Source organism: Hypanus sabinus, unplaced genomic scaffold, assembly GCF_030144855.1.
Source record: "Hypanus sabinus isolate sHypSab1 unplaced genomic scaffold, sHypSab1.hap1 scaffold_164, whole genome shotgun sequence".
Classification (NCBI taxonomy): Eukaryota; Metazoa; Chordata; class Chondrichthyes; order Myliobatiformes; family Dasyatidae; genus Hypanus; species Hypanus sabinus.
The window spans coordinates 205,014-493,371 of NW_026779721.1; the positions used below are offsets into that span (position 1 = coordinate 205,014).

A 288,358-nucleotide genomic window follows, 5' to 3' on the forward strand; every position below is an offset into this window, starting at 1 on the left:
CGGGAGTCTGAAAGGGAAAGGGAATCAGGAAGGGGCTCAGGACAGAGTTTTAACAGAAGAACATGTTCAGGGGTAAAGGGGTACAGGAGCTGTCTAATAGATCCTTTTATTTATTTATTTTTTGTTTGTGTGAACTCACAGAAGGTGACTGAGGAAGAAACTTGTTGACGGAGGATACCCAGAGGCGAGCAGGTCAGGCACAGAATCAGGAATTGAATTGAATTTATTTCATTCATTCATGAGGAGTATGTCTCCATCTAAATGTGCAAAGTGCAATCATAGTAATTTATAAGAGTTTATAATAATTAAAACAGACAATGTAATATAGAGTACATTCAAGTCAGCGTCAGTTCATCAGTCTGATGGCCTGGTGAAAGAAGCTGTCCCAGAGCCTGTTGGTCCTGGCTTTTATGCTGTTATGGTGGTAGCAGCTGGAATAGAGTGACAGAGATGTTATTTCCTTTGTCACGGGTACAGACAGTCGTCTCAAGTGAGGAGTTTGTGTGGAGATGCAGCTCCCCTGGAGATGGAGGAAAGAGGACACACCAACAGGTGGAACCAGCTGCGGGAAGACATGATTTTTCAGGTCTGACGATGAGCTGAATGTACCATAACCTTCAGACTGAATCAGAAAACCATTCTGAGGGTATTTGAAACGTCAGAAGCAGGGGAGATGTGATCACATGTGCAGAGGGCAGGGTTTGTGTCTACAGAACCTCAGTGAGATGGTTCAAGTGCAGGGTTGAAAGCACAGTGTTTGGTGCGGGATTTAATCACTGATTGTGACACTGTGAGAGGGTTAGTTTTGCTGTAAGGCAGCAACATTAATGGAAGACACAGGAACTTCATCAATTGCCAGTTATTTAGCAGAAGTGACCAATCCCAATGCTACCTTGACAGAAACAGATACTTCCAATGGTGACAAAGGGGTTCAGTCTGGATTATTTTAGGTTGGAGAGGGGTGTGGAGTTTTGAAATCAATGCCTTGCGGTGCCACCATCGTTAATTTAGCATGTCCGGAGTGGTGGATCACACAGCACGGAAACAGGCCTTTGGCCGGCCATACCTGTTCTGACCATCCACTCACTGTCTACACGGGTCCCATTTATCAGCACTTGGTTCACAGCCGACTGTATCTCGGCAGTTTCAATGCTCATCCTCTTCGTAAATGTTGTGAAGGGACCTGCCTCCACCACCACCTCGGGCAGTGAGTTCCAGATTTCAGCTACCCTCTGAGTGAGAAATCTCCTCCTCAGATCCCTCTGAACCACTTCATCCTCTGCTTAAATCCATGCCCTCTGATCGGTGGCATCTCTGTCCCAGGATCGTGGCCGATATGGGCATCAGTGAGTTCTTTCATACGGTTCAGCATGGTAAGTTGCTGTCGAAAGTTAGATCACACGGGGTCCAGGGAGAGCTGGTTAACTGGATGCACAGTTGTCTTGATGGTAGGAAGCAGAGAGTGATGGTGGGAGGCTGTTTATTGGACTCGAGGCCCGAGCCCAGTGAGGTTCCCCAGGGTTACACCCCATTGCTCTCATTATTCATTGATATTTAATTATATTTGGATTTGCATAGTTGGTTGAATTCTGTGCTCTACTTGATCTTTCATCGATCATGTTACTATTCTAAAGATTTGCTAAGTATTCTTGTAGGAAAAGATATCTCAGGGTTTTATGTGGTATCTGACTATATAAAAGTTATGTACTCTGATAATAAAATTTACTTTGAACATCAACCATTGCTACTTGTCATCTGGATCAGTAATCTGGTTAAGAATATACAGGCTATGGAGAGTAGGTTTGCAGCAAGTTAAAACAATTAATTTTTCTCAAAAAATATTAAGTATAAACACTCCGCTCTGTTTCCCTCTCCGCACTCAACCACCCCTCCCTTTACTGTCTTCCCTCTCTGCCCCGTCCACCCTCTCATCCTGACATTTCACATAAGTTCCGTGTGAAAGTGAATTATTTTCAGGGAATCTGAAGGGGAATTCTTCACTTTGGTGAAGAGGTTGATGAGAGTGTGGAATGAGCTGCCAGTGGAAGTGGAGGATGTGGGTTTGATTTAGACACTAAAGAGGGATTTGGGTGAGGACGTGGGTGGGAGGTGTATGGAGGCTCTGATGCAGGTAGCTGGAAATGGGCAGTAACAACAAAAACAGGTCAGCATTGACTAGAAGGGCTGATAGGCCTGTTTCATTGCTGCTTGGCTCTGTGATTCTAATAATATTGTGGTTTGTAATTTCCACAGTTAGTACATTGCTACTAATGTCTGAACCCAGAAATTTGCCCAAACAAGAATTGAAAGACTCTTGGCTGGCTAAAAAACGTGTCTGCAAGCTGTGATACTTGTCAAAGGGGGTGCTACTGAAAATGTAGGGCGCCCAAACATTTGCTTCTGGCCCTTTTCCTTTTTTTGTTATTTTGAAACTGTAATAGACTGAAATAAAAATGTAATCTTGCTTAAATATTAAAGAAATGTGTCATCTCTAACTTTATGCCTTTTGGAAATCAGGTTGTCTTTTACTCGCTGATCTATTCACATGAGCAGAACTTTTGACAGGGGGTCAAAAGCAAGGAAAATCATTGGGAAAATCAGATCGCTACTGGAAGAGTGGATTGGGAAAATCAGTTCTGCACTGGATCTCAAGAGAGAGAATTTCTAGAATGTCTACGAGATGGCTTTTTAGAACAGCTTGTTGTTGAGCCCACTAGGGGATCGGCTGTACTGGATTGGGTATTGTGTGATGAAACAGAGGTAATTAGAGAGATGGAAGTGAAGGAACCCTTAGTGATGACAACATGATTGAGTACACTGTGAAATTTGAGAAAGAGAAGCCAAAATCAGATGTGTCAGTATTTCAGCGGAGTAAAGGAAATTACAGTAGCATGAGAGATGAACTGGCCAAGGTTGACTGGAAAGGGACACTAGCAGGGAGGACGGCAGAGCAGCAGTGGCTGGAGTTTATGCGAGAAGTGAGGAAAGTGCAAGACAGATATATTCCAAAGTAAACTAAGTTTTCGAATGGATAAAGTATGTAACCGTGGCTGACAAGAGAAGTCAAAGCCAAAGTAAAAGCAAAGCAGAGGGCATACAAGGAAGCAAAACTTAGTGTGAAGACAGAGGATTGGGAAGTTTTTTTAAAAACTTACGAAAGAAAAGTATGGTCATTAATAGAGAAAAGAAGAACTATGAAAGAAAGATAGCAAATAATATCAAAAAGGATACTAAAATCTTTTTCAAGTATATAAGGAGTAAAAAAACAGGTGAGGTAGATACATGACCGAAAGAAAATGATGTTGGAGAAATTGTAAATGGAGATAAGGATATGGCGGAGGAACTGAACTGACTCCATGTGTGTATATGCAATTATGATAAGAAATACAGACCATAAAACTTAAATGACAAGCTGGCTCAGAAAAATAAATCATCACTCTGGATGAAAACATTAACCAGTGAAATGTGTATGTCCCTCCATGGGAGACATCCCAATGATCTGAGCAGACGAGATGGTGACAAGGAAGCATCGAGCACCTGACTGAGAGTTGGAGACTTCTTCCCAGAAACAGAGGAGTTCCTTGCGGAAATACAGGACGAGGTGGGTAACAAAAGTAAAACAAATCGAAACTTCATGAAATACAAACAAACAAAGCAGTAAGTGCAGAAAAGTCCAAGAGAAACCAGACACAGTCCAACACATTCTAGGATCCTGCAGCAGTTTAACTCAATCTGATTACTTACGCAGGTACAATCAAGTGGCAAATATCTTTCACCAAAATCTTGCTTTAAAATACAAACTCATGAATGCCCTCCATCACCTCATGAAAACACCATAAATTCAAGCCTGATCCAGTTTTAGAGCCAAAATCTTGCAAATTATATGATCATCAATACATTATTTCAGATAGGTCAATCCATCTGGTTATAATATTACAGGATAAACAAGCAGGAACAACTCCCCCAATAGATAAAACCATTCCTAACACACATGTTCCTCAACCAGTGGAACACCTCACAACAGGTAGTGTTTGTGTCGTCAGTCAGATAACCTAATTACTTTCTCTGTCAATCTGCTTCCAAATGTCATTCGTTGACATGCCCTGTTGCTGAATCCCCTCTCCTCATCATACGTTCTTACCCCGAACATCGTCCAGGGCCCCAAACTCTTCTCTGTGCAGACCTGCCTCTGGTTTCTGACCCAGCTTCATTGAAAATCCAATTGATGACTTCCCACTCTGCTTTCAGTCTTTAGAGGACAGTGGTGTTCGCTAACAACATTTTAGAAGTGGGGAAAGTGACCCATAATGTGGACATGAGTCGTGATTAAGGAGGTTAACTCCCAATGTCCTTCTTCCTCAGCCCAGAGATTAGAGGGGCAAAGAACATCTCAGACAGATGCGCAGTCAGCTCGACTTCTTCAGTCTGCAAGAAATTCAAGGGAAACATATTCACCCACAGAGTGATGACTATTTGGACCTCATCCCAGGGAGAGTGAGAGGTGAACAACAGGGGAGGATTTGAAAGATCTGTTGTGGAACAGAATCACTGGCAGGGTTCAGCCGGCCTGAGTTGACTCTCTACTGTACACTAGGTGTGTTATAAATTCACTAAGTAACAGAGACAGTGCTTAAGATAGAACTGATTCATTTGTCACAGATCTAGTCCCATTAAAAGTGAATATGCAGCAGAAGAAACTCCTCCCATGCCCAGTGACCAGGGTGCAGAACTGGGTGTGGTGAGCAGCAGCAATAATTGCAGAGTTCAACACTTACAATCACTCTCAAAATAGCATTCAGCAATGGTGATGGACAAATATCCTGCATGAAGCTTATTGAAACTTTCTCCCCTGTGTGAATCCGGTAGTGTGTTGTAAGTGTAACACACTGTAAGGTTTCACTGCTAATGTAATGACCTCTCTGTAATGTTTCACTGCTGAGGTAGTGGTTTCTCTGCAGCAGCAATGTTTAGGATACAACTAGAGATAACAGGGTTTTGGAGTGCTGGGCTATCCAATGACAGAAATGTTCTTTCTTGTGCGTCTGGATGAGAGAATTTCATGTGTTTTTGCTGTGGAGAGATGAGAAGCTACAAATGGGGAGAGTGGGCCCTTTTTTTTTACTTTACTAACCCTTTAGTCAAAGTAAGAATTATGAATCACATCTTGCGTACTGTTTGTTATTTTGGGGTATTGATTTGTAACAGGGGATGCGGCGCAGCATCCACACACATTTGGCTGAGCTAGGGGGCTATCACCCCCTATATTAAGCTGCTAGCCGGAGTGAGAGTTACATAAGGTTAGATGACTGAGTGAATACATTCCCACATTAACAGGAGGTTAACGGTCTCTCTCCAGTGTGAACTGACTGGTGTGTCAGTAGGCGAGATGACCGAGTGAATCCCTTCCCACAGTCTGAGCAGGTGAATGGCCTCTCACCTGTGTGAATTCACTCATGTACCTTCAATTGAGATGATTGAGTGAATCCCTTCCCACAGAATATGCAGGTGAACGGCCTCTCCCCAGTGTGAACTGACTGGTGTGCTTGTAGGCCAGCTAACTGTGTGAATCCCTTCCCACAGTCTGAGCAGGTGAATGGCCTCTCCCCAGTGTGTACTCGCTGATGTACCTTCAATTGAGATGACCGAGTGAATCCCTTCCCACAGTCTGAGCAGTTGAATGGCCTCTCCCCAGTGTGAACTAAATGGTGTGCTTGTAGAGTAGCTAACTGAGTGAATCCCTTCCCACAGTCTGAGCAAGTGAACGGCCTCTCCCCAGTGTGAACTCGCTGATGGACTTTCAGTTGAGATGACGAAGTGAATCCCTTCCCACAGTCCAAGCAGGTGAATGGCCTCTCCCCAGTGTGAACTCGCTGATGTACCTTCAGTTGAGATGACCGAGTGAATCCCTTCCCACAGTCTGAGCAGGTGAATGGCCACTCTCCAGTGTGAACTGACTGGTGTGTCAGTAGGCAAGATGATAGAGTGAATCCCTTCCCACAGACTGAGCAGGTGAATGGCCTCTCGCCAGTGTGAACTGAATGGTGTGCTTGCAGGCTAGATAACTGTGTGAATCCCTTACCACAGTCTGAGCAGTTGAACGGCCTCTCGCCAGTGTGAACTGACTGGTGTGCTTGCAGGCCAGATAACTGTGTGAATCCCTTCCCACAGTCTGAGCAGGTGAACGGCCTCTCCCCAGTGTGAACTCGCTGATGTACCTTCAGTTGTGATGACAAAGTGAATCCCTTCCCACAGTTTGAGCAGGTGAATGGCCTCTCTCCAGAGTGAACTGACTGATGTACCTTCAGTTGAGATGACCGAATGAACCCCTTCCCACATTCTAAGCAGTTGAACGGCCACTCTCCAGTGTGAACTGACTGGTGTGCTTGTAGGTTAGCTAACTGTGTGAATCCCTTCCCACAGTCTGAGCAGGTGAATGGCCTCTCCCCAGTGTGAACTCGCTGATGTACTTTCAGTTTCGATGATGAATTGAATCCCTTCCCACAGTCTAAGCAAGAGAACGGCCTCTCCCCAGTGTGAACTGACTGGTGTGCTTGTAGGTTAGCTAACTGTGTGAATCCCTTTCCACAGTCTGAGCAGTTGAACGGCCTCTCCCCAGTGTGAACTCGCTGATGTACCTTCAGTTGAGATGACGAAGTGAATCCCTTCCCACAGTCTGAGCAGGTGAACGGCTTCTCCCCAGTGTGAACAGACTGGTGTGCTTGTAGGCCAGCTAATTGTGTGAATCCCTTCCCACAGTCTGAGCAGGTGAATGGCCTCTCTCCAGTGTGAATTCGCTGATGTATCTTCAGTTGGGATGAGTAGGTGAATCCCTTCCCACATTCCGAGCAGGTGAACGGCCTCTCCTCAGTGTGAACTCGCTGGTGATCCATGAAGTCAGATGACCGAGTGAATCCTTCCCCACAAATTCAGCAGATGACCAGCCTCTGCCCAATGTGAACTGACTGGTGTGTCCACAGGTGGGAAGACGACTGAATCCCTTCTCACTCACAGAACAGGTGAATGGCCTTGTCCAGTGTGAACTTGCTGATGTACATTCAGTTGAGAAGACCCACTGAATCCATTCTCACAGTCTGAGCAAATGAACGGCCTCTCCCCGTGTAAAATTTCTGCTTTGCCAGTCAGTCAGATGACCAAGTGAATCCCTCCCCACAGCCTGAGCAGGAAGGATGATCGAGTGAATCCCTTGCTCCACTTCTTAAATATCTGGACAGAGACAGCAAAATTGGCATGTTGTGTTCGAAATTCCCGTAGATAAATTCCTTGCTTTTAGCCTGTAAAAAGATTTACAAAATCCATCAATGTGTGTGGGGCAACTTTTCATATGAGATCACTTGAGTTGTCACGGTGTGATCTGGCAACACACTCTTACAGTGAAGTTCAACCCAAGTTGGAGAGAGAAATCATCTTCTAACTGGGCACAGTGCTGGTATCTGGAATGACCATCAATTCCCTGATGCTCTTTCTGTCTCTATCAGAATGGGGCATTTCTGCCATCTCCAATCTTTGACCTGGCTCAGTTTGACTCTCGCCATTGGTATTGCTCCCTCTTCCCACTGAGCAGCACGGGCTCCTGGCCCCACAGTAACTGAAATACTCTCACACATTCCATGCACCCACCACTCTCTGGGTAAAAATCTTACCCCTGACATCCTCTTGGTATCTATTTCTAAGCACCATAAAACTATGCCCCTTCGTGTTAGCCATTTCAGCCCTGGGAATAAACCTCTGCCTATCCACATGATCAATGTCCCTCATCATCCTATACACGTAAAAATGGCTCTAAACATAAACAAGGAAATTACACATAGCTTTGGGAAATTGTCAGAAGTATACAAGATTATGAGGTTATAGGGTAAATGCAAGCAGCTTTTTCCACTGAGGTTGGGTGGGATGGCAACCAGAGGTCATGGGTAAGTGGGGAAGGTGAAAATTTAATGGGAACATATGGAAAAGCTCTTTACTGAAATGGTCGTGAGAGTGTGCAATGACATGTCAGCACGTGGTGAATACGAGCTCGGTTTCACCATTTCAAAGAGGTTTTGATGGAAGCCTGGATGGTAGGTGTATGGAGGGCGATGGTCTCGGTGCAGTTAGTTGCAATAGACAGCTTAAATGTTTTTTTGGCATTGACTAGATGGGCCAAATGGCCTGTTTCCATTTTGAATGTCTCCATTATTCTATGACAGAGAAGCTGGACAAACTTGTTTGGAAGGGAAAAGGTTGGAGTGACAACGGAGCAGCAATGGCTGGAATTTCTGGGAGCAATTCAGGAGCTGAGTGATCGACATATCCCAAGGAAGTGAAAGCATTGGAAACCAGGGGGACATAACCATAGTTGAATTGAGAAGCTAAAGCCAACATAAAAGCCAAAGAGAGGGCAAACAAAAGAGCAAAATCTATTGGGAAGCTAGAAACCAACAGAAGACAATGAAAATGTTCAGATGAGCTCAGGGCATGGATGATGATAAATGAGTCTTGGTAGCACCCAAAAGTCTGAGGCATTTAAAGGAACGAAATATCCGGGGCTTCAATATAGCCAGAAAGCCAAGATTCCCTGCACCAGTTACGTTTCAACTGTTACATTGTTAGGCACATAAAGTCTCTACACCCTCAAAATTTCACTTCTGAAGGCCTCCCACTTACAAAGTACTCCTTTGTCAGAAAACAGCATGTCCCAATCCACACTTGTCAGATCCTTTCTGATACCATCAAAATTGACCTCTCTCCAATTTAGAATATCAACCCATGGTCCAGACCTCTCTTTTTTCATCTTTATTTTGAATTTCATGGCATTATGAACACTAATTTCTGTCACCAGCCCTGGTCATTGCCTAACAGCTTATTGCACACTTCTACATCGGGAATTTTACGTACCAATTAAGGGCACAGTTGACAAACTTTACCCCATCTAGTCCTTTTACAGTATGGGAGTCCCAGTCAATATATGGAAAGTTAAAATCGCTTACAATCTCAACCTTTGTTTCTTGGCATGGTCTGTGACCGCTCTGCAAATTTGTTCCTCTAAATCCCTCAGACTGTTGGGTGCAACCAAGCCCCTATAATGGCCACAATATCATAATTCCCTGTCCTGAGCTCATCTGGCTTTCCTACAATGCTTCTTGCATTGTGATATACACAGCTCAGCACATTCATCGCACCATGCTCAACCATTTGATTGCTGACTCTGTCTGAGGTCTGAACAATATCTGACTTGTATCAAGAAAACCAACTCTCCCTCATTATCACAAAAACAATGGAGCTGATTGTGGAGGACAGGAGGAGTGGAGACACAGATAAGGGCATCACCCTGGGACTAGTGAACAACCGACAGCTTCTCCAGTTTCTGAATCCCCAGTAGTGGGCACTTAATCTGGACTCCACCGCGTTTGAACCCCTTCCGTCAGCGGCAGACCCTCATGTGATTCTGTGCTATGACACTAGGGGGTGCTCATTGAGGAAAGCCAATATTATGCACCCCTCGAGCGAGGGAAGTTCCCAGTCATGGTGATTGGACAGGATTAAGGAAAAGAGGGCAGCACATTACTGGCCGAAGTTCCGGATTTCCTTTGGTGGCAGACAGGACTGGTGGCTCCCCATACCATAGTTAGGGTTTGCCCTGGGTTCAAGTCAAAGAGCCCAGAGTTCCTTGCCTTCACCCTGAGGAAACAAGCCTCCAGCAGCGAGGGAGACTGGCAAGACTTGGCCGTGGGCCAACTCCGATACTGGAAGGACTCTGAGGTGAAGACAGGACATCTGGTAAGACTTTCTTTTAATATTGACTGAACCCAAGACATTGCACACAATCTCTGCTCAATTTCAGTCAAAATGGTTGACTGCACCAACTGCCCCCCATCCAGATCTCCATGAAAGGAGGACAGACTCTCCCATCCATTCCACAATACCCCCTCTAGCCCGAGGTAACTTTTCTTGAGGATGGAAGCTCTTTTGTGGATCCAGCAGGGAAACGATGCGATAGTGATGGACAATGAAGTAACTGAACAGGCCTCTTTTGAAGCAGCTGTCTCCGCCCAGAAGGCTGAGCTGTTTGCTCTGACTCGTGCCTGTATCCCAGCAACAGACTAAAGTGGGAACGTTCACACAGACTGCCGTTATGCATTTGGGATTGTACATGACTACGGGGCTCTCTAGGAACATGGGGATTCCTGACTTCCTCTGGCCACCCCATTAGTAATGCCACCTTTGTAAACAACTTACACACTGCTCTACAGCCACCTCGAGCTTTGGCTGTTATTAAATGAGCGGCCCACACCTGCATGTCTGACTGGGTCACTAAGTGCAATGCTTTAGCGGAAAAGACAGCGAAAAGTGCGGCACAATCCTAGTAGTTGTAGTCTCCTCGGGTTCCCATCAGGCAACCCTCTGTGACTTAAGCAGAACACGTTTGCCAGACATGCGGGAGGTACATACTTTTCATGGGGACATCTCTGAGCAGCAGCGCAAATTGTGGTCCCAGATGGGGTGCCAGAAAGAACCAAACTAGCTTTTTGGATTACTCCAAAGGGACAGGTTTGTGTTCCTATACAGTTTTTACCAATATTGGTCGATCATATACATGATTTGACACACCTGGGAAAGGAGGAAATGGTTGGAAACCTGTACCCTGCACACCGGGTATGACACCCTTGCCAGGTGGATCTTTTTCATGTCTACAAGTGGATTTTATTGAATTGCCTAGAGTACATTGCTATAGATACTGCTTAGTTATTATAGATGTGTTTAGTAGATGCATTGAAGCTATTCCAATTACCAATAATACTGCTATGTCTGTTGTGAAGATATTATTATGGGAAATAATTCCCAAGTAAGGCCCGCCAGAGATGCTGAGCTCTCACAATGGCCCACACTTTGTGGTGAAAGTAAACAAAGGGGTACCAAACGAACTAGCTATCAAGCAACAATTCCACTGTGTACACCACCCACAGGCCGCTGGCATAGTGGAAAGAGCCAATAGCACTCTGAAGAGTAAAGTGGCCAGACTAACAGTGGAGACTGGACTCACTTGTTTGAAGGTACGACCAATAGCCTGATTCCACATGAGGGTTACCTCACAGGGGAAAACAGGGTTGTCACCAGCTGAAATCATTCATGGACGGCCCATGAAGACACCCTGGGGACTAAGACCCTGTGTACCATTGTTCCCAGAAGTCTACCAGCAAAATTGGATATGCATACCCGAAGGGAAGAGATTGGGAAATATGTATGCCTACTAACCAAACTTTTCCAAGAATTACATTCACAGGTACAACAGGCTTACAAGGAAGAGAACTACCTCACAGAGAGAATGACTATCCCACCACAAAACATGGGAATTTTGTCCTAATCAAGAACTGGGATTGAGGAAAACTCTGACCTCAGTGGAGAGGACCATATCAGGTGTTACTGACCACTCCCACGGCTGTGAAACCGAAGGGGCTATCTCGATGGACACATTGAACGGACTGAAAATGTGTTACAGAAGGAACTGAGTAGAAGGGCTCTCTCGGACTGAAGGAAAATGTATTCATTGATAGTGGTCTTTGTGTTTTCCCTTATTGCTCAAACAATATCCGTGGCCCCATGTCAACACCTTTCTGTCTCTCTGTCACACCTCTGCCAAACAGGTAGAACTAGGGGCCTGCTGGGTTTGTGCTGCAATTCCACAGCATGGTAAAACTATGGTTCCAATGTCAGTAATCCTGCTCAATCAGAGTGAGGAACTCTAAGCCTGGGATTTCTCAAATAACACCCGGGGAAGTGAGGTGAGGAAATGCGGTCCAGTCAGAGATGACAGTGGCTGTCAGTGTTTTGAGGGATGGTATCTCAAGTTCCCATCAAATGGAACTTCCTACACTGGGAAACATGAATCCTGGTCTTAGTTGCAGCTGCCCAGCAGCAGAGAGAAATAACAGATTGAATGCTTTTGGATGATCGCTTTTCTCGCCTATGGAGTAGCCAGGAATTCACGAGAGACAATCAATTTACCTACAGCACTTGAGGAGCTGGCCACAACACTGCAGGGGCCCTGACAGAAACACAGTCCCAAGTAACAGAAATATCTACTGAAATGATTGCAATCTGGCAAACAGTCCTACAAAATTGTAAGGCTTTAGACTTTATCCCAGCTGAGAAAGGGGGCACCTGTGCTATTATTGACACAGAATGCTGCACCTATATCCCTGATGAATCTACTAACATTACATCCCTCTCCAAGCACACTGCCAAGGTGATTGATAGCATCTAGATAGAAAGCAGGACATGGTTCACTGAAGGGTCGAAATGGTGGTCTTTGAAGGTCTGTTCATTAATACATGGAGCAGGATATTGCATTATGACCTAATAGTTGTCCATATCATTGTTATAAATACTGTTGTACACTGTTTTTTCCCACTGATAAGTCAATGTTGTACTCATTTGCTTTCGCTGCAAAAAAATCACTGCTTTGTTGATCATGTAATGATCAAAAGGAGGGAATGATAAAATGTGTAAAAGGGTTAACACTTTGTTAAAAAAATAGCAACCTGTTTTTCTGAAAGAAACTGCTGATAATCAACAGATGTGCTAAGCCATGCTGAGCCATATTTCTTCTTGAGGGTAGCTAGCTAGGGTTTCAGGATGCTTATCTCCTTGTGCACTCATGTGTAGAGATAGGACAGCTTCAGTCTGTTCTGTGTGTGTAAGCCATTATGACTGTTTTGTACTCTGTCTTTAGGGGCTCCAGCTTCTCATGTAGTAAATAACTTTGGCTCCAACATGTCTTGTGTGGGGGGTAGCTGGACGGATATATCTGTGGTGTAAGGGGTATTGTTAGTCAGTTAGTGGATTGGGCGGGAACAGTCATCGACTGTGCCTGTTTGAGCGACTAACTGAGTAAGCCCGATGCTTCAAATAAAGAGTTTGTACTTAAACAGTCTCTCAGTGACTTGATCCAGATTCGACTTCCACAGAATGGGAGTGGTTTCAAAGGGCTGGGCTGCTGCTGGAAGCACATCACCAGACCTGGAGTGATTGCAAACGGGTCTGACAGAGGCATAACTGGTACTTCTGGGCATGTTCAGTCTCACTCCCAACTATTTCCAACCTTCCACTGTACAGGTATGTAATGTCTAAAGAACAATGTTTCAGTAAATGAGACTCACCAAACTTTCTCCTGACTGAATCACTGTCCCACACACGCCACAAAACGATATGGGATAAGAAGGAGCCATCATTCAATCATGGTAAAACATAAGACACAGGAACAGAATTAGATGATTCGATCCATCTGGTCTGCCCACCATTCAACCATGGCTGATTTTTATTCCAACACCATATTCTTGCCTTCCTCCTGTAACCCTGTAGCTACTTAACAATCTTTAGTGTATTAATCTCCCTCATAAATATACCCGAACGGCAGCCTCAACCAAACTGTGCGGCAACAGATTCCACACTTTAGACACCTTTTGGCCAAAAGATTTTTCTCAGCTGAATTTTTACAGGAGGCATCTTTATTCTGAGACGGTGCTGTCAGATTACAGACTCTCCGTCTAATGGAAAGATCCTCTCCATGTACACTGTACCCAGGCTTTTTAGCATTCGGAATGTTTACTTAATCATACTTCGCCCTCACAACATCCCACCGTCCATCTGAACTCCATCGAGCACAGGTCCGGAGACGTCAAATGCGCCTCATACATGAAGCCGATCGTTCCTGATATTATTCATGTCAACCATGTTATCAACACACCACTTGATCCTCCGTCACAAAGCGGAGGGCGGGGCGGATCTGCGGCACACAGCCTCACGTGACCTGTCGGCGGGACTTCCATTTCAACTCTGCGGAAATAGACAGCCTGGGCTCCTGGTTTGGATCGTTCAATGCAGATTAAAAGAAGTCGACACATTTTTGCCGAGCCCACATAACTGGAAAATAAATGAGTATCTGGCCCTCAGTTCGGGGCTCACGGCCAACATCGGATCGGGATCAGTCTCAATACTCACCAATAGGAAAGTGATATCTTCAGCCCGGAGACAGTAATCCAGATCCCCGGCTCCCGGATATACGAGACGAGAAGCCTTTCTCGATCCCGCAGACTTCAGCACCGAGCGTTAAGGAATACACCGCACACCCGGAGACAGTGAGCATGCGCGAAGTGTGGTACGTCATCAGGAGGGCGGGGCCACAGAAACAGCAGCGCGATGTTGCCCTCCTACGGTTGAATTGGGGGGGGGGGGGTAAACTGCATCACGTGACCGGTTTTGGTCTCCCACCCCAGAGAGATCCTGTTACCCGCTACTCTGTGGAAAGAAGCAAACTTGCCGCTCACATCTACTCTCACCTTAAATGTGTTAGACATTTCAACCCCCAGGAAAAATATATCGTCTGTCCACTCTGTCTATTCCTCTCGTAATCTTATAAACGTCCATCCAGTCTCACCCCAGCCTGCGCCGCTCCGGAGAAAACAACACAAGTTTGTCCAACCAGGTCGGGCTGTATCCGTCGAAACGAGCCGTCAACGTTTCGGGCCGGGACCCTTCGTCAGTCCTGAGTTCCTCCAGCGTGTGTGTACGTGTTGATTTGACCACAGCATCAGCAGTGTACTTTGTGTTCGTCCAATCTCTCGTTACAGCTCATGCCTTCTAATCCAGGCAGTGTCCTGGTAAAACTCTTCCCCGCCCTCTCCAAAGCCCCGACATCCTTCCGAGAATGGGGGCGACCAGAACTATATGAAACACTCCAGATGTGGTCTAACTAGTTTTATAAAACTGTGTTACGAACTGTGACGTTTTAGAACCGAACCAGCAGCAATAGAGTTCACACTGGAGTCTGGTTTTGATGGTTAATACACTGTTTATTAGTATTTACTTAAACATAGTAACTTAACGAAAGTTAACAGTGTTAAGTGGATATATGTGTAAATATAATTCCCCAGACTATCGAGCCTGAGGAAACAAAGCTTAGAGTCTTGAGATGGTAAAGTAGGAAAGTTCAGAAATCCACGGAATAAATGATGGGAGAGATTTGTAATCCAGGGTGAAACGTAGAGAAAAGGCCGTTACTTCAAAATAACCGTCGACGAAGTTCTTATCCGTTGAATCCGTCCACAGACGAGTTATCAGCGGAAGTGACCTCTCACAGGAATACCGTCTTCCAGGGGTTACCAGACAAAATACCCAAGCAAGGATTAACACAAGATATTCCAAAACCCACTCCTATGGATTATACGAAGTGACAGCCGCACACATTCGTTGTGGTTCCGTGTACAGATGATCAACCCACTCTTGTGGGCATAGGAGAGTTCCAATCCTCAGCTGCGACTAACTGAAGCGATCAGCTTTTCCAGTCTCTCTCTCTCTCTCTCTCTTTAGACTGGCCGACTGCCTGTCTGCAGATCTCTCTCTCTCTCTCTCTCTCTTATGGTTCAGTCTACAGTCAGCGCTGTCAGCCTGTGTCTGACGTCATAGTCCCGCCTCCTCACGCCGGCGCTCTGAAAGAAACAGTCACAGTACGACCGCAGGCTCGTAACAGCCTCAACACAACTTCCCGACTTTTGAACTCAGTGCTTCAACTAATAAAGACAACCGAGTCATTTGTCTTCTTAAACACCCGATCAATCTGTGCAGTCTCTTTCAGGGAGCAATGAACTTGGAGTCCAAGATCCCTCTGATCATCAACACTGTACAGGGTTTTGCATTTAACAGTGTACTGTCTCATACATTCGACCTACCGAGCTGCCAAGATGATCATCACTAATCAAATCTCACTGAGATTTCTCAGGTCCTGTTGAATTCATTGCCAAGTGCACAAGTACGGGAAGGTACAGGTACAGAGAAACACTGACTTGTGGCAGCATCACAGGCAAGTACTTTCAGATAAGACACGGAACATAAATTATACGATTCTCTGTCAGTAACAATCTATAAATATGTTTTATGTCATCAACAATATATAAAATACATTGCGTCATGATCACTATTAAAATGTGCATTTTGTGTCAATAACAGACTTGGAAATGTTGAATTTGGTCCCTGTCTCCATTCCTCCTGTAATCCACAACCAGCTCCATTGTTTTTGTCACAATGAGGGAGAGGTTGTTTCCTTGACACCACTGTGTCGGGGTGATGACTTCTTCTCTGTACGCTGCCTCGTTATTAATTGGTATTCGGCCGATCAATGTAGTGTGGTCAGCAAATCTAATTAGCATATTGGAACCCGCCACTGCAGCCCCACAGTGCACTATGTACTGATTGCAAAGCTACGAAATTGCATGTGAATAGCCTCCCCTCCCTCAACTCCACTCTTTCAGCGTCAGCAGCAGACTGGGACATCTCTCATCTCGCTGCCTCCGCCAGGACATTAAACTGTGAACAACTGTGGTCAGGGACTGATCTCTGGGGTACTCCAAACGCTACCCCCTTCCAGTCTGAAAGCGACCCACTCATCCAGCCACACACTACCGGCAGTTTATCGACCTCCAACGAAAAAGACTAATCACCTACTCCTGAGGGTCACTACCATTGCTAACTCTGAGTTTACCACCGTCAAATGCCGGGAGGGACATAATAATCAGAAAGTCTCTAGTCACAGCCGTGTAAATAAAATGTGATCCCAGTAGGTGTGTGGCGCATGCTCAGAATGCGAAGGAGACGGACAAACTGAGCCAAGTCACAGACTGATGAAGGGGAGGAATGATCCATTTTGATACAAAGAGGGAGGCAGAGAGTTTGATATTGTTCCTGATGCCGGAACTGTGGCCAGTTAGAAGATGAAGTCTTGTCCCCCCAAGTTGTTTTGAGTTGTGACAGTGTTTTTCTCAGAAGGCACCATGGAAACTAAATAATCTGAGTGGAAATATTGTCCTTCACCTACCGACGTGCTTTGTAAGCTTTTAACAGTGTAGAAAAGACAAAGGATTTGTGTATGGAAATCACAAATGCAACAGCTCGTCAGTTCTGCTCTATCTGTCAGTTCATCAGCGCTTGAATGCCGCCGGTTCTTGAATGTGGAGGCGGAGATGCTGGAGAAGACAGCGCCCCATTCGCTACAAGGAGAGCCCGAACATGTGTCCATGCCCGTGATCTGATTGGATACATCGCCATGACGTTTATAGCAGTGTGACGTCATTCATTGGCTCTTATTTTGGAAAGGATTCCGTCGGCCATCGCAGATACACCAACAGCTTCGCTCTGGGAAGCAGACGTTCACCTGCTCCGTGTGTGTGAAGAGATTCATTCAGTTAACCCACCTTGTGATGCTCCGGTGAGTTCACAATAAATAGAGGCCACATTTCTGTCCGGAGTGAGCAAAGAGTTTTACTCAATCATCCCAGCTGCTGCAACACCAGCAACTTCACATCAGGGAGGAAGTTCAAATCAGCTCCGTGTTAAATGTTTAACCATCACGGTGACTGAAGGCTGCTGCAGGATCATGAGGGACGGTTACTGACAGATTCTGCAGTTCTTGCGGCTGCTCATCGCACCCAGGACTGAACCCTGGTCACTGAGCATTGGAGGAGTCCGTTCTGCTGATGGTAGCCTTAAACTAGACTGGTGTTTAATATTGTGGATCTGTGAAAGATAAATCCCGTGAAAGATAAATCCTGTATCAAATCCCGTGTCTCGCTTGAGAGGCCACTCAGCCCAGCTGGTCCCTGCCCATATTTCTGTTCCATATCAGTTTATGAAAATCTACCCCCGCCGTTTCCCTCTCACTCTCCCTGAGATGACAGGTTGCATCTAGTCACCACTCCGTGGGATAGGAGATTTCTCTTGAATGTCATAGAATCACAGAATTCTACAACATATTATCGATACTTTGTCCCACAATGTTGTACCGACCATGTAACTTACTCTAGAAATTGCTTAGAATTACCCTACCGCATAGCCATCTATTTTCCTAAGCTCCATGTACCTATCTTAACAGACCTTTTTGTATCCGCCTCTACTACCGTCGCTGGCGGTGCATTCCACACACACGCCACTCTTTGTTTAAAAAACTTAGCTCTGACATGTCCTCTATACCTACTTCCAAGCAGCTTAAACCTATTCACCCTCGTGTTAGCCGTTTCTGCCCTGGGAAAAAGCCTCTGACTATCCACACGACCAATGCCTCTCATCATCTTATACACCTGCATGAATTTCCTGCATGATTGTCTCCGGGCTGAACAAGACGATGAGCTCACTGTGGTTGTGACGTTGTTCAGGGCTCCGGACGAAGTTGGTTAAACTCCATCTTACCCGCTCTTTTCAACGTTTTGGGTCATTTTCACCAATTTTAAAGGATTGTGCCTCAGACAGCTGGGTTGTTGCAATTGTTACGTGCCAGCAGCAATAGATCACTAACGGAGTCTGGTTTCGATGTTAAAACCACTCTCTTCATTATTATAGTGACGGGGTCCTGAATTACCCTTATGAACTGTATTTTTGAAAAGAGAGAGGGAGATGTTCAACACCGGACACAGAGAGAGGGAGGGAGGGAAGGTGGACAGAGAGTGAGAGAGAGAGAGAGAGAGAGAGAGAGAGAGAGTTAGAGAGGAAGACTGCTCGGAGACGATGTTATGGTTTCTCTGCAAGCTTGTTGACACTTTTACAAGGACACTGTCAGCTTCTGTGTTCTTACAGAGAGAGAAGGGAGGAACTGTTTGATGGACAGCTGGGGCTCAGCACGATGAGATAAGTAGGAGGTCCGCTGATAGACCTCCAGACACATGGTTTTGGACACTGAATGAGCTTTGTTGTGTCCACAGAAAAAGTTGGGCTTTGGAAGATCGATCCGGAGCATCGATCAGTGGCTCTCGCAGTGTGAAAAGGCTGTGACCGGTGGGGAGTTATTCGTGTGTCCATCCCTCGCCTGGGTTAATAACTCCACCACTGAAGAACGGTCCCATTTATAGTGGTCACAGTCGGTGACTTCCAAAGGATTTCGGAGGACGAAGGGACTATCGACGGCGTCAGCTTACCTGAAGACTCAAAACTCTCCCTCTCTCTCTCTCCATCACTCCCCGACTCAATCCCACGAACTGAACCGAACTTCACTCATCACCGGAAGACGGTATCCATTCACCCCGAGGCGTGAAGAAGCTTGGCTTTCCTATTTACACACACACACACACACACACACACACACACACACACACACACACACACACACAATCATTGCTAACCTGTTTGATATATCTGCATTTATATTGTTGTATAGCGTAGTTACTAATAAAGGGAATGTAGAGAGAAGGCAATTACGAAGAATTCCACACACATTCCACGCTGGGTAAACGAAATAACAGTCGCCGAAGATCTTATCCGTCGATTAGCTCCGAAATCCACTTAGAAATATCACCAGGTGACAGTCACAGGAATATCGTCTTCAAGTGATTACCACAGAACACCCCGATTCCAGGTAAGGGCCATCAAAAGTGATACCACAGGATACTCCAGCAAATCCACACATATGGATGATATGAAGTGACAGTCACACATCCGTTCTGCACTGCGTGTCGATGATCAGATCAACACAACCTTTTGGGCATGGAAGAGTTGCAGCCTATAGCAGTCACACGCTGAAGTTCCAACAGCTTGTCTCCCTCTCCCTCTCCCTCTCCCGCTCCCTCAGGCTGCCGCAGCCTGTGTCTGACGTCACAGCCCCGACTCACTCAGCCACTTAAAGCGACACTCACAGTAAACGAACCTGCGGTCTCGTAACACAATGCACCTCTAAAGTCTGACAGCAGACTAACGAGTGAATCTCCGATGGTGCAGAGTCAGAAACCGAAGATTTGCCAGCCTGAGTCAGGGGCTCCAGAGAGAGATGGTGTCCAGAGGAGGAGGACGAATAAGACCAGCACGATGTGGTTAAAAGTGAAAGATTAGAAGCATTTGGAAACTGGTTGATCGAAAAAAAAAGGTGGTTAATTTCTGCAAAACACAGGTGGAAATCAACAGATAAGGCAGAAATTTTGGAGAGGAATACTTAGAAAATGTTTTCTCAGTATTTCCAGCAACTGCAGAATCTCCTATGTTTTATATCTGCATTTTACTTTGGCATTAGATACACGTTGATATTGAGTATATTGCTTATGGGAGCCGCTTTCTGCATTAAAAGAGCTGCAGATTTTTTCTATACCCAAGATAAAAAAAATGAGGTATGGACATTGAACCGGTGGTTGCAGAAATGTTTAATGGCACCGTGATTACCCATAGGGCAATTCGTTAAGAATTTCGCCGGCGCTGAAGCGCCGATGAAATGCGCAGGCGTCAGGCTGAGGACGTCCCTGAGTTTCACGCATGCGCGCAGTGCACAGAAGGCTTTGAAAATGTCGGTTGCAGGTAAGAGCGATTAATTGTGTTTTTATCTTAAATACCGACTTCAGGATAATTCCTCTGAATTTCGGACACCGTGGGCAGCAATCCCGGGACAGTCCTGCCCTCTTCCCTCTCTCTCAGCTCCACGATCCGTACACGGGCCCCGGGGAGCTTCCGGCTGATGAGGGAATGGGAACCGATGGATCTCTCAGACAGAGCTGAGCTCCAGCTATCTAAATCCAAGGATTAGGAACTCGGAGAAAGGGAACAAAATCTTTTACATCAGCAGTTGAGAAAATCACCTTTGTTCTCCCTCCAACACAAACAAGAGAAAATCTGCAGATGCTGGAATTCCAAGCAACACACACAAAATGCCGGAGGAACTCAGCATTAGTACTCTTTTCCGTAGATGCTGCCTGGCCTGCTGAGTTCCTCCAGTATTTTGTGTGTGTTGCTTCCTCTACCTCCTCTAGTTCTGCACTTTTCTACCGGTGAGAACATGTTTTGTCCCATTCTCTCTGGGTACATTATGATATCAAACACCTTTGCCCTGGACAACAAGTAGCTTTCACTTCACAAATGTGCCAGACTCCAGTGAGACAGACTACTGCCCATCCCTTCATATTCATTGGGATTTCATTCACTGAGTTCACCACCGTCAGTCATTGGGGACGGGTTCAGGGGGAATATTTATGTAGAACACAGAAACTAGTGATGCCTGTTTGCATTTTGGTGATGCAAAAGTTGCTGGAGAATTTGCAAGTGGGAAGAAGTGGAGTGATATTTGGAAATCTGACTTCTTAAAGTGTAATTTAGCAAGCAAACCACATATGGACAATGTGTAAAAGCTTTGGTGAGAAACTCCTGCATTTCCTGTTACAGGCCTGCTACATAGGTTGTGTGAGAGTGCAGATGAACTCGATCAAACCCAGAGGAGATCAAAGTTCCTATTGACAGTGATTTGCTAGCCGTGAAAATGAATACCTCTCTATATAAAATTCACTGTGCACATCTTGTCACTGGGTAAAAAATACACAGTACAAGATTTATCTGCACACTGGTTATTACAAAGTAGAGGGGTATTCGAGGGAAGGAGGGGAGACCTGCAGTGTCCCTGATGCCCTCCCCTACAAGATGTGCATCCAGCTGCAACTTGTAACCCTGCACTTCAATGAGCTGCTTGAAATGGGTGAATTCCATATCATCCAGCAGTTGGAGGGGGTGATAGATATGACATGAAGGGAGGTGAGCTACTCCCAAGGTGCAGGACACAGGAAACTGGGTGAGAGTCAGGAAGGGGAATGAGGTTAAATAGGCATCGCAGAGTACTCTTGTGGCCATTTCACACAACAACAGGTGGACCACTTCAGAAGCTGTGAGGGGAATTACCTGGCAGAGGAAAGTCAAAAGACTGATAGGGGATTCGTTAGTTAGAGGAACAGAACAAGAGGGGACGAATATCCTAGTGGTAAGACTTGCTAGTGGTAGTGAGCAGGGGAGGGGGTGATGTGGTTAAAATAAGTTGTAGGGGGAATGGGAGCCAGAATGACAGAACAGATAGTGGAGAGGGTGAATTGAATTGACTTTATTAGATACATATTTCATAAACATGAGGAGTAGAAATATTTACCTTACATCATCTAAATGTGCAATGTGTAATTTATAGTAATTTATAATAGATAGTTTGTACATAGGACAGTCAATATAACATCGAAATGCAATTGTATCAGCATGAATTAATCAGTCTGATGGCCTGGTAGAAGATGATGTCCCGAAGCCTGTTGGCCCTTTTGCTGTGGTACCGTGTCCTGGATGATAGCAGCAGGAACAGTTTGTGGTTCTGGTGAATTGGGCCTTTTTGTTGCTGATATTCGTTGGGCCCTTTTTACACACCTGTCTGTGTAAATGTACTGAATCGTGGAAAGTAGATTGTGCAATGTATAATTTCCTTGTTTATATTTAGAGACATTTTTTGGTGTATAAAATGATGAGGGGTATTGAGCATGTGAGTGGCCAGAGGAGTGTTTTTTCCCCCAGGGTTGAAATGGTTAATGCCGAGTTTCCACACTCCCAAAGACCCTTTGTCCATCTCCTGAGTTAAGAGAGATGGAAAAATATTTAAGATCTCCCCCATCTGCTTTGGTTCCACACGTGGATTGCCATTCCGGTCTTCCAGAGGACCAACTTTGTGCCTTGCAATCCTTTTGCTCTTAATCTATCACTAGAATCCCTGAGGATTATTCTTCACCTTTTCTGTGTCAGCAACCTCATGCCATCTTTTAGCCATCCTGATTGATTTCTTATGTGTTCTCTTGCATTTCTTATACTCCATAAGAAACTGACTGCCTATCCCTGTTATGCAATTCCATTTTGTGCTTTACCAGGGTCTCAATATCTCGTGCAATCCAAGTTTCCCTACAGTTTCTATCTTTACCTTTTATTCTGACATACCCGCTTACTACTTTCAAAATTTTGCTTTGAAGCCTCCCATTTACCAAGCACACCTTTGCCATAAAGCAGCCTGTCCCAATCCACAGTTGCCAGGTCCTAGTGTTGATTCTAGGTGTTGATCCATGCACTGAACTCATCCACCTTTCCTGCACTGCTCCCTGTATTGAAATATACAGGGCTCAGCATATTCACTGCACCATGCTCAACTTTTTCATTCCTGAAATTTGTCTGAGGCCTGAACAACATCTTTCTCCACAACCCCACCACCATCTGTTCTGTTATTCAGGCTCCCATTCCCCCTGCAACTTTAGTTTAACACTCCTTACCCCCACCTCCCTCCATGCAGATCTATCACCTCTTTGGCTTTCCTCTCCCAGATCAATAAAAAGGAGGTGCATACCAGGTACAGGCAGATAGGAGCAAATGGGGTACTTATGAAATACAGGAAATTCAAGTGAACACTTATGAAAGAAATAAAAGAAGGCATGAGGTTGCCCCAGCAGACAAGGTGAAGGAGAATCCTCAGGGATTCTGCAGATATGTTAAGAGCAAAAAAGATTGCAAGGGAAAAAAAATTAATCCTCTGGAAGATCAAAATGGTAATCCACATGAAGGATAGCCTAGACTTGGGGAGATTTTTTTTGCATCCGTATTTACTCAAGAGATGAACACAGAGTCTATAGAAGTGAGGCAAAGCCGCATTAACTTCATGGACCCTGTACAGATTACAGAGGTGGAGGGGTTTGCTGTCTTGAGGCAAATTAGTGTGGATCAATCCCCAGGGCCTGACAAGTTGTTCACTTGGACCCTGCGGAAGACAAGTGCAGAAATTATTGGGGTCCAAGCACAGATATTTAAATCATCCTTAGTGACAGGTGAGGTACTGGAGGATTGGAGGACAGACAATGTTGTTCTGCTGTTCAAGAAAGGCTGTAAAATAAACTAGGAAGTTATCCATTGGTGAGCTTGACATCAGAACTGGGAAAGTTATTGGAATGTGGGTGCAGGAACCAAGTATATACTGTAAGTATTTGGATAGATGTGGACTGATAAAGGATAGACAGTATGGCTCTAGCCAATCTTTCAGAGTCTCTCGAGGAAGTTATCAGGGAAGTGGATGAAGGCAAGGCAGTAGATGTTGTCTACATGGACTTTAGCAAGGCACTTGATAAAGTCTCATATGGGAGGTTGGTCAAGAAGGTTCAGTCACTCAGCATTCTAGATGAGACAGTAGATTGGATGAGACACTGTCTTTGGGAGAAGCCACAGTGTAGTAGCAGATGGTTGCCTCTATAACTGTAATCCTGTGATTAGTTGTGTGCCAAAGGGATCAGTGCTGGATCTGTTGTTGTTTGTCATCTATATCTGTAATCTGGATGATAGTGTGGTTAACTGGATCAGAAAATTTGTGGATGACAACAAGACTGGGGGTTTAGCAGCTGCAAGAAGACTTTCATGGCTTGCAGTGTGATCTGGGCCAGGTGGGAAAATGGTTTGAGAAATGGAAAATGGAATTTAATGCAGACCAGTGTGAGTCGTGGCACTTTGGTCTGACCTACCAAGGGAGGTCTTTCACAGTGACTGATCGGGCACGGAGGAGTGTTGTAGAAGAAAGGGACCTGGGAATACAAGTCCTTAATTCACTGAAAGTGGTATCACAGTTAGATAGGGATGGAAGGAAATATTTTAGCCCATTGCCCTTCATGAACCACAGTAGTGACAACAATAGATGGATGTTATGTTGACTTGTAGAAGACATTGGTGAGGCCTTATTTGGAGTATTATGTGCAGTTTTGGTCACCTACCTACAGGAAAGATGTAAAAGAAGTTCAGAGATTTCAGAGAAAATACACAAGGATGTTGCCATGTCTGGAGGACTTGGATTATAAGGAAAGATTGAACAAATCAGGGCATTATTCTTGGGAATGTAGAAGATTGAGGGGAGATTTGATTGTGATAGAGAGGCACACATAGTGTTAATGCAAGCTGGCTTTCTCCACTGAGATTGGGTGGGACTACAACCAGAGGCCATGGGTTATGGGTGAAAGGTGAAATGTTAAGGGGAGCATGAGAGGAACTTCTTCACATAGAGGGTCATCCGGCTGTGGAATGAGCAGCCAGCACAAGTGGTGCATGCGAGCTCGATTTTAACGTTTAAGAGGTTTGTGTAGATACCTGGATGGTAGGGGTGTGGGAGTGGGCTGTTTAAATAGTTCAGCACAAACTAGATGGCCCAAAGGGCCTGTTTCTGTGTTGAAATTTTCTATGATTGCGACAAGAACCTGAAATAATACAAAAATTCACTCTAAGTCCTTTTAACAGATGTGCGGCCAACCAGTCATTTCAGCAGGAATTTTTTAAATGGCGTTAGAATTGTGGCATTTTGTTAATAATACACAAGAGAAGATCCCAGCTGCATGTCAAGAAAGACAATTTGCATGAGAGTGTTTCAGTCACTGTGGGACAAGGAACACGTGCCGCTCAGCAGGAGCCAGGAATAATACCAATGGAGGGAGTCAAAATGAGCCAGGTCACAGATTGGAGACGACAGAAATGCTCCATTGTTATTGAGACAGGAAGAGTATCAGGGAATTGATGGTCATTCCAGGTTCCAGCACTCTACCCAGTCAGGAGATGATTTCTCTGTCCAACTTAGGGTGAACCTCACTGTAACCGTGTGATACCAGATCAAACCTTGGCAACTCAAGTAATCTCATCTGAAATGTTGTCCTAAACCCATTGATGGATTTTGTAAATTTTTTTACAGGTTAAAAATGAGAAGGAATTCATCTCCAGGAAGCTCAAAAACGACACGCCAGTTTTGTTGTCTCTGCCTAGATACTTAAGAAGTGGAGCAAGGGATCCAATTGTCCACCCTTCCTGCTCAGACTGTGGGGAGGAATTCACTCGGTGATTTTGACCAACTGGCACGCCCATCATTTTACACAGGAAAAAGGACATTCACCTGCCCAGACAGTGGGAATGGATTCACTCGGTCATCTCAACTAAAGGTACATCAGCAAGTTCACACTGGACAAGGCCATTTACCTGTTCTGTGTGTGAGAAGGGGTTCAGTCGGTCTTCCCACCTGTGGACACACCAATCAGTTCACACCGGGCAGAGGCTGGTCTTCTGCTGAACTTCTGGGTAAGGATTCACTCTGTCATCTGAACTAATGGCTCACCAGCGAGTTCACACTGGGGAGCGGCCGTTCACCTGCTCAGTCTGTGAGAAAGGATTCACTCTGTCATCTACCCTACTGGTACATCAGCGAATTCACACTGGGGAGAAGCTGTTCACCTGCTCAGACTGTGGAAAGGGATTCACACTGTCATCCCGCCTACTGGTACATCAGCAAATTCACACTGAGGAGAAGCCGTTCACCTGCTCAGTCTGTGAGAAGAGATTTACTCAGTTATCCAACCTACAGAGTCACCAGCGAGTTCACACTGGGGAGAAGCCATTCACCTGCTCAGTCTGTGGGAAAGGATTCACTGACTCTTCCACCCTGCAGAGACACCAGCGACTTCACACTGGGGAGAAGCCGTTCACCTGCTTATTCTGTCGGAAGAGATTCACTCAGTCATCCACCCTACAGAGTCATCAGCGAGTTCACACTAGAGAGAGGCTCAGAATATGGGAAAGGATTCACTCAGTCATCCCACCTCTTGGCACACCAGTCAGTTCACAGTAAGGAGAGGCCATTGTTATGAATCCTTTGGTTTTGTTTGCTGTAGACTGTCATTTTAAGAGAGAGAGAGAGAGAAATTAAGAAAGTGAATCAGTCTGACTTGCAGCTTGTTTACATCGCTCGCAGCTTGTTTAGTTTTAACTGAGGACACAGACACTCAGAGTCAGACGGAGACAAAGGAGGAAAAATGGAAGGATCAAAACCAGGGAACTAGTAGCCAAGGATCACTGTTTGGAACTTTCCTTCGCTCACAAGGGTGGGCTAATTATCGATTCACCGTACATCGAATGTGTGGTTGTCACCTCATTTGATCCACAGGAGTGGATCTGATTTGGGATATCCTGTGGAGACGACTTATGTGTTAAGCCTTGCCTGGCTGTGGCGTGGTCATTCATTTGATGATACCACTTATGACAATTCACTTTAGGTGATAATTCGTATGTACATTTGTAAAGATGATGGATAAAATCTAGAGCGACTGTTCTCTCTTTTTACCACCATGGAACCTGTGGAATACAACATAATTGCCTTCTCTCAACATTTACCCTGGATTACAAAAATATCTCTCTCACATCACCTATTCTGTGAATTAATTGAACTTTAATACTTTAACATCTCCACACTCCAAGCCTTGTTTCCCCTGAGCTCAGAAGTTTGGGAGTTATATTTACACACATACATACACATAACACTCATGAGGAAATCTGCAGATGCTGGAAATACAAACACAAAAAAAATGCTGATAGAACACAGCAGGCCAGGCAACATCTATAGGGAGAAGCACTGTCGACGTTGTGGGCCGAGACCCTTCGACAGTACTAACTGAAATATAGTAAGAGATTTGAAAGTAATGAGGGGAGGGTGAAATGCAAATGATAGGAGAAGACCTGAGGGGGTGGGGGTGAAGCTGAGAGCTGGAAAGGTGATTGGCGAAAGTGATACAGAGCTGGTGAAGGGAAAGGATCATGGGAAGGGAGGCCTTGGGAGAAAGAAAAGGGTGGGGGTGTAAGTACCAGAGTGAGGGGGAGAACAGGTAAACAACTAAATATGTCAGGGATGGGGTAAGAAGGGGAGGACGGGCATTAACAGAAGTTAGAGAAGTCAGTGTTCATGCCATCATGTTGGAGGCTACTCGGCCGGTATATAAGGTGTTGTTCCTCCAACCTGAGTTTGGATTCATTTTGACAATAGAGGAGGCCATGGATAGACATATCAGCATGGGAATGGGATGTGGAATTACAATGTGTGGCCACTGGGAGTAGTCTTTTGCTGTTGGTTCATTTCTAAAGCATTATGGTTTGTAACAAAATGGGGCTGTGTCTGGGATATGACAAATTTAAGGATTGATTAATTATCAATTTCATTGGGGAAATCCCTTTTGATTTACTTGTGTGTGGAAAACCAGCAGCAATGGATGTTGATAGATATCTGGAAGTGTGAACCTCTCAGGCATTAGAGGACACCAGAAGGATTGAGTTGTTGAGTATTGCTAGAACGTTAATACTTGCTAAGGTGAAATTGACAATGAGGAGGGCACAGATGCAGAAGATAATAGCTGAGCATTATGTATCTGAGGATGTGTTTAAAGTGAAGGAGTTGGAGGTGTTTCCTGAATGTAAACCTCGTGAGCTTGAGCTCCAATAGAAGTTAGAAATATTAAAGATGGAGGCTCCGGAAAGGCAGATGCAGTTTCAGGCTAAAGAGGCAGAAAAGCAGACAGAAAATTCTCTTACAAAGTGTACTTAAGGGGAAGGCTTAGCAACCCTATTCTGCTTTGACAGTTGCTGAAGCAGGTTATTATTTACTTATTTATGCTGCCCCAATCATCGCCACTGGGCTATAAATGTGCAGGAGCTGTGTGTGGTTCAGTGTTTTGCTCAAGGACACACAAGCTGCCTCGGCTGAGGCTCGAACTCATGACCTTCAGATCGCTAGTTCAACACCTTAACCACATGGCCACGCATTATGACCACATATTATGACGTAGTGAAACAGGCTGTGCTCAAAGCTTACGAGTTGGTCCCAGAAGCAGACAGGCAAAAGTTTAGAAATTTGAAGAAATCTGTGAACCAGATATACGGAATTTGCTTATGAGAAATTTGTGTCTATTGACCACTGGTGCACATCTGAACATGTAAATGATGATTTTAACAGCTTGAGAGATTTGGTTTTAATTGAAGAATTCCAAAGGTGCGTCCCTGATGACATAAAGACGTATTTAGATGGAAATGATGCTGCCACTCCGCAGGAATCTGCTGGATTAGCAGATCAGTTTGCTTTAATTCATGAAGTTATGTTTACCCTGAATAAGAGTTTCCAAAAGGCACTTGTCAAGTTGTGGGTAAACCTAATGAGCTCACCCCAGTGGCCTGTACCTGCATTCGGAGAACCCTTTTCCAAAGTTATAGTGGATTGTGTTGGCCCATTGCCAAAGTCTAAAGCTGGCCATCAGTATCTGCTAACTATTATGTGTACTACATCCAGATTCCCAGAGGCAATGCCTCTCAGAAATATTAAAGCTAAAACTGTGGTGAAGGCTCTTACCAAGATTTTCACTTTATTCGATTTGTCTAAAGAAATACAGTCTGATCAAGGATGTATTTGTATATCTGCATTATTCAAGCAGGTAGTTTATGAATTGGGAGCAAAACAGATTGCATCATTTGCATACCATCCGGAACCAGAAGGGGCTTTAGAAAGATTTCATTCTACCCTCAAAACAATGATTAAGACATATTGTGTTGAAAATGGAAAAGACTGGGATGAAGGGATACTTTTGCTTTTGTCCAGATGAAGGAATACATTTGATTTTGTCCACAGAAAGAGAGTCAGTACAGGAATCACTGGGCTTTACTCCATTTGAACTTGTATTTGGTCGCAGAGTGACCTTTGACCTTGTTAAAAGGAACCGTGGATTGATGGGGATGTACATGTTAACTCGTTAGACTATGTTTTGAAGTTCAAAAATAAACTACACCAAGCCTGTAGTCTAGCGAGACAAAACTTAAAGATTTCTCAAAACAAAATGAAGTGTTGGTTTGATAACAGGGCTCGCGAAAGAAAATACCAGGTGGGAGATAAGGTGCTTGCCTTATGTTGACGAATCCACTTCAGGCGAAATTCAATAGACCGTATGAGATAGTCTCTCAAATTAATAATGTGAATTCTGTTATTAAAACACCCGACTGACGTAAACTAACACAGGTGGTGCACATAAATATGATAAAGCCTTTTTTGACAAGCAGGCACCATCTGTGAGTATTGTTGTCAAAACAAATGAATCTGGTAACCCTGAGAATGAAACAATTGACTCGTCTGAGACTTTTCACAAGCCAAACATGGTCCCAGTTAGGCTAATGAACTCGGTTGTTCTAGAAAACATTGATAACGAGTTGGCTCATCTGCAGCCAAAGCAACAACAACAGCTGAAGGAATTAATTCTGAAGTACAAAGATTTATTTCCCGATGTTCCCAAGCAAACCACGGTCGCAGTACATGATGTAGATGTTGGTCAAGCCAAACCGATTAAACAACACCCACTTCGCATGAACGTCGAAAAGTGTAAATTGGCTGACCAGGGAATTGAGTATATGCTGGAGAATGGTATTATTAGGCCTTCAAAATGAGATTGGAGTCACTCTGCATTATTGTGCCCAAACATGATGGTAGTGTTAGATTTTGCACTGATTGTAGAAAGGTAAATGCAGTAACAAAAACTGACGCCTATCCTATCCCTAGGGTGGATGATTGCATCGATAAGGTTGGAATAGCTAATATCTTACAAAGATTGATCTGTTGAAAGGGTATTGGTGTGTTCCATTGACGGACAGAGGTAGAGACATTTCTGTGTTTGTGACACCATCTGGGTTGTATGAATACAATGTTTTGCCTTTTGGAAGGAAAAATGCTCCAGGAGCATCCCAGAGAATGATTGATTTTGTAATTCGAGGGTGAGAACACACAGATACCTATATTGATGACTTAGTTACAGGGAGGGACACTTGGGAAGAGCATATCTCTGCAGTAGAAAAGCAGTTTGACAGGCTTTCCTAGGACAACCTTACAGTTAACTTGGCTAAGAGAGAATTTGGCCATGCCAGTGTGACCTGTCTTGGCTATGTTGTAGGTCAAAGCAAGTTGGCTCCTGTTCGGGCAAAAGTCCAGGCAATTTCTCATGTTCCTATTCTGACTGCTGAGAAGGCTCTTAGAAGGTTTCTGGGAATGGATGGATATTATCGTAAGAACTTTGCTGCTATCGCTCTTCCTCTGACCAATCTCCTGAAGAAGCGTGAAAAGTTTGTTTGGACCGACCCTTGTCAGAAGGCATTTGATTGATTGTTATCAGTATTTCAGATTAGGCCAATCAATGTAGTGCTGTCAGCAAATTTAAATAGCAGATTGGAGCTGTGGGTGGCAACACAAGTCATGGGTGCACAGAGAGTAAAGGAGAAGGCCAAAGAGACAACCCTGTGGCTTATGTGTGCTGAGGGTCAGAGAGACAGAGAAGATGGAGCCCACTTACCACCTGCCGGCGATCTGACAGGAAGTCCAGGATCCAGCTACACAAGGCAGGGTGAAGGCCGAGGTCTCTGAGCTCCTTGTCGATACTTCACTCCTTCGTCTGGCTACTGCTCTGCCCATGACTGCAAGGAACTGCAGAGAACATCAGAGAAACAAGCCTCCCCTCCATGGACTCTTCCTACACTTCCCCTGCCTCGGAAAAACAGGCCATGTACTCAAAGATCCTCACAACCACAGACATTCTTGCTGCAAACCTGCTCTCCCATTGGGAAGAGATACAAAAGCCTTAAAGTGCGTAACACCAGGCTGAAGGACGGCTTCCTGTCTGCAGTTATAAGCCAAATGAATGATAAAATGGACTCAACCTCACAATGTAACTGGACGTGACCCTGCACCATATGTCTATCTGCACCGCACTTTCTCTGCAGCCATAATGCTTTGTTACAGTGATTATTTTGATGTATATCAGCTCAATGTACTGTTGAAATGTATCCATCTGTCTGGATGGTACATCAGGCAAGATTTTCACTGTAGCTCAGTACATGATGATAATAAACAAATTTCCCATTTTAATTGTGTGGAAATATTAGACAGACTGAGCTTCTGCTCTGGAACCACAGAAGGAAACTGAACTGTTGTCATTTCTGTGGAAAGCAAATATATGGAAAATACTTCAATCTCACATTACGATCTGCGGTAACTGGGATCAGGTGACCGGTGGTTGGTCTCCCATATCAATATCAGAATCAGGTTTAATAGCACCGGCATGTGTCATGAAATTTGTTGTCCCTGCGGTAGCAGCAGAACCTAATTGATAACAATAGTTTTGAAAAATTGTGATTTAAAATAAGAATATACATATATATAGTACAAAAATAGAGAAAAAAGTAATAAGCTATTTTAATTGTGTGGAGCAATTTGACTGACTGGGTGTTGCTTTGGAAATTCTGAAGTGAAGCTGAACTAAACTTTACACATTTATCAGAAGCTCAGATAAATACAAATGGCTAAATTCTCACATAAACGGGTCAGACACCCAGAAACATCGGCAGCACTTCAGCACCTCAAAACAGTGAATGAAACATGCAGAAACTATTGCAGAGAAAAAAGACATTGTCCACCCACAACGAGAGGACGTGACAGATCCGGATCTCACTGCCTTGTCTGAACGGGGAAAGATGAAGCTACACGGACACATAGAACAGTGACCCGCAGATGCTGCAGATCTGCAGAAATATGTGAACAGGAACCGGGATCAGGTGACGGGTGGAGGGACTCCCTCCTGAACTGTTGACTCTGCTCCTCGCCCCTCACATGCTGCCCGACCCATCCACCGCATTCCCCACATTATTCCATATTTACCCCAGATACATGATTATTTTTCCACACCATATCTTCCCCGATCCTTTTCCCTCCACGTCCAGGTCACAGAGTCACCGGCTCAATTCCCATCCAGGTCCAAAACATAATTCAGACGCAAAAAGGAAATGTTCACGTTTCATTTAAATCAGTTTTGTGTTTCTAAACACTAATTTCTATTCACATTCCTCCAGAGCCTTGCTGGACAGGAACACTGAAACATCAAGTGAGAAACAGCAGGAGGCAATTCAGCCCCTCTAACCATCAGCAAGATGGCGGCTGCTCACCCATCTCAGCCATGTGTTTCTGCCCGATCCTCATTTCCTCGATCCCTTCGGTCTCCACACATCTGTTTTACGTGCGGACAATCACTGAGTCTTCACCGCACTCTGTGGTGGGGATTTATAAACATTCACCACCCTCGGAATGGAGACATTTCCCCTCATTTCAGTCCCGCACAGTCTATCCCTGTTTCAGAGACTGAGATCCCTGGTTCAACCGGTAATGATGTTGTGCATTTCAGTGTGTTCACCTCTCAGTCCTCGATTCTCTAAAAGAAAGGGTTATCACATTTGATCTTTCTCCATATGATGACCCCACCACCCCAGGGATCAGTCTGGTGTATCTTCATTGCACTCTCTCTAACAAATACTCTCTAACCTCTTTGTTAATCCTCTATAGAATTAATTACCATCTTCTGCAGCCCCGTGTTGCCCCGATCACTCACCTCCCACCCGTCACTATTTCCACCTTCCCACCTCCCCCCTCACCTGGATCCACCTCTCACTCCCCGGCTCTTGCCCCATCCCCACCCCTCACCTCCTTTCTCTGACTATTTCCCGTCCACTCTCAGTCCAGACGGAGGGTCTCGGCCCGAAATGTTGACGGTCCATTTCCCTCCACAGATGCTGCCCGACCCACTGAGTACCTCCAGCAGTTTGTTCTTTGGTCTGTTCAACCCGTGTTAGTATGGGGAGCAGGATTTTACATCATATTCCAGGTACAATCCCAACAAAGCACAGATAATTATCACTTTACCCGGACCATTGGCCCCGCTTGCAGGGCAACAGTCTGCCGGTGTTTGCCCCCAATGTGGTGAATCCCTCTGCTCGACACCACCGTGTGCTCAGACATTTCCACAGATGAGCCCCTCCTGTCCCCACCGGGACAAACATCCTGTCCGCCCCCTCTCTCAGCATCTTCATCCTTTCAATACAATCCCTCCCTCCCCGGGGAACCGGCATCAAACCGACGGGCCGAGCGGTCTCCTCCTACCTCTCAGCGATACATCAGACTCCGGCCGCGGGAGACGCTTCACAAACGCCCCAACTTCCCTCGGAGGGAAATGGAAATAAATCAGAAAGCGGACATTTACTTTGAGGTTTTCTCCGCTCTGAGGAGGCGGTCGGCGCTTGAGCGGGAGACGAACTCAGCGGGGTAACGCCCACTCGGCTTGTCCGCCTCCGTGACTGGTTGTAACCAGTGATTGACATCGCTTCGCACCATAACAGCGGTGGGGAAGGGGTGGTCACGTGATTATTAGCCCAGCCGTTCCACTTATAAAGCTCGAGCACAGCAGCGCGTGGGTGACGTAAGACAACGCGCACGTGAGGGCAGATCCCGGTGTCGGGAGCCCATGTGTGACGTCTGGCGAGTGGGGGGTGTCAGACGTCACCTGTGACGGAGCGCTCGTATTTAAAAGCACCTTAATGGACTTTTCAGTGGGACAACAACATTGTTGACGGGTTTCATCACTGAATCCAGGGTTGTGGGATGTAAAGTCCCCTGTTATGTGTCCGGCTGTGCCGTGTTGTTGGTGGAGTGGGCAGCGTGGTGTTTGTCTCGATTCGGGTCACAACACCAGAATTGCCAGCGGGGTCCACACGCAGTGTATTAGTCAACAGAAAACCTCTCGTCCCTGCAGTCTTTGTCTCCTGGTAAACTCAACACCCTGACAGTGTGGACCATAGATACCCCTTCCTCTCAGAGTCAGGGGATCATTCAGACAGCTGATCGGTGAGAGGAATTATATTTATTGGTCATTAAAGTTCACCCAGATTCGTTTGGACGGATTTGATGTGGAGTTCAGGGAGTCACAGTGAAAGGGCCGGACGGCTGAACTCTCTCCGTTGTCCAAACATCCTTCCAGGTGAGGCGACACTTCACCTGTGAATCTTCCGGGGTCGCCGGTTGTGCCCGCTGCTCCCGGTGCGGCCGCCTCTACACTGGTGACACCGGCTCCTCCGCAGTTGTGCGGGGTAGGGGTGTTTCTTTTCGGGGGCTCAATGTTTGTTCCCTTTTGTGCGCGGGGGGGGGGGTGTGGATTGATGATCGGTATGCCGTTCTTTTTTATGCTGGGGTTGGGGTGGAAGTTTGATTTTTCTCTCTGAACGAATTTCATGCTCTTTGTTTCTTGGCTCTCTGGAGAAGGGATAAAAACTCAATTTGAGTCGGGGTGATGACTTCTCTGTAGGCTGCCTCGTTATTATTTGGGATTCGGCCGATCAATGCAGTGTGGTCAGCAAATCTAATTAGCGGATTGGAACCTGCCACTGCAGCCCCACAGTGCACTATGTACTGATTGCAAAGCTACGAAATTGCATGTGAATAGCCTCCCCTCCCCCAACTCCACTCTTTCTCGGTCACCAGCAGACTGGGACATCTCAAATCTCGCTGCCTCCGCCGGGACATTAAACTGTGAACAACTGTGGTCAGGGACTGATCTCTGTGCTACTCCAAACACTACCTCCTTCCAGTCTGAAAACGACCCACTCATCCAGACACACACTACCGGCAGTTTATCGATCTCCAACGAAAAAGCCTAATCACCTACTCCTGATGTTCAATACCATTGCTGACTCTGAGATTACCACCGTCAAATGCCGGGAGGGACATAATAATCAGAAAGTCTCTAGTCACAGCCGTGTAAATAAAATGTGATCTCAGTGGGTGTGTGGCGCATGCTCAGAATGCGAAGGAGACGGACAAACTGAGCCAAGTCACAGACTGATGAAGGGGAGGAATGATCCATTTTGACACAGAGAGGGAAGCGGAGAGTTTTATATTGTGCCTGATACCGGAACTGTGGCCAGTTAAAAGATGAGTGCTGAATCCTATTTATTTTTGATGAAAATATATATTTAGGTTTTATCTGACTGTTGTATGATTTTTTTTTCATGTGTGTTATTCCTGATCCTCCTTCTGTCCAAGGTAGTCGTTAATCTAAGTGGGACTTAGTGTAAATAGACTTTTCTAAAGTTGTCTCTTCAGTTCTTATTTGTCTGTAAATTTTACTGATTGAAATGGGACCAAGATATTTTCATTAAAAAAGTCAATCTCGGAATTGATGCAAGTGTTTATTGCCTTTGTTGTATTTGTTACCTATTGAGCTCTGTTTGGCAGGTTTTTTTTGAAGCCATGAACTAAATTTTGTCAAAGGTTTTCTGGATTTTACACTACTTTCTATTGTCTTTGCTTGTTGATATTCCAGATACGTGGGTATCGAGTCATAAAGAAGAGTCTTGGCCAGGAATGTTGATTCCCATCCAGAGATGCTGCTTGACATGCTGAGCTCCTCCAGCACTTTATGTGTAGTTCTCTCCATTTCTAGCATCTGCAGGTCCTCTCGTTTCCCAGATAATTATATGTTTCTTGAAATAACGAGCCAGTAGTAGGGCTGTATGGCACTTTTGGTAAAATATTAAATAAACTCATTATAACGAGGTTGTATAGGGTTGGAAGATGTAGAATCTCTAGGTAGAATAATCGCCCCCTGTGGTGGGGATTTACAGACATTCACCACCCTCGGATTGGAAACATTTCCCCTCATCTCAGTCCCGGGTAGTCCACCCCTGTTTCAGAGACTGGGATCCCTGATTCAACCGGTCATGATGTTGTGCATTTCAATGTTCACCTCTCAGTCCTCGTTTTTCTAAATGAAAGGGTTATCACATTTAATCTTTCTTCATATGATGACCCCACCACTCCAGGGATCAGTCTGGTGAATCTTCATCACACTCTCTATGACAAATACTCTCTAACCTCTTTGTTCATCCTCGATGGAATTAATTTCCATCTTCTGCAGCCCCGTGTTGCCCCAACCAATCACCTCCCACCCCTGTCACTATTTCCACCTTCCCACCTCCCCCTCACCTGGATCCACCTCTCACTCCCCAGCTCTTGCCCCATCCCCACCCCTCACCTCTTTTCTCTGACTATTTCCCGTCTACTCTCAGTCCAGAGGGAGGATCTCGGCCCGAAATGTTGATGGTCCATTTCCCTCCACAGATGCTGCCCGACCCACTGAGTTCCTCCGGCAGTTTGTTCTTCGGTCTGTATAACCCGTATTAGTATGGGGAGCGGGATTTTACACCATATTCCATGTACAATCTCAACAAAGCACAAACAATTGTCACTTTGCCCGGACCACCGGCACCGCTTGCAGGGCAACAGTCTGCCGGTGTTTGCCCCCAATGTGCTGAATCCCTCTGCTCGACACCACCGTGGGCTCAGACATTTCCACAGATGAGCCCCTCCTGTCCCCACCGGGACAAACATCCTGTCCGCCCCCTCTCTCACCATCTTCATCCTGTCAATAAAATCCTCCCCCCGGGGAACCGGCATCAAACCGACTGGCCGAGCGGACTCCTCCTACCTCTCAGCGATACATCAGACTCCGGCCGCAGGAGACACTTCACAAACGCCCCAACTTCCCTCGGAGGGAAATGGAAATAAATCAGAAAGCGGACATTTACTTTGAGGTTTTCTCCGCTCTGAGGAGGCGTCGGCGCTTGAGCGGGAGACGAACTCGGCGGGGTAACGCCCACTCGGCTTGTCCGCCTCCGCCACTGGTTGTTACCTGTGATTGACATCGCTTCGCACCAATGAGAATAGCGCTGCTCCTGACTCCTCTGTTGACAGTGGTGGGGGAGGGGCTGGTCACGTGATTATTAGCCCAGCCTTTAAACCGATAAAGCTCGAGCACAGCAGCGCGTGGGTGACGTAAGACACCGCGCACGTGAGGGCAGATCCCGGTATGGGGAGTCCATGTGTGACGTCAGGCGAGTGGGGTTGTCTGACGTCACCGTATTTAAACGAATCAAAATGTGCGTTTCTTATTATTTCGGTGGGACAACAACATTAATCACGGGTTTCATCACTGAATCCAGTGTTGTGGGATGTAAAGTCCCCTGTTATGTGTCCGGCTGTGCCTTGTTGTTGGTGGAGTGGGCAGCGTGGTGTTTGTCTCGATTCGGGTCACAACACCAGATTTGCCAGCGGGATCCACATACAGTGTATTAGTCAACCGAAAACCCCCCGTCCCTGCAGTCTTTGTCTCCTGGTAAACTCAACACCCTGACAGTGTGGACCATAGATACCCCTTCATCTCAGAGTCAGGGGATCATTCATACAGCTGATCGCTGAGAAAAATTATATTTATTGGTCATTAAAGTTGGCCCAGATTCGTTTGGACGGATTTGATGTGGAGTTCGGGGTGTCACAGTGAAAGGGCCGGACGGCTGAACTCTCTCCGTTGTCCAAACATCCTTCCAGGTGAGGCGACACTTCACCTGTGAATCTTCCGGGGTCGTTCGTTGTGTCCGCTGCTCCCGGTGCGGCCGCCTCGACACTGGTGACACCGGCTCCTCCGCAGTTGTGCGGGGTAGGAGTGTTTTCTTTTTTATCGTGGGTCGATATTATTGTTCCCTTTTGTGCGGAGAGGTGGGTTTTGGGGTTTGATGATTGGGATCCCGTTCTTCTTGATCCGGGGGGGGGGGGGTGGGATGGAAGTTTGATTTTTCTCTGTGAACGACTTTCATGCTCTCTCTTTGTTTCGTGGTTCTGTGGAGAAACAAAGCTCAGCGTTATTCATGGATACCTGCTTTAATAATAAACTAACCTTTGAACTATCCACTCCAAGCGGGACTTCCCGGTGTCCAAACATTTTCAATGCGATTTCCATTCTCATTGCTACCCGGCCTGCTGCGTTCGGCCAGCATTTTGTTTGTATTGCTTTGGATTTCCAGAATCTGCAGACTTTGTCGTTTTTTTACCTCTCCGTTGTCCGTCCCGCCTCCGAACACTGGTGGCGCTGTAGGATCTCCAGCCACTGGTGGCGCTGTGCGGGTCTCCGGCTGTCGGCGACGATGTGCAGACCTCCGGCAGCCGGTGGCGCTGTGGAGGAACGCTGCTGAACGCATGCGCGGTGCCGAGTTCTGTTGTTGGCGGTTCTCCGATTCGAGCAGGGGTGAGTAGGGAATGATCCCGGTGTTGTGTAACTCGGGGGCCGGTTGCATTGGGAAAGGTCTGGGCCCGAGCTCTGCCGGACGGCTGGAGGGGGCGTGCAGTGCCAATTTTTTAGGTGCTGGAGCAGTACGGGGGGGGGGGGGGTTGGGGTTGGGGTTGGGGTGGGGGCGGTGATTGATAAGTTCGTGGCCTAAGTTAGAAGGCCTGAAGTTATACAGCGTTCGGTATCTGCACGTGTAGTTTAACTCTTTGAGTGATTATGCAGAAAGTTTGAAGTTAATAACTTTTGTGGTATTTCTGTTTGACATAATTGAATATTGCTAAGTTTTGTAAAATTGAATCTTTCCACCTTGGGCCACGAACTTATTAATCACCCTTAGTTTGTGACACCCAATTTGTGTACCTGCTCATTTCATGTACTGGGCAACTTCCTTGCCCCATTCGTGTAATGAGCAGGTACACAAATTGGGTGTGACATATATAGGGCTTCTTGTAACGTCAAGCAATAAACCAGATGAAAGGAATATATGAATTTCAGAGCTCCACAGAAATATAGTTATAGCTAAAACATTAACAAGATTTTAGCCTATCACTAGATTTCAGTGTATAACTGGTACAATTAAAAATAAAATTCTTAATTTAATAATATGACAAAGTATTACACGGTTGCACAACTGATTATCATAGAATATAATTATCAAGCAAGTAAAATAACTTTGTTTGCTTTGAAGACACAGGGTTTTAAGTGAGAAAAATGTACTTTAGGATTAGGGAGTAATCCACGGACCACCACAGATGTAGCCTTACTAATACGACTGAGTCAGAGCAGACGGCCGCAGCACTTAGCAGTGTTCCTCAGAGGTATAAAAATAACAAAATTAAAGCAATTCAGTTTTTATACTTTTAGCCCCTAAATTGGAACCAAGTAATCAAGTATGAAAAAAGAAACTCTGATGAACTATTGCTAAAGCCACGAATATTGCTGAATATTAGTCTCAAAAGCTGTAGGTTGTCAACTCTGCCTCGTACTGTTTGTCTCGCAGAAATGGTTGGACAGGAAGTGTACCTGTGAGTGTCGATACTCACAATATCCTCACATGACGGGTGTTACATGGTTAGACCGATACAGACACTGTTTAGTCTTTAAATATATAAAAAGTTAAACAAGCTTAAATCTTTATTATTATCACATCTATACGAATAGAAAAGATTGTATTTTGAAAGTCATAAATGTTAAGAGGGGAGGAGAGCAACCATTTGTGAGGTTTGGAAATATATTTTGTCTCATTCATTGCCTCACTAAATTATCCTTCTTCCTTTCAACACAAAGGGAAAAAGAGCCTCTTTCCAATCAGCTACAGTTGGTGGAGCGAGGCCAAGGGGTTGATCTGCTATTAATGATAATTGAAATGACGTAAAACTAGCTTAAATCCCAGAAATGTCTTGTTTTCCATTTGGCTTGGAAAATAAAACTAAATTTATCCAGGTTTCGAAGAGGATTTTGGATGATTAGCTTGTGTTTTTGATCAAAGTCAGACCGAAGATAAGTGAGCAGTGAATTTTTCTTTCATTGTTTTTAACTTTTAAACTTGGGTTTCCATGTTCATTCCTTGCTGAATATAGCTCCTTCATGGTATCCAATGGTACCCATTGGAAAGAGCGGAAGAATGCTCACATTTGTGTACAGGGATTTCCCAGCTTCCTAGGACAACGGGTCGAGCGAGGAGGAATTTCACAAATACCTAAATAAAAAGCAGTCACAGCTCCAGGATTTCACCAAAAACGATCAAATATCCTAATGTTATTAGTGGTATTTTTCCCCACCAGCCAACACTTTCCAACACCCGCTTCCGTAAAGTTCCCTCTATTTAATATCCGGGTTTGTTAAATTCAGTACTTGCTTATTTTGACTTTTTTCCAGAGGTGTCGGAGCGGCTCTCCGGTGAGCTCTGGTAGCACTGCACCCCTGAATGTATGAGACAGTACAGTGTTAAATGCAAAACCCTGAACAGTGTCGATGATCAGAGGGATCTTAGACTCCAAGTTCATCGCTCCCTGAAAGAGACTGCACAGATTGATCGGGTGGTTAAGAAGCAAATGCAATGGTTGTCTTTATTAGTTGAAGCACTGAGTTCAAAAATCATGAAGTTGTGCTGCAGCTTTGTAAAACTTGTTAGCCCACATCTGGAGTGTTTCATACAGTTCTGGTCACCCCCATTCTTGGAAGGATGTTGGGTCTTTGGAGAGGGCACAGAAGAGGTTTACCAGGACACTGCCTGGATTAGAGGGCATGAGCTATAACGAGAGGCTGGACAAACTTGTGTTGTTTTCTCCAGAGAGGGGCAGGCTGGGGTGAGACTGGATGGATGTTTATAATATTACAAGAGGAATAGGTAGAGTGGACAGAGGGTATGTTTTTCCTGAGGGTTGAAATGTCTGACACATTTAAGGTGAGAGGAGATGTGAGGGGCAAGTTTGTTTATTTCCACAGAATGCTGGGAAGCTGGAGTCTGTGCCTGGGATGTTAGACCCCACCGGTCACGTGATCCCATTTGCCCCTCCCATTTAACCACAGATGTAACGATCTCTTTGTGCATGTTCACAATCTCCAGATGGGCGGTCACTCGTCCTCCAACTTGCCCGAACTCGTCTCGCTTCCTGAGGCTCCTCACATTTGTCCTGGAGCTTTATGGCTGTTGTGTCTTCTCCCGGACTGGGGTGGGTGAGGAAGCAGAACGACCCAGGTTGTGGGGATCTTTGATTTCACTGCCTGCTTTACCGAGGGACTGGGAAGTTTTGGGGGGAGGATGGTTTCTGTGATGTGCTGCTCTGTATCCAAAGGTCTCTGCATTTCCTAGCAGTCACAGATGGAGCAGTTACCGTGCAAAGCTTGAAGAGTCTGGATGGGAAACTTTCTATGGTGTGTTGATAAAAATCTGGTGAGGGTCAAAGTATATCTGGCAAAGTTCTTGTTATTTTTGCTAATTCTGTCATTTTAGAATCTTTTGTACAATAGTATGTACTATTCATTCAGTACCTATGTGTTGCTGGAGGACCATCAGTGATCGTCCTTGATCCCTTCTCCCACCTGGTTCCATCTGTTCATCTTGTTCAACCTCTGTCCAGTCTCCTCACAACCCCAACCCCACTTCAGTGATATACATCAACCATCTGGGTCATCCTCAGTCCGCCTTGTATCCCACCTCCTCAATATTATATATCAACAAACTTTCTTCCAACCCTTATCTTCATTGTGAAGTGTTCTTTTGTCCCTTTGGCCTCGCTGATCATTTCCAGAATCAGTTATTGTTAGCTGGAATGCCGGAGGGTCATCAGGACCCATTTCTGTTGTGCATTGGTGTGGAGGTGCTAGTTTATGAACAGTGACGGGCTGACACACTGCAGCATTTTACTGGCAGCAAAGAGTACTGGGAGAGTTGGTGCTTGGGCTCTAATCCTGTGATTGGCATTCCAGGCAAATGGAACTGTTGTTGTGTTGGCTTGGACTTTGGTTAGTGCTTCTACAGATGGGGCTGGATGGATGTCCTTCTTCGAGCAGCTCGACATTGGTTGTGGGGAAATCCTGGATTGCACTACCCAGTGAGAGATGGGAGGACAATGTGTGAGACTCTCAGGGTCGGTGAGTGGCAGATTAAGCTGTGTGACTCTGTGAGGTTGGGTCCTGGGAGATCATAGTTTTTCATCCAGGTAAAATGGACCTGGGGATCGAGCTGCTTGGGCTTATGAGGTGTTGAGTGAGTATTTCTGGTCTTGGTTCAGATGTTTGTTTCTGGAGTTCCTTTGGAAGCAATGACTGCCAGTCTGAGGAGAGGATGATTCCCACTTCCATCCTCACAGGGAGAGGCTGTGAGTAAATGAGCTGTTCCGTGTTTACAACAGTAGAAATAGACCCTGAGTTTGGTGTTCAAACTGTGTTTGGAAATTTCTCTCCCCCCCCCCCCTCACTGTCACACAGTGGAAATCAGGCAGCTGTGCTGGAGATCTCCACTAAAAACTGAAAATATTTGAAGTCATTCTGATGAAATGTTATTAATTGAATTGTATTGTAAGCTATTCCTTACCTGCTGAGTGTTTCTGGTATTTATGTCAGAAATTAATATATTCATGATTGCTAAGTACCTTCAGGCTAACAGGAGGAAGACAGGAATATGGTGTTGGAATGAAAATCAGCCGTGGTTGAATGGTGGGCAGACCATATGGATCGAATCACCTAATTCTCTTCCTGTGTCTTATGTCTTACCATGACTGAATGACGGCTCCTTCTTATCCCATATCGTCTGTGTCATGTGAGGGACAATAAAAGCTTGTTCACTGAGATCATTATATTTACCTTCAATGTTTAAATTTCAGTGAGTTTTGTTCCTAGAAAAATTAAACAGAAATGTTTGGTCCTCCTTTTCATTGTTAACGTGCTTCATTATCTTACATGTTAAAGTTAGACCTGCAGTGAGAGATTTATTGGAAGAAAAACCACAACTGAAGACAAGGGAACAGCAACAAGTGAACCAGCCCGAGGACTGAGAGCACCGACTGGAGAGGACCCATCTGACTCGGAGATTCCAGTGATTCAGTCAGGAGAAAGTTTGGTGAGTCTCATTTACTCAAACACTGGTCCTTTAGACATTACATACCTGCACAAAGGAAGGTAGGAAATAGTTGGGAGTGAGACAGAATGTGCCCAGAAGAACCAGTTATGCCTCTGTCAGAACCAGTTGTGAAGAAGCCCCCCCCCCCAATATTCCCTTTAAACTTTTCGCCCTTCACCCTTAACCCATGTCTTCTGTTCTTTTTCTCCCCTAGCCTCAGTGGAAAAAGCCTGTTTGCTTTCACTCCATCTATACCCATCATAATTTTATATACCTCTATCAAGTCCCTGCTCATTCTTCTACTCTCCAAGGAATGAAGTCCAAAACTATTGATCCTTTCTCTGTAACTCAGTTCCTCAAGTCCCGGCAACATCCTTGTAAACCTTCTCTGCACTCTTTCAACCTTATTAATATCCTTCCTGTAATTAAGTGACTAAAACTGCACACAATACTCCAAATTCACCCTCACCAATGCCTTATACCGCCTTACCATAACATTCCAACTCGTATACTCAAAACTTTGATTTATGAAGGCCAATGTACCAAAAGCTTTCTTTACTACCCTATCTACCCGTGACGCCACTTTTAGTGAATTTTGTATCTGTATTCAAAGATCCATCTGTTCTACTGCACTCCTCAGTGCCCTGCCATTTACCTTGTATGTTCTACCTTAGTTTTTCCTTCCAAAGTGCAAGACCTCACACTTGCCTGTATTAACCTCCTTCTGCCATTTTTCAGCCCATTTTTCTAGCTGGTCCAGATCCCTCTGCAAGATTTGAAAACCTTCCTCACTGTCCACTACACCTCCAATTTTTGTATCATCAGCAAATTTGCTGATCCAATTTACCAAATTATTATCCAGATCATTGACAAATAACAATGGACCCAGCACTGATCCCTGTGGCACACCACTAGTCACAGGCCTCCACTCAGAGTAGCAATCCTCCACTACCACTCTCTGGCTTCTTCCATTGAGCCAATTTCTAATCCAGTTTACTACCTCTCCATGTATACCTAGCAACTGAATCTTCCTAACTAACCTCCCATGCAGGACCTTGTCAAAGGCCTTACTGAAGTCCATACAGACAACATCCACTGCCTTGCCTTCATCCATTTTCCTGTAACCTCCTTGAAACACTCTTGTTAATCATGCCCTACCATACGCAAAGCCATGTTGACTTACCCTAATAAGTCCCTGTCTATCTAAATACTTGTAGATCCTATCGCTTAGCACCCCTTCCAATAATTTACCCACGACCGACGTCAAAGTTACCCTATAATTTCCTGAATTACTTTTTGAGTCTTTTTTACCCAACAGAACAACATGAGCTATCCTTGAATTCTCTAGCACCTCACCCGCAGATAACAACATTTAAATATACCTGCCAGGGCCCCTGCAATTTCAACACTAGTCTCCTTCAAAGTCCGAGGGAATACCCTGTCAGGTCCAAGAGAGTTATCTACTCTGACTTGCCTCTAGATAGCAAGCACCTCCTCTTCTTCTTTCTGTATAGATTCCATGACCTTAATTCTTGTTTGCCTTACTTCCATTGACTTCATGCCAATTTCCTTAGTAAATACAGGAGCAAAAAAATACATTTAAGATCCCCCCAATTTCTTTTGGTTCCATTCATAGGTGACCACTCTGATCTTCAAGAGGACCAATTTTGCCAGTCTCCGTCAGTGCTGGAGGCCTGTTTCGTCAGGGTGTGGGCAAGGAGCCCTCGGCTCTTTGGCTTGAACCCAGGGCAAACCCTGAAGGTGGTATGGGGAACCACCGGTCCTGTCTGTCGCCAAAAGAAAGTTGGAACTTTGGCCAGAAATGCAATGCCGTCTCTTCCTTTATCCTCTCCAATCACCATGACTGGGAATTTCTGTCCCTTGAGGGGTGCAAAATATTAGTTTTCCTCAGTTGAGCACCACGTAGGGTTATAACACAGAGTCACATGAGAGCTGGCCCCTGGCAGAAGGGGTTCAAATGAGGTGGAGTCCAGATAAAGTGCCCACCACTGGGTGGTCAGAGGAAGCTATCAGTTGTTCGCAGTAACAGCATGATATCCTTGTCCGTGCATAGAATCTCGACATCCAACAGACAGAGCAAGTCTCTCCCTACAAGATTACACCCCCGTCTGGTGGTGACAGTAAATGAAACCTCACACTGCTTCCCCTGGAATTCCACCTGCTGTGGCTGGGTATGTGAATACGTACGTTCCGTGCCTTAGCTGGAATCCCTTTTCTGATACTATTTCCTGATCGAGACTGGTTGTGGTTGCCCCATATCAATCATAAACGGAATTGAAATTCCAGCACCTGTCAATATTACACTGGGCTCTTCCTGAGGGATGATACTCAGAGTAGGAGGCATCCTTGCTTGTCCATTTCTAAACGGGTTGTTGTCCCCATCTGTCCCTTGGTAGGTTTATGATCCCATTTCTGATCCCATTTCTGATCCCCAGATGTAGCCCGCTCGCATCCTTCCTGCTGAACATGTTCATTTTAAATATTAGTTCCCTTCGGGGTTGATCGGGATTCAAAAGCCGGGTCCCAATAATATGTCAAAGCTCGTCGCATTCTCTTTCAGTCATTGTCAGGCCAGTCCATATTATTTGTTTTAATCATGTTGGCTAACTTAGTTGGTAAGCATTGGAGCAGTAGGGCATTGAACAGGGGGGACAGATTCCCATCATTAAATGTTTGGTCTCCTGTGAAAGTGCCATAGCAGGCCACAAATCACTCCCAATAGTCTGGTCCTGATTTCCCCAGGGTTATGTTTGCATCCAGGTACTTTAGTGATGCTACAGGTTGCTGGACAGCCCTTTCCAATGCTTGAATGATCTGGTCTGTCTGTTCATTCTCATTATGGTTTTCCGCCTGTAACTCCTGATAGGTTTGGTATCTCAATTCTGCCTTCCATTTCCGCCCCTCATCAGCTGTCAGAATCATGCAGCAGAGACCGAATAAATCTTACAGAGTCGCATTAAACATTTGTCTAGTACTCTGGACACACTGAGCAAACTGTGCTGGATTTTCTTTTCTATCTGGGGCCTGATTCATGATCATTATCGTTTCTTGAGGCTTCCAGGGTGCATACACAGGAATCACCATAAGACAAAGGAGCAGCAGTCGACCATTCAGCCCATCGAGTCTGCTCCTCCATTTCAACATGAGCTGATCCAATCTCCCCTTGAGTCCCATTCCCCCGCCTTCTCAGCATAAGCTTTGATGCCCTGACTACTCAGATACCTATCAATCTCTGCCTTAAATACACCCAATGACTTGGCCTGCACTGCCGCTGGTGGCAACAAATTCCACAGATTCACCACCCTCTGGCTGAAAAAATGTTTTCGCATCTCCATTCTGAATGGGCGCCCTGCAATCCTCAAGTCATGTCCTCTCGTACTGGACTCCCCCACCATGGGAAACAACTTTGCCACATCCACTCTGTCCATGTCTTTCAACATTCAAAATATTTCTGTGATGTCCCCCCGCATTCTTCTAAACACCAATGAGTACAGTCCAAGAGTGGTCAAACGTCCCTCATATGTTAACCCTCTCATTCCTGGAATCATTCCAGTGGATCTTCTCTGAACCCTCTCCAATGTCAGCACATCCTTTCTTAAATAAGGAGCCCAAAACTGCACACAAGTGATGTCTTACCAGTGCCTTATAGAGCCTCAACATCACATCCCTGCTCCTATACTCTATGTTCCTCTAGAAATGAATGCCAACATTGCATTCGCCATTTTCACCACCAACTCAGTCTGGAGGTTAACCTTAAGGGTATCCTTCACAAGGACTCCCAAGTGCCGTTGCATCTCAGAACTCTGAATTTTCTCCCCATTTAAATAATAGTCTGCCCGTTTATTTCTTCTACCAAAGTGCATGACCATACACTTTCAGACAATGTAATTCAATTGCCACTTCTTTGCCCATTCCCCCAATCTATCCAAGGCTCTCTGCAGATTCTCTGTTTCCTCAGTACTACGAGCCCCTCCACCTATCTTAGTATCATCAACAAACTTAGCCACAAAGCCATCTATTCCATAATCCAAATCGTTGATACACAACGTAAAAAGAAACAGCCCCAACACGGACCCCTGTGGAACACCACTGGTAACCGGCAGCCAACCAGCATGGGATGCCTTTATAAAACAACACACACAAAATGCTGGTGGAACACAGCAGGCCAAGCAGCATCTATAAGGAGAAGCACTGTCCACGTTTTGGGCCGTGACCCTTCGTCAGGACTCAATGGGAATGCCTTTATTCCCACATTCTGTTTCCCGCCAATCAACCAACGCTCTATCCACGTATGTAATTTTCCCGTAATTCCATGGACTCTTATCTTGTTTAGCAGCCTCGTGTGGCACCTTGTCAAAGGCCTTCTGAAAATCCAAATACACAACATCCACTGCGTCTCCCTTGTCTAGCCTACTTGTGATTCCCTCAAAAAATTACACTAGGTTTGTCAGGCAGGATTTTCCTTTAAGGAAACCATGCTGAGTTCAGCCTATCTTGTCATATGCCTCCAGGTACTCCGTAACCTCATCCTTGACAATCGACTCCAACAACTTCCGAACCACCGCTGTCAAGATAACAGGTCTATAATTTCCTTTTTCTCCCTTGCCCCTTTCTTAAGTAGCAGTGTGACATTTGCAGTCTTCCAGTCCTCCGGAACCATGCCACAGTCTATTGACTTTTGAAAGATCATTGCTAATGCCTCCGCAATCTCCACTGCTACCTCCTACAAAACACGAGGGTGCATTCCATCTGGTCCAGGAGATCTATCTACCCTTAGACTATTCAGCTTTCTGAGTACTTCCTCTGTCGTAATTGTGACTGTGCACATTTCTCTTCCCTGACACCCTTGAATGTCCGGTATATTTCTGATGTCTTCCTCAGTGAAGACTGATGCATAATACTCGTTCAGTTCCTCCGCCATCTCCTTATCTCCCATTACAATTTGCCAGCATCATTTTTTATCAGTCCTATATCTATTCACAAAGCCTTTTACTCTTTATATACTTGAGAAAGCTTTTAGTATCATCTTTGATATTATTTGCTCGCTTCCTTTCATAGTTCATCTTTTCCCTCTAAATGACCTTCTTAGTTTCCTTCTGTAAGCTTTTAAAAACTTCCCAATCCCCTGTCTTCCCACTAATTTTTGCTTCCTTCTATGCCCTCTGCTTTACTTTAACTTTGGCTTTGACTTCTCTTGTCAGCCACGGTTTCTTTGGAATATATCTGTCCTGCACCTTCCTCACTTCTCACATGAACTCCAGCCATTGCTGCTCTGCCGTCCTCCCTGCTAGTGTCCCTTTCCAGTCAACCTTGGCCAGTTCCTCTCTCATGCCACTGTAATTTCCTTTACTCCACTGAAATACCGACACATCGGATTTCAGCTTCTCTTTCGCAAATTTCACAGGAACTCAGTCATGTTGTGATCACTGCCTCCTAAGGGTTCCTTCACTTCCATCTCTCTAATTACCTCTGTTTCATCACACAATACCCAATCCAGTACAGCTGATCCCCTAGTGGGCTCAACAACAAGCTGTTCTAAAAAGCCATCTCATAGACGTTCTACAAATTCTCTCTCTTGAGATCCAGTGCTGACCTGACTTTCCCAATCCACTCGCAAGTTAATATCCCAAAAAATTGGAATTCCTTGGAATGTAGAAGATTGAGGGGAGATTTGACGGAGGCATACCAAAATCATGAGGGTTATAGATGGGGAAAATGCAAGCTGGCTTTTTCCACTGAGATTGGGTGGGACTACAACCAGAGGCCATGGGTTTAGGGTGAAAGGTGAAATGTTAAGGGGAACATGAGGGGAAACTTCTTCCACTGACGGTCATCCGGGTGTGGAATGAGCAGAAATCCCAGCTGGTCCATGCGAGGTCAGTTTCAACTTCTAAGAAGGTTGTATAGGCACCTGGAGGGCAGGGGTACAGGAGCAGACAGTTTAAGTAATTCAACACAAACTAGATGGGCCAAAGGGCCTGATTCTGTGTTGTGCTTTTCTATGATTGTGACAAGAACCTGAAATAATATGATTATTCATTTAATTCCTTTGAACAGCTGTGCGGACCAACCATTCATCTGGGCAGGAAACGTTTACATGGCTTCAAAACTGTGGCACTTCACATTGACAATAGATAAAAGAAAATCCCAGCTGCACATCAACAAAGGGTATTTGTGTGAGAGTGTTCAGTTACTTTGCGGACAGGCACTCTTGCAGCTCAGTGGAAACAGAGAATAATACCAATGGAGAGAGTCAAACTGAGCCAGGTCACAGATTGGTGACGGCAGAAATGCCCGATTCTTATAGACACAGGAAGATCATCAGAGAGTTTGATGGTCATTCCAGATACCTGCACTGTGCCCAGCTGGAAGATGACTTCTCTCTCCAACTTGGGTTGAACCTCACTGTAAGAGTGTGATGCCAGATCACACCTTGACACCTCAAGTAATCTCGTCTGACATATTGTCCTTCACCCATTGATGTACTATAAATCTTTTTCAGGTTAAAAACAACAAGGAAATTATCTACGGGGAGGTCAAACACAACACGCTGTTTTGTTGTCTATGTCCAGATATTTAAGAAGTGGAACAAGGGATTTACTCGATCATCATTCCTACTCAGGCTGTGGGGAGTGATTCACTCGATCATTATTCCTATTCAGACTGTGGGAGAGATTCATCGATCATCTGACCGACTGACATGCTGTCAATTTACACGGGGGGAATCCATTTATCTGCTCAGTCATCCACTCTAATGGCTCACCAGCGAGTTCACACCGGGGTGTGGCCATTCACCTGCTCAGACTGTGGGAAGGGATTCACGTTGTCAGCTCACCTACTGAGTCATCAGTCAGTTCACACGGGTGAGAGGCCATTCACCTGCTCTGACTGTGGGAAAGGATTCACTTTGTCATCTAATCTTAAGCTACATCAGCGAGTTCACTCTGGGGAGAGGCCGTTCACCTGCTCAGACTGTGGGAAGGGATTGGCGTTGTCTTCCCACCTACTGAGACATCAGTTAGTACACACTGGTGAGAGGCCGTTCACCTGCTCAGAATGTGGGAAAAGATTCACTTCGTCATCTCAACTTAAGGTACATCAGCGAGTTCACACTGGGGAGAGGCCATTCACCTGCTCAGACTGTGGAAAAGAATTTACTCAGTCATCCCACCTACAAGCACATCAGCGAGTTCACACTGGGGAGAGGTCGTTCACCTGCTCAGAGTGTGGGAAGGGATTCGCGTTGTCATCTCACCTACTGAGACATCAGTTAGTACACACTGGTGAGAGGCCGTTCACCTGCTCAGAATGTGGGAAAAGATTCACTTTGTCATCTCAACTTAAGGTACATCAGCGAGTTCACACTGGGGAGAGGCCGTTCACCTGCTCGGACTGTGGAAAAGGATTCACTCAGTCATCCCACCTAGAAGCACATCAGCGAGTTCACACTGGAGAGAGGCCATTCACCTGCTTAGACTGTGGGAAGGCATTCACACAGTTTGCTACCCTACAAGCACACTGGTCAGTTCACACTGGGGAGAGGCCGTTCACCTGCTCAGACTGTGGGAAAGGATTCACTTCGTCATATAAACTTAAGATACATCAGCGAGTTCACACTGGGGAGAAGCCATTCTCCTGCTTAGACTGTGGGAAGGGATTTGCGTTGTCATCTCACCTACTGAGACATCAGTCAGTTCACACTGGTGAGAGCCCGTTCACCTGCTCAGAATGTGGGAAAGGATTCACTTCATCATTTAAACTTAAGGTACATCAGCGAGTTCACATGGGGGAGAGGCCGTTCACCTGCTCGGACTGTGGGAAAAGATTCACTTCGTCATCTCAACTGGAGATTCATCAGCAAGTTCACACTGGGGAGAGGCCGTTCACCTGCTCAGACTGTGGGAAAGGATTCACTCAGTCATCCCACCTACAAGCACATCAGCGAGTTCACACTGGGGAGAGGCCATTCACCTGCTCAGACTGTGGGAAAGGATTTACTCAGTCATCCCACCTACAAGCACATCAGCGAGTTCACACTGGGGAGAGGCCATTCACCTGCTCAGACTGTGGGAAAGGATTCACTCAGTCATCCCACCTACAAGCACATCAGCGAGTTCACACTGGGGAGAGGCCATTCACCTGCTCAGACTGTGGGAAAGGATTTACTCAGTCATCCCACCTACAAGCACATCAGCGAGTTCACACTGGGGAGAGGCCATTCACCTGCTCAGACTGTGGGAAAGGATTTACTCAGTCATCCCACCTGCGAGCACATCAGCGAGTTCACACTGGTGAGAAGCCGTTCACCTGCTCATTGTGTGGGAAGGGATTCGCGTTGTCCTCTCACCTACTGAGACATCAGCGCGTTCACACTGGGGAGAGGCCATTCACCTGCTCAGACTATGGAAAAGGATTCACTCAGTCATCCCACTTGCGAGCACACTACTCAGTTCACACCGGGGAGACTCTGGACACCTGCTCGGACTTTGGGAAGAGATTCTCTCAGTCAAATCAACCAAATGTGCATCATTGAGTTCACACTGGAGAGACCATTCACTGGATGTGTGTCCATCACCGTTGCTGAATGCAATTTCGAGACTGACTGTCGGTGCTGAACTCTGCAATCATTGCTGCTGCTCACCACACCCAGTTCTGCACCCTGGTCAATGGGCATGGGAGGAGTTTCTTCTGCTGCACATTCACCTTTAATAGGACTGGAGTTTAATATTCTGCATCTGTGACAAATAAATCAGTTCTATTTTAAACTCTGTCTCTGGTACTTAGTGAAACTATAACACACGTAGTGCACAGTAGAGAGTCAACTCAGGCCGCCTGGACTTTGCTGAGATTCAATTCCACGACAGTCCTTTTAAATCATCCCCTGTTATTCACCTCTCACTCTCCCTGTGGTGATGGGTTCCAAATAGTCACCACTCTGTGGGTGAAGAGGTTTCCCTTGAATTCTCTGTGGACCGAAGAAGTTGAGCTGACTGCAGTTCTGTCCGAGATGTTCTTCGCCCCTCAAATCTCTGGATGAGGAAGAATGACATTGGTAGTTAACCTCAATAATCACGACTCATTTCCATTTTATGGGTCATTTTTCCTACTTACAAAGGGTTGTTGAAAACACCAGTGTCGTTTAAAGACTGGAATTAGAATCGGAAACCATCAGTTGGATGTTCAAAGAATCATGGTCAGAAGCCAGAGGCAGGTCTGCACAGGGTAGAGTTTGTGGCTCTGGAAGATGGTTGGGGTAAGAACGTATTATGAGAAGGGAATCAGCAGCAGGAAGTGGAAACAAATAACAAAATAGGAACATTTTGAAGCTGATTGACAGAAAATAATTGGGTTGTCTGACTGATGACAGAAACAATGCCTGTTGTGAGGTGCTCCATTGGTCGAGGGAGATGTGGGTGTTGGGAATGGTTATATCTATTGAGGGAGTTAGTCCTGCTTGTTCATCCTGCAATATAATTTCTGGATGGTTATTATATAACCATATAATAATTACAGCACGGAAACAGGCCATCTCAGCCCTTCTAGTCCGTGCTGAAAGCTTACTCTCACCTAATCCCACCGACCTGCACTCAGCCCATATACCTATCCATTTTTTAAAAAATATCGAACCTGCTTCTACCACTTCTACTGGTAGCTCCCCCACACAGCTACCACTCTCTGAGTAAAGAAGTTCCCACTTGTGTTACCTCTAAACTTTTGCCCCCTCTCAAATCATGTCCTCTTGTTTGAATCTCCCCGACTCTCAATGGAAAAAGTCTATCCGCATCAACTTCATCTATCTCCATCATATTTTTAAATACCTCTATCAAGTCCCCACTCAAACTTCTACGCTCCAAAGAATAAAGACCTAACTTGTTCAACTTTTCTCTGTAACTTAGGTGCTGCAACCCACGTAACATTCTGGTAAATTTTCTCTGTACTCTATTATATTGACACCTTTCCTATAATTCAGTGAACGGAACTGTACACAGTACTCTGAATTCGGCTTGAACAATGCCTTGTATATTTTTAACATTACATCCCAACTGCTATACTCAATGCTCTGATTTATAAAGGCCAGCATACCAAAATCTTTCTTCACAACCCTATCCACATGAGATTCCACCTTCAGGGGACTATTCACCATCATTCTATTATCTATGCCCCACAGATCACTCTGTTCTACTGCATTCTTCAATGTCTTACTGTTTACTATGTATGTCCTATTTTGATTAGACCTACCAAAATGTTGCACCTCACACATCAGCATTAACCTCCATCTGACATCTTTCTGTCCACTCTTCTAACTGGCTTAATTCTCTCTGCAAGCTTTAAAAACCTGCTTCATTATCCACAACGCCACCTATCTTAGTATCATCTGCATACTTTCTAATCCAATTTACCGCCCCATCATCCAGATCATTAATGTATATAACAAACAACATTAGACCCAGTACAGATCCCAGAGGCACACCACTAGTCACCGGCCTCTAACCGGACAAACAGTTATCCACCATTACTCTCCCATCTAGCCACTGATAAATCCATTTTACTACTTCAAAATTAATACCTAACGATTGAACCTTCCTAACTAACCTTCCATGTGGAATCATGTCAAAGGCCTTACTGAAGTCCATATAGACAACATCCACTGCTTTATCCTTGTCAACTTTCCTAGTAGCCACTTCAAAAAGTTCAATATGTTTTATCAAACATGACCTTCCACGCACAAATCCATGTTGACTGTTCCTAAACAGACCCTGTCTAATCAGATAATTATATATACCATATCTAAGAATATTTTCCATTAATTTACCCACCACTGATGTCAAACTTACAGGCCCATCATTGCTAGGTTTACTCTGAGATACCTTTTTAAACAATAGAACAACAATACGCCAATTCTCTGGCACCATCCCCCTTTCAAATGACATTAGGAATATTTTTGTCAGAGTCCCTGCTATTTCTACACTAACTTCCCTCAAGGTTCTAGGAAATATCCTATCAGGACCGGAGACTTGTCCACTTTTATATTCTTTAAAAGCTTTAGTACTTCCTCTTCGTTAATCATCTTAGTTTCCATAACTACCCTACTTGTTTCCCTTACCTTACACAATTCAATATAATTCTCCTAAGTGAATACTGATGAAAATAAAATTTTCAAAACCTCCCCCACTCCTTTTGGCTACACACATAGCTGTCCACTCTGATTCTGTAAGGGACCAATTTTATCCCTCATTATCCTTTTGCTATTAACTTAACTGTAGAAACCCTCTGGATTCATTTTCACCTTACTTGCCAAAGCAGCCTCATATCCTCTTTTAGCTTTTCTAATTTATTTTTACATTTTTACATTCTTTATATTAGATTCTTTTTACATTCTTTATATTCCCCGAGCACCACAATTGCTCCATGCTGCCTATATTTATTATAGATCTCTCTCATTTTCCAAACCAAGTTTCCAATATCCCTTGAAAACCATGGCCCTCTCGAACTTTCAACCTTTCCTTTCAATCTAATAGGAACATAAAGATTCTGTACCCTCAAAAATTCACCTTTAAATGACCTCCATTTCTCTATTATATCCTTCCCATTAACAAATTGTCCCAATCCACTCCTAAATCTTTTTGCATCTCCTGAAAGTTAGCCTTTCTCCAATCAAAAATCTCAACCCTGGTTTCAGTCCTATCCTTCTCCATAATTATTTTGGAACAAATGGTATTGTGATCACTGGACACTATGTGGTCCCCAACACATACCTCCGTCACCTGAGCTATCTCATTCCCAGCAGGAGATCCAACACTGCCACTTCTCTAGTTGGTATCTCTATGTATTGCTGCAAACAACTATCCTGCACACATTTTACAAACTCAAAACCATGCAGCCGTTTTACAGAATGGGCTTCCCAGTCTATGTGTGGAAAATTAAAATCTGCCACAATCACAACCTTGTGCTTACTACAAATAACTACTATCTCCTTACAAATTTGCTCATCCAATTCTCGCTCCCCATTAGGTGGTCTATAATACACCCCTTTAAGTGTTACTACACCTTTCCCATTCCTTAATTCCACCCAAATAGTCCCCCTGGACGAGCCCTCTAATCTATCCAGTGAAAACACCGCCCTGATATTTTCTTGGACAAGCAATGCAACGCCTTCCCCTCTTGCCCCTCCGATTCTATCACACCTGAAACAACGAAATCTAGGAATATTTAGTTGCCAATCACACCCCTTCTGCAAACATGTTTCACTAATAGCTACAACATCATATTTCCAGGTATCAATCCATGCTCTAACCTCATCCACCTTTCTTACAATGCTCCTAGCATTAAAATAAATGCATTTAAGAAACTCTCCACCTCTTCCTCTCTGCTTATCCCTAACGGTGCACACAACTTTATTATCTTTTTGTTTTCCTTCTCCCCTACATCTTCGGTATGAACCCTTCTACATCAGGGAGGAAGTTCAAATCATATCTGTGTTAAATGTTTAACCATCACAGTAACTGAAGGCAGCTGCAGGTTCACGAGGGATTGTTACTGTCAAATTCTGCAGTTTTTGCGGCTGCTCATCGCACCCAGGACTGAACCCTGGTCACTGAGCATTGGAGGAGTCTGTACTGCTGATGTTAGCCTTAAACTAGACTGGTGTTTAATATTGTGGATCTGTGAAAGATAAATCAGTTTTGTATCAAATCCCGTGTTTCAGGTACTTACTGTCTCCGCTGCACTCACTATGGACGCTACAAAGTCCAGTCGGCCCAGCTGGTTCCGGCCCATGTTTCTGTTCCAAATCCGGATATCAAAATCTACCCCTGCCGTTCCCCTCTCACACTCCCTGAGGTGTCAGGTTGCAACTAGTCACCACTCCGTGGAATAGGAGATTTCCGTTGAATTTCACAGAATCATAGAAATCTATTTTCCTAAGCTCCATGTACCTATCTCAGAGTCTCTTAAAAGACCCTATTGTATCCGCCTCTACCACCATTGCTGACAGTGCATTCCACACACACACACACCACTGTTTGCTTAAAAAAAAACCTTAGCTCTGATATCTCCTCTGTACCTACTTCCAAGCAGCTTAAACCTATTCCCCCTCGTGTTAGCCGTTTCAGCCTGGGAAAAAGCCTCTGGCTATCCACACGACCAATGCCTCTCATCATCTTATACACCCGCATGATTTTCTCCAGTCTGAATAAGACGATGAGCTCACTGTGGTTTTGACATTCCCTCCCCCCTTTCCTCCACATCTCTCCTCTCCCTCCCTCCCTCCCCCTATGTGTTTCACGTCACTGACCCGCCTCACTCAGGCACTCAACGTGACACTCACAGTAAACGAACCTGCGGTCTCGTAACACAATGCACCTCTAAAGTCTGACAGCAGACTCGCGAGTGAATCTTCGATGGTGCACAGTCAAAAACCAGAGAGTTGCCAGATTGAGTCAGGCTTTGGGGCTGCAAAGAGAGATGGGGTCCAGAGTTTACGAGGAGGAGGAATCAGACCAGCTGGATTTGGCTACAAAAGAAAGATTAGAAGCATTTGGAAACTGGTTGATCGAAAAAAAAGGTGGTTAATTTCTGCAAAACACAGGGGGAAATCAACAGACAGCAATTGTGAAGAGGAATAAAAAGACAACGTTTACACCGAGCCCTTTCAGCATGCCTAGCCTGTGTACTCCTCGACTTAGTTGCTGCTTGAACTGCAGAGTTCCTCCAGCATTTTGTGTGTGTGCGTCTCTGTATTCCAAGCAACTGCAGAATCTCCTGTGTTTTATAACTGCATTTTACTTTGGCATTAGATACGCGTTGATATTGAGTATATTGCTTATGGGAGCCGCTTTCTGCGTTAAAACAGCTGCAAATTTTTCGATACACTCGAAAAAAATAAGGTATAGACCTTGAACCGGTACCTGCACAAATCTTTAATGGCACCGTGATTACCCATAGGGCCATGAGTTAAAAATTTCGCCGTCGTTGAGGCACCGATGAAATGCGCAGGCGTCAGGCTGAGGACGTCCCCGAGTGTCACGCATGCGCATAGTACACTGAAGGCTTGAAAATGTCGGATGGAGGTAAGAGTGATTCTCCGTGTTTTTCTCTGAAACACCGACTTCAGAACGATTCCTGTGAAATCCGGACATCACAGTCCGCAATCCCGGGACAGTCCTGCCCTCTTTCCTCTCTCTCAGCCCCACGATCCGTGCACGGGCCCCGGGGAGCTCCCGGCTGATGAGGGAATGGGAACTGATGGATTCTCAGACAGAGCTGAGCTCCAGCTATCCAAATGCAAGGATTAGGAACTCGGAGAAAGGGAACAAAATCTTTTACATCAGCAGTTGAGAAATTCGCCTTTGTTCTACCTCCGATCACTGACAGGAGAAAATCTGCAGATGCTGGAAATCCAACCAACACACACAAAATGCCGGAGGAACTCAGCATTAGTACTCTTTTCCGTAGATGCTGCCCGGCCTGCTGAGTTCCTCCAGCATTTTGTGTGTGTTGCTTGTTCCACCTCCTCTTGTTCTGGACTTTTCTACCCGTGACGACATGTTTTGTACCATTCTCGCTGGAAGATAATGACATCAAAAACCTTTGCCCTGGGCAACAAGTAGCTTTCACTTCACAAATGTGCCAGACTCCAATGAGACAGACTACTGCCCATCCCTTCATATTCATTGGGATTTCATTCACTGAGTTCACCACCATCAGTCATTGGGGGAGACTTCAGGGGAAATATTTATGTACAATACAGAAACTGGTGATACCTGTGTGTATTGTGGTGATGCAAAAGTTGTTGGAGAGTTTACAAGAGGGAAGAATTGGAGTGCTATTTGGAAATCTGACTTTTTAAAGCATAATTTAGCAAGCAAACCACTTATGGACAAAGTGCAAAAGCACTGGAGAGAAAATCCTTCATTACCCTTTACAGGTTACATTAACCCTTTACCCGTTACATGGTGTGAGAGGGCAGATGAACTGAATCGAGCCCAGAGGAGATCACAGTTCTTACAGACAGTGATTTGCTGGCTGTTAAAATGAATACCTCTCTATATAAAATTCGCAGTGCACATGTCGTCACTGGGTAAAAGAATGCACAGTACAAGATTTCTGTGCACACTGGTGATTACAAATTAGAGGGGACATTGGTGGGGAGAACTCCAGTGTCCCTGACACCCTCACCTGCAAGATGTGCACCCAGCTGCACTTTGAGGAGTTGGAGCTGAAAACGGATGAATTGTGGATCATCCAGCAGTTGGAGGGGGTGATAGATATGACATGAAGAGAGGTGAGTTACACCTAAGGTGCAGGAGACAGGAAACTAGGTGAGAGACATGAAGGGGAATGAAGTTAAATAGCCATCGCAGAGTACTCTTGTTGCCATCCCACACAACAGCCAGGTGGGCCGCTTTAGAAACTGTTGGGGATGGAGGGATTACCTGGCAGAGGAAAGTCAAACAGGTGATAGGGGATTCGTTAGTTAGGGGAACAGAACAGAGGGGATAAAAGGTCAGTTTTGATGGTGTCAAAAGGACCTGACAAGTGTGGTTTGGGATAGGCCGTTTTCTGGCAAAGGAGTACTTGGTAAGCGGGAGGCCTTCAGAAGAGACATTTTTGGGAGTGTAGAGTTCGTATGCTGAAAGGTAACTGGTGCAGGGAGCCTTGGTTTTCAAGAGATATTGAGGCCCCCGATATTTTGTTCCTCTAAATGCCTCAGACTGTTGGGTGCTACCAAGACTCATTAATGACAACAGTATCATAATTCCACCCCCGAGCTCATCGGACTTATTTTTAGTCGTCTTCTGTTGGTTTCTAAAAGCTTCCAATAGTTTTTGCTCTTTTGTTTGCCCTCTCTTTGGCTTTTATGTTGGCTTTGGCTTCTCATTTCAGCCACGGTTGTGTCTTCCTGCCTTTACAAAGCTTCCACTTCTTTGGGATGTATCGATCACTCAGCTCCTGAATTGCTCCCAGAAACTCCAGCCATTGTTGCTCCGTTGTCACTCCTATCTTTCCCTTCCAAGCAAGTTTAGCCAGCTTCTCTGTCACAGAAACATGGAGAAGTTCAGTACGGAAACAGGCTATTTGCCCAATCCAGTCAATGCCAAACAAACATTTAAACTGTCTAATGCAACTAACTGCACCGGGACCATCGCCCACCATACCCCTACCATCCAGGCTCCCATCCAAACTTCTTTTAAATGGTGAAACTGAACTCATATTCACCACTTGTGCTGGCATCTCACTGCAAGCTCTCACGACCATTTCAGTAAAGAGCTTTTCCAAATGTTCCCATTAAATTTTCACTTCCCCACTTACCCATGACCTCTGGTTGTCATCGCACCCACCCTCAGTGGAAAAAGCTGCTTACCTGTACCCTATCTATACTGTCATAACGTTGTCTATTCCCAACAAATCCTCAAAGAAATGTATAATATCTTTGTTTATGTTTAGAGCCTTTTTCAGATGTATAGGATGATGAGGGACACTGATCGTGTGGATAGGCAGAGGCTTTTACCCCAGGGCTCAAATGGCTAGTGTGAGGGGGTATAGTTTTAAGGTGCTTGAAAGTTGATATGGAGGGGATGTCAGGGGTAAGTTTATTTACACAGAGAGTTGTGGGTGCATGGAATGGATTGCAGGCTACTTGTGTGAGATTGTTTCAGTTACTGTGGGGCCAGGAACCCATGCAGCTCAGTGGGAACACAGTATAATAACAAGGGAGAGAGTCAAACTGAGCCAGGTCACAGATTGGAGATGGCAGAAATGCCCCATTCTTATAGAGACAGGAAGAGCATCAGAGAGTTTGATGGTCTTCCAGATACCAGCACTGTGCCCAGTCAGGTGGTGATTTCTCTCTCCAACTTGGGTTAAAATTCACTGTAACAGTGTGATGCCAGCTCCCACCTTGACACTCAAGTAATCTCATCTGAAATGTTGTCCTATATCCACTGATGGATTTTGTAAATCTTTTTACAGGTTAAAAATTGCAAGGAATTTGAGTATGGGAATCTCAAACACAACTCAGCAGTTTTGCTGTCTCTGTCCAGATATTTAAGAAGTGGAGCTGGGGTTTCAGTCAATCATCCTTCCTGCTTAGACTGTCAGGAGGGATTCACTCGATCATCTGACCAACTGGCATGCCCGTTAGTTTACATGGAGGGGAGCCCATTCATCTTCTCAGACAGTGGGAATGGATTCACTCGGTCATCTCAACTGAAGGTACATCAGCAAGTTCACACTGGGCAAGGCCATTCACCTGTCCTGTGAGTGAGAAGGGATTCAGTTGGTCTTCCCACCTGTGGACACACCAGTCAGTTCACACTGGGCAGAGGCTGGTCATCTGAGGAATTTGTGGGGAAGGATTCACTCGGTCATCTGACCTAATGGCTCACCAGCGAGTTCACACTCGGAGCGGCCATTCACCTGCTCGGACTGTGGGAAACGATTCACTCTGTCATCTCAGTTACTGAGACACCAGTCAGTTCACACTGGGGACAGGCCATTCACCTGCTCAGACTGTGGGAAAGGATTCATTTCATCATATCAGTTACTGAGACACCAGTCAGTTCACACCGGAGTGTGGCTGTTCACCTGCTCAGACTGTGGGAAGCGATTCACTGAATTATCTCGACTGAAGATACATCAGCGAGTTCACTCCGGAGAGAGGCCATTCAACTGCTCAGACTGTGGGAAGGGATTCGCTCAGTCATCTCAACTGAAGGTACACCAAAGAATTCACACTGGGGAGAAGCTGTTCACCTGCTCAGACTGTGGCAAGGCATTCACTTCATCAGCTCACTTACTGAGACACCAGTCAGTTCACACTGGGGAGAGGCCATTCACCTGCTCAGACTGTGGGAAGGGATTCACTTCGTCATCCCATCTGAAGATACATCAGCAAGTTCACACTGGTGAGAGGTCGTTCACCTGCTCAGACTGTGGGAAAGGATTCACTCAGTCATCCATCCTAAAGGCACACCAGCGACTTCACACTGGGTAGAGACCGATCTGCTCAGACTTTGGGAAAAGATTCTCTCAGCCAAATCAACCAGTGTGCATCACTGAGTTCACACTGGGGAGAGGCCATTCACCGGCTGTGAATGTAGGGAGCGATTCACTCAGTCATCTAATCTTATGTAGCTCTCAGTTCTGCTGGCAGCTTAACAGAGGGGGTTATAGCCTGCCCACCCCAGTCTGGCCAAACTGAAGAATCTCGTTTGGGTGGATACTGAGTGATGTGTCCCCTTTCTGTGAACTGTCTCTTTAAAATGCAAAGAGAACCGAGACTGACTTTGGACACGCTGTTGGATTTCTGCAGAAGTGCTGGGTTGCTATGGTGACCAGCTAATGTTTATGTTCTGTGTGGTTAAGCAAGGTCAGAATGATCCTTTACCGACACAGAACAAGCGAGCGACTTCTTACAGAGAGAGCGGGCGGAGCTATGTGATGGACAGCTGGTGTTCAGCACAACAGTATTTAAACACACGTAACTGCTTTACTCGCAGGACACGCGGACGCACGAAGGCTAGTGGTGAAAGTTTCTGCTAGTTGGACTTTCTTGTACCCACAAGGGTGGGATTTGAGGATCGATAAAGAAGAATCGATCTGTGGCTGTTAGTACGTGTAAGAGCGACCCTGTGGGATCTACCGGTGAGTCTAACCCTTGCCTGGGTTGGTAGACTTTCTCTTGAAGAAGGTGCTCTTGAGTTGGTCACGTCTGGCTAACTTGGAAGATTTAATGGGCATTGGAAAAGGTCGACAACACCTGTTTACTTGGATTACATCTCCCTCACCCTCGCCCTCTCCTTCCCTCCCTCCCTCCCCCTCCAATCTTATGAACTAAATTGAATCTACCACATCATCGTAAGACTGGCGGTGCAGACTCGAGGGGCCGAATGGTCTACTTCTGCACCTATTTCCTATTGTCTATTGACTATATCGTTTACCACCTAGGTTTTGGATTTTATATACAGGTGGCTCCCGTTTTTCGGACGTTCGCTTTACAACAGCTCACTGTTATGAAAGACCTACGTTAGTACTTGTTTTTTCTAACCAAAGAGGATTTTCGCTTTTACGATAAAGATGATGCCTGCTTTATATGGGAGTTTACCCCGAGAAAGACTACCGTGACCGTGAAGCCTTGTGCGGCAGTTGAGTACGCATGCGTGCACGTGCCGATTTTTTTTCTCTCCAAATCAATTTCAGTTCACTATCTTCTGGATTTTCAGTGAAACTACACCGTACATACAATATTTCTACTTTATATAGTGTGTATGCTTATCATATCATTCCTACTTTTACTATAGGTTAGTGTTATTTTAGGTTTTATGTGCTATTTGGTATGATTTGGTGGGTTATTCTTTGGGCCTGGGAACATCCACAATCTTTTCCCATTTAAATTAATGGTGATTGCTTCTTCGCTTCATGACATTTCGGCTTACAAATGGTTTCATAGGAACGCTCTAGCTTTAGATACGGGGGAAACCTGTATTTACACCTATGTATGCATAACATTGCGAACCCTTGGATTATCTGGTTTAAGTTCACTATTATTAGTAGTTACTACTAAAATAGTGTTTGTTCACTGCAAAACCCTACTCCCAAGTGTGTTCAATTGTTGCTGGTAGTTTTATAGGTTTGTGCCTGTGTGACACCTGAAGTAACAAATTGTACATGATATGTGATTACACTATTAAGATTTATAATTCTTACTTTGAATAAAGGGTCAGTAAAGAAAACAAAAAAAAAATGAAAAAGGGCCCACTCTCTCCATTCACGTCTTCTCATCTCTCCCCAGCAAAAGACCATGAAAATCTCTCTTCCAGACTCACAAGAAAGAACATTTCTGTCATTGGATAGCTCTGCACTCCAACCCCTGTTATCTCCAGTCGTAACCTAAACATTGCTGCTGCAGAGAAACCATTACCTCAGCAGTGAAACATTACAGAGAGGCCATTACATCAGCAATGAATCCTTACAGTGTGTTACACTTGTGACACACTACCGGGTTCAAACTGGGGAGAAAGTTTCAATGAGCTGCATGCTGGATATTAGTCCATCACCGTTGCTGAATGCAATTTTGGGAGTGACTGTCGGTGCTGAACTCTGCAATTATTGCTGCTGCTCACCACACCCAGTTCTGCACGCTGGTCACTGGGCATGGGAGGAGTTTCTTCTGCTGCACATTCACCTTTAATGGAACTGCAGTTTAATATTCTGGATCTGAGACAAATAAACCAGTTCTATTTTAAACTCCGTCTTCCACCTACTAAATCTGCCTCAGCTATTCAATCGTTTCTCTCTAATTATGATATCTCTGATATATGGTGTTTCCTTCATCCTACTGAGAGAGATTATTCTTTTTTTTCACATGTTCACCATACCTTTACTAGAATTGACTACTTCTTACTCGACAATCAACTCATTCCATTTGTCTATTCTTGTGATTATCAGAGTATACTGATTTCTGACCATGCCCCAATTACTCTGTCCTTAAATTTTCCTGGCCTTCCTCAGAGGAATAAACACTGGCAGTTTGATTAGACTTTACTATCGGATGATGATTTTCTAAAATTTATCAGGGATCAGATAACCTTTTATTTTAACATCAATACATCACCTGAAGTGTCATCCCAGATTGTCTGGGATGCCATGAAAGCATATCTGAGGGGTCAAATAATCTCCTATACAGCAAATCTTAATAGAAAGTCCTGTGCAGATCGATTAGACCTCATTAATCAGATTAAAGAGTTGAATCAACTCTATGCGCAAACTAAGAATCTTGAACTATACAAGAAACGTGTAGAACTTCAAACTAAATTTAATCTTCTGTCCACTCAATCTGTCGAACGCCAACTTCTTGAAAGTAAGAGTCGTTTTTATATTCATGGTGACAAATCTGGTAAATTTCTAGCCAATCAGCTGAGGCAGTCCAAAGCCAAGCAACATATTACAAAGATCCGGAAGGAGAATGGAGACCTTACATCGGATCACTTAGAAATCAATGACGCATTTAAAAAATTCTATTCTCGACTTTATTCCTCTGAATCATTAAATGACAATATCTCTATCGATCATTTTTTAAATAATCTGAATATTCCTTCACTTCCATCTGATTTTAAAGCCAAACATAATGCACCTATATCATTAGAAGAAATATATTCTGCAATTTCTGCATTGTCCTCAGGGAAATCTCGTGGACCTGATGGGTTCCCTGTAGAATTTTATAAATCATTCTCTTCACTTCTCTCCCCTCAGTTACTTTCAGTATTATCTGACTCGTTTAACTACAGCAAATTGCCACCCTCTTTCAATGAGGCTTCTATTATTCTTTTATTTAAAAAGGGTAAAGACACAACAGAGTGTTCCTCGTATAGGCCGATTTCATTGCTTAATGTTGATGTTAAAATCTTGGCCAAAGTTTTGGCATAGATTAGAAACTGTTATTCCCTCTATTGTTTCTGATGATCAAACTGGTTTTATTAAAAACCATCTTCCTATTTTTTTAACATTCGGCGTTTATTTAACATTTTATATTCACCTCCAACTGGGGTTCCTGAATGTGTTATTTCCCTTGATGCGGAGAAAGCATTTGATCGTATAGAGTGGAACTACCTTTTTGCAGTTTTAGAAAAAATTTGACTTCGGTCAAAGTTTTATCTCTTGGATCAAATTGCTGTATTTGTGTCCGACTGCCTCTGTTTTAACTAATTCTCAGAAATCCCAGTTATTTAACCTCAAACGTGGCACCCGTCAGGGATGGATGCCCTTTAAGTCCCTTTCTCTTTGATTTGGCTATAGAACCTTTGGCGATAGCTTTTCGAAATTGTCTTGAACTGACCGGGATTTGGAGAGGGGGTGTTGAGCATAAAGTTTCTCTTTATGCTGATGACTTATTACTTTTTCTTTCAAATCCGTCTACATCCTTACCTCCAATGTTTTCACTTCTTGACTAGTTTAGCCAGTTCTCTGGATATAAACTTAATTTACATAAGAGCGAACTTTCCCCAATTAATAAAGAAGCACAAGAATGAACATTTCTCCCCTTTAAAGTAGTCCACAATCAATTTACTTATCTTGGGATTATATTCACAAGGAAGTTTAAAGATCTCTTTCGTGAAAATTTTGCCAATTTTTCATATACTATTAAACAGAGTCTGTTACATTGGTCACCTCTATCTATGTCTTTGGTAGGTCGCATTAATGTTGTTAAAATGTATCTTCTCCCTAAACTTTTATATTTATTTCAATCAATCCCAATTTTTATTCCTAAATCCTTATTTTATTCCTTAGACTCTGTTATTTTGTCATATCTGTGGAAGAATAAGCACTCTAGAATTAACAAAATTTATCTCCAAAATTCTAAAAAAGAAGGTGGCATGGCTTTACCTAACTTTCGTTTATATTATTGGGCAGCCAATATATGTTGTGCTACCTTTTGGTCTTTTTTCCATGGCCAACCCGAGTGCCCTAAATATGGAGTTGAGCTCCACTAAAGAATTATCTATCTCTGCACTTCTCGGCACCGTACTCCCTAGTAGTTTGTCCAGATTAATAGTTAATCCTCTTGTCAGACACACTTTGCGTATATGGGCTCAGTTTAGGAAATTTTATGGGTTCCATGGTATTTCCTTTTCTAGCCCTATCTTACATAATCACCTTTTTTTTACCCACTACATATGACTCAGCCTTCCATGATTGGTATAGGAAGGGCATTAGACATTTTGAAGATCTTTTTATTGATAATCGCTTTGCCTCTTTTCAACAGCTCTCTGCTAAGTTTAATCTGCCTAATGCTCATTTTTTTTAGATATCTCCAAATTAGACACTTTATTACTCCTTTAATCCCTAACTTCCCTGAAATGCCTGAGAAAAATGTTATGGACTTATTTCTTTCTATTAATCCACTAGGTAAAGTTTTAATATCATTTATTCGTGATAAATTAGCAGCCCTACGACGTGCCCCTGTGGATAAACTTAAAATGGCATGGGAGGATGATTTAAATACCTTTTTATCCGATGAGACTTGGGACTCGATTCTCAAATCGGTTAACTCAACCTCTCTGTGTGCTCGCCATTGCCTTTTATAGTTTAAGATTGTTCATGGAGCCCATATGTCCAAATCTAAATGATCTCGGTTTTACTCTAACATCAGTCCGCTTTGTGATAAATGCAAAAGGGGCGAGGCCTCTCTCATTCTTATGTACTGGTTTTGTCCTAGCTTAGAGAAATTTTGGAAAGATGTCTTCATAATGTTATCGTATATTCAGAATCACCACCTAGAACCTAACCCTTTAATTGTTTTGTTTGGTTTCTGGGGTGAGTTTGAGGTGATTTGGGGTGATTTACGTCTGAGTTTGACGAAGTGTCGAATATTATCCTTTGCCTCTCTCCTGGCTATGCGTTTAATCTTCCTTAGATGGAGAGATGTTGTCCCGCCCACACATGCTCAATGGCTTAACGATATTATGGCCTGCTTAGACCTTGAAAAAAATTCATTATTTAGTCCTTAATTCGGATTTGAAGTTCCATAAGGTCTGGGGACTTTTTATTGAGTACTTTCATAACCTTCCTCTTGACTAAGGTTTTTTTCTCAGTCCTTTGCTTTCAGCTCCTTTTTTTTTGGTAGTAGGCATTAATACCTTCTGTTGCTACGTGTATTCACAGTTTGGGGGTTTGATTGTCCTGATTTATATTCTCTATATTGTGTTGTGGTTGGTCTGGAGTTTTTTTTTTTGTTGCGGGGCTTGGGGAGGACACTAATTTTACAAGTCTTCAATTTGGCTGCTTTCTCAATTATCTTCCTTCGTATCATATTATTATTGTATGTTTATTTTTGCACTGTATCAATGTTCTTCAAAAAACTAATAAAAAAAAAACTCCGTGTTGGTACATAGTGAATTTATAACACAACTGGTGTACTCAGGCCTGCTGAACCCGGCCAGTGAATCTGTTCCACACCAGTCCATCTAAATCCCCCCCCCCCCCGTGTTGTTTCCCTTGAATTCTCTGCAGACTGAGGAAGTCGAGATGGCTGCAGTTCTAATCTCTGGGCGGATGAAGAATGACATTGTTCGTTAACCTCCTTAATCACAACTCATTTCCACATTATGCCTCATTTTCCCTGCTTCTAAAGGGTTGTTGGAAACACCACTGTCCTCTAAAGACTTAAATTGGAATGGGAACCCATAAGTTGGATGTTCAAAGGAGCAGGGTCAGAAACCAGAGGCGGGTCTGCACAGGGCAGAGTTTGGGACTCTGGGCGATGGATGGGCTAAGAACGTATGATAAGGAAAAAGGACTCAACAGTAGGACGTGGCAATGGATGACAGAGTAGCAACATGTGGACGCTAATTGGCAGACGAAATAACTTGGTTATTTGACTGACAAACAATGCCTGTGGTGAGGGGCCCCATTGATCGAGGCACATGTGTGTGTTGAGAATGGTTATACCTACTGCTTGTTTATCCTGTAATATTATATCTGAATGGTTATTTGAGATGATCCTATCTGAACCAATGTATTGATTATCATATAATTTGTGAGATTATGTCCTTATCTGAATCAGGCTTGAAGTCATGGTGCCTTAATGAAGTTACGGTGGTCATTCATCAGTTTGTGTTTTAAAGCAAGATTTTGGTGAATGATTTTTGCCACTTGATTTTACCTGCATAAGTAATCAGATTGAGTTCAACTGCTGCAGGATCCTGGAATGTGTTGGGTTGTGTCTGGTTTCTCTTGGCATTTTCTGCATTTAGTGTCTTGTTTGCTTGTATTGCCTGTATTTCAGATTTTTTTTCTTTTTCTTAAACACCTTGTCCTGTATTTCCGCAAGGAACTCCTCTGTTTCTGGGAAGAGCTCTCCAACTCTCAGTCAGGTGCTCGGTGCTTCCTTGTCACCATCGAGTCTTCTCAGATCGTTGGGATGTCTCCCATGGAGGGTCATACTCATTCCACTGGTTCATGTTTTCTTCCAGAGTGATGATTCAATTTTCTGAGTTGGCCTCTCATTTAAGTTTTCTGCTCTGTATTTCTTATCACGATTGCATATACACACATGGAGTGCTGAATCCAGTTCATTTTTGATGAAAATACATATAACTAGAAGTTTAATCTGACTGTTGTGTGATTTCGTTTTATTTCATGTGTGTTATTTCTCTTCCTCCTCCTGTCCAAGGCAGTGTTAATCTAAGTGGGTTTGAGTGTAAATGGTCTTTTCTAAAGCTTTCTTAAGTTCTTGTTTATCATTCTAAATTTTACTGATTGAAATGGGACCAAGATATTTTTATTTAAAAAAAATTCAATGTCGGTATTGATGAAAATGTTTATTGCCTGTGTTATATTTGTTAATTATTGAGCTCTATTTGGTAGTTTTTTTAAAGCCTTGGACTAAATTTTGTCAAAGGTTTTCCCTATTCCGCACTACTTTCTATTTTCTTTGCTTGTTGATATTCCAGATACGAGGGTATCAAGAGTCCCGGTGAAGGGTCTTGGCCTGAAATGTTGATTCCCATCCATAGATGCTGCCTGACATGCTGAGCTCCTCCAGCACTTTGTGTGTAGTTCTCTAGATTTCTAGCATCTGCAGGCCCTCTTGTTTCCCAGATACTTATGTTTCTTGAAAGAACAAGCCAAGAACAAGCTAGTAGTGGGGTTGTGTGGCTCTGTTGGTGAAATATTAAATAAAATCATTAGCAAGAGGTAGTAAAGGGTTGGAAGGTGTAGAATCTGTAGGTAGCATTAAGGAACAGCAAATGTTAAGAAAAACCCTGATGGGAATTGTGCAGAGACTTCCAAACAATAGTAAGAATGAGGTCCCCAAATTACAATGGGAAATAGAAAATGTGTGCCATCCGGGCGATGTTACCAGAGTCATGGGGGATTGTCATTCAGGTGATTAGCAAAAATTAGGATGGTATTGGTCTCAAGAGGAGGAATTCCTGGAATGCCTACGAGATGGTTTTTTAGAGCAGCTCGTGGTTGAGCCCGCTTGGGGATCAGATATACTGGATTATTGTAATGAACTGGAATTAGTTAGGTCATTTAAGTCCAAAGAACCCTTAGGGGTAAGTGCTCTTAATATGATCAAATTCACCCCGACATTAGAGAAGGAGAAGCTAAAGTCAGATATGGAATAAAGAGTATTAGAGAGGCATGAGATTAAAAATTGGTCAAAATTGATTTTAAAAGAACATGGGCAGGGACGAAAACAGAACAGCAATGGCTGGAATTTCTGAAAGCAATTTGGAAGGCACAGGATATATACAGGGGCATACAAAAGTTTGGGCACCTCGGTCAAAATTTCTATTCCTGTGAATAGCTAAGCGAGTAAAAGATGACCTGATTACAAAAGGCATAAAGTTAAAGATGACACATTTCTTTAATATTTTAAGAAAGATTACATTTTTAGTTCCATCTTTTACAATCTCAAAATAATAAACAAGAAAAAAGGCCAGAAGCAAAAGTTTGTGTGCCCTGCATTGTCAGTACTGAGTAACACCCCCTTTGGCAAGTATCACAGCTTGTAAACACTTTCTGTAGCCAGCCAAGAGTCTTTCGGTTCTTGTTTGGGTAAATGTCTGGGTTCAGTCATAAGTAGCAAAGTACTGACTATGGAAATTACAAATCAGAATATTATTAGAGTCACAGAGAGCAGCAGCTCAGAAACAGGCCGCTTGGCCCTTCTAGTCCATGCCGACCTGTTTTTGTTGTTGCTGCCCAGTTCCAGCTACCTGCAGCAGAGCCTCCATACACCTCCCATCCACGTCCTCACACAAATTCCTTTTTAGTGTCTAAATCAAACCCACATCCTCCACTTCCACTGGCAGCTCATTCCACACTCTCACCAACCTCTAAGTGAAGAATTCCCCTTCAGATTCCCCAAAAATAATTCACTTTCACCCTGAACATATGTCCAGTGTCAGGGTGAGAGGGAGGACGGGGCAGAGAGGGAAGACGGTAAGGTGAGTGTGTGGTCAAATGCAGAGAAGAAAACAGAGCAGAGAGTTTATACTGAATATCTTTCAGAAAAAGTAATTGAACTTGCTGCAAACCTACTCTCCATATCCTGTACATTCTTAACCAAATTATTGATCTAGATGACAATAATGGTTGATGTTCAAAGTAAATGTTTTTATCAGAGTACATATATGTCACCACGTACAACCCTGAGATTGTTTTTCCTACTGGAATGCTTAGCAAATCTATAGAATAGTAACAGGATCAATGAAAGATCAAGTGGAGCATAGAATTCAACAAACTGCAAATGCAAATATAATTAAATATGAATGAATAATGAGAGCAATGTGGTGTAACCCTGGGGCGCCTCACTAGGCCCGGGCCTCAAGTCCAATAAACAGCCTCCCACCATCACTCTCTGCTTCCTACCATCAAGACAACTGTGCATCCAATTATCCAGCTTCCCTGGATCCCATGTGATCTGACTTTCCACAGGAACTTACCATGCTGAACCGTATGAAAGGCCTCACTGATGCCCATATCAGCCACGATCCTGGGACAGAGATGTCACCGATCAGAGGGCAAGGATTTAAGCAGAGGATGTAGAGGTTTAGAGGGATCTGAGGGGGAGATTTCTCACTCAGAGGGTAGCTGAAATCAGGAACTCACTGCCCGAGGTGGTGGTGGAGGCAGGTCCCTTCACAACATTTACGAAGTGGATGAGCATTGAAACTGCCGAGATACAGTCGGCTGTGAACCAAGTGCTGATAAATGGGACCAGTGTAGACAGTGAGTGGATGGTCAGAACAGGTATGGCCGGCCAAAGGCCTGTTTCCGTGCTGTGTGATCCACCGCTCCGGACATGGTAAATTAACGATGGTGGCACCGCAAGGCATTGATTTCAAAACTCCACACCCCTCTCCAACCTGAAATAAACCAGACTGCACCCCTTTGTCACCACTGGGAGTATCTTTTTCTGTCAAGGTAACATCGAGATTGATCACTTCTGCTAAACAACTGGCAATTGATGAAGTTCCTGTGTCTTCTTCCATTAATGTTGCAGCCTTACAGCAAAACTAACCCTCTCACTGTGTCAGAATCAGTGATTAAATCCGGCCCCAAACACTGTGATTTCACCCCTGCACATTGTACCTTGAACCATCTCACTGTGGGTCTGATGGAGACACAACCGCTGTGATCACATCTCCCCTGCTTCTGGCAATTCAAATACCCTCAGAATGGTTTTCTGATTCAGTCTGAAGGTTATGGTACATTCAGCTCGTCGTCAGACCTGACAAACCATGTCTTCCCACAGCTGGTTCCACCTGTTTGTGTGTCCTCTTTCCTCCACCTCCAGGGAAGCTGCATCTCCACACAAACTCCTCACTTGAGACGACTGTCTGTACCCGTGACACAGGAAATCACATCTCCGTCACTCTCCTGATACCGTGTCTGACCTGCTCACCTCCGGGTCTCCTCCCTCAACAAGCTCCTTCCTCAGTCACTATCTGTGAGATTATATAAAAACACAATTACTGTAAAACGATCTATCACACAGCTCCTGTATCCCTCCACCGCGGACGACGGTTTGCTGATTAAAACTCTCTCTCCTCAGCCCCTTCGCTATTCCCTTTCCCTTTAGAAAACTCCAGATATGCCAGCTGATCCGAATCCACTGTGAGGACATTTATATCTCACAGGAGGATGTAGAAACCCGTGTTGTTCTCTGATACAGAGGTCACTGACACCCCACCACCATCCCAGTCTGCACCAACAGCCCCCAGCGACAGCTCTTCCAGACACTGGGGCTTTGTAACAAACACAATGTTAACAGCAAGATTAAACAGCGATTCGTTTGAAGAGAGAATTGCTGCTTCCTGAAAGGACACGCGAGCGTCCGATACAACGGAGCAGATCCTCCCCTGTTTACAACTTTATTTGATCCGGGTCACGGAACGTTCGATCATCCCACTTTCTCACAACAGCAACCCCACCCACCCCCGTCCCCGACTATGGTCCCACACCTTCCATGCACTCACCCCACGGCCAAGTACACACACAACCTCTACCCACGCACACACAGACAGATCCCCTTCACCCCAATCCCCCTCCAAGCCCGGGAACCACAACTAACTGATCCCACAGCCCGGACTCGGGTGCAAAGCTAAAACCGGGGCTGCGGGATCGGGGGAGCCCGGAGCCTCCAGCCGTCCGGCAGAGCTCGTTCCCGACACTTTTCATAGAAACATGGAAAACCGACAGCACAATACAGGCCCTTCGGCCTACCAAGTTGAAATTCCACGCCAACCGGCCCCGATTTCCACAAACCCAAAATCAGACACTTCTTCAGCACCAGCCGTGGCCGGAGGCGGGAGGGACAACGGAGAGTTAAATCACAAACACGACAAAGTCGTGATGCTGGAAATTCAGAGCAACACAAACAAAATGCTGGCGGAACTCAGCAGGCCGGGCAGCATCTATCAGAGAGAAAAATCACACTCCCACCCCACCCCCCGCATAAAAAAACGGCATTGCGATCATCAACCCCCAGACCCACCCCTCCTGCACAAAAGGGAATATTATCATCGATCACCCGCCCCCATAAAAAAACCCTACCCCGCACAACTGCGGAGGATGCGGTGTCACCAGTGTGGGGGCGGCCGCATCGGGAGCAGCGGACACAACAGGCGACCCCGGAAGATTCACAGGTGAAGTGTCGCCTCACCTGGAAGGATGTTTGGACAACGGAGAGAGTTTGACCGTCCGGGCCTGTCACTGTGACACCCCGAACTCCACATCAAATCCGTCCAAACGAATCTGGGCGAACTTTAATGACCAATAAATATAATTCCTCTCAGCGATCAGCTGTCTGAGTGATTCCCTGACTCTGAGAGGAAGGGGTATCTATGGTCCACACTGTCAGGGTGTTGAGTTTACCAGGAGACAAAGACTGCAGGGACGAGAGGTTTTCTGTTGACTAATACACTCTGTGTAGACCCCGCTGGCAATTCTGGTGTTGTGACCCGAATCGAGACAAACACCACGCTGCCCACTCCACCAACAACACGGCACCGCCGGACACATAACAGGGGACTTTACATCCCACAACCCTGGATTCAGTGATGAAACCCGTGATTAATGTTGTCCCACCGAAATCATAAGAAACGTCCATTAATGTGCTTTAAATACGAGCGCTCTTCCGCAGGTGACGTCGGACACACCCCACACGCGTCTGACGTCACACACGGGCTCCCCACAGCGGGATCTGCCCTCAGGTGCGCGGCGTTTTACGTCATCCCGCGGAGGGAGGGAGGGGGGGGGGATTTTATTGAAAAGGTGAAGATGGTGTGAGAGGGGGCGGACAGGATGTTTGTCCCGGTGCGGACGGGGAGGGCTCATCTGTTGAAATGTCTGAGCCCAAGGGATTCACCACCTTGGGGGCAAACACCAGCCGACTGTTGCCCTGCAAGCGGGGCTGATGGTCAGGACAAAGTGACAATTATTTGTGCTTTGTTGAGATTGTACCTGGAATATGGTGTAAAATCCCGCTCCCCATACTAACACGGGTTATACAGACCAAAGAACAAACTGCCGGAGGAACTCAGCGGGTCGGACAGCAACTGTGGAGGGAAATGGACCGTCAACATTTCGGGCCGAGATCCTCCCTCTGAAGTGAGAGTGGACGGGAAATAGTCAGAGAAAAGTGGTGAGGGGTGGGGATGGGGCAAGAGCTGGGGAGTGAGGGGGGATCCAGGTGAGGGGGGTGGTGGGAAGGTGGAAATAGTGACAGGGGTGGGAGGTGAGGGGTTGGGGCAACACGGGACTGCAGCGGATGGAAATTAATTCCATAGAGGATTAACAAAGAGGTTAGAGAGTATTTGTTATAGAGAGGGCAATGAAGATTCACCAGACTGATCCCTGCAGTGGTGGGGTCATCATACGAAGAAAGATCAAATGTGATAACCCTTTCATTTAGAGAATCGAGGTCTGAGAGGAGAACACATTGAAATGCACAACATCATTACTGGTTGAACCAGGGATCCCAGTCTCTGAAACAGGAATGGACTGTCCGGGACTGAGATGAGGGGAAATGTCTCCACTCCGAGGGTGGTGAATGTCTGTAAATCCTATTGAGAAATATACCTGACATAATCACAATATATACCTGAAATATAATCACTATGTAGTAGCTATTTACTATACAATGTAATCACTCTTGTGTACCGAATATTACTATGTATTATTTTACTAGACACATTTTGCTATGTATTTTTTACTAGATACCTTGTATTCTCTTAGCTACATACTGTGGCAGTTAAAGAACACCTGTTTCGCATTAGCAACACTAATGAGCAGAAATGTACATATATACAACAGCATGGCTTCTGAAGAGATAACAGGGAGGATGGTATGAGCAGGAAATGTGAGGGAGGTTAAGGGAGGCTGACTGAGAAACAACCGTGGCCAGGAATGAGGCACAAGATGTGAACTGGAAAGAAATACTGGTGGCGCACCGAGAGCTGGGCAAGAGCGTTTGATTAGTTCATGTATAGATGATATGCAACTAAAAATTGATTGGGTATGGTGATGAAACCGAAATGTAACTGAGATAAGAAATTACTATAAAGAATGTTGTACACCGGAGCTCGGCGGGCTTTCGGTGACAAGATCATTGATTGCCTCAGCCTTTGTTTTCAAATAAAGGTTTAAACATCTCGAAGAACTGTCTGCGTCTCCTGTTCATATCATGTAACCACAACAATCCCCACCACAGAGAGCGGTGGAGACTCAGTGATCGTCCTCACGTACAAAAGAGGTCAGCAGATGTGTGGAGACCGAAGGGATCGAGGAAATGACGATCGGGCAGAAACATGTGGCTGAGATGGGTGAGCAGCCGCCATCTTGCTGACGGTTAGAGGGGCTGAATGGCCACATCCTGCTGTTTCTCACTTGATGTTTCAGTGTTCCTGTTGAATGAAGCCAGAGGAATGTAAATAGAAATAAGTGTTTATGAACATAGACTGATTTAAATGAAACCCGCACATTTCCGGGGTGGTTCTGAATTGTGTGTCGGGACGGGATGGGAATCGAAATTATAACTCTGAGAACTCTATGACCTGGGGGTGGCTGAAAAGGGATCGGGGAAGATATGGAGGGAAAAACTAAATACTTGTCTAATGGAAATAATATAGGGAAATAATGAAATATTTTGGGAAATGCGGCGGTGGGTAGGGCAATATGTGAAGGGGGAAGAAACAGTCACCGAGTCACGTGATCATGTTTCACCGCAGATCGGTAGCATCTGCGGGTTTGATTCCGATGCTCCGCCCAACGCCCGTGACGCAATGAGCACAATGCGCATGCTCACAGTCCCGGGAAAGGCAGTGTTGATTTTTCGTTCTTTGTGAAAGTTGGTTGGCGGTGTGTTCGGGATTGGGAGGGGGTTCTCGCCCCTTTGGACGGGGAGCCGGAGGCGGATTATTCTCTGTGGGGCAACACCAACAATTTTCCTTCGGTGAGTATTGAAGCCGGTTCCGAGCGGGGAGGTCTGACGGTGGGTAGTGAGTTAACTTTCCAGAACTCAAGCAAGATAAAGCCTGCAGATGTTGGGAATGGGAGCAAAGCGCACAAAATGCTGGAGGAACTCAGCAGGCCGGGCAGCATCTAGGGGAAGAATACAGTCGGCATTAGCAGCCGAAACCCTTCGGCTGGACTGGAGAATAAAAGGTGGGGGTGGGGAGGGAGAGAGAAACACAAGGTGATCGGTGCAACCTGATGGGGGAGGGGATGAACTTTCCCGAACTGGCGGCCTCGCCTCGCTTCCTTCACAGAATCTGCCGGGGTCGGTCCGGGTTGTGAGACCTTCTCACCGAACCGTTTGAGATGAGCCGCCGCTCAGCCCCTGTTCTGGTCCTATTAGCAGGATGAAGTAAAACATGCTTCCATATTGTTACTGACAGAGAATTGTACAATTTACGTTCCGTGTGTTTTCTGAATGTACTTGCCTGTGATGCTGCCACAAGTCAGTGTTTCTTTGTACCTGTACCTTCCCGTACTTGTGCACTTGGCAATAGATTCAACAGGACCTGAGAAATCTCAGTGAGATTTGATTCGTGATGATCATCTTGGCAGCTCGGTAGGTTAAATGTATGACAGTACACTGTAAAATGCAAAACCCTGAACAGTGTCGATGATCAGAGGGATCTTAGACTCCAAGTTCATCGCTCCCTGAAAGAGACTGCACAGATTGATCGGGTGGTTAAGAGGGCAAATGGCATGGTTGTCTTTATTAGTTGAAGCACTGAGTTCAAAAGTCGGGAAGTTGTGTTGCAGCTTTATAAAACTAGTTAGAGCACATCTGGAGTGTTTCATACAGTTCTGGTCGCCCCCATTCACGGAAGGATGTCGGGGCATTGGAGAGAGCGCAGAAGAGGTATACCAGGATAGTGTCCGGATTAGAGGGCATGAGCTTGTAACGGGAGTTTGGACTATCTCATGTTGTTTTCTCTGGATAGATGTTTATATGATTACCAGAGGATTAGAAGCAGTGTCTCAGAAGGCAGCGTCCATTGTTAAGGAACTCCAGCACCCAGGGCTGCCCTTTTCTCAATTTTACCATCAGGTAGCGAGGTACAGAAGCCTGAAGGCACACACTCAGTGATTCAGAAACAGTTTCTTCCCCTCTGCCATCTGATTGCCAAATGGACATTGAACCCTTGAACACGACCTATGCCTCTCATAATCTTATACATCTCTATCAGGTCACCTCTTATCCTCCATCACTCCAAGAAGAAATGGCCGAGTTCACTCCACCTATTCTCATAAGGCATGCTCCCCAATCCAGGCAACATCCTTGTAAACCTCCTCTGCACTCTTTCGAAGGTTTCCACATTCTTCCTGTAGTAAGGTGACCAGAATTGAGCACAGTGGTGTGTGACCAGGGTCCTGTATGGCTGCAACATTACCTCTCGCTTCTAAACGCATTCCCACGATTAATAAAGGTCAATGCAATATACATAGTCTTAAACAGAGAGTCAACCTGCGTCGCAGCTTTGAGTGTCCTATGGACTCGGACCCCAAGATCCCACGGATCCTCCACACTGCCATGAGCCTTACCATTAATGCTATATTCTGCTATCACATTTGACCAAACAAAATGAACAACTTCAAACTTATCGGGGTTGAACTCCAATTGCGACCCCTCAGCCTGGTTTTGCATGCTTTCGGTGCCCGCTGTAAGTGCTAACACTTTCCACACTATCCACTATCCACTATCCACAACACCCCCAAGCTTTGTGCCATCAGCAAATTTACTAACATATCCCTTCACTTCCTCATCCAGGTCATTTTATAAAAATCACAATGAGCAATGTTCCCAGATATATGGATACTGTAATTGATTTAGTTATTTATTTTTAGGATTATTTTTCTTCTATATTGCGTATTGCATTGAACTGCTGCTGCAAAGTTAACAAATTTCATGATGCACGCCAGTGATAATAAAACTGAATCTGAGTGGACAGATGATATATTTTTCCTGGGGGTTGAAATGTCTAATACACTTAAGGTGAGAGGAGATGTAAGTGGCAAGTTTGGCTCTTTTCACAGAAGTGGTTGGCAGCTGGACTCTCTGCCTGGGGTAGGAGATCCCACCAGCCACATGATCCCGTTTGCCCCCCCATTTAACCACAGATGTAACAATCCCTTCGCTCATGCTCACAGACTCCGGGTGGGCGGTGTTTTCCTTTCTGCTCCGTACTGAAGAGGAATGTCTGTGGGATCGGGGAAGGTGTCCTCGCCTCCTGGGTCGGGGAGCCAGAGGTCATATCACAGTCTGTGGGCCAAAGATATTGCTGTCCCATCAGTGAGTACTGCGACCGATCCCGAGTGGGGAGATCCAATGTGGGCCGTGAGCCTCGAACTGAGAGCCAATTACTCATTTATTTTCCGATTATCTGGGCTGGTCAAAAATGTGTCCCCTTCACTTAATCTGCATTGAACGATCCAAACCAGGAGCACAGGCTGTCTATTTCTGCAGAGTTGAAATGGGTGACCCACAGACAGGTCACATACGGCTTTTTCTTGCAGAACTCTCCCGCCCTCCAGTTTGTGATGCAAGATCACATGTTGTGTTGGGGAAATCTGATGTTGGCCACTGAGTCCCGTTAACTTTCCCCAAGTCGCCAAGCTTGCTGAGGCTCCTCACATTTGTCCGTGAGCTTTGTGGCTATTGTCTTCTCCCGGACTGGGGTGGGTGAGAAAGGAGAATGTCCCAGGTTGTGTGGATCTTTGATTTCACTGCCTGCTTTACCGAGGGACTGGGAAGTCTAGGGGAAGAGTGGTTTCTGTGATGTGCTGATCTGGATCCAAAAGTCTCTGCAGATCCTCACAGTCAGAGGCAGAGTAGTTACCATAAAAAGCATGAAGTGTCCGGATGGAAAGCTTGTTGATAAAACTACGGTGAGGATCAAAGTATATCTGGCAATGTTTTTACTGCTTGTTCTAACTTTGTCATTTTGGAATCCTTTATACAGTAGTATGTACCATTAATTCAGTATCTGCATATTGCTGGAGAACCATCAGTGATTGTCCTTGATCTCTTCTCCCATCTGGTTACATCTGCTCATTCCTTGCCCATCTTGTTCAACCTCTGTCCAGTCTCTCTGACCCCAGCTTCAGTGATATGCATCAACTATCTGGGTCAGCCTTGGTCCGCCCTGTATCACACCTTTTCAGTGATATATATCAGCAATCCTTCTAACCATAGTCTTCATTGTGAACTATTCTTTTACACCTTTGACCTCACTGAGTTATTTCCAAAATCACTTTTTGTTAGCTGGAATGCCAGAGGGTCATCAGGTCCCATTTCTGTTGTGCATTGGTGTGGAGGGTCTAGTTTTTGAACTGTGACTGGCTGACACATTTCATTGTATTACAGTCAGCAAAGAGTACTGGGAGAGTTGGTGCTTGGACCCTAGTCCTGTGATGGCTTTGACTTCAGTTAGTGCTTCTACAGAAGGGGCTGGATGGTCCTCCTTCTGCAATGAAGCAGAAATTTTGAGCAGCTGCACATTGGTTGTGGGGAAATCCCGGACTGCACTACCCAGTGTGAGATCTATGAGGTTGGGTCCTGGGATATTACAGTTTTCGATCCAGGTAAAATGGTCCCAGGAATCGAGCTGCTTGGGCTTATGGGGTGTTGAGCAAGTACTTCTGTTGTAGGATCAGATGTTAGTTTCTGGAGTTCCTTTGGAAGCATTGACTGCTAATCTGAGGAGTGGCTATGAGTAAATGGGCTGTTCTGTGTTTACAACAGGAAAAATAGACCTGCGAGTTTGGTGTTCAAACTGTGTTTAGAAATCCCCCCCACTCACTGTCATCTGTTGGCCACTCGGTGAAAGTCAAGCAGAATCTCAAGTTGCTGGAGATCTGCACTAAAAACTGAAAACGTTTGAAGTCATTCTGATGAAACGTTATTAACCTGAATTGTAGAGTTTGTTCCTCTCCCCACAGCTGTTCCTTACCTGCTGAGCGTTTCTGGTAAATCCAGCTTCTTTATATTACATTCATCCTGGACTGGTTTATATTTCCTGAAATTGACCTGATTTAACCTGGGAATGGAAATGGCTCTTTCTGTGCTGGTACAACAGTGAAGAAAGCACAACTTTCCCTATCAATTAACCTGGTACCAATTTGTCTATTTTTCCTGGAAATGTGTTCAGTGCAGTTGTTGCCAACAAGGTTCACATGAATAATCTCAGGAATGATCGGCTTTATGTATGAGGAGCATTTGATGGTTCTGGACCTGTGCTCAATGGAGTTCAGAAAGACAGTGGGAGTGGTGGGGGATGTATGGTTAAGTAAAACTACAGAATGCTGAAAAGCCTGGATACAGTGGACATGCAGAGGATGTTTCCATTAGACAGAGAGTCTGTGATCTCACAGCATCGTCTCAGAATAAAGATGTTTCCCTTTAAAACTGAGAAAAACGTATTGTCCAAAAGATGTCTGATCTGTGGAATTTGTTGCAGCAGAGGTTGGTTGAGGTATATTGATGACAGAGATTAATGTATTCCAGATTGCTAAGTAGCTGCAGGGTTACAGGAGGAAGACAGGAATATGTTGTTGGAATAAAAATCAACCATGGTTGAATGGTGGGCAGACCAGATGGATTGAATCATCTACTTCTGTTCCTGACTGAATGATTGCTCCTTATCCCATATCATTTTGTGACGTGTGAGGGACAATAAAAGATTGTTTACTGAGATCATTATATCTGCATTCAACTTCTAACTTTCAGTGAGTTTTGTTCTTAGTAACATTAAGCAGAAATGTTTGCTTCTCCGTTTTATTGTTAATGTGCTTTATTTTCTCTCTGGTTAAAGTTCAACCTGCGGTGAAAGGTCTATTGGAAGAAATACCCCAACTGGAAGCAAACCACAGCTGAAGACGGGAACAGCAACAAGTGAACCAGCCCGAGGACTGAGAGCATCAACTAGAGAGAACGCTCCTGACTCAGAGTTTCCATTGATTCAGTCAGGAGAAAGTTTGGTGAGTCTCATTTAGTCAAACATTGAGGTCATGGTTGAGCATGGTACGATGAATGTGCTGAGCTGTGTATATCACAATGCAAGGAGCATCGTAGGAAAGCCCAATGAGCTCAGGAAAGGGAATTATGATATTGTAGACATTATTGGAACTTGTTTACACCCAATAGTCTTAGGGATTTAGAGGAACAAATTTGTAGACAGATTGGAGACCATGCCAAGAAACAAAAGTTGATTCAATAAGCGATTTTGACTTTCCATATACAGGCAGTCCCCAGGTTACACATGAGTTCCGTTCCTGAGTCCGTCTTTAAGGCAGATTTGTACGTATGTTGGAACAAGTACATCCGGTATTATTTAGTGTCAGTTAGTCAAACGTTTGTCTTAGTATATAGTATATATTTTACTTTTCTATGTATATAAAACACTTATAAGTATGTATTCCAATAATTAAACTATTGTGTTGCTTAGTAATAATTGTAGCTTTCATCAGGGCAGGGACTTTCACATCCTCCATTATTCTCACTTTATCCATTATCATTTAAAATTGTTACAATAGTTGACCGACTGCAGCCTAATGCTTTTCCAGTGACGGATGGCATTTCACCTCTTTCCAAATGCTTTCTTATTCACACTTTATTTTCAAGTGCGATTGCTTCCTGTCAGTGGAACAGAAACACTGCAGGCGGTGGGTGCCGACCTCTGCCAGCTCCAAAGCTCCACTGGGTCCAAAGAACTGCAACACTAAATTCCCCAGGTCCTAAACTGTACACTGAGACAGGTTAAATGGGACAAGTGGGGGCTGTGCTCGGTTTGGGTATTTGATCCTCCACAATATTCTGTGTGGGAATTTAAACTGGAGGTGGCGGTGTTTTATTTACTAGGTCGAGTTGCGAGCTTGACATCAACCCTGCATGGAGGGTACGGGAGTCACTGGATCGACATCAACCTGGCACGGGAGCAGTCTGTCACAAAAACAAACTCGAGAACCTCCGTTCTCTAGCCCAGTGCTGAGCTGACTGCGCCACCAGCTGACAGGAATGGTGGGAGGGGTTTGTGGTGTCAGGGTAAATCTTACTAAGAAAAATTTAAGCCCAATACAAAGTTAAACACTCAACACAGTAGAGGCAATGACTTAAAGTGGTGGACTGCGTTCTCCTTCCTCGGTTCGTAAGAACAAGTTGCTCGTAAGTCGGACATTTGTAACTCAGGGACTACCTGTATTGATTGGGACTCGAATAGTGTAAAAGGGGTAGATGGGGTAGAGTTTCTCAAATGTGCCCTTAATCAGTATGTAAAATTCCTGACGTAGAAGTGTGCAATAAGCTGTTAGGAAATGATCAGGGCTTGTGACAGAAATTAGTGATCATAATGCCATGAAATTCAAAATAAAGATAGAGAAAGAGAGGTCTGGACCACGGGTTGATATTCTAAATTGGAGAAAAGTCAATTTTGATGGTAACAGGAAGGATCTGACAAGTGTGGCTTGGGACAGTCTGTTTCCTGGCAAAGGAGTACTTGGTAAGTGGGAGGCATTGAGAAGTGAAATTTTGAGAGTGTAGAGTTTGTATGTGCCTAAAAACATAAAAGTTGAAACGTCACCAGTGCAGGGAACCTTGATTTTCAGGAAATATTGAGGCCCCGGATATTTTGTTCCTCTAAATGCCTCAGACTGTTGGGTGCTGCCAAGACTCATTAATGACTACAATATCATAATTCCACTTCCTGCGCTCATCTGACTTTTTTTTAGTTGTCTTCTGTTAGGTTCTAAAAGCTTCCAAATAATGTTTGCTCTTTTGTTTTCCCCTCTCTTTGGCTTTTATGTTGTCTTTGGCTTCTCATTTCAGCCACGGTTGTGTCCTCCTGCCTTTCCAATGCTTCCACTTCTTTGGGATGCATCGATGACTCAGCTTCCAAAATGCTCCCAGAAACTCCAGCCATTGCTGCTCCGTTGTCACTCCTACCTTTTCCCTTCCAAACAAGTTTGGCCAGCTTCTCTGACATAGAAACATGGAGAAGTTCAGTACAGAAATAGGCTATTTGGCCCATCTAGTCAATGCTGAAAAAAACATTTAAGCTGTGCAACTACCTGCACCAGGACCATCGCCCTCCATACCCCTACCATCCACACTCCCATCCAAACTTCTTTTAAATGGTGAAACCGAGCTCATATTTACACTTGTGCTGACATCTCATTCCACCCTCTCACAACCATTTCAGTAAAGAGCTTTTCCAAATGTTCCCATTAAATTTTCACCTTCTCCACTTACCTATGACTTCTGGTTATCATTGTACCCAACCTCAGTGGAAAATCCTCCTTCCATTTACCCTATCTTTACCCTCATAATGTTGTATACTTCTGACAAATAAAGCAATGTATAATTTAATTGTTTATGTTTAGAGCATTTTTAGGTGTATAAGCTGATGAGGGGTATTGATCATGTGGATATCCACAGGTTTATTCCCAGGGCTGAAATCACTAACACGAGGGGACATAGTTTTAAGGTGCTTGGAAATATATACCGAGGGGATGTCAGGGGTAAGTTTTTTTACACAGAGAGTGGTGGGTGCGTGGAATGCACTGCCGGCTATTTGTGTGAGAGTGTTTCAGTTACTGTGGGGGAGGAACCCATGCAGCTCAGTGGGAACAGGGAATAATACCAATCGAGAGAGTCAAACTGAGCCAGGTCACAGATTGGAGATGGCAGAGATGACCCATTCTTATAGAGACAGGAAGAGCGTCAGAGAGTTTAATGGTCATTCCAGATACCAGCACTGTGCCCAGTTAGAAGGTGATTTCTCTCTCCAAATTGGGTTAAACTTCACTGTAACAGTGTGATGTCAGAACACACCTTGACAACTCAAGTGATCTCAGCTGAAATGTTGTTCTGCACCAATTGATGGATTTTGTAAATCTTTTCACAGGTTAAAAATGACAAGGAATTTGTCTATGGGAATGTCTAACACAACACACATGTTTTGCTGTCTCTTTTGATATTTAAGAAGTGGAGCAAGGGATTCACTCGATTATCCTTCCTGCTCAGACTGTGGCGAGGGATTTACTCGGTCATTTCAATTGAAGGTACATCAGCAAGTTCACACCGGGACAAGGCCATTCACCTGTTCTGTTTGTGAGAAAGGATTCAGTCGTCTTCCCACCTGTGGACACACTAGTCAGATCACACTGGGCAGAAGCTCTTCATCTGCTGAATTTGTGGGGAAAGATTCATTTTGTCATCTAACCTAATGGCTCACCAGCGAGTTCACACCAGAGAGCGGCCATTCACCTGCTCAGACTGTGGGAAGAGATTCACTCAGTCATCCCAACTGAAGGCACATCAGAGAGTTCACACTGGAGAGAGACCATTCACTTGCTCAGAATGTGGGAAGGGATTCACTCAGTCATCCGACCTACTCACACACCAGTCAGTTCACACTGGCGAAAGGCCATTCACCTGCTCAGACTGTGGGAAGGGATTCACTCAGTCGTCCGCCCTAATGGCACACCATCGAGTTCACACTGGGGAGCGGCCGTTCACCTGCTCGAACTGTGGGAAGAGATTCACTCGGTCATCCCAACTGAAGGTACATCAGCGAATTCACACCGGGGAGAGGCCGTTCATCTGCTCGGACTGTGGGAAGGGATTCATTTGCTCATCCCAGCTGAAGGTACACCAGTCAGTTCACACTGGGGAGAGGCTGTACACTTGCTCAGTCTGTGGGAAGGGATTCACCCGGTCATCTCAGTTACTGAGACACCAGTCAGTTCACACTGGTGAGTGGCTGTTCACCTGCTCAGACTGTGGGAAGGGATTCACTGAATCATCTCAACTGAAGGTACATCAGAGAGTTCACACTGTAGAGAGGCCATTCACCTGCTCAGACTGTGGGAAGGGATTCACTCGGTCATCCGACCTACTGGCACACCAACGAGTCCACACCGGGGAGCGGCCATTCACCTGCTCAGACTGTGGGAAGGGATTCACTCGGTCATCCGACCTACTGGCACACCAGCGAATTCACACCGGGGAGCGGCCATTCACCTGCTCAGACTGTGGGAAGGGATTCACTCGGTCATCTAAGCTGAAGGTACATCAGCGAATTCACACTGGGTAGAGGCTGATCACCTGCTCAGACTTCGGGAAAAGATTTTCTCAGCCAAATCAACCAAGTAGGCATCATTGAGTTCTTACCGGGGAGTGTCCGTTCACCTGCTGTGAATGTGGTAAGCAATTAACTCAGTAATCAGACACAGACATACTTTATTATTCCTGAGGGAAATTGGGTTTCGTGACAGTCGCACCAACCAAGAACAGGAAATATAGCAATATGAAACCATAAATAATTAAATAATACTAAGTCAAGTATGCTGTTACGTACCCAGTAACTGGGTTAACAGACCAGCAGAAATGGAAGGATATGTTGGTGTCTGGTGGTTCTTTAACTAAAGGTGTTTATTCGTAAAATAAACCAAAGAGTATCAATAATGCAAATATACATATAAAACAGGTTAGCAATAATAAACAAGCTCTATCAATATCTAGGGGTATATGAATAGTCATAAGAGAATATAAAGTTCAGTTCAGTTCGTCCATGCTGAGGTAGCTGTTGCTGTGCTGCAATTGGAGAGAGAGAGAGGGGGGCAGAAAGCGACCAAGAGATTGGGCAGCTGCAGCAAGCAAACCTTCTGTTGTCTTCTTATTCCGTTGTACCATTGTGGTCATTCGGTTATGACCCCTCCGTTCTCAGCTAGACTGTTCTTCAGTGGTGGACTCATCACCCTGGCATGACTGGACACACACACAAGTCCCCACCAGCCCTGCCGTCACACTGTGAGCCTTTGTGACCGATCTTCTGATTCGGTCCTCTAAGCCCCCACCTTCCTGTGGGTGCACAACACTCGGTCAGTGTCCACTGGTGTGTTTGAAGAGTGTCTCCCCAGACCCGTCTTTTATCCCCACTGACGGGGTATCAGCCATCCATCAACTCAATATGTCTATGTCCATCAAGCTAGGCCACTCCTGCTGTCTCTTCAGGAATGTTAACGAGCAAAGAAGTGTCCCGGCAGCAAAAGGTTTCGTTTACCTGTCCATCAGTGAAGCAGCCATAATACCTAAATCAGTCGTCTCTCTCTTATCTGTAGCAGATATCTCTACCTCTGTTCTTCATCTCTCTCTCACTCTCATTAGCTGCATAGTCCTCAAAGGGGGGGGGGGGAAGGGTCAGCTCTGGACCCCATTTCCATCAGGTCTGTTCAGCACACATAACACCCCCACCCTTCAAAGAATCTTCACCGGGTTGAAAATTCACTAGTAAAGCACATTACAGAGTCTAATCTAATACAGAAGTGGTCTTTAACTACAAGGATAACACAGGTATACTTTCAAATTAACACCTGGATAAACAATCAGCAATTACATTGTCATTTCCCTTTACATTTTGTATTTTAATATCAAATTCTTGTAACAACAGACTCCAACTAAATAACCATGTATTTTTATTCTTCATGTTTGTCAAAAATACCAAGGGGTTGTGATCAGTATAGACTATCACTGGTTTCTACGCTGGACAAATGTCGACCTCAAATTGCTGTAATGCCAGGGTAAGTGACAGTAATTCTTTTTCTACAGTGGAGTTAATTCTTAGCTTAGGTGTATATCATAAAGAGTGAACCAATACATGTGTGATTATAATGTAGTACATTACAGAAGTTTGTGCAAATAGTAATCTCTGGTTTACTGCTAAACCTCACTTTCAGTCAACCTGCTATGATATCATCTTTAACTTTCACAAGCTTCGTCCAGAAAAACAAAGCTGATCACCAAATAAACTAAGCCCATTTTCTGAACTTCCACACCCACTCATTAATTTTAAGCAGGTCATTAATTTTATCTTCAGGATATTTAATTTGATTAGTTTCCTTGATGACACTAGCAGATGGTCTCTCTGGGCCAAAACAACACTTTAAGTTCTGCCTCTCCAAATCACATACTTGAGCAACATCACCAAGTTGTTTATCCTTAAATTTCAAAACAAACATCTTGTTAACAAACCATTGTTTAGTTAACGGTCTCTTCCCTTTGCACAACAGTCCTGGAACCAAACCCGAATTTACATTTACTTTATTCAAAAGTCGAGTAACACTTTTTCCCTCAGTATCTTCAATAACATCCATCTCACCAGCTTTTATCTCATCACTGACTTTTAATACACGTGACTGAGAATCCTCACTCTCTACTGGTGCCAAGGTTAACCCTTTCTTCATGGAACCAAGTCCATTTGACCCAAAAGGATTGCATTCCTTTTTAACCAAATCAGACATTTCAGACCTTTCCTGAGTCTCCACACAAGGTTCAGTAACCTGAACACAGGCCAATGGGACAACTGCCTCTTCTAGGCTTTCAATACCAGTCCCAGTTTCAAATTCCAAGTTCCCCTTATCCTCCCAGTTACTCTCTGGGCAACACCCATCTGGAGTAAACTCAACCTTGCAGGTTAAAACAACCTCGTCTGCTAACCCAGCGGACTCCCTCAAGGTAGCGGCATCCTTTTCATCTCGGAAAGCCTTTGCATTATTGAGAACACACTTAAATTCTTCAACTACAACCAGCTCTGTCAATCCAGAAACATCATCCGTGTCCAACCCTGGACCTTCTAACTGCCACATCTGTTCCTCATCTTGGCTCTGTGCCTCCATAAATTCCTTGCTCACTCCAAAATGTCCACCCAGGGGTATCTTATGGGCCAATTTCAAGATTCTGTTCCTTGACAACACTGACTCTGCTTTGTCTCCCTTACTTTCTTTAGCCCCACTATTCTCCGTTTTACCATCCTCCAACCTCTCCTGGTACGGGGCTGGTAAAAACGTCTCAGCTAAATCAAGGTTGGACTCGGCTAAATCAGGGGTTGTCTTAACAGCTTTCCTCGACATTCTTCTGGTGACTGCACCTGCGGGATTAAATTCAGGAACTATGGGCGGGGGCTCAGTCCTGGCAGGCTTACTCGTGAGCTGAACTGCAGAGGAGACATCCCCCCCGGCCAGGTCATTCCCGAGTAAGACATCTACATGGGGTATCGGGAGTGCAGCCCGTACCCCTGTCATGACTGGTCCAGATACCAGGTCACTCTTCAGAAATACTTTATGTAACGGTATGGCCTCAGTTCCTTTTCCAACCCCTTCTATCACGTTCACGTCACCAGTATCTGCCTCACTATTGAATTCCAATGCTCTGCTTAGGATTAAGGACTAAAAAGCCCCAGTGTCTCTCTAGATTCTTACTGGCACTGGGGGTGACCCCTCCCTCACAGGTACCAACCCGGTTGAAAGGGATTTCTCACATCCCTCCTGAACTCGGTTTAGCTCCTCTTTTAACGGCATTTCAACCGGCTTAACACAGCCCGTCGGCGCGGTCGCCTTTCCTTTCCCCGTCTCCTTCTTTGGAGCAAAGCACTTAGATGCTATGTGGCCAGATTTCCCACTGTTATAACACACACCGCTAGGAGACCTGCCAGACGGCTTTTCCTCCTTGTCTTTTCCGGTAGACCCCGGCTTAGTCTCAGACTTAGCCGTTAGGCTTTCTCTACCACCCCTACTACTCCTGTGGTAGCACTTATTTGGGGAAAATTTCATTTGATGGGTTAAGGCGTATTCATCTGCTAGCTTGGCAGATTCTGATATGGACTTATTCTTCTTCTCATTCAGGTATCTCCGGACATTATCCGGAACACAATCTTTTAATTCTTCAATCAGGATCATCTTTCGTAGGCAGTAGAAATCCTCCTCAACCCCTTCTGCAGCGCACCAACGGTCAAAGTACACACACTTGTCGTATGTAACCTCTGTGAACATCTGATTCCACTGCTTCCTTAAGTCCCTGAACTCTTGTCTATAGGCTTCAGGTACCAGCTCATAGGCCTGAAGGATAGCCAGTTTTGCTTCCTCATAATCCTCTGCAGCCTCCATAGACAACACTGCATATGCACGTTGAGCCTTCCTTTTAAGTACACTTTGTAACAACACCACCCACTTATCTCTAGGCCACTTCTGGTTCACGGCCACTTTTTCCCTACAGGAAAGTGTTCTAACAACTCTGCCTTGAATATCTGCATCGTGACATAATGTTCAGCTATCTTACGTTGCATCTCTGCCATCATCATCCCTTTCTTAACCTCCTTGAATTCGAAGGACTCCACCATTTCCCAAAACTCAGACTTTTTAGCCTTCTTTAATGCCACAAAGTCTGGACTTAACAGAAACTCGTCAACATCCATTTCTGCTGCCTGTCTTTCTGGTTTCTCACACAACCAGATCAGATAAGGGAAATCTATCATTTTAGCTAAAGGCGTTTATTAGTAAAATAAGCAAAACAGTATCAATAATACAAATACACATATAAAGCAGGTTAACAAAAATAAACATAGAAGTGTAGGAATAATAATCAATAATAAGAAACAAGCTCAATCAATGTCTAGGGGTAAGTGGAAACCAGCGCAGGACCAGCCTATTGGCTCAGGATGTCTGAAACTCTGAGGGAGGAGTTGAAAAGTTTGATGGCCACAGGCAGGAATGACTTCCTATGACGCTCAGGTTTACATCTCAGTGGAATGAGTCTCTGGCTGAGTGTACTCCTATGCCTAACCAGTACTTTATGGAGTGGATGGGAGACATTGTCCAAGATGGCATGCAACTTGGACAACATCCTCTTTTCAGACACCACCGTCAGAGAGTCCAGTTCCACCTCCACAACATCACTGGCCTTACGAATGAGTTTGTTGTTTCAGTTGGTGTCTGCTACCCTCAGCCTGCTGCCCCAGCACACAACAGCAAACATGATAGCACTGGCCACCACATCATCAGCCTCGTCCGGCAGATGTTAAAGGACCTCAGTCTCCTCAGGAAATAGAGACGGCTCTGACCCGTCTTGTAGACAGCCCCAGTGTTCTTTAATCTAACCACATGTAACTCTCGCTTTGGCCCTCAGCTTAATATGGGGGGTGATAGACCCGCAGCCTGGCCAAACTTAAGAAATCTCCTTTTGGTGGATGCTGTGTGTTGTGTCCCCTGTAGTAAATCAGTACCCTGAAATACAAAACAGTACACAATATGTGATTAAATGATTGAGCTTTATAATTCTTACTTTGACTATAGGGTTAGTAAAGAAAACAAAAAAAAAGAAAAAGGGCCCAGTCTCTCCATTCACGTCTTCTCATCTCTCCCCAGCAAAAGAGCACAAAATCTCTCTTCCAAACTCACAAGAAAGAACATTTCTCTCATTGGATAGCCTCGCACTCCAAAACCCTGTCATCTCTGGTCATAACCTAAACATTGTTACACTTTTGACACACTACCGGTTTCACACTGGGGAGGAAGTTTCAATAAACTGCAGGCTGGATATTTGTCTATCACCGTTGCTGAATGCAATTTTGAGAGTGACTGTCGGTGCTGAACTCTGCAATTATTGCTGCTGCTCACCACACCCAGTTCTGCACCCAGGTCACTGGGCATGGGAGGAGTTTCTTCTGCTGCACATTCACCTTTAATGGGACTGGAGTTTAATATTCTGGACCTGAGACAAATAAATCAGTTCTATTTTAAACTCTGTCTTGGTGAATTTACAACACACCTGGTGTACAGTAGAGTCAACTCAGGCCAGCTGTACCCAGTGATTCTGTTCCACAACAGTCCTTTTAAATCCTCCCGTTTTCACCCTCTCACCCTCCCTGTGGTGATGGGTTCCGAACAGTCACCACTCTGTGGGTGAAGAGGTTTCCCTTGAATTTTCTACTGACTGAAGAAGTCGAGCTGACTGCAGTTCTGTCTGAGATGTTCTTCACCCCTCTAATCTCTGGATGAGGAAGAATGACATTGCGAGTTGAACTCCTAATCACGACTCATTTCCACATTATGGGTCACTTTCCCTGCTTCTAAAGTGTTGTTAGAGAACACCACTGTTCTCTAAAAACTGAAAGCAGAATGGGAAACGATTAGTTGAATGCTCAATGAAGCAGGGTCAGAAACCAGAGGCGAGTCTGCACAGGGCAGAGTTTGGGGGTCTGGATAATATTTGAGGTAAGAACATATGATGAGAAGGGGATCAGCAGCAGAATGAGGCAATGAATGACAGAGTAGCAACATTTGGAAGCTGATTGACAGAGAAAATAATTTGGTTGTCTGATGACACAAACAATACCTGGGGTGCGGTGCTCCACTGGTTGAGGAACACGTGTGTGTTGGGAATGGTTTTATCTGTTGGGGGAGTTGTTCCTGTTTGTTTATCCTGTAATATTATATCTGGATGGTTCTTATGGATTGTCCTATCTGAAATAATGTATTGATTATCATCTAATTTGCAAGATTTTGACACTAAAACTGTATTGGGCTTGAATTTATTGTACCTTTATGAAGTGATGGAGGGCATTCATGAGTTTGTATTTTAAAGCAAGATTTTAGTGAATGATATTTGCCATTTCTTTGTAACTTTGTAAGTAATCAGATTGAGTAAATCTGCTGCAGGATCCTGGAATGTGTTGGATTGTGTCTGATTTCTCTGGCATTTTCTGCACTAACTTCCTCATTTGTTAATATTTCATGTATTTTTGATGTTTCCCCCCTTTTGTCAAACAACTTGTCCTGTATTTCTGCAAGGAACTCCTTTGTTTTTTTAGGGGGAGTTCTTGAACTCTCAGTCAGGTGCTCAAGGCTTCCTTGTCACCATCTAGTCTACTCAGATTGTTGGGATGTCTCGCATGGAGGGTCATACTCATTTCACTGGTTAAAGTTTTCTTCCGGAGTGATGATTGATTGTTCTGAGTTGGCCTATCATTTAGGTTTTCTGGTCTGTATTTCTTATCACGATTGCAAATACACACATGGAGTGCTGAATCCTGTTCATTTTTGATGAAAATATATACTTAAAAGTTTTATCTGACTGTTTTTTCTTGTTTTTTTTTATTGAAGTTCATCATAAAACAAACATTTCCAGAAGATGTATTTCAGACATTGTAAACATATATATAATCATATATGCCACAAATCCCCACATAGAATTTATCTGAGGTATACACTTCTATAAGTGTGAAAGAAAAAACAAGCAAAAGGAAAAAAAAAACTATGTACAAGTAGGGAGTGATCTTTTTTTTACAACATATTCATTGATTTGTGAGAATAAAAGCAGGCCTAGAGGGATTATGTAGTTAAACCATTTTTCCCAGTATGAATCAATTTGTTCCAGATTATGATTATCTTCTCCATCTTGTCCATTGTAATTTCCATCCATGCATTTAAAGTTGGGCTCTCCTGTGATAACCATTTCCTAGTAACAGTCTTTTTACCAGCTGCCAACAATATATTCATTAAATATTTATCTTTTTTCAACCATTCTTGAGGTATACATCCAAAATATATGGTCTTACTCCCCAAGGGTATTTCACATCTAACGATGCCATGTAGGGCATTGTGTATCCCCCTCCAATTGCCTTTGATAACAGGGCAGTCACAAAAAATATAATAATGATTTGCATTTCAATTTCCACAGTTTCTCCAGCAAACAGCGAGGTTACTATCATAATGGGATTTCTGGGAGGGTGTAATGAAATATCTTATCAAGTTTTTCCATCCGAACTCCCTCCATTTCTGAGAACTGGTACACTTCCATTGATACCTCCATATTATTGTCCATTCTTCCTCAGATATAATTATCCCTCCTTCCTTCTCCCATTTTGTTTTAATGTTTGAAGTCAAATATGTTTTAAGATTTGACAAACTCTTATGCATGCTTGTAATAATTCTACTACCATTATCTGAATTATATGCTTTTCTAAATAGCTCTATCATGCATGTGCTTGCCTTGGATACAATTTTAAGCATCCTATTGACATACTGTCGCATCTATAAATACTGATAAAAATCTTGTTTTTCTAAATGTTTCTCTTTCAGCATTTCAAAGCTGAACAGTATTCCTTCTTTCATTATGTTGCAAAGAACTGTTATTCCTTTAGCTGTCCAGTCCTTAAATCTAGCATCCAATTTATTTGGTGTAAAATCTGAGTTATATGCACACCATTGAAGAATTGCAGTATCTCCCTCGAGATTATATTCTTTTATAATAGTTTTCCATATTAAGAGTCAATTTCACCCATGGATTATCAATAGTATTTATGTACCTTTGCAAGTTATTATCAGCCAAAACTGCTTGTATGGGGATGGGAAGTACCCGCTCCTCAATGTTTTTCCTTTGTGTGTCATACGATGGGTTGCTCCAGCATATCACAGCTCTCAACTGTGCTGCAAAATAATAACCTCGAAGAGAAGTTAAGCCGCATTCACCCTTTTCCTTTGCTAATTGCAAAGTTTTGAGATGAACTCTAGGCCTTTTACCTTGCCAAATATACCTTGATAACATCTTGTTCCTTTCATTGAATTGATTTTGATTAATCTCTATTGGTAGGGGCTGAAAGAGCTATAACAGTCTGGGCAGTGTATTCATTATAATAGACTCACTCCTTGAACTGAAACTAAAAGAAAGGAATCAGGTTCCATCTTGCTATATATTCCTTAATGTTCTTTTTATATAAAGGCTGATAATTACATTCTGATAATGTTGCCTAATCTTTTAGCATAATGATGCCCAAATATTTGAAAGACTCTGTTTGCCATGCCCGGGGTTATCTACTTTCAATTTCTCTTGCTGGGCTGTAGTAATATGAAAGTAATTGGGTTTTATCTATGTTGATAATGTATCCTGATAATTGACCATATTGTTCAAAGGATTGCAACAATCAGGTAAAGAGTATGTTGGTTGCCCTAGATAGATCAAAATGTCATCCACGTAACAAGTCAATTTATGCTCTGCCCCTTTACTAGTAATTCCCCACTTTGTCTCATGTATTGAGCTAATGGTTCCAGATATAATGCGAAGAGTAGTGCTGACCATTCACAACCCTGTCTTGTGCCCCTTTCTAGGGTAAGACTATTTGATTAAATATCCATTGATTTTAATCCAGCGGTAGGGTTGTCATATAGTGCCTGTATAGTTTTAATAATTGTTATGGAAACCAAATCTATGTAAAACTCTGTAAAGAAAATTATAATTAACCGAATCAAATGCCTTTTCAGCGTCCACGCTTATCACTATTGCTTTGATTTTATTTTTTTGTATATATGATCCATAATGTGAAGTATCCTTCGTATATTGTGCAAACACGAGGAAATCTGCAGATGCTGGAAATTCAAACACACACACAATGCTGGTGGAACACAGCAGGCCAGGCAGCATCTTTTGGGAGGAGCACTGTCAACGTCTCTGGCCGAGACCATTCGTCAGAACTAACAGAAAGGAAAGATACTAAGAGATTTGAAAGTAGGTGGGGGAGGGGGAAATGCGAAATGATAGGAGAGGACCAGAGCGGGTGGAGTGAAGCTGAAAGCTGGAAAGGTGATTGGCAAAAGTGATACAGAGCTGGAGAAGGGAAAGGATCATGGGACAGGAGGCCTAGGGAGAAAGAAAGGTGGAGGGGAGCACCAGAGGGAGATGGAGAACAAGTGGAGTGATGGGCAACTAAGCATGTCAGGGATGGGGTAAGAAGGGGAGGAGGGGCATTAACGGAAGTTAGAGAAGTCAATATTCATGCCTTTCTTTCTCCCTTATCACTATTGCTTTGATTTTTTTTGTATATGAATTTGTATACAAGTTCCCTCTCTTCAGCAAGAGTCATTCCTTTGCCGCCCTGCTGGCAGTTTCCGCAGCCACAACCCCCGCATTTTGGCTCGCATGCTGCGCCAATACTATCCCACTTCCTATTTCCACACTCCATTTCCATAGCGGTTTTCTAGAACACAGAAGATGACATCTGCAGTTTTATAAGTTTTGAGGCGAAGGTCTCTTCTGACTTTGTCGTCAAGACTGTCCAGCAGTTGAACCTTTTTCACCTCTCTTGAACCGGTTGGCTCTCGCTGCCTCTGGAGTGCTTCCCAGTCCTTTCTCCACCTGTGAAAATCACGTCTGCTGCCAGTAAACTTGGGAAGGGCCGTCGGTTTCAGTCTGATGGCTGGCGTGGGAAAATTGGAGGAAAAGCCCAATGCCGTCAGTGTTAGTCTTTCAGCATCCTCCTTTCTCCTTGCCTGTATGAAGTGGGCCTTCTTGGAAACCTGCTTGGGGATTTGGAGTTCGAGCCCCTTTAGGCGACTCTGAAGGTGCTTCCGATCCCCTGGCCAGATCATTCGTTCCCACCTCCTTCGCTGTCTTTACCAGTCCTTGCAGATGGTTAAGCATGAAGCCATACGCCTCCTGGTGGCCATCGGGTTGTACAGCAGTGACGTCTTCACATTCATCCTCTGCTGCTTGTAGTACGGTGAGCAACTCAACATTTCCAAAGTTGGTCCAAAGAGTCTCCCGGATCAGCCTTCTGATTTCCTTCAGTTTCAACTCACACTCATTTGCCGTCTTTGCCAGGTCGGCTTTTTGCTGTTCAGTTAACACAGCTACTTTCTCTGTGTTCAGCTCCACCTCCCGTTCTGCAGTGAGTCCGGCCTCCACATCATCATTGGCTTTCATGACTTTCTCGGTTTCTATTGTGAGTTTATTGAAACTCACTCTGAGCTCCTCTTCAGACATGTCTTCATAGGTCCTGGTAATACTGTTGGCCAGATGAGAAAACAATCTTTTTGCTGTCATTCTCTCTAGCTTGAGTTGCTCAACTGATTTCCCAATAGCTTGATCAGCCATGTTTGATTCCCTCTGCAGGTGAAAGTACAACTTTTTAGTGATGCTTTGATGTTTTTTTTTTATCTCAACTTGATTTCCTTCCTTTTTCAGGACTCCAGGTTATTGCTCTTGCTGTTCCAGCTCAAAGCTCCCAGATTTCTGTTTCCTGGTCAAACAGTTTTGTCAAGTCTGAGCAGGTGAACGGCCTCTACCCAGTGTGAACCTGCTGGTGTTTTTCGAGACCAGATGACCGAGTGAATCCCTTCCCACAGACTGAGCAGGTGAATGGCTTCTCCCCAGTGTGAACTCGCTGATGTACCAGTAGGGTAGATGACTGAGTGAATCCCTTCCCACATTCTGAGCAGGAGAATGGCTTCTCCCCAGTGTGAACTCGCAGGTGTTCAAGTAGGTGGGATGACCGAGTGAATCTCTTCCCACATTCTGAGCAGGTGAACGGCTTCTTCCCAGTGTGAACTCGCTGATGTACCAGTAGGGTAGATGACTGAGTGAATCCCTTCCCACAGACTGAGCAGGTGAATGGCTTCTCCCCAGTGTGAACTCTCTGATGACTCTGTAGTTTGGATGACTGAGTGAATCCCTTCCCACAGACTGAGCAGGTGAACAGCCTCTCACCAGTGTGAACTCGCTGATGTACCTTCAGATTAGATGTGTAAGTGAATCCCTTCCCACAGTCTGAGCAGGTGAACAGCCGCTGCCTGGTATGAACTCGCTGATGTTTCAGTCTGCTGGATGAATCAGTGAATGCTTCCCCACATTGTAAGCAGGTGAACGGCTTCTCCCCAGTGTGAACTCGCTGATGTCTCTGTAGGTTGGATAACTGAGTGAATCCCTTCCCACATTCTGAGCAGGAGAATGGCTTCTCCCCAGTGTGAACTCGCAGGTGTTCAAGTAGGTGGGATGACCGAGTGAATCCCTTCCCACATTCTGAGCAGGTGAACGGCTTCTCCCCAGTGTGAACTCGCTGATGTCTCTGTAGGCTGGATAACTGAGTGAATCCCTTCCCACATTCTGAGCAGGTGAACAGCCGCTCCCCGGTGTGAACTCGCTGGTGAGCCATTAGATCAGATGACCGAGTGAATCCTTCCCCACAAATTCAGCAGATGACCAGCCTCTACTCAGTGTGAACTGACTGGTGTGTCCACAGATGGGAAGACCGACTGAACCCCTTCCCACACACAGAATAGTTGAATGGCCTTGCCCAGTGTGTAGCTTCAGTTGAGATTACTGAGTGAATCCATTCCCAGTGTCTGAGCAGATGAACGGTCTCTCCCCTGTGTAAAATGACGGACGTGTCAGTTGGTCAGATGACCGAGTGAATCTCTCCCCACAGTCTGAGCAGGAAGGATGGTTGATTGAATCTCTTGCTCCTTAAATATCTAAACAGAGACAGCACAACTGGTGTGTTTTTAACCTGTAAAAAAATTTAAAATCCATCAGTGGGTGAAGGACAACATTTGATATGAGATCACTTGAGTTGCCAAGGTTTGATTTGGTATCACACTGTTACAGTGAAGTTCAACACAAGTTGGAGAGCGAAATCATCTTCGAACCGGGCACAGTGCTGGTATCTGGAAAAACCCACAAACTCTCTGATGCTCTATAAGGGTGGGGTACTTCTGCCATCTCCAATATGTGACGGCTCAGTTTGACTCTCTTCAATGGTATTATTCCCTGTTCCCACTGAGCTGAAAGGGTATCAGGCCCCACAGTAACAGAAACCCTCTCATGGCGCATCAGCGCCAGACTTCGAGATGAAAGGTCCTGAGTTCGAATCCGGCCGGCTCCCCTGCACGCATTCCATCCGTGCTGGGTTATGAGCTGGTGATCTCTTTGGCCCCTCACCCAGCAGAAGGTAATGGCAAGCCACTGCAGTAACTTGCCTCAACGTTAGAGAGACATGGAGAAACTCTGAAATTGAGGATTTCTCCTACTCAGATATATGGTTGGTCTGCACAGCTCTTAAAGGAATTCGAGTGAATGGTAGTATTATTTAAGGTTCTTGTCATGGAAAAGTACAACACAGAAACAGGCCCTTCCAGTTTGTGTTGAACTATTTAAACTTTCTACTCCCATACCCCTTTCATCCAAGTACCTATGCAAACCTCTTAAATTTTGAAATTGAGCTCGCATGCACCACTTCTGCTGGCTGCTCATTCCACACCCGGATCTGTGTGAAGAATTTTCCCCTCATGTTCCAATTAACCTTTCACCTTTCACCCTTAACCCATGGCTTCTGGTTGTAGTCCCACCCCATCTCAGTGGAGAAAGCCAGCTTGCATTTACCCCATCTATAACCCTCATAATTGTGGTATACCTCCATCAAATCTCCCCTCAATCTTCTACATTCCAAGGAATAAAGTCCTGACCTGTTTCAGTCTCTCCTTATAACCCAAGTCCTCCAGACCTGGCATTTCTCTGAAATCTCTGAACCCCTTTTACATCTTTCCTGTAGGTTGATGACCAAAACTGCACAATACTCCAGATTAGGCATCACCAATGTCTTGTACAAAGTCAACACAACATACCATCCAGTACTTTGGTTTATGAAGGACTATGTGCCAAAATCTTTCTTTCCGTCCCTATCGAACTGTGACACCACTTTTAGTGAAACATAGGCCTGTATTCCCAGATCCCTTTCATCAACAACACTCCTACATGTCCAACCAGTCACTGTGTAAAACCCACCCTGGTAGGTCCTACCAACATGCAACATCTCTCACTTCTCTGCATTGAATTCCATTTTCCATTTCTCAAGCCATATTTCCACCTGGTCCAGTTCGCACTGCAAGCCATGATAGTCTTCTCACAGTCCGCTGAATCCCCAGTCTCGGTTTCATCCTCCAATTTGCTGATCCCTAACCAGCTTATCATCCAGATTACTGATATAGATGACAAACAACAACAGATCCAGCACTGATCCCTGTGGCTCACCAATAGTCACAGGCCTCCAGTCAGAGAGGCAACCACCTGCCACCACACTCTGGCTTCTCCCAAAGACAGTGTCTCATCCAATTTACTGTCTCATCTTGAATGCTGAATGACTGAACCTTCTTGACCAACCTCCCATATGAGACTTTGTCAAGTGCCTTGCTAAAGTCCATGTAGACAACATCCACTGCCTTGCCCTCAGCCACATTCCTGATAACTTCCTCGAGAGACTCTGTAAGACTGGTTAGACATGACCCACCATGCACAAAACCATGCTGTCTATCCTTAATCAGTCCACATCTATCCAAATACTTATATATCCGGTTCCTGCACATATGTTCTAATAACTTTCCCACTACTGATGTCACGCTCACTAACGTAACATTTTCTCATTTATCCTTAGACCCCCTCTCGAACAGTGGAACAACATTGTCTGTCCTCCAATCCTCCAGTGCCTCACCTGTCACTAAGAATTATTTCAATATCTTTGCTTGGACCCCGACAATTTCTGCACTTGTGTTCCGCAGGGTCCTTGGGAACAACTAGTCAGGCTCTGGGGATTTATCCATGCTAATTTGCCTTAAGACAGCAAACACCTCCACCTCTGTAATCTGTCCATGCTCTCTGAATTTGATGCTGCCTTGCCTCACCTCTATCGACTCTGTGTCCATCTCCTGAGTAAATACGGATGCAAAACTACTATTTCAAACCACCCCTATCTATTTTTTCTCCCATATAGATTACCATTCTGATCGTCCAGAGTGGGCATGTTTCTGTTCTGACCTTCTCCATGTTTCTGTGACAGAGAAGCTGGCCAAACCTGACTGGAAGGGGAGTCTGGTAGGAATGACGATGGAGCAGCAATGGCTGGAGTTTCTGGGAGCAACTCGGGAGGTGAGTGATAGACACATCCCAAAGAATTGGAAGCATTGGAAAGGCAGGAGGACACAACTGTGGCTGAAATGAGAAGCCTAAGCCAACATAAAAGCCAAAGAGAGGGCAAATAATAGAGCAAAAAACATTGGGAAGCTTTAAGAAACCAACAGAAGTCAACTAAAGAAAGTCAGATGAGCTCAGGGTGTGGGAGTATGATATTGTAGTCATTAATGTGTCTTGGTAGCACCCAACAGCCTGAGGAATTTAGAGGAACAAAATATCCGGGGCCTCGATATCAGTTGAAAACAAAGGTTCCCTGCACCAGTTACCTTTCAACATTTATTTTGGTAGGTGCATACAAACTCTGCACCCTCAAAATTTCACTTCTGAAGAACCCCCACTTACCAAGTACTCCTTTGCAGAAAACAGCCTGTCCCAGTCCACACTTTTCAAATCCTTGCAAATACCATAAACATTGATCTTTCTCCAATTTAGAATCTCAAGAGAGGTCCAGACCTCTGTTTTTCCGTACTTACTTGGAATCTCATGGCATTATGATCACTATACACAAAGTGTTCCCATTCACTAATTTTTGTCACCAGCCCTAGATCGTTTCCCAACAGCTTATTGCACAATTCTACGCCGGATGTTTTATGTACTGATTAAGGAGCATTTGACAAGCTCTACCCCATCTAGTCCTTTTACAGTATGGGAGTCCCAGTCAATATATGGAAAGTTAAAATCACTTACTATATCAACTTTTTTTTCTTGGTATAGTCTGTGAATTCTCTACAAATTTGTTCCTCCAGATTCCTCAGACTGTTGGGTGCAACCAATTCCCAGTAATGCCTACGATATCACAATTCCATGCCCTGGGCTCATCTGGCTTTCCTACGATGCTTCTTGCATTGTGATTTCCACAGCTCAACACATCCATCGCACCAGGCTCAAGCATTTGATGCTGACTCTGTCTGAGCTCTGAACAACATCTGTCTGGTGTCAAGAAAATAACCTCTCCCTCAATGTCAGAAAAACCTCCAATGCTGAATTTTGTGATGAGGACGCAGGAAAGGTTTTCTTCTGATGACTCTTCCATGAAGGTCATGTTTGTGCAGGTGTCGCTGTACAGTAGAACAGTGCACCACCAGTTCAGAGTCTGCTAAATCTTCCTGAATGTTTTTTACAGTCAAACGGGGGTTTTGATTTGCCTTTCTAGCAATCCTACGAGTAGCTCTTTCGGAAACTTTTCTTGGCCTTCCAGACATCAACTTGACCTCCACCGTTCCTGTTAACTGCCAGTTCTTAATTACATTATGTACTGAGGAAACAGCTACCTGAAAACGCTTTGCTATCTTCTTATAGCCTACTCCTGCTTTGTGGGCATCATTTTTTTTAACTTTCAGAGTGCTCAGCGGCTGCTTAGAGGAGCCCATGGCTGCTGATTGTTGGGACAAGGTTTGAGGAGTCAGGATATTTATAAAGCTTTGCAATTTGTACAGCCTGGCCTGTCCTAATGATGATTGCAAACAAGCCATAGCCCTAACAAGCTAATTCAGGTCTGAGACCTTGGTAAAATTTAACTGAGAGCTCAAATCTCTTGGGGTGCCCGAACTTTTCCTTGGTGCTCCTTTCCCTTTTTTCTCCCACTCTAAAATTGTACAAAACAGAAATAATACACTAAACTCCTGATGAAGGGTTTCGGCCTGAAACTTCGTTACTACCTCCTCCCATAGATGCTGTCTGGCCAGCTGAGTTCTGCCAGCATTTTGTGTTTTTAATAATACACTAATCTTGCTTAAAATGTTGAATATTTTGTCTTTAATTTTGAGACTTTTGGAGACCAGTTCACCTTCTACTCACTGAACTATTCACAGTAACAGGAAGTTTGACCAGTGGTGCCCAGCCGTTTGCATACCACTGTATGGGATGGGGTGGAAAGCGCGGGGTGTGACGGGAGAGAGGAGGAGGAGGAGGAGTGGGACTGACAGGGAGCGAAGAGGGAGAACGCATGGGGTGAGGGGTAGATTTAGAGGGTGAGAAAGAGGGGAAGACAGTGTGGGATACGGGAGGCAGCGGGGAGAGTGTTTGAGAGAGGTGGGAGGGTGGGATGTAGGGAGAGAGAGAGAGAGGTTGAGAGCCGGTAATGGAGGCGGTTACAGAGTGGCGGAGGTGAGTGAGTGAGAGACAAGTTTGATTGAGGTGCGTGAGAGAGGAGGAGATGGAGAGGGGAAGACAGAGGGCGACTGATATTGAGAGTGGGATGGCGGGTGATAGGGGTAGGGACAGGGATTGTGGAATGGGAGAGAGAATGGAAGAGTAAGAGAAAGATGGAGAGATGCAGAGGGAGAGAGTGAGAGAGAAATGAAAAGAGTCATGACAGAGTGAGGAGATGAAGAGAAACAAGAGAGAGGAGTACGATTTATTACTAGAGGGGTAGAGAGAGTGACAAAAAAGGAGAGCGCAAGGAAAGGGGTGAAAGAGAGTGGGAGGCTGGTCAAGTAGCAGTGTAACTGAGAGGGATAGGGAAGAGAGAAGCGGGAGGGAGAGAGGCGGTGAGGAAGCATGGATGATTGAGAGGGGTGATGATAAGGAAGGGGTGAGGGAGAGTTGAGAGTGAGGGAGAGAGGGAGCAGGAAGGGAGGGCTGGAGTAGAGGGCCCTATGAGGAAGACGGACTGTGAGGAGGGTGTGGAGAGGGAAATGGGGTAAGTAGCTCGGGGTGAGGGAGAAAGGCAAGGAGATTGGTGTGTATGATCTGAATTGTTAGATTAACTATTTATCCAGTCCCCAGTTGCAGGGTCATTAATCACGTATGTTCACAAGTCACCGAACAAATCCACCGTGGGATTACGGTTCCATGCTGGGAATTATGAGTGTGAGGGCAGCTTGCTGTTCTCGGTGTCGGATGTGGGAGGTCCTGGAGTTTCCTAGCATCCCGGACGTTCACATCTGCGCCGGGTGAGCCGAGCTGCAGTTCCTAAGGGACAATGCCAGGGAACTGGAGCTGCAGCTCGATGACCTTCGTCTGGTCAGGGAGAGCGAGGAGTTGATAGAGAGGAGTTACAGGCAGGTGGTCACACCGGGGCCATGGGAGGTAGACAAGTGGGTCACGGTTAGGAGGGGAAGGGGAAGAGTCAGGTACTAGAGAGTACCCCAGTGGCTGTACCCCCTGACAATTAAGTACTCCTGTTTGAGTACTGTTGGGGGGGGGGGGTCAGCCTATCTGGGGGAAGCAACAGCGGCCGTGCCTCTGGCACAGAGTCCGGCCCTGTAATTCAGAAGGGTAGAGAAAGAGAAGGCAGTAGCAATAGGGGACTCAACAGTTAGGGAGTCAGACAAGCGATTCCGTGGACGCAGTCAGGAGACCCGGATGGTAGTTTGCCTCCCTGGTGCCGGGTCCGGGATACTTCTGATCGCGTCCAAGATATCCTGAAGTGGGAGGGTGAGGAGCCAGAGGTCGTGGTAGATATAAGTACCAATGACATAGGTAGGAAAAGGGAAGAGGTCCTGAAAGGAGAATATAGGGAGTTAGGAAGGGATTTGAGAAGAAGGTCTGCAAAGGTAGTAATCTCGGGATTACTGCCTATGCCACGTGGCAGTGACAGTAGTCATGGAATGAGGTGGAGGATAAATGTGTGGCTGAGGGATTGAAGCAGGGGGCAGGGATTCAAGTTTTTGGATCATTGGGACCTCTTTTGGGACAGGTGTGACCTGTACAAAAAGAACGGGTTGCACTTGAAAGCTAGGGGGACCAATATCCTGGCAGGGAGATCTGTGGAGGCTACTGGGGAGACTTTAAACTAGAATGGTTGGGGGGGTGGGAATCAGATTGAAGAGACTAGGGGAGAAGAGGTTAGTTCACAAATAGAGAAAGCTTGTAGACAGTGTGAGGAAATCTAGGAATAATGGTGCATATTTCCCTGAAGGAGGAAGCTCATGTGGTGATGAAGAAAGCTTTTGGTATGCTGACCTTTGAGCATTGAGTACAGGAGTTGGGATGTAATGTTAAAATTGTACAAGGCATTGGTGAGGCCAGATTTGGAGCATTATATACAGTTCTGGTCACCAAATTATACGTAAGATGTCAACAGAGAACAGAGATTTACTAGACTGTTACCTGGGTTTCAGCACCTAATTTACAGAGAAAGGTTGAACAAGTTAGGTCTTTATTCTTTGGAGCATAGAAGGTTGAGGGGGGACTTGATAGAAGTATTTAAAATTATGCGGGGATTAATAGAGTTGATGTGGATAGGCTTTTTCCATTGAGTGTAGGGGAGATTCAAACAAGAGGACATGAGTTGAGAGTTAAGGGGCAAAAGGTTAGGGGTAACATGAGGGGTAACTTCTTTACTCAGAGAGTGGTAACTGTGTGGAACGAGCCTCCAGTGGAAGTGGTAGAGGCAGGTTCGATTTTTTCATTTAAAAAAAAATTGTATAGGTATATGGACAGGAAAGGAATGGAGGATTATGGGCTGAGTGCAGGTCAGTGGGACTAGGTGAGAGTAAGCGTTCGGCACGCACTAGGAATGCCGAGATGGCCTGTTTCCGTGCTGTAATTGTTATGTGGTTCTACCGCGTACGATTCTGGTCTCCATATCCGATAGCGGGGAGTTTTAACTCATATGGGGACCAACTGCAGCTCAACCCCAGCTGATGCGGGTGTTTCCCCTGTTCAGGTGGCGGTGAGGAAGGGGTTAATCTCGGGTTTGTGTAAATCGAGGGCTGGTTGCTGTGGGAAAGGGCCGGGACCGAGCCGGACAGCGGGAGGCTCCGGGCTCTCCAGTCTTGCATCCCTGGTTTTAGTTTTGCACTGAGTCGAGATCGCGGGATCAGTTTGCTCTGGTTCCCCAAGCTGGGAGGGTGGACGTGGGTGAAGGGGGCCTCTCTGTGTGTCGGTGTGGGATGAATGGTCAGAAGGGTCTGGGGCCACTGGCGGAACGGAGGGTGGTTGGGGTACTGTGGGTGATCGGAAGTAACCTGGGTGGATGGGCAAGGGGTAAATTACGTTGTCAACGAGGGTGGAACTGGTCCAGTGAATCAGACAGCTCAGCTCGCGTGTCCTTTCAGGAGGCCACAATTCTCTCATCATCTTAATCACTGATTAATCTTCCTGTTAACATTGAGTTTGTTACAGAGCCCCAGGGTCTGGGAATGGCTGGGTGGTAGGAGGCAGAGGGTGATGGTGAGAGGCAGTTTCTTGGACTCGAGTTCCATGCTTAGTGACGTTCCCTGGGGTTACACCCATTGCTACTTGTCATCTATGTCAATAATTTGGTTGAGAAAGTACAGGGTATGGGTAGAGAGTTTGCAGCAAGTTCAAACAAATACTGTTTTTGAAAGACAGTCAGTAAAAACACTCCCCTCTCTTTCCCTCTCCCCACTCAGATCTGACCAAAAGCTACTTCAGAGGATGCAGGATCTTTTACTGAGTGACCATTGTGAGGGAATGGGAGTGGTTTCAAAGGGCCGGGCTGCTGGAAGCACATTACCAGTCCTGGAGTGATTGCAACTGGGTCTGACAGAGGCATAACTGGTTCTGCTGGGCACATTCAGTCTCACTCCCAACTATTTCCTCCCTTCCTTTGTACAGGTATGTAATGTCTAAAGGACCAGTGTTTGAGTAAATGAGACTCACCAAACTTTCTCCTGACTGAATCACCGGAATCTCCGAGTCAGATGGGTTCTCTCCAGTCGGTGCTCTCAGTCCTCGGGCTGGTTCATTTGTTGCTGTTCCCACGTCATCAGTCGTGGTTTGCCTCCAGTTGGGGTTTTTCTTCAAATAAATCTCTCACCACAGGTCGAACTTTAAACAGAGAGACAATGAAGCACATTAATAATGAAAAGGAGAACCAAACATTTCTGTGTAATGTTACTAAGAACAAAACTCACTGAAATTTAAACACTGAAGGCAGATGTAATGATCTCAGTGAAGAATCTTTTATTGTCCCTCACATGTCACAGACGATATGGGATAAGAAGGAGCCATCATTCAGTCATGGTAAGACATAAGACACAGGAACAGAATTAGGTGATTCGATACATCTGGTCTGCTCCACCATTCAACCAGGGCTGATTTTTATTCCAACACCACATTCCTGCCTTCCTCCTGTAACCCTGAGCTGCTCAGCAATCATCAATATGTTAATCTCTGTCATATGTATACCCAAATGGCAGCTTCAACCAACCTCTGTGGCAACAAATTCCAAAGATCAGACATCTTCTGGCCATAAAATGTTTCTCATCTGAGTTTTAAGGGGAAGCATCTTTATTCTGAGACTGCACTGTCAGATCACAGTCTAATGGAAACATCCTCTCCATGTCCATTGTATCCAGGCTTTTCAGCATTCGGTAGGTTTATTAACCATACATCCCTCCACCACCCCCACCGGCCCTCTAAACTCCATTGAGCACAGGTCCAGAACCATCAAATGCTCCTCATTCATAACACCGATCGTTCCTGAGATTATTCATGTAAACCTTGTTAGGAACACTGTACTGAACACATTTCCAGGAAAAACAGAAAAATCGGTTCCAGGATAATTGACAGGGAAAAGTTGTGCTTTCTTTACTGTTCTACTATCACATGTGCTGGCGCGTGGCCAAGTGGTTAAGGCATTGGTCTAGTGATCTGAAGGTTGCTAGTTCGAGCCTTGGCAGAGGCTGCCTGTGTGTCCTTGAGCGACGACACCGGTGCCAAGCTGTGTGTGTCCTAATGCCCTTCCCTTGGACAACATCGTTGGCGTGGAGAGGGGAGACCTGCAGAGACTCTAACGGAGGCCTACAAACTATCACAGCCATTTTCATTTCCAGGTTAAAACAGGTCCATTTCATGAAATATAAACCAAGAAATAAAAAGAAACTGGAATTACCAGAAAGACTCTGCAGGTAAGGAACAGCTTACAATACAATTCAATTAATAACATTTCATTAGATTGAGTTCAAACATTTTCAGTTATTAGTGCAGATCTCCAGCACAGCTGCCTGATTTCCACTGTGTGACAGTGGGGGGGGGGGGGGGGGGGGGGAGATTTCCAAACACAGTTTGAACACCAGACTCAGGGTCTATTTCTACTGTTGTAAACACGGAACAGCCCAGTTACTCACAGCCTCTCCCTGTGAGGATGGAATGGGAACTCATCCTCTCCTCAGACTGGCAGTCATTGCTTCCAAAGGAACTCCAGAAACAAACATCTGATCCCAGGCCAGAAATACTCGATCAACACCTCACAAGCCCAAACAGCTCAATCCCTGGGTCCACTTTAGCTGGATCAAAAACTATGATATCCCAGGACCCAACCTCACAGACTCACACAGCTTAATCTGCCACTCACCGACCCTGAGAGTCTCACACATCGTCCCCACATCTCACACTGGGTCGTGCAATCCGGGATTTCCCCACAACCAATGTCCAGCTGCTCGAAATTTCTGCTTCATTGCAGGACGAGCGTCCGGCCCCATCTGTAGAAGCTCAAACCAAAGTCAAAGCCAAAACACCAATAGTTCCATTTGCCTGGAAAGCCGATCACAGGATTAGAGCCCAAGCACCAACTCTCCCAGTACTCTTTGCTGCCAGCAAAATGCTGCAGTGTGTCAGCCCGTCACTGTTCATAAACTAGCACCTCCACACCAATGCACAACAGAACTGGGACCTGATGACCCTCCGGCATTCCAGCTAACAATAACCGATTCTGGAAATGACTCAGCGAGGCCAAAGGTACAAAAGAACACTTCACAATGAAGACAGAGGTTGGAAGAAAGTTTGCTGATATATAACATTGAGGAGGTGGGATACAGGGTGGACCGAAGATGACCCAGATGGGAGATGTAAATCACTGAAGCAGGAAGATGGGTTTAGGAGACTGCACAGAGGTTGAACAAGATGAGCAGAGATAAGCAGATGGAACCAGGTGGGAGAAGGGATCATACATTCAGAGGTGCAGTGCTACCAGAGCTCACCGGACAACTGCTCCGATACCTCTGTAAAAAAGTCAAAATAAACAAGCGGGTAATTTAACAGCAGCCACATATTAAATAGAGGGAATTCTACGGAAGCAGGGGGTTGGGAAGTGGGGGTGTTGGCTGGTGGGGAAAAGTACCAGTAATAACATTAGGATATTTGATCGTTTTTGGTTTAATCCTGGAGCTGTGACTGTTTTTTATTTAGGTATTTGTGAAATTCCTTCTCGCTCGACCCATTGTCCAAGGAAGCTGGGAAATACCTGCACAGAAGTGCAAGCATTTTCCTGCTCTTTCCAACGGGTACCATTGGATTCCAGGAAGGAGCTATATTAAGCAAGGAATGAACATAGAAACCCAAGTTTAGAAGTTTAAAACAATGAAAGAAAAATTCACTGCTCGCTCATCTTCTTCCTGATTTTGATCAAATACACAAGCTAATCATCCAAAATCCTCTTCTACACCTGGATAAATTTAGTTTTGTTTTACAAGCTAAATGGAAAAAAAAACATTTCTGGGCTATAAGGTAGTTTTATGTCATTTCAACTACCATTAATAGCGGATCAACCCCTTGGCCTCGCTCCACCAACTGTAGCTGATGGGAAAGAGGCTCTTTTTCTCTTTGTGTTGATAGGAAAAAGAGTAATTTAGTGAGGCAATGAATGAGATGAAATGCATTTCCAAAACTCCCAAATGGTTGCTGTCCTCCCGTTAACATTTGTCACTTCCAAACAACGATATTTTCTATTTGTATAAATGCGATAATAATTTATGTAAAGATTCAAACTTCTTTAACTTTTTATATATTTAAAGACTAAACAGGATCTGTAAAGGTCGAACTATGTAACACCCGACGTGTGAGGAGATTGTATCGACACTCACAGATACACTTCCCGTCCAACCATTTCTGCGAGAGAAATGGTACGAGGCAGATTTGCCAACCTACCACTTTTGAGAATAACATTCAGCAATATTTGTGGCTTTTGCAATAGTTCATCAGAGTTTATTTTTTCATACTTGATTACTTGGTTCCAATTTAGGTGGCTAAAATCGTAAAAAATGAATTGCTTTATTTCTGTTATTTTTATACCTCTGAGGAACACTGCTAAGCGCTGCGGGCCCTGCCGTCTGCTCTGACTCAGTCGTATTAGTAAGGCTACATCTATGGTGGTCCGTGGATTACTCGCAAATCCTAAAGTAAATTTTTCTCAGTAACAACCCTTTGGCTTCTAAGCAAACAAAGTTATTTTACTTGCTTGATAATTATATTTTATGATAATCGGTTAAGTGCAACAATGCAATATTTTGTCATATTATTAAATTAAGTATTATATGTTTAATTTTACCAGTTATACACTGAAATGTAATGATAGGCTGTCATCTTGTTAATGTCTTAGCTGTGGAACTCTGGAATTCATATATTTATTTCACCTTGGTTTACTGCTTGCCATTATAGCAAGCCCTATATATGTCACATCCAATTTGTGCACCTGCTCATTGCACGTATGGGGCAAGGCAGTTGCCCAGTAAATGAAATGAGCATGTACACAAATTGGATATCACAAACTGGAAGTGATTTATAAGTTCATGGCCTAAGGTGGAAGGAGTCAATTTTACAAAACCGATCAATTTTACAAAACCTAGCCATTTTCAATTATGTCAAACAGAAATACCACAAAAGTTATTAACTTCAAACTTTCTGCATAATCACTCAAAGAGTTGAACGACACGTGCAGGCACCGAGCGCTGTATAACTTCAGGCCTTCCAACTTAGGCCACGAACTTATCAATCAAACCACCACCCACCCCCCCCCCCCCCCCCACAGCTTCGGCAGCTAAAAAATTACCTCTTCAGCCCTGCTCCTCAGCCGTCCGGCAGAGCTCGGGCCCGGCCCTTTCCCAATGCAACCGGCCCCCGAGTTACACAACACCGGGATCATTCCCTACTCACCCCTGCTCGAATCGGAGAACCGCCAACAACAGCGGCACTCGGCACCGCGCATGCGTTCAGCAGGCGTTTCTCCGCAGCGCCACCGATGGCCGGAGGTCTGCACATCGTCGCCGAAGGCCGGAGATCTGCACAGCGCCACCAGTGGCTGGAGATCTATACAGCGCCACCCGTGGTCGGGGGCCGGAAGGACAACGGAGAGTTAAATCACAAACACGACAAAGTCTGCAGATTCTGGAAATCCAAAGCAACACAAACAAAACGCTGGCCGAACACAGCAGGCCGGGTAGCAGCAGGAATGGAAATCAGAATGAAAATGTTTGGACACCGGGAACTCCCGCACGGAGCGGATAGTTCAAAGGTTAGTTTATTATTAGAGCAGCTATCCATAAATAACACTGAGTTTCTGTTTCTCCATAGAACCACGAAACAAAGAAAGAGCATGAAAGTCGCTCAGGGAGAAAAATCAAACTCCCACCCCACCCCCCGGATCAAGAAGAACGGGATCCCAATCATCAAACCCCAAAACCCACCCCTCCGCACAAAAGGGAACAATAACATCGAGCCCCCCACAAAAAAAATCACCCCTACCCCGCACAACTGCGGTGGAGCCGGTGTCACCAGTGTAGAGGCGGCCGCATCGGGAGCAGCGGACACAACGGGCGACCCCGGAAGATTCACAGGTGAAGTGTCGCCTCACCTGGAAGGATGTTTGGACAACGGAGAGAGTTCGGCCATCCGGCCCTTTCATTGTGACACCCCGAACTCCACGTCAAATCCGTCCAAACGAATCTGGGTGAATTTTAATGACCAATATATATCGATCAGCTGTCTGAATGATTCCCTGACTCTGAGAGGAAGGGGTATCTATGGTCCACACTGTCAGGGTGTTGAGTTTACCAGGAGACAAAGACTGCAGGGACGAAAGGTTTTCTGTTGACTAATACACTGTGTGTGGACCCCGCTGGCAATTCTGGTGTTGTGACCCGAATCGAGACAAACACCACGCTGCCCACTCCACCAACAACACGGCACAGCCAGACACATAACAGGGGACTTTACATCCCACAACCCTGGATTCAGTGATGAAACCCGTGATTAATGTTGTTGTCCCACTGAAAAGTCCATTAAGGTGCTTTTAAATGCCTGCGCTCTCCCACAGGTGACGTCACACAGCTCCTACCCCCCACGCGCCTGACGTCACACATGGGCTCCCCACACCGGGATCTGCCCTCACGTGCGCGGTGTCTTACGTCACCCACGAGCTTCATCGGTACAACGGCTGGGCTAATAATCACGTGACCAGCCCATTCCCCCATCGCTGTCAACAGAGGAGTCAGGAGCTACGTTATTCCCATTGGTGCGAAGCGATGTCAATCACTGGTTACAACCAGTCACGGAGGCGGACAAGCCGAGTGGGCGTTACCCCGCTGAGTACGTCTCCCGCTCAAGCGCCAACCGCCTCCTCAGAGCGGAGAAAACCTCAAAGTAAATGTCCGCTTTCTGATTTATTTCCATTTCCCTCCGAGGGAAGTTGGGGCGTTTGTGAAGCGTCTCCCGCGGCCGGAGTCTGATGTATCGCTGAGAGGTAGGAGGAGACCGCTCGGCCCGTCGGTTTGATGCCGGTTCCCCGGGGAGGGAGGGATTGTATTGAAAGGATGAAGATGCTGAGAGAGGGGGCGGACAGGATGTTTGTCCCGGTGGGGACAGGAGGGGCTCATCTGTGGAAATGTCTGAGCCCACGGTGGTGTCGAGCAGAGGGATTCACCACATTGGGGGCAAACACCGGCAGACTGTTGCCCTGCAAGCGGGGCCAATGGACCGGGTAAAGTGATAATTATCTGTGCTTTGTTGAGATTGTACCTGGAATATGATGTAAAATCCCGCTCCCCATACTAACACGGGTTGAACAGACCAAAGAACAAACTGCTGGAGGTACTCAGTGGGTCGGGCAGCATCTGTGGAGGGAAATGGACCGTCAACATTTCGGGCCGAGACCCTCCGTCTGGACTGAGAGTGGACGGGAAATAGTCAGAGAAAGGAGGTGAGGGGTGGGGATGGGGCAAGAGCCGGGGAGTGAGAGGTGGATCCAGGTGAGGGGGGAGGTGGGAAGGTGGAAATAGTGACGGGTGGGAGGTGAGTGATCGGGGCAACACGGGGCTGCAGAAGATGGTAATTAATTCTATAGAGGATTAACAAAGAGGTTAGAGAGTATTTGTTAGAGAGAGTGCAATGAAGATACACCAGACTGATCCCTGGGGTGGTGGGGTCATCATATGGAGAAAGATCAAATGTGATAACCCTTTCATTTAGAGAATCGAGGACTGAGAGGTGAACACACTGAAATGCACAACATCATTACCGGTTGAACCAGGGATCTCAGTCTCTGAAACAGGGATAGACTGTGCGGGACTGAAATGAGGGGAAATGTCTCCATTCCGAGGGTGGTGAATGTTTATAAATCCCCACCACAGAGTGCGGTGAAGACTCAGTGATTGTCCGCACGTAAAACAGATGTGTGGAGACCGAAGGGATCGAGGAAATGAGGATCGGGCAGAAACACATGGCTGAGATGGGTGAGCAGCCGCCATCTTGCTGATGGTTAGAGGGGCTGAATTGCCTCCTGCTGTTTCTCACTTGATGTTTCAGTGTTCCTGTCCAGCAAGGTTCTGGAGGAATGTGAATAGAAATTAGTGTTTAGAAACACAAAACTGATTTAAATGAAACGTGAACATTTCCTTTTTGAGTCTGAATTATGTTTTGGACCTGGATGGGAATTGAGCCGGTGACTCTGTGACCTGGACGTGGAGGGAAAAGGATCGGGGAAGATATGGTGTGGAAAAATAATCATGTATCTGGGGTAAATATGGAATAATGTGGGGAATGCGGTGGATGGGTCGGGCAGCATGTGAGGGGCGAGGAGCAGAGTCAACAGTTCAGGAGGGAGTCCCTCCACCCGTCACCTGATCCCGGTTCCTGTTCACATATTTCTGCAGATCTGCAGCATCTGCGGGTCACTGTTCTATGTGTCCGTGTAGCTTCATCTTTCCCCGTTCAGACAAGGCAGTGAGATCTGGATCTGTCACGTCCTCTCGTTGTGGGTGGACAATGTCTTTTTTCTCTGCAACACTTTCTGCATGTTTCATTCCACTGTTTTGTGGTGCTGAAGTGCTGCCGATGTTTCTGGGTGTCTGACCCGTTTATGTGAGAATTTAGCCATTTGTATTTATCTGAGCTTCTCATAAATGTGTAAAGTTTAGTTCAGCTTCACTTCAGAATTTCCAAAGCAACACCCAGTCAGTCAAATTGCTCCACACAATTAAAATAGCTTATTACTTTTTTCTCGATTTTTGTACTATATATATGTATATTCTTATTTTAAATCACAATTTTTCAAAACTATTTTTATCAATTAGGTTCTGCTGCTACCGCAGGGACAAATTTCATGACACATGCCGGTGCTATTAAACCTGATTCTGATATTGATATGGGAGACCAACCACCGGTCACCTGATCCCAGTTACCGCAGATCGTAATGTGAGATTGAAGTATTTTCCATATATTTGCTTTCCACAGAAATGACAACAGTTCAGTTTCCTTCTGTGGTTCCAGAGCAGAAGCTCAGTCTGTCTAATATTTCCACACAATTAAAATGGGAAATTTGTTTATTATCATCATGTACTGAGCTACAGTGAAAATCTTGCCTGATGTACCATCCAGACAGATGGATACATTTCAACAGTACATTGAGCTGATATACATCAAAATAATCACTGTAACAAAGCATTATGGCTGCAGAGAAAGTGCGGTGCAGATAGACATATGGTGAAGGGTCACGTCCAGTTACATTGTGAGGTTGAGTCCATTTTATCATTCATTTGGCTTATAACTGCAGACAGGAAGCCGTCCTTCAGCCTGGTGTTACGCACTTTAAGGCTTTTGTATCTCTTCCCAATGGGATAGCAGGTTTGCAGCAAGAATGTCTGTGGTTGTGAGGATCTTTGAGTCCGTGGCCTGTTTTTCCGAGGCAGGGGAAGTATAGGAAGAGTCCATGGAGGGGAGGCTTGTTTCTCTGATGTTCTCTGCAGTTCCTTGCAGTCATGGGCAGAGCAGTAGCTAGACGAAGGCGTGAAGTGTCGACAAGGAGCTCAGAGACCTCGGCCTTCACCCTGCCTTGTGTAGCTGGATCCTGGACTTCCTGTCAGATTACCGGCAGGTGGTAAGAGTAGGCTCCATCTCCTCTGTCTCTCTGACCCTCAGCACACATACCCCACAGGGCTGTCTCTTTGGCGCCCTCCTTTACTCTCTGTGCACCCATGACTTGTGTTGCCACCCACAGCTCCAATCTGATAATTAAATTTGCTGACAGCACTACATTGATTGGCCTAATCTGAAATACCGATAACAATCAATCAAATGCCTTCTGACAAGGCTCGGTTCAAACAAACTTTTCACCCTTCTTCAGGAGATTGGTCAGAGGAAGAGCGATAGCAGCAGAGTTCTTACGGTAATATCCATCCATTCCCAGAAACCTTCTAACAGCCTTCTTTGCAGTCAGAATAGGAACTTGAGAAATTGCCTGGACTTTTGCCCGAACAGGAGCCAACTTCCTTTGACCTACAACATAGCCAAGACAGGTCACACTGGCATGGCCAAATTCACTCTTAGCCAAGTTAACTGTAAGGTTGTCCTAGGAAAGCCTGTCAAACAGCTTTTCTACTGCAGAGATATGCTCTTCCCGAGTGTCACTCCCTGTGACTAAGTCATCAATATAGGTATCTGTGTGTTCTCACCCTCGAATTACAAAATCAATCATTCTCTGGGATGCTCCTGGAGCATTTTTCCTTCCAAAAGGCAAAACATTGTATTCATACAACCCAGATGCTGTCACAAACACAGAAATGTCTCTACCTCTGTCCGTCAATGGAACACACCAATACCCTTTCAACAGATCAATCTTTGTAAGATATTAGCCATTCCAACCTTATCGATGCAATCATCCACCCTAGGGATAGGATAGGCATCAGTTTTTGTTACTGCATTTACCTTTCTACAATCAGTGCAAAATCTAACACTACCATCATGTTTGGGCACAATAATGCAGAGTGACTCCAATCTCATTTTGAAGGCCTAATAATACCATTCTCCAGCATATACTCAATTCCCTGGTCAGCCAATTTACACTTTTCGACGTTCATGCGAAGTGGGTGTTGTTTAATCGGTTTGGCTTGACCAACATCTACATCATGTACTGCGACCGTGGTTTGCCTGGGAACATCGGGAAATAAATCTTTGTACTTCAGAATTAATTCCTTCAGCTGTTGTTGTTGCTTTGGCTGCAGATGAGCCAACTCGTTATCAATGTTTTCTAGAACAACCGAGTTCATTAGCCTAACTGGGACCATGTTTGGCTTGTGAAAAGTCTCAGACGAGTCAATTGTTTCATTCTCAGGGTTACCAGATTCATTTGTTTTGACAACAATACTCACAGATGGTGCCTGCTTGTCAAAAAAGGCTTTATCATATTTATGTGCACCACCTGTGTTAGTTTACGTCAGTCGGGTGTTTTAATAACAGAATTCACATTATTAATTTGAGAGACTATCTCATACGGTCTATTGAATTTCGCCTGAAGTGGATTCATCAACATAAGGCAAGCACCTTATCTCCCACCTGGTATTTTCTTTCGCGAGCCCTGTTATCAAACCAACACTTCATTTTGTTTTGAGAAATCTTTAAGTTTTGTCTCGCTAGACTACAGGCTTGGTGTAGTTTATTTTTGAACTTCAAAACATAGTCTAACGAGTTAACATGTACATCCCCATCAATCCACGGTTCATTTTAACAAGGTCAAAGGTCACTCTGCGACCAAATACAAGTTCAAATGGAGTAAAGCCCAGTGATTCCTGTACTGACTCTCTTTCTGTGGACAAAATCAAATGTATTCCTTCATCTGGACAAAAGCAAAAGTATCCCTTCATCCCAGTCTTTTCCATTTTCAACACAATATGTCTTAATCATTGTTTTGAGGGTAGAATGAAATCTTTCTAAAGCCCCTTCTGGTTCCGGATGGTATGCAAATGATGCAATCTGTTTTGCTCCCAATTCATAAACTACCTGCTTGAATAATGCAGATATACAAATACATCCTTGATCAGACTGTATTTCTTTAGACAAATCGAATAAAGTGAAAATCTTGGTAAGAGCCTTCACCACAGTTTTAGCTTTAATATTTCTGAGAGGCATTGCCTCTGGGAATCTGGATGTAGTACACATAATAGTTAGCAGATACTGATGGCCAGCTTTAGACTTTGGCAATGGGCCAACACAATCCACTATAACTTTGGAAAAGGGTTCACCGAATGCAGGTACAGGCCACTGGGGTGAGCTCATTAGGTTTACCCACAACTTGACAAGTGCCTTTTGGAAACTCTTATTCAGGGTAAACATAACTTCATGAATTAAAGCAAACTGATCTGCTAATCCAGCAGATTCCTGCGGAGTGGCAGCATCATTTCCATCTAAATACGTCTTTATGTCATCAGGGACGCACCTTTGGAATTCTTCAATTAAAACCAAATCTCTCAAGCTGTTAAAATCATCATTTACATGTTCAGATGTGCACCAGTGGTCAATAGACACAAATTTCTCATAAGCAAATTCCGTATATCTGGTTCACAGATTTCTTCAAATTTCTAAACTTTTGCCTGTCTGCTTCTGGGACCAACCCATAAGCTTTGAGCAAAGCCTGTTTCACTACGTCATAATATGTGGTCATAATGCGTGGCCATGTGGTTAAGGTGTTGAACTAGCGATCTGAAGGTCATGAGTTCGAGCCTCAGCCGAGGCAGCTTGTGTGTCCTTGAGCAAAACACTGAACCACACACAGCTCCTGCACATTTATAGCCCAGTGGCGATGATTGGGGCAGCATAAATAAGTAAATAATAAGCTGCTTCAGCAACTGTCAAAGCAGAATAGGGTTGCTAAGCCTTCCCCTTAAGTACACTTTGTAAGAGAATTTTCTGTCTGCTTTTCTGCCTCTTTAGCCTGAAACTGCATCTGCCTTTCCGGAGCCTCCATCTTTAATATTTCTAACTTCTATTGGAGCTCAAGCTCACGAGGTTTACATTCAGGAAACACCTCCAACTCCTTCACTTTAAACACATCCTCAGATACATAATGCTCAGCTATTATCTTCTGCATCTGTGCCCTCCTCATTGTCAATTTCACCTTAGCAAGTATTAACGTTCTAGCAATACTCAACAACTCAATCCTTCTGGTGTCCTCTAATGCCTGAGAGGTTCACACTTCCAGATATCTATCAACATCCATTGCTGCTGGTTTTCCACACACAAGTAAATCAAAAGGGATTTCCCCAATGAAATTGATAATTAATCAATCCTTAAATTTGTCATATCCCAGACACAGCCCCATTTTGTTACAAACCATAATGCTTTAGAAATGAACCAACTGCAAAAGACTACTCCCAGTGGCCACACATTTTAATTCCACATCCCATTCCCATGCTGATATGTCTATCCATGGCCTCCTCTATTGTCAAAATGAATCCAAACTCAGGTTGGAGGAACAACACCTTATATACCGGCCGAGTAGCCTCCAACATGATGGCATGAACACTGACTTCTCTAACTTCTGTTAATGCCCGTCCTCCCCTTCTTACCCCATCCCTGACATATTTAGTTGTTTACCTGTTCTCCCCCTCACTCTGGTACTTACACCCCCACCCTTTTTTTTCTCCCAAGGCCTCCCTTCCCATGATCCTTTCCCTTCACCAGCTCTGTATCACTTTCGCCAATCACCTTTCCAGCTCTCAGCTTCACCCCCACCCCCTCAGGTCTTCTCCTATCATTTGCATTTCACCCTCCCCTCATTACTTTCAAATCTCTTACTATATTTCAGTTAGTACTGTCGAAGGGTCTCGGCCCACAACGTCGACAGTGCTTCTCCCTTCTCCCTGCCTGGCCTGCTGTGTTCTATCAGCATTTTTTTTGTGTTTGTATTTCCAGCATCTGCAGATTTCCTCATGAGTGTTATGTGTATGTATGTGTGTAAATATAACTCCCAAACTTCTGAGCTCAGGGGAAACAAGGCTTGGAGTCTAGAGATGTTAAAGTATTAAAGTTCAATTAATTCACAGAATAGGTGATGTGAGAGAGATATTTTTGTAATCCAGGGTAAATGTTGAGAGAAGGCAATTATGTTGTATTCCACAGGTTCCATGGTGGTAAAAAGAGAGAACAGTCGCTCTAGATTTTATCCATCATCTTTACAAATGTACATACGAATTATCACCTAAAGTGAATTGTCATAAGTGGTATCATCAAATGAATGACCACGCCACAGCCAGGCAAGGCTTAACACATAAGTCGTCTCCACAGGATATCCCAAATCAGATCCACTCCTGTGGATCAAATGAGGTGACAACCACACATTCGATGTACGGTGAATCGATAATTAGCCCACCCTTGTGAGCGAAGGAAAGTTCCAAACAGTGATCCTTGGCTACTAGTTCCCTGGTTTTGATCCTTCCATTTTTCCTCCTTTGTCTCCGTCTGACTCTGAGTGTCTGTGTCCTCAGTTAAAACTAAACAAGCTGCGAGCAATGTAAACAAGCTGCAAGTCAGACTGATTCACTTTCTTAATTTCTCTCTCTCTCTCTCTTAAAATGACAGTCTACAGCAAACAAAACCAAAGGATTCATAACAATGGCCTCTCCTTACTGTGAACTGACTGGTGTGCCAAGAGGTGGGATGACTGAGTGAATCCTTTCCCATATTCTGAGCCTCTCTCTAGTGTGAACTCGCTGATGACTCTGTAGGGTGGATGACTGAGTGAATCTCTTCCGACAGAATAAGCAGGTGAACGGCTTCTCCCCAGTGTGAAGTCGCTGGTGTCTCTGCAGGGTGGAAGAGTCAGTGAATCCTTTCCCACACACTGAGCAGGTGAACGGCATCTCCCCAGTGTGAACTCGCTGGTGTCTCCGTAGGTTGGATGACCGAGTGAATCGCTTCCCACATTCTGAGCAGGTGAACGGCTTCTCCCCAGTGTGAACTCGCTGGTGTCTCCGTAGGGTGGAAGAGTCAGTGAATCTCTTCCCACAGTCTGAGCAGGTGAACAGCTTCTCCCCAGTGTGAATTCGCTGATGTACCAGTAGGATGGATGACACAGTGAATCCTTTCCCACAGACTGAGCAGGTGAATGGCTTCACCTCAGTGTGAACTCGCTGGTGTCTCTGTAGGTTGGATGACAGAGTGAATCCTTTCCCACAGACTGAGCAGGTGAAAGGCTTCTCCCCAGTGTGAACTTGCTGGTGACTCTGTAGGGTGGATGACAGAGTGAATCCTTTCCCACAGACTGAGCAGGTGAATGGCTTCTCCCCAGTGTGAACTCGCTGGTGACTCTGTAGGTTGGATAACTGAGTAAATCTCTTCTCACAGACTGAGCAGGTGAACGGCTTCTCCTCAGTGTGAATTTGCTGATGTACCAGTAGGCGGGATGACAGTGTGAATCCCTTTCCACAGTCTGAGCAGGTGAACAGCTTCTCCCCAGTGTGAATTCGCTGATGTACCAGTAGGGTGGATGACAGAGTGAATCCTTTCCCACAGACTGAGCAGGTGAACGGCCGCTCCCCAGTGTGAACTCGCTGGTGAGCCATTAGTTCAGATGACAGAGTGAATCCTTACCCAGAAGTTCAGCAGAAGACCAGCCTCTGCCCGGTGTGAACTGATTGGTGTGTCCACAGGTGGGATGACCGACTGAACCCCTTCTCACACACAGAACAGGTGAATGGCCTTGTCCAGTGTGAACTTGCTGATGTACCTTTAGTTGAGATGACCGAGTGAATCCATTCCCACTGTCTGGGCAGGTGAATGTCCTTTTTCCTGTGTAAAATGATGGGCGTGCCAGTTGGTCAAAATCACCGAGTGAATTCCTCCCCACAGTCTGAGCAGGAAGGGTGGACAATTGGATCCCTTGCTCCACTTCTTAAGTATCTAGGCAGAGACAACAAAACTGGCGTGTCGTTTTTGAGCTTCCTGGAGATGAATTCCTTCTCATTTTTAACCTGTAAAAAAATTTACAAAATCCATCAATGGGTTTAGGACAACATTTCAGATGAGATTACTTGAGTTGCCAAGGTTTGATCTGGTATCACACGGTTACAGTGAGGTTCACCCTAAGTTGGACAGAGAAATCATCTCCTGACTGGGTAGAGTGCTGGAACCTGGAATGACCATCAATTCCCTGATACTCTTCCTGTCTCAATAACAATGGAGCATTTCTGTCGTCTCCAATCTGTGACCTGGCTCATTTTGACTCCCTCCATTGGTATTATTCCTGGCTCCTGCTGAGCGGCACGTGTTCCTTGTCCCACAGTGACTGAAACACTCTCATGCAAATTGTCTTTCTTGACATGCAGCTGGGATCTTCTCTTGTGTATTATTAACAAAATGCCACAATTTTAACGCCATTTAAAAAATTCCTGCTGAAATGACTGGTTGGCCGCACATCTGTTAAAAGGACTTAGAGTGAATTTTTGTATTATTTCAGGTTCTTGTCGCAATCATAGAAAATTTCAACACAGAAACAGGCCCTTTGGGCCATCTAGTTTGTGCTGAACTATTTAAACAGCCCACTCCCACACCCCTACCATCCAGGTATCTACACAAACCTCTTAAACGTTAAAATCGAGCTCGCATGCACCACTTGTGCTGGCTGCTCATTCCACAGCCGGATGACCCTCTATGTGAAGAAGTTCCTCTCATGCTCCCCTTAACATTTCACCTTTCACCCATAACCCATGGCCTCTGGTTGTAGTCCCACCCAATCTCAGTGGAGAAAGCCAGCTTGCATTAACACTATGTGTGCCTCTCTATCACAATCAAATCTCCCCTCAATCTTCTACATTCCCAAGAATAATGCCCTGATTTGTTCAATCTTTCCTTATAATCCAAGTCCTCCAGACATGGCAACATCCTTGTGTATTTTCTCTGAAATCTCTGAACTTCTTTTACATCTTTCCTGTAGGTAGGTGACCAAAACTGCACATAATACTCCAAATAAGGCCTCACCAATGTCTTCTACAAGTCAACATAACATCCATCTATTGTTGTCACTACTGTGGTTCATGAAGGGCAATGGGCTAAAATATTTCCTTCCATCCCTATCTAACTGTGATACCACTTTCAGTGAATTAAGGACTTGTATTCCCAGGTCCCTTTCTTCTACAACACTCCTCCGTGCCCGATCAGTCACTGTGAAAGACCTCCCTTGGTAGGTCAGACCAAAGTGCCACGACTCACACTGGTCTGCATTAAATTCCATTTTCCATTTCTCAAACCATTTTCCCACCTGGCCCAGATCACACTGCAAGCCATGAAAGTCTTCTTGCAGCTGCTAAACCCCCAGTCTTGTTGTCATCCACAAATTTTCTGATCCAGTTAACCACACCATCATCCAGATTACAGATATAGATGACAAACAACAACAGATCCAGCACTGATCCCTTTGGCACACAACTAATCACAGGATTACAGTTATAGAGGCAACCATCTGCTACTACACTGTGGCTTCTCCCAAAGACAGTGTCTCATCCAATCTACTGTCTCATCTAGAATGCTGAGTGACTGAACCTTCTTGACCAACCTCCCATATGAGACTTTATCAAGTGCCTTGCTAAAGTCCATGTAGACAACATCTACTGCCTTGCCTTCATCCACTTCCCTGATAACTTCCTCGAGAGACTCTGAAAGATTGGCTAGAGCCATACTGTCTATCCTTTATCAGTCCACATCTATCCAAATACTTACAGTATATACTTGGTTCCTGCACCCACATTCCAATAACTTTCCCAGTTCTGATGTCAAGCTCACCAATGGATAACTTCCTAGTTTATTTTACAGCCTTCTTGAACAGCAGAACAACATTGTCTGTCCTCCAATCCTCCAGTACCTCACCTGTCACTAAGGATGATTTAAATATCTGTGCTTGGACCCCAATAATTTCTGCACTTGTCTTCCGCAGGGTCCAAGTGAACAACTTGTCAGGCCCTGGGGATTGATCCACACTAATTTGCCTCAAGACAGCAAACCCCTCCACCTCTGTAATCTGTACAGGGTCCATGAAGTTAATGCGGCTTTGCCTCACTTCTATAGACTCTGTGTTCATCTCTTGAGTAAATACGGATGCAAAAAAAATCTCCCCAAGTCTAGGCTATCCTTCATGTGGATTACCATTTTGATCTTCCAGAGGATTAATTTTTTTTCCCTTGCAATCTTTTTTGCTCTTAACATATCTGCAGAATCCCTGAGGATTCTCCTTCACCTTGTCTGCTGGGGCAACCTCATGCCTTCTTTTATTTCTTTCATAAGTGTTCACTTGAATTTCCTGTATTTCATAAGTACCCCATTTGCTCCTATCTGCCTGTACCTGGTATGCACCTCCTTTTTATTGATCTGGGAGAGGAAAGCCAAAGAGGTGATAGATCTGCATGGAGGGAGGTGGGGGTAAGGAGTGTTAAACTAAAGTTGCAGGGGGAATGGGAGCCTGAATAACAGAACAGATGGTGGTGGGGTTGTGGAGAAAGATGTTGTTCAGGCCTCAGACAAATTTCAGGAATGAAAAAGTTGAGCATGGTGCAGTGAATATGCTGAGCCCTGTATATTTCAATACAGAGAGCAGTGCAGGAAAGGTGGATGAGTTCAGTGCATGGATCAACACCTAGAATCAACACTAGGACCTGGCAACTGTGGATTGGGACAGGCTGCTTTATGGCAAAGGTGTGCTTGGTAAATGGGAGGCTTCAAAGCAAAATTTTGAAAGTAGTAAGCGGGTATGTCAGAATAAAAGGTAAAGATAGAAACTGTAGGGAAACTTGGATTGCACGAGATATTGAGACCCTGGTAAAGCACAAAATGGAATTGCATAACAGGGATAGGCAGTCAGTTTCTTATGGAGTATAAGAAATGCAAGAGAACACATAAGAAATCAATCAGGATGGCTAAAAGATGGCATGAGGTTGCTGACACAGAAAAGGTGAAGGATAATCCTCAGGGATTCTAGTGATAGATTAAGAGCAAAAGGATTGCAAGGCACAAAGTTGGTCCTCTGGAAGACCGGAATGGCAATCCACGTGTGGAACCAAAGCAGATGGGGGAGATCTTAAATATTTTTCCATCTCTCTTAACTCAGGAGATGGACAAAGGGTCTTTGGGAGTGTGGAAACTCGGCATTAACCATTTCAACCCTGGGGGAAAAAACACTCCTCTGGCCACTCACATGCTCAATACCCCTCATCATTTTATACACCAAAAAATGTCTCTAAATATAAACAAGGAAATTATACATTGCACAATCTACTTTCCACGATTCAGTACATTTACACAGACAGGTGTGTAAAAAGGGCCCAACGAATATCAGCAACAAAAAGGCCCAATTCACCAGAACCACAAACTGTTCCTGCTGCTATCATCCAGGACACGGTACCACAGCAAAAGGGCCAACAGGCTTCGGGACATCATCTTCTACCAGGCCATCAGACTGATTAATTCATGCTGATACAATTGCATTTCGATGTTATATTGACTGTCCTATGTACAAACTATCTATTATAAATTACTATAAATTACACATTGCACATTTAGATGATGTAAGGTAAATATTTCTACTCCTCATGTTTATGAAATATGTATCTAATAAAGTCAATTCAATTCACCCTCTCCACTATCTGTTCTGTCATTCTGGCTCCCATTCCCCCTACAACTTATTTTAACCACATCACCCCCTCCCCTGCTCACTACCACTAGCAACTCTTACCACTAGGATATTCATCCCCTCTTGTTCTGTTCCTCTAACTAACAAATCCCCTATCAGTCTTTTGACTTTCCTCTGCCAGGTAATTCCCCCCACAGCTTCTGAAGTGGTCCACTTGTTGTTGTGTGAAATGGCCACAAGAGTACTCTGCGATGCCTATTTAACCTCATTCCCCTTCCTGACCCTCACCCAGTTTCCTGTGTCCTGCACCTTGGGTGTAACTCACCTCTCTTCATGTCATATCTATCACCCCCTCCAACTGCTGGATGATATGGAATTCACCCATTTCAAGCAGCTCATTGAAGTGCAGGGTTACAAGTTGCAGCTGGATGCACATCTTGTAGGGGAGGGCATCAGGGACACTGCAGGTCTCCCCTCCTTCCCTCGATTAACCCTCTAATTTGTAATAACCAGTGTGCAGATAAATCTTGTACTGTGTATTTTTTACCCAGTGACAAGATGTGCACAAAGAATTTTATATAGAGAGGTATTCATTTTCACGGCTAGCAAAGCACTGTCAATAGGAACTTTGATCTCCTCTGGGTTTGATCGAGTTCATCTGCACTCTCACACAACCTGTGTAGCAGGCCTGTAACAGGAAATGCAGGAGTTTCTCACCAATGCTTTTGCACATTGTCCATATGTGGTTTGCTTGCTAAATTACACTTTAAGAAGTCAGATTTCCAAATATCACTCCACTTCTTCCCACTTGCAAATTCTCCAGCAACTTTTGCATCACCAAAATGCAAACAGGCATCACTAGTTTCAGTGTTCTACATATATATTCCCCCTGAACCCGTCCCCAATGACTGACGGTGGTGAACTCAGTGAATGAAATCCCAATGAATACGAAGGGAAGGGCAGTAGTCTTTCTGTCTCACTGGAGTCTGGCACATTTGTGATGCGAAATCTACTTGTTGCCCAGGGCAAAGGTGTTTGATATCATTACGAAGCCAGAGAGAATGGGACAAAACATGTTCTCACCGGTAGAAAAGTCCAGAGCAAGAAGAGGTAGAGGAAGCAACACACACAAAATACTGGAGGAACTCAGCAGGCCAGGCAGCATCTACGGAAAAGAGCACTAATGCTGAGTTCCTCCGACATTTTGTGTGTGTTGCTTGGAATTCCAGCATCTGCAGATTTTCTCTTGTTTGTGTTGGAGGTAGAACAAAGGTGATTTTCTCAACTGCTGATGTAAAAGATTTTGTTCCCTTTCTCCGAGTACCTAATCCTTGCATTTAGATAGCTGGAGCTCAGCTCTGACTGAGAGATCCATCGGTTCCCATTCCCGCATCAGCCGGAAGCTCCCCGGGGCCCGTGTACGGATCGTGGAGCTGAGAGAGAGGGAAGAGGGCAGGACTTCCCGGGGTTGCTGCCCACGGTGTCCGAAATTCAGAGGAATTATCCTGAAGTCGGTATTTAAGATAAAAACACAATTAATCGCTCTTACCGGCAACCGACATTTTCAAAGCCTTCTGTGCACTGCGCGCATGCGTGAAACTCAGGGACGTCCTCAGCCTGACGCCTGCGCATTTCATCGGCGCTTCAGCGCCGGCGAAATTCTTAACGAATTGCCCTATGGGTAATCACGGTGCCATTAAACATTTCTGCAAGCACCATTTCAATATCCATACCTCATTTTTTTTTATCTTGGGTATAGAAAAAATCTGCAGCTGTTTTAACGCAGAAAGCGGCTCCCATAAGCAATATACTCAATATCAACGTGTATCTAATGCCAAAGTAAAATGCAGATATAAAACATAGGAGATTCTGCAGTTGCTGGAAATACTGAGAAAACATTTTCTACGTATTCCTCTCCAAAATTTCTGCCTTATCTGTTGATTTCCACCTGTGTTGTGCACAAATTAACCACCTTTTTTTTCGATCAACCAGTTTCCAAATGCTTCTAATCTTTCACTTTTAACCACATCCTGCTGGTCTTATTCGTCCTCCTCCTCTGGACCCCATTTCTCTCTGGAGCCCCTGATTCAGGCTGGCAACTCTTTTGTTTCTGACTCTGCACCATCGAAGATTCACTCGCGAGTCTGCTGTCAGACTTTAGAGGTGCATTGTGTTACGAGACCGCAGGTTCGTTTACTGTGAGTGTCGCTTTAAGTGCCTGAGTGAGGCGGGGCTCTGAAGTCAGACACAAGCTGCGGCAGCCTGAGGGAGCGGGAGCGGGAGCGGGAGAGGGAGAGGGAGAGGGAGACAAGCTGTTGGAACTTCAGCGTGTGACTGCTATAGGCTGCAACTCTTCCATGCCCAAAAGGTACGGTTGATCTCATCATCGGCACGCAGTGCACAACGGATGTGTGACTGTCACTTCGTATCATCCATATGTGTGGATTTGCTGGAGTATCCTGTGGTATCACTTTTGTTGGCCCTTACCTGGAATCGGGGTGTTCTGTGGTAATTTCTAAGTGGATTTCCGAGCTAATCGACGGATAAGATCTTTGGCGACTGTTATTTCGTTTACCCAGCGTGGAATGTGTGTGGAATTCTTCGTAATTGCCTTCTCTCTACATTCCCTTTATTAGTAACTACGCTATACAGCAATATAAATGCAGATATATCAAACAGGTTAGCAATGATTGTGTGTGTGTGTGTGTGTGTGTGTGTGTGTGTGTGTGTGTGTAAATAGGAAAGCCAAGCTTCTTCACGCCTCGGGGTGAATGGATACCGTCTTACGGTGATGAGTGAAGTTCGGTTCAGTTCGTGGGATTGAGTCGAGTAGTGATGGAGAGAGAGAGAGGGAGAGTTTTGAGTCTTCAGGTAAGCTGACGCCGTCGATAGTCCCTTCGTCCTCCGAAATCCTTTGGAAGTCACCGACTGTGACCACTACAAACGGGACCGTTCTTCTGTGGTGGAGTTATTAACCCAGGCGAGGGATGGACACACGAATAACTCCCCACCGGTCACAGTCTTTTCACACTGCGAGAGCCACTGATCGATGCTCCTGATCGATCCTCCAAAGCCCACCTTTTTCTGTGGACACAACAAAGCTCATTCAGTGTCCAAAACCATGTGTCTGGAGGTCTATCAGCGGACCTCTTACTTATCTCACCGTACTGAGCCCCAGCTGTCCATCAAACAGTTCCTCCCTTCTCTCTCTGTAAGAACACAGAAGCTGACAGTGTCCTTGTAAAAGTGTAAACAAGCTTGCAGAGAAAGCATAACACCATCTCCGAGCACTCACTCACTCACTCTCTCTCTCTCTCTTCTTCACTCTCACTCTCACTCTCTCCCTCCCTCCCTCCCTCCCTCCCTCTCTCTAACAAGGTGTTCGGTATTGAACAACTCCCTCTCTCTTTTCAAAAACACAGTTCATAGGGGTAATTCAGGCCCCCTTCACAATACTAATAAAGATAATTGTTTTAACATCGAAACCAGACTCCGTTAGTGATCTATTGCTGCTGGTATGTAACAATTGCAACAACCCAGCTGTCTGAGGCATAGTCCTTTAAAATTGGTGAAAATGACCCAAAACGTTGAAAAGAGTGGGGAAGAAGGAGTTTAACCAACTTCGTCCGGAACCCTGAACAACGTCACAACCACAGTGAGCTCATCGTCTTGTTCAGCCCGGAGAAAATCATGCAGGAAATTCATGCAGGTGGATAAGATGATGAGAGCCATTGGTCGTGTGGATAGCCAGAGGCTTTTTCCCGGGGCAGAAACGGCTAACACGAGGGGGAATAGGGTTAAGCTGCTTGGAAGTAGGTACACAGGAGATATCAGAGCAAAGTTTTTTAAGCAAAGAGTGGTGTGTGTGTGGAATGCACTGCCAGCGACGGTGGTGGAGGCGGATACAATAGGGTCTTTTAAGAGACTCTCAGATAGGTACATGGAGCTTAGGAAAATAGGTGGCTATGTGGTAGGGTAATTCTAACCAATTTCTAGAGCAAGTTAAATGGTCGGTACAACATTGTGGGCCAAAGCATCGGTAAAATTTTGTAGATTTCTGTGATTCTATGAAATTCAAGGGAAATCTCCTATCCCACTGAGTGGTGACTAATTGCAACCTGTCATCTCAGGGAGGGTGAGAGGAGAACAGCAGGGGTAGATTTTTCACATACTGATATGGAACAGAAACATAGGTAGGGACCAGCTGGGCCGAGTGGCCTCTCAAGCGAGACACGGGATTTGATACAAACTGATTTATCATTCACAGATCCACAATATTAAACACCAGTCTAGTTTAAGGCTAACATCAGCAGAACAGACTCCTCCAATGCTCAGTGACCAGGGTTCAGTCCTGGGTGCGATGAGCAGCCGCAAGAACTGCAGAATCTGACAGTAACAGTCCCTCATGAACCTGCAGCTGCCTTCAGTCACCGTGATGGTTAAACATTTAACACGGAGCTGATTTGAACTTCCACCCTGGTGTGAAGTTGCTGGTATTGCAGCAGCTGGGATGATTGAGTAAAACTCTTTGCTCACTCCGGACAGAAATGTGGCCTCTATTTATTGTGAACTCACCGGAGCATCACAAGGTGGGTGAACTGAATGAGTCTCTTCGCACACACGGAGCAGGTGAACGGCCGCTTCCCAGAGCGAAGCTGTTGGTGTATCTGCGATGGCCGACTGAATCCCTTCCAAAATGAGAGCCAGTGAATGACGTCACAATGCTCTGAATGTCATGGCGATGTATCCAATCAGATCACGGACATGGACACGTGTTCGGGCTCTCCTTGTCGCGAGTGGGGCGCTGTCTTCTCCAGCATCTCCGCCTCCACATTCAAGAATCGGCGGCTTTCAAGCGCTGGTGAACTGACAGATACAGCAGAACTAACGTGTTGTTGTGTTTGTGATTCCCATAGACAAATCCTTTGCCTTTTCTACACTGTTAAAAGCTTACAAAGCACATCAGAGGGTGAAGGACAACATTTCAACTGAAATAATTTTAATCTCCATGGTGTCTTCTGATTAAAACACTGTCACATCTCAAAGTAATTTAGAGCAACAAGATTTCGTCTTTTAAATGGCCACAGTTCCGGCATCCGGCACAATATCAAACTCTCTGCTTCTCTCTCTGTATCAAAATGGATCATTCCTCCCCTTCATCAGTCTGTGACTTGGCTCAGTTTGTCTGTCTCCTTCGCATTCTGAGCATGCGCCACACACCCACTGAGATCATATCTTATTTAGACGGCTGTGACAAGAGATTTTCTGATTATTATGTCCCTCCTGGCATTTGACGGTGGCAAACTCAGAGTCAGCAATGGTATTGAACATCGGGAGTAGGTGATTAGGCTTTTTCGTTGGAGATCGATAAATTGCCGGTAGTGTGTGGCTGGATGAGTGGGTCGTTTTCAGACTGGAAGGAGGTAGCGTTTGGAGTTCCCCAGAGATCAGTCCCTGACCACAGTTGTTCACAGGTTAACGTCTTGGCGGAGGCAGCGAGATGTGAGATGACTCAGTCTGCTGGTGACGCAGAAAGAGTGGAGTTGGGGGAGGGGAGGCTATTCACATGCAATTTCGTAGCTTTGCAATCAGTACATAGTGCACTGTGGGGCTGCAGTGGCGGGTTCCAATTTGCTAATTAAATTTGCTGACGGCACTACATTGATCGACCGAATCCCAAATAATAACGAGGCAGCCGACAGAGAAGAAGTCATCACCCCGACACAGTGGTGTCAAGAAAACAACCTCTCCCTCATTGTGACAAAAACACAGGAGCTGGTTGTGGATTACAGGAGGAATGGAGATAGGGACCAAATTCAACATTTCCAAGTCTGTTTTTGACACAAAATGCATATTTTAATATTGATCATGACGCAATGTATTTTATATATTGTTGATGACATAAAACATATTTAGATTGTTACTGACAGAGAATCGTATAATTTGTGTTCCGTGTGTTATCTGAATGTACTTGCCTGTGATGCTGCCGTAAGTCAGTGTTTCTCTGTACCTGTACCTTCCCGTATTTGTGCACTTGGTAATAAATTCAACAGGACCTGAGAAATCTCAGTGAGATTTGATTAGTGATGATCATCTTGGCAGCTCGGTAGGTCGAATGTATGCGACAGTACACTGTTAAATGCAAAACCCTGAACAGTGTCGATGATCAGAGGGATCTTAGACTCCAAGTTCATCGCTCCCTGAAAGAGACTGCACAGATTGATCGGGTGGTTAAGAAGGTAAATGGCGTGGTTGTCTTTATCAGTTGAAAAATTGAGTTCAAAAGTCGGAAAGTTGTGTTGCGGCTGTTACGAGCCTGCGGTCGGACTGTGACTGTTTCTTTAAGAGCGCCGGCGTGAGGAGGCGGGGCTATGACGTCAGACACAGGCTGACAGCGCTGACTGTGGACTGAACCATCAGAGAGAGAGAGAGATCTGCAGACAGGCAGTCGGAGGTGGGGAGGGAGGGAGGGAGGGAGGGAGGGAGAGAGGGAGAGAGGGAGAGAGGGAGAGAGGGAGAGAGGGAGAGAGGGAGAGAGGGAGAGAGGGAGAGAGGGAGAGAGGGAGAGAGGGAGAGAGGGAGAGAGGGAGAGAGGGAGAGAGAGAGAGAGAGAGAGAGAGAGAGAGAGACTGGAAAAGCTGATCGCTTCAGTTAGTCGCAGCTGAGGCTTGGAACTCTCCTGTGCCGACAAGAGTGGGTTGATCATCGGTATACGGAAACACAAAGAACGTCTGTGGCTGTCACTTCGTATAATCCATAGGAGTGGATTGTGAAATATCTTGTGTTAACCCTTGCCTGGGTATGTTGTGTGGTAACCCCGGGAAGACGGTGTTCCTGTGACAGGTCACTTTCATTAACTCGTATGTGGACGGATTCAGCGGGGTAAGAACTTCGTCGACGGTTATTTTGAAGTAACGGCCGTTTCTCTACGTTTCACCCTGGATTACAAATATCTCTCCCATCATTTATTCCGTGGATTACTGAACTTTCCTACTTTACCATCTCAAGACTCTAAGCTTTGTTCCCTCAGGCTCGATAATCTGGGGGTTATATTTACACATATATACACATAATACTTTCCTTTATTTCGTTAACTTACTATGTTATAAGTAGACACTAAGAGTTGTTTTGACATCAAAACCAGACTCCAGTGTGAACTCTGTTGCTGCTGGTTCGTTTCTAAAACGACTCAGTTCGTAACACAGTTTTATAAAACTAGTTAGACCACATCTGGAGTGTTTCATACAGTTCTGGTCGCCCCCATTCTCGGAAGGATGTCGGGGCATTGGAGGGGGCGCAGAAGAGGTTTACCAGGACCCTGCCTGGATTAGAGGGCATGAGCTATAACGAGAGGCAGGACAAACTTGTGTTGTTTTCTCCAGCGCGGCGCAGGCTGGGGTGAGACTGGATGGACGTTTATAAGATTACGAGAGGAATAGATAGAGTAGACAGACGATATATTTTTCCTGGGGGTTGAAATGTCTAATACATTTAAGTTGGAAGCAGTTGTGAGCGGCAAGTTTGCTTCTTTCCACAGAGTGGTGGGTAATTGGAGTCACCGCCTCCACCGTCACGTGATCCCGCCTCCTGTTCACGTTGTTCCGTAGATCTGCAGCATCTGCGGGTCACTGCTCTACGTGTCCGTGTAGCTTCATCTTTCGCCCGTTCAGACAAGGCAGTGAGATCCGGATCTGTCACGTCCTCTCATTGTGCTAGACAATATGCTTTTTTCTGCAATATTTTCAGCATGTTTCATTCCACTGTTTTTATCTGCTGAAGTGCAGCCGATGTTTCTGGGTGTCTGACCCGTTTATGTGAGAATTTAGCCTTTTGTATTTACCTGCGCTTCTCATAAATGTGTACAGTTCAGTTAAGCTTCACTCCACTACTTCCAAAGCAACAACCCAGTCAGTCAAATAGTCGACACAACTAAAATAGTTTATTACATCTTTTTTCATTTTGAACTATTTATATAATTTAACTATGTAATAATTATATTCTTATATTAAATCACAATTGTTAAAATCTATGGTATGAATTAGGTTCTACTGCTGCCGCAGAGACAACGCATTTCATGACATATGCCGGTGCTATTAAACCTGATTCTGATATTCATATGGGAGACCCACCACCAGTCACCTGATCCCAGTTACCGCAGGTCGTAATGCGAGATTGAAGTCTTTTCTATTTATTTGCATTCCTCAGATATGACAACAGTTCAGTTTCCTTCTGTAGTTCCAGAGCAGAAGCTCAGTCTATCTAATATTTCCACACAATTAAAACGGGGAATTTGTATATTCTTATCAAGTACTGAGCTACAGTGAAAATCTTGCCTGATGTACCATCCACACAGATCGATACATTGCAACAGTACATTGAGCTGATATATGACAAAAAAGTAACTGTAACAAAGCATTATGGCTGCAGAGAAAGTGTAGTGCAGATAGACATATGGTGCATGGTCACGTCGAGTTACATTGTGAGGTCGAGTCCATTTTGCCATTCATTTGGCTTATAACCACAGACAGGAAGCCATCCTTCAGCCTGGTGTTACGCACTTTAAGGCTTTTGTATCTCTCCACCAATGTGGGAGCAAGATTGCAGCAAGAATGTCCAGGTTATGAGGTTCTTTGAGTACATGGCCTGCTTTCCCGAGGCAAGGGAATGTAGGAAGAGTCCATGGAGTGGAGGCTTGTTTCTCTGATGTTCACTGCTCTCCAAAGTTCTCTGTAGTTCCTTGCAGTCATGGGCAGAGCAGTAGCCATACGAAGGCGTGAAGTATCGACAAGAAGCTCAGAGACCTCGGCCTTCACCCTGCCTTGTGTAGCTGGATCCTGGACTTCCCGTCAGATCGCTGGCAGGTGGTAAGAGTGGGCTCCATCTCCTCTGTCTCCCTGACCCTCAGGACGCATAACCCACAGGGTTGTCTCTTTGGTCCTGTCCTTTACTTTCTGTGCACCCATGACTTGTGATGTCACCTACAGCTCCAATCTGCTAATTAAATGTGATGACAACACTACATTGATTGGCCTAAATTCAAATAATAACTTTCAATCAATCAAATGCCTCCTGACAAGGCTCGGTCCAAACAAACTTTTCAACCTTCTTCAGGAGATTAGTCAGAGGAAGAGCGATAGCAGCAAAGTTCTTACAGAACTTACGATAATATCCATCCATTCCCAGAAACCTTGTAAGAACCTTCTCAGCAGACAGAATAGGAACTTGTGAAATTGCCTGGACTTTTGACCGAACAGGAGCCAACTTGCTTAGACCTACAACATAGTCAAGACAGGTCACAGTGGCATGGCCATATTCACTCTTAGCTAAGTTAACTGTAAAGTTGTCCTAGGAAAGCCTGTCAAACAGCTTTTCTGCTCCAGAGATATGCTCTTCCCAAGTGCCACTCCCTGTAACTAAGTCATCAATATAGGCATCTGTGTGTTCTAATCCTCGAATTACAGGATCATTCATTCTCTGGAATGTTCCTGGAGCATTTTTCCTTCCAAAAGGTAAAACATTGTATTCACACAAACCAGATGGTGTCACAAATGCAGAAATTTCTCTACCTCTGTCCATCAATGGAACACACCAATACCTTTTCAACAGATCAATCTTTGTAAGAAATTCAGCTTTTCCAACTTATCGATGCAATCATCCACCCTAGGGACAGGATGGGCATCTGCTTTTGTTACTGCATTTACCTTCCTATAATCAGTGCAAAATCTAACACTACCATCAGGTTTGGGCACAATAACACAGGGTGAGCAATCTGCTGCTAAAGGACTAATAATACCATTTTCCAGTATATATTCAATTCCCTGCTCAGGCAATTTACACTTTTCTGCATTCATGCAATATGGGTGTTGTTTAAGCGGTTTGGCTTGACCATTATCTACGTTATGTACTGCGACCGTGGGTTGCTTGGGAACAACGGGAAATACATTTTTAAACTCCAGAATTAATTTCTTCAGCTATTGTTGTTGCTTTGGCTGCAGGTGAGCCAACCTGTTATCAATGTTTTCTGGAACAACCGAGTTCATTAGCCTAACTGGGACCATGTTTGGCTTGTGAAAATTCTCAGACGAGTCAATTGTTTCATTCTCAGGGTTACCAGATTCATATGTTTTGACAACAACACTCACCGATGGTGCCTGCTTGTCAAAATAAGACTGTATCATATTTATGTGTACAACCTGTGCTGGTTTACATTGGTCGGGTGTTTTAATAACACAATTCAGATCATTAATTTGAGAGACCATTTCATACGGTCTATTGAGATTCGCCTGAGGTGGATTTGTCAACATTCTTCAACATAAGGTAAGCACCTTATCCCCCACCTGGTATTTTCTTTCCCAAGCCCTCCTATCAAACCAACACTTCATTTTGTTCTGAGAAATCTTTAAGTTTTGTCTCGCTAGACCTCAGGTGTGGAGTAGTTTATCTTTGATCTTCAAAACATTGTCTAACAACTTAACATGTACATCCCCATTAATCCTATGTTCTTTAACAAGGTCAAAGGTTCCCTCACTCTACAACCAAATACAAGCTCAAATGGAGTAAATCCCAGTGATTCCTGTACTGACTCTCTTACTGCAAACAAAAGCAAATGTATTCCTTCATTCCAGTCTTTTCCATTTTCAACACAATATGTCTTAATCATGGTTTTGAGGGCAGAATGAAATCTTTCAAAAGCCCCTTGTGATTCTGGATGGTATGCAGATGATGTAATTTGTTTAGTTCCCTGTTCATAAACTCCCTGCTGGAATAATCCAGATGTAAAATTACTTCCTTGTTCAGACTGGATTTCTTTAGGCAAACCAGAAAAAGTAAAAAATTTGGTAACAGCCTTTGCCACAGTTTTAGCTTTAATATTTCTGAGAGGTATTGCCTCTGGGAATCAGGATGTAGTAAACATAATAGTTAGCAGATACTGATGGCCAGCTTTAGTCTTTGGCAAAGGGCCAGCACAATCCACTATAAACTTTGAAGAGGATTCACAGAATGCAGGTTTAGACTACAGTGGGGGCTCTGGGGTGACCTGATTAGGTTTACCCACAAGTTGACAAGTGTGACAGGTTCCGCGAAAGGTCACAACATCTGTCCTCAAATTAGGCGAGTGCCATTTTTTGATAATCCTGTTTAGTTTTATTCACTCCAAAATGTCGATGTAAGGGTATAGTGTGGGCCAAAGTTAAAATTTCAGTCCTATAAACCTTAGGAACTACAACTTGGTGAACAATTGCCCATTCCTCACTCGCTGGTATAGCAGGTGGCCTCCACTTCCTCATTAACACTCCATCCTTGACATAATACCCTACTGGCACTTTCTTCTTTTCTTTTTCAATCTTTTTATTAAATTTCATATATAAAAAAAAACAACACAAAATAATGAATAGATTACAGATTCAATAAACTTGAGATTACATTAGTAATAGGATAATAATATCCTATTAAAACATCCATCAACAAAAGGTACATAAATCAATCAAGTCTATATAAATATATATGAAAAACAAAAATAATCGTCGAAAAAAGAAAAAAAAAATTGAAATTATATATGAGAAAAAATATATAATGAAAAAAAATACTAAACTAAAACTAACATGGGCAATAATAGCACTTTATAAATATATAAAGGTGTCAAGAAAAGAACTCCAGAACTCCATACCTGAACAAGTATAAGTAGAGAAAAGGATCTGAAATAAGCCAAATTAATTCATATGAAAGTGTCGAATAAATGGTCCCCAGGTTTCTTCAAATTTAATTGAAGAATCAAAGATAGTGCTTCTGATTTTTTCCAAACTCAGATAAGAAATAGTTTGGGAGAACCACTGAAATGTAGTAGGAGGATTTACTTCTTTCCAGTTTTGTAATATAGACCTTCTGGCAATTAATGTTACAAAGGCAATCATTCGTCTGATTGAAGGGGAAAGCTGATTGCCATCTTCATTTGGTATACCGAAAATTGCAGTAATAAAATGGGGTTGTAAATCGATATTCCATACTGAGGAAATGACATCAAAAATGTCCTTCCAATAGTTATGTAAAGTGGGACATGTCCAAAACATGTGAGTCAATGAAGCCACTTCTAAGTGACATCTGTCACATTGAGGATTAATATGCGAATAAAATCGGGCAAGTTTATCTTTAGACATATAAGCTCTATGTACAATTTTAAATTGTATTAAAGCATGTTTAGCACAAATAGAGGAGGAATTAACCATTTGTAAAATTTTTTCCCATTTATCTGTTGATATATTACATCGAAGTTCTTTTTCCCATTCTTGTCTAATTCTATCCGATATTTCTGGCTGTATCTTCATAATCATGTTATAAATAAAAGCTACTAATCCCTTCTGACAAGGATTAAAAGTAAAAATCAAATCTGAAAAATCCGATGGAGTTGAATTAGGAAAAGATGGAAGAATTTTATGTAAGAAATTTCTAATTTGTAAGTATCTAAAAAAATTAGATTTAGGTAATTCAAATTTGTTGGATAGTTGATCAAAAGACATCAAAGTACCTTCAAAAAAAAGATCACGAAAACATTTTATACCTTTCCTTTTCCATATACTAAAAGCTTGATCTGTCAATGAAGGTTTGAAAAAAAAATTACATAAAATAGGGCTGTCCAGAGCAAAGTTTTTCAGATTAAAGAATTTGCGAAATTGAAACCAAATTCGTAGTGTATGTTTAACAACAGGGTTAGATATCTGTTTATTGAATTTGGCTAAATCAATAGGAAGAAAAGAACCAAGAACGGAAAATATAGAATATCCCTTAACCTCACTACATTCCAAATTTACCCACTGTGGGCACACAGGTGAATCCAAATCTAGTTTCCAGTACATTAGGTTACGAATATTATTCGCCCAATAATAAAATCTAAAGTTAGGTAAAGCTAGACCACCATCTTTTTTAGACTTTTGTAATTGCCTTTTGCTTAACCTAGGATTTTTATTTTGCCAAACAAATGAGGAAATCTTTGAATCAATATTATCAAAAAAAGATTTAGGAATAAAAATTGGTAAAGCTTGGAATAAATATAAAAATTTCGGTAAAATCATCATTTTAATAGCATTAATCCGACCAACTAATGATAAAAATAAGGGAGACCATCTAGTAGTAAGTTGCTGAATTTGATGAAGCATAGGTAAAAAATTCAGTCCAAATAAATCTTTATATTTCTTGGTGATTTTTATACCTAAATAGATAAAGTTATCAGTAACAACTTTAAATGGCATCTTATCACTCAATAAAGTTTGCGCGTTTAAAGGGGATAACTCACTCTTATCTAAGTTTAACTTATAACCAGAAAAACTACCAAATTGAGCCAACAAGGATAAAATAGCAGGAATAGACCTACTAGGATTAGAAATATATAACAACAAATCATCAGCATAAAGCGATAATTTGTATAACTTCTCATTACGGGTAATACCAAAAATATTAGGAGACTCACGAATAGCAATAGCTAAAGGTTCTAATGCAATATTAAATAATAAAGGACTTAAAGGACAACCTTGTCTCGTACCACGAGATAATTGAAAAAAAGAGGATCTATAATTATTTGTAAGAACAGAAGCAACAGGTTTATAATATATTAATTTAATCCATGATATAAAATTAGGACTAAAATTAAAGTTTCTCAATGCATTAAATAAATATGTCCATTCAACTCTATCAAAGGCTTTTTCAGCATCTAATGAGATAACACATTCTGGGGTTGTAGGTAATGAAGTATAAATTATGTTAATCAATTTTCTAATATTAAAAAAGGAATATCGATTCCTAATAAAACCAGTTTGGTCTTCTGAAATAATCTGTGGTAATACCTTTTCTAATCTAATGGCTAAAATTTTTGTAAGAATCTTAGAGTCTACATTTAATAATGATATAGGGCGATAAGATGCACATAAGGTAGGATCTTTATCTTTTTTAAGAATTAAAGAGATAGTAGCTTCATAAAACGATTGAGGTAATCTCTTCTTAACAAACGCATCATTAAAGATTTCACATAGCCAAGGAGAAAGCAATAAAGAAAAAGTTTTAAAAAATTCTACAATAAAACCATCAGGACCAGGAGCTTTCCCTGAATTCATTGATGAGATAGCCTCTCTTATTTCATCCATAGAAATAGGAGCATCAAGCAAGCTACAATCTTCATCTATCAGTTTAGAAATATTCAAATTATTAAAAAAATTATCCATCGTAAACCGGTCACCGTCAAATTCTGATTGATATAAAGATTTATAAAAATCTTGAAAAGTGTTATTGATTTCTTTATAATCAGTAGTTAAATTACCGTCTTGTTTACGAATTTTAATAATTTGTCGCTTAGTCGAAATAGCTTTTAATTGATTAGCTAACAATTTACCAGTTCGATCACTATGAATATAAAATTGAGCCCTAGTCTTAATTAATTGATTCTCAATTGAAGAAGATAATAATAAACTATGTTCCATTTGAAGCTCAACTCTCTTCTTATAAAGTTCTTTGGTAGGAGTAACGGAATAAATCTTATCAATTTCTTTAATTTTATCCACCAATAAAGCTATATCTGAATATCTTTGTTTTCTTTTACCAGCGGAATATGAAATAATTTGTCCACGAATAAAAGCCTTGAAAGAGTCCCAAAGTATTCCTTTATCAATCTCTTCATTATAGTTTGTTGAAAAAAATAAGTCAATTTGTTGTTTTATGAAGGTAATAAATTCTGGATCTTGAAGTAAAGTAGCATTAAGTCTCCAAGATCTAGTATTGATAGAAGAATCCGAAATCTTGATAGATAACTTCAAAGGCGCATGATCCGAAATAGCAATAGAATCGTATTTACAATCAATAACATCTGTTAATAAACGATGATCAATAAGAAAGTAATCAATTCTAGAATAACTATGATATACATGTGAAAAAAATGAAAATTCTTTACCTTTAGGGTTCAAAAACCGCCATATTTCAGTAATTCCAGAATCAACCATAAAAGAATTAATAAGTAAAGCTGATCTATTCGGAAGAGTTCGAATAGGTTTAGATCTATCCATCGAAGGATTCAAACAACAATTAAAGTCTCCACCCATAATCAACATATATTCATTCAAATTAGGAAGAGAAGTAAATAAACGTTTAAAAAATTCAGGACAATCAAGGTTTGGAGCATAAATATTAACTAAAACAACTTTCCGATTAAAAAGTGAACCAGTTATCAACAAAAATCTACCCTGTGGATCAGAAATAATTTCATAATGTGTAAACGAAATTGAGGCGTCTATAAAAATAGACACACCCCTAATTTTAGCGGTACAATTTGAGTGAAATTGTTGACCTTTCCAGAACCTAAAAAAACGTTGAATATCCTCCCTCCTAATGTGGGTCTCCTGTGCAAAAATAATATTAGCGTTCAATCTATGGAATACTTTAAATATTTTTTTACGTTTAATCGGATGATTTAAACCATTAGTATTCCACGAGATAAAGTTAATAGATTTATCCATCATACCAATATTAATTGTGTGTATCATAAAAGGTTAAAAAGACACATAACCCACAATTTAGGAAGAAGGAAAATTGATTCAGGAGCAACCGGAGATCCTGACACCTCAACAATATTAACAATTTAAAGTCAGCCCATAAACTAAAAGCAAAAAAATAAAAAGCAAAAGCATGAAAAAAGATCCCTCCCCCCTCCCCCCACCCTTTGAAAGAAAGCCAAGCGGCAGGCGCATAAACTAATACTAATATTACCCCCATTTCAAGATGGCAGCTCCATAAGAAAATTTTTTAAGAAAAAACTATATAACACCCCAATTAAAATATAGAGTTGCAAAAAAAAAATATATATATACATATATACCTACATATATATATATATATATATACACATACACATACACACCCATATCAGACAAATCAAAAAAAAAACTAAAATAGTAAAACCAGAAAGATCATTAATAAAAAAAATGCACATTAAAGTTTAAAAATGTGATACACCTTTAAAAAAGAAATTCCATATTCAGATACAAAGATGACGTTTCACAAGCCAAGACTTATGGGAAGAAGAAACGACATTTTGAGAAAGCCATATTACAAAATATGAATATAAATTCAGCAATCTAATAAGAAAATATAGTAAAAAAGTTATCAAAATAGAATTTTTTTTTTTAAAAAAAAGATTTAATAGACACTACAACATATTTAAAAAAAAAACTAAAGAAAAAGAATTCAAAACCTTTGTTCCATTTCTAAATACAGGCAAGCAAATAAACGCTTATAAAAAGTAAAGACTTATGGGAAGAAGAAACGACATTTTGAAAAAAAAATAATTCATTATTACAAAATACAAACGTATATAAAAAAAGGATATTATAAAAATTAAAACAGCATCTATAAGCAATAATAATAGTAGTAAAAAAAAAGACCCAGACCCATAGTTCAAAATAAGAAGTTATAACCCAACTTCCAGGGTTAAAACTTAAAATGAAATAACATCCTCTCTCCAAAAAAAAATCTTCAATGTAACTCATAGTTCAAGTTGCACTAGAGGATCGATATTCTTCAACAAATTTCTTCGCTTCTTCAGGAGTGATAAAAAAGTGTAGACTGTTGTCGGGCAGCACCATTCTAAGCTTCGCTGGATACATTAAAGCTTGTTTAAATCCAAACGAATGAATCTCTGCCATCACTGGTTTAAAAGCGATCCTGGCTTTCATTACTTCATACGAGTAGTCTTCAACTATTCGAAATGAATAATTTCTGTAGGAGATCATACCTTTTTTACGAGCTAATCGAATTAGAAGCTCTTTCTCACGAGGATAATGAAGGCGAACAATCACCGCTCGTGGTTTATCAGACACAGACGAAAGCCTCGCAACTCTATGAGCGCGGTCAATAACAGGTTCATTTTTCAAACCTTCACCACCGAAAATTTCCCACAGTAATTTAGAGAAAAATTCAGTTAAATCACCGGACTCAACTTTTTCGGGAATTCCGATGATGCGCAAATTCTGTCTGCGAGAACGATTTTCAAGATCAGTAATTTTAAACTTGTACTGATCTAAAGTTTTAGCAGTCGACTCTATCTTCTTCTCTAACACTTCAATTGTACGTGCTTTTTCACAAATTGATTGTTCAAGAGTCGTGATCTTATTTCCATGCTGTTGAACCTCTAACGCCTGCGACTGAAACTTAGTTTCAAGCGATTTAACAACTCCTTCAAGATCGGATATTTTCGAAGTAATCCTCCTTTCCAAACTTAACAGTTTACTGTCCAATTTACCTTCTAGTCTGCCTTCCAGAGCCGCAAATTTAGCATCCAGTTTATTGTCCAATTTACTTTCCATAGCCGCAAATTTAACATCCAGTTTAGTGTCCAAAAGACCAACAATTGCGTCGATGGATACAGGATCCTTAGCCGATTTCTTACTTGTAGCCATTTTAGGTTTGACAAGATTAGATCAACTATTATTTTAGGAAAAAAGGGTCAATCAAAGGTAGCAACTCATATGATTAAGTTCGAAAAGGTCTAATTAAAGGGTGATTATAGTTAAAAAAATAAAGAGCGCCTAAAAGGCAGATGCTTACGTCGCCATCTTGAAACTCCACCCCCCCTACTGGCACTTTCTTAATCTCATCATTTGAGAGAGCTGTTTCTTTTAAAGCTTCAATCTCAGGGTCTCAGATCTGTTCTGCTATAAACTCCTTCCTAGACAGGGATAAATCTTTCTCATCAGACCTACTACCTAAATCCTGTTGAAACAATGAAGGCAGAAAAGTTCCTGACAACTCATCATAACCGGAATCCCGATTTTGGCTATCATGGGTATCAGAATCATTCTGTACAGAACCGTCTGCGTCGGCAGACTTTTTAGCCATACTTCGAGTTACTGGGCAGGAAGGATAAATGTTAAAATCCATCAGTGGGTCGTCAGTGGCTGACTTAGTTGTCAACAGCACTGCAGGAACAACTTTACCATCTGCCAGGTCATTCCCTAACAGCAAAGTAACATCTCCCACCGGTAAACTGGAGCATAATCCGATCTCAACAGGTCCCGAAACCAACCCTGACAGTAAAGTTGCCTTGTGCAATGGCACAGAAATTATGCCGCCGCGAATGCCTTTAATAAGATTTACCTCAGCAGTGTCAGTCTCATCACCAAACTTTAGAATGCTGTCTAACGTACAGACAGACAGACATACTTTATTGATCCCAAGGGAAATTGGGTTTGGTTACAGCCACACCAACCAAGAATAGTGAAGAAATATAGCAATATAAAACCATAAATAATTAAATAATAATAAGTTAATTATGCAAGCGGAAATAAGTCCAGGACCAGCCTATTGGCTCTGGGTGTCTGACACTCCGAGGAGGAGTTGTAAAGTTTGATGGCCACAGGTAAGAATGACTTCTTATGACACTGTGTTACATCTCGGTAGAATGAGTCTCTGGCTGAATGTACTCCTGTGTCTAACCAGTACATTATGGAGTGGATGGGAGTCATTGTCCAAGATGGCATGCAACTTGGACAGCATCCTCTTTTCAGACACCACCGTCAGAGAGTCCAGTTCCACCCCCACAACATCACTGGCCTTACGAATGAGTTTGTTGATTCTGTTGGTGTCTGCTACTCTAGCCTGCTGCCCCAGTACACAACAGCAAATATTATAGCACTGGCCACCACAGCCTCCTAGAATGAGTGACTGAGAAGCCCCAGTAAATTGGACAGCATCCTCTTTTCAGAATTTTCACTGGTACCAATTCATTTACTAATACAATCCCATCTGACATCAAATGTTCGAACCCTTCTTAACTCAGGCAGACCTCTCAGACCTTAACTGAGCCTCAACAGAATGTTCAGAACCCTCTGGGTTTATAGAAGCTTCAACACAGGCATTTGGGACTGCCTCCTTTACCTTTTTATTCTTCAGGACAGAACAATTATCCATCACATAACCAGCTTTCCTACAACAGTAACAAGTAGGACCAGAATATTTCTCCTTCAACTGCTTCCCTTCATCCTTACTCTTATCACTAGTCCAAACTTTAATTTCTTGTTTGCACTGGTATTCTTTTGGAAGCTCTTATTCGGGGTAAACTTAACCTTATGAGTTAAAGCAAACTCATCTGCTAATCTAGCAGACTCCTGCAAAGTGGCGGCATCCTTTTCATCTAAATATCTCTTTATGTCATCAGGGACGCACCTTTCGAATTCTTCAATTAAAACCAACTCCTTCTATCGGTAAAATCATCATTTATATTTTTATACGTGCATCAGTGGTCAAAACACACAGACTTCTGAGAAGCAAATGCCAGATAAGTCTGATTCACAAATTTCGTTCAATTTCCAAATTTTTGCCTGTATGATTCTGGGACCAAATCGTAAGCTTTGAGCACAGACTGTTTCACTAGGACATAATCAGCTGCTTCATCAACTATCAAAGCAGAATAGGCCATGGCCTCCTCTACTGTCAAGATGAAGCCATACTCAGTTTGGAGGAACAACACCCTATCTACCGGCTGGGTAGCCTCCAACCTGATGGCATGAACACTGATTTCTCTAACTTCCGTTAACACCACTCCTCACCTTCTCACCCCATCCGTGATATATTTAGATTTTTTGTTCCCTCTTTCTCTAACCATCACTCTGCCTGTTCTCCAACTCCCTCTGGTGCTCCCCTCCCCCTTTCTTTCTCCCGAAGCCTCCCATCCCATGATGCTGTCCCTTCTCCAGTTTTGTATCCCTTTTGCCAATCAAATTTCCAGCTCTCAGCTTCACCCCACCCCCTCCGGTGTTCTATCTTTCACATTTCCCCCTCACCCTCCAACTTTCAAATCTCTTACTATCTTTCCTTTCAGTTAGTCCTGACGAAGGGACTCGGCCCGAAACGTCGAGAGTGCTTCTCTCTATAGATGCTGCCTGGCCTGCTGTGTTCCACCGGCATTTTGTGTGTTGCCCAAACTATTGAGCTCGGGGGAATCAAGGCTTAGAATCTTGAGATGGTAAAGTAGGAAACTTCAGTTCATCCACAGAATAGGTGATGAGAGAGATATTTGTAATCCAGGGTAAATATTGAGAGAATGCAATTATGTCAAATTCCTCAGGTTCCACGGTGGTAAAATGAGAGAACAGTTGCTGAAGATTTTATCTGTCGTTATTCCAAAATCTCACATACTAATTATCACCCAAAGTGACTTGTCACAAGGGGTATCATCTTCAAGTGAATTACCACACCACACCCAGGCAAGGGTTAACACATCAGCAGTCTTCACAGGATCCCCAAATCAGATCCACTCCTATGGATTCAACAAGGTGACCACCACACTTTCGATGTACGGTGAATCGATGATTAGCCCACCCTTGTGGGCATAGGAAAGTTCCAAACTGTGACCCTTGGCCATTAGTTCCCTGGTCTCGATTCTTCCATTTTACCTCCTTCATCTCCGTCTGACTCTGGGTGTCTGTGTCCTTGGTTAAAACTAAACAAGCTGCAAGTCAGACTGAATAGCCTCTCTTAAAATAGCCTACAGCAAACGAAACCTAGGGATTCATAACAACGGCCACTCCCCATTGTGAACTGACTGGTGTGCCAGTAGTTGGGATGACTGAGTGAATGCTATCCCACATTCTGAGCAGGTGAACAGCTTCTCCTCGGTGTGAACCCGCTGATGTCTCTGTAGGCTGGATAAATAAATGAATCCCTTCCCACAGTCTAAGCAGGTGAACGGCTTCTCCCCAGTGTGAACTCGCTGGTGTCTCTGTAGGGTGGATGATTGAGTGAATCTCTTCCCACACTCTGAGCACGGGAACGGTTTCTCCCCAGTGTGAACTCGCTGGTGACTCTGTAGGGTGGATAACTGAGTGAATCTCTTCCCACATACTGAGCAGGTGAATGGCTTCTCCCCAGTGAGAACTTGCTGATGTCTCTGTAGGCTGGATAAATAAATGAATCCCTTCCCACAGTCTAAGCAGGTGAACGGCTTCTCCCCAGTGTGAACTCGCTGGTGACTCTGTAGGGTGGACGACTGAGTGAATCCCTTCCCACAGACAGAGCAGCTGAACGGCTTCTCCCCAGTGTGAATTTGCAGATGTCTCTGTAGGCTGGATAAATGAGTGACTCTCTTCCTACAGACTAAGCAGATGAACGGCCTCTCCCCAGTGTGAACTCGCTGGTGATTCTGTAGGGTGGATGACTGAGTGAATCTCTCCCCACACACTGAGCAGGTGAACGGCTTCTCCCCAGTGTGAATTTGCTGGTGTCTCTGTAGGGTGGATGAATCAGTGAATCTTTTCCCACAGACTGAGCAGGTGAATGGCTTCTCCCCAGTGTGAACTCGCTGGTGTCTCTGTAGGGTGGATGACTGAGTGAATCTCTTCCCACACTCTGAGCACGGGAACGGTTTCTCCCCTGTGTGAACTCACTGGTGACTCTGTAGGGTGGATAACTGAGTGAATCTCTTCTCACAGACTGAGCAGGTGAATGGCCTCTCCCCAGTGTGAACTCGCTGATGTACCAGTAGGGTGGACGACTCAGTGAATCCCTTCCCACATTCTGAGCAGGTGAATGGCTTCTCCCCAGTGTGAACTCGCTGATGTTTCCATAGGGTGGAAGAGTGAGTGAATCTCTTCTCACAGACTGAGCAGGTGTACGGCCGCTCCCCTGTGTGAACTCGCTGGTGAGCCATTAGGTCAGATGACTGAGTGAATCCTTTCCCAGAAGTTCAACAGATGACAGGTGGAAAAACCAAATGAATCCTTTCTCACACACGCAGAACAGATGAATGGCCTTGGCCAATGTGAACTTGTTGATGTACCTTCAATTGTGATAACTGAGTGAATCCACTCCCACTGTCTGAGCAGGTGAACGGCCTTTCTCCTGTGCAAAATGACGGTTGGTCAAATGAGGAATGGTCGATTCAATCCCTTGCTCCACTTCTTAAATATCGGGACAGAGACAACAAAACGGGCGTGTCGTGTTTGAGCTGCCTGCAGACAAATTCCTTCTCATTTTTAACCTGTAAAACGATTTACAAAATCCATCAATGGGTTTAGGACAACATTACAGATGAGATTATTTGTTTAATTTGTATCACACTGTTACAGTGAGGTTCTACCCAAGTTGGACGGAGAAATCGTCTCCTGACTGCGCACAGAGTGCTGGTGTCTGGAATGACCATCAATTCCCTGATGCTCTTCCTGTCTCTATAAGAATGGGGCATTTCTGCCATCTCCAATCTGTGACCTGGTTCAGTCTGACTCTCTCCATTGGTATTATTCCCTGTTCCTGCTGAGCAGCATGGGTGCCTGACCCCACAGTAACTGAAACAGTCTCACACAAACAGTCTTTCTTGACATGCAGCTGGGATCTTCTTTTATGTATTATTAACTTAAAGTGCCACAATTTTAAAGCCATATAAAAAATTCCTGCTGAAATGAATGGTTGGTCTACACAGCTGTTAAAAGATCTTAGAGTGATTTTTTTGTAATATTTCAGGTTCTTGTAGAAAGGTACAACACAGAAACAGGCCCTTTGGGCCATCTAGTTTGTGCTAAACTATTTAAATTGCCCACTCCCATACCCCTACCATCCAGGTACCTACACAAATACCCCAGAGGGTTGTCCCTCTCCTTTACTCTCTGTGCACCCATGACTTGTGTTGCCACCCACAGCTCCAATCTGCTATTTAAATTTACCGACAGCACTACATTCATTGGCCTAATCTCACATAATAACTTAAAATCGATCAAATGCCTCCTGACCAGGCTCGGTTCAAACAAACTTTTCACCCTTCTTCAGGAGATCAGTCGGAGGAAGAGCGATAGCAGCAGTTTTTACAGAACTTACGATAATATCCATCCATTCCCAGAAACCTTCTAACAGCCTTCTTAGCAGTCAGAATAGGAACTTGTGAAATTGCCTGGAGTTTTGCCTGAACAGGAGCCAACTTGCCTTGACCTACAACATAGCCAAGACAGGTCACAGTGGCATGGCCATATTCACTCTTAGCCAAGTTAACCATAAGACTGGCCTGGGAAAGCCTGTCAAACAGCTTCTCCACTGCACAGATATGCTCTTCCCAAGTGTCACTCCCTGTGACTAAGTCATCAATATAGGCATCTGTGTGTTCTAACTCTCCAATTAGTTGAAGCACTGAGTTCAAAAGTCGGGAAGTTGTGTTGCGGCTGTTACGAGCCTGCGGTCGTACTGTGACTGTTTCTTTAAGAGCGCCGGCGTGAGGAGGCGGGACTATGACGTCAGTCACAGGCTGACAGCGCTGACTGTGGACTGAACGATAAGAGAGAGAGAGAGAGAGAGAGAGAGAGAGAGAGAGAGAGAGAGAGAGAGAGACACGCTGATCGCTTCAGTTAGTCGCAGCTGAGGGTTGAAAGTCTCCTCGGCCCACAAGAGTGGTTTGATCATCGGTACACGGAACCACAACGAATGTGTGTGGCTGTCACTTCGTATAATCCATAGGAGTGGATTTTGGAATATCTTGTGTTAACCCTTGCCTGGGGATGATGCATAGAAACCCCTGGAGGACGGTATTCCTGTGACAGGTCACTTTCGCTGATAACTCGTATGTGGACGGATTCAAAGGATAAGAACTTCGTCGTCGGTTATTTTGATGTAACGGCCTTTTCTCTACGTTTCACCCTGGATTACAAATATTTCTCTCCCGTCATTTATTCCGGGATTACTGAACTTTCCTACTTTACCATCTCAAGACTCTGAGCTTTGTTCCCTCAGGCTCGATAGTCTGGGAATTATATTTACACATATATACAGATAACACTGTTAACTGTCCTTTATTTCATTAAGTTACTATATTGTAATTAGATGCTAATAGAGAGAATGGTTTTAACATCAAAACCAGACTCCAGTATGAACTCTATTGCTGCTGGTTCGTTTCTAAAACGTTTCAGTTCGTAACACAGTTTTATAAAACTAGTTAGTCTGGAGTGTTTCATACAGTTCTGGCCGCCCCCATTCTCGGAAGGATGTCGGGGCTTTGGAGAGGGCGCAGAAGAGGTTTACCAGGACGCTTTTGTAAATGGTTCTTTTACCGGTATCTCTAACTTGTTGATTGATTCCAGACAAGACTTCTTTGATAAAATAAAAAGAGCTTGGGAGGATGACCTAAACTGTCAGATTTCTGATGATAGATGGAATAGAATTCTTAAACGGGTTAATAAATCATCTTTCTGTGCTCGTCATTCTCTTCTACAAGTTAGAGTGGTTCATAGAGCTTACGATTCTGAACAGAAGCTCTCCAGTTTTTACCCGAATGTTTCTCCACTTTGCAATAAATGCAACTCTGCTGATGCCTCTTTAATTCATATGTTTTGGTTTTGCCCTACAATTGAAAAGATTTGGCGGGAAGTATTCCATACCTTTTCACAACTTTTTAGGGTCCAATTTGACCCAAATCCCCTTACTGACTTGGTTGGTATAGCTATCATTTTAACTAAAAAAATTTTCGATCAAATTGACTCTCTTATTTCTTCCTTTATTTGGAATAAGAAGAGACCAAGAATTAATAAGTATAATTTACAAAAAATCTAAAATAGATGGTGGACTTGCTCTTCCTAATTTAAGACTGTATTATTGGGCTGTGAATATTAGACAATTATGTTTTTGGTTATATTGGCTTAATAAGAAACAAAAACCATTATGGGTTGATTTGGAATTAAAAGCTGTTAAACAATTTCAGTTAACTTCAATATTAGGAGCTCCATTAGCTTTATAGCTCACTAAAATTCCAAATTTAAATCTTTACCCGGTTCTTAAACTATTCCAACGGATTTGGGTTCAGTTACGTAATTTTTTAAATTTGAAACAATTCAGTTGTCTAGATTTTTATATCGAAACTTTTCATTTAAACCTTCAACAACTGACCCTATTTTTCTCCTATGGAACAATAAAGGGATCCATTCTTTTACAGATTCATTTTGTGATGGTCGATTGATGACCTTTGAAGATTTAATTAACAAATTTTCTCTCGCTCATACATATTTTTTGGAATATGTTCAGTTTCGACATTTTTGACAACAATGCTTACTTAAGTTTCCATATTTACAATAATCTGATTTGTTAGATACCATTTTGAAATTGAATCCCTTAGAGAAAGTTTCCATTGGCAGAATGTATAACTTATTTTTGTTACAAAAAGAGAACATATCACTAAAGATTAAACAAGATTGGGAGAGAGAACTTACTATGACCTTTGTTAATGAAGATTGGCTTCGAGTTTTGAAAAACGGAAATTCTTCTTCTATATGTGCCAACCATTGTTTAATTCAATTTAAAACTGTTCACTGTTGTTATTTAACAAAGGAGAGACTACCTAAAATATTTCGTAGTATAGACAAATGCTGTGATAGATGTAAAACTGAAGTAGCTACTTTGTCACATAATTTCCGGCATGTTCATCATTAAAATCGTTTTGGAAATCTTTATTTCCAACAAGTTCTGAAGCTCTGAAAATGAATTTACAACCTAATAGATTGACTGTTCTATTTGGTATAGTTCCACATCATATTCAGGGTATTTCATCTTCAGATCTAGTTGTAATTGCATTTGTTACACTATTGACAAGAAGGGCCATTTTATTAAAATACAAAGATACTTCTTCCCTTGCATTAATTGATTGGTTTTCTCAAGGAATCTTATGTCTTAGTTTGAAAAAAATTAGGAGAACTTTTGATCCTCGATTCGATTTTGAGAGAAGATGGGGTTCTTTGCCAAATATTATCATTTAATTTGAATTATGCTATGTGGTTTCCTTCCAATTTTATTTTTTTATAAATATGAAATGGCGGTTGGTGATTGTGTTTTCTTTCTGACAGTTATTTAGTTTATAATATTTTCGCTTAGTAATTCATTTGTTAGTATTTTCTAGTTAGAATTAGAAGTGTTTAAAGTATATTCATTGCCTGTAAAAAATATCGGCATGCGATGACGTCACATCCGGTTTCGCCGCGTCTTGTGTGAAAATACCGGTTTGAGATTAACGCGAGGGTGGGGGGCTCACCACGAGGCACACCTGAGCAGAAGTTGTTTTGCAAGCATTAGAAATCACACTGAGAGCAACGCTGTAAGTTAATAGATAATCGATATATTGAACTAAGATGTTAATGCCGATCCTGTTAAAAGTAACGACGGTCGATAATGTTTATGTTTTCGTTAGTTAAAGAGTTGCGGATAGTTTGCATTGAAGTGTATTTAAAGTACTCAATGGCGTAGGTAAACTCTGCCTGTATACTGCACCTTAATGTAATGTAGTTATAGTCACTTTTACAAGTACTTACAATTGAAATGTGATATTAAGAAAGGAACAAATACTGTATCAATCTTGTATTGTTTTATCAACAGTTTTCACCATATGTTAATGTGAAGAGTGAACAGTAAATGGTTAATCTTACTGCGATCTGGTTTTCATTGACTGTGGTTTATCTCGACGTTTATTTCGGCGTTATCTGTTACACCCGAACGAGAACGTTACAATAATACTATTTTTATATTTAGATGATGGCTAAACGTATTGCTCCGGGGGGGTTGGTTTCTAATGGGTTTTTTCCCTTTTTTGTAGTTAGTGGGTTCCCCCCTAGTTAGATGGGGTTCTTTATTACCTTCTTTTTCCTAAAAAATATTTTCCATTTTTATATTTAGCGATTAGTTTTTTTTCTTCAGCTTTATTAATTTTATACATATTAATCCATTGGTCTTGTTTCATTCTATAGCTGTAGAAGATTATGTACTGGTAAAAAAGATTATAAAAATGAAAAATGAAAATGACAAAACAACAATGTAACAAAGCATTATAGCTGCAGAGGTCATGTCGAGTTACATTGTGAGGCCGAGTCCATTTCATCATTCTTCTGGATTATGACCACAGACAGGAAGCCGTCCTTGAGCCGGGTAGTTCGCGCTTTAAGGCTTTTGTATCGCTTCCCCGATGGAGGAGCGGGTTTGCAGCGAGGATGTCCAGGTTGTGAGGGTCTTTGAGTACATGGCCTGCTTTTCCAAGGCAGGGGAAGTGAAGGAAGAGTCCATGGAGGGGAGGCTTGTTTCCCCGATGTTCTCTGCTCTCCAAAGTTCTCTGCAGTTCCTTGCAGTCATGGGCAGAGCAGTAGCCATACGAAGGCGTGAAGTATCGACAAGAAGCTCAGAGACCTCGGTCTTCACCCTGCTTTGTGTAGCTGGATCCTGGACTTCCTGTCAGATCGCCGGCAGGTGGTAAGAGTGGGCTCCCTCACCTCGGTCTCGCTGACCCTCAGCACACATATCCCACAGGGGTGTCTCCTTGCACCCTCCTTTACTGTCTGTATTCCCATGACGTGTCGCCACCCATAGCTCCAATCTGCTAATTAAATTTACTGACGACACTACTCTGACTGGCCTAATCTCAAATAATAACGAGGCAGCCGACAGAGAAGAAGTCATCACCCCGACACAGTGGTGTCAAGAAAACAACCTCTTCCTCATTGTGACAAAAACAAAGGAGCTGGTTGTGGATTACAGGATGGATGGAGACAGGGACCAACTTCAACATTTCCCTGTCTGTTATTGAGACAAAATGCACATTTTAATATTGATCATGACACAGCGTATTTTATATAACGTTAATGATATGAAGCATATTTACAAATCGTTACTGACAGAGAACCGTATAATTTGTGTTCTGCGTGTTATATGAATGTACTTACCTGTGATGTTGCCACAAGTCAGTCTTTCTCTGTACCTGTACCTTCCCATACTTGTGCAGTTGGCAATAAATTCAACAGGACCTGAGAAATCTCAGTGAGATTTGATTAGTGATGATCATCTTGTCAGCTCGGTAGGTCGAATGTATGAGACAGTCCACTGTTAAATGCAAAACACTGAACAGTGTCGATGATCAGAGGGATCATGGACTCCAAGTTCATCGCTCCCTGAGAGAGACTGCACAGATTGATCGGGTGGTTAAGAAGGCAAATGGCATGGTTGTCTTTATTAGTTGAAGCATTGAGTTCAAAAGTCGGGAAGTTGTTTTTCGGCTGTTACGAGCCTGTTACTATATACTAATAAAGGTAATGGTTTTAACATCAAAACCAGACTCCAGTGTGAACTCTATTGCTGCTGGTTCGTTTCTAAAACTTTACAGTTCGTAACAAGGCTTTATAAAACAGGTTACACCACATCTGGAGTGTTTCATACAGTTCTGGTCGCCCCCATTCTCGGAAGGATGTCGGGGCTTTGGAGAGGGCGCAGGAGAGGTTTACCAGGACACTGCCTGGATTAGAGGGCATGAGCTATAACGAGAGGCTGGACAAACTTGTGTTGTTTTCTCCAGAGCGGAGCAGGCTGGGGTGAGACTAGATGGACGTTTATAAGATTACAAGAGGAATAGATAGAGTGGACAGACGATATATTTTTCCTGGGGGTTGAAATGTCTAATACATTTAAGGTGAGAGGAGATGTGAGCGGCAAGTTTGCTTCTTTTCACAGACTAATGAGCAGCTGGAATCTCTGCCTGGGGGAGGGGGGAGTTGTCGCCAATCCTGACACGTGATCACGTTTGCCCCTCCCATGTAACCGCAGATTGGCAGCACCTGCGCGTCTGTTTCCGAGGGCCCGACTCCCGATGATGTAACAATCTCTTCGCGCATGTTCACAGTCTCCGGGTGGACGGTGTTATCCTCTCAGCTCAGAGCTGAAGTGGGTCGGCTGTGTTATCGGGAAAGACTTTCGTCTCTTGCGTCGGGATCACTGTCTGCGGGCCGAAGATATCACTTTCCCATCGGTGAGTATTGAGACCGATCCCGAGCGGGGAGATCCGATGTTGGCCGTGAGCCCCGAACTGAGGGCCAGGAACTCATTTGTTTCCCAACTGTCTGGGCTCGTCAGAAATGTGTCGACTTCACTTAATCTGCATTGAACGATCCAAACCAGGAGCCCAGGCTGTCTGTTTCCGCAGAATTGAAATGGAAGTCCCGCCGACAGGTCACGTGAGGCTGTGTGCCACAGATTCGCCCTCCGCTTTGTGACGCAAGATCACGTGGTGTGATTTTGGCCAATGTGTTTCATTAACTTCCCCGAACTCGTCTCGCTTCCTGAGGCTCCTTGCATTTGTCCTGGAGGTTTTTGGCTGTTGTGTCTTCTCCCGGGCTGGGGTGGGTGAGAAAGGAGAACGTCCCAGGTTGTGGGGATCTTTGATTTCACTGCCTGCTTTACCCAGGGACTGGGAAGTCCAGGGGGAGAATGGTTTCAGCCTCAGCTTCACGCAGTAGAGCTGAGCCACACATTACTCCTGCAAGTTTATAGTCCAGCAACTGTGGTCGGTCAAGTACAGACAAGACAGGATCTGTAATACAAATTTCCTGAAATGGACCTGTTTTAACCTGGAAGTGGAGTGATAGTATAACAGTAAAGGAAGCACAACTTGACCTTGTAAATTATCCTGGAACCGATTTGACTGTTATTCCCGGAAATGTGTCCGGTGCAGTTGTTGCTAACAAGGCTTACAAGAATAATCTCAGGAATGATCGGATTTATGTTTGAGGAGCATTTGATGGTTCTGGACCTGTGCTCGATGGAGTTCAGAGGGACGGTGGGGGTGGTGGAGGGATGTATGGTTAATAAACCTACCGAATGCTGAAAAGCCTGGATACAGTGGACATGGAGAGGATGTTTCTATTAGACAGAAAGTCTGTGATCTGACAGCACAGTCTCAGAATAAACTTGCTTCCCTTTAAAACTGAGATGAGAAAATTTTTTTGGCCAAAAGATGTCTGATATTTGGAATTTCTGAATTTGTTTGAACCTGCCATTTGGGTATATTTGTGACAGATTAATATATTGATGATTGCTGAGTAGCTTCAGGGTTACAGGAGGAAGGCAGGAATATGGTGTTGGAATAAAAATCAGCCCTGGTTGAATGGTGGACAGACCAGATGGATCGAATCACCTAATTCTGTTCCTGTGTCGTATGTCTTACCATGACTGAATGATGGCTCCTTCTTATCCCATATCGTCTGTGTCATGTGAGGGACAATAAAAGATTGTTCACTGAGATCATTATATTTGCCTTCAATGGTTAAATTTCAGTGAGTTTTATTCCTAGTAACATTAAGCAGAAATGTTAGGTCCTCCTTTGTATTGTTAACGTGCTTCATTATCTTTCATGTTTAAGTCAGACCTGCAGTGAGAGATTTAGTGGAAGAAAAACCACGACTGAAGACGAAGGAACAGCAACAAGTGAACCAGCCCGAGGATTGAGAGCACTGATTGGAGAGAAACCATCTGACTCAGAGATTCCGTTGATTCAGTCCGGAGAAAGTTTGGTGAGTCTCATTTACTCAAACACTGGTCCTTTAGACGTTACATACCTGCACAAAGGAAGGTAGGAAATAGTTGGGAGTGAGACTGAATATGCCCAGAAGGACCAGTTATGCCTCTGTCAGACCCAGTTGTGAAGAAGCCCCCCCTTATATTACCTTTAAACTTTTTGCCCTTCATCCTTAACCCATGTCCTCTGTTTTTTTTTCTCCCCTAGCCTCAGTGGATAAACCTTGCTTGCATTCACTCTATCTATACCCACCCTAATTTTATATACCTCTATCAAGTCTCCCCTCATTCTTCTACACTCCTAAGAATGAAATCCTTACCTATTCAACCTTTCTCTGTAACACAGTTTCTCAAGTCCTGGCAACATTCTTGTAAACCTTCTCTGCACACTTCCAACCTTATTAATATGCTTCCTGTAATTCGGTGACCAAAACTGCACACAATACTGCAAATTCAGCCTCACTAATACCTTATACGATCTCACCATAACATTCCAACTCTTATACTCAATACTTGAATTTATAAAGACCAAAGGATTCAACAGTGGCTAGATGGGAGATGCCAGAGAGTAGTGGTGGATAATTGTTTATCGGGATGGATGCCAGTGACTAGCGGGGTGCCTCAGGGATCTGTTTTGGACCCAATGTTGTTTGTAATATACATAAATGATCTGGATGATGGGGTGGTAACTTGGATTAGTAAGTATGCCGATGATACTAAGGTAGGAGGTGTTGTGGATAATGAGGTGGGTTTTCAAAGCTTGCAGGGAGATTTATGCCGGTTAGAAGAATGGGCTGAACGTTGGCAGATGGAGTTTAATGCTGAGAAGTGTGAGGTTCTACATTTTGGCAGGAATAATCCAAATAGAACATACAGGGTAAACGATAGGGCATTGAGGAATGCAGAGGAACAGAGACATCTAGGAATAACAGTGCATAGTTCCCTGAAGGTGGAGTCTCATGTAGATAGGGTGGTGAAGAAGGCTTTTGGAACGCTGGCCTTTATAAATCAAAGCATTGAGTACAGAAGTCGGGATGTAATGTTAAAATTGTACAAGGCATTGGTAAGGCCAAATTTAGAATATTGTGTGCAGTTCTGGTCACCGAATTTTAGGAAAGATATCAATAAATTAGAGAGAGTGCAGAGACAATTTACTAGGATGTTACCTGGGTTTCAGCAGTTAAGTTACAGAGAAAGGTTGAACAAGTTAGGTCTCTATTCATTGGAGCGTAGAAGGTTGAGGGGGATTTGATCGAGGTATTTAAAAATTTGAGAGGGATAGATAGAGTTGACATGAATAGGCTGTTTCCATTGAGAGTAGGGGAGATTCAAACGAGAGGACATGATTTGAGAGTTAGGGGGCAGAAGTTTAAGGGAAACACGAGGGGGTATTTCTTTACTCAGACAGTGATAGCTGTGTGGAATGAGCTTCCTGTAGATGTAGTAGTGGCCAGTTCAGTTGTGTCATTTACGGTAAAATTGGATAGGTATATGGACAGGAAAGGAGTGGAGGGTTATGGGCTAAGTGCGGGTAGGTGGGACTAGTTGAGATTAAGAGTTCGGCATGGACTAGGAGGGCCGAGATGGCCTGTTTCCGTGCAGTGATTGTTATATGGTTATATGGTACTAAAAGCTCTCTTTACTGCCCTATCTACATGTGATGCCACTTCTGGGAATTTTGTATCAGTATTCCTAGATCCCTCTGTTCTAGTGCACTCCTCAGTGCCCTGCCATTTACCTTGGATGTTCTACCTCGGTTTGACCTTCTAAAGTGCGATACCTCACACTTGTCTGTATTAAACTCCATCTGCCATTTTTCCAGCTGGTCCAGATCTCTCTGCAAGCTTTGAAAACCTTCTTCACTGTGCATACACCTCCAATCTTTGTATCATCAACAAATTTGCTGACCCTATTTACCAAATTATTATCCAGATCATTGATATAGATGACAAATAACAATGGACTGATCCCTGTGGCACACCACTAGTCACAGGCCTCCACTCAGAGTAGCAATACTCCTCTACCACTCTCTGACTTCTCCCATTCTCAATTTCCAATCAAATTTACTACCTCACCATGTATACATAGTGACTGAATCTTCCTAACTAACCTCCCATGCGGGACTTTGTCAAACGCCTTACTGAAGTCCATGTAGACAACATCCACTGACTTGCCTTCATCCACTTTCATTGTAACCGCCTCGAAAGTCTCCAATATATTTGTTAAACATGACCTACCATGCACAAAGCCGCGTTGACTCTCCCTAATATGTCCCTGTCTATCTAAATAATTGTCAATCCTATCTCTTAGTACTCCTTCCAATAATTTACCCATGACCGACATCAAACTTACCAGCCTATAATTTCCCGGATTACTGTTGGAGCCTGCTTTAAACAAAGGAACAACATGAGCTATCCTCCAAATCTCTGGCACCTAATGCGTAGATAATGACATTTAAATATATCTGCCAGGGTCCCTGCAATTTCAACATTAGTCTCCCTCAGGGTCCGAGGGAATACCCTATCAGGTTCTGGAGATTTATCTAGTCGCCTCAAGGTAGCAAGCACCTCCTCCTCTTCTATCCGTATAGGTTCCATGACCTCAATACTTGTTTGCCTTATTTCCATTGACTCCAAGCCAGTTTTCTTAGTAAATTCAGACACAAAAAAAAAACATTTAACATCTCCCCAATTTCTTTTGGTTCCATGCATAGTCGACCACTCTGATCTTCAAGAGGACCAATTTTATCCCTTAACTATCCTTTTGCTATTAATATACCTGTGGAAGCTCTTACTATCCTTCACCTTGAATGCCAACGCCACCTCATGTCTTCTTTCAGTCCTCCTGATTTCTTCCTAAAGTATTTTTTGTACTTTTTATACTCCTCAAGTACCTTATTTGCTCCCTGTTTCTTATACATGTCATACATCTCTCTCTTCTTCATCAGTGTACCAATATCCCTGAAGAACCAAGGTTCCTTATTCTTATTCACCTTGCCTTTAATCCTGAGACTTTGTTCCTAGTGTGTCCTCATGGGCCATCCGGTAATGATTTAAGCTGGTGACAACCCTGTTTTCCCCTGTGGGGTAGCCGTCATGTGGAATCGGGCTAATGGTCGGACCTTCAACCAAGTGAGTCCACTCTCCGCTGTTAGTCTGGCCAGTTTACTCTTCAGAGTGCCATTGGCTCTCTCCACTCTGCCAGCGGCCCGTGGGTGATGTACACAGTGGAATTGTTGCTTGATAGCTAGTTTGTTACATACTCCTTCGTTTGCTTTCACCATAAAGTGTGGGCCATTGTTGAACTCAGCATCTCTGGCTTGTACCTGGGAATTATTTCCCTTAATAATACTTCACAACAGTCAGCAGTATTAATGGTAGTTGGAATAGCTTCAATCCATCTACTAAACACATCTATAATAACTAAGCAGCATCTATAGCAATGTCCTCTAGGCAATTCAATAAAATCAACTTGTAGACACGAGAAAGATCCACCTGTCAAGGAAGTCGTACCCGGTGTGCAGGGTACAGGTTACCAACCATTCCCTCCTTTCCCAGGTGTGTACAATTATGTATATAATCAACCAATATTGGTAAAAACTGTTTAGGAACCCAGACCTGTCCCACTGGGTGATCCAAAGACCTAGCTTAGGGTCTTTCTGGCACCCCATCTGGGACCACAGTTTTCACTCCTCCTCAGAGGCAGCCCCCTGAGAAGAACAAAACTCGAGGTAGCTGTAGAGCGGTGAGTAAGTTGTTTACAAAGGTGACATTACTCATGGGGAGACCAGAGGAAGTCAGGAATCCCCATGTTCCCAGAGAGCCCCGTAGTCATGTACAATCCCAAATGCATAACGGGAGTTTGTCTAAACGTTCCAACTTTAGTCTGTTGCTGGGATACAGGCACGAGTCAGAGCAAACAGCTCAGCCTTCTAGGCAGAGACAGCTGCTTCAAAGGAGGCCTGTTCAATTACTTCACTGTCCGTCACTATCGCATCGTTTCCCTGCTGGATCCACAAAAGAGCTTCCATCCTCATAAAAAGTTTCCTCAGGCTAGAGGGGGTATTGCAGAATGGATGGGAGAGTCTGTCCTTCTTTCAAAGTGATCCGGATGGGCTAGAGGGGGTATTGCGGAATGGATGGGAGAGTCTGTCCTGCTTTCACAGTGATCCGGATGGGCTAGAGGGGGTATTGCGGAATGGATGGGAGAGTCTGTCCTTCTTTCACAGTGATCCGGATGGGCTAGAGGGGGTATTGCAGAATGGATGTGAGAGTCTGTCTTTCTTTCACAGTGATCCGGACAGGCTAGAGGGGTATTGCAGAATGGATGGGAGAGTCTGTCCTTCTGTTACTGTGATCCGGACGAGCTAGAGGGGGTATTTCAGAATGGATGGGAGAGTCTGTCCTTCTTTCACAGTGATCCGGATGGGCGAGAAGGGGTATTGCCGAATGGATGGGATAGTCTGTCCTTCTTTCACTGTGATCCGGACGGGCTAGAGGGAGTATTGCGGAATGGATCGGAGAGTCTGTCCTTCTTTCACAGTGATCCGGACAGGCTAGAAGGGGTATTGCGGAATGGATGGGAGAGTCTGTCCTTCTTTCACAGTGATCCGGACGGGCTAGAGGGGGAATTGCAGAATGGATGGGAGAGACTGTCCTTCTTTCACTGTGGTCCGGACGGGCCAGAGGGGGAATTGCAGAATGGATGGGAGAGTCTGTCCTTCTTTCACTGTGATCCGGATGGGCTACAGGGGGAATTGCAGAATGGATGGGAGAGTCTGTGCTTCTTTCACTGTGATCCGGATGGGCTTGAGGGGGTACTGCAGAATGAATGGGAGAGTCTGTCCTTCTTTCACAGTGATCCGGATGGGCTAGAGTGGGTATTGCGGAATGGATGGGAGAGTCTGTCCTTCTTTCACAGTGATCCGGATAGGCTAGAGGGGTATTGCAGAATGGATGGGAGAGTCTGTCCTTCTCTTACTGTGATCCGGACGGGCTAGAGGGGGTATTGCAGAATGGATGGGAGAGTCTGTCCTTCTTTCACAGTGATCCGGATGGGCTAGAGGGGGTATTGCAGAATGGATGGGATAGTCTGTCCTTCGTTCACTGTGATCCGGATGGGCTAGAGGGGGTATTGCAGAATGGATGGGAGAGTCTGTCCTTCTTTCACAGTGATCCGGACGGGCTAGAGGGGGAATTGCAGAATGGATGGGAGAGACTGTCCTTCTTTCACTGTGGTCCGGACGGGCCAGAGGGGGAATTGCAGAATGGATGGGAGAGTCTGTCCTTCTTTCACTGTGATCCGGATGGGCTACAGGGGGAATTGCAGAATGGATGGGAGAGTCTGTGCTTCTTTCACTGTGATCCGGATGGGCTTGAGGGGGTACTGCAGAATGAATGGGAGAGTCTGTCCTTCTTTCACAGTGATCCGGATGGGCTAGAGTGGGTATTGCGGAATGGATGGGAGAGTCTGTCCTTCTTTCACAGTGATCCGGATAGGCTAGAGGGGTATTGCAGAATGGATGGGAGAGTCTGTCCTTCTCTTACTGTGATCCGGACGGGCTAGAGGGGGTATTGCAGAATGGATGGGAGAGTCTGTCCTTCTTTCACAGTGATCCGGATGGGCTAGAGGGGGTATTGCAGAATGGATGGGATAGTCTGTCCTTCGTTCACTGTGATCCGGATGGGCTAGAGGGGGTATTGCAGAATGGATGGGAGAGTCTGTCCTTCTTTCACAGTGATCCGGATGAGCTAGAGGGGGCATTGCGGAATGGATGGGAGAGTCTGTCCTCCTTTCACAGTGATCCGGATGGGCTAGAGGGGGCATTGCAGAATGGATGGGATAGTCTGTCCTTCGTTCACTGTGATCCGGATGGGCTAGAGGGGGTATTGCAGAATGGATGGGAGAGTCTGTCCTTCTTTCACAGTGATCCGGATGAGCTAGAGGGGGCATTGCGGAATGGATGGGAGTCTGTCCTTCTTTCACTGTGATCTGGACAGGAGGTCTGACTTCATGGACTGAAATTGCCCAGAGATGGGGTACAACATCTTGGGTTCGGTCACTATTGAAAGAATGTCTTACCAGATGTCCCGTCTTCACCTCAGATTTCTTCCAGTATCGGAGCTGCCCCTTGACCAAGTCTTGCCAGTCTCCCTCGGTGCTGGATGCCTGTTTCATCAAGGTGTGGGCAAGGAGCCCTCGGCTCTTTGGCTTGAACCCAGGGCAAACCCTGACAGTCGTATTGGGAACCACCAGTCCTGTCTGTCGCCAAATGAAATTTGGAACTTTGGCCAGAAATGCAGTGCCGTCTCTTCCTTTAACCTCTCCAATCACCGTGACTGGGAATTTCTGTTCCTCGAGGGGTGCATAATATTAGCTGTCCTCAGTGTGCACCCGGTAGGGTCATAACACAGAGTCACATGAGAGCTGGCCGCTGGCAGAAGGGGTTCAAATGTACTGGAGTCCAGATAAAGTGCCCACAATTGGGTGGTCAGAAACTGAGGAAGCTGTCAGTTGTTCGCAGTTCTGGCATGATATCCTTGTCCGTGCATGGAATCTCGACTTCCAACAGACAGAGCAAGTCTCTCCCTACGAGATTACACCCCCGTCTGGTGGTGACAGTAAATGAAACCTCACACTGGTTCCCCTGGAATTCCACCTGCAGTGGCTGGATACGTGAATACGTACGTTCCGTGCCTCTGAACCCAGACAGAGTGATTGTAGCGTCTGATAGCATGAATCCCTTTTCCGATACTATTTCCTGATCGAGAGTGGTTGTGCTTGCCCTCATATCAATCATAAACAGAACTGTATTTCCAGCAACTTGAAATATTACAGTGGGCTCTTCCTGAGGGTTTGCACTCACGGTTGGAAGCATCTTCTTGTCAGTTTCTGAATATTTTGTTGTCCCCACCTGTCCCTTGTTAGGTTTTTGCTCCCATTTCTGTTCCTCAGATATAGCCTGCTCGCGTCCTTCTTCCCACTGAGCTTATTCACCTTTAATATTAGTTCCCTTCGGGGTTGATCGGGATTCGAAAGTTGGGTCCTAATGATATGTCAAAGCTCATCGCATTTGATTTCGGTCATTGTCAGGCCAATCCATATTATTTGTTTTAATCATGTTGGCTAACTTAGTTGGTAAGCATTGGAGCAGTAGGGCATTGAACTGGGCGGACAGATTTGCTTGGTCTCCTGCGAAGGTGCCGTAGCAGGCCACAAATCGCTCTCAGTAGTCTGGTCCAGATACCCCAGCCTTATGTTTGCATTTAGGTACTTTGGTGATGTTGACAGATTGCTGGAGATCTGGTCTGTCTGTTCATTCTCGTTATGGTTTCCCACCTGTAACTCCTGATAGGTTTGGTATTTCAATTCTGCCTTCCATTTCTGCCCTTCATCAGCTGAGAGTATCATGCAGCAGAGACCAAATAAATCTTGCGGAGTTGCATTAAACGTTTGTGTAGTACTGTGGACACACTGAGCAAACTGTGCTTGTTTTTCTTTTCTATCTGGGGCCAGATTCATGATCATTATCATTTCTTGAGGCTTCCAGGGAGCATACACAGGATTCACTGAGGGCTGTCCCTCCTCCTAACCCTAGGGGGAGCGTTTGCTACTGCTGTTCAGGGGGATTTAAACTAATGTGGCAGGGGGATAGGAACAAGTGCAGAGAGACAGAGGCGTGCAAAATGAGAGTAGAACCAAAAAGTAGTAAGGTGAAAAGTAAAAGTGGCAGGCAGTCAAATCCAGGGCAAAAATCAAAAAGGATATGGTTGGAATCACAGAGACATGGCTCCAGGGTGACCAAGGATAGGAGCTCAACATCCAGGGATATTCAGTATTTAGGAGGGATAGACAGGAAAGAGAAGGAGGTGGGATAGCGTTGCTGGTTAGTGAAGAGATTAACGCAATAGAAAGGAAGGACATTAGCCTGGAGGATGTGGAATTGATATGAGTAGAGCTGCATAACACCAAGGGGCATAAAATGCTGGTGGGATTTGTGTACAGGCCACCTAACAGTAGTAGTGAAGTTGGGGATGGCATTAAACAGGAAATTAGAAATGCGTGCAAAAAAGGAACAGCAGTTATAATGGGTGACTTCACTCTACATATAGATTGGGTGAACCAAATTGGTAAGGGTGCTGAGGAAGAGGATTTCTTAGAATGTGTGCGGGATGGTTTTCTGAACCAACATGTCGAGGAACCAACTAGAAAGCAGGCCATTCTAGACTGGGTATTGAGGAAGGGTTAATTAGCAATCTTGTCATACGAGGCCCCTTGGTTAAGAGTGACCATAATATGGTGGAATTCTTCAGTAAGATGGAGAGTGACATAGTTAATTCAGAACCAAATGTTCTGAACTTATAGAAGGGCAATTTTGAAGAAATGAGACGTGAATTAGCTAAGATTGATATTTCAATGATATTTAAAGGGTTGGCAGTGGATAGAAACATAGAAAATAGGTGCAGGAGTAGGCTCTTCAGACCTTCGAGCCTGCACCGCCATTCAGTATGATCATGGCTGATCATCCAACTCAGAACCCTGTACCTGCTTTCTCTCCATACCCCCTGATCCCTTTAGCCACAAGGGCCATATCTAACTCCCTCTTAAATATAGCCAATGAACTGGCCTCAACTGTTTCCTGTGGCAGAGAATTCCACAGATTCTCCACAGTCTGTGTGAAGAAGTTTTTCCTCATCTCGGTCCTAAAAGTCTTCCCCTTTATCCTTAAACTGTGACCCCTCATTCTGGACTTCTCCAACATCGGAAACAATCTTCCTGCATCTAGCCTGTCCAATCCCTTTAGTATTTTATATGTTTCAATAAGATCCTCCATCAATCTTCTGAATTCCAGTGAGTATAAGCCTAGTCGATCCAGTCTTTCTTCATATGAAAGTCCTGCCATCCCAGGAATCAATCTGGTGAACCTTCTCTGTACTCCCTCTCTGGCAAGAATGTCTTTCCTCAGATTAGGGGACCAAAACTGCACACAATACTCTAGGTGCGGTCTCACCAAGGCCTTGTACAACTGTAGTAGCACCTCCCTGCTCCTGTACTCAAATCCTTTTGCTATGAATGCCAGCATACCTTTCAACTTTTTCACCACCTGCTGTAACTGCATGCCTCCCTTCAATGACTGGTGTACAATAACACCCAGGTCTCATTGCACCTCCCCTTTTCCTAATCAGCCACCGTTCAGATAATAATCTGTTTTCCCGTTCTTGCAACCAAAATGGATAACCTCATATTTATCCACATTAAATTGCATCAGCCATGAATTTGCCCACACACCTAACCTATCCAAGTCACCCTGCATCCTCTTAGCATCCTCACAGCTGACACCACCGCCCAGCCTCGTGTCATCCGCAAACTTGGAGAGGCTGCATTTAATTCACTCATCTAAATCATTCATATATATTGTAAAGAACTGGGGTCCCAGCACTGAGCCTTGCGGTACCCCACTAGTCACTGCCTGCCATTCTGAAAAGGTCCCATTTACTCCCACTCTTTGCTTCCTGTCTGCCAACCAATTCTCTATCCACATCAATACCATACCCCCAATAACGTGTGCTTTAAGTTTACACACTAATCTCCTGTGTGGGACCTTGTCAAAATCCTTTTGAAAATCTAAATATACCACAGCTACTGGCTCTCCCCTATCCACTACTAGTTACATCCTCAAAAAATTCTATAAGATTCGTCACACATTACTTTCCTATCACAACTCCATGCTGACTTTGTCCAATGATTTCACCTCTTTCCAAATGTGCTGTTATCACATCTTTGATAACCGACTCTAGCATTCTCCCCACCACCGACATCAGACTAACCAGTCTGTAATTCGCTGGTTTTTCTCTCCCTCCTTTTTTAAAAAGTGGGGTAACATTAGCCACCCTCCAATCCTCAGGAACTAATCCAGAATCTAAGGAGTTTTGAAAAATTATCACTAATGCATCCACTATTTCTTGGGCTACTCTGGGATGCAGAGCATCTGGCCCTGGGGATTTATCTGCCTTTAATCACTTCAATTTACTTAACACTACTTCCCTTCTAACATGTATTTCCCTCAGTTCCTCCATCTCACTAGACCCTTGGTCCCTTACTATTTCCAGAGCGTTATTTATGTCCTCCTTAGTGAAGACAGAACCAAAGTAGTTATTCAATTGGTCTGCCATGTCTTTGTTCCCTATGATCAATTCACCTGTTTCTGACTGTAAAGGTCCTTACATTTGTCTTGACCAATCTTTTTTCTTTTCACATATCTGTAAAAGCTTTTACAGTTTTTATGTTCCCTGCCAGCTTTCTCTCATAATCTTTTTTCCCTTTCCTAATTAAGCCCTTTGTCCTCCTCTGCTGGTCTCTGAATTTCTCCCAGTCCTCAGGTATGCCGCTTTTTCTGGCTAATTTATATGTTTCTTCTTTGGACTTGATACTATCCCTAATTTCCCTTGTCAGCCACGGGTGCACTACCTTCCCTGGTTTATTCTTTTGCCAAACTGGGATGAACAATTGTTGTAGTTCATCCATGCAATCTTTAAATGCTTGCCATTGCATATCCACTGTCAACCCTTTGTATCATTTGCCAGTCTATCTTAGCTAATTCACGTCTCGTACCTTCAAAGTTACCCTTCTTTAAGTTTAGAGCCTTTGCTTCTAAATTAACTATGTCACTCTCCATCTTAATGAAGAATTCCACCATATTATGGTCACTCTTACCCAAGGGGCCTCGCACAACAAGATTGCTAACTAACCCTTCCTCATTGCTCAAAACCCAATGTAGAATGGCCTGCTCTCTAGTTGGTTCCTCAACATTCATATGCAATGGCAAGCATTTAAAGATTGCATGGATGAACTACAACAAGTGTTCATCCCAGTTTTGCAAAAGAATAAACCAGGGAAGGTAGTGCACCCGTGGCTGACAAGGGAAATTAGGGATAGTATCAAGTCCAAAGAAGAACGATATAAATTAGCAAAAAAGTGACACACCTGAGGACTGGGAGAAATTCAGAGACCAGCAGAGGAGGACAAAGGGCTTAATTAGGAAAGTGAAACAAAGATCATGAGAGAAAGCTGGCAGGGAACATAAAAACTGACTGTAAATGTTTTTTATAGATAAGTGAAAAGAAAAAGATTGCTCAAGACAAAGGTAGGTCCTACACAGTCAGAAACAGGTGAATTGATCATAGGGAACGAAGACATGGCAGACCAATTGAATAACTATTTTGGTTCTGTCTTCACTAAGGAGGACATAAATAATCTTCCAGAAATAGTAAGGGACCGAGGGTCCAGTGAGATGGAGGAACTGAGGGCAATACATGTTAGTAGGGAAGTGGTGTTAGGTAAATTGAAGGGATTAAAGGCAGATAAATCCCCAGGGCCAGATGGTCTGCATCCCAGAGTAGCCCAAGAAATAGTGGATGCATTAGTGATAATTTTTCAAAACTCCTTAGATTCTGGATTAGTTCCTGAGGATTGGCTAACGTGACCTCACTTTTTTTTGAAAATGAGGGAGAGAGAATCCGGGGAATTATAGATTGGTTAGCCTGACATCGGTGATGGGGAAAATGCTAGAGTTGGTTGTGAAAGATGTGATAACAGCACACTTGGAAAGAGGTGAAATAATCGGACAATGTCAGCATGGATTTGTGAAAGGAAAATCATGTCTGGCGAATCTTATAGAATTTTTTGAGGATGTAACTAGTGGAATGAATAGGGGAGAAAAAGTGGATTTGGTATATTTGGATTTTCAAAAGGCTTTTGACAAGGTCCCACACAGGAGATTAGTGTGCAAACTTAAAGCACACAGTATTGGGGGTATGTTATTAATGTGGATAGAGAATTGGTTGGCAAACAGGAAGCAAAGAGTGGGAATATACGGGACCTTTTCAGATTGGCAGGCAGTCACTAGTGGGGTACTGCAAGGCTCAGTGCTGGGACCCCAGTTGTTTACAATATATATTAATGATTTAGACGAGGGAATTAAATGCAGCATCTCCAAGTTTGCGGATGACACGAAGCTGGGCGGCAGTGTTAGCTGTGAGGATGCTAAGAGGATTCAGGGTGACTTGGATAGGTTAGGTGAGTAGGCAAATTCATGGCAGATGCAATTTCATGTGGATAAATGTGTGGTTATTCACTTTGGTTGCAAGAACAGGAAAACAGATTATTATCTGAATGACCGATTAAGAAAAGCGGAGGTGCAACAAGACCTGGGTGTCATTGTACACCAGTCATTGAAGGTGGGCATGCAGGTACAGCAGGTGGTGAAAAAGGCAAATGGTATGTTGGCATTCGTAGCAAGAGGATTCGAGTACAGGAGCAGGGAGGTTCTACTGCTGTTGTACAAGGCCCTGGTGAGGCCACAGCTGGAGTACTGTATGCAGTTTTGGTTCCCTAATCTGAGGGAAGACATTCTTGCCACAGAGGGAGTACAAAGAAGGTTCACCAGATTGATTCCTGGGGTGGCAGGACTTTCATATGAAGAAAGACTGGGTCGACTAGGCTTATACTCGCTGGAATTTAGAAGATTGAGGGGGGATCTTTTTGAAACGTGTAAAATTCTAAAGGGATTGGACAGGCTAGATGCAGGAAGATTGTTTCTGATGTTGGGCGAGTCCAGAACGAGGGGTCACAGTTTAAGGATAAAGGGGAAGCCTTTTAGGACCAAGATGAGGAAAAGCTTCTTCACACAGGGAGAGGTGAATCTGTGGAATTCTCTGCTACAGGAAACAGTTGAGGCCAGTTCATTGGCTATATTTAAGAGGGAGTTAGATATGGCCCTTGTGGCTAAAGGGATCAGGGGTATGGAGAGAAAGCAGGTACAGGGTTCTGAGTTGGATGATGCATGATCATTCTGAATGACAGTGCAGGATCGAAGGGCCTAATGGCCTACTCCTGCACCTATGTTCTTTGTTTCTATGTGTGGAAAATTAAAATCTCCCACAATCGCAACCTTATGCTCACTACAAATATCTGCTATCTCCTTACAAATTTGCTCTTCCAATTCTTGCTCCCAATTAGGTGGTTTATAATACACCCCTATAAGTGTTACTATACCTTTCCCATTCCTCAATTCCAGCCAAATAGGCTCCCTAAATGAGCCCTGTAATCTATTTTGTCAAAGCACTGTTGTAATATTTTCTCAGACAAGCATTGCAATACCTCCCCCTCTTGCCCTTCTGATTCTATCACACCAGAAGCAACAAAATCCAGGAATATTTAGTTGCCAGTCACACCCCTCCTGCAACCATGTTTCACTAATAGATACAACATCATATTTCCAGTTATCAATCCATACTCTAAGCTCATCCACCTTTCTTACAATGCTCCAAGCATTAAAACAGATGCATTCAAGAAACTTTCCACCTCATCCTCTCTGTTTATCACTAATGGTGCAAACAACTTTATTATCTCTTTTTTTTTCCTTCTCCCCTACATCTTCGGTCTGAGCGCTCCTACATCAGGGAGGAAGTTCAAATCAGCTCTGTGTTAAAAGTTTAGCCATCACAGTGACTGAAGGCAGCTGCAGGTTCATGAGGGACTGTTACCGTCAGATTCTGCAGTTCTTGCGGCTGCTCATCGCACCCAGGACTGAACTCTGGTCAGTGAGTATTGGAGGAGTCTGTTCTGCTGATGTTAGACTTAATCTAGACTGGTGTTTAATATTGTGGATCTGTGAAAGATAAATCAGTTCTGTATCAAATCCCGTGTCTCAGATATTTACTGTCTAGAGACACTCACAATGTACACTAGAAAGGCCACTCAGCCCATCTGGTTCCTGCCCATGTTTCTGTTCCGTATCTGTATATCAAAATCTCTCCCTGTCGTTCCCCTCTCACTCTCCCTGAGATGACAGGTTGCAACTAGTCACCACTCCGTGGGATAGGAGATTTCCTGTGAATTTCATGGAAACATATAAATGCACAACTCATTACAGATGCTTTGTCCCACATTGTTGTGCTGACCATGTATCTTACTCTAGAAACTGCTTAGAATTACCCTGCCACACAGCCACCTATTTTCCTAAGCTCCATGTAACTATCTGAGAGTCTCTTAAAAGACCCTATTGCATCCGCCTCTACCACTGTCGCTGGCGGTGCATTCCACACACACGCCACTCTTTGCTTAAAAAAACTTAGCTCTGACATCTCCTCTGTACCTACTTCCAAGCAGCTTAAACCTATTCACCCTCGTGTGAGCTGTTTCAGCCCTGGGGGAAAAGCCTCTAGCTATCCACAAGACCAATGCCTCTCATCATCTTTTACACCTGCATGATTTTCTCCAGGGTGAATAAGATGATGAGCTCACTGTGGTTTTGTGTCTCTCTCTCCCTCTCCCCCTGCCCCTCTCTCTCCTCTGACATCACAGTCCCAACTCACTCAGGCTCTTAAAGCGACACTCACAGTAAGCGAACCTGAGGTCTCGGAACACAATGCACCTCTAAAGTCTGACAGCAGACTAGCGAGTGAATCTTCGATGGTGCAGAGTCAGAAACCAAAGAATTGCCAGCCTGAGTCAGGGCTTTGGGGCTCCAGAGAGAGATGGGGTCTAGAGTTTACCAGGAGGAGCAGGAATCAGATCAGCAGGATGTGGCTACAAAAGAAAAATCAGAAACATTTGGAAACTGGTTGGCCGAAAAAAAGGTGGTTAATTTCAGGCAGCAAATGTGGAGAGGAATAAAAAGACATCGTTTAGGGAGAGCCCCTTCAGCATGCCAAGCCTGTGTACTCCGCTGCTTAGTTCCTCTCTGAATTGCAGAGTTCCTCCAGTGTTTTGTGTATGTGCATCTCTGTATTTCCAGCAACTGCAGAATCTCCTGTGTTTTATAACTGCATTTTACTTTGGCATTAGATACACGTTGATATTGAGTATATTGTTTATGGGAGCCGCTTTCTGCGTTAAAACAGCTGCAGAATTTTTCTATACACACGATAAAAAAAAAATGAGGTATGGACATTGAACCGGTGCTTGCAGAAATGGTTAATGGCACCGTGATTACCCATAGGGCCATGCGTTAAGAATTTTGCCAGCGCTGAAGCGCCGATGAAATGCGCAGGCGTCCGGCTGAGGACGTCCCCGATGCACGCAGTACACAGAAGGCCTTGAAAATGTCGGGTGCAGGTAAGAGCAATTCTCTGTGTTTTTATCTTAAACACCGACTTCGGGACAATTCCTGTGAAATCCAGAGACCGTGGCCAACAATCTCAGGGCTGTCCTGCTCTTGTCCCTCTCTCTCAGCACCACGATCCATACACGGATCCCGGGGAGCTTCCGGCTGCTAAGTGAATGGGAACTGATGGATCTCTCAGACAGAGCTGAGCTCCAGCTATCTAAATGCAAGGATTAGGAACTCAGAGAAAGGGAACAAAATCTTATACATCACCAGTTGAGAAAATCACCTTTGTTCTACCTCCAATCACTAACAAGAGAAAACCTGCAGATGCTGGAAATCCAAGCAACACACACAAAGTGCTGGAGGAATTCAGCATTAGTACTCTTTTCCATAGATTCTGCCTGGCCTGCTGAGCTCCTCCTGTATTTTGTGTGTGCTGCTTCCTCTACCTCCTCTTGCTCTGGACTTTTCTACTGGTGAAAACATGTTTTGACCCATTCTCTCTGGGTACGTAATGATATCAAACACCTTTGCCCTGGGCAACAAGTAGCTTTCACATCACAAATGTGCCAGACTCCAGTGAGACAGAAAGACTACTGCCCTTCCCTTCGTATTCATTGGCATTGCCATCACTGAGTTCACCACTGTCAGTCTCTGTCTGATGTGTGTATTGTGGCAATGCAAACATTGCTGGAGAATTGTGGCGATGCAAATGTTGCGGGAAAATTGGGGGAGGCTTCAGGGGCATATAGAAACTGAGTTCACCACTGTCAGTCACTGGGGGGGAGGGTTCAGGGGAAATATTTATGTCGAATACAGAAACTGATGATACTTGTGTGTATTCTGGTGTTGCAAAAGTTGCTGGAAAATTTGCAAGTGGGAAGCAGTGGAGTGATATTTGGAAATCTGACTTTTTAAAGCGTAACTTAGCAAGCAAACCACATATGGACAATATACCAAAACTTTGGTGAGAAAATCCTTCAATTCCCATTACAGGCCTGCTACACAGGTTGTGTGAGAGTGCAGATGAACTGGATCGAACCCAGAGGAGATCAAAGTTCCTATTGACCGTGATTTGCTCGCTGTGAAAATGAATACCTCTCTATAAAAAATGCACAGTGCAAGATTTATGTACACGCTGGTTATTACAAATTAGAGGGGGTATTAAAGATGGGGAGACCTGTAGTGTCCCTGATGCCCTCACTTACAAGAAGTGCATCCAGCTGCAGTTTATAACCCTGCACTTCAAGGAGTTGGAACTTGAACTACATATGGAAATTGATGGTCATACCAGATACCAGCACTCTGCCCAGTCAGGAGATGATTTCTCTGTCCAACTTGGGTTGAACGTCACTGTAACAGTGTGATACCAAATCAAATCTTGGCAACTCAAGTAATCTCATCTGAAATGTTGTCCTACACCCATTGATGGATTTTGTAAATCTTTTACAGGTTAAAAACGGGAAGGAATTTGTCTCCAGGAATCTCACAGTTTTGTTGTCTCTTTCTAGATATTTAAGAAGTGGAGCAAAGGATTCAATCGACCATCCTTCCTGCTCAGACTGTGGGGAGGGATTCAATCGGGCATCTGACCAACCAGCAAGCCCGTCATTTTACACAGGAGAGAGGCTATTCACCTGCTCAGACAGTGGGAAGGGATTCACTCGGTCATCTGAGCAACCAGCAAGCCCGTCATTTTACACAGGAGAAAGGCCATTCACCTGCTTAGGAATGGATTCACTCAGTCATTTCAACTGAAGGTATATCAGCAAGTTCACACTGGGCAAGGCCATTCATCTGTTGTGTGTGTGAGAAAGGATTCTGCCGGGCATCCCACCTGTGGACACTCCAGTCAGATGACACTGGGCAGAGGCTGGTCATCTGCTGAATTTCAGAGAAGGGATTCTCTCGGTCATCTGACCTAATGGCACACCAGCGTGTTCACACCAGGGGGTGGTCATTCACCTGCACAGTCTGCAGGAAGGGATTCACTCAGTCATCCAAACTACAGAGACATCAGCGAGTTCACACTGGGGAGAAGCTGTTCACCTGCTCAGTCTGTGGGAAGGGATTCACTCGGTCATCCAACCTACAGAGTCATCAGAGAGTTCACACTGGGGAGAAGCCATTCACCTGCTCTGACTGTGGGAAGAGTTTCACTCGGTCATCCCAACTACTGGTACACCAGTCAGTTCACACTGGGGAGAAGCCATACACCTGCTCAGACTGTGGGAAGGGATTCACTCAGTCATCCAACCTACAGTGTCATCAGAGAGTTCACACTGGGGAGAGGCCGTTCACCTGCTCAGAATGTGGGAAGGGATTCACTCGGTCATCCCAACTACTGGTACACCAGTCAGCTCACACTGAGGAGAAGCCGTTCATCTGCTCAGACTGTGGGAAGGGATTCTCTCAGTCATCCAACCTACAGAGTCATCAGCGAGTTCACACCGGGGAAAAGCCATTCACCTGCTCAGTCTGTGGGAAGGGATTCGCTCTGTTATCCAACCTACAGAGTCATCAGAGAGTTCACACTGGGGAGAAGCCATTCACCTGCTCAGTCTGTGGGAACGGATTCACTCTGTTATCCAACCTACAGAGTCATCAGAGAGTTCACACTGGGGAGAAGCCATTCACCTGCTCAGTCTGTGGGAAGGGATTCACTCGGTCATCAAACCTACTGGCACACCAGTCAGTTCACAATGGGAAGTAGCCACTGTTATGAATCCCTGGGTTTCCTTTGCCGTGGACTGTCATTTAAAGAGAGAGAGCGATTAAGAAGGTGAATCAGTCTGACTTGCAGCTTGTTTAGCTTTAACCGAGGACACAGACACTCAGAGTCAGATGGAGACGAAGGAGGAAAAATGGAAGGATCGAAACCAGGGAACTAGTGGCCAAGAGTCACTGTTTGGAAGTTTCCTATGCCCACAAGGGTGGGTTAATTATTGATCCATGTACATTGAATGTGTGTTTGTCACCTTGTTTGATCCATAGGAGTGGATCTGATTTGGGGTGTCCTGTGGAAACCACTAATGTGTTAACCCTTGCCTGGCTGTGATGTGGTAGTTCACTTGAAGATGATACACCTTGTGACAAGTCACTTTCGGTGATAATTTGTATGTGGATTTGGAGCGATGACAGATAAAATCTACAGCGACTGTTCTCTTGTTCTACCACCGTGGAACCTGAGGAATTCGACATATTTGCCTTCTCTCACCATTTACCCTGGATTACAAATCTCTCTCCCTCATTGCCTATTCTGTGGTTGAACTGAACTTTCATACTTTAGCATCTCAAGACTGCAAGCCTTGTTTCCCCTGAGCTCAATAGTTTGGGAGTTATACTTATACACATTTATAAACTTAACACTGTTAACTTCTGTTTATCTTGTTTAAGTTGCAATATTACAAGTAGATTCTAATAAAGACAGATTTAACATCAAAACCAGACTCCAGGTGTAATCTATTGCTGCTGGCTTGTTTCTAAAGCATTATGGTTTGTAACAAATTTGGGGCCTGCGTCTGGGATATGAACAAATTTGCGAGCTATTGTTCGAAGAATTATCATTTGATTGGGGAAATCCCTTTTGATTTATTTGTTGTGGAAATCAGCAGCAATGGACATTTATAAATTTCTGGAAGCGCCAACCCCTGAGGCATTAGGAAAAGCCAAAAAGAATGAATTGCTGACTGTTGCTAATGGGCTGAATCTTAAGCAGGTAAGGGGGTGTGAAGGACCAGGGGAAGCATAAAACTGGGAGAGAAGGTAAAGTTAAACCAATAGGGGTTTTATTATAAAATATAGGCACCCACCCCCTTTTTCAGAGACTGGGATCCCTGGTTCAACCTGCAATGATGTGCATTTCAATGTGCTCACCTCTCAGTCCTCGATTCTCCAAATGAAATTGTTATCACATTTGATCTTTCTTCATATGTTGACCCAACCATTTGAGGGATCAGTCTGTTGAAACTTCATTGCACTCTCTATAACAAATACTTTCTAGCCACTTTGTTAATCCTCTGTGCAAAAACCGTCCATCTTCTGCAGCCCCGTGTTGCCCCAACCATTCAGCTCCCAACCCTGTCATTGGCCCCACTTGCAGGTCAACAGTCTGCCGGTGTTTCCCCCCCCAATATGAATCCCTCTGCTCACCACCACCGTGGGCTCAGACATTTTCACAGATTTCCACCGGGACAAACATCTTTTCCGCCCCCTCTCACACCATCTATTTCCTTTCGATAAAATCCCTCCTCTCCTTCCCCAGGGAGCTGGCATCAAACCGACGGGCCGAGCGGTCTCCTCCTACCTCTCGGTGACGCATCAGACTCCGGCCGCAGGAGACGCTTCACAAACGCCCCAACTTCCCTTGGAGGGAAATGGAAATAAATCAAAAAACGGACATTTACTCCACTGTGATGTGGAGTTTGAGGCCGGAGCGGGAGGCGAGCTCAGCAGGGGTAACGCCCTCTGGACTTGTCCACCTCTGCGACTGGTGGTAACAAGTGATTGACATCGCTTTACACCAATGGGAATAGTGCAGCCCCTGAATCCTCTGTTGATAGCGGTGTGGGAGGGCTGGTCACGTGATTATTAGCCCAGCTATTAAACTGATAAAGCCCGAGCTCACCAGCGCATGGATGACGTAAGACGCTGTGCACGTAAGGGCAGATCCCGGTGTGGGAAGCCCATGCGTGACGTCAGGCGCGAGGGGGGTCTGTGCGACGTCACCTGTGGGGATGCGCTCTCATTTAAATGCACCTTAATGTGCGTTTCTTATGATTTCAGAGGGACAACAACATTAATCACGGATTTCATTACTGAATCCACTGTTGTGAGATGTAAAGTCAACTGTTATGTGTCCGGCTGGGCCGTGTTGTTTTGGGGGCTATTGATCGATTAATTAGCTATTTGATCGGGCATATCCCTTTAGATTTATTTGTGGAAATCAGCAGCAGTGGATATTGATAAATTTCTGTAGGTTGGATGACTGAGTGAATCCCGTCCCACGTACTTCCTCATCTTGGTCTTCCTGGAATCATTCTTTGAAACTTCTCCGGACCCACTCAATTACGAGCACATCTTTTGCTCAGATAATAAGACGTAAGTACAGATCGGAATCTGCTCATAATGCACCAACAGTGATCTGCCCAATGCGTTATAAAGCTATTGTATCGCATCCTTGCTCTTATATTGTTAACATTGCAGTTGTCATCCTTAATCAACTCAATCTGCAAGCAAATCTTTAGGGCCTCTTGCTCAAGGACTCACAAGCACTTATGCACATCTAATTTTTTCAAGTTTCTCCCATTTTTTTTCTACGCCAAATACTTCTACCAAATGTACATGAGTTGCATACACTGTATTTCAACTGCTACTTTGCTGGCCTTCTCCAGACCTATCGAAGTCCTTCTGCAGACTCCCGCTTTGCTCTAAACTACCTGTCCCGTACCTATCTTTGTATCAACTGCAATGTTCGTCACCAAGGTATCAATTCTGTCATCCATCTCATTCACATTTAACATGAAATGATGCGGTCTCAATACTGACCCCTACAGAACAGCATTAGTTACCGACAGCAAAACAGAATTACCCACATTATTCTGACTCTTTCTCCCTTGTCAGTACAAGTTTCTTTCCTGTAATTCCATGAGCTGTGATCCTGTTAAGCAGCCTCACGTGCAGCACCTTAGAAACATAGAAAACCTGCGGCACGTTACAGGCCCTTTGGCTCACAAAGCGATGCCGAACATGTCCTTGCTCTAGAAATGCCAAGGGTTACCTACAGTTCTCTGTTTTTCTAATCTCCGTGTACCTATCCAGGAGTCTCTTAAAAGACCCTATCGTGTCCGCCTCTACCACGATTGCCGGCAGCCCATTCCAAACACTTACCACTCTCTGTGTAAAAAACTTACCCCTGACATCTCCTCTGTACCTACTTCCAAGCATCTTCAAACTATGCCCTCGTGCTCGCAATTTCAGCCCTGGGAAAAAGCCTCTAACTATCCATACGATCAATGTCTCTCATTTTCTTGAACAACTCTATCAGGTCACCGCTCATCCTCCATCACTCCAAGGAGAAAAGACTGAGTTCACTCAACCTATTCTCAAAAGACATGCTCTCCTATCCAGACACCATCCTCGTAAATCTCCTCAGCACCCTTTCTATGGCTTCCACATCCTTCCTGTAGTTTGGCGACCAGAACTGAGCACAGTACTCCAAGTGGGGTCTGACCAAAGTCCTATATAGCTGCAACATTACATCTCGGCTTTTAAACTCAAGCCTGAGGTTGATTAAGGCCAATGCACAGTATGGCTTCTTAACCACAGAGTCAACCTACATAGCAGCTTTGAGTGTCCTATGGACTCCGTCCCCAAGATCCCTCTGTTCCTCCACACTGCCAAGAGGCTTACCATTAATACTATATTCTATAATATTTGACAGAAGAAAATGAACCACATCACACTTCTTTGGGTTGAACTCCGTTTGCCACTTCTCAGCCCAGGTTTGCAGACTATCAATATCCCCCTGCAACCTAACCCAACCTTTGTGTCATCAGCAAATTTACTAACCCGTACCTCCACATCCTTATCCAGGTCATTTATAAAAGTCACGAAGGGTAGGGGTCCCAGAACCGATCCCTGAGGCAGACCACTGGTCACCGACCTCCATGCAGAATATGACCAGTCTACAACCACTCTTTGTCTTCTGTGAGCAAGGCAGCTCTGGATGCACAAAGCAATGTGTCCTTGGATCCCATGCTTCCTTACTTTTTCAATCAGCCTTGCATGGGGTACCTTGTTGAAGATCATCTGAAAATCCAAGCAAACAACACACACTGCCTCTGCTTTATCTATCCTGCCTGTTATTTCCGCAAAGTATTCCAAGAGATTTGTCAGTCAAGATTTCCTTGAAGAAATCCGGCTGACTTTGGCCTACTTCATCATGTTTCCCCAATTACAGTACCCAAAAAACACACTCTTAGTACACTCTAACATCTTCCTGACCACTAACTGTCCAATAATTTTCTTTCTTGTGCCCCCTCTCTTCTTAAAGAGTGGAGTGACATTTGCAAATTTCTGATCTACCAGAACCGTTCTAAAATCTAGTGATTTGTGATAGATCATTACTCATCACTTGAAGAGGAATCTACGGGGGAACTTCTTCATTCAGAGGCGGGGAGAGTGTGCCCCGAGCTGCAGAGCAAGTGGCACGGACGATTGTAATCTTTAAGAGAAGTTTGCTTAGGTCACCGGATGAGAAGCATATGGAGGGCGATGGTCCAGGTGGAAGTTGTTGGAGCTCGGGAGATTAATGCTTTAGCATGGACTAGACTGACCGAATGGCATTTTCCTGTGTTGTAGTATTTTATGACTCTAATGCCTTCACAATCTCTTCAGCTACCTCTTTCTGAACTCTGCGGTGTCTTATCTACCTTCAGGCCTTTCAGCTACAAAAACATCTTCTCTCCTTGGTAAAAGCATGTATCCTCACTTCTGCCCCAGGTACTGCTGAATGTTTGGCTTTTATGTAATAAATTTAATGACACAACTGTAGTGGGTGACTTCACTCTGCAGGAGGATTGGGAAAGTCAGATTGGCGTGAGGTCGCAAAAGAGGGGATGTATTGAATGCTAACGAAATGGCTTTTTAGAGCAGCTGATGGTTGAGCCTACTCGGGGAACTGCGATCTTAGATTGGGTGTTGTGTAATAACCCAGATCTTATTAGGGAGGTTAATGTAAAGGAACCAGTAGAAGGCAGTGATCATAAAATGATTGAATTCCTACTGCAATTTGTGAGGGAGAAGCACAGGTCAGATGCATAGTATCACAATGGAATGAAAGGGAATTTCAGAGGCATGAGAGAGGTGATTCCCCAGTTGGATGCTGGTGGAGATGACGCCAGAACAGAAATGGCTGACGTTTCTGGGAATAGTTCATAATGTGCAGGATAGATATGTCCCACAGACATAGTGCTGACAAAGGAAGTGAAAGACTGTACAAACGAATATTAGGTAGCAAAAGTGAGTAGTAGTTGGATAATTGGGAAGCTTTTAACATCCAACAACAGGCAAATTTAAAATAAAAGCTATAAGGGGAAAGGTGAAATAAGACAGCAAACTATACAATAACATAAACCAGTTATAAAATATACGAAAGGGAAGCGAGAGTTGATATTGGTCCACTGGAAAATGATGCTCATGGGGTACAAATGGGGAAGAGATGGTAGACTAACTTGATAGGTACTTTGCATCCGTCTTGTCCGTGGAAGACACCACCAGTGTGCCAGAGATCCATGAGTGTCAGGGAACAGGAGTGAGTGCCATTGCTATTACAAAGGAAACGTTTGAGGCAAACTCAGGTTCTTAAAGTGGATAAGTCACCTGAACCAGTTGGACTACATCCCAGAGTCCTGAGAGAGGTTGCTGGAGAGATAACAGATGCATTGGTCATGACACGTCAAGGATCACTTGATTCTGGCATGGTCCCGGAGGACAGAAAGATTGCAAATGCCAATCCAATGTTTGAGAAGGGAGGAAGGCAAAGTAAAGCAAATTATAGTCCAGTTAGCCTAATCTCAGTGGCTGGGAAAGTGTGGAGTCATGATAACAGTTGAGGTTTTGGTGTACTAGGAGACTAATGATATAATGACAAAGCCAGCATAGGTTCTGTACAGGGAAATCTTGCCTGACAAGTCTGTTACAGATCTTCGAGGAAGTCAGAAGCAGGATAGACAAACGAGAGGCAGTGGATATCATTTACGTGGATTTTCAGAAAGCATCTGATAAGGTGTCACACATGAAACTGCTTAACAGGATAAAAGTCAGAAGTAATACTGGCATGGACAGAGGAATGGCTGACAGCCAAGAGGCAGCGAGTGGGAATAAAAGGGGCCTTTTCTGGTTGGCCAGCAGTGATTAGTGGTCTTCAGGGGTCAGTATTCGGACCGCTACTTCTTACATAGTTTGTCAATGACTTGGATAATGGAACTGATGGGGTTGTGTGGCTCAGACTGTGGGAAGAGATTCACCACATCATCTCACCTAGTGACTCACCAGTCAGTTCACACTGCAGAGAGGGATTTCACCTGCTCTGTCTGTGGGAAGGGATTTGCTCAGTCATCTAACCTACAGAGACACCAGCAAGTTCACACTGGGGAGAAGCTGTTCACCTGCTCAGACTGTGGGGATGGATTCACTCGATCATTCAACTTATAGGGACACCAGTGAGTTCACAGTGGGGAGAGGCTGTTCACCTACTCAGACTGTGGGAAGGGATTCACACAGTTAGGTAGCCTACAAGTACACCAGTTAGTTCACACTGGGGACCGGCCGTTCACCTGTTCAGACTGTGGGAAGGGATTTACCACATCATCTCACCTCGTGACCCATCAGTCAGTTCACACAGCAGAGAGGAATTTCACCCGCTCAGATTGTGAGAAGGGATTCACTCAGTTATCTGATCTACTGGCACACCAGTGAGTTCCACTGGGGAGAGGCCGTCGACCTCTGAATGTGGGAAGGCATTCACACGATTATCTCGTCTATTAAAACACCAGCAAGTTCACACCGGTTAGACGATGATCGTCTACTCAGACTTTGGGAAGAGATTCTCTCAACCGTCTTCACGAATGCTGCATCATTGTGCTCCACTGGGGAGAGGCCGTTCACCTGCTGTGAATATGGGAAGGGATTCACTCAATAATCTAACCTTGTAACACACGACTGGGTTCACATTGGGGAGAAAGTTCCAATAAGCTGCAGGCTGGATATTAGTCCATCCCCATTGCTGAATGCAATTTCAAGAGTGACTGGGGGAGCCTAGTACAAAAGGGCATGACTTAAGGTTTGCAGGGCGCCCATGCAGAACAGAGATGTGGAGAATTTTTTTTAGTCAGAGGGTGGTGAATCTGTGGCATTTTTTTGCCACGGGCAGCAGTGGAGGCCAAGTCATTGGGTGTGTTTAAGGCAGAGATTGATAGGTATCTGAGTAGTCAGGGCATCAAAGGTTATGGTGAGAAGGTGGGGGAATGGGACTAAAGGGCAGATTGGATCAGCTCATGATGAAATGGTGGAGCAGACTCGAAGGGCCAAATGGCCGATTCTGCTCCTGTGTCTTGTGGTCGTTTTTTTTTTCTCATGTGCGTTATTCTTCTTCCTCCTTCTGTCCAAGGAAGTGTTAATCCCGGTGGGTTTGAGTGTAAATAGTCTTTTCTAAACTTGTCATTTCTGTTCTTACTTATCTTTGTAAATTTTAGTGATCGAAATGGGACTAAGATATTTTCATTTAAAAAAGTCAATGTCAGTATTGATGGAAGTGTTTATTGCCTTTGTTGTACTTGTTGATTATTGAGCTCTGTTCCGCAGATTTTAAAGCCTTGAAATAAATTTTGTCACAGGTTTTCTCAATATTGCACTACTTTCTGTTGTCTTTGCTTGTTGATTTCCCAGATACGTGGTTATCAGGAGTCCCAAAGAAGGATATTGGCCCGAAATGTTGATTCCCATCCACAGATGCTGCCTGACCTGCTGAGCTTCTCCAGCACTTTGTGTGAATTTCTCTCGATTTCTTGCACCTGCAAGTCCTCTTGTTTCCCATATATTTATATGTTTAGTGAAATAACAAGCCGGTCGTGGGGTTGTGTGACTCTGTTGGTGAAATATTAAATAAAATCGTTAGATAAGAGGTGGCATAGCGTTGGGCAGTGTAGAATCTGTGGGTAGTATTAAGGAACAGCAAATGTACAAAAAACCCCTGATGGGAATTTTATAGTGACCCCAAAACAGTAGTAAATATGTGGTCCACAAATTACAATGAGAGATGGAAAATGAGTGCCAAACGGGCAATGTTACAATAGTCATGGGGATTGTCATGCAGGTGATTAGGAAAATCAGGATGGTGTTGGTCTCAAGAGGAGGAATTCCTAGAATGCCGACAAGATGCTTTTTAGAGCAGCTCGTGATTGAGCCCACTTGGGGATCAGCTATTCTGGGTTGGGTGTAGTAATGAACCGGAATTAATTAGGTCACTTGAGTCCAAAGAACCCTCAGGGGCAAGTGTTCTTGATCTGATCAAATTCACCCCGATATTAGAGAAGGAGAAACTAAAGTCGATGTGGAATAAAGAGAATTAGAGAGGCATGAGAGAAAAATTGTCAAAATTGGTTTAAAAAGAACATGAAAACAGAGCAGCAATGGCTGGAATTTCTAGAAGCAATTCAGAAGTCACAGAGTGGAAGTGGTATTCTAAAGGTAAGGTGACAAAACCGTGGCTGATAAGAGAAACCGAAGACAACATATAAAACAAAGAGAGGGCACAGAACAAAAATTACTATAAGTTGGAGGATTGTGAAGCTTTTAAAAGCAAACAGAATGCAACTAAAATCATTAAGAAGGAAGGAATACTTAGGTGAACTAGCCAGTAATATTAAAGAGGATACTATTTTTTTCTTCAGGCATATATAGTGTAAAAGAGAGACAGAAGCGAATATCAAACCAATGGAAAATGATGCTGGAGAGGTATTAATGGGGTGAGGGTGAAAGATGATGGCTGATGAACTGAATAAGTATCACTCTTATCTGTAGAAGACACTGGCAGGAATATGGAAGTCCCAGATGTCAGTGGTCAGAATGTGTAAAGTTATGTTACTCGGGGGTATGTAGAAGGAAAGATGGGCAGTAATTTTTTTACTGGAAGGAGAAACCGATATTCATGCCTTCCTGTTGGAGCTCTGCAGGTGGAATATGATGTGTTTCTCTTCAACCCTGAGGCTGTCAAGTTGAACAACTCCAGCTATAGCAATTCTGCCATCATCCCTGCTGGTGTCCCCTTCCAATCAACTTTGGTAAGCTCTTGTCCCGTGCCTCCGTAGTTCCCCTCACCCTATTAATAATGATGCATCTTGTTGTACCTTTCCTCTCTCAAAGTGCAGGGTGAATTGCAACATGTTACGATCACAATGTCCACGTGGTTCCTTTACCATAAGCTCCCTAATCAAATTTGGTTCTTTGGACAACACCCATTCCAGAATTAACATTTTTTAAGAGGGCACAATTACAAGCAATTCTAAAAGCACCTCATTAGTATTTTCCAATTTCCCTCTCTTGAGATCAAGCACCAACCTAATTTTCATAATCTATCTCCACCCATCCCACTGATGGACGATTCATCTCACTCTCATTGGTGGGGAGATGCTCAGCATCCTTACCAGGATTAACCAGCCTCCGGGACAGATACTTTTCCCAACCAGTAAGGCTGATAAATATCTCTACCCTCTAACCCACCCTTCCACAACACCAAACACCTCTACTTTATCATTTCCTGTCTGTCATCTTATATGCAGGCATCCAATGCCGAGCGTCACTTTATGAACATACAATCAATCCGTGCACAGTATATAAGCCGTGGATATATGTTGTTACTATTGTGTTTTTGTGTTGTATTGGAGCCGGAGTAATAATTATTTCGACCTCGTTTACACGTGCCTGCTGGAAATGGAATTAAACAACTCTGAATCTTGAGTAAATATTTCAGCAGGCTGCAGCGTTACATTTCTGTCTCTCAGCGTTATTGCGGCAGAGCGCCACCTGGTGACAATGGAGTCCACAAATCGGGGGTCCTGTTATTGTGGCAAATCACCACCAAGTGGTAGTGTTGTCCACAAAAGGGAGAGGTTTACAGCGATAGTGAAGTGGACTGGAAGCCAACTGCAAGTGGATGAAGTGCCAGACCTGCCCGAGACCACTTTCCTCACCACTAGTCAGGGTCCCAAACAGTCCTTCCATTTGAGGCAACTTTTCAACATCGTGCTTGTTGGGGTCATCCACTGTTTCCGGTTTTCCAGTTGTGGCCTCCTCGACATCAGTGAGACCCGATGTAGTCTCTGCATACTGCACTCTGTCCCGCTGAGTTTCTGCAGATGTTGGAGATGCAGAGTCACAGACACAAAATGTTGGAGGAAGTCAGGAGTTCTGGTAGCTACTATAGAGGGGATGAAGCAAAACAGAGATTTCCTGCCGAGACCCCTCATCAGGACTGGAAGTGCGGAGAAGCCGGAATAAGATGGAGCGGGGAGTGGAAAGAGTCCAAGCTGGTAGGTGATAGGTGAAGCCTGATAAGAGTGAAGGTGAGTGGGTGGGGGAGGTGGGAGATGAAGTGAGACGCTGTGAGGTGGTTGGTGGAAAATGCAAAGGGCTGAAAAGGAGGAATCTGATAGGAGAGGAGAGCGGACAATGGGGAAGAAAGTAAAGGGGAACCAGAGGGAGACGATCCGCCGTGGAGAAGAGAGAAGTGAGGAGACATAATGGAGGAGACTGGCGTGTGGGTTGATGAAATGAAAACATGGAGATAGAAGTTAAAGATATCGATGCTCATGCTACCCGGAAGTAATATGAGGTGTTGCTCCTCCAACCTGAGAGTGCACTCATCGTGTTAGTTAAACAATGAAACGGAAGGGAGAGTGGATTAATGATTTTCCCCTGGGATCCCTATTAAATCAATCCTCTCTCACCTTAAACCAGTCCTCTCTGTTTGTTGATTCCACAAAAGTGGAGTAAAGGAAAAAATAAACATAGAAAACCTACAGCATTATAAAGGCCCTTCGGCCCACAAAGTTGTGCTGAGCATGTCCCGACATTAGAATTTACGAGGGTTACCTATAGCCCTCTATTTTTCTGAGCTCCATGTACCTATCCAGTAGTCTCTTAAAAGACCCTATCGTAGCCGCCTCCACCACCATTGCCGGCAGCCCATTCCACACACCCACCACTCTGAGTATAAAACTTACCCCTGACATCTCCTCTGTACCTGCTCCCAAGCACATTAAACCCGTGGCAGCCATTGTAGCCCTGAGGAAAAGCCGCTGACTATCTACAAGATCAATGCCTCTCATCATCTTGTACACCTCTATCAGGTCACCTCTTATCCTCAGTCGCTCCAAGGAGAAAAGGCCGAATTCTCTCAACTGCGCACTTTCTCCGTTTCTGTACACTTATAGTTTGGAACACCTGCATAATGTCGGCCTCATTAGTAAGTCTTCGGAATCTGTTGAATTTATAACAGTGCTAGTGTACAGTAGAGAGTCAACTCAGGCCTGCTAAACCCTACCACTGATTCTGTTCCACGACTCTCCTTTTAAATCCTCCCCTGTTGTTCCCCTCTCGTTCTCCCTGCAGAATGGGTTGCAGTCACCACTTTCTGGGGGAAGAGGTTCCCCTTGAGTTATCTGCAGACTGCAGCACCCGCAGTAACAACAGGGTTTAACTGCTGCCACTGTCTGTAAGTAGTCTGTATGTTCTCCCCGTGAATGGGTGTTCCGGTTTCCACCCACATTCCCAAGACCATAACTTCCAGACAAGATGGTGCAGTTCAAGACTGCAGTTCTCTCCAACATGTTCTTCGCCCCTCTCATCTCTGGACTGATGAAGAATGACTTTGCTAGTTAACCTCCTTATTCACGACTCATTTCCATATTATGGGTCATTTTCCCTGCTTCTAAAATTTGTTGAAAACACCCCTGTCCTTTAAAGACTGAAAGCAGAATGGGGAACCACCTGTCGGATGTTCAACGAAGCAGGGTCAGAAACCCGAGGGAAGTCTACACAGGGCAGAGAGTGGGGCTTTGGATTCTGAACGTATGATGAGAAGGGAAGCAGCAGCGGGGCGTGGCAACGAATGACAGAGTAGCAACATTTGGAAGCTGATTGACAGAGAATGTAATTTGGTTGTCTGACTGATGGCACAAACAATGACTGTGGTGAGGTGCTCCACTGGTTGAGGAACATGTGTTGGGAATGGTTTAATCTGCTGGGGGAGTTGATCGTGTTTGGTTATCCCGTAATATTATAACCGGATGGTTATTATGGATTGTCCTATCTGAAATAATGTATTGATTATCATATAATATGTAAGATTTTGACACTAAAACTGTATCGGGCTTGAATTTATGGTACCTCTGTGAAGTGATGGGCATTCATGAGTTTGTATTTTAAAGCAAGATTTTGGTGAATGATATTTGCCATTTGTTTGTACCTTTGTAAGTAATCAGATTGAGTTAAACTGCTGCAGGATCCTGGAGTGTGTTGGATTGTGTCTGGTTTCTCTGGCATTTTCTGCACTAACTGCCTCGTTTGTTAATATTTCATGTATTTTTGATGTTTTTCCCCTTTTGTCAAACGTCCTTTATTTCTGCAAGGAACCCCTTTGTTTTTTGGGGAGAGGTCACCAACTCCCACTCAGGTGCTCAAGGCTTCCTTGTCACCATCTAGTCTACTCAGATCGTTGGGATGTCTCCCATGGAGGGTCATACTCATTCCACTGGTTAATGTTTTCTTCCAGAGTGATGATTTATTGTTCTGAGTTGGCCTCACATGTACGTGTTCTGGTCTGTATTTCTTATCACGATTGCAAATACACACATGGAGAGCTGAATCCTGTTCATTTTTGATGAAAATATATACTTAAAAGTTTTATCTGTTTTTCTTGTTTTTTTTTATTGAAGTTCATCGTCAAACAAACATTTCCAGAAGGTGTATTTCAGACATTGTAGATATATATCATATAATCATATATGTCACAAATCTCAGCATTGAATTTATCTGAGGTATACACTTATAGAAAAGGGTGAAAGAAAAAACAAGCAAAAGGAAAAAAAAACTATGTACAAGTAGGGAGTGATCTTTTTTTTAACAACATATTAAATGATTTGTGAGAATAAAATCAGGCCTATGAGGCATTATGTAGTTAAACCATTTTTCCCAGTATGAATCAAATTGTTCCAGATTATGATTATCTTCTCCATTTTGTAAATGTCCATTGTAATTTCCATCCATGCATTTAACCTTGGGCTCTCCTGTGATAACCATTCCCTAGTAACAGTCTTTTTACCAGCCGCCAACCACATATTCATTAAATATTTATCTTTTTTCAACCATTCTTGAGGTATATATACAAAATATATGGTCTTGCTCCCCAAGGGTATTTCACATTTAAATATGCCATGTCGGGCATTGTGTATCCCCCTACAATAGTCTTTGATAGCAGGGCAGTCACAAAAAAATATAATAATGATTTGCATTTCAATTTCCACAGTTTCTCCAGCAAACAGCGAGGTTACTATCATAATGGGATTTCTAAGAGGGTGTAATAAAATATCTTATCAAGTTTTTCTGTCCGAACTCCCTCCATTTCTGTGAACTGGTACACTTCCATTGATACCTCCATATTGTTGTCCATTCTTCCTCAGATATAATTATCCCTCCTTCCTTCTCCCATTTTGTTTTAAAGTATGAAGTATTTTAAGATTTGACAAACACTTATTCCTTATTAAACCCTTATTCATGCTTGAAATAATTTTACTACCGTTATCTGAATTATATGCTTTTCTAAACAGCTCTAACGTGCACGTACTTGCCTTGGTTACAATTTTAAGCATCCTATTGACATAGTGTCGCATCTATAAATACTGATAAAAATCTTGTTTTTCTAAATGTTTCTCTTTCAGCATTTCAAAGCTGAACAGTGTTCCTTCTTTCATCATGTTGCAAAGAACTGTTATTCCTTTAGCTGCCCAGTCCTTAAATCTAGCATCCAATTTATTTGGTGTAAAATCCGAGTCATATGCACACCATTTAAGAATTGCAGTATCTCCCTGGAGAATATATTCTTTTATAGTAGTTTTCCATATTTTAAGAGTCAATTTCACCCATGGATTATCAATAGTATTTATGTACCTTTGCAAGTTATTATCAGACAAAACTGCTTGTATGGGGATGGGAAGTACCCGCTCCTCAATGTTTTTCCATTGAGCGTCATACGATGGGTCGCTCCAGCATATCACAGCTCTCAACTGTGCTGCAAAATAATAACCTCTAAGAGAAGTTAGGCCACATCCACCTTTTTCCTTTGCTAATTGCTAAGTTTTGAGACGAACTCTAGGCCTTTTACCTTGCCAAATATACCTTGATAACATCTTGTTCCATTCATTGAATTGATTTTGATTAATCTCTATTGGTAGGGTCTGAAAGAGCTATAACAGTCTGGGCAGTGTATTCATTATAATAGACTCACTCCTTGAACAGAAACTAAAAGAAAGGAATCAGGTTCCATCTTGCTATATATTCCTTAATGTTCTTTTTATATAAAGGCTGATAATTACATTCTGATAATGTTGCCTAATCTTTTGGCATAATGATGCCCAAATATCTGAAAGACTCTGTTTGCCTTGCCCAGGGATACCTACTTTCAATTTCTCTTTGTGGGCTATAGTAATAAGAAAGTAATTGGTTTTTATCTATGTTGATCTTGTATCCTGATAATTGACCATATTGTTCAAAGGATTGCATCAATTTAGGTAAAGAGTATGTTGTTTGCCCTAGATAAATCAAAACGTCATCCACGTAACAAGCCAATTTATGCTCTGCCCCTTTACTAGTAATTACCCATTTTGTCTCATGTATTGAGCTAATGGTTCCAGATATAACGCGAAGAGTAGTGCTGACCATGCACAACCCTGTCTTGTGCCCCTTTCCAGGGTAAGACTATTTGATAAATATCCATTGATTTTAATCCCAGGGGTAGGGTTGTCATATAGTGCCTGTAGTTTTAATAATTGTTATGGAAAACAAATCTATGTGAAAATGTGTAAAGAAAATTCCAATTAACCAAATCAAATGCCTTTTCAGCGTCCACGCTTATCACTATTGCTTTGATTTTTTTGTATATATGATCCATAATGTGAAGTATCCTTTGTATATTGTGCAAACACGAGGAAATCTGCAGATGCTGGAAATTCAAACAACACACACACAATCCTGATGGAACACAGCAGGCCAGGCAGCATCTATAGGAAGAAGCACTGTCGATGTCTCAGGCCGAGACCCTTCGTCAGGACTAACTGAAAGGAAAGATACTAAGAGATTTGAAAGTAGGAGGGGGAGGGGGAATTGCGAAATGATAGGAGAGGATCGGAGTGGGTGGAGTGAAGCGGAAAGCTGGAAAGGTGATTGGCAAAAGTGATTCAGAGCTGGAGAAGGGAAAGGATCATGGGACAGGAGGCCTAGGGAGGAAGAAAAGGGGAGGGGAGCACCAGAGGGAGATGAAGAACAAGCAGAGTGATGGGCAGGGATGGGCTAAGGGGAGGAGGGGCATTAACAGAAGTTAGAGAAGTCAATGCTCATGCCTTTCTTTCTCCCTTATCACTATTTTATCACATTTGCCGTCTTTGCCAGCTCGGCTTTTTGCTGTTCAGTTAACACAGCTACTTTCTCTATGTTCAGCTCCACCTCCCGTTCTGCGGTGAGTCCGGCCTCCGCATCGTCATTGGCTTCCATGAGTTTCTCGGCTTCTATTGTGAACTTATTGAAACTCACTCTGAGCTCCTCTTCAGACATGTCTTCATAGGTCCTGGTAATGCTGTCGGCCAGACGAGAAAACAATCTTTTTGCTGTCATTCTCTCTTGCTTGAGTTGCTCAACTGATTTCCCAATAGCTTGGTCAGCCATGTTTGATTCCCTCTGCAGGTGAAAGCACAACTTTTTAGTGATGCTTTGATGTTTTTTTTATCTCAACTTGATTTCCTTCCTTTTCCAGGACTCCAGGTTATTGCTCTTGCTGTTCCAGCTCAAAGCTCCCAGATTTCTGTTTCCTGGTCAAACAGTTTTGTCAAGTCTGAGCAGGTGAACAGCCTCTACCCAGTGTGAACCTGCTGGTGTTTTTCGAGACCAGATGACCGAGTGAATCCCTTCCGACAGACTGAGCAGGTGAATGGCTTCTCCCCAGTGTGAACTCGATGATGTACCAGTAGGGTAGATGACTGAGTGAATCCCTTCCCACATTCTGAGCAGGAGAATGGCTTCTCCCCAGTGTGAACTCGCAGGTGTTCAAGTAGGTGGGATGACCGAGTGAATCTCTTCCCACATTCTGAGCAGGTGAACGGCTTCTCCCCAGTGTGAGCTCGCTGATGACTCAGTAGGTTGGATGACTGAGTGAATCCCTTCCCACAGACTGAGCAGGTGAACAGCCGCTGCCTGGTATGAACTCGCTGATGTTTCTGTCTGCTGGATGAATCAGTGAATCCTTCCCCACATTCTGAGCAGGTGAACGGCTTCTCCCCAGTGTGAACTCGCTGATGTCTCTGCAGGTTGGATAACTGAGTGAATCCCTTCCCACATTCAGAGCAGGAGAATGGCTTCTCCCCAGTGTGAACTCGCAGGTGTTCAAGTAGGTGGGATGACCGAGTAAATCTCTTCCCACATTCTGAGCAGGTGAACGGCTTCTCTCCAGTGTGAACTCGCTGATGTCTCTGTAGGCTGGATAACTGAGTGAATCTCTTCCCACAGACTGAGCAGGTGAACGGCTGCTCCCCGGTGTGAACTCGCTGGTGAGCCATTAGGTCAGATGACAGAGTGAATCCTTCCCCACAAATTCAGCAGTTGACCAGCCTCTGCCCAGTGTGAACTGACTGGTGTGTCCACAGGTGGGAAGACCGACTGAACCCCTTCCCACACACAGAATAGTTGAATGGCCTTGCCCAGTATGTAGCTTCAGTTGAGATTACTGAGTGAGTCCATTCCCAGTGTCTGAGCAGGTGAACGGTCTCTTCCCTGTGTAAAATGACGGACGTGTCAGTTGGTCAGATGATCGAGTGAATCTCTCCCCACAGTCTGAGCAGGAAGGATGGTTGATTGAATCTCTTGTTCCTTAAATATCTAAACAGAGACAGCACAACTGGTGTGTTGTGTTTGAATTCCCATAGACAAATTCCTTGTCGTTTTTAACCTGTAAAAAAATTTAAAATCCATCAGTGGGTGAAGGACAACATTTGATATGAGATCACTTGAGTTGCCAAGGTTTGATTTGGTATCACACTGTTACAGTGAAGCTCAACACAAGTTGGAGAGCGAAATCATCTTCGAACCGGGCACAGTGCTGGTATCTGGAAAAACCCACAAACTCTCTGATGCTCTATAAGAGTGGGGTATTTCTGCCATCTCCAATATGTGACGGCTCAGTTTGACTCTCTTCAATGGTATTATTCCCTGTTCCCACTGAGCTGAAAGGGTATCAGGCCCCACAGTAACAGAAACCCTCTCATGGCGCATGAGCGCCAGACTTTGAGATGAAAGGTCCTGAGTTCGAATCCAGCCGGCTCCCCTGCACGCATTCCATCCGTGCTGGGTTATGAGCTGGTGATCTCTTTGGCCCCTCACCCAGCAGAAGGTAATGGCAAACCACTGCAGTAACTTGCCTCAACGTTAGAGAGACATGGAGAAACTCTGGAATTGAGGATTTCTCCTACTCAGATATATGGTTGGTCTGCACAGCTCTTAAAGGAATTCGAGTGAATGATAGTATTATTTAAGGTTCTTGTCATGGAAAAGTACAACACAGAAACAGGCCCTTCCAGTTTGTGTTGAACTATTTAAACTTTCTACTCCCATACCCCTTTCATCCAAGTACCTATGCAAACCTCTTAAATTTTGAAATTGAGCTCGCATGCACCACTTCTGCTGGCTGCTCATTCCACACCCGGATCTGTGTGAAGAATTTTCCCCTCATGTTCCAATTAACCTTTCACCTTTCACCCTTAACCCATGGCTTCTGGTTGTAGTCCCCCCCCCCATCTCAGTGGAGAAAGCCAGCTTGCATTTACCCCATCTATAACCCTCATAATTGTGGTATACCTCCATCAAATCTCCCCTCAATCTTCTACCTTCCAAGGAATAAAGTCCTGACCTGTTCCAGTCTCTCCTTATAACCCAAGTCCTCCAGACCTGGCATTTCTCTGAAATCTCTGAACCCGTTTTACATCTTTCCTGTAGGTTGATGACCAAAACTGCACTCAATACTCCAGATTAGGCATCACCAATGTCTTGTACAAAGTCAACATAACATACCATTCAATACTTTGGTTTATGAAGGACTATGTGCCAAAATCTTTCTTTCCGTCCCTATCGAACTGTGACACCACTTTTAGTGAAACATAGGCCTGTATTCCCAGATCCCTTTCATCAACAACACTCCTACATGTCCGACCAGTCACTGTGTAAGACCCACCCTGGTAGGTCCTACCAACATACAACATCTCACACTTCTCTGCATTGAATTCCATTTTCCATTTCTCAAGCCATATTTCCACCTGGTCCAGTTCGCACTACAAGCCATGATAGTCTTCTCACAGTCCGCTGAATCCCCAGTCTCGGTTTCATCCTCCAATTTGCTGATCCCTAACCAGCTTATCATCCAGATTACTGATATAGATGACAAACAACAACAGATCCAGCACTGATCCCTGTGGCTCACCACCAGTCACAGGTTCCAGTCAGAGAGGCAACCATCTGCTACCATACTGGCTTCTCCCACAGACAGTGTCTCATCCAATTTACTGTCTCATCTTGAATGCTGAATGACTGAACCTTCTTGACCAACCTCCCATATGAGACTTTGTCAAGTGCCTTGCTAAAGTCCATGTAGGCAACATCCACTGCCTTGCCCTCAGCCACATTCCTGATAACTTCCTCGAGAGACTCTGTAAGACTGGTTAGACATGACCCACCATGCACAAAACCATGCTGTCTATCCTTAATCAGTCCACATCTATCCAAAAACTTATATATCCGGTTCCTGCACTTATGTTCTAATAACTTTCCCACTACTGATGTCACGCTCACTAACGTAACATTTTCTCGTTTCTCCTTACACCCCCTCTCGAACAGTGGAACAACATTGTCTGTCCTCCAATCCTCCAGTGCCTCACCTGGCACTAAGGATTATTTCAATATCTTTGCTTGGACCCCAACAATTTCTGCACTTGTGTTCCGCAGGGTCCTTGGGAACAACTAGTCAGGCTCTGGGGATTTATCCATGCTAATTTGCCTTAAGCCAGCAAACACCTCCACCTCTGTAATCTGTCCATGCTCTCTGTATTTGATGCTGCCTTGCCTCACCTCTATCGACTCTGTGTCCATCTCCTGAGTAAATACGGATGCAAAACTACTATTTAAAACCACCCCTATCTATTTTTTCTCCCATATAGATTACCATTCTGATCATCCAGAGTGGGCATGTTTCTGTTCTGACCTTCTCCATGTTTCTGTGACAGAGAAGCTGGCCAAACCTGACTGGAAGGGGAACCTGGTAGGAATGACGATGGAGCAGCAATGGCTGGAGTCTCTGGGAGCAACTCAGGAGGTGAGTGATAGACACATCCCAAAGAAGTGGAAGCATTGGAAAGGCAGGAGGACACAACTGTGGCTGAAATGAGAAGCCTAAGCCAACATAAAAGCCAAAGAGAGGGCAAATAATAGAGTAAAAAACATTGGGAAGCTTTTAGAAACCAACAGAAGTCAACTAAAGCAAGTCAGATGAGCTCAGGGCGTGGGAGTATGATATTGTAGTCATTAATGCATCTTGATAGCACCCAACAGCCTGAGGAATTTAGAGGAACAAAATATCCGGGGCCTCGATATCAGTTGAAAACAAAGGTTCCCTGCACCAGTTACCTTTCAACATTTATTTTGGTAGGCACATACAAACTCTGCACCCTCAAAATTTCACTTCTGAAGAACCCCCACTTACCAAGTACTCCTTTGCAGAAAACAGCCTGTCCCAGTCCACACTTTTCAAATCCTTGCAAATACCATAAACATTGATGTTGCTCCAATCTAGAATCTCAAGAGAGGTCCAGACCTCTGTTTTTCCATACTTACTTGGAATCTCATGGCATTATGATCACTATACACAAAGTGTTCCCATTCACTAATTTTTATCACCAGCCCTGGATCGTTTCCCAACAGCTTATTGCACAATTCTACGCCGGATGTTTTACATACTGATTAAGGAGCATTTGACAAGCTCTACCCCAGCTAGTCCTTTTACAGTATGGGAGTCCCAGTCAATATATGGAAAGTTAAAATCACTTACTATATCAACTTTTTTTTCTTGGTATAGTCTGTGAACTCTCTACAAACTTGTTCCTCCAGATTCCTCAGACTGTTGGGTGCAACCAATTCCCAGTAATGCCTACGATATCACAATTCCATGCCCTGGGCTCATCTGGCTTTCCTATGATGCTTCTTGCATCGTGATTTCCACAGCTCAACACATCCATCGCACCAGGCTCAAGCATTTGATGCTGACTCTGTCTGAGCTCTGAACAACATCTGTCTGGTGTCAAGAATACAACCTCTCCCTCAGTCAGAAAAACCTCTGACGCTGAATTTTGTGGTGAGGACGCAGGAAAGGTTTTCTTCTGATGACTCTCCATGCAGGTCATATTTGTGCAGGTGTCACTGCACAGTAGAACAGTGCACCACCACTTCAGAGTCTGCTAAATCTTCCTGAATGTTTTTTACAGTCAAACGGGGGTTTTGATTTGCCTTTCTAGCAATCCTACGAGTAGCTCTTTTGGAAAGTTTTCTTGGTCTTCCAGACATCAACTTGACCTCCACCGTTCCTGTTAAATGCCAGTTCTTACTTACATTATGTACTGAGGAAACAGCTACCTGAAAACGCTTTGCTATCTTCTTATAGCCTACTCCTGCTTTGTGGGCATCATTTATTTTAACTTTCAGAGTGCTCAGCGGCTGCTTAGAGGAGCCCATGGCTGCTGATTGTTGGGACAAGGTTGGAGGAGTCAGGATATTTATAAAGCTTTGCAATTTGTACAGCCTGGCCTGTCCTAATGATGATTGCAAACAAGCCATAGCCCTAACAAGCTAATTCAGGTCTGAGACCTTGGTAAAATTTAACTGAGAGCTCAAATCTCTTGGGGTGCCCAAACTTTTCCTTGGTGCTCCTTTCCCTTTTTTCTCCCACTCTAAAATTGTACAAAACAGAAATAATACACTAAACTCCTGATGAAGGGTTTCGGCCCGAAACGTCGTCACTACCTCCTCCCATAGATGCTGTCTGGCCTGCTGAGTTCTGCCAGCATTTTGTGTTTTTAATAATACACTAATCTTGCTTAAAATGTTGAATATTTTGTCTTTAATTTTGAGACTTTTGAAGACCAGTTCACCTTCTACTCACTTAACTATTCACAGTAACAGGAAGTTTGACCAGTGGTGCTGAGCCGTTTGCATACCATTGTATGGGATGGGGTGGAGAGTGCGGGGTGTGACGGGAGAGAGGGGGAGGAGGAGGAGGAGTGGGACTGAGAGGGAGCGAAGAGGAGAACGCGTGGGGTGAGTGGTAGATTTAGAGGATGAGAAAGAGGGGAAGACAATGTGGGATACGGGAGACAGCAGGGAGTGTTTGAGAGAGGGGAGAGGGTGGGACGTAGGGAGAGAGATAGAGAGGTTGAGAGCTGGAAATGGAGGTGGTTACAGAGTGGCGGAGGTGAGTGAGTGAGAGACAAGTTTGATTGAGGTGCGTGAGAGAGGAGGAGATGGAGAGGGGAAGACAGAGGGTAACTGAGATTGAGAGTGGGATGGCGGGTGATAGGGGTAGGGACAGGGATTGTGGAATGGGAGAGAGAATGAAACAGTAAGAGAAATAGATGGAGAGAAAGAGGGAGAGAGTGAGAGAAATGAAAAGATTCATGACAGAGTGAGGAGATGAAGAGAAACAAGAGAGAGGAGTATGATTTATTACTAGAGGGGTAGAGAGAGTGGCAAAAAAGGAGAGCGCGAGGAAAGGGGTGAAAGAGTGGGAGACTGGTCAAGTAGCAGTGCAACAGGGATAGGGAAAGAAGCGGGAGGGAGAGAGGCGGTGAGGAAGCAAGGATGATTGAGGGGGCGATGATAAGGAAGGGGTGAGGGAGAGTAGAGACAGTGAGGGAGAGAGGGAGCAAGAAGGAAGGGCTGGAGTAGAGGGCCCTATGAGGAAGAGGAACTGTGAGGAGGGTGTGGTGAGGGAAATGGGGTAAGTAGCTAGGGGTGAGTGAGAAAGGCAAGGAGATTGGTGTGTATGATCTGAATTGTTAGATGAACTATTTACTCAGTCCCCAGTTGCAGGGTCATTAATCACGTATGTTCACAAGTCACGGAACAAATCCACCATGCGATTACGGTTCCATGCTGGGAATTATGAGTGTGAGGGCAGCTTGCTGTTCTCGGTGTCGGATGTGGGAGGTCCTGGAGTCTCCTAGCCTCCCGGACGTTCACATTTGCGCCGGGTGCGCTGAGCTGCAGTTCCTAAGGGTCTGTGCCAGGGAACTGGAGCTGCAGCTCGATGACCTTCGTCTGGTCAGGGAGAGTGAGGAGGTGATAGAGAGGAGTTACAGGCAGGTGGTCACACCGGGGCCACGGGAGGCAGACAGGTGGGTCATGGTTAGGAGGGGGAAGGGGAAGAGTCAGGTACTAGAGAGTACCCCAGTGGCTGTACCCCTTGACAATTAAGTACTCCTGTTTGAATACTGTTGCGGGGGGTGGAGGGGGTGAACAGCCTACCTGGGGGAAGCAACTGTGGCCGTGCCTCTGGCACAGAGTCCAGCCCTGTGGCTCAGAAGGGGAGGGAAAGGAAGAGGAAGGCAGTAGTAATAGGGGACTCGATAGTTAGGGAGTCAGATAGGTGATTCTGTGGAGGCAGTCAGGAGATCTGGATGGTAGTTTGCCTCCCTGGTGCCAGGGTCCGGGATTGCGTCCAAGATATCCTTAAGTGGGAGGGTGAGGAGCCAGAGGTCGTGGTACATATAGGTACCAATGACATAGTTAGTTAAAGGGAAGAGGTCCTGAAAGGAAAATATAGGGATCTTGGAAGGGAGTTGAGAAGAAGGTCTGCAAAGGTAGTAATCTCGGGAATACTGCTTGTGCCACGTGACAGTGACAGTAGTAATGGAATGAGGTGGAGGATAAATGCGTGGCTGAGGGGTTGGAGCAGGGGGCAGGGATTCAAGATTCTGGATCATTCCAACCTCTTTTGGAGCAGGTGTGACCTGTACAAAAAGACGGGTTGCACTTGAAACCTAGTGGGACCAATATCCTGGCGGGGAGATCTGTGAAGGCTACTGGGGAGACTTTAAACTAGGATGATTGTGGGGGGAGTGGGAATCAAACTGAAGAGACTGGGAGAGAGGAGGTTAGGTCACAAATAGAGAAAGCTTGTAGACAGTGTGAGGAAATCTAGGAATAATGGTGCATATTTCCCTGAAGGTGGAATCTCATGTGGTGGTGAAGAAAGCTTTCGGTATGCTGACCTTTATAAATCAGAGCATTGAGTATAGGAGTTGGGATGTAATGTTAAAATTGTACAAGGCATTGGTGAGGCCAGATTTGGAGCATTGTATACAGTTCTGGTCACCAAATTATACGTAAGATGTCAACAGAGAACAGAGATTTACTAGAATGTTACCTGGGTTTCAGCACCTAAGTTACAGAGGAAGGTTGAACAAGTTAGGTCTTTATTCTTTGGAGCTTAGAAGGTTGAGGGGGAACTTGATAGAGGTATTTAAAATTATGAGGGGGGTAGATAGAGTTGACGTAGATAGGCTTTTTCCATTGAGTGCAGGGGAGATTCAAACAAGAGGACATGAGTTGAGAGTTAAGGGGCAAAAGTTTATGGGTAACACGAGGGGTAACTTCTTTACTCAGAGAGTGGTAACTGTGTGGAACGAGCTTCCAGTGGAAGTGGTAGAGACAGGTTCGATTTTGACATTTAAAAAAAAATTGGATAGGTATACGGACAGGAAAGGTATGGAGGGTTATGGGCTGAGTGCGGGTCGGTGTGACTGGGTGAGAGTAAGCATTCGGCACGGACTAAAAGGGCCGAGATGGCCTGTTTCTGTGCTGTAATCGTTATGTGGTTTTACTGCGTACGATTCTGGTCTCCGTATCCGACAGCAGGGAGTTTTAACACATACGGGGACCAACTGCAGCTCAACCCCAGCTGATGCGGGTGTTTCTACTGTTCAGGTGGCGGTGAGGAAGGTGTTAATCTCGGGTTTGTGTAAATCCAGGGCCGGTTGCAGTGGGAAAGGGCCGAGACCGAGCCGGACAGCGGGAGGCTCCGGGCTCTCCAGTCTTGCATCCCTGGTTTTAGTTTTGCACTGTGTCGGGATCGCGGGATCAGTTTGTTGTGGTTCCCCAAGCTGGGAGGGTGGACGTGGGTGAAGGGGGCCTGTCTATGTGTCGGTGTGGGATGAATGGTCAGAAGGGTCTGGGGCCACTGGCGGGACGGAGAGTGGTTGGGGTACTGTGGGTTATCGGAAGTAACATGACCTGGGTGGATGGGCAAGGGGTAAATTACGTTGTCAACGAGGGTGGATCTGGTCCAATGAATCAGACAGCTCAGCTCGCGTATCCTTTCAGGAGGCCACAATTCTCTCATCATCTTAATCACTGACTAATCTTCCTGTTAACATTGACTTGGTTACAGAGCCCCAGAGTCTGGGAATGGCTGGGTGGTAGGAGGCACAGCGTGATGGTGAGAGATTGCTTCTTGGACTCGAGTCCTGTGCTTAGTGACGTTCTCTGAGGTTACACCCATTGCTACTTGTAATCTATGTCAATAATTTAGTTGAGAAAGTACAGGGTATGGGGAGAGAGTTTGCAGCAAGTTCAAACAATTACTGTTTTTGAAAGACAGTCAGTATAAACAATCCCCTCTCTTCCCCTCTCCCCACTCAGAACTGACCAAAAGCTACATCAGAGGATGCAAGATCTTGAACTGAGTAACCACTGTGAGGGAATGGGAGTGGTTTCAAAGGGCTGGGCTGCTGGAAGCACATTACCAGACCTGGAGTGATTGCAACTGGGTCTGACAGAGGCATAACTGGTCCTTCTGGGCACATTCAGTCTCACTCCCCACTATTATGTACCTTCCTTTGTTCAGGTATGTAATGTCTAAAGGGCCAGTGTTTGAGTAAATGAGACTCACCAAACTTTCTCCGGACTGAATCACTGGAATCTCCGAGTCAGATGGGTTCTCTCCAGTCGGTGCTCTCAATCCTCGGGCTGGTTCACTTGTTGCTGTTCCCACGTCTTCAGTCGTGGTTTTTCTTCCAATAAATCTCTCACTGCAGGTCTAACTTTAACGTAAAATATAATGAAGCACGTTAACAATGAAAAGGCGAACTAAACATTTCTGCGTAATGTTACTAAGAACAAAGCTCACTGAAATTTAAACACTGAAGGCAGATTTAATGATCTCAGTAAACAATCTTTAATTGCCCCTCACATGTCACAAAATGATATGGGATAAGAAGGAGCAATCGTTCAGTCATGGTAATACACAAGACACAGGAACAGAATCAGGTGATTCGATCCATCTGGTCTGCCCACCATTCAACCAGGGCTGATTTTTATTCCAACACCATATTCCTGTCTTCCTCCTGTAACCCTGAAGCTACTTAGCAATCATGAATATATTAATCTCTGTCATAAATATACCCAAATCGCAGCCTCAACCAACCTCTGTGGCAACAAATTCCACAGATCAGGCATCTTTTGGCCAAAAAATTTTTCTCATCTGAGTTTAAGGGGAAGCATCTTTATTCTGAGACTGTGCTGTCAGATCACAGACTCTGTCTAATGGAAACATCCTCTCCATGTCCACTGTATCCAGACTTTTCAGCATTCGGTAGGTTTACTTAACCATACATCCCTCCACCACCCCCACCGTCCCTCTGAACTCCATTGAGCACAGGTCCAGAACCATCAAATGCTCCTCATACATAACACCGATCGTTCCTGAGATTATTCATGTAAACCTTGTTAGCAACAACTGTACTGAACACATTTCCAGGAAAAACAGTAAAATTGGTACCAGGATAATTGACAGGGAAATGTTGTGCTTTCTTTACTGTTCTACTATCACATGTGCTGGCGCGTGGCCAAGTGGTTAAGGCGTTGGTCCAGTGATCTGAAGGTTGCTAGTTCGAGCCTTGGCAGAGGCTGCGTGTGTGTCCTTGAGCGACGACACCGGTGCCAAGCTGTATGGGTCCTAATGCCCTTCCCTTGGAGACCTGCAGAGACTCTCAAAGAGGCCTACAAACTATCACAGCCATTTTCATTTCCAGGTTAAAACAGGTCCATTTCATGAAATATAAACAAGAAATAAAAAGAAACTGGAATTACCAGAAACACTCTGCAGGTAAGGAACAGCTTACAATACAATTCAATTAATAACATTTCATCAGAATGACTTCAAACATTTTCAGTTTTTAGTGCAGATCTCCAGCACAGCTGCCTGATTTCCACTGTGTGACAGTGGGGGAGGATGGGGGGGGGGGAGATTTCCGAACACAGTTTGAACACCAATCTCTGGGTCTATTTCTACTGTTGTAAACACGGAACAGCCCAGTTACTCACAGCCTCTCCCTGTGAGGATGGAATGGGAACATCCTCTCCTCAGATTGGCAGTCATTGCTTCCAAAGGAACTCCAGAAACAAACATCTGATCCCAGACCAGAAATACTCGATCAACACCTCACAAGCCCAAACAACTCAATCCCTGGGTCCACTTTAGCTGGATCAAAAACTATGATATCCCAGAACCCAACCTCACAGACTCACACAGCTGAACCTGCCACTCACTGACCCTGAGAGTCTCACACATCGTCCCCACATCTCACACTGGGTCGTGCAATCTGAGATTTCCCCACAGCCAATGGCCAGCTGCTCGAAATTTCTGCTTCATTGCAGGATGACCATCCAGCCCCATCTGTAGAAGCTCAAACCAAAGTCAAAGCCAAAACACCAGCAGTTCCATTTGCCTGGAAAGCCGATCACAGGATTAGAGCCCAAGCACCAACTCTCCCAGTACTCTTTGCTGCCAGTAAAATGCTGCAGTGTGTCAGCCCGTCACTGTTCATAAACGAGCACCTCCACACCAATGCACAACAGAACTAGGACCTGATGACCCTCCGGCATTCCAGCTAACAATAACCGATTCTGGAAATGACTCAGCGAGGCCAAAGGTTCAAAAGAACACTTCACAATGAAGACAGAGTTTGGAAGAAAGTTTGCTGATATATAACATTGAGGAGGTGGGATACAGGGTGGACCGAAGATGACCCTGATGGGAGATGTAAATCACTGAAGCAGGAAGATGGGTTTAGGAGACTGCACAGAGGTTGAACAAGATGAGCAGAGATAAGCAGATGGAACCAGGTGGGAGAAGGGATCATACATTCAGAGGTGCAGTGCTACCAGAGCTCACCGGACAACTGCTCCGATACCTCTGTAAAAAAGTCAAAATAAACAAGCGGGTAATTTAACAGCAGCTACATATTAAATAGAGGGAATTCTACGGAAGCAGGGGGTTGGGAAGTGGGGGTGTTGGCTGGTGGGGAAAAGTACCACTAATAACATTAGGATATTTGATCGTTTTTGGTTTAATCCTGGAGCTGTGACTGTTTTTTATTTAGGTATTTGTGAAATTCCTTCTCGCTCGACCCATTGTCCAAGGAAGCTGGGAAATACCTGTACAGAAGTGCAAGCATTTCCCTGCTCTTTCCAATGGGTACCATTGGATTCCAGGAAGCAGCTATATTAAGCAAGGAATGAACATAGAAACCCAAGTTTAGAAGTTGAAAACAATGAAAGAGAAATTCACTGCTCGCTCATCTTCTTCCTGATTTTGATCAAATACACAAGCTAATCATCCAAAATCCTCTTCTACACCTGGATAAATTTAGTTTTGTTTTACAAGCTAAATGGAAAAAAAAAACATTTCTGGGCTATAAGGTAGTTTTACGTCATTTCAACTATCATTAATAGCGGATCAACCCCTTGGCCTCGCTCCACCAACTGTAGCTAATGGGAAAGAGGCTCTTTTTCTCTTTGTGTTGATAGGAAAAAGAGTAATTTAGTGAGGCAATGAATGAGATGAAATGCATTTCCAAAACTCCCAAATGGTTGCTGTCCTCCCGTTAACATTTGTCACTTCCAAACAACGATATTTTCTATTTGTATAAATGCGATAATAATTTATGTAAAGATTCAAACTTCCTTAACTTTTTATATATTTAAAGACTAAACAGGATCTGTAAAGGTCGAACTATGTAACACCCGACGTGTGAGGAGATTGTATCGACACTCACAGATACACTTCCCGTCCAACCATTTCTGCGAGAGAAATGGTACGAGGCAGATTTACCAACCCACCACTTTTGAGAATAACATTCAGCAATATTCGTGGCTTTTGCAATAGTTCATCAGAGTTTATTTTTTCATACTTGATTACTTGGTTCCAATTTAGGTGGCTAAAATTGTAAAAAATGAATTGCTTTATTTCTGTTATTTTTATACCTCTGAGGAACACTGCTAAACGCTGCAGGCCCTGCCGTTTGCTCTGACTCAGTCGTATTAGTAAGGCTACATCTATGGTGGTCCGTGGATTACTCGCTAATCCTAAAGTAAACTTTTCTCAGTAACAACCCTTTGGCTTCTAAGCAAACAAAGTTATTTTACTTGCTTGATAATTATATTTTATGATAATTGGTTAAGTGCAACAATGCAATATTTTGTCATATTATTAAATTAAGTATTATATGTTTAATTTTACCAGTTATACACTGAAATGTAATGATAGGCTGTCATCTTGTTAATGTCACTATATTTCTGTGGAGCTCTGGAATTCATATATTTCTTTCACCTTGGTTTACTGCTTGCCATTATAGGAAGCCCTATATATGTCACATCCAATTTGTGCACCTGCTCATTGCACGTATGGGGCAAGGCAGTTGCTCAGTAAATGAAATGAGCATGTACACAAATTGGATATCACAAACTGGAAGTGATTGATAAGTTTATGGCCTAAGGTGGAAGGAGTCAATTTTACAAAACCTAGCAATTTTCAATTATCTGAAACAGAAATACCACAAAAGTTATTAACTTCAAACTTACTGCATATTCACTCAAAGAGTTGAACTACACGTGCAGGCACCGAGCGCTGTATAACTTCAGGCCTTCCAACTTAGGCCACGAACTTATCAATCAAACCACCACACCCCCCCCCCCCCCCCCCACAGCTCCGGCAGCTACACAACACCGGGATCATTCCCGACTCATCCCTGCTCGAATCGGAGAACCGCCAGCAACAGCGGCACTCGGCACCGCGCATGCGTTCAGCAGGCGTTTCTCCGCAGCACCACCGATGGCCGGAGGTCTGCACATCGTCTCCGAAGGCCGGAGATCTGCACAGCGCCACCAGTGGCTGGAGATCTATACAGCGCCACCAGTGGCCGGTGGCCGGAAGGACAACGGAGAGGTAAATCACAAACACGACAAAGTCTGTAGATTCTGGAAATCCAAAGCAACACAAACAAAACGCTGGCCGAACACAGCAGGCCGGGTAGCAGCGGGAATGGAAATCAGAATGAAAATGTTTGGACACCGGGAACTCCCGCACGGAGCGGATAGTTCAAAGGTTAGTTTATTATTAGAGCAGCTATCCATAAATAACACTGAGTTTCTGTTTCTCCATAGAACCACGAAACAAAGAAAGAGCATGAAAGTCGCTCAGGAAGAAAAATCAAACTCCCACCCCACCCCCCGGTTCAAGAAGAACGGGATCCCAATCATCAAACCCCAAAACCCACCCCTCCGCACAAAAGGGAACAATAACATCGAGTCCCACATAAAAAAAAAACACTCCTACCCCGCACAACTGCGGTGGAGCCGGTGTCACCAGTGTAGAGGCGGCCGCATCGGGAGCAGCGGACACAACGGGCGACCCCGGAAGATTCACAGGTGAAGTGTCGCCTCACCTGGAAGGATGTTTGGACAGCGGAGAGAGTTCGGCCATCCGGCCCTTTCATTGTGACACCCCAAACTCCACGTCAAATCCGTCCAAACGAATCTGGGTGAATTTTAATGACCAATATATATCGATCAGCTGTCTGAATGATCCCCTGACTCTGAGAGGAAGGGGTATCTATGGTCCACACTGTCAGGGTGTTGAGTTTACCAGGAGACAAAGACTGCAGGGACGAAAGGTTTTCTGTTGGCTAATACACTGTGTGTGGACCCCGCTGGCAATTCTGGTGTTGTGACCCGAATCGGGACAAACACCACGCTGCCCACTCCACCAACAACACGGCACAGCCGGACACATAACAGGGGACTTTACATCCAACAACTCTGGATTCAGTGATGAAACCCGTGATTAATGTTGTTGTCCCACTGAAAAGTCCATTAAGGTGCTTTTAAATGCCTGCGCTCTCCCACAGGTGACGTCACATAGCTCCTACCCCCCCACGCGCCTGACGTCACACATGGGCTCCCCACACCGGGATCTGCCCTCACGTGCGCGGTGTCTTACGTCACCCACGCGCTGCTGTGCACAAGCTTCATCGGTTTAACGGCTGGGCTAATAATCACGTGACCAGCCCCTCTCCCACCGCTGTCAACAGAGGATTCAGGAGCTACGTTATTCCCATTGGTGCGAAGCGATGTCAATCACTGGTTACAACCAGTCACGGAGGCGGAAAAGCCGAGTGGGCGTTACCCCGCTGAGTACGTCTCCCGCTCAAGCGCCGACCGCCTCCTCAGAGCGGAGAAAACCTCAAAGTAAAAGTCCGCTTTCTGATTTATTTCCATTTCCCTCCGAGGGCAGTTGGGGCGTTTGTGAAGCGTCTCCTGCGGCCGGAGTCTGATGTATCGCTGAGAGGTAGGAGGAGACCGCTCGGCCCGTCGGTTCGATGCCGGTTCCCCGGGGAGGGAGGGATTTTATTGAAAGGATGAAGATGGTGTGAGAGGGGGCGGACAGGATGTTTGTCCCGGTGGGGACAGGAGGGGCTCATCTGTGGAAATATCTGAGCCCACGGTGGTGTCGAGCAGAGGGATTCACCACATGGGGGGCAAACACAGGCAGACTGTTGCCCTGCAAGCGGGGCCAATGGTCCGGGCAAAGTGACAATTATTTGGGCTTTGTTGAGATTGTACCTGGAATATGGTGTAAAATCCCGCTCCCCACACTAACACGGGTTTACAGACCAAAGAACAAACTGCCGGAGGAACTCAGTGGGTCGGACACCATCTGTGGAGGGAAATGGACCGTCAACATTTCGGGCCGAGACCCTCCCTCTGGACCGAGAGTGGACGTGAAATAGTCAGAGAAAAGAGGTGAGGGGTGGGGATGCGGCAAGAGCCGGGGAGTGAGAGGTGGATCCAGGTGAGGGGGGAGGTGGGAAGGTGGAAATAGTGACAGGGGTGGGAGGTGAGTGGTTGGGGCAACACGGGGCTGAAGAATATGGAAATTCCATAGAGGATTAACAAAGAGGTTAGAGAGTATTTGTTATAGAGAGTGCAATGAAGATTCACCTGAATGATCCCTGGTGTGGTGGGGTCATCATATGAAGAAAGATCAAATGTGATAACCCTTTCATTTAGAGTATCGAGGACTGAGAGGTGAACATTGACATGCACAACTTCATTACCGGTTGAACTAGGGATCCCAGTCTCTGAAACAGGGGGTGAACTGCCCGGGACTGAGATGAGGGGAATTGTTTCCACTCTGAGGGTGGTGAATGTCTGTAAATCCCCACCACAGGGGGCGATTATTCTACCTAGAGATTCTACATCTTCCAACCCTTTACAACCTCGTTATAATGAGTTTATTTAATATTTTACCAAAAGAGCCACACAGCCCTACTACCGGCTCGTTATTTCAAGAAACATATAAGTATCTGGGAAACGAGAGGACCTGCAGATGCCAGAAATGGAGAGAACGACACATAAAGTGCTGGAGGAGCTCAGCATGTCAAGCAGCATCTATGGATGGGAATCAACATTCCTGGCCAAGACTCTTCTTTATGACTCGATACCCACGTATCTGGAATATCAACAAGCAAAGACAATAGAAAGTAGTGTGAAATCCATAAAACCTTTGACAAAATTTAGTTCATGGCTTCAAAAAAACCTGCCAAACAGAGCTCAATAGGAAACAAATACAACAAAGGCAATAAACACTTGCATCAATACCGAGATTGACTTTTTTAATGAAAATATCTTGGTCCCATTTCAATCAGTAAAATTTACAAAGACAAATAAGAACTGAAGAGACTTTAGAAAAGTCTATTTACACGAAGTCCCACTTAGATTAACGACTACCTTGGACACAAGGAGGAACAGGAATAACACACATGAAAAAAAAATCACACAACAGTCAGATAAAACCTAAATATATATTTTCATCAAAAATAAACAGGATTCAGCACTCCATGTGTGTATATGCAATCGTGATAAGAAATACAGACCAGAAAACTTAAATGAGAGGCCAACTCAGAACAATAAGTCATCACTCTGGAAGAAAACATTAACCAGTGGAATGAGTATGACCCTCCATGGGAGACATCCCAACGATCTGAGCAGACTAGATGGTGTGAAGGAAGCATCGAGCACCTGACTGAGAGTTGGAGATCCCTTCCCAGAATCAGCGGGGTTCCTTGCAGAAATACAGGACAAGGTGTTTAAGAAAAAGAAAAAAATCTGAAATACATGGAATTCAAGCAAGCAAGACACTAAATGCAGAAAATGCCAAGAGACACCAGACACAATCCAACACATTCCAGGATCCTACAGCAGTTTAACTCAGTCTGATTACTTATGCAGGTACAATCAAGTGGAAAATGTCATTCACCAAAATCTTGCTTTAAAATACAAATGGATGAATGACCACGGTAACTTCATTAAGGCACTATAAATTCAAGCCTGATTCAGTTAAGGACATAATCTCACAATTTATATGATAATTAATACATTATTAGAGATAGGATCATCTCAAATAACCATTCAGATATAATATTACAGGATAAACAAGCAAGAATAACTCCCTCAATAGGTATAACCATTCTCAACACACACATGTGCCTCGACCAATGGGGCCTCTCACCACAGGCATTGTTCATCAGTCAGATAACAAAATTATTTTGTCTGCCAATTAACGTCCAAGTGTTGCTACTCTGTCATTCGTTGCCATGCCCCACTGTTGATTCCTTTCTCCTCATCATACGTTCTTACCAGAACCATCGTCCAGAGTCCCAAACTCTGCCCTGTGCAGACCCGCCTCTGGTTTCTGACCCTGCTCCTTTGAACATCCTACTTATGGTTTCCCATTCCAATTTAAGTCTTTAGAGGACAGTGGTGTTTCCAACAACCCTTTAGAAGCAGCGAAAATGAGTCATAATGTGGAAATAAGTTGTGATTAAGGAGGTTAACGAACAATGTCATTCTTCATCAGCCCAGAGATTAGAACTGCAGTCATCTCGACTTTTTCAGTCTGCAGAGAATTCAAGGGAAACAACAGGGGAGGATTTAAATGGACTGATGTGGAACAGATTCACTGGCCGGGTTCAGCAGGCCTGAGTACACCAGTTGTGTTATAAATTCACTAAGCACCAAAGACAGAGTTTATAATAGAACTGGTTTATTTGTCACAGATGCAGAATATTAAACTCCAGCCCCATTAAAGGTGAATGTGCAGCAGAAGAAACACCTCCCATGCCCAGTGACCAGGGTGCAGAACTGGGTGTGGTGAGCAGCAGCAATAATTGCAGATTTCAGCAGCAATAGTCGCTCTCGAAATTGCATTCAGCAACGGTGATGGACAAATATCCAGCATGCAGCTCATTGAAACTATCTCCCCAGTTTGAACCTGGTAGTGTGTCACAAGTGTAACACACTGTAAGGTTTCACTGCTGAGGTAATGGCTTCCCTGCAGCAGCAATGTTTAGGTTACGACTAGAGATAACAGGGTTTTGGAGTGTGGGACTATCCAATGAGAGAAATGTTCTTTCTTGTGAGTCTGGAAGAGAGATTTTCATGGCCTTTTGCTGGGGAGAGATGAGAAGACGTGAATGGAGAGACTGGGCCCTTTTTCTTTTTTTTTGTTTTCTTTACTAACCCTCTGGTCAAAGTAAGAATTATAAATCTTAATAGTTTAATCACATATTATGTACAATTTGTTACTTCAGGTGTCACACAGACGCAAACCAATAAAACTACCAGCAACAATTAAACACACTTGGAGTCTAGTTTTGCAGTTAACAAACAAAATTTTATTGGTAACTACTAATAATAGTGAACTTAAACCAGATAATCCAAGGGTTAGCAATGTTATGCATATATAGGTGTGAATACAGGTTTCCCCCGGTATCTAAAGCTAGAGTGTTACTATGAAACCATTTGTAAGCCGAAATGTCATGAAGTGAAGAAGCAATTACCATTAATCTAAATGGGAAAAGATTTTGGATGTTCCCAGACCCAAAGAAAACCCACCAAATCATACCAAATAGCACATAAAACCTAAAATAACACTAACCTATAGTAAAAGTAGGAATGATAAAGTAGAAATATTGTATGTACGGTGTAGTTTCACTGAAAATCGGGAAGATAGTGAACTGAAATCGATTTGGAGAGAAAAAAAATCGGCACGTGCACGCATGCGTACACAACTGCCGCACAAGGCTTCACGGTCACCCTAGTCTTTCTCGGGGTAAACTCACGTATAAAGCAGGCATCATCTTTATCGTAAAAGTGAAAATCCTCTTTGGTTAGCAAAAACAGGTACTAATGTAGGTCTTTCGTAACAGTGAGCTGTCGTAAAGCGAACGTCCGAAAAACGGGAGCCACCTGTATATAAAATCCAAAACCAAGGTGGTAAACGACATTGTCTTACAATGATGTGGTAGATTCAATTTAGTTCACAAGATGGGGGGGAGGGGGGGATAATAGACTTCTCTGTAAGAAGTCGCTTGCTTGTTCTGTGTTGGTAAAGGATCATTCTGACCTTGCTTAACCACACAGAACATAAACATTAGCTGGTCACCATAGCAACCCAGCACTTCTGCAGAAATCCAACAGCGTGTCCAAGGTCAGTCTCGGTTCTCTTTGCACTTTAAAGAGACAGTCCACAGAGAGTATGAACCCCAAGGGCAGATTACACAGGGGACACATCGCTCAGTATCCACCCAAACGAGATTCTTCAGTTTGGCCAGACTGGGGGCTATAACCCCCTCTGTTAAGCTGCCAGCACAACTGGAAGCTACATAACATTAGATGACTGAGTGAATTGCTTCCTACATTCACAGCAGATGAACGGCCTCTCCCCAGTGTGAACTCAATGATGCACACTGGTTGTTTTGGCTGAGAGAATTTCTTCCCAAAGTCCAAGCATATTGGTCTCTACCCAGTGTGAAGGCGCTGGTGTGCCTTTAGGATGGATGACTGAGTGAATCCCTTCCCACATTCTGAGCAAGTGAACGGCTTCTCCCCAGTGTGAACTCGCCGATGTACCAGTAAGGTGGATGACTTAGTGAATCCCTTCCCACATTCTGAGCAGGTGAAAGGCCACTCCCCAGTGTGAACTTGCTGGTGTGCCAGTAGTTGGGATGACCGAGTGAATCCCTTCCCACACTCTGAGCAAGTGAACGGCCTCTCCCCAGTGTGAACTTGCTGATGTACCTTCAGTTGGGATGACGAAGTGAAACCCTTCCCACAGACTGAGCAAGTGAACGGCCTCTCACCAGTGTGAACTCGCTGATGTATCTGCAGATGGGATGATCGAGTGAATCCCTTCCCACAGTCTGAGCAGGTGAATGGTCTCTCACCAGTGTGAACTCGCTGATGTATCTTCAGTTGGGATAACGAAGGGAATCCCTTCCCACAGTCTGAGCGGGTGATTGGCCACTTTCCGGTATGAACTCGCTGATGTATCTTCAGATGGGATGACGAAGTAAATCCCTTCCCGCAGTCCGAGCAGGTGATTGGCCACTCGCCGGTGTGAACTCCCTGGTGTGCCTTCAGTTGAGATAACTGAGAGTATCCTTTCCCACAGTCCGAGCAGGTGAACGGCCTCTCCCCAGTGTGAACTCGCTGATGTACCTTCAGATGGGATGATGAAATGAATCCCTTCCCACAGTCTGAGCAGGTGAATGGCCTCTCCCCAGTGTGAACTCGCTGATGTATCTTCAGATGGGATGATGAAGTGAATCCCTTCCCACAGTCTGAGCAGGTGAACGGCCTCTCACCAGTGTGAACTCGCTGATGTATCTTCAGATGGGATGACGAAGCGAATCCTATCCCACAGTCCGAGCAGGTTATTGGCCACTCTCCAGTGTGAACTCGCTGATGTACCTTCAGTTGAGATGACTGAGCGAATCCCTTCCCACAGTTTGAGCAGGTGAATGGCCTCTCTCTGGTGTGAACTCGCTGATGTACCTGAAGTTGAGGTAACTCAGTGAATCCCTTTCCGCAGTCTGAGCAGGTGAACGGCCACTCTCCGGTGCGAACTGACCGGTGTTTCAGTAACTTATATGATGAAATGAATCCCATCCCGCAGTCCAAGCAGGTGAATGGCCTCTCCCCAGTGTGAACTTGCTGATGTTCCTTCAGTTGAGATGACTGAGCGAATCCCTTCCCACAGTCTGAGCAGGTGAATGGCCTCTCCCCAGTGTGAACTCGCTGATGTACCTTCAGTTGAGATGTCTGAGCGAATCCCTTCCCACAGTCTGAGCAGGTGAATGGCCTCTCCCCGGTGTGAACTGACTGGTGTCTCAGTAACTTATATGTGGAAGTGAATCCTTTCCCACAGTCCGAGCAGGTGAACGGCCTCTCCCCGGTGTGAACTCGCTGGTGAGCCATTAGGACAGATGACCGAGTCAATCCTTCTCCACAAATTCCTCAGATGACCAGCCTCTGCCCAGTGTGAACTGACTGGTGTGTCCGCAGGTGGGAAGACCAACTGAATCCCTTCTCACTCACAGAACAGGTGAATGGCCTTGCCCAGTGTGAACTTGCTGATGTACCTTCAGTTGAGATGACCGAGTGAATCCATTCCCACTGTCTGAGCAGATGAATGGGCTCCCCCCATGTAAACTAATAGGCATGTCAGTTGGTCAGATGATTGAGTGAATCCCTACCTACCGTCTGAGCAGGAAGGATGATCGAGTGAATCTCTTGCTCCACTTCTTAAATATCTGGACAGAGATAGCAAAACTAGCGTGTTGTGTTCGAGATTCCCATAGGCAAATTCCTTGTCATTTTTAACCTGTAAAAAGATTTACAAAATCCATCAATGGGTGTAGGACAACATTTCAGATGAGATTCCTTGAGTTGTCAAGGTGTGAGCTGGCATCACACTGTTTCAGTGAAGTTTAACCCAAGTTGGAGAGAGAAATCACCTTTAACTGGGCACAGTGCTGGTATCTGGAATGACCATCAATTCCCTGATGCTCTTCCTGTCTCTTTAAGAATGCCGTCTCCAATCTGTGACCTGGCTCAGTTTGACTCTCTCCGTTGGTATTGTTCCCTGTTCCCACTGAGCTGCATGGGTTCCTGGCCCCAAAGTAACTGAAACACTCTCACACAAATAGCCTGCAATCCGTTCTATGCACCCACAACTCTCAGTGTAAATAAAGTTACCCCTGACATCCCCTCCATATCAACTTTCAAGCACCTTGAAACTATGCTCCCTCACATTAGCCATTTCAGCCCTGGGGTAAAAACCTCTAGCTATCCACACGATCAGTGTCCCTCATCATCCTATACATCTGAAAAAGGCTCTAAACATAAACAAAGATATTATACATATCTTTGAGGATTTGTTGGGAATAGACAACGTTATGACAGTATAGATAGGGTACAGGTAAGCAGCTTTTTCCACTGAGGATGGGTGCGATGACAACCATAGATCATGGGTAAGCGGGGAAGTGAAAATTTAATGGGAACATTTGTAAAAGCTCTTTACTGAAATGGTCGTGAGAGCGTGCAGTGAGATGCCAGCACAAGTGGTGAATATGAGTTCGGTTTCACCATTTAAAAGAAGTTTGGATGGGAGCCTGGATGGTAGGGGTATGGCGGGCGATGGTCCCGGTGCAGTTAGTTGCATTAGACAGTTTAAATGTTTGTTTGGCATTGAATGGATTGGGCAAATAGCCTGTTTCCGTACTGAACTTCTCCATGTTTCTGTGACAGAAGCTGGCTAAACTTGCTTGGAAGGGAAAGATAGGAGTGACAACGGAGCAACAATGGCTGGAGTTTCTGGGAGCAATTCAGGAGCTGAGTGATCGATACATCCCAAAGAAGTGGAAGCATTGTAAAGGCAGGAAGACACAACCGTGGCTGAAATGAGAAGCCAAAGCCAACATAAAAGCCAAAGAGAGGGCAAACAAAAGAGCAAAAACTATTGGAAGCTTTTAGAAACCAACAGAAGACGACTAAAAATAAGTCCGATGAGCTCGGGGGTGGAATTATGATACTGTTGTCATTAATGAGTCTTGGTAGCACCCAACAGTCTGAGGCATTTAGAGGAACAAAATATCGGGGGCCTCAATATCTCTTGAAAACCAAGGCTCCCTGCACCAGTTACCTTTCAGCATACGAACTCTACACTCTCAAAAATGTCACTTCTGAAGGCCTCCCACTTACCAAGTACTCCTTTGCCAGAAAACGGCCTATCCCAAACCACACTTGTCAGGTCCTTTTGACACCATCAAAACTGACCTTTTATCCCCTCTGTTCTGTTCCCCTAACTAACGAATCCCCTATCACCCGTTTGACTTTCCTCTGCCAGGTAATCCCTCCATCCCCAACAGTTTCTAAAGCGGCCCACCTGGCTGTTGTGTGGGATGGCAACAAGAGTACTCTGCGATGGCTATTTAACTTCATTCCCCTTCACGTCTCTCACCTAGTTTCCTGTCTCCTGCACCTTAGGTGTAACTCACCTCTCTTCATGTCATATCTATCACCCCCTCCAACTGCTGGATGATCCACAATTCATCCGTTTTCAGCTCCAACTCCTCAAAGTGCAGCTGGGTGCACATCTTGTAGGTGAGGGTGTCAGGGACACTGGAGTTCTCCCCACCAATGTCCCCTCTAATTTGTAATCACCAGTGTGCACAGAAATCTTGTACTGTGCATTCTTTTACCCAGTGACGACATGTGCACTGCGAATTTTATATAGAGAGGTATTCATTTTAACAGCCAGCAAATCACTGTCTGTAAGAACTGTGATCTCCTCTGGGCTCGATTCAGTTCATCTGCCCTCTCACACCATGTCACAGGCCTGTAAAGGGTAATGAAGGATTTTCTCTCCAGTGCTTTTGCACTTTGTCCATAAGTGGTTTGCTTGCTAAATTATGCTTTAAAAAGTCAGATTTCCAAATAGCACTCCAATTCTTCCCTCTTGTAAACTCTCCAACAACTTTTGCATCACCACAATACACACAGGTATCACCAGTTTCTGTATTGTACATAAATATTTCCCCTGAAGTCTCCCCCAATGACTGACGGTGTTGAACTCAGTGAATGAAATCCCAATGAATATGAAGGGAAGGGCAGTAGTCTGTCTCACTGGAGTCTGGCACATTTGATGTGAAAGCTACTTGTTGCCCAGGGCAAAGGTGTTTGATATCATTATCTTCCAGAGAGAATGGTACAAAACATGTCGTCACGGGTTGAAAAGTCCAGAACAAGAGGAGGTGGAACAAGCAACACACACAAAATGCTGGAGGAACTCAGCAGGCCGGGCAGCATCTACGGAAAAGAGTACTAATGCTGAGTTCCTCCGGCATTTTGTGTGTGTTGGTTGGATTTCCAGCATCTGCAGATTTTCTCCTGTCAGTGATCGGAGGTAGAACAAAGGCGAATTTCTCAACTGGTGATGTAAAAGATTTTGTTCCCTTTCTCCCGAGTTCCTAATCCTTGCATTTAGATAGCTGGAGCTCAGCTCTGTCTGAGAGATCCATCGGTTCCCATTCACTCATCAGCCGGGAGCTCCCCGGGGCCCGTGTACGGATCGTGAGGCTGAGAGAGAGGGAAGAGAGAAGGACTGTCCCGGGATTGCGGACTGTCATGTCCGGATTTCACAGGAATCGTTCTGAAGTCGGTGTTTCAGAGAAAAACACGGAGAATCACTCTTACCTCCATCCGACATTTTCAAGGCCTTCAGTGTACTATGCGCATGCGTGACACTCGGGGACGTCCTCAGCCTGACGCCTGCGCATTTCATCGGTGCCTCAACGACGGCGAAATTTTTAACTCATGGCCCTATGGGTAATCACGGTGCCATTAAAGATTTGTGCAGGTACCGGTTCAAGGTCCATACCTTATTTTTTCGTGTGCATCGAAAAATCTGCAGCTGTTTTACCGCAGAAAGCGGCTCCCATAAGCAATATACTCAATATCAATGCCTATCGAATGCCAAAGTAAAATGCAGTTATAAAACACAGCAGATTCTGCAGTTGCTTGGAATACAGAGACGCACACACACAAATACTGGAGGAACTCTGCAGTTCAAGCAGCAACTAAGTAGAGGAGTGCACAGGCTAGGCATGCTAAAAGGGCTCGGTGTAAACGTTGTCTTTTTATTCCTCTTCACCATTGCTGTCTGTTGATTTCCACCAGTATTTTGCAGAAATTAACCACCTTTTTTTTTCGATCAACCAATTTCCAAATGCTTCTAATCTTTCTTCTGTAGCCACATCCAGCTGGTCTGATTCCTCCTCCTCGTAAACTCTAGACCCCAACTCTCATTGCAGCCCCAAAGCCTGACTCAATCTGGCAACTCTTTGGTTTCTGACTCTGCACCATCGAAGATTCACTTGCTAGACAGCTGTTAGACTTTAGAGGTGTATTGTGTTACGAGACCGCAGGTTCGCTTACTGCGAGTGCGTTTTTAGTGTCTGATTGAGGTCTTTGACGTAAAACACAAAGGGTGAGGGGGGCGGGAGAGGGAGAGGGGGAGGGGAGGGGGGAGGGAGAGAGGGAGGGGAGGGGGAACGGTGAGGGGGAGATGGGCGACGGGCGAGAACGTCACAACCACAGTGAGCTCATCGTCTTATTCAGCCCGGAGACAATCATTCAGGTGTATAAGATGATAAGAGGCATTGGTCGTGTGGATAGCCAGAGGCTTTTTCCCAGTAGGAAAATGGCTAACACGAGGGGGAATAGGTTTAAGCTGCTTGGAAGTAGGTACAGAGGAGATATCAGAGCTAAGGTTTTTTTTAAGCAAACAGTGGTGTGTGTGTGTGTGGAATGCACTGTCAGCAATGGTGGTAGAGGCGGATACAATAGGGTCTTTTAAGAGACTCTTGGATAGGTACATGGAGCTTAGGAAAATAGATTTCTGTGATTCTATGAAATTCAAGGGAAATCTTCTATTCCACGGAGTGGTGACTAGTTGCAACCTGTCACCTCAGGGAGTGTGAGAGGGGAACGGCAGGTTTTGATATACGGATATGGAACAGAAACATGGGCAGGAACCAGATGGGCCGAGTGGCCTTTCTAGTTGACATTGTGAGTGTGGTAGAGACAGTAAGTACCTGAAACACGGGATTTTATACAAAACTGTTTTAACTTTCACAGCTCCACAATATTAAACACCAGTCTAGTTTAAGACTAACATCAGCAGAACAGACTCCTCCAATGCTCAGTGATCAGGGTTCAGTCCTGGGTGCGATGAGCAGCCACCAGAACTGCAGAATCTGACAGTAACAGTCCCTCATGAACCTGCAGCTGCCTTCAGTCACCGTGATGGTTAGACTTTTAACACAGAGGTAATTTGAACTTCCTCCCTGATGTAGGAGGGTTCAGACCGAAGATGTAGGGGAGAAGGAAAACAAAAAGATAATAAAGTTGCGTGCACCGTTAGGGATTAGCAGAGAGGAAGAGGTGGAGAGTTTCTTAAATGCATCTATTTTAATGCTACGAGCATTGTCAGATAGGTGGATGAGGTTAGAGCACGGATTGAGACATGGAAATATGATGTTGTAGCTATTAGTGAAACATGGTTGCAAGACAGGTGTGATTGGCAACTAAATATCCCTAGATTTCGTTGTTTAAGGTGTGAAAGAATCGGAGGGGCAAGAGGGTGAGGCATTGCATTGCTTGTCCGAGAAAATATTACTGTGGTGTTTTGACAGGACAGATTAGAGGGCTCGTCTAGGGAGACTACTTGGGTGGAATTGAGGAATGGGAAAGGTGTAGTAACACTTATAGGGGTGTATTGTAGACCATATAATGGGGAGCGAGAATTGGAGGAGCAAATTTGTAAGGAGATAGCAGATATTTGTAGTAAGCAGAAGGTTGTGATTGTGGCTGAACTTAATTTTCCACACATCGACAGGGAAGCCCATACTGTAAAAGGGATGGATGGTTTCGAGTTTGTAAAATGTGTGCAGGATAGGTTTTTGCAGCAATACATGGAGGTACCAACTAGAGAAGTGGCAGTGTTGGATCTCCTGCTGGGAATGAGATAGGTCAGGTGATGGAGGTATGTGTTGGGGAGCACTTTGGGTCAAGTGATCACAATACCATTAGTTTCAATATAATTATGGAGAAGGATAGGACTGGACCTAGGGTTGAGATTTTTGATTGGAGAAAGGCTAACTTTGATGAGATGCGAAAAGATTTAGGAGTGGATTGGGACAATTAGTTTATGGGAAGGATATAACAAAGAAATGGAGTTCATTTAAAGGTGAAATTTTGAGGGTACAGAATCTTTATGCTCCTATTAGGTTGAAAGGTTAGAAGTTCGAGAGAGCCATGGTTTTCAAGAGATATTGGAAACATGGTTCGGAAAAAGAGATCTATAATAAATATAGGCAGCATGGAGCAAATGAGGTGCTCGAGGAATATAAAGAATGTAAAAAGAATCTTAAGAAAGAAATTAGAAAAGCTAAAAGAGGATATGAGGCTGCTTTGGCAAGTAAGGTGAAAATGAATCCAGAGGGTTTCTACAGTTATATTAATAGCAAAACGATAGTGAGGGATCAAATTGGTCCCTTAGAGAATCAGCGTTGACAGCTATGGGGGAGATTTTGAAAAATGATTTTCATTGGTATTCACTAAGGAGAAGGTTATTGAATTGTGAAAGGTAAGAGAAACAAGTACGGTAGCTATGGAAACTCTGATAATTAAAGAAGAGGAGGTACAGGAGCTTTTAAGGAATATAAAAGTGGACAAGTCTCTGGTTCCTGATAGGATATTCCCTAGAACCTTGAGGGAAGTTAGCGTAGAAATAGCAGGAGCTCTGACGGAAATATTTCAAATGTCATTAGAAACGGGGATGGTGCCGGAAGATTGGCGAATTGCTCATGTTGTTCCATTGTTTAAAAAGGGTTCTAAGAGTAAACCTAGCAACGATGGGCCTGTAATTTTGACGTCAGTGGTGGGTAAATTAAAGGAAAATATTCTTAGATATGGTATATAATTATCTGATTAGACAGGGTCTGATTAAGAACAGTCAACATGGATTTGTGCATGAAAGATCATGTTTGACAAGCCGCATTGAAATTTTTGAAGTGGTTACTAGGAAAGTTGACGAGGGTAAAGCAGTGGATGTTGTCTATAGGGACTTCAGTAAGTCCTTTGACAAGATTCCACACGGAAGGAAGTTAGGAAGGTTCAATCATTAGGTATTAATATTGAAGTAGTAAAATGGAATCAACAGTGGCTGGACGGGAGATGCCAGAGAGTAGTGGTGGATAACTGTTTGTCAGGTTAGAGGCCGGTGACTAGTGTTGTGCCTCAGGGATCTGTACTGGGTCCAGTGTTGTTTGTCATATACATTAATGATCTGGATGATGGGGCGGTAAATTGGATTAGTAAGTAAGCAGATGATACAAAGATGGGTGGCGTTGTGGATAATGAAGTAGGTTTTCAAGGCTTGCAGAGAGATTTAAGCCAGTTAGAAGAGTGAACAAAAAAATGGCAGATGGAGGTTAATGTTGTTAACAGTGAGGCGCTACATTTTGGTAGGTCTAATCAAAATAGGACATATATGGTAAATGGTAGGGCACTGAGGAATGCAACAGAACAGAGTGATCAAGGAATAATGGTGCATTGTTCCCTGAAGGTGGAATCTCATGTGGATAGGGTGGTGAAGAAAGCTTTTGGTATGCTGGCCTTTACAAATCAGAGCAGTGAGTATAGGAGTTGGGATGTAATGTTAAAATTATACAAGGCATTGTTCAGGCCAAATATGTATTGGGTGCAGTTCTGTTCATCGCATTATAGGAAAGATTTCAATATAATTGAGAGAGTACGGAAAAGAGTTGCTAGAATGTTACCTGGGTTTCAACACCTAAGTTACAGAAAAAGGTTGAACAAGTTAGGTCTTTATTCTTTGGAGAAAAGAAGGTTGAGGGGGGACTCAATAGAGGTATTTAAAATTTAGATGGGGATAGATGGATTTGACGTGGATAGGCTTTTTCCATTGAGAGTAGGGGAGATTCAAACACGAGGACTTGAGTTGAGAGTTAGGGGGAAAAAGTTTAGGGGTAACACGAGTGGGAACTTCTTTACTCAGAGAGTGGTAGTTGTGTGGAGGAGCTTCTAGTAGAAGTGGTAGAAGCAGGTTCGATATTTAAAAAAAATGTATAGGTATATCGACAGGAAAGGAATGGAGGGTTATGGGCTGAGTGCAGGTTGGTGGGAATAGATGAGAGTAAGCTTTCAGCATGGACTAGAAGGGCTGAGAAGGCCTGTTTCCGTGCTGTAATTGTTATATGGTTATAAAATAACCATCCAGAAATTATATTACAGGATAAACAAGCAGGACTAACTCCTTCAATAGATATAACCATTCCCAACACCCTCATTTCCCTTGACCAATGGAGCACTTCACAACAGGCATTGCTTGTGTCATCAGTCAGACAAACGAATTATTTTCTGTCAATCAGCTTCGACATGTCCACACTCTGTTATTCGGTTCCACTCCCTGCTGCTGATTCCCTTCTCATGATCCGTTCTTACCCCAAACATTTCCCGGAGCCCCACACTCTGCCCTGTCCAGACCTGCCTCTGGTATCTGACCCTGCTCCGTTGAGCATCCAACAGATGGTTTCCCATTCTGCTTTCAGTCTTTAGATGACAGTGGTGTTCTGTAACAACACTTTAGAAGCAGGGAAAATGACCCATAATGTGGAAATGAGCCCTAAATAAGGAGGTTAACTCCCAATGTCATTCTTCCTGAGCCCAGAGATTAGAGGGACAAAGGACATCTGAGACAGAACTGCAGTCAGCTCGACTTCTTCAGTCTGCAGAGAATTCAAGGGAAACCTCTTCACCCACAGAGTGGTGACTGTTTGGAACCAATCACCACAGGGAGAGCGAGAGGGGAACAACAGGGGAGGATTTAAAAGGACTGTCGTGTAGTTGAAACTCTGGCAAGGTCCAGGCGGCCACTCTCTACTGTACACGTGGTGTGTTATAAATTCACTAAGTACCAAAGACAGAGTTTAAAATAGAACTGATTTATTTGCACATATCCAGAATATTAAACTCCAGTCCCATTAAAGGTGGATATGCAGCAGAAGAAACTCCTCCCATGCCCAGTGACCAGGATGCAGAACAGGGTGTGGTGAGCAGCAGCAAATATTGCAGAGTTCAGCACTGACAGTCACTCTCGAAATTGCATTCAGCAACGGTGATGGACAAATATCCAGCATGCAGATTATTGAAACTTTCTCTCCAATGTGAACCCTGTAGTGTGTCACAAGGTTAGATTACTGTCTGAAACCATTCCCAGATTCACAGCAGGTGAACATCCTCGCCCCAGTGAGAACTCAATGATACGCATTCATTTGAGATCACTGAGAGAATCTCTTCCCAATGTCTGACTGATAATGTTTTAAAGGATTTGGGGGATACTCAGATTCATGTAAATAATGGGTTGAGGTTGAGTACCAACTGTGCCTGTGTTTGTGAATGGCTATATTTAAGATGAAGTCTCACAGCTGCTTTTTGGAGCGACATAAAGGTTGAAGCTCATACAGATCCAAAAAAGACGTCTCCTAATAATTCACACCTTTGGTTTCGACAAAAGATGGTTGCTCATGAAGATAAGACAGGACATTCCTTTCTTAATTACAACTTAAAGTTGAAGGTGTCTCTTATCTAAGTTATTAAGCTTTGCTTTATTTGAGCAACTGGAATATCTTTGGAAGTGATTGTTCTTTTTTATCGGTGGCCTTATAAATTGTAGCTATTCTGGAAGTCGAACAGTGATCTTGTTTGAACCGCCAGAGGGATGAGACGCTTTTCCCCTTGATGTCGGGACAAAGTTACCTAGCCGGAGGAGCTCGAAGAAATAACCTGGTGAACGGATAAGTAACGATCTTTCAGGGCTGTGGTTACTTGATCCGGTGAATTTAAGTCTACACTTATTGCTGTGGCTCGAATCCCAAAATAGGGAATGTCGCTCTGGGCTGAATAGGTGACTGAAGACTTGAGTCGAATCGCAATTGGGTAGCAGGGCGTCCGAGGTTCATTTTTACCTCGCCCACGGGATTGGTACCTTGACCAGATCAAAAGAACTATTCGGACCAGGATTTAAGGTAAGCAGTTGTCTCGGTAAGGTTGCTGCGGGTGACATTGGCTATTCTGTATGACGGCCGGAAGCGGGATTGGGGCCCCGGTCGGGAGAAGCGGTCGCCGCTGCCCGGCGAATTCGATAAGGGGTCACGTAAGTCTCAGAATATGGCCGGTTGAAATTTGATAAGGATGCGACACTGGCAGCCCGGTAAATTTCTCACCTCGGCAGCAGAATATGGCCGGTTGAAGTTTAATGAGGCAAGTTCAGAGAAATGAAGGAAGGGAACCTCCCACTCCTCCAGAGTATGTGAGTGTTGTTTTGTGAAAATTAACGGAAAATAGGCTAGCAGGTTTTTGTGATAATTAAAGTCTGCCGGTGACATTGGATATTCTGTATTGTTCCTAAAGAAAGAGTCGGGAATGGGGACCCCGGTCAGGAGAAGCGGCCACCGCTACCTCAGGGATTTGGCCATATCAGCTGCCTCCTGATAATATGGCCGGTTGAAGTTGATTAACGAGGAGGCAGGCTGGCTAAATTTCTCACCCAGCGTCATAAATAAGAGCAACTGATATTTGGGCCCCGGCGGGGGGAGCGGGGGAGGAACTTGTGTTATAGAATCATGTAAGCAAGCGGTTAATTTAATCTGGAAAAAGAACTGTGGAAGGAAATGGAAATTCCTGATTGAAGAATGGGAAGATAAAGCGGATGTAAAATTGAATAACACTTCACTGGCCAGTTGGAGGAATAATGCATGCAATACAGAAATAGAGGCACGTGCTGTTGTCGGAACTCCTAAGAGTCGGGAAACCCTTAAAGCTGAATGTGAATGGGTGGATGGGAGAGGAAAAGAGAGAAATAGCAACAGTGAAAACAGCAAAAGGCCGACAACGACAGAAAGGAGGGATTAAGGCAACAGCGCTGAACAAGAGCTGAAAAGGGTCCCGGGATCCCGATCCTATGTTTGGCATACAGACCCTGCTTGATGATTCAGAAGACACGGATTGGGAAGAGGAACAGGGATTATTTCCCAGAGTTCCGATACCTCCGTCCCAAACCAGCGTTCCTCAGCACCCCCTCCGCCTTATAATTCTGCATGTCCTTATCAAGACACTAAGGGATCAGGTATAGGGGAACGAGTAAAACTAAATCGAAGAAATAAGGGGCGTAAAGAAACAGAATAGAGATCAGGGTGAAGAATTAGCCTAATTTACTCAGTAAATGGAGGAAGTCCAAATTAGCTCCCCGGGGCAATATCCCACTAGACAACTGCCCAATCCACGAGCAGCAGACGATATTGTGGAATCGACTGTTGAGGTTTATGTCCCTTGGAAACGGCCAGAAATGATCATGATAATGAATCAAACCCCAGACCGGAATGAAAAACCAGCTAAGTTTGCCCAATATGTCCGGAGTACTATTAAAATGTATGTGGCTACTACTAAAGATTTATCTGGATTACGTTGCTTGATTTTATCCCCAGAAGGAAAAGGTAAATGGTTGGAACAAATGAGTGATGATACGGGGCCGGTTCGAACTCATGACGATTTACAACAAAATATCCCTGATGATCATTACTGGATTAACCATTTGATTCAAGCACTGGAGCGAGCCCTTCAGCGAACAGGGTGCTGGAATGCAACCCAAGCCTGAACGGACAGGAAGTGAGTATTGGGAAAGTTTTGTTGCCTGTTATGGTGCCTTCACCGGAGATTTAGCTTTAAACTAAGGACAAGATTCGCTCCTGTTTAATGCCATGTTATTTTAGTGTGTTCCTCCCATGTTGCAGATATGCCTCGGACGAACAATATCGATTAGTCTGACAATACTCGAAACCAGAGGAGATGAGTTGTTGTTTATTATTGGAGCGGTCAGAATGAGTCCAAATCACGTTTCAAGCCCAGGTGAGAACTGAGCATGTTCAACGAACACGAAGGCAGACGGTAGTAAAGCAAGGGAATACTTTGGACGGTGGGGAGGATCCTGGAAATCCTGACCAGAGATACCCGGACTGGCCTTCTCCTCCGTTCCCCAATCCTGATATGGCAGACTGGGGCCAATATACAGGATGGGATAAGTACCTCCATGGAGGGAAGAATTTACCTCAGAGACCGGCTCAGCTGAATCCACCTTCTAACCCCTTCCAGCCGGGACCCTGGAAGGGGAATCGAGGAGGACCTGATAGTAGACCCTGGTCGCAGGGAACCAGACCTCGGGTACCGCCCAGAGATGAGCCTCGACCTGAAGCAATGGCTAGACCCTGTTTTAATTCTGGAAGATATGGCCATTGGTGGGCAAAATGTCCCTATCACTTTAGGGCAGAATCACCCTCCAGCGGACCACCTCGAGCCTCATTCACAATGAACAATCCTTTCGCATGAGGCAAGGGACAAAACATCCCAGTCGTCAATACGTCCCCTAATCAAGAACCACATGCTACGCTACGAGTGGCAGGAACTCCAATTCCGTTTATGATTGATACGGGGGCAACCACTTCGACCCTCGTTCAGGAGAGTGTAAAGGACAAGGGATACGACTGTGGTTTTATCATGATTTGAGGGATAGGTAAATGTAGATTGTCAGACTATGCCGCTGCCTTTTCAATCCTGTGGACAAAACATTTGCAGTCACCAGCAATCTCGGATGCAATTTGGCAGGGAGAGATTTGCTCTGTCCACTAGGGGTTGAAGTACCCTGCGCAGAGGGGGGCATCAGTTTGGGACTGACTGGGGGAAGGCAGTCCCCCCAGTTTGCTGTTCACCAATGGAGGGGAATCAGCCTAGGTCCATCCACTTTTGTGCCTCCCTTCCCAACAACTGACTCTCAAGTAACAGTCTGTTGTGTCGCTACTGGGTCTTCGGTTGAAGATGACCAGTATTATACCTCTCCCGAAGGAAAGGAATATTCGGTTTCCATTATCGGAGAAATAGAAGGTAAGAAAGTCTCTGCTTCCCTGGCTCAGATCCTTGGTTGCCTTTGGCGATAAACAGGACTGGTGGATCCGCATATTACCCGAACTGTTAATCCAGGTTATAAGGCAAAGCGTCTGGGCACTCTCGACGATATCTTAACGCAACTTGCCCAGACTGTTAAAGGATCATGGCAGCAGCTCCCTCAGGGACGTCTATAATGTTGTGAGTGCCCACAAAAGCTGACTGGACGGTTGACCCGGCATGCATCCAGCATTACCCAATGACAGCGAGAAACACAACTACGGGCGACCTCTCCCCCCACCCACGAAGTTGGGCGGTCATCTTGCACCCCTGACCGCATTGAACTGAAAAAGGAACAGGTGTTTCCTTCAGTTACTCAGTAGCCCTTGAAACCAGAGGCAGATGAAGGAGTGCGACCCCTTATAACCTCCTTGCTGGCTCAGGGAATTCCGGTCCCTCGCCAATCACCTTGCAATACGCCGATCTTCCCCGTTCCAAAGCCAGAAAGAAAAGAACGGCGCCTAGTACAAGACATCAGGAAGATAAATGAAATCGTGGCACCCCTACATGCCCTTGGCCCAAGCCCTGCAACTATTCTGAATTGCATGCCTGCAGCCGACTGCATATTTACAATAGTAGATTTGCAACATGCTATCTTCGTCGTTCCAATACATCCAGATTTCCATTACTAATTTGCATTTACGTATCAAGGACAGCAATACACCTGACTCGCTTGCCCTGATGGTTGATTCATTCTCCAACGCTATTTTCGCAGACTCGCCAGTGCCGATGACGTGAGTTGAGGTGGTCTAGTAGCTCAGCTTTGATACAGTATAAAGATGGTTTACTGATTGCCAGCCATAGCGCATCCGCTTGCGAAATTGTCACGACGATACCACTGAACTTTCTCCACTCGTTGGAGAACGTGACCCCGCCGCATAAAGTAACGCGTTCGCAGAAAGAAGTGAAGTCTCTAGAGGTCCTGCTCTCAGCAGCCGAACGGAAGCTGACAGAAGACCGAATACGACCCCATTTCAGATGCCCCCATTTCAACTTCGCCGAAACAGACGAGGGTCTTTTTCGGACTCCTGAATTTCTACAAGACAACGAATATTGAATATTGCCATTTACACCAGTCAGCTATCTCAACTGGTATCACTAAACGCTCCGCCTACCTTCACTCTGACTGCCGAACAAAGAGAGGCTGTCACTGAATTAAAGGACAGTGTATTACGAGCCCCTCCCTTGGGGCAGTCCCTCTATGATCAACTATACGTCGCCATTAAAGACCGTTGTGCCACTACAGTACACACTCAAAAACATGGCGACCGACAGCGTCCTATTACTCTACCAAATTAGATCCCGTAGCAGCAGGATTGCCACTCTTCATACAGTTACCCCCGCTGTACACACGCTTGTGTTGGCCGCTTCAAATATTACCTTACACCTGCCAGTTGCTGTGCTCACACCACAGTCCACGGTGGAATTCCTCAATAATCTCCAGACTCAACATCTAACACAAGCTCGGCAAAGGCGATACGAGATGGCTCTCCTTGATAATACCCTACTGACTTCTTCTCACTCTGAACCCTACGACCTTCCTAAATGACCCACCACAACCCTTGAACGTTCCAACACATGCTTTTCTATTACAAAATTGTATTTTCACCACCACGCGAGAAGATTTGTCCGGTCAGCCATTGTCTAATGCCGACCTCCACTTCTATGTCGTTGGCATTTTTTTGTCAGCCCCACCAACAAACCATGCTCAGGGTACGCCATCGCCACTGACTCCACAGTTATTGGACAAGGATCTTTAAGTCCCCTATATTGGCACAAATGGCAGAGCTTTCTGCCCTCACCCGCGCCTGTATTTTAGCTAGAGGCAAATCAGCCAATATTTACACTGAATCCCGCTACGCTTTTGGTGTGGCCCATGATTATTGTTGCTTCTGTGGGAGCATCGTGGATTTGTAACCTCCACTGGACAGTCTATTATTAATGCCCTGTATGTTCGTCACTTATTACAGACTCTTCAGATCCCATCTCAAGTCGCTATAATAAATGTTTAATACACGAGCATCCGATGAAGTATCCCCGGGAAACGCCAGGGGGGACGAGCCGGCAAAGCAAGCCGCTCTCCTCCAGCCACTTATTATACTTATGGGGTACAAAAGTCCACAGTTCAATCACCACAGCAAACGGAAATGCCAGACATGTGGGAAATGCGCGCATTTCAGGGGGACGCCCCTGCTGAGGAACGCAAATTATGGTCCCAGATGGGATGACACTATGATAAAACACTCAATTGTGGCTGACCCCTGCGGGACAGGATTTTTTCCAAATTTCTTTTTACCCACCCTGATTGATTATGTGCACAATTGTTCCCACCTGGGCAAGGAGGGAATGGTAACCACATTATTACAATCCTGGTGGCACCCTAATTTCCAAACAGCAACTGAAAAAGGAATAAAAACATGCCTATTATGTAAAAAGGCCAATGCTGGGAAGGGTATACCTTGTGCCTCCGGGAACACCCTCTTGCCAGGTGTCTGCAACATGATTCTATTGGACTACCTAGGGTGCATGGTTATAAATATTTCTTGCTAATAGTAAATCTGTTTAGCAGATGGATAGAGGCTATACACAGTACTCATAATACTGCTATGTCGATTCCCCGTTACGGATTACCCGAATCAATAAGCACAGACAATGGACCTCATTTTATTGCTAAGATAAATGAGAAAATCTGTAAAGAACTGGCAGTAAAACAGCAACTCCACTGTGCTCACCATCCAAGTGCAGCTGGTATAGTGGAGCAAGCAAATGGAACCTTAAAGAATAAACTCACTAAACTTATACAAGAAACTGGACTAATCTGGCTTAAGGTTTTACCTGTGGCATTGTCCCATATGAGAGTTACATCCCCGTCTAAAATTGTATTCCCAGCAGAAATCATCTATGGAATGCCTATGCATACCCCATGGACGCCGGGGTTAAATTGTCCATTTCCTCATAAGATAGAAATGCATGCTCTAGGGGAGGAAATGGGAATGTATTTGTGTAAGCTGACCAAAATTTTCCATAGTGTGCATTCGCGGGTTCGCCAGGCCCACCAAGCTGACGAGGATCAAGTTAAAGGGGACTATCCCACTGTTGATCCTGGAGACTTTGCGTTGATAAAGAATTGGGACAGAAATAAATTGGACACTCGGTTGTAAGGAACCCATCAGGTGCTGCTGACCACACCTACGGCCGTGAGGTTGGAGGGGCAACCAAAGTGGGTACATCGAACCGACTGTAAACCCGCCATAAAGGAAGTAGCAGAAACGGAGGGGGAATAATATCATGCTGACAGTACTAATGTTACTTTTCGGACTGTATACACCACGTCTACAAACACATACTTCCCTTTCTCTGTGCCACACACATGCAGAACAAATATGGCAGTCGGCGTGTTTGGTGGGTCCCAGGTTACCCCAGCATGCGGAATCGGGAATGCCCTCGGAACGAGTACCTTTGAGTAGTAGTGAGATGTTAACTGTGAGATTTCCGAATGCTTTGAGTAAAACATCAGACCCATTTTTGGATCGATGGTGGATATCAGGATGCAATACAAACCAGAATTGCGGGTGTCTCTGTTTTAAGGGATTTACGAATCCCTACAGAAGTGGCTGAGAGACTTGCCCATAGAACTTGCCCATACTCTGAGTAAGGTAAACGGGACCGGTTATTGCCGAACTGGAGCAATAGAGGAAACGTTATTGGGAAATAGCTCTTGTACAGAAATTAGAGCTGATTCCCCTCCGTTCGCTGATAATGGAACTGACTGGTTATGTGATAAGAAGGTATATCCGTGGCTGTCAGGGCCTTACGATGACAAGGGAACCATCACGGCAAGAAATTGGACGGGATGTTGCTGATTACCTTATGTAGCACCCTTTATATATTCATTAGCCAACATTTCTCATCGTACTCAGCTAGAAGGAAATAAGAGAGGAATTACAGAAAGTGAGAGATTTTGGACGATAGTATTTCCTTTGTATGGGACAGCCCGAAATTCGAGAGAAGAGATCAGGTTGACAGCTGTACCAGAGGAGTTGGCGAATAGTACTGCTCGGGTTTTAACCGATGTCCAGACCCAGATTAAGGATTTAACTACTGAAGTAGTAGCTCTGAGGATGGTAGCTTTACAGACTGGGATGGCATTGGATTTATTGCTAGCAGAGAAAGGGTTGTCATAGGAAAGGAATGCTGTACTTATATTCCAGATGAGGCATCTAATATTACAGATCTATCTAAGCTTATCACTCGGGAAATCCAGAAAATTAAGGGAATTGGAGAGAAGATGCATGGGCTTACCGATGGTAAGGCAACCTGACCATGGTCTTTTAACATTTTGGAGACTTCTGGGGAATGGTTCTGTATGTAGCTGTGATAATAGTTTTAATTATAACCATAGTATTTCATATAAGATATATTAACCCTCTTATAGCTTGTTGTAAACCTAATAGATTACTTTATATTTTATCATCAAATAATAAAAAGGAGGGAATGATAGAGTTTTAAACGAATTGGGGTATTCTCAGATTCCTGTAAATAATTGGTGAAGGTTGAGTACCGACTGTGTATTCTGATCTGTGAATGGCGACGGCATTTTTACGATGATGTATCTCAGCTGCTTCTTTGGAGCGAGATAAGGGTTGAAGCTCACACAGATCCACAAAACGCGTCTCCTGACTTTTCACACCTTTTGGGTTCGACAAAAGGCGTTTGCTGATGGAGATAAGACAGGACGTTCCTTTCTGAGTTAAATCTTAAATTTGGTGCAGTCTCTTATCTAAGTTATTAAGTTTTGCTCTATTTGAGTAGTTGGAATGTCTATCGAATTGATTGTTCTTTTGTATCGGTGGCCTTATAAATTGTAACCATTCTGGAAATAGAGCAGTGAACTTGTTTGAACCGCCAGAAGGATGAGACGCTTCTCCCCTTGATGTCGGGACAATGTTCCCTCGCCGGCGGAGCTCGAAGAAATAAACTAGTGAAAAGATAAATAATGATCTTTTTTCTGCTGTGGTTATTTGGTCCGGTGAATTTAAGTTTACAACGTGGACCAAATGATGTACATCTCAGAGTTCCGAAAGAGGTGGCTGAAGAGAGTGCACTTACTTTATTTACTTTACTTTATTGTCCCCAAACAATTGATACTACAGCGTACAATCATCACAGCGATATCTGACTCAGTGCTTCGCTCTCCCGGAAGTACAAATCGAAGTAAATATAATAAAAAAATAAATTATAAATCATAATTAGAAAATAAAAAAGGGAAAGTAAGGTAGTGCAAGCCAGGTCTGGATATTTGGAAGGTACGGCCCAGATCCGGGTGGAGATCAGATCAGTGTGGAGATTTAGTGATGATTTTTCAAGAATTAAAGCACTCTGGTATGGTTCTGGAAGACAGGAATGTTGGAAATACCACTTCACCCTTCAAGTAGGCAGAGAGGTAGAAGAAGCGAATTATAGGCCAGTTAGTCTGATCTCACTGGTTGGGAAGATATTGGAGTCAGATTTTGAGGATGTGTTTACAGTGTATTTGAGGCTCATGGTAAAATCGGCCATTTTCAGTATGTTTTCCTCGAGGGAAATTCTTGCCTCACAAGCGTGTTGAAATCTTTTCAATGTACAGAAGAATTAACAAGCAAGATATACGAAGGACAATCGGTTGCTGATGTGCGCCTGGACCTTCAGAAGGTCGTTGACAAGGTGCCAGACATGAGCCAATAATATTACAGGAAAGATTTTTGCATGCATAAAGCAGTGGCTGATTTGCCGGAGGCAAATAATAGAAATAAGGGGTACCTACCGGTGACCAGTGGAGTTCCACAGGGATCTGTGTTGAAACTATTTTTTTTATGTTGTATGGCAATGGCTTGATGACAGAATTGATTACTTTACTGCAAAGTTTGCGGATGATACCATGGTAATTGTAGGGTCAGGCAGTTTTGCGGAAGTAACGAGGCTGCAAAAGCATCTCGACGTCTGGAGAAATGGGCAAAGTCTTGCAGATGGAATACAGTGGGGAAGTGTATAGTCATGCACTTCGGAAAAAAAATAAAAGAGTAGAATATTTTCTAAACAGAGAGAAAATTACAAAAAACACGATGTGCAAAAGGACTTGGGAGTCCCTGTGCAGGATTCTCTCTATCCAGACCAGCTCTATTGCAGCTTCCATGTTTTTTTGCTCTGGACTTATCCCGTCCAAAGTTCATATTTAGATCCAGAAAATAGTTCTGCTATTTAAATTAATTGTTCTGCCTTTGATGAAGGAGCAATCGTCTGCCTATAGAGAGTTTCTCAAAATATAATAATATTATTTTATCGTTTCTCAGCTCCAGCTGGTAAAACTTCACGTACGGTCATGGCGAAGCGCACTCATTTCTCAGTTTGCTAGGAACTTTTCTGCTCAAATCGCGGGGATGTCTTCTATTGTGGGACATGAGTAGTTAATTTTATCTTTTATAGTGACTATTTCTTCAGATTTCTGGGTTGTACTTTCATTTAAGTTTAGTGGTGTGTACTTCTTATTAGTTTTACATATTCCGGCATGGAGTGCTGCATCCTGGCTTTGTTAAAGTAAGTATATCCTTAGGAGATAGTTTTTATTTCACCTCTTCCACTCTCACTCTTTCACGAATGACTTACCAACTTGTAAAGCTTCTTTCTGTCTCTCCTACACTTCTTACTCTGAATTATCATCTTTGTTTCCCCCCAAAATCCCAAAACCGCCAGTGCGGGGACAGATGTGAGTATAGACGCTATGAGTTAGGAGGGAAAGTGCGACTCTATAGAAAACTCCAAATGAGGTGATCGCGCTCTTCATGTTTCTGTGTTAGTCTCACAGTCAATTAGCAAACCCATGATCCACGTTCCCCTCCCTTTCTGCAGCGGCGATTCCACAACCCCTTGTGGAAGTGGTTTCTAATTTTATGTTACAGCTAAGGCTAATAAAATGGCTTCTTAGTTATGCTAAAAGTAAAAACGCTTCTTTGTTATGTTAACTGGTGAGAGAGTGGGTTCTCCCGCAGCTTGTTTGGATTATAGTTACTGATAACGAGAATTGGATTAATTTGTTAACCAATTGGGATAGGTGTTATTCTTTCTTGTGGGGCTGTAGGCTAGTGTTGATGGGCTTTTGGGGAGTCGGCGCGAAGGGTTTAGAGAGAGAAGACGCGATGCTGTAAGCTGGGCGACGGAACGGACCCCGAGCGGTGGTCGGATGCCCAGGTTTTCGTCGAGGAGAGTAGATGAGGACTTATTCGTGTGGAGCTTCTGCTCGAGCACAGTTGTTGGTCCCAGGCGGCGGGTCGAGGAGGTTGGAGGGGATCGAATGGTGGCAAGAAGACGTCGTTAACTGAACTCCAACGGTCGTGCAAGAAGTGGTTGGACTTGATAAGTTTGGCGCCTTTTACTTTTCCTTTTATATTGGATCTCTGTTTAGTACATAGTTCCAGTAAGATCTATAAAGTGCTATCATTTAATCGCACATGGTGTACTGTCTATTATTTGGGGGAGTGGGGACATCACACAGCAACTATCCACGCTGATTAGCCAGATTGGCGGGGCCAAAGGCTGCTCCCCCTAAAAGGAAGCGAACTGAGCAAGCCTGAGGATAGCCAGGGGGCTACACCTGTTTGGCATCGCGCTCACTTTACACTCTTTTACCCGACGCTGTCCATTAAAAAAAAAACATAAAGCCCGTAAAGTTCTGAAGCCATTCTTGCTCTTGTGACAGTCGAGTGTCTGTGATAGTTCGGAACATACTTTAACCAATGTTACAATCACGCCAGCAGCATTGAGCGTTTGTATTGCTACCTACCTGAACTGTATGAAGTCAGCAATCTTCCGCAAATTCTACAATTCCCGGTTGACCAGGGATATGATTGTTTGAATTAATGACATATTTGTCAAGCCTGTTCATTGTAAAACGGCTTTATTTGAAAATTCGCTGAATTGCCATTAGAGGCGGGCGTTATCTACACAGATGGCCATTTAATGTAAAAACATATGTCATTCCATTCCTCAGCTCTTCTCTGAATTTCCTCTGTGTCAGTGTATAGATACAAGTGCTGGTGAACACGCTGAGAATTTGCAACATGAACCCAAATTGCTGTAGGATGTATACCGGGGAACTCAAATATCTGTCCTTGTAAAAATAGTTTTCCGTTTGCCATTTCAGGGTATGGGCTACATTGGGCATCCAAAGTAATATGAAATTAGCTGATATAGAAAACAACAAAATTATCGATTTTCTGCGTTTTTCCACCTCGGCATATTTCTGATTGTCGCTGCTGTGCCGAAGCTTTCTGCGGACTCTATTTGCCACAACGATATGTCTTACGGTTAACCCGTTAAACACCAGGATTAAGCCGATTGGTATCATTGGTGTTAAAATACTGTCCAGTATTGCATATCCTTTCCACACGGGTGAAGTAGCGTATTCATGTGTGCCGGTGCACCGCCACGGCGTGTTGTCAATGATGACGTAAGGTTCAAGGCCGAAGTATAACGGGACACATCTCTCGCAGCTCACTATAGCCACGGTCACGATAACCACCGTCGCTGTTCTCTCGGTGCAGTATCGCTCCCGCAGCTTTCGGCAACATATTGCGATGAAGCGATCGAAGGTAAACATGACCGTGAACCAAACAGAACAATCTGTCACTGCGACCCGAAATACAAGTGTCAGAGCGCACACAGGAGTGATGAGCAGGGATCTGGAATAAATGTAGATATTGTTGGTCTGTTCCACTAAAGCAGCAACAATAACCACCATCAGATCCGCTGTTGCCATTCCAACCAGGTAACGGGTGATGCATTTGGAGAGTCCGCATTTTCCCCGAGATAGGATCACAATCGCCGTTAAGTTAACTGCAAGAAATTTGGAAACATAGTAGAAATATGGTCAGCTCCCTGAATGCCCCCATTATACCGATGCTGTGCAGGGTGTGGTATGTTTGGAAGTGGAAAGCGGGAAATCCAGTGTGTGTGGTCTCGGTCGCTGGACTCCGGCTGGAGGACAATGACGGATGTGAGTGACAGTGGACTGGCGACCTTCCCACAGTTTCGAGCGAGGCATCCGAGTTCCACGACTCACGGACCGTTGAGCAGTCGATCGCTGCTGTAAACAACACCATTTCCGTTATTAGAGGTGAAATAGCTGAAGGGATTGTTTGTATCCTTATTTGTAGTGCAGTCAAGGAGATATAAAGCACGAGTTCTCATTCATTGACTTACAGAAGAAAAGACCTATGTGTCGAAAATAGACTGGACCGTCATTTAAATAAGCTGCCGCGTTGTTATAATGTCGAAGTGTCTGCACTGATAGAGACACGGACCTAGAAAGGCAGAGACCGGCATCACTTCAGAAAGACTAGCGAGGTGAAATTATGAAACAGTGACGATATCGACACTAACGTAATTAACAAGATAAAAAAACACTGCGATCGAAGTACGAAAAATGAAAATAAAACAACCAGATGCCTGAATCCTCCATTCCGGAAACACGTTTCAGCCGATGGTGGCACCTGTGCTCAGTAACAGTGCGGATCCCGCAGCAGAGTTACGACAGCACCATACATAAAGTAACCAGCTCCGGCATCTTACCGGGGACACCAACCTCTACAAGTGTGGGATAGAAAATTGCCGCGATGTAGTAAATCGCCGGATATCCCATATTCCTCAGAAGCAGCGTTCAGTTGTACAGAGCGTTTCAGCTGCTCAGATGGACTGGTGATCGGTTTAGCAGACTTTTATTGAGGTGAGAGCAATTCCACTGAGGCAATTAGCGTGGCTATCACGTCAGGGGCATTAGTGACAACCAAATGCACAAACACTTATCTTAAACTATTTATACTTACTCTGTCCCTGTGTCATGAATTTGACTCATCAAGGGAGTCTATTACTATAAAATAAAATATGATATATTTTTCACTGTTATTTTCCATGTTACCTGGCTTCAGCTATTAAAACAGCATATTGTTATATCATTGTTCTTTGAAAACAGGCATTCATCTTGAAGTCAATCTACTTTGTAACCTTTGACCGTGCACATTCCCTTCTGAAATTGAGGGAAGGAGTTTGTTCTGGCGGGTGAAATAGAGAACACTTCTTTATTACAGGGGAACTTTCGTTCATCTTTTCGTTCGTTCATACCAGTCATTCCGGGGTTTTGAGTGATGGAAATCACTGTGACAGCTGACATGTGTTACAATAAAATGCAGTGCACAAATTCTTGCAAACACTTTAAAGATCCACAGCGATATTTCGGAGACCTGTTATCAAAGAGGCAGAGTGTCTTCCGGAAATTAGCGAGGGCTGTGGACAGTTTGAAAAACAATGTTTTCCAGCGCGTACATGGGCCGTTCGGCAGGAACTTGACCACCCCATTCCCGTGACTTGCCATGGAGGCGATTTAAATTTAAAGATATGCTCACACCTGCCACAATTCTACCACTATTTCTCCATCCATTCTCTGTTTGAACAAAAGTGATAAGTCAAATCTGAGAATCCTCCGCAGGTTCCCGGGCTGTTCTATTATTTGCCACAAGTTGTATTTATTTCCTCCTGATTTACTGTCAGGTATATTGCCTTTCGAGCGTCGCTGTGAGTATGTGCAGAATAGCGGATGTGTTCAAGCTGACCTGCCAATCACATTTCTTCCTGCTCCTGCAGCGCACCGCTCCGTGCCGATTGTGGTTCTGGTACCGATGAGCGGGCCTCGGCTTACTAGAGAATGTCTCATCACTCTGTTTCCATTGTGGAACTCGTACTAATGAGCGGCCCTCGGTTGACTCGAGAATGTATCACCTCTCTGCCTTAAATTCATCCTTCCAAAGTGAATCACTAGTAATGTTCCGCATTGAACTCCATCTGTAACTTCTCAGCTCTGCTCTGCGTCCTGTCACTGTCCTGTTGTAAACTCTGACTCTCTTCAGCACGAGCCATGATTCCACCAACTTCCACATTATTGCAAATACAATGATTCACCGTTCCACTTACTTATTCACATCATTTATAAAGCACAAAAATCCGGGGGTCTCACAACAGATCTCACAGGACACCACTGGTACCAACATCCAGGGAGAAAAAGCTTGACCCACAACTACCCTCTGCCTGCTTGGGAGTCAGTTCTGAATCCACAAGCCAACTTTTACAGGGTACCAAGTTCTCTAACGTTCTCAAAGGTCCAACCATGGTTAACCGAAGGATGACCGTCAGATCCTCATAGAATTGAACTAGGGAGGTGAGAAATGATTTGCCCTTCACAAAGCCATACTGATTCTCCCAAATCAGTTACTGCTTCTGGAGGCTCTCGTAAATCCTGTGTCTAAGAATGTTCTCCAATAATTTGCCCGTCACTGAAGTAGGACTCACCGCTTCCCGCAGTCACCCAGGCTTTCTTCCGACCACACGAGGACTTACCTATCCTAATGCTTTTTTCAAAAGTTCTAGTACATTCTCTCTCTCTTAACCTCGACATGCTGTCGCATATCGGCCTGTTTAGCGCTCTCCTCACAAATATCCCTCTCACTGGTGAACACTGAACTGAAGAGTTCATTCAGGACCTGCCCTTCTTCCCGCGAGTTCAGAGGTTTGTTTCACCTTCTGTCCTCGACAGGTCCTACATTCACTTTAGTCATCTTTTTCTTCACATACATCTAGAAAGGCTTGTTTTCCTGAAAGTTACTTCAGACCTACTGTAGACGTCTCTAGTTCTAATTCCGTTCTTCATTTTGTCCCCGGCCAATTTGTAAATCTACAGTCATGCCTGATCCCTGTTTTCTAATCCTGAGGTCAGCTTCCTGAAGCTTCTTTGTTTCTCTGGACCAGGTGTATCACGTCTCTTGTCAACCATGGTTCCTTCACCCTGCAGTCCTTCCCCTGTCTGAATGGGGTAAATTTTATATTAGTTTTACACATGCCGGCATGCAGTGCTCAATTCTGGTTTCGTTAAGAAAAACATATCCTGGGAAGGTACTTTTTAATCAACACCTCCCCTTCTCCCAGTTTCACGGATGAAGTACTTCCCTGTTGTTCTTCCTCTTCTGCCCACTACACTTCTTACTCTGACATATCATCTTCTTTTTCAAAATAAAAAGCCAATAATTCAAGAGTCTCGTGGACAGAAGTGAGTATAGATGCCATTACTAATGTGAAAATGTGCTTTGGCGGCTTGAACGCCTGGGGGTAGATAAGACTCCTGGACCAGATGATGTACACTTCAGGGTTCAGAAAGAGGTAGTTGAAGAGTTTGTGAAGTCATTAGAGACACGGAACATGACAACACAGGAAAATGCCTTTTGGCCAGTCTAGTCTGTGCCAAACCATTAGTCTGCGTAGTTCCAGCAACCTCTAACGGGACAACAGTCATCCATTCCCTCCCATCCATATACCGATCAGAACTTCTCTGAAATGTTGAAAATCGACCGTGCCACAAACTCAGGCGGCATATTCCACATTCTCACTGCCCCCTCATGTTTCTCTTAAAAAATCAGTAATCACCTTTCAAGATTGTCTCGATTTTGGAATCTTTTTGCCAAACTAGTAAGTTGCAAATGTCTCCCCAATCTTTAAGAAGGAAGGGAGGCAGAAGAAAGGAAATTATAGAACAGTTAGCGAGGGTGCGATACAGTTTGTTTAACTTGAAAGATATTCACAAAACTGCCACAATTCAATCAAAACTGTCATAATTTTTCCATCCATTCTCTCTTTGAACAGAGATAGCAAGTGAAATCTGTGAACAATCCACAGGTTCCCATTCTGTTCTATTATTTTCCATGAAATTGTATTTTTTTTTCCTGATTTACTGTCAGGTATATTGCCTTTCGAGCGTCACTATGAGTCTGGCACAACACCGGATGTGGTCAAGCTCACCTGTCAATCACACTTCCTTCTTCTCCTGCAGTGCACCGCTCCGTGCCGATTGTGGTTCTCGTAGCGTTGAGCGGCCCTCGGCTTATTGGAGAGAGTCCCATCACTCTGTTTACATTGTGGAACTCGTACTAATGTGCGGCCCTCGGTTAACTCCAGAAATTATCACCTCAGCCTTCAAATTCATCCTTCCAACGTGAATCACTCCGTAACGTTCCGGGTTGAGCACCATCTGTAACTTCCCAGCGCTCTTCTGCGTCCTGTCACTGCCCTGTTGTAATCTGTGACTACCTTCTATACTATCCACGTCATTGCAAATATAATAAACCGCTTTTCCACTTCCTTAATCACATCATTTTTAAAGCACAAAAATCCGGGGGGGTCTCAGAACAGATCTCTGCAGGACATCACAGGTTCCAGCATCCAGGGAGAAAATGCTCTATCCACAACTATCTTCTGCCTTCTTGGGCATCCGTCCTGAATCCACAAGCCAGCTTTTCCAAGATACCAAGTCTCCTAACGTTCTGAAGGATCCTACCATGTTTAACCGAAAGATGACCGTCACTTTCTCACAGAATTGAACCAGGCTCTTGAGAGATGATCTGCCTCTCACAAAGCCACAATGATTCTCCCAAATCAGTTACTGATTCTGGAAATTCTCGTAAATCCTGTTTTTAAGAATGTTCCCCAATAATTACCCGTCACTGAAGTAGAACTCACCGCTTCCCGCAGTCACCGAGGAATTCTCCCGACCACACAAGAGTACTTATCTATCCTAATGTTTTATTCTTCAAACGTACGGTACATCCCCTGTCCTAACCTTGGTATGTTGTCGCACATCGACCCGTTTAACGCTTTTCACACAAATGTCCCTCTCACTGGTGAATACTGAACTGAAGTCTTCTTTCAGGACCTGCACATCCCCCGGCCTCGGGGGCTTGTTTCATCATGTATCCCCGACCAGTCCTACAATCACTCTAGTCATCTTTTTCTTCACATACATCTCCAATGGCTTGGGGTTTTCCTTAAAGCCACTGCAGACCTCCTGTAGATGTTTCTAGCCATCTTAATCCCATTCTTCAGTTTGTCCCCGGCGACTTTGTACATCTACAGTCATGTCTGATCCTTGCTTTCTAATCCTGAGCTCAGCTTCCTAAAGCTTCTTTCTTCTTCTTGACCAGATGTTTCACATCTCTGGTCAACCATGGTTCCTTCATCCTACCATCCATTCCCTGTCTGAATGGGGCAAACCTGTCCAGAACCCCATGTAAGTGCAGCCGAAAATACTTTACACATTTTCGTTGTGCATTTTTCAGGACATATACATTTCCGATTTATGCTTTGATGTTTCAGCCTAATAACTTCATAATTCCATTTACACAGTTAATTACTTCTGAAACTGACACAGAGCTGTGGGACGAGAGCGTGTAGAGTGATTAACTTAGACGCTGACACGGGGTAGTGGACAGAGAGTGAGGCAATAGGATGGGTATGGGGAATGACACGAGCTTGTGGGGACAGAGCGGGGCATTGAGATTACTTGGTAACTGACACGGGCCTGTCTGATTAGTGTATGTAACCGTTTTACGAAAGGAGGGTGCTGGACCCCTTATGATTTGCCTACCGACACAACCGATCGACAGACGGCACAATAGACACTGCTCTACACATCGTCCTTACATATCTGGAGAAGAAGAATGCTTATGTGAGAATGCTATAATGCTATTCTTGGACGACAGTTCAGTATTCAACACCATAATCCCCCACCCCCCAGGCTCGACAGGAAGCTCAGAGGTCCTTGACCCTGTCTCTTAGATCGCCAGCAGGTTGTAAGAATGGGCTCCCTCTCCTCTACCCCACTGACTTTCATCACAGGAGCCCCTCAGGGCCATGTACTGAGACCCCTCCCTTACTCCCTGTATATCTATGACTGTATCGCCACCCACAGCTCCAATCTGTTAATTAAATTTGCCGACGATACTATGTTGATTGGACTGATCTCAAAAAATAACGAAGTGTCCTACAGGGAAGAAGTTATCTCTCTGACACAGTGACGTCAGGTAAACAACCTCTCCCTCCGTGCCGCAAAAACAAAGGAGCTGATTGTTGATTACCGGAGGAATGGAGACGGGCTAACTCCTATTGACATGAATAAATCTGGGGCTTAGAGGGTAAATAGTTTTAATTTCCTCGGCATCCACTTCGCCGAGGACCTCACGTGGTCTGCAGACACCGGCTGTGAAGTTGAAAAGGCACAACAGCGCCTTTTTCACCTCAGACGATTGTGGTATGGACACCGAAATCCTAAGAACTTGCTGCCGGGGCACAATTGAGAGCATCCTGACTGGCTGCATCACTGCCTGGTATGGGAACTGCACTTGCCTCAATCGCAGGACTCTGCAGAGAGAGGTGTGGACAGCCCAGCGCATCTGTGAACATCCCACGTCTCAGGACATTTCCAAGGACAGTTGTATAGAAATGGCCCGTAGGATCACCCTAACCATAATCTATTCCAGCTGTTACCATCCGGGAAGTGCTTCGTCTGCGACCACTGACATCAGGTGGACTGCCACCCGAATGGCAATCCACTTGTTTGCAAAGGCTGCTGCGGAGAGTTTAAACTGGAATTGCTGGGGGTGGGAACGGAACTGAAGAGACGGGGGAAGAGGCTGATGGCTTACAAACAGAGAATGCTTGTAGACATTACGAGAGAGAAGATAAGCAGGTGATAGAGAAAGGACGCGCTCAGATGGTTTGAGATGTGTCTATTTTAATGCAGCCAGTATTACGAACTTAGTATTATGATCTCAGAGCTTGGAAATATGAGGTTGTGGCTATTACAGAGACTTGGATGGCTTAGGGGCAGGAATAGCTCTATCGAGTGCTAGCCGTTAGATGTTTCAGGACGGAATGGGAGGGAGGCAACAGAGGTGGGGGTTTGTCACTACTGATCAGAGATAGTGTCACGGCTGCAGAAAAGGAGGAAATCAGGAAGCTGCTGTCTACAGAGTCTCTGTGGGTGGAAGTTAGGAAAAGGAAGGGATCAATAACACCAATGGAGTTATCTTCTGGACCACCCAATAGTAAAAGGAAGATCACGGAGCAGATAGGGAGACAGATTCTGGAAATGTGTAAAAATAACAGGGTTGTCGTGGTGGGAGTTTTTAATTTCCCAAATGTTGATTGACACCTCCCTGGATCAAAGGTTTTAGATGGGGTGGAGTTTGTTAGCTGTGTTCAGGAAAATTTCTTGACATAATATGCAGATAAGCTTACAGAAGGAGATGGTGTACCTGATCTGGTATTGCAAAATGAACCTGGTTAGGTGTTAGATCTCTCAGAGAGGGAGATCATAATTTTATCTCCTTTACCATAGTAGTGGAGAGGGACAGGAACAGAGAAGTTAAGAGAGCGTTTAGTTGGAATAAAGGGAGATATGAGGCTATCAGGCAGGAACAAGGAATCTTAAAATGGGAGCAGATGTTCTCAGGAAAATGTACGGAAGAAATTTGGCAGACGTTCAGGGTATATTTAGGTGGAGTTCTGCATATGAAAGTTCCAAAGAGACAGGGAATGTATGGTAGGGTACAGGAGCCATGGTGTATCAAGGCGGTTTAAATCTAGTCAAGAAGAAAATGAAACCATACAATAGACAATAAACAATAGACCATTCGACCCTGCGAGCCTGCACCGCCATTCTGACATCATGGCTGATCAACTACTCTCAATACCTGATTCCTGCCTTGTCCCCATATCCCTTGATTCCCCTATCCATAGGATATCTATCCAGCTCCTTCTTGAAAGCATCCAGAGAATTGGCCCTCACGGGCTTCCGAGGCAGTGCATTCTAGGCCCCCACGACTCTCTGGTAGAAGTTTTTTTCTTAACTCTATCGTAAATGACCTACCCCTTATTCTCAAAACATGCCCTCTGGTGCTGGACTCTCCAAACATCTGGAACATATTTCCTGCCTCTATTTTGTCCAATCCCTTAATAATCTTTTATGTTGCAATCAGATCCCCTCTCATTCTCCTTAATTCCAGCCTGTACAAGCCCAGTCTCTCTAACCTCTCTGCGTAAGGCAGTCGGGACATCCCAGGAATTAACCTTGTGAATCAACGCTGCACTTCCTCTACAGACAGGATGTCCTTCCTTAACACTGGAGACCAAAACTGTTCACAATACTCCAGGTTTGGTCTCAGCAGGGCCCTGCACAAATGCAAGAGGATTTCCTTGCTCGTGTACTCAATTTCCTTTGTAATAAAGGCCAAAATTCCATTAGCCTTCTTCACTGCCTGCTGCACTTGCTCATTCACCTTCAATGACTGATGAACAAAGACTCCTTGATCTCTTTGTATTTCTCCCTTACCTAACTTTACACCACTCAGGCAATAATCTGCCTTCCTGTTCTTACTCCCAAAGTGGATAAATTCACACTTATTCACATTAAACGTGATCTGCCAAATATCTGCCCACTCACCCAGCCTATTCAGGTCGCCCTGAATTCTCCTAACATCCTCCTCATATGTCACACTGCCATCCAGCTTATTATCATCAGCAAATTTGCTAATATTACTCTGAATACAGTCATCTGAATCGTTGACGTAAATCGTAATCAGCTGTGGTCCCAATACCGAGCCCTATGGCACCCCAGTAGTCACCACCTGCCATTCCGAGAAACACCCATTCACCACTACCCTTTGCTTTTATCCGCCACCAGATTTTTTATCCATGTCAATATCGTCCCCCCAAAGCCCTGAGCTTTGCTTTGACCCACCAATCTCCTATGTGAGACCTTATCCAATGCCTTCTGAAAATCGAGGTACACTACATCCACTGGATCTCCCCCGTCTATCTTACTGGTTACATCCTCGAAAACTCCAACAGATTAGTCAAGCATGATTTATCCTTGTTAAGTCCATGCTGGCTCGGTCCATGCTATCTAGATATGTCACTATTTCATCGTTAATAATGGACTCTTGCATCTTCCCCACTACTGATGTTAGGCTGACAGGTCGATATTTCTCTGTTTTCACCCTCCCTCCGTTCTTAAAAAGCGGGGTAACATTAACCATTCTCCAATCCTCAGGAACTGATCCTGAATCTAAGGAATATTGAAAAATGATTACCAATGCATCCGCAATTTCCTCGGCCATCTCCTTCAGTACCCTAGGATGCAGACCATCTGGACCTAGAGATTTGTCAGCTTTCAGTCCCATCAGTCTACTCATCAACGTTTCCTTCCTAATGACAATCTGTTTCATTTCCTCTGTTACCCCATGTCCTTGGCCCAACCATACGTCTGGGAACAACATAAGAAATGTTGGGAAAAATATCTCGAAGAACTGGCAAGAAGGAGGTTAGGAAGGAAATTAGGAGAGTCAGAAGGGGACATGAGAAGGCCTTGGCGGACAGGCTTAAGGAGATTTCCAAGGCATTCTGTAACAATGTGAAGAGAAAGAGGATAGGACGTCAGAGAATATGACCAATCAAGTGTGACACTGCAGAAGTGTGTATAGAACCGGAGGAGACAGCAGAGGCATTTAACGAATACCTTGATTCAGCATTCACTACGGGAAAGGTTATTTTCTATTGTAGGGATGACTTACAGCGGACTGAAAGGCTTGAACCTATAGATATTAAGAAACAGGATGTGATGGAGCTTTTGAAAAGTATCGATTTGGATAAGTCACAGGGACCAGACGAGATGTACCCCAGGCTACTCAGGGAAGCGAGGGAAGAGATTGCATCGCTTTATCATATATTTTATCCATTATAACTGCGTTGCTATTATATTATTAACTGCACAACACATCCTCCTGGGTCCTGCACCCACAATCCTGAAGCGTTCAGATCCGTTCCTCATAGTCGGGCCACTTTCTTAATGTATAACTAAGAAAGTACTCTCTCCAATAATCCGACCCCACACCTCCGGTTCTTTTCGTCCTTTCGATTTCCGATTTCAATATATTATCTAGTTGGTGGTGCAACTCAAATCTGGAATGCAAAAAAGAAATAGACTCTCAAACTTGCTCAAACTCTATCCGTTTCTCTGTCGTCCTACCCTCTGCACCGTTTTTTTTTTAAATCTCTTCTGCACTCATTCCTGTTCACAGATTAGCTTCAAGTATCACCAAAAACAAAAACACACACACGTCATATGATGATATATGTCGTTGGCATGAACGTTGGGCACAATCCGAAGAAGTGCTATTTTCAGTCCGCAAATGTCGCCATGTCGCAAATGACACCAAAACATCGAATGACCATTTGCATCAACAAGAACAGGATTTAACAATCGACCCGAGCTTATAGAATTGTGATATATAGACCACACGGCTAAACTTAAATTAAAGCGCAACTAACAGAAGTAATAAAATCATCACTGCAGAAGGAAGAGTTAACCAACAGAAGAGCAGGACCTTCCAGGGAAGACAATCCCCACCATCTGTGCAGAGTCGATGTCACCAAGGAAATGTCGAAAGCGTAGCGCAGAGTTGGAGACCTCTTGTGGCAAAACAACGCAATATGGTTAACACAAAAACAACATAAAATACAGAAAAAAATCAACAAATTCAAGATAACAAATAGAGAAACTAACAAGCGACACCAGAGACAATCGAGCACATTACAGGATCTTGCAGCAGTTTAACTTAATCTGACTACTTACACGGGCAAGATCAAGCAGCAAGCATCATTCACCTTAGTCTTGTTTTAAAAAGCTGACTTATAAAAGGTTGCTATCAATGGAATCCTGATCCAGTTTTAGAATCGGAGTCCTACGATTACATTACGGTCAGTCCATTATGACAGAAAGACCAATCCGCGATGTCGGTCCGGATGTAGTACTCGAACATAAAGAAGTAACAGAGAGTCATTGGAAACCTACACGACATCCATAAATCAATAAGTGAAAAACACCATAGATATTCTGACGAACGAGAAAATTATGCTACATGAACAGGGAACACATTGCCCATTACTAATGTCTAAACCTAGTTTCATCGCAATGTCACAACACTGTCGCATTAAACAATTAGGCCGACACTACTACATTTCTGTCAATCTCCTAAAAGCCACAATAATGAACACCACGAGAACAGTCCGAAAGTTCATAGCATTTCAGAAATGAGTGAGCTTGGCCATGCCCGTACCTCAGCTTTTATCAGCTTGAGCTGAGAAAAAGTGAAGATTTACTCAGTACTACCACCACTACCACTACCGCTAATACTACTACTAATAATGATAATCCGATAGTACTGTAGAGAACGCAAAGGGTTTTCCCCTTGCTGTTTGCCTGCGTGTACATTATTTTAGAAACCAGTAAGTGAATGACATTGTTTCCTTGAAGCAGTCTTGGCACTGGGGTTTTCCACAAAAGTGTGCACAACTATGAACTGATTGCATGAGTTCTGTTAATAGACAATAGACAATTGGTGCAGAAGTAGACCATTCGGCCCTTCGAGCCTGCACCTCCATTTTGAGATTATGACTGATCATCTACTATCAACATCCGGTTCCTGCCTTGTCCCCATATCCATTGATTCCCCTATCCATAAGATACCTATCTAGCTCCTTCTTGAAAGCATGCAGTGCATTGTCCCTCACTGCATTCCCAGACAGTGCATTCCAGACCCCCACAACTCTCTGGGAGAAGACGTTTTTCCTTAACTCTGTCCTAAATGACTTACCCCTTATTCTCAAAACATGCCGTCTGGTACTGGACTCTCCCAGCATCTGGAACATATTTCCTGTCTCTATCTTGTCCAATCCCTTAATACTCTTATATGTTGCAATCAGATCCCCTCTCAATCTCCTTAATTCCAGCCTGGACAAGCCCAGTCTCTCTAGCCTCTCTGCGTAAGACAGTCCTGACATCCCAGGAATTAACCTTGTGAATCTACGCTGCATTTCCTCTACCGACAGGATGTCCTTCCTCAACCCTGGAGACCAAAACTGTACACAATCCTCCAGGTGTGGTCTCACCAGGGCACTGTACAAATGAAAGAAGATTTCCTTGCTCTTGTACTCAATTCTCTTTGTAATAAAGGCCAACATTCCATTAGCCTTCTTCACTGCCTGTTACACTTGCTCATTCACCTTTAGTGACTGATGAACAAGGACTCCTAGATCTCTTTGTATTTCTCCCTTTCCTTATTTTACACCGTTCAGAAAATAATCTGCCTTCCTGTTCTTACTCCCAAAGTGGCTAACCTCACACTCTCACATTAAATGTCATCTGCCAAGCATCTGCCCACTCACCCAGCCTATCCAAGTCACCCTGAATTCTCCTAACATCCTCATGACATGTCACACTGCCACCCAGCTTGTTATCATCAGCAAACTTGCTGATGTTATTCTCAATGCCTTCATCTAAATCGTTGACGTAAATCATAAACTGCCGTGGTCCCAATACCGAGCCCTGTGGCACCCCACTAGTCACCACCTGCCATTCCGAGAAACCCTACCCTTTGCTTTCTATCTGCCAGCCCGTTTTCTATCCATGTCAATGTCTTCCCCCCAATGCCATGAGCTTCCATTTTACCCTCCAATCTCCTATGTGGGACCTTATCAAATGCCTTCTGTTATGCATGTCATTAAAAGAGGTTTAACTAAAGCGAAGGACAGGTACAGTGTTAAATGTAAGACGTGATGACAGTTAACTTTCTTTTGTGTTTCACTCTAATGCTTATGACTGAAGCAACTAACACGTTGTGTTTCTGCCTGCTTGGTCTGCTACACGTACCAGTTGTACTCGATCCACAAGAGTGGGAGGGAACTCGTAGGAAACGGCCAAAGTAATGTTGCTAATTGTCTGAGGTAATATCCAGGCCATGTTCCGCCTCCCACTAATCTATAATCTCGGAAATTAAATGTGTCACCTGTCTCACTTCTTCCAAGTAACTGCTCAGCAGTTGCTACAACGTAGTTGGAGTTCAGAAACTCGGAAATAATATTATTTATGTACAAAGTATTTTGATGCAGGAAGTCACATAATTAATGTCTCACAATTACTGTATCTTACTTTCTGCTCAATTCATTAATCCGCCGGGAATTGTGCAATCTTATTGGACCAGGCTTTTGGAGATTGGGGAAAGGGAAAGGAGAGGGGATGGAGCAGCCAAAACCGGGCAGACATTTTGCAATGATCAATAAACAAATTGTAATCAAATGTCCTTGCCTAGTGTATCAAGACTAGGTATGTCAGCACTGCGTAGCCCCTCCCTCCCTCCTCCTGGCACTAATATTCTGCCGCCTGTCCTACATCCCTCCCTCCCGGGGCGCTCCACCTTGTCCGTTCCCACCATGCTTTGTTCCAGACAGATTTACAAAGACACAAGAGATACTTCAGACGCTAGAGATACACGCCAATGTGCAGTGGGAGTTCAGCAGGTCAGATATCATCTATGGATGGAAATACGCAGTCGACGCTTCGGGCCGAGATCCTTCATCAGGACTGGAAAGGCAGAGGGAATGACTAGAAAGGAAAATTTATAATCTCGCACTCCTCTCCACGTTAACAAATACAGGACTATGCAAGGTCTCAGGCACCCTAGCCACATGAATATGCCGCTGACTTTTGCAAAGAACTTTATATGCATGCATTGTATATTTGGGCTAAATAGTAATTTCGAGCTTTGGTATGGAGCATGGGTGTGGAATAGATATCGTTAGCCTTAACTGTGAACTCTGTGTATAACTACAGGGAATGATTGAAGTATTAAATGAATGCATTTCATCTATGTCTACTAGTGAGACAGACATAGTCTGTGAGTTCACTGGATAGGACAGTGCACATCAACAGTGGAAAGGATGAAGTGTTGGAGTTCGCAATTAATGTTCTCTGATCCCGGCCATCTTCATCACAGGATATTATGGGAATCTGGAGCAGGGATTCTTGTAAATTTGACAGAGATCTTTGTGCCCTCCTTATCAAAATGTACTGTATCGAAAGGCCGGAAAAAGCTAAATTTCTGTCTTTACACAAGGAAATCAGTGACAAGCCAGTGGACTACTGGGAGAGGAGTTTTACAACATTGGAGAGTCGGGTTATGGATGGGATTCAGATAGACAGGCTATGCCTGCAGAGGCAAGTAATGTCGCTGGGAAGGGGTCAGTTCGACAACGTGGGCAAAGTGGCGGTGGAATACTACGTATGGAGGTGTGGTGTGTGAACTTTGTAACAAACGATTAATGTATTCAAAGGTGTCTGAATGGGGAGAAAATTCAGAAATACGAGACGTTAATGGACATATGAGTCTTGTTCTGGATTCCCTGAGGGCTAAGCTGGAGGTCACCTCGGTAGTGACGTAGGCAAATGCAATATGTGCATTAATTTCAGGAGCACTTGCATTTGATGCAATGGGAGATGGAGATACGAAGTCATTGGATATAGTGAAGAAAAAGGTTAAACGATTCTGGGAGATGAAAGGAGATTGGGGTTCAGGGACAGAGCAGGGAGAGGCAGAGCAGGGAGAACTCGATTGAACGAAAGGACCAGTTCTGTCCCTATACCCTGTTGTTTAGTGGTGCTAACCCATGCGATTTCACTGTATAAATTAACCATTGAGACTTCGCCCAAAACTGCACTAAAGTGCACATTGACAGCTTCCATCGTGTTGCGTTCATTAAAATTCTTCGTTATGTCCTGATTAACACCTAGGAAGATGAGGAAGATAGACGCGTTCCTCACAATGTCCAGCAACACAGTTTTAGAAACAGGCGTTCTGCAGATAACAATAAGACTTTGTCAACCAATTCCCTGTACAGTTGAACAAATCACAACATTGATACCAACCCACTGGACACAAGTAAACTTGCCAATTGAAGATAGGATCCACATAAAGGTGCTCGTTGTCTGCTCATAGAGTGTTGACCGACGTGACAATACTGGATGTAATCCGCTAAATCTCTTTGCGGCGCTGTCTTTCACTGCGACCGTCGACCAGACCCGAGCTGAACTCCGGGACGCTCAATGCCAATTCAGCCGGATCTGATCGTGACGGCAGAGTTTCCGACAGATGTTCTGTTCCCTCTCTGTCACCGAGAAGCAACGGCTCTGGGCCGATGAAGATTTACGCTGGAGTGCGGGATTTACTGTTGAAAGTGGCTCAGCGGTGACGAGCCGGGATATTATGAAAATAGCTAGAAGGCAGGATGAATGTAACAACTGGTTCGAGGTGGAGCTCGCAGCTGCGGTTGCTTGAGTCCCTGTTCTCCTACTGTGTCTCTCTCGGGCTCTGAACTAGTGTGGGATTTACTGTTGAAAGTGGCTCAGCGGTGACGAGCCGGGATATTATGAAAATAACTAGAAGGCAGGATGAGTTTATCAATTGTTTGGCGGTGGATGTCGCGGCTGCCGTTGCCGAAGTCTCAGTTCCGGCGTTGTGTCTCTGAAATTGTATTCTCGGTGCTGCCAGGTTTTCTGATGACCGGCAGTCTGTATTCTTAAAATGTAAAACCCTGTGACCGCCTATGAGAAAAACTTAGATAGATTGTTTATTTATTAATTAGTTGATTAATTGACACGAGCGGATATTTCGCTGCGCTGATGAACTGCTCTCTGAACTTGGACTGAGTTACCCCATAAATAAACGTGTTTGTGCAGCAACTTAATATCATCAGCATCTCTCCGGAGTGTAGAAGTAAGTATTCCGAAACGTTGTAATTATTTTGATGGAACCCGGCGATGGTGTAATAAAGGAATTCGGCAACAGTTACCGACCACAGGATGATGAAGCTTCCGGAGATGGTGAGAAGTAAGATCACAGACCTCCTCCTGCTCTCCATCTCCGGGTCTCTGCCTTCCTCCACCTTGCTCTGACCCCTCAGCCCCTTACGGACGCGACTCGTCACTAAAATGTGTCTAACTGTCAGAGCGTTGAACAGGAGTATTAACACGAACGGGAGTAATGGAGTTAGAACGGTAGATAACCATCTATATCCCACCCACCCTAGATCTGTATAGGCGTCTGGCTTTGGAATACAGTCCCAAGGAATATTGTCAATCAGTTTCGTCGGATGATATATAAACAAGTGGGGCACATTATGTAAACAGAACAGAACTCCGGCTGTTGACAAAACCACAGCCGCAGTTTTCCCGGTGCAATACTTTGCTCTCCGCTTCTGGCAGCATATCGCGACAAATCGGTCAAACGTAAAACTAACAGTAAACCAGACAGAATAGTCTGTGGCTGCCGTTGCCACGGCAGAGATCACACTGCACACGGGGGTAATGTCCAGGAATGTACCGGGGAAGTAAAAATAACTGATCCGCCACAATATTACACGAAAGATAATGGTCAGTAGATCCGCCGTTGCCATGGTTACCAGATAGAGCGTGGTGCAGGTGGAGAGGCCGCACTTGCCCCGGGAGAGGATCACAATCGCCACTAAATTCACTGGGGGAACAGAAAAAAGAATAAGTGAATTACTGTCTCGCCGCTCCCTGAGTATAGGTAATTTAGAAAATGAGAACAATCAAATTCTTCAGGCAACTCATTTCGGGAGGTTTAAAAGGTGTAAAGGCGAATTCACAAATACTTCACAAGAAAATGCATGTCGGGTGAAACGGTGCGGTATTCTGTACTGGGAGAAGAACAGAGTTTGGAAAGGACGTATTGTGAAATGATCGCCAAGGCGCTTTGGAATCATAGAAACATAGAAAACCTACAGCACAATACAGCCCCTTCGACCCGCAAAGTTGTAACGAACACGTCCTTACCTTAGAACTACCTGGACTTACCCATAGCTATTTTTCTGAGCTGCATGTACCCATCCAATAGTCTGTTAAAAGACCCTATCATTTCCGCTTCCAGCACCACAGCTTGCAGCCTATTCCACGCACTCACTACTCTCTGCCTAAATGACTTACCCCTGAAATCTCCTCCGTACCTGCTTCTAAGCACCTTAAAACTGCGCCCTCTCGTGCTAGCCATTTTAGCCTTTGAAAAAAAAAAACTTCTCACTATCCACAGATCAATGCTTCTCATCAACTTATACACCTCTATCATATCATCTCTCATCCTCCATCGCTACAAGGCGAAAAGGCCGAGTTACACAACCTATTCTCATAAGGCATTCTGCCCAATCCAAGCAACATCTTTTTAAATCTCCTCTATACCCTTCCTGTGGTTCCACTTTCTTCCTGCAGTGAGGCGACTAGATTTGAGCACAGTACTCCAAGTGGGATCTGACCAGGTTCCCATATAGCTGCAGCATTACCTCTTGGCTCTTAAACACAATTCCACGATTGATGAAGGCCAATACACCGTACGCCTTCTAACAGCAGCGTCAACCTGCGCAGCAACTTTGAGTGTCCAATGGTCTTAGACCCCAAGATCCCCCGATCCTCCACACTGCCGAGTCTTACCATTCATGCTATATTTTATCTACCAATAAAAACCACATAACACTTATCTAGGTTGAACTCCATCTACCACTTCTCAGCCCAGTTTTTCATCCTATTAATGTCCCGCTGTAACCTCTGACAGCCCTCCACACTATCCAGAACGCCCCCAACCGTTGTGTCATTAACAAATTTTCAAATCCTTTCCTCGACTTCCTCATCCAGGTCATTTATAAAAATCACAAACAGAAGAGGTCCTGGAACCGATTCCCGAGGCACACCACTGGTCACCGGCCTCCATGCAGAATATGACCCATCCACAACCACTCTTTGTCTTCTGTGGGCAAGGCAGTTCTGGATCCACAAAGCAATGTCCCCTTGGATCCCATGCCTCCTTACTTTAGAGAAAGCAATGTAAGTTTCCTCCGTCAGGTTTTGGACCTCGGCAAATTTCTTAGCTGTGGTGATTGCCGCGATCCTGCCACCGATGTTCTGGCAAATTTCACGCTCCAGCATTTACAAAGTTCAAAGCGAAATGATTTTCACTGCGTCCTCCTAGACTCCCGATTTGTCACTCGCCAACAGGTCCACGCTTGGGTCACGTCTTTTAAATTCAGTAACTGCCTTTGGCTGAGTTTTCTCAAATAATCCGATCAGAATGCTCAAAATGTACCTCTTAAGGATTCTGAATGACTTGCCGAACTTTCTGTTAAGTATTTTGCACGTGAGTGCTTAATACATCAAAGGCAATACTTACAAACATCTGCCTCTTTCGGGGTTGCTCCAAATTACAGCAGTTTATTGATTCAAACCGGTGTATCGAAGGAACCTTACCCCATTTGACCCCCAACTGACACCGCTGGATTGGCTCTTAACTCCAGGGATAACAGGCCCTGGACACAAGTCCTGCGACAATAAAACGCACACAGAGTCCGGTTTGACTTTATAATCGTTCGGAGTACACATTACAAGTGATGTCTACCACGCTCCCATGAATCTCAAAGGCGATTCGTTTACCGTCTCCCCTTTCAATTTGCAGTAGTTTCTTGGAATAGAATACCATGAAAACATGTTTCGTTATTGATAGGTAATAAAAGTAAGCAGCAGGGAAAAGTTGACGAGCTCGCTGGATTATCGGAGTTTACTCTGACAGCGGCTTTGCAATGGTAATTTAAAACTGTCTGTCATGAATCCACAGAATGAATCCATCTTTCCGATTCTCGATTGTTCTTTTCATTCAACTGTCGGTTGACTCTGTAAACTGCAAGGGAACTTTCGACCGAAAACAATGGATCCACAAAATAAGTCTATCTCATCGATCTTCCTGCTTACTTCTGTTTCAGCAGCCGATTTATTTTCAGCCGAATGATGGATTAAACTGAAAGGGAACTTCTGAACGAACGCAGAGTTTTGACACAATGTCTGCACCACACTCACTGATACACCGGCATCTCAGCAACAGAACGCACAGAACTACAAACCTAAGATCGCCCCTGTTCTTACCTGGAACGCCAATAACGGCAATGATCATGTAATATATCTTTCTCACACTGTACAATGTTTGAAGCATGCTGTGAGAGATTCAGCCTGACTTCTGGCTGCCAGAGATCTCGCTGAAGAAACTCTGAGCTGATGAATCTCCACGGTCATTCATTTATACTCGCTCCAGCTCGTTGAATATTCAATACCACACAAGGCTGATGTGTCTTCCAACAGCTGGGGTAAAAATAAACATGACGTAATTCGAGTAAAATCCCAATTGTGATGATGTATGGATAGCTTGACACGAAATTGCGAAATCTGAAAGACGAAGGAATGACGATCCGAGAAGACTGTGAGTGCTGTTTTGAACACTCTAAGGCGGATCTCTCGCTTTCATGTTGGTTATTGTTGAGCCTGTGCATTCCTAAACCCCATGGGTTTATCAAGATGGACCAAAGCTCTCCTGTCATTGTGCTGCTCTTTTTCACTCTGGAAATTGCCCCGGTTATAGATCTTGCAATCAGAATATATAAAGAAGGATTTGTTAGTCCGTAGCCACTTCTGCTGCTGTGGTGAGGCCACACAGTATGGAGGAGCAAAGATATATTCCGTCTGGATAGACTCCAAACGGATGGCAAGATCATCGATTTATCAAATTTCCATTATTTTACCCGCCCACCTTGCCATCCCCATTCCCGTTTCCCTCTCTCACCTCATCCCCTTACCTGTCCATCAACTCCCTATGTTACTCCTCCCCCTTCCCTTATGTCACCGTATTGTCTTCTCTCCTATCAGATCCCTTCCTCTCCAGCACCGGAATACCAATACAGTTCTTTAGTAGAGCAATGCTGAATACGTGGAATCCAGTACCACATGAAATGTTGATGCCAAATCATTGAGTTTAGTTAAAGCGGATTTTGCTTAAAAATCTTGACTTGTAAGGGTGTCAATAGTTACTGGAAGAAGGCAGGAGATTTTACTTTCAATTAGTTAGAGATGTGGCGCAGAACAGGCCCTTAGAGATGAATGATCCGTCACCCTACCCCCCAGAATCCCACCTATTGTTTCCCAGCCGAATCACGGTCTGCAGGGCGAATGCTGTCACATCAGTAGCTTCGCTAACAAGGTCAGGAGAAAGAAGGAATTAATTCCGGATTCGGGAAACGAGAGGGAATACACCGGTTCTCATACAGTGGTCTGTTGTGGGAAGAGTGAGCAACTTTAGGTTGCTGGGCGTGAGCATCTCAAATGGTTTATCTGGGCCCAACAATATGATGACGCGCCTTCGAGGAAGGTACGCCAGCAACTCCACGTCCCTACTTCATTAGCAACCGGAGCAGATTTGTTCAGTCACTGAAGGTTCTTAAAAATATACACAGATGTATGGCGGAGTGTGTTCTCACGGATCTCGTCACACACTGATATTCTGTAAATGACAGGATTGCAAGTACTAATAGACTGTTTACCCTGTTTCAGCACGGCACAACCGGAAATGACATGTTTAAATGAGAGCATCGCACGTATTTACAGAGTGTTTACCCTCTTTCAGCACGGCTCAACCTGATAAGACATGTTTAAATGGCAACATCGCAATTATTTACAGAGAGTTTACCCTGTTTCAGCACGGCTACGTCCTGACATGATGTCTGTGAGTGAGAGGATCGCGTGTATTTACAGAACGTTAGACCATAACTATAGGAGCAGAAGTAGACCAATCGGCCCATCAAGACTGCTCCGAGCCTGTTGAGCCGGGTTCATCACGCTCACATCCTGATATTCTGTAAATCACAAGATCGTAATTACTTATAGAGTGTTTACAATGTTTCATCATTCGCACAATATTCTCCGCCATCAAAGTTATCTTCAATAGACCGTCTGATGTAGGCGGCATTCAACAATAAGCATTCTCACCATGCAGGTCATGCTCTCGTCTCGTTATCGCCATCGGATGGGAGTTACAGATCGACAATCGGCGTTCTAAGAACCGTTTCATCCCTACACACTCAGACTTCTGAATGGACAATGAACTCATGCGCAACACTTACATATTAAATTTTCAACTATTTATTTGTTTTTGGGAACTTGGGTAACCTGATATCTTACACTGCAATATTTCCGCAAAGAAACAATTTTGACGACGTACATATGTCAGCAATGATAAACCTAATTGCAATACTCATTAAATGTTACAATGATAATGGGTACTTGGATCTGCGAGTACATGGGAAAATTAAGACGGGATTGGACTGCAAGAATAATGAAGACGGATTTTATTGAAACCTGCCGGATACTGAAAGGAGAACGACAGATTTGCCAGAACAGCCTCGGACTGAAGCCTCGTCCATTAGATCTCAGACAGGATGAAGATTCTTGAGACATGGGAGTGTTGTACCTGTGGAATGTGTTTTCAAAGAGGACCTTGGAAGCTAACTCATTATGTTTATTGAAGATAGAGATGGATAATGGGGCTAGCTCTTACTCTGACTAGGCAGGAGACTGGTTTTGAAGAACATCAGCTGTCAGTAAAAGAACACATACAAAATGTTGCAGGCAGCTAGCTGGTCTACAACACCTATTTATACATATGAATAGAAGTTCGAAGTTTCGGGCCTAGAGTCTTGTTCTGGACTGGAAGGGAAGGGGAAAGACGCTGGGGTTATGAAAGGTGAATGGAGGGTACAATAACTAGAAGGTAACAGCTGAAGTCAGGTTAGTCGGAAAGATAACGGTCTGGTGACGAAGAATTCTGATAGGACAGGAGTAACGGCCATAGGATAGATATCGGAGGGAGGTGTCCCGGGGGAAATGATAAGCAGGTGTGAAGCGGAAAAGTGTGGGGAATAGAAGAAGAGGGAAGAAGCAGGTTTATTATCTTTTTCCTAAACGAAAGGCGAAATCTATATTAACGTCATTAGTTTGGATGCTAAACAGACTGTGTATAAGTTCTTGCTCCTCATTTTGGTACAGGAGAAGAGCACCGTCCGACATGTCGGAACGGGAAAAGCTATCGGAATTAAAATGTTTGGCCTCCTCTACAAAACAAGTGTTGTCTGTGACCCTGTTTAGAAAGTATATTAGACTAAGGAAGCACCAAGTTGCACAGCGGGTTTGTAAAATGACAGAAGCAGTTGTCCATTTTTGTAGGTAACATATCTGAGAAAACTTCTGATGTGTTCAGCTGGACATGTGTTCATGAAGCAACATTCTCTCTGCTTCGTCAATTTATAAAGTTTAGAGTTCGAATCAAATTTATTTCCCCCAAGTTCATGCCTTAGTCTCTTCTGCGACTCCCCCGTTTCTCAAACGCCACCAGAAGTCCCACTTGACGCGCTTCTTTAAAGATCTGCTGCTATTCTTGGGCGCGTATCGAGCAGACCACATCAAGGAATCCGATGAGAAAATTCTCATTCTCGTTTTTAAATACACGGACTGACCCATCGAAGTTTCAAGTATTTCAGACGAGAATGCTTAAACCATCCAATTTCTTAAGAAAATATAATGTAATTGTTTCAAAATATCTGCCTCCCCTCCCTCGGGTTTGCTCCAAGGAACTGCGGCATTATTCCAAATGCTTCGATGTTAATTAATAGACAATAGACAATAGGTGCAGAAGTAGACCATTCCGCCCCTCGAGTCTGCACCTCAATTCTGAGATCATGGCTGATCATTCACTATCAATACCCAGTCCCTGCCTTGTCCCCATATCCTTTGATTCCCCTATCCATCAGATATCTATCTAGCTCCTTCTTGAAAGCATCTAGAGAATTGGCCTCCACTGTCTTCCGAGGCAGTGCATTCCACACCTCCACAACTCTCTGGGAGAAGAAGCTCTTCCTCAACTCTGTTTTAAATAACTGACCTCTTATTCTCAATCCATGCCCTCTGGTACTGGACTCTCCCAACATCTGGAACATATTTCCTGCCTCAATCCAATCAAATCCTTTAATTATCTTAAACGTTTCAATCAGATCCCCTCTCAATCTCCTCAATTCCAGCGTGTACAAGCCCAATTTCTCCATTCTCTCTGCGTAAGACAGCCCTGCCATCCCAGGAATCAACCTAGTGAATCTACGCTGCACTTCCTCAATTGCCAGAATGTCCTTCCTTAAACCTGGAGAGCAAAACTGTACACAATATTCCAGGTGTGGTCTCACCAGGGCCCTGTACAAATGCAAAAGGACATCCTTGCTCTTGTACTCAATTCCCCTTGTAATAAAGGCCAACATTCCATTTGCCCTCTTCACTGCCTGTTGCACTTGCTCATTCACCTTCATTGACTGGTGAACTAGGATTCCTAGGTCTCTTTGTATTTCTCCCGTACCTAACTCTACTCCGTTCAGACAATATTCTGCCCTCTTGTGCCTGCTTCCAAAGTGGATAACTTCACATTTATTCACATTGAATGACATCTGCCAAGTATCTGCCCACTCACCCAGCCTATCCAAGTCTCCCTGTATTCTCCTAACGTCCTCTTCGCATGTCACACTGCCACCCAGTTTAGTATCGTCAGCAAACTTGCTGATATAGTTTTCAAAGCCCTCATCTAAATCATTGACATAAATCATAAAGAGCTGTGGTCCCAATACAGAGCCCTGTGGTACCCCGCTAGTCACCTCCAGCCAGTCCGAGAAACACTGCTACCCTTTGCTTTCTATCTGCCAACCAGTTTTCTATCCATGTTGAAACCCTGCCCCCAATGCCATGAGCTCTGATTTTACTCACCAATCTCCTATGTGGCACCTTATCGAATGCCTTCTGAAAATCTAGGTACACAACATCCACTGGCTTACCCTCGTCTAACATCCTTGTTACACCCTCAAAAAACTCCAACAGATTAGTCAAGCATGATTTGCCCTTGGTAAATCCATGCTGGCTCGGCCTAATCCTATTTCTGCCATCAAGATGTGCCACTATTTCGTCCTTAATAATGGACTCAAGCATCTTCCCCACGACTGACGTTAGGCTAACAGGGCGATAGTTCTCCGTTTTCTCCTTCCTTCACTTCTTGAAAAGTGGGATGTTAATTAGCTAATGTTAATTAGCCACTCTCCAATCTTCAGGAACTCATCCTGAATCTAAGGAACATTAGAAAATGATTACCAATGCATCCGCAATTTCCTGAGCCACCTCTTTTAGAACCCTCGGATGCAGACCATCTGGACCCGGGGATTTATTAGCCTTCAGTCCTACCAGTCTACTCATCACAGTTTCTTTCCTAATGTCAATCTGTCTCAATTCCTCTGATATCTTATGACCCTGGCCCATCCACACATCTGGGAGATTGCTTGTGTCCTCCCTGGTGAAGACAGATCTAAAGTACGCATTACATTCTGTTGCCATTTCCCTGTTTCCCATAACAATTTCTCCCAATTCATTCTTCAGGGGGCCAACATTGTTCTTAACTATCTTCTTTCTCTTCACATAGCTAAAAAAGCTTTTGCTATCCCTTTTTATATTCACAGAGCTCTGTTCCAGAGCAGAGTGTTGCGTGAATGTCTGACCTCCAGCGGACTCGGCTGGGTTGGCTCTGAACTCCCTCTGCACTTCACAAAATAGGACGTGGATGCAAACACTAAAACGCACAATGACCCTTATCTGAATTTCGAAATTCCCAGTGGTTCCGGCTCTAATATACAAGTGATGTATACCGTTCCTCCCCAGAACTTCACCGGCGATTGCTTCCCGCATTCCCTTCAAACTTACATTAATTTTTCACAAAGACAGCAGAATAACCTTATATTTGAATACGGAATAACACCAAGTTACCCGTAAGGATGCGGAACAGGCTATATTACTGGAGTTTAATTTGAGCAGCGAGATGCATTGATAAAGCAAAAGTGCTTGCCATGAATCCACAAAATGTATCTATGTCTCCCGTCTTCCAATCTACGTCTGTTTCAACTGCCGATTAATTTTTCGCCGTGGCCATTATTAAAATGAAAGTGAACTTCGGAACCAACACCAGGTTTTGTCACAATGTCTGCTCTGCTTTCACTCAGACAGCCTTTTTACAACGTTGTCGGCAACTAAACTAAACGAGTCCACAGACCGCGCACTCAAAACTGTTCGTTCACTTCTTTTTCTTACCAGGATCACCAATAACGGCAATAATCATGTAAAGTATCTTTGTAAAACCGTTAAATGTTTCAAAAATGCTGAGTGAGATTCAGCCTGTCTTCCACCAGCCCGCGATCTCGCTGAAGAATCTCTGATCTGATGAATTTCCACGGTCATTCATTTATACTCGCTCCAACACACTGAATATTCGATACTACACAAGGCTGACGTGTCTTCCAACAGCTGAAGTAAAACTAAACTCGATGCCTTTGATGTAAAATTCCAATTCGGAAGAGGATTGATGCGAAATCACAAAATATCAAAGGAAAAGAAATGGCATGCAGTGAAGAGAGTTAAAATAAAAGAACTTCCAGGCTTAGGAAGATACTGACCGCAAGCAAACTGTTAATCATTAACAATTAATAATTGTTGACAATTGATCGGGCGCCTCAGCTCTGTGCAGAAAAAAAGCGGGAATTCTTAGAGGACAACTATTTCAGTACATCTGCCGACTCCCTTTGCGACGTACTTGTCCATGGCCTTATCTTGTGACATAATGAGACAACTTTCAGTTTGGATAGGTTACACCTCATAATCTGTGTAAGTAACATCTAATCCAATAGAAGTATCACCGACTCTTTTAACTTCCGATATTTTACACTAATTCCTTCCCTCTTCCTCATATCTCCACTCTGGCCTCATACCTCTTCTCCTGTCCTGCAAACCTCAATATCCTGGCAAGTACTACTTTCTTTTCCAGCCCTGCTGAAGGGCTATGATAAAACTCGTAGACTGTTAATTCATTGCCATTCATTGCCTGACATACTGATGATCAGAACTGAGTCTGCCCTCTCATCACACACCAGTTCATTCCGCATCATGTAATCATCCATTCAACCGTTAACATCCCTGCTCATACACCAACCACTCCTCCCTTTGCGCAATGATTACTACATCGTTATTACAAACCTATTCTCACCTTCCTCCACACTCCGGTTAATATCTCTCATCCCCTAACATCCTCTTGCTCTACACAACGATTACTACACTAGTGTTACAAACCCAGTCTAAATTTCCTCCACACTCTGATTAATATCTTCTGTCAGAAAACATCCCCTCCCTCCGTGCACCCATTAACCTCCAATGAGTATTGTCACACCCTGCCCTCCATTCGAAAACAATAATTAATTTCGCCGTCGATTAACACTCTCACTTCGCTCCCGTGCACACATTAATATCTCTTCCTGCATCATGTCAGTTCCTCACAGCAGACATGAATTGATACCCGAACCGATAGAATTCCAAACTTTCCTTTATCCACTTTCCCTTGTATACCTCACTTAATGTAATTCCTTAATCTCCTTCCCACACATCCCTTAACACTGTACCCAGTATTATTTTTTTCGCCCCTTCCTCAACCCACACACTAATTAAGGATTGTTTATTTAATCTCTGGACTTCATCCACACGGCCATAAATGCAATAATTAGTATAATCTCTCTTCGCCTTTGAAATAACGACAAACTCAATATTTTCCATCATTCTGCACCGTGAAAGACAACAGCAGCTTGCGGATGTCATTAACAGAAGTGAGTGTAGTTGTTATTACGAAGGAGAAGGTGCTGAGAGACTGAGAAATGTGAAATTAGAATCACTACATCAGCTGGACCAGATGGAGGAGACCAGGATGTTCTGACTTGTTCTCTGTTACATTCACTTTTGATCCGTTTGTCGCAATCTGCTGCCAGATGCAAAGTATTGCACCGGGGAAAATGGGGCTCTGGATCCGAAACGGCCTGCGCTTTCCGAAAGACCTGTCTGAGAACCGCATGAGCGGTGGAGTTTGAGTAATCATTGGATTTTGGAATAGTCTGAAGAAGTAGAAAGTAGCCAATGTCAATCCACTCCACTCTGAGGAGAGAGGTGGCTAAATGACGGGAAATAATCCGCTGGATAACCTGGCCTTAGTGGTTGGAAAGATGTAGGGCTCCATTGTTAACGCTGAGAATTCTGGTACATGGAGACTCAGGATAAAATAGGGCGGATTTTACCATGGTTTCGAAAGGGGAAATGTAGCGAGGTAAATCTGTTGGAATTCTTTGATGAAATCAAAAGGCAAATTTCATAAAAGAAACTAGTGGATGTTGTTTACTTGGATGTTCAGAACGCTTTTGACTAGATGCCGCACTCGAGAATTCTAAACAAGATAAAACACCTTGACTGCAGACATATGCGATGATAAATGGAAGATTGTCTGAATGGCAGAATGCAAGGAGTGGGACTGAACAGAGTTGATTAGTGGCTTTCGGTAGGGGTCGGCTCTGGTGCCGCCTCTGTTCGCTTTGAGTGAAGGGAAGGTTTTTATTGTCACTAAATATAATCTTCCATGGATCAGGCGGTCAAACTGTGATTTACTCAACTACGGATTTCGTCATGGTGTTTTCCGAAGAAACTTTAACCTGTATTTGCACGTATGTCATTCTTCCAGCCAACTATTCATATCTCCTTCCTACGCTGCTTCCAGAGTTGTTGCTTGTCTCTCTGAGAGAGGAGGCAATTTTCCCGATATTTAAATCCGCGTGCTGACTCTGCACGGCCCCGTAGTGCTAGATATATCTCAGTACACGGTGGGGAAATGCTGATGTTGTGAGTTGGAACTTCACAGTTCCAATAGCAAGCGTGGTTTAGATCGTTGTCCCTGATGTGAGGGGCGACATTATAGTTGTGAAAGTTCTATTTCATTTTGTGTTTGTCAGCCACCCAGTAAATGGCATGTATTTAACTGGAAACGGTGCAACTTAGAATTTGGTCTGAAGAATACAATTTCAGTTTACAAGAAGTAGATCCTTCTTTAATCACACAAAAAAATAACATGTTCCCACAGGGTTTCGTCAAGAGCTTGCAGAAAATACCTCACATACAATGTAAACCCGCTCACTGTCATTCATTTTGAAACCCTGGAAACTTCGCAGTTGCAATTCCGCGACTTCTGGCCGGTCCCTCCCCACCGCCCCCCACCCCCCGATTTTTCGTTTTTTTTTATCACAGAAGCAGCAAATATTCTCCGTTTGGTTCTGTTGTTCAACCCGCTTCGTCTCGCTACTCATTGTTGATCATATCCGAACAGGTGGTTTGTTTGCCTGATCTCGGCTTGACTATTCCCCTCAGCTCCCCGTCTTCTCCCAAGTTGAAGCCACGTATCTAACCGTTCCTAAAACCATGGTTCAGAAATAGCTGGAGCACTCGAACTGCACATCACCTTCACCGTTGTCCTGTTGATTAAATTCACTCAATTCAGGAATGAGGCCAGACACCAAAATACGCCTCTTTGATCCCTTTCAGTGTGACGAAATGCAACTATTGCCTGATTCGGAAAATTGCTTAAGGCACAAACTAATCACAAACTCAATTCATCTCAATCTTTACGATGGTACGTGTTAAGAATTTATATTCGGGCTGCCATCATTCATTATTTTCATGATCGCTCACATTCCGACCCCCCTGGCTCTCGCGGACACCGTCCCTCCACGTGTTACTTTCCCACCCTGTTATCCATTTGTTTTTGGGTGGAACTTCAATGTTGAATTGCAAAGGGTCGAAATGCAGGCAAAGCATGATGTAGTCTGCTCAGCGTAGTGCAGCCGGGAGGTCTATAACGCTTAATTTAGATCTAGTCTCTTGGGTGATGCGGCCTCGAATCCCATCTCTGCCATTGCACGATTGTCCTCCTGCGCTTTTTTTTCGAGAAGCTTCTCATTGGGTGAACAGTCCCGTCGGACATTCACCAATCTCCTTTTGTAGCTAAAACAGCTGATCCTTCTGACTCTCCAGAAAACTGACTCTGTTTTCACTCCGGTGCAGTCATAAGGTGGCTAATACTTTGTCACTGACTTGGATGCAGCTTCTTTCTTCTCAAGTGGAGTCTTAGCGCTGCTTCAGACATCATTGCGCTCATGTTTTAAATCCTTTCGACAAGAGCCGATCATCCACACACCGGCCAGACTGACCGGCGTACGCTTCCTTGTTGATAACTCGGTGATAGAGACCATGTTTAATAGGAATCTGTCCCTCATTAACCCGTGGGATACAAATAGCATTAACATTTCCCCTCTGTGCTGCATTTAGCTCTGTTCTGACCGGAATCACTTTCACGCTTCGTTCACGCAATAAATATTTGTTTTGATTAGACGGCGTAAATTAAAGATAAACTTTATGACTTTGATAGCATGCTGCTTGAAGACTTCTGATATTTGATAACAGGAACTAGAATATAGACCGGTCCAGTGCTGTCAGCGTCCAGTTGTCCAGTGACACTGTGAGACACGGTGCGGACCAACCAAAGACAAGAGTGCAGTGTTTCCATATGTCATGGCCCTGACAAGGGGTTCAACTTGTCGACTTCGCCACCCGACTGCAGCTGTCGTAGTGACCCAGTGTCAAGGGAATGTAATCCAGTTTGTCCAGAGCCGGGCAATTCCTTTGTTACTTCTCACACTGAGCCTGCAGCGCACATAGTTCCTCTTTTGGACAGAGTTATGAATCAGTTCCCACGCGTCGCGTGTGATCAGACTCTGACACTTCACTAAGCCTCTGTTGAAGTGGGGAGTTCTTCGCCACTTCTACGGAGATGCTGAGCATCCGTTGGGGATTGTAAGTCCCTTCTCTCTGGAAAGCGATGATTCCAATATGACCTCTGATCTGACCGACTCAGTGCTGCTGAAAAATGCAACTATTTCTGCTCTCCTGTCATATGCTTCTCGCTTCCTTATGCGTGTTGTGAGTAATATCCTTTCACGATAGGTCGTTTAATAAATAGGCCACTGATATCTTGGTCTGGTTTAACCAACGGAGCAGATTGGAATATTGTGATTAAAATGGAAATAATGGAACATGAGTGTGATGGTGTATTTGATGACAGTGCACCTCGATGGGATGAATTGCAATGGTTACGACACACAGCTGCGGGGATCTCACACGTCTCTCTTGCTTTCCCTGTTCCTGTTCACTATAAATGTAACTGCCTTATGATTCAGTCCCCTCCTTCAGTAAACATCTTACCTGAGCTGAGGAGAACGGAAGAGACTGACGGAGACTGGCGACGAGCTGACCTGGAGCGAGAACTCTCTAATACACCGGTGAATTATTCTGAAGAGGGGAGAGCCAGCCAGTGGTGAGCGACGGACACGGCAATGGCCAAGATGTGTCATAGCCTTGCTTTATATACGTCACATAGTTCGTCACTACGGAATCAGAATCAGGTTTATTATCAGGTTCAATGCAATACATAATATAGAAGAGAAATAGATAAATAAGCAAGCAAACAAGGATCAAATAAATACACACATACATAAAAATGAATATGCATCAATACATAATTACGGAAATACATATACAAATAAATATATGCATATTCAATATATTAAAAATCGTGCAAAAATATTGTTGAATATCCTGGCCTGACCAACAAACCACAACAAACGCTTCTTGTTGTTCCTTGTTTCAGAAACCGGGCCGAGGGGCGACTGTTTTGCAATATATTTTATCTCTTTCTCTTAAGCAGAATATATTCTACTCAGGGGCAATGTGAGTGAAGGTGACCAGTGTTTGGGACAACGTTATAGACTATTATTGAGGATGAAGATTCGAGGTACTTCTAAGAACATGATAAAATGGTTTTAACCCATGTTTCGTTTCCAGCAACCTCGGGGGTTGGGACCACTTTTTTTGCGTTCTATGTCAATGACTTCGATGAAGTTGTTGATGGTCTTATGGCAGATTTAGGGTTGGGACAAAAACTGATAAGGGTCATATCCCATTGAGGTCATAGGAAGGCGAAAGAAGGGCACACGGATTAGGGAATGGCAAAAAAATGGCAGATGGAATACAATGCCGAAGGTACATAGGAATGCACTTTGGTAGAATAAATAAACGAGTAGACTATTTTATTAAGTTGTATGTGAAGAAAATGATGACTGGAATAAGTATATGACCTGTCTGGGATAGAAGATGAAACAAGCCCCTGAGGTCGGGGGAAGAAGGGCAGGTGAATGAATGAAGACTTTAATTCAGTATTCACCAGTTAAGGGGGATACTTGCGAGGAGAGCGTTAAACGGGCCGACGTGCGACAACATATCGAGGTTAAGAGAGAGGTTGTACTGGAACTTTTGAAAAAATAAATAGTAGGTTAAATACGCCTTCTTGTGTTGTCGGCAGAATCCCTGGGTGACTGCGGGAAGCGGTGAGTACTACTTTAGTAACGTGCAAATTATTGGAGAACATTCGTAGCTACAGGATTTACGAGAATTTCCAGAAGCAGTAACTGATTTGGAAGAATCAGTTTGGCTTTGAGAGTGGAAGATCATCTCTCACGTGCTTGATTCAACTCTGTGAGGATGTGACTGTCATCCTTCTGTTAAACATGGTAGGACCTTTCAGAACTTTAGAAAACTTGGTATCCTGGAAAAGTTGGCTTGCGGATTCCGGACTGACGCCCAGGAAGGCAGAGGATAGTTGAGGATGGAGCGTTTTCTATTTGGATGTTGGCGCCAGTGTTGTCGTGCAGAGATCTGTTCTGAGACCCCCGGATTTTTGTGCTTTAAAAATGATGTGAAAAAGGAAGTGTAACGGTGAGTTGTTGTATTTCCAATGATGTGGAAGTTGGTGGGATTATGGATAGTATAGAAGATAGTCAGAATTTATAACAGGACAGTGACAGAACGCAGAGCAACGCTGAGAAGTTACAGATGGAGTTCAACCCAGAATGTTACGGACTGCTCACTTTGGGAAGAGTAATTTGAAGGCAGAGGTGATCCTTTCTCGGGTCAACCGAGGTCCGCACATTAGTACGAGTTCCACAATGGAAACAGAGTGGTGAGACTTTCTCCAATAAGCCGAGGGCCGCACATTAGTACGTGTTCCACAATGGAAACAGAGTGGTGAGACTTTCTCCAATAAGCCGAGGGCCGCACATTAGTACGAGTTCCACAATGGAAACAGAGTGGTGAGACTTTCTCCAATAAGCCGAGGGCCGCTCATCGGTACGAGAACCACAATCGACACGGAGCGCTGCACTGCAAGAGCAGAAGGAAGTGTGATTTACAGGTGAGCTTGAACACTTCTGCTGTTCTGCACATACTCATCGTGACGCTCGAAAGGCAATATAACTGACAGTAAATCAGGAAAGAAAAATACAACTTCGTGGCAAATGATCCAACAGCCTGAGTACCTGCTGATTGATCATAGATTCTGCTTACTATATTTGTTCAAACAGAGAATGGATGGAGAAATAGTGGCAGAATTGTGGCAGGTCTGAGAATATCTTTAAAGTTAAACAGACTGCATCGCACGTCACGGGTATGGGGTGGACAAGTCCTTCACTGTCCTGCCAAACGGCCCATGTGTGTGCGCTGGAAAACATTGTTCTTCAAACTCTCCTCAGCCCTCGCTAATCTCCCGAGGACACGGTCCCTTTTTGACGACAGGTCTCTGGAATATCTCTGTGGATCTTTTAAAATGTTTGGAGGAATATGTCGTGTATTTTTTTGTAACGTATGTCAGCTGTCATTGTGATTTCCATCACTCACACCGCCCGGAATGACAGGAACGAAGGAAGGAAAAGAATGAACGAATGTTTCCCTTGGATGAAGAAGTGTTCTCCATTTCACCAGCCGGAACAAACTCCTTCCCTCAATTTCAGAAGCGACTGTGCTCCGTCAAATAATCAAAATAAATCGACTTCAAGCTGAATGCCTGATTTAAAAGCAACAATGAAAAAATATATCTTTATTTAAATATTTGAAGCCAGGTATCATGGAAAATAACATGGAAAAAAAGCACAACATATTCTGTTTTAAAGGATTTACATTGCAAAATCCCTTGAGGAGTCAAATTCAGGACACGGGGATTGAGTGAGTACAAACAGGCTTAACGTAAGTGTTTGTGCAGTTGGTTGTCACTAATGTCCCTGACGTGATCGCCACGCTAATTGCCTCAGTGGAATTGCTCTCTCCTCAATAAAAGTCTGCTAAACCGATCCCCAGTCCATCTGAGCAGCTGAAACGCTCCGTACAACTGAACGCTGCTTCTGACGGAATATGGGATATCCGGCGATTTACCACACCGCGGCCGTTTTCTATCCCTCACTTGTAGCGGTCGGTGTCCCCGGTAAGATGCCGGAGCTGGTCACTTTATGTCTGGTGGCGTGGTTACTCTGCTGCGGTATCCGCACTGTTACTGAGCACAGATGCTACCGTCGGCTGAAACGTGTTTCCGGCATGAAGGATTTAGGCATCTAATAGTTTTATTTTCATTTATCATATTTCGATTGTAATGTTTTCTTCTTTTCTCAATTAAGCTGGTGTCGATATTGTCGTTTTTTCATAATTTGATCGAAGTGATTTTTCTTTTATCAATTACGTTCGTGCCGATGTTGACATTGTTTCATAATTTCACCTCGCTAGGCTTTCTGAAGTGATGCTGGTCTCTGCTTTTCTAGGTCCCAGTCTCTATCAGTGCAGACACTCCGTCATTATAGCAACGAGGAAGCTTATTTAAATGACGGTCCAGTCTATTTGCGACACGTAGGTCTGTTCTTCTGTAAGTCAGTAAATGAGAACTCGTGCTTTATATCTCCCTGACTCCAATTTTTCACCGCTACAAACAATCCCATCAGCTATTTCACAGCTAATAATGGAAATGTTATTGTTTACAGGAGTGATCGACTGATCACCGGTTCGTGAGTCGTGGAAATCGGATGCCTCGCTCTAAACTGTGGGAATGTCGCCAATCCACTGACGCTCACATCCGTCATTGTCCTCCAGCCGGAGTGCAGCGACCGAGACCGCACACACTGGATTCCCGCTTTCCACTTCCAAACAGACCATACCCGACATAGCATCGGTAGAATGGGGGCATTCAGAGAGCTGACCATATTTCTATTTTCTTTCCAAATTTTATGCAGTTAATTTAACGGCGATCGTGATCCTTTCTCGGGGAAAATGCGGACTCTCCAAATGCATCACCCGTTACTTGGTTGGAATGGCAACAGCGGATGTGATGGTGGTTATCGTTGTTGCTTTAGTGGATCAGACCAACAATATTTACATTTATTCCAAAACCCTGCTCATCACTCCTGTATGCGCTCTGACTCTTGTATTTGTGGCTGCGACGCAGGACTGTTCTGTTTGGTTCACGGTCAGTTTTACCTTCGATCGCTTCATCGCAATATGTTGCCGAAAGCTGCGGGAGCGATACTGCACCGAGAGAACAGCAACAGTGGTTATGGTGACCGTGGTTATAGTGATCTGTGGGAAATGTGTCCCGTTATACTTTGCCATTGAACCTTACGTCATCATTGACAACACGCCGTGGCGTTGCACCCTCATATACGAATACGCTACTTCACCCGTGTGGAGAGGATACCAATTACTGGACAGTATTTTAACACCATTACTACCAATCGGATTAATCCTGGTGTTTAACAGGTTAACCGTAAGGCATATCGTTGTGGCAAATAGAGTCCGCAGAAGGCTTCGGCACAGCGGCGACAATCAGAAAGATGCCGAGGTGGAAAAACGCAGAAAATCGATGGTTTTGCTGTTTTCTATATCAGCTAATTTCATATTATTTTGGATGCCCCATGTAGCCCATTCCCTGAAATGGCAAAAGCAAAACTATTTTTACGAGGACAGATATTTGTGTTCCCCGGTATATATCCTACAGCAAATTGGGTACATGCTGCAAATGCTCAGCGTGTGCACCAATATTTGTATCTATACACTGACACAGAGGAAATTCAGAGAAGACCTGAGGAATGGAATGACGTATGTGTTTACATTAAATGGCCATCTGTGTCAGCGGAGCTGTCAATTAAAGCCGTTTTGCAATTACCAGGTTTGTCAAATATGTCATAAATTCAAACAATCATATGCCTGGTCATCCGGAAATTGCAGAATTGGCGGAAGATTGCTTGTTTCATACAGTTCAGGTAGGTCAAACGGTCATTGCTGCTGGCGCGATTGTTACACTGTTTGAAGTATGTTCCGAACTATCACAGACACTCGACTGTCACAAGGCTAGGGATGGCTTCAGGAATTTCCGGGTTTTTGATGTTTCAAAATGGACAGGGTCGGGTAACAGAGTGCAAAGGGAGGGCGATGGGAAACCAGGGATAGTATCACAGCTGCAGAAAGGGAGGATAACGTGGCACGTTTATTTGTTGATAGAGTGTGAGGCGAACACAGAAGCATGATAAGCCCACCAGATGAACCAAGTAAGTGCAATGGGAACGGGAAAGAGCAGATCAGGAAGCGGATACTGGACATAGGCCATGTTATTGGCAAGCGTCACTAAAACTTCCGGAATATTCTTTGGCACCTCCCCAGGGTAAAAGGTCTAGGTATGGCATAATTTCTCAGTTGTGTCCAGGAGGGATTCATGTCACTATATGAAGATGGGCAGACTATCGAACAGTCCATACCGGATCTAATATTAGAAAAGGAAACGTATCAGGTGACAGATCTCTCGGTGGGTGAGCATTTCAGAGCAATAGGCCAGATCTGCCCTCGACTTACCTCGCACATGGATAGGGCCACGGAGCATTCATTGTGTTTAATTGGCAGTCTGCGAATTATGGTGCTACCTGTCAGAAATTTGGGAACGTACATTGGGAAATGACGTACTCTGGGAAATGCGAAACAGATATGTGGAGATTGCTTAGCGAGCACTGTCTTGGGGTTCAGTAAGGGTTTGTCTCATTGTCGCAGGGCAAAGATGATAGCATAAGGTAACCCTGGGTGACAATAAAGTTGGAACAAGTCAAGAGGAAGAAAGAAAGGTACTTAAGGTTTAGGGAGAAAGGATCAGAAAGGGTTATGGAAGATCACAATGCAGACAGGAGAGAGTTTAATAATGGACTTAGAAGAGTTAGAAGGGGAGTTGAGAAGTCCTTGCCGTGTTGCACTGTGAAGAACAGGAGGAGACTGGAGAGAGTGTGGGCAGATCGGAGGTAAAAGTGGAAAACCTGTGCCTGGAATCCAAGGAGGCAGTGAATCTTCTTACAACACATCGATGAAAGTGAACACAGCGTAAGAAGGCAGTTATGCTACAACATGCCGACGCTAAGAAAGAGGATGCACTGCAATCTTCAAAAATACTGTGATTGATGATTCCCTGGTGCTGGAAGGGATATAGTCCAGGTGATTTGGGAATGGAAGCGAAGACATTGATGAGCTTTTAGACAGGATATTAGTGTCTTCCCTGGCCACGGAAGTAGTACTAGAAGATTAGAAGTTGGTAAAATATTATTCATTTGTTGAAGCAAGATAATAAGCATACTCGTTGGAAGTATAGACCAGTGAGTCTTTCATCAGTAGTGGGTAAACTATTGTAGAGGATAATTGAAGAGGGAATTTATGAGTATTTGGTTATGGAGAGACAACATGGCTCTTTGAGATGTATGTTGCCCTATCTGAGCCAGATTGGATTATTTGTAAAAGTGAAAATAAAACAAGATAGAGTGAATACTGGCTAGAAGACAGCGGACATCCGCGTCCTGCTAGGAGGGTGGAAGTTTCGGGACATTTTACAACTTTTGGACTCTGCAGTTACCGTGATCCGAGAAATAGGGCTGAGGGGAAAAAACAAAAAGACAATTTAATCTGACCACACAGCAGCAGCGGGATAATTTATGTAATTAGGGCTGATGACGTAAGCAAATCGCTGAGCTATTGACTATACCGACACGTTATCTAAACTGACCTGTTTATTACATATTGTAGGACACATGCTACAATGACCGGAAAACAATCTTTTCCGATGGAAATCTACAACTTAAAAACAGCATTTAGAAGTGTTCAGAACAGCTTCTGGTGCTCATTACACTAACCATACTTCCAAAATGACAATTCCATATTCCCAATTCGTGTACTCACCAATTTATCACAATATCTCTGAATCGTGGTTTAATCGTATCGGCTGTACATACGCTCAAACTTCGATCCATTTAACACTAAATCCACGTGGCCGTTGTGAAATCCGCGTCTGCCTCTGAAAGTAATAGTAAATGAAATATACAAAACGACACAAACTAAAAACGCAGCGAGAGCAAAGCGAACACCCGCGCACATACTTGTCTTCTTTCAACACCGTCGCAGGCAAGTGGAGAATACAGAATAAACAACTCCAAAGCAAAAGGCCTCAGTGCGTATTCTAAAGAATTTAGGACAGTAAGATGTGGAGTTCTGGGGCTAGCATACATCAGCACTTCACAGAATTTCGGAAAGATATGCAGCCTTCGAATTTCGCATCAGTTCCTGGAAATCACTTCTCGCAAGGTGACACAATTTTTTGTCAAGTGCATAGAGAAAAAAATGATTAATTCAGTCAGCCCCCCAACACGAACAAAAGAAACACGCAACTCACATAAAGCCATTCATGGCCGTAAACTTTCACTTTCTCTTCCAATTGAACTCACTTATGTCCAAACCTCGTGCTATATTTTTAAAACTGCAATGCATTCATATTTTCAAAATATCGCAGAAAATGACATGCCCTTATTTGTTCAATGGTTATCACGCATCTGTAATTGGAACCATACAACATTTAGTAAAGCCTTTCGACTCCAAGACAAAGAGACGCAGAAAGTAACTTATCGTCCAGGAAGTAATATTCCACACAATTAAAACATGACGTCTCCAAACATCCAACGACTTTCCAGGATATCTGACATTTCTGACCAGGGATAGGATTCGGATTACATGTCCCTATGTTGTATAGTATCAGGGCAAATGATCCCTACTACTACCGCTAAAGCAACAGATCTGTTCACTGTACTGGGACCACTGTCACACCCACCTCCAGCCCAGAAGTACTCTTTCTACCGCTTTACCTGTAGTTTCATACTCCCTTCATCATTTCAAATCTGCTCTTCCAGCTTCTCATGCTATAACCATCCGTTATACTCAGTCTCCATGATTCACTGTGTGCAGGGACAGAGGCCAAATTTGGAATATTGTGTACAGTTCTGGTCACCGAATTATAGGAAAGATATCAATATATTAGAGAGAGTGCAGAGACGATTTGCTAGGATGATACCTGGGTTTCAGCACTTAAGTTACAGTGAAAGGTTGAACAAGTTAGGTCTCTATTCATTGGAGCGTAGAAGGTTGAGGGGGGATTTGATCGAGGTATTTAAAATTTTGAGAGGGATAGATGGAGTTGACGTGAATAGGCTGTTTCCATTGAGAGTAGGGGAGATTCAAACGAGAGGACATGATTTGAGAGTTAGGGGGCAGAAGTTTAAGGAAAACACGAGGGGTTATTTCTTCACTCAGAGAGTGATAGCTGTGTGGAATGAGCTTCCTGTAGAAGTGGTAGAGGCCAGTTCACTTGTGTCATTTAAGGTAAAATTGGATAGGTATATGGACAGGAAAGGAGTGGAGGCTTATGGGCTGAGTGCGGGTAGGTGGGACTAGGTGAGATTAAGAGTTCGGCATGGACTAGGAGGGCCGAGATGGCCTGTTTCCGTGCTGTGATTGTTATATGGTTATATGGGATCGGACAGTAACAACGATTTTCTAGATTGGTCGGTGCTGTGAGATACTAAAGTTCTAACCCAGACATACAGTCAGACAGCCACCGCACAGAAACAGGGTCTCCAGCCCGTCCAGTCAGTGAGGAATTAGTTAAACTGCCTACTGCCACCGACCTCACCCGGACCGTGACCATCCATATCCCTCTCTTCGGTGTACTTCACCAATCATCTCTTAAACGTTGAAATCGGAATCTCAATTACCATTTGCGTTGGCAGTACTGTCTACGCTCTGACCACCCACTGGGGGAAGAGTTTCCCTTCATGTTTCCCTTAAACATTTCACATTTCACCCTTCACCCGTGATCTCCAGTTGTATTCTCGCCCGACATCAGTGGAGAAAGCCCACTTGCATCTGCACTCTATATACGCCTCAAAATGTTGTTTACCTCTATCAAATCTCCTCTCAGTCTTCTACCCGCTCGGGAATAAAGTGCTGACATATGTAATGTTTCATTTCAATTCAAAACATTCAGTCCCGGAAATGGCCGTATTAATTTATTTCTGCATTCTTTCAATCTTATTTGCATCTTTCCTGCAGGTGGTTGAGCCCTACAGCTCACAAAATTCCAAACTGGGCCCCAATAAAGCCTTAAACCATAGCAACGTAACACCCCAACTCCTGTACTCCGTACTTTGGTTTATGAAGGCCAATGTGCGAAAAGTTGTTTTTTTTTTACGGCCCTGTGTAACTGTGCCGCAACTTTCATTGAATTATGGACCCGCATTCCCAGATTCGCTTGTTCTATCGTAGTCCTCATTGACCTATTTCTCATTGTGTCAGACGACCCTGGCTGGTCCGCCCAAAGTGCAACATCTAACACTTGTTTACGCTATATGCGATCTGACAATTTTCAGCCATTTTGCCAGCTGGTCCAGATCGCGCTTAATGCGTCGGTCGTCTTCCGCGCTGTCGACTACACCCGTAATGTTGTTGTCATCGGCAAATTTGCTGATCCAGTTAATGACATTATTATCCAGATCGTTGATATAGATTACAAACAACAAAGGGCACAACATCGATCCCTTGGGCACTCTACTCGTCACAAGTCCCCAGTCAGAGAGACAACCATCCATTACCACACTATAGCTTCCCCAGCACAGCCAATGGCGAATCCAATTCATTACATCGTGAAAGCCAAGTGATAGAACCATCCCGAGCATCCTCCCATACGGAACCTTACAAACTCATTGCTGAAGTCCCAGTAGACGTCATCCACTGCCTTGCCTTCCACACCATTCCTGGTAACTACCTCGGAAAGATCTGTGAGACTGGTTAGACACGACCAACTACGCATTGGCCCTTACAGACTATCGCTAACATTCCTGTTTGTCCAGATACTTCCCTTCATACCCCATGACCGGCACAGTCTGAACACCGAGGACAATACCTCATTTCGTAGTACTTGACGAGTCCCGACCAAGCCAAACTATTGATCTCATTCAGCGGCCGGCACTGACATTTATGGACTATTTTTAAATTCTCCTGTACCATATTATCCAACGCATTGAGAGTTGTCTGGAAAAGGAAGGCGTCGCAGCTTTAAATAACTAATCGACTAGACCTACATACTAAGATAAAGCACACGAGATAGAGCACAGAACGTAGAATATTGCAGCGCCGTACAGCCCATCGTCTCAGGAGGTTCTGACAGAGTTTCAACTAATTTCTTCAATTTAGCACGTCCCTTTTCATCTGAATCAGAATCAGACCCAGATTTAATATCACAGACATACGTCACGAAATTGATAACTTTATGGTAGCAGTACAATGAAATACGGGGTAAATAAATATAGAGAAAACAAAACTGCGATAGAGGTGGCAGCCGGGAAAAAGCTGTTCCTGAATCGCTGAGCCTGAGCTTTCAGGCTTCTGTATCTCCTTCCCGATTGTAACACTGTGTAGAGGGCACGTCCTGTTAGTGGGCAAATTTAATGATTGATGTCACTGTTAAAAGTAGCGCCCCTAGTAATAATGATTAGTGAGGTACAGAGAATCTGTTTTTAACAAGGAGTACCTTTTTTTTATTTCAAATATAAAACACGTAGGTTTACACGCTATCTACCTGTGTGCACCCAACCAGATCCTTGAAAGTCCATGCACAGTCAATGAAGAGAAAAGTTATTAGCCGGAAAAGGAGTCGACGCTGGCCAGAGAGACAGAGGGACTGGGGAGAAAGAGACGGGGACATAAACTGGTGAGGTAGCGAGAGAAAGAGGAGTGCAGAGAAAGGCCAGGGGGAGGGAGGCCGGGGAAGTTGAGAGATCTGGTGTGTGGAAAGAGATCTGGGATTGGGGAAAGATTTTAGATGGGGAAAGAGATCAGAGTCGAGAATTTGGTGTCGGTACAAAGAGGAAGGGGAACGTCCGGGGAAAGGAGTGAGAAACGCGGAGGGAGAGGGAGATGGGAAAGAGAAGAGGCCGGGAGAATGACTGGATGAGAAAGAGAATGACGGGGAGAACGTCCGGAGGAGGGAGAGGGTTTGGAGTAGGTAGAGAGAGAGATGGGAGAGAGAGTTCGGAGCTGTGGAGAGATGGGGTAGTGTGACTGTGAGAGACAGGTGTGTTGGAAAAGAGAGAGAGACAGATACCGCTTCTACCTCTTCCAACGATTATGAGTGAGGCACAAAGAGATGTTTATTTTTTGACAATTACCTTTATTGCTCAAAACAACAAATACGTGAAATTCGTACACTAAATACCTTGTGTGCACACCTGCTAAGTATCCCTGACTCTCCTGGATACTCAAAGAATAGCAAAGGTATTACCCGGGCAGAGGAATTTACGCTGGCCAGGCGCCCCTTTTTCCTCCTGGTTCCAATTCACTCCCCACGTGTTTCACGAAGGGTTCTTCTCGCTTGTGTCTGCGATGGTTATTCTACGAAGTTACCGCCACCGGCGCACACAAAGCATCCACTTTTATATCCATTGCTTATCAATTCAAATGTCGCATTCCCGTGTCATTGGCCGCAGGTCATCTGTCTGGCCTTTAACACCTGGTCATTGGCTCTGGTCCAAGCCGGCATCCATGTATTGTCCTCTCGCCATCAAGGAACAGTTACTGACTCCTGGCTCTTTGTTCTCAGTCAGCAATGAGCTTGAATCACCTCAGGCATTCACAAGTCTGCATGTTGTAGCCAACCAAAGAACACCTCACAAATAACTCCTTATTTGGAAATGACCTCCAGTCCAGCAGATTACCTTGTCCCTGTGTCTTCTTTGAAACACTAATCAAGTCCAGCATGTCAAGCTCACAAAATGGAGAATCGTGTGTCTTCACAAAATGGCAGCCTCCATCCCCCCATCACACGGCAAGAACAAAAACCGCTTCCACTGTCATTGATTCATTTGAATTCACTGATTTGATGATTGTCATTCTTTCTGGCCAATATATCCCTCCTCTTGATCCAAAGATTTATCTTCGGATCACTATCCTTCTCTATTCTATTGAACATCCAGTGGATTGCCATGGATCCCCAGCAGGTATGCTGCACCTACATTCTAACTTTTACTGACTAAATTCATACAATTTTTATACTGGCCGTCATTTTTTTCATAGTGCAAAATCATTCCTCTCTACCTTTTGCATAATTTCAGCCTTCCATCTTCTGATTTGATACACATTAAATAATACAATCATCAGTGTGCATAAAATTAATGTTACTGCAACATGTGAGATTATTCTCACCCATGGATGTATTTGAACATTTGGTCCCCAATTCCAAAACTTACCCCAAAAGTCTAAGTCACTCAACATTTCATTTGTCTTCTCAGCATGTGTCTTAATAACTTTTGAATGTTCATCCCACTGATGAATTATTTCCTTTGCCTCATCCACCACTCGTGTCCAGTCTGCAGTCAAATGAGGAATCGGTGGCAACTCAGTTACAATAGTCCCACGAATATCGATAATTATCAGTTAGTTGGACTGAAAGAATTTCCTCCACTACCTTCTCCACTGCTGGTTTAGGTAAAGTTTGTCCTCCAATAGTCAGATTTATAGTCACATCCTCAAGTGGAACATTGTGACTTTCCAAAGGACACTCTTTCCATCCTTTGGTATATAAAATCTCCCTTTATCATCATCACAAATACCCAGTAACCTATGGAATATTTAATGTTTTATCCACACGCATCATTTCATCTACCCCAGCATAATACAAATCCGAGTCTTCCTTTTCTTCCACATGCGCCCGTATTACCCGTATCCGTTGAGAAAAGTTTCTCTTGATCATCAAATAGTCTTCATATAACGATCTTGTTGTTGACAAGTTCATCGGTAGTAACGTTTCGGAAGCACAACTAATTATGAACCCAGTCATGGTCAATTCGATCACCATAAATTGCATTATTCTCTCCATCTTGAATTAAATCTGTAAATACACAAAGGGTAATATCTGCTTTTATTTCCAGTTCCAATTACTTTAGATCCAAGTTTTCTATCTGGTTTTCCAACCCATGCAATCTAAGCTCCCAATTATCTTTGGACTCAAGTCGTCGATCTTTTCTCACCCAAATTCGTTTCAAGACAGGGGAGGCAGCGATCAATGAATCTCTCCTCCTTATTTTATTTACACATCTTCCCTGTTTTTCAAACTGAAAAATTGAAAAACTCCACCTTGGTCAGATCTGTTGCCATCTTCTTGGAATAACTGTTCCAAATTCAGATCTTCCAAATCAGATCAATTGTGTACATCAATTGTCAAGTTTCCAAAATTGGGACTATCATGTTCATTAATTGTTACATGTCGATGATGATAATTTTCCTGTTTCTCCCCCACCAATTTCAATTGGTTGATGTGGTACCATCCACTTTTATCTGGAGAAGTTAGCACCCTGTATACTAAAGGACTTGCTTTGTCTATGATTTCATAGGGCCCTGCAAACCTTGGATTTAAAAATGAAGTGGGTTAGTGTATTCTAAACATCACCCTTTGTCCTGGGCTTAAATCTATGGAACTGACTTTTGAGTCAAAGTAGGCTTTACTCTGCGGCTTCTTATTTCCTATTTGATGAGCTGCCACATATTTGGCCTCTTTCACTGTCTCTACCAACTGTTGCACCCACGTCTCTGACACAATCCCATCTATTTCAGGTTCTGACAAATCTAACCCTAACAACTCCTCTAACCCCTTCATGTTTCTTCCAGTCATGAGTTTATAAGGGGTGTAAACCGTTGAAGATGCCACTGTATTCCTTATTACCATCAACACATAAGGCAGAACTGCTTGCCATGTTGTTCGATGTTGTTGTACCATTTTGGCCATCATGTTTGTTAAAGTTCGGTTCATTCTTTCCACAATTCCACTAGACTGTGGTCTATAGTGTATATGAAATTTTTGCTTAATTCCTAAAAGTGCCATGGCATCTTGCATTATCTGTGCCTCTATCTGACTCTATACTCCGAGGTAATCCCCAACGAGTAAAAACCCTTTCCAATAAGATTTTTGCAGTAGCTTTGGCTGTGTCACTCTTAGTTGGGAAAGCTTCCACCCATTAGCTGAAAGTGTCTACCACTACAAGGATATATTTGCACCCTCCTGTGGTTGGTGGCAAGGGTCTATCATAATCTATCTGAAAATTAGTCCAAGGTCCTTCCACTGGTCTGGTATGTCGGGGCGCTCCTTTCTTTACATTTCCGTCAGGATTATATTGTGCACAAATGAAACAACTCTTGACATGGTGCTCCACATCCTCCTTCATCCTAGACCACCAACACACCTCCTTGATTTTTTTTCAGGTTTCTTTCAGCTCCCAGGTGTCCCCATAAATCATGGTACCAGTGGATCATCTGATTTCTTCCTAGCTCTGGAAGCACAAACTTTCCTTCATATAGGACTACTCCATCTTTAACATGTATAGCCTTGTATTCTTCATACATTTCTGACCTTACACCTATTATTATTATTATTATTTTTTAATTCTTTATCCTACTTAAAGCCATAACCTTAATCTGTTGTTCCTTCTGCCTTCCCATCTCCCCAATCTGTGGTTGCCAATCCTGCCTATTTAAAGCACCTTGCTTTGTTAACTCATCAGCCTTCTTATTCCCCTCAGGAGACAATTTAGACTGAGCTTTCACCTTTACAACTCCGTCTTCTTTGCTTCTTCAATTATATATTGCAGCGGAGCAGCAGATGGAAGGGGCTTTCCATCAACTGAAGCAAACCCTCTGGCTTACCACAGAGGCAAATGTTCTGTAAGGCTGTTACAAACATATATATTATCGGAGTGTATGACTGATCCAGGTGGAAAATATTCTGGGTGGCTAACCACGTATGTTACAGCTGCCAATTCTGCTGCTTGTGCTCTCATGGTTTTGGGTAGCTTTAAAGTTATGCTATACTTTTCCTGTCCCTGTTCATCCTCTATGTAAATGCCACACCCAGTTTTCCTTTCACCATCCTCGACTGATGAGGAGTCATCCACGAAATTTTTAAAATACGGTTTTCCCTTCTCCTTTGTGTCTTTGGTCTCAAGCATTATTTTGTCTGATTTGTCTCTACCCCTCCTGTTTGTTTTGAAACAAATGGTCCCTTGGGATAATTTGCTATCAGAACCTGACACTCATGTTCAGCACCTTGGTACACCAGGTTGTCAGCTAACACAGTGGTGGTACTTACTCGCTTTACAGTTATATTTCTCCCTTGCAACAGCAACGTCCACCTGGCAATCCTGTTTTGGCTTACTGAGCCATCTTTAATCCTTCCATCTAAAAGTAATTGTATGGGAGTATGTTCTGTCAATATCGTAAGTGGATTAAGTCCCACTATGTAGATGAAATGTTGTACTGCCCAGAAAACCGCTAACAAGTGTTTGTCACATACAGTATACCCCTGTTCTACTGGTGAGAGCATGTGTGATGCATACGCTACTGGTCTTAACTTCCCATGTGTCTCCTGTAATAGGACTGCTGAGAGGGTGTTATCAGTTGTAGCCAACTCCATTGATAATGGTTCATTCGGATTTGGGATTTTCAAAGCAGGCGCCATGGCCAGTACTTGCTTCAGAGCTGTGATAGCCTGGGTGTATTCTGATTTCCATTCCCATGCCACTTTCTTTTTCAGTAATTCCATTAAAGGGGCTGCCTCAGTGGAAAATCCATCAATGTGATCCGTACAGTAGCCTATTAGCCCCAGAAAGGACCTCGGACCTTTCACATCTTGAGGAATAGGCAGTTTCATAACCGGCTCTACTCTTCGTTTATCAATTTCTCTTTTTCCCGGTGTCAAGGTCATTCCCAAATAACGAGCTTCTTGTTTCATCACCTGTGCTTTTTAAGGATTTACATTTAGTCCCAATGCATGAAATAATTGCAACCGTTCTGTTAATAGTTGATAATGTTCCTGCTTAGTTTCCGTCTGCAGGAGTAAATCATCTACATATTGGACCAAGCACTCACGCTTTGAGAACCCCTTTAAGCCTTCCTTTAAATGCTGGTGAAATATAGATGGGGAATTATGGAACCTCTGTGGTAGGGCAGTCCATGTATATTGCCGTCCTTGAAAGTTAAATGCAAACTTGTATTGACACTCTCTTTCTAATGGGATAGACCAAAATCCATTGTTTATGTCTGAAACTGTAAACCATTGCGCTTTTTCATTCTGTTTGACTACTGTTTTTGCGTTAGTTGCTACAGTTGGGGCTGTTAAAGGAGGTATTTTATTCAGCTCTCGAGAGTCAATTATCAATCTCCAACTACCATCTTGTTTCCTCACTAGCCATATGGGTGAGTTATTAGTTGAGGCTACGGGCCTCAGAACCCCTTGTTGTACCAAACTCTGTATTGCCTTAACCACATCTTCCTCAGCTTTCTTTCGGAATTCATATTGCTTCTGTGGTTTGGGATCTGGACCTTGTATGCACACTCTGCCAGCCATCTTTCCGCAGTCATGCTTGTACCATGCAAATGCCCCTGTTTTGTGTAATGATTTGCTGTACCATGTGATCATCGCTCATCTCCTCTGGTTTTATCCACATTTCCCCCATGGTGCAGATTCTATCCTGATATTCACCTACTGGAATTTGTCTGTGACATGTATCATTCATTCCGGTTTGCATTCGCCAAATCATGCAGTTAACTGGATCAAAACAAACTCGCGCTTTGGCCATGTAATCACTCCCCAGTATATGTTCCTGCTCCCGGGGTAATTCAACCAGCACTATGGAATGTCCTAACGCTATGTCTCCTATTCTAACTTCTAAGGGTGCACTCACATGTCCCACTTGTGAATGACCTGTAAGTCCACTTAAGATCATTTTCCCATGTATTTCCCAGTTTGCATTAGTTACATTAGTGGTGTTGACGGTGGTTCGGGATCCTCCAGTCTCCCATAAAAAGGAAACAGGGCGGCGTCTGACCCAACCGTTCACTAGAGGTCTTCCAGTTTCATCCCACCTTGTGTTACACACTCATGTTGATGAGGCCTGGCACCGTCGTTGAAGCTCGGGGTAAAATCCCCCAGATGGCGATGTCTCCACCACATTGTTTTGTGGGCTTGGTCTGTCTGGCCCCTCCAAGGTCACAGCTCCTTGCCCTACTCTCCCACTTCTCAGGTTTGGAGATTCTGTCTTGATGTGTCCCTGTCAACCACAATTATAGCGTTTAAACACTCCACCTCCAAGTCTCCCTGTTCTCGACACTGTTTCATTTCCTCTGGTTCTCCTAGTCAGCTGATAATGTGGTGCGGTGATATTTGGAGTGGGTCCCCTACCCTCATTTCTCCAGGTAGTTGCCTTACCTCCAACAGACAGCAATTTCCCACCAGCTGGTTTATTTGGCCTTTGTGTCTCCTTTTCCCATGTTCTACTCTTTTTCTTCAGTATCCACGCCTCATTATGTGAAGGGTCAGTGGGATCAAACATGTCTAATACCTCTTTAGATTCATCGGAAGAGTGAGCCACCGATTAACCATCTATTTAAAGGCTCTGGTCCTAAATGCTCTCGACCTACTGTTGTTCCATATACTCATTGGAACACCGTCCATAAACGGGACGCAAACACCGTGGGATGTTCACCTCACCTCTGGTAACATTTGGCTAACGCCTCTAAAGAATCGCCTCTGTTAATACACATAACCGTCAATATTGCCGTCTTTAATTCCTCATTTGTGCCCCCAGCTTGTTGTATACTTGGCAAAGCCGAGTGTATATTTGGATGCAAACACATTACAATCAATTTCCTTTCCTCGGCGTCATCTAGACCGTGTATTATTCTCTGAGGATTAATGGCTTGAAACAGTTCCCGAGGATCATCGCCGAACCCACAAATTCCGATATCTTTGGCAATATCTCTGAGCTACTGTACTCCAAACGGAGTAGTGCATGTTATATTCATGTTGATTTCCTTCCCCAGCTCCCCCCTCTCGAATAGTAACTACGGGGGCTAGTGGCGCCGTTGGCACCGGCGATTCCTTAGTATTGTATGCGGGCGGGGGATCCTCAGAAAAAAAACGCTTGGTCATTATATAGACCATATCTAGTCGCATCATCGGCTAAACCGTTCCAATCTATATCTACATATTCACTGTCCTCCCCCTTTCTGATCCAAAAGTACATATTATTCCCCTCTGTGCAGAAAGTTGGTCCTGCAGCTTTTGTATCTGCTTTAAACACTTTGTATGGTCACTAGTATTACTTCTCTTTTCAGAAACTGATTTCTGCATCATATTTATAGCTGTTTTTAAATCACTGCACTGTTTCTTTAATTCTTCTGCTTGGTTCGTCTAAATTAGCTTCCTTTTCCAGTTTACTCTGTTCTTTAACGAGTTTCTCGCATTTCAGCTGAAGCTGATTCATATGCACCAAATCCATACTTCTTTGTCCCTGTAAATCTGTAAAATTTGAGGATCCTTGAGGATTTGTAACTCCTTTCTCAGCACTTTGTTTTCGTTTTCTAACTCCTCTCGGATTCTTTTGTTTTCGTCTGCTAACTTACCTCTCTCAGCATCGGCGTCTATTAATTCCTCAATGAGGCAGGCGACTGCTGCTGGCTTCAGTAGTCGCTTAAATTCCTTGACGACAATCACCCTCCAACGCCTTTACCGCTGGTGTGTCCAGCACACTCCCTGTATTGTGGCCATTTCCCCAGTACGTACTTCTGGAGGAATTCCCTCCAATCAAAACTATCCAAGTCCTTCGGACGTGCAGATTTCCCTAAATTCTTCATGCTGGGTCTCTACCAACCAGTCACCCAGCCCCGATTTCTCAGTTTCTCACCCACGTGGTCCGGCTCGAGTCTCGTGTTGACTCAACAACCTCGAGCCCACCCAGGGCCGCCAATTCTGTTGGAAAAGAGAGAGAGAGAGAGGCCACTTCTACCTCTTCCAACGATTCTGAGTGAGGCACAGAGAGATCGGTATTTACTGACAATTACCTTTATTGTTCAAACTAACAAATACGTGAACTCATACATTAAATACCTTGTGCGCACAACTGCTAAGTACCCCGGACTCTCCTGGATACTCAAAGAATAGCAAAGGCATTACCCGGGCGGAGGAATTTACGCTGGCCAGGCGCTCCTTGTTCCTCGTGGTCCCGACTCTCCGCCCACGTGTTCACGCAGGGTTTTTCTCGTTTGTGTCTGCGATGATTATTCTTCGAAGTTACCGCCACCAGCACCCACAAAGCATCCACTTTTATATCCATTGCTTATCAATTCAAATTTTGCATTCCCGTGTCATTGGTCGCAGGTCATGTGTCTGGCCTTGAACACCTGGTCATTGGCTCTGGTCCATACCAGCATCAATCTATTGTCCTCTTCCCATCAAGGGACAGTTGCTGACTCATGGCTCTTTGTTCTCAGTCAGCAATGAGCTTGAATCACCTCAGGCATTCACAAGTCTGCATGTTAGAGCCAACCAAAGAACACCTCACAAACAACTCCTTATTTGGAAACACAGTCCAGCAGATTACCTGAAGTCTTTATATCTTCTTTAAAACACTAATAAGTCCAGCATATCGAGCTCACAAAATGGAGAATCAAGTGTCTGCACAAAATGGCAGACTCCATCCCCCAAGGACACGGCAAGAACAAAGACCGCATCCACTGTCCTTGATTCATTTCAACTCACAGATTTGAAGACAGTTATTCTTTCTGGCCAAGGGACCACACCGTTTTCCTTCCGGAGTCCAAAGGCGAGCAGGATACTGCTCCTTGTATACACGCATGAAATCTATATACAGAATACAGAAAAAAAAACTAGTGATAAACTTTAACCTTAGGGCGTATGCAAATAGGAGAACTCTCGTAAAGTGGGAAATTCGGATTGAGAAGGATATTGCTGATAATGCTAAGATTAATTCCAAGAGATTTTGTCAATACCTCAGTCGTATTGAAACTTTAAGTGGGAAGATCAGTTTATTTGGAATAACAGTGGGGTATTAAATTATGCAGAGAAGGACATAGCAGATACTCTTAACTCTTATTTTGCTAAAGTGTTCACATTCAAAGATTTCAGCAATATGCCAGTAAGTGCAGACAAAAATAAAGTTGCTTAAAGTGACTGAGAGATCTTAGAAGAGTCAGCGAAAATTCATGACAACAATAAAGAGGTAAAAATTTACCTCGAGCTAAAGAGCTAAAAAATGTACCTGGACTTTCAAAAGGCTTTTGGCAAGTTACGCCACAAAAGATTAATAACCAAATTACAGGATGTAGAGATTCAGGGTATGGCATTCGCTTGTTTTTAATTTACATTAATGATATGGATAAGCACAGAACTATTTGATCTAGTTAAGTTTGCAGATTACATAATATTCGAGAGATAGGCTAATAAAATTCCCACAACAGAATCAACACATGTCGATCTAAACAAAATTCTGATGTGGGCAGATGAAATTCAATGTAAGTAAATGTAAAATATTGCACACAGGAAGTAGAAATATTTGATATAGTAATGAAGGATGAACAACTCTGATGGGCTGAAGGGTACAGAGTTGCCCATGCCCCCCTCCCCCGGGAGAATCACAAACTGTTACTGTTACCACGCTGCTAATGAGAGAGAAAGAGAGACAAAGGGAAAACATACTGGGACTGGAACATCTGCTTCAGATAAGGCAGACCCACAATATTATAACCCCTGAAAGACTTACGGCTTTCCGGAGCGGACTGTTTTCTTGGTACCATTCTGTTCAGTAAAATTCCTCAGTGGACAGCCGGAGTGGGCTGGTTTGATGGGCTAAGCCATTCAAACCTGGTTGACTCCTGAGACCCCGTGAGTAGGGATAAAAGTGAGGCCTGGGGAGACACCCCTCAGACACACCAGGAGACACACTAGTGAGCACTGTTTGAGTGTTGGAACCCACGGGAAGGTGTGGGGCATCGGAGACCGAACAAAGGATCGGTCAGTTTAACTCAGAGTAATGTAGCAGGGCCGATGGGGGCTTGTGTGTGTGTCCGCCCTTGCCTGGGTGAAGAGTCCACCATAGAATAACGGTCCAGCTGAAGGACAGAGGGGTCATACCTGAATGGCCACAACACTTCGACGGATCAAGAACGTAAAGGAAGGTTTGCCTGACTCTAGCTGTTACTGTTTGCTCGCTCTCTCTCCAACGATTACAATACCACGACCAACATCTACCCCAGTACGTATGAACTGAACTGAACTTTATAATCACATCCGACAATTCATTATCCCCTAGTCATCGATAGAGCTTGTTTACTATTGATTATTATTTTACGCACTCTTTTAGGTTTAGCATTGCTAACGCGTATTATCTATATATTTGCATTGTTGATACTGATTTGTATATTTTACTAATAAACACTGTTTGAAAATAGTTCCACCAGACTCCAACGTATACTTCTTTCTCTGCTGGTGTGACACCCAGTTACGGGGACCGTAAAAATATAAATATACAATGTGGGGCCTTGATTAAGGAGACTGGCAGGTACAGAATGAACCCCACAATTGCACATTACGAGAGACTGACAGGTACAGAATGAAGCCCGCACTCTCACATTGTACCAGTGACTAGCAGATACAGCAGGGGCATCACAATCCTGCAATCGAACCACTGGTTTCTCGCTGACATTCTTTCTCTTTTCTCTCTCCCACCTGATGCTTTATCTCACTCTTGCTTCCCTGTCGTTTACTTCCAGCCACGCTGGATCTATTTATCTCCCAATTCGAGTATCTTTTTATTATTTAACCGCGCTGCTCATTAATCTGCCGACTGAAATATTTCTTGTCAATTTCTTTAGACATTTGACATATTTGAGATGCTCATTGAAGATTATTAGATCAGCGACGTCACTCACAAGATGCTGGAGGAACTCAGAAGAGTTCCCTGTGTTGCCTTGGACTTCCAGCATCTGCAGATCTTCTCGTGTTTTTACAATCTACGCAGTCTTATCTCCTGCATCCACTCATCTGCCTATTTCAAGTGCTGTCTTTATTCCTGTAAGCATTTTTCTTTGCAGATTGAAATATCTCTACTCAATTCCTTTTGACATCTGATGAGGTTTGAGATGCCCATTAAAGAATGTCACATCACATAAAATGCAGAATTCATTGTGTTGTCTTGGCTTTCCATCATCTGCAAATGTTCTCGTTTTTCTACATTAGCAGCGTGCGCATTTGACCGTTTCAATCCTAATCTCGGTTGCTCTATTGTATCTTTGTCCGGATCTCTGCTTGTGTGTTTTGTATTGTATTGACTTTATTATTTAAATCCTTCATATACTGTAAATGAGGAGTAAAAATCTTTATGTCACGTCTCAATCTAAATGTGCAACTTACAGTAATTTACAATAAATAGAATGTACAATACAGGACAGTCACTACAACATCGAAATACAATTGTACAACTATTTCTTGTGTGTGTGTGTGTGTGTGTGTGTGTGTGTGTGTGTGTGTATGTGTGTATGTTAGAGAGCGAGACAGAGAGGGTATCATCAGGAAGAAGCTGAAGGACTGAAGGTCAGTTCAAAATGGGAAACTTCAGGGACGAAGGTCGGGATTGGTCAGTGCAGTTGGGCTCCCTTCAGAGATGAAAATTGTGGCTGTTCCGTGACAAAGCTCAGTCTTTGAAATTAAATCTACCGGCCTATTTCCACCAGAGACACTGCTGATGTAATGGCAAAGAGTTTTGATGCATTTGTCTCCAATGGCTCCAATATTTACATTAGAGACAATGGTAACAAATTAAAGTGTTTGTTCAAGCAACTGTAACGAAACAAGTTAGTGAGGTGTATAACCGTATCTCTGGAGACAGATCCTCTGTATAAATCAGGGCCGCTTGGAATGCATCAGCTGTCAGCCGGAGCTGTGAATTCAGGAGTAACAGAATTCACAGATTCTCACTGAAATGGTGTATCCAGTCATCTGGCGGATAGAAGAAGTTTACTATCCTTTGATTTCAGCCTTTGGAATTCCCGGTAAGCCGCAGTGTCCGCTGCCGTGGGTGGATGTTGAAGTTTAATTCCAGTGTTGCGATTGATTCTGTCGCTGGTTTAAACTGTCACTTTCCAGTGCCGGCATTCGGCATTTCAAGAATGGAGTGGACACACCGGGACTATAGGTGCTGGGACTTGGATCTGAAAACAAACCGCTGCAGGAATTCACCGAATCGGACTATTTCTGTGGGACTGAGCAGGCCAGGCAGAGGTTTGTGATCAACAAGGGGATGTTCGTGAGTCTGTGCTTTTCTTCCTGTAGGAGCTGCACAGCATTTGCAAATATTGTGTTAATAAGGGTGATTACATCCATTGGTTGTCTGCATTTCTATGTGAGCGGTTTTCAGAGTTCGGTGCAACAATAAAGTATTGACTGGTAGCAAATGTGAGGAGTTCCGTGTTGTACGGAGAAACTGTTGTGGATGTTTAATGAATGTCTACGATGTGACTGGATGCAAAGCGAAAGAAGTTGTTGCTAAGCCAATTAACTGTAGTGTTTCATAGTTATCAATACAGTGAGATGTTTTATATTATATTCACTGTTACAAACACCTGACTACGGCGCCAAGTTTGAATTCCTCTGCCCCGCTTCCCAGTGATGGATTCAGTGGGAGGTGTCCTGTCTGTCTGTGAGGTGGTGTCAGACTGCGCTGTATCTGTTGGAATCAGTCGATGCTCTGTTGTAATGTCAGTGAGGTGGCAAATGCAGGAACAGGAAACAAACTCGGGGAGAGCTGGAAACACTGAGCCCCGAGCAGCTTGTATGGGAAGAGAAACCAGTCAACACTCGTGTCAGGGGTCTCTCTGAGGGGAGATACTTTAACTGGTTTTCCACATACTCTGTTTTGCCTGGATGAGTAGTCCTAGCATTTCCTGTCTTTGTTCCGTCCTTCGGCTGTTCTGTCGCTGACAGAGATCGGCATGGAAGTTGATGATTGTCTAATGGAAGAATCCCGCCATCAGCGTCCGGATTTATTCATTTCACGCGTAGGACGCTGGTAGAAAATGTTCCATCCAGTATTAACTCTGACGAGGTAGTTACCCGGTTTTAGCTTTCCGCTGCCTCTTCACGTTTCGCACATCAGAAAGGGATCGTTATTCAGATCATATGGACTATATTTTACTGTGTAAACTCCTCCTCAGACTCCCCGAGCTCCGCGCCCTCTCTCGACCCTCCCACAGCTAAATGCAACAATAAAGTGGAAATATTGCCGGGTCGCCTGTTGCTTGCTCACAGTCTGAACACGGAGAAGTGGGATGATGTAATGCTCTTGTGAGTGGGATGATCATCCAAACACAGACTTGGAGTGACCGTGGAGTGATGGCATGTTTTAAACCGTATTTAAACCAAGCCGCGGTTTGTGATGTCGTTCTCAGTTTTATTTTTTGTGCACCGTTGTTGTTATTGGTCGGATGTGTGGAGACTCCACGGGTTCTGCTTGTTGCCCGTTTATTTTTCCCTTGCAGTCCAGTATCAGAGAGTTAAGGCATAACAGGTGTTATCCGAATTCAAATGATTGGATAACGTTAATGTCGTTCAGCGACTTGGGAATGATTGCCCTTTTTTTTACATCGTTCAGGAATTGGTAGGTAAGTCGTTTCGAGACTAGATTGTTCAAACTTCGCGGTGCTGGTATTTAGATCCCTAGCGCCCGCCCTCTCCAGGCGGAAATGACATCAGTTCCGCATTACCAAAGTCTCCCCCCGCGTGCTGGCTATTTGTGAGCCGGTACGCCTGCGCAGAAAGTGGGTCACCACAACATGCACATTTTAGTTGAACCCCTGCAAGGTCTGGAAGGCTTGTGCAGTGACCACCCTCCAGTCAAAAGGTCAGTTCCTTTTACTTCCTCGTGATTTCTGCGAACAAGGCATCTCCCGGCTGTGGGATCGGCAGATCGTCGTTACTTCGAAGGAATCGCTTGTTTTGGGGAAGTCTCTCCTTACTGACTGTATAAATCACATGGACTTTTAAATTTATCACTTTAAGTTTGTGCTTGTATGAGAAGTCGTTAGGAACGGTTTCTAAGTTTGAATGTTTGTGCCGCCTTCTTGTTAACTTCCGGTTAAGTTAGTCGTTTGTTTATTTTTCTAAGTTTTGAGCAGGATTGATGAATGTTGGGATTTGTTTTAAACCCTCTCTCAGTTCCATATTCATTGCCGCTGCGTTCCTAACACCACTCAAACTGCTGCACTGGCTTCTGCTCTGTATTTTCTCAGCTTGCTGTTCCCCGTCTCTTTTCCAGCGAACTTGGTGGCGATTGTGATCCTGTCCCGGGGAAAATGCGGTCTCTCCAGATGTATCACTCGCTACCTGGTGGGAATGGCCGCGGCCGATCTCATGGTTGTTATCTCCCATCCACTGCTGAGGTGGACTGCAATGATTTATTTTCCGCGATCATTCCTGCGGATCACTCCTGCGTGCAGATTCGGTCTCTGGTTGATTTTTGCGAGCACTGTGACTTCGGTCTGGCTGACTGTCGCTTTCACCGTCGATCGATTTCAGGCTATTTGCTGTGAGAAGCTGAAAACAATATATTGCACCGAGAGAACGGCAGCAGTGGTTATCGGGACAGTGAGTGTGTTGACCTGTTTGGAGACGGTCCCCTGGGGATTTATATACGGGCCTGTTGAAATAATCGATGGTGTTCCCTGGGGTTGTGTTCATACACCGAGATACAGGAGCTCTCCATCATGGGCGGCATTTGAGATGTTTCACCTCATTTTGTGTCCTTGTATCCCATTCTTTCTGATTTTGCTGTTCAATATTCTGACGGTCAGGCGGATTCTAGTGGCCAGTCGAGCCCGCAGGAGGCTCCGGGGACAAAAGAGTGGCGAGAATGACAAGGACCGGGAGATGGAGAACCGACACAAATCCATCGTTTTGCTCTTCAGCATAACCAGTAGTTTCTTATTGTTGTGGGCAACATACGTGGTATTTTATATCTACAGACGGATTTCAAGGAGTTATACTAATTCTGCCACGGATCCAGGTTACATCACAGGCCACACAGCGGACATGCTGCAGATTCTCAGCTCCTGCACCAACACGTGTATTTACGCCCTGACTCAGAGCAAATTCCGAGAGGAACTAAAGAAAGCGGTGAATTACCCGTTGACTCGGATTTTGAAACTCATGAAGTGTTCGAAATAAATGCTGTAAAAAATTACAATTCAACTGCCTTCATGCTCCCTATTCTATCGCCCAACATGAAAAACAATGAGATGAACAGAGTAACAAAACAAACATGCATTCGCTCGAAATACTAAACGGCACGCACAAAATCAGATCCTGATGAAGGGTCTCGCCACGACATATCGACTCTTTACTCCTTTCTTCACACAAAATGCTGGAGGAACTTAGGAGGCCAGGCAGCAGTTACGGAGAAGAATGAACTGTCCACGTTTCGGGCCGAGACCCTTCATCAGAGTCCTGTCAGCTGTACACACTATTCCCGTTTTGTGTGTGTTGCCTCAGAGTTACAGAACAGCTGCTCACAGCTGATCCCGACGGCATCACTGGCCTCCCCATCCCAGAGAAATCCCCTTTATATCTCACGTCCAGCCCTGTTAAATTGAAGCTTGAGGCGAATCTTTTCCCCCGCTTCCCGGTTCTGACAAAACTGCCCGATCTTGGAGTTTAGTTTTGTCTGCAGTAACCATTCCTGCTCTCGTAAAAACCCGCCCTTTGCTTCACCTTCTTTTTCTCCACCTTCTCTACTTGTAGGTTTCCCTTCTCACTGTCTCTTTAACTATCTTCCTGTGAGAGACTTTTCCTGTTTTACAGTTGAGACAAAGTACCGATAAGTTCACTCGTCTCTCAGTGCGAGATAGAGCGATAGAGAAAGTGAGCGCGAGCCGGAGACCGCGCGAGGGCTGAGGGCGCGAAGGAGAGCGCGAATGAGGCAACGTGAGGAAAGGGCGCGCGGGTGAGCACGTGAGGGAGGGAGCGCGAGGGAGAGGGTACCATGGAGACGACGCTGGAGTGAGAGTGATGTAGAGGGCGTGAGGGGGAATTTGCGGGCGATGGTGAGCGCGAGGGAGAGCGACAGAATGAGAGACCGCGAGGGGGACGGAGCACGAGGGAGATGGCTTGAGTGAGACGGCGCGAAGGAGACCACGTGAGGAAGAGCGCGCGACGGATAGGACACGAGAAATATGTCGCGAGAGTGAGAGCGAAGCAATGGCCGTGTGGGATAGGCAGAGAAACTAGAATGAGAGAGAAAGAGTGGCAGTGCATCGACTGAGAAATCCTAAGGGAGACAGGGAGAGAGAGAGAGAGAGAGAGAGAGAGAGAGAGAGAGAGAGAGAGAGAGAGAGAGAGAGAGAGAGAGAGAGAGAGAGAGAGAGAGAGAGAGAGAGAGAGGGAGAGAGAGAGAGAGAGAGAGAGAGAGAGAGAGAGAGAGAGAGAGAGAGAGGGAAAGAGAGTGAAGCGACTAAGGCCTCGTGAGTAAAAGAGGGGAGAGGGGGAGAGATATAGAGGGAGAGAGAGGGAGAGAGGCAGACAGAGAGAAAAAAGAGTGGGAGACAGAACATTGCCTCATAGTTAACATTGTAGAGAAGCCATTTCATTATAACATTTCAAAAAAGCTATGTTATAATTAGCAGTTAACATTACAGTTAATATTACTGAGAACCCTACAATTACCAACATGCTATTAGAAAACACATAAATACGGGGATGGAAAGATATGAATCAGAAGTATCAAACACTTTCTGCGGGTGCACAGACCGGAGGGTGTGTGTAAATGAGTGAGATTGCAGGATGATGCGTTACTCCGATCATGCCATGTGCAAGGATCTCTGCAAGGTACGGGCCATTCTGAAAGGGTAAGGTGAACACTCAGAGGCCATGTTCCTTATTAGAACTAACAACAGAAAGATAAGGTCCTGCGAAGAGAATTTAAGGAGTAGTGCAGAAAGTTAGAAAGTAAATCTCGGGTGATGATTTCAGAATTGTTTCAGGTGCCACATGATTGCGACGTAAGATATGGTAAGCTGGTACACTTAAATGTGTGTCTAACAATTTGGGGCAGGAGGGAGGTCATCAGGAACACAGGTCTTTGGGCTCTCTTCCAGGACATGTGGGACTGGTGTAACAGGGATTGGTTACAGTGAAGGGGATGTAATACTCTCACGGGGAAGCTTACTGGAGCAACGCTGACGATTTGTATCGTGTGGCATGTGGAGGGGCCTTTGGGACACAGAGCTACAGGTCAGTAAGTAGTATTGAGCAGATGGGACATTTTTTTTTTGGTGTGATCAGGAAGGTTTTAAGAAAAAGGATGCAGATGGTCCACCATGGAGGGAGACATACCTGTCATGGTATTGGGAAATGAACTAGCAAGATGATTGGAGTTTAATTGGGAAAGTTTTATGGATCCTAATTCTGGAGGGTTTCGGATGGTTATTGATGAGAATATGTTTGGACCTGCAGGTCGATGATTGTAAAGTTGTGGAAGAATTGGGCAGGTCTCACAGAGAGTTGTCTGGGAGCTGATGTTACAGGTTGTTACTGGATGGAGCTGAGTTTGGCTGATGTCTGACATGTGGGAGCCCCGTACAGCCCAGCCAGTCAGAATTTAGTAGTTCTCTGTCCCTGTGAGGAGGGTAGAGAAGGACAGGGATGGTCAGGGATTGAGGGTGATGACAGATACTTATTTGTTTAAACATGTAAGAGGAGTCCTATGTAAGGACGAGGAAGATGAAATTGGACAGGGTCTTGCAGGAACATGAAGCAAGAAAACAACGGTGAATCAGGAGAGTGAAGAGTGACCAGGAAATGTCGTCATTCAGGAAGATCAATGAGAATCCTAAGTCACCTTATGCATACACAGAAAATAACAGTACAGTGGGGAGAGGACAGGACCACCCTAGGACAAAGGTGGGAGCTTATTCCCGGAGCCAGATTTAGCACGCGAGGTAGAAAATGAATGCTGGTGTTCACTAAGGAAAAGGACAAAGAGGAAAGCGTGATGAGAAAGGTGGTCTGGTGATGTTCTCTGGGAGTTGATACTGAAGATAAGTGCTATTTAGTCTCTCTGACCATTTCTATGGGTAAGTCCTTTGGGGAAATTTAGTACATTGTGAGACACAGACCACATGCAGTTAAATATGATGTTTAAACTGCCGGCACCGTACTGTAACGACAGA

At 44.3% G+C, this 288,358-nt stretch overlaps 8 protein-coding genes, 1 long non-coding RNA gene and 1 pseudogene across 39 annotated transcripts; 4 read left to right on the forward strand and 6 right to left on the reverse strand.

The window, feature by feature from the left end:
• Positions 1–248: 248 nt before the first annotated feature.
• LOC132387202 (zinc finger protein 585A-like) lies at positions 249–14,170 on the reverse strand. 2 transcript variants are annotated; one of them, XM_059959542.1, is made up of 3 exons: positions 13,999–14,169; positions 6,300–7,292; positions 249–6,215 (listed from the first exon to the last, which is right to left on the reverse strand). In XM_059959542.1, exons 2-3 carry the CDS (start codon positions 6,888–6,890, stop codon positions 5,448–5,450), a joined length of 1,359 nt encoding a protein of 452 aa, XP_059815525.1. In that variant the 5' UTR covers positions 6,891–7,292; positions 13,999–14,169; the 3' UTR covers positions 249–5,447. The 2 variants fall into 2 exon arrangements, with proteins under 2 accessions (XP_059815525.1, XP_059815524.1); XM_059959541.1 differs by having other exon boundaries at positions 249–7,292; positions 13,999–14,170.
• A 6,090-nt stretch (positions 14,171–20,260) lies between these two features.
• On the forward strand, positions 20,261–26,500 carry LOC132387225 (zinc finger protein 664-like). Its single transcript, XM_059959585.1, has 2 exons — positions 20,261–20,319; positions 25,514–26,500. The coding sequence occupies exon 2, from the start codon at positions 25,922–25,924 to the stop codon at positions 26,438–26,440; it is 519 nt and encodes a 172-aa protein (XP_059815568.1). The 5' UTR covers positions 20,261–20,319; positions 25,514–25,921; the 3' UTR covers positions 26,441–26,500.
• A 2,092-nt stretch (positions 26,501–28,592) lies between these two features.
• LOC132387226 (uncharacterized) lies at positions 28,593–34,076 on the reverse strand. The gene is made up of 2 exons (XR_009509825.1): positions 33,593–34,076; positions 28,593–32,867 (listed from the first exon to the last, which is right to left on the reverse strand). It is a non-coding gene; the product is annotated as an uncharacterized LOC132387226 (long non-coding RNA).
• Positions 34,077–42,588: 8,512 nt separating this feature from the next.
• On the forward strand, positions 42,589–54,684 carry LOC132387212 (gastrula zinc finger protein XlCGF57.1-like). 6 transcript variants are annotated; one of them, XM_059959559.1, is made up of 3 exons: positions 42,589–43,170; positions 47,703–47,770; positions 49,694–54,684. In XM_059959559.1, exon 3 carries the CDS (start codon positions 49,892–49,894, stop codon positions 51,722–51,724), a length of 1,833 nt encoding a protein of 610 aa, XP_059815542.1. In that variant the 5' UTR covers positions 42,589–43,170; positions 47,703–47,770; positions 49,694–49,891; the 3' UTR covers positions 51,725–54,684. The 6 variants fall into 6 exon arrangements, with proteins under 6 accessions (XP_059815542.1, XP_059815538.1, XP_059815537.1 ...); XM_059959555.1 differs by lacking the exon at positions 47,703–47,770 and having other exon boundaries at positions 42,589–42,933; positions 43,020–43,170; positions 49,249–54,684; XM_059959556.1 differs by having other exon boundaries at positions 43,155–43,170; positions 49,249–54,684.
• A 20,829-nt stretch (positions 54,685–75,513) lies between these two features.
• LOC132387222 (oocyte zinc finger protein XlCOF6.1-like) lies at positions 75,514–199,296 on the forward strand. Of its 19 annotated transcripts, none has more exons than XR_009509809.1 (9): positions 75,514–75,658; positions 80,529–80,694; positions 83,616–83,772; positions 86,218–86,292; positions 99,081–99,235; positions 106,027–106,101; positions 107,986–108,093; positions 109,541–110,708; positions 111,434–115,708. XR_009509809.1 is itself a non-coding variant. In XM_059959579.1 (5 exons), exons 3-4 carry the CDS (start codon positions 83,937–83,939, stop codon positions 99,183–99,185), a joined length of 378 nt encoding a protein of 125 aa, XP_059815562.1. In that variant the 5' UTR covers positions 75,514–75,658; positions 80,529–80,694; positions 83,616–83,936; the 3' UTR covers positions 99,186–99,235; positions 109,541–109,669. The 19 variants fall into 19 exon arrangements, 4 of the variants coding, with proteins under 4 accessions (XP_059815562.1, XP_059815561.1, XP_059815563.1 ...); XR_009509810.1 differs by lacking the exon at positions 111,434–115,708 and adding an exon at positions 95,504–95,673 and having other exon boundaries at positions 99,147–99,235; positions 109,541–109,642; XR_009509811.1 differs by lacking the exons at positions 86,218–86,292; positions 111,434–115,708 and having other exon boundaries at positions 109,541–109,642.
• Positions 81,765–109,159, reverse strand: LOC132387219 (zinc finger protein 79-like). Of its 2 annotated transcripts, XR_009509808.1 has the most exons (3): positions 109,020–109,159; positions 104,852–105,019; positions 81,765–82,687 (listed from the first exon to the last, which is right to left on the reverse strand). XR_009509808.1 is itself a non-coding variant. In XM_059959573.1 (2 exons), exon 2 carries the CDS (start codon positions 96,468–96,470, stop codon positions 95,601–95,603), a length of 870 nt encoding a protein of 289 aa, XP_059815556.1. In that variant the 5' UTR covers positions 96,471–96,824; positions 104,852–104,907. The 2 variants fall into 2 exon arrangements, 1 of the variants encoding a protein (XP_059815556.1); XM_059959573.1 differs by lacking the exons at positions 81,765–82,687; positions 109,020–109,159 and adding an exon at positions 95,601–96,824 and having other exon boundaries at positions 104,852–104,907.
• On the reverse strand, positions 117,799–211,287 carry LOC132387218 (gastrula zinc finger protein XlCGF8.2DB-like). Of its 4 annotated transcripts, none has more exons than XM_059959570.1 (2): positions 211,081–211,287; positions 117,799–119,205 (listed from the first exon to the last, which is right to left on the reverse strand). In XM_059959570.1, exon 2 carries the CDS (start codon positions 118,795–118,797, stop codon positions 117,859–117,861), a length of 939 nt encoding a protein of 312 aa, XP_059815553.1. In that variant the 5' UTR covers positions 118,798–119,205; positions 211,081–211,287; the 3' UTR covers positions 117,799–117,858. The 4 variants fall into 4 exon arrangements, with proteins under 4 accessions (XP_059815553.1, XP_059815551.1, XP_059815552.1 ...); XM_059959568.1 differs by lacking the exon at positions 211,081–211,287 and adding an exon at positions 124,402–124,484; XM_059959569.1 differs by lacking the exon at positions 211,081–211,287 and adding an exon at positions 124,402–124,442 and having other exon boundaries at positions 117,799–119,650.
• On the reverse strand, positions 143,274–144,564 carry LOC132387208 (zinc finger protein 235-like; annotated as a pseudogene).
• On the forward strand, positions 150,387–171,694 carry LOC132387220 (zinc finger protein 239-like). Of its 3 annotated transcripts, none has more exons than XM_059959574.1 (4): positions 150,387–151,629; positions 153,019–153,169; positions 168,175–168,290; positions 169,794–171,694. In XM_059959574.1, exon 4 carries the CDS (start codon positions 170,207–170,209, stop codon positions 170,993–170,995), a length of 789 nt encoding a protein of 262 aa, XP_059815557.1. In that variant the 5' UTR covers positions 150,387–151,629; positions 153,019–153,169; positions 168,175–168,290; positions 169,794–170,206; the 3' UTR covers positions 170,996–171,694. The 3 variants fall into 3 exon arrangements, with proteins under 3 accessions (XP_059815557.1, XP_059815558.1, XP_059815559.1); XM_059959575.1 differs by having other exon boundaries at positions 153,023–153,169; XM_059959576.1 differs by lacking the exon at positions 168,175–168,290.
• Positions 183,872–197,053, reverse strand: LOC132387221 (oocyte zinc finger protein XlCOF6-like). Its single transcript, XM_059959577.1, has 2 exons — positions 196,094–197,053; positions 183,872–188,056 (listed from the first exon to the last, which is right to left on the reverse strand). The coding sequence occupies exon 2, from the start codon at positions 187,665–187,667 to the stop codon at positions 186,966–186,968; it is 702 nt and encodes a 233-aa protein (XP_059815560.1). The 5' UTR covers positions 187,668–188,056; positions 196,094–197,053; the 3' UTR covers positions 183,872–186,965.
• Positions 211,288–288,358: the final 77,071 nt, after the last annotated feature.

What these genes read in the sequence shown, in the direction of transcription:
- LOC132387202 (XM_059959541.1), bottom strand. Translation starts at nt 6,890, where the DNA reads ATGGATCACCAGCGAGTTCACACTGAGGAGAGGCCGTTCACCTGCTCG.
- LOC132387225 (XM_059959585.1), top strand. Translation starts at nt 25,922, where the DNA reads ATGGCTCACCAGCGAGTTCACACTGGGGAGCGGCCGTTCACCTGCTCA.
- LOC132387212 (XM_059959559.1), top strand. Translation starts at nt 49,892, where the DNA reads ATGCTGTCAATTTACACGGGGGGAATCCATTTATCTGCTCAGTCATCC.
- LOC132387222 (XM_059959579.1), top strand. Translation starts at nt 83,937, where the DNA reads ATGGCTCACCAGCGAGTTCACACCAGAGAGCGGCCATTCACCTGCTCA. An exon ending in CTCGGTCATCCCAACTGAAG is followed by an intron (nt 84,276 to 99,146) that starts GTACATCAGCGA and finishes TTTCTGTGACAG; the next exon opens with AGAAGCTGGCCAAACCTGAC.
- LOC132387219 (XM_059959573.1), bottom strand. Translation starts at nt 96,470, where the DNA reads ATGGCTCACCAGCGAGTTCACACCGGGGAGCGGCTGTTCACCTGCTCA.
- LOC132387218 (XM_059959570.1), bottom strand. Translation starts at nt 118,797, where the DNA reads ATGGCTCACCAGCGAGTTCACACTGGGGAGCGGCCGTTCACCTGCTCA.
- LOC132387220 (XM_059959574.1), top strand. Translation starts at nt 170,207, where the DNA reads ATGGCACACCAGCGTGTTCACACCAGGGGGTGGTCATTCACCTGCACA.
- LOC132387221 (XM_059959577.1), bottom strand. Translation starts at nt 187,667, where the DNA reads ATGGCTCACCAGCGAGTTCACACCGGGGAGCAGCCGTTCACCTGCTCA.